A 288358-nucleotide genomic window follows, 5' to 3' on the forward strand; every position below is an offset into this window, starting at 1 on the left:
AGTTATGTAATAGTATCTGCTTGAACAGTCTTATTTTCGAAAGTGTATGGTCTAATGGTGGCTCTAATGGTAGGGTCACACATGACAAATATTTGACGTAAAAGATGTAACCACTAAATAAAACACATTTAAATTGATGTATTTAATTCCAAAACTTATTTTACTTAGGGTGATTCAAAACAAAAAAAATAGTTTTATTTTATTTGATGCGGTTTGATCTTACAAAACACTTGTAAGAGTATACACGTCAAACAAATTTGTGCGAAAAAAAGTGTTCACGGTTTTTGAGCAAATATTTGTCATGTGGCTAAGTCTTAAGTCTAAATCCTTATCAAACTATAGGTTTCTATTGTTGAAACAAAAAGTTGTCTTTTCGACATTTAAAATTTTTTAGATTTTTAAAAAGTCTGGGATTTTTCATCCTACGAGTATTTGAAAGGAAATATATATGGATGCTACATTTAGTGATAAAAAATATTGCAATAAAAATTAAAAATAAAATGACCTTCATCGACTATTCGAATTTTTTTAGTGCGAAAATTTTCCAAAAAAATTCGATTGTTCGAACAATCGACTAATAGAGCCCTAGTTGTAACAAATTCGAATTTTGTGTGAGTTTCGGACAGTCTTTAGATGTTCATACAACATGCGAGTGTGAAATTCATTAATAAAAAATCATACAATTTGATGTCAGTGATATCCATCCATCATATACATACTTTAACTCTGAACTAGTTCCAAAGGCTGCAGGGTATTTTGCCTAAAGACTGTTGCTTGAAATTTTCACAGCAACACGAACAAAGCTCAGTTGTGTAAGCATTTAAATGGTATGAGTGTATGAGAGAGGAAAATGTCGCTGTAAGAGAGTGAAATGCCGAGAGTATAATGTGGATTTTATGTTTCCCATACGAGCGAGTACTTGTTTTTATTGAAGTCTAAAAAATATTGCTCATACGCATTTTGGGATAAATGGAGATTGTGATGATTTTGTTGGTTATTCTTGGTTTTCTTGCTTCTTCTTCTTGGCGTTGTGCTGGCTGGTTGTGACGATTTTCGTACAAGAAAATTTCGAGTTTCAGTTATGTTGTGAATTTCAAACGGTTAAGAACGTATGTTCAACGCGTACGCGAATTAGAAAAAAAAGAAATAAAAACAAAAACAAACAAGAAGAGAATAAATATATGTATATTAAATACAAATATAGTCAAAACAAAAATCTATAATAAAGGGAATTTAAGAAAAGATAAAAAATAATATTTAAAGTTTTTGCATTAAGAAAGGAACATACATTCACACACACATACAAAAATCCTTGATGAAAGTTGAATAGATAACAAAGAAATTTAAAAGTGAAAAGTGCGTAAAGAATCTTATCATAATAGTTTTTATTTTTATTTTGTTGTTGTTGTAGTTATTGCTGCTGATGCCACCTTTGCTATCAAAACAATTAAATGTTTGTAAATAAACAAACAAAACCAAATTGTTATAAAGTAGCTGTGTTTATGTTTATTAAGTAAAATTCGCCCATAAACAAATCGAAACAAAAAATGAAATAAGTTTCATTAAACACACACCTCTTTTTCTCATGCTTATACTCAAACAAAACATACCACCAGAAAAATTTAGAATAAAAAAAAAAACTATAAAGTGTTTAAGTGTAAATAAACCAATTAAATTATTTCATTGGCCACAAAAATTCCCCTACAAAATAATTATGCTTTTTCCGTGTGAATATTTATGAAATACATGAAATTTATTTTTAAATTGTTGCTAAAAATCAATTTATAGTTTATTTATTTTCTTCAATATAAACAACTATAAAAAATACCACACAAAAAGATTTCAGCAACAGAAAATTTTAGGTTTCTTACAAAAAAAATTAAATATAAAAAAAAACATAAATAAGAAGCTGCTAAAAACGACATTTAACACAAACTGTATTTGTATAAATAAATCATTAAAATTGAAAATTAACAACAAAATATTTAATATAATAAAATTGTATGTACATAAAATGTGTGTGTGTGTTTTTGTTAGATTTGAACTTTTAGCAAGAAAGATAAAAGAAAAAATATTAAATTCAAAATAAAATTAATTACAAAATTAAAGAAAAAAAAAATTAAATAAAAATAAATGAAATGAAAAATGTTTGGCTACAAAAAAATTTCCTTTAATTTATTAATTGTGATGTTAATAAATCAAAACACAACAAAAAAAAAAATTAATAAAAATCAATTAAAATTTTAAATAATAATTTGAAACAAAAATTGTGAAAATTTAAAAAAAAGTAATACATTTCTTAACACAAGTTTCGGTTAAAAACGGGTACATTAGCAAGTAGAATAAAAAAAAAACAAATAATTAACATAATAATAATAATAATAGAAATAATCAGAACGCCAATTTAATTTTAAAATCATATAATAATGTAAATAAACTGTAATAAATTTTGAAAATACTTAGAATTTATGAAAAACAACAAAGTGTAATATAAAGTAAGCAAAAAAAACTATTTATTACAAGTCCCCAAATAAATCGAAAACACAGTGCAACAATGAAGCCATAGGGTTTATAATACTTACTTAAAGCAGGTCAATTCTATGGTATTGCCTATATTTGCTAGTTTGCTCTTGTGTCTTAGAAAATCTTTGAAATTCATGTGTTATTTGGCGCCAATTGGTATTGTTCCAGTAATTCTAGTGAAATGCAAAATACAAAGCATTTCTGAGAGATTATTGTAAACTTGAACTTGCCTAAGTCTAATAAATCTCTAATAGAATACTCAGAACTCTTTTATTTGTCTTACGGCTAATTCGTTACGTTGTAGTAGAAATTTTGAAAATAATTTTGAATAACAACAAGTGTTTACTACAATTGTTTTTGCAAAGTCTGTGCTAAATTAATTAAAATCCAAATGAAAGTTCTCTACTATTTGTTCAACACCTGTGTCCCTACACATTGACATTTTCAAACGCTTTACAAATATCATTAATACTATGGAAGCTGGTTGGTTGCCTAAGAAATCTTTTTCATTGTTTTTGGTTATGAAATGAGGAGGATAGGCATATATATACATTAGAGCGACTCACTGCGTAGGGAGTTGAAAAAAAGTGATTTTGCCCTCTCATAATAAACCTTAGTTTATTTTATGATGTTTCCCAAAAATTTTGTGATAACGGTTCGTGAGATGGACCATTTTAACCCAGATATGCAGACTGCTTGAGCTTGATCATTTTAAAAGTACTTTTATTTTGGAAGCAAATGAGATATAAAAAACATTGCAAATATAGTTTTTTAAAAATTTATTGAAACAAGTGGTTTTTTAAGTCGTCCTATATATAGGACATTGGGGTCACAACAACAAAACTAAAACGCAATAATGAAACATTCATGCAATCAAGCTACTATTCATAAATATAAATTCCAAACAAGTAAGAAAGTATGGTCGGTCAAGCCCGACCATATAATACCCTACACCAAGTAAATGAGTAAAAATATTTTTCTTTTCAAATATCAATAATTTATATTTTTGAGTGATTTTCGGAAGTGGGCCTTATATGGGAGCTATGACCAATTATGGACCGATCACCATGAAATTAGGTCGTGCGATTTATGTCTATATGAAAGTTTACTATGTTGAATTGTTTGAGTATACCAACATTTTTAAGCGATTTATGCACGTTAAAGTGATTTTCGGAAGCGGGTCTATATGGGAGCTATGACTAATTATGGACCGATCGTAACAAAATTTGGTGACATGAATTTTGTATATATAAAACTTATTTGGAGCGAAATTTGTGTAGATACATAGATAAATTAAACGTTTATGACCGATAAAGTCCAATTTCGAGGGGACATTTGTATGGGGGCTAGGTGAAATAATGGACCGATTTCAGCCAGTTTCAATAGGCTTGGTCCTTGGGCCGAAAAAGTAATATGTACCAAATTTGATCGAAATATCTTCAAAATTGCGACCTGTACTCTGCGCACAAGGTTTACATGGACAGCCAGCCAGCCAGCCAGCCAGCCAGCCAGCCAACCAGACGTACGGACGGACGGACGGACATCGTTTAATCGACTCAGAAAGTGATTCTAAGTCGATCGGTATACTTTAAGGTGGGTGTTAGACTAATATTTTTGGGCGTTACAAACATCTGCACAAACGCATAATACCCTCCCCACTATGGTGGTGTAGGGTATAAAAAATATAGTATTTATTCACTTGTAAATGTACAAAATTTTATTTTCCGTACAAACGAGATATGTCCATAATGACTGAATATGGGCATTATGAAAATATCACAAATTAAAAATTCAATAACTCAAAAATAGTAGCAACAAATAATGCGATCACAGAATCTCCCATGAGGTATTGGTGAGTACTATGTATGTGAACAAAGAAATGGTATTTTGATAAACGTGAAGTATCCTGTAAACGAGAACTACATGTAGTACAGTCGGCATATCTGGGTTAAAAAAAACTATTTATTCAGTTTTTTGCAAATATTTACATTTTCTCCCAAGACAACTCCTACAATTTGGTTTATCATTTGAAGAAGCCTCTTAAGACACATCTAATGGTATAAATATCATGTTTAACCTGGGCTATACCACATTTTGTATAGTATTTCAAGGATTTTTTTATGTGAATGTTAATTTTTTTTTAAATAATTTCAAATAATTAAAAAATTATCTTGATTTAAGAACTGGATCGTTAATTGTATTTTCAAAATTCGTACTAGTTGGTGTGTTATCGGACATTTGTAATTTTTTACAGTAATATTAGGCATTTTTAAAACCAACGGTTGTTCTACAAAAAATTAAAAAAAAATATATATTGAAACGAACAAGTTTGTTTTTAGTGTTGGGTAAAATGTTTGCGGCTTCCAGCATAAATATGTTTGTATACAGTAGATGTACATCTCAGTAATAAAGTGGAAAATTTTGCAAATTTTAAAATTTTGCATATTTTAAAATTTTTGCAGTTGCTTTATTAAAAAATTAGCTTGAAATACGTTTTAATTGCTATTATATAGCCATCTGAGAAGCATATTCTTAATACACACTTAAAGCTCATCTCACTCTCCAAAAAAATTACGTTGTTTACCCTCGTGTGTTGTTTTCGTGCATATTTTTCACTAGCAACATATTCTTGTTATGAAAGTCAAGATTTACCATCAATGACATATTTATTTGGCCGAAACAGCTCATTTGACGACAAAAAATGCTGTTCGTAGTGCAAAATACATAGTACATAATTATATATGTGTTGAAAACCACACATTTGTTTTAACCACATCACTTTTCAAATATCTCACTGTCATAATATATTTTTTTGTTGGAAAATCCACAAAAAAGATGAATGTTAAGATTATCGCTGCCAAATGTGCCAAAGTTTGTAAAAATGCGTGAATGTCTTTAAGAAATAAGGGTTTCCTGTGGGCATAGTAATAACGTAATTTAAATGAATTTCTTTAATTTACATATAAAATGTGAATTTTCTAAAACTTTAAAGAAAATTCTTAAAATATTTCAATTTTACATATTTACATACATATGTATATTATGAGTAATTTCACATTAAAATTGTGTATAAATTTCTAATATGTAGTTAAAGTTTGCAATAAAAACACAGTATAAATGTTTGCCATAAACTAAAAATTTTCATCAAGTTGCACGCAAAATAGAATGCTCAGCTTATTGAACAAATAACTTTTGAACTTGAAATAAAAACTCAAACGTCTGAAAGTCTAAGAAATGTCTTTAACTATTAAAGATTTGTAATTTTACCCATTTTGTATTTATTTCCCTCAATATTCTTTTCGCCAATACGAAATTTTTGGTGGAGTCGAAAATTTAATACGATAAATATAGTTTATACTTCAGTATGAATTTCATTTTGATACTCATAAAATTTAAGGAGCTAAATGCTTTAGAGTGTATGTATATTATAAAATATACATTAGGGTGGGCCTTTTTGTAAGGACAAACATTTTTCGATATTGTGCCACCGATTTTTCGATAGCTTTTGGCATAAGAAAAAAATCATGTTCGAGGCTCCCAAATTTAAAGTTTTTGACTTTTTCTCAACTTTTATTTAAATATATCATATCCAAGGTAAAACTGTACGCCTAAAATGATGGAAATATATTTTTTTCGAAAAACAAATGTTTTTTTTTCTGGTTTTTAAACGAGTTTTTGTCGAAAAAATTGGTCATAGCTTCTACTTCCCACTTCCGAAAATCAGTCAAAAATATGAATTATTGAAATTTTAATAGAAAAATGTTTTTGCTCTTTTACTTAGAGTACGGTATTATATGGTCGGGCTTGACCGATCATACTTTCTTACTTGTTTTTTTTATTATTTTTATGGCTCCAAACCAATTTTTGTGTATTTTCTCCCATGTCAAATAGCAAATTTCTAAAGATATTTCCACATTAAAGGTGACAGTGATATCAGTTTTCGGGAAAAAAAATATTTTGAACGAGTTTTGGTAGAATTATTTTTTCGGTAAGATATCGCCATCGTTTTAAGCATACAATTTTACCTTCGATGGGATATATTTGAAAAAAATTTAAATTGGTGAATTTTTTTTGAACATACCACTAAATAAAACCTTTAAAATTTAAAGCGTAAAAAATTAATTCTACAAAAACTCAATTTTAGCGTACAATTTAAAAAAAAATAAATCAACCGATTTTTTTTTTGTTACCGACTAAAACAAACCTTAAAAATAAAAGTTGAGTAAAAGTCAAAACATTTAAATTTGGACGCCTCGAAAATAATTTTTTTGATATGTCGTATTGGAACATTTTTTTTTCTCATGACAAAAGCTATCGAAAAATCGATTGCTAAATCGACCCACCTTAATATACATACTAACATATATAACATATATACTATGAAATACGCAACATTTTTTAATTAAAATTTCTCTATGAAAAGAAAGCATTCTGCATCATGATAGTAAATAAAAGTTGCCACAGAACTTAAATTTTGTTCCAAATAAGATGATAAAAGTAACCATTAATCAAGGGACAGATATTCGAGTCTAGGGGGTACAACACAATTTTTAGACAACAAACTTTCCCACATTTTGATTTTAAATAATGTCTGCATACCATCAGCAGTTTTCAATTTATAATGCATTTATTTTTCGTTACATTATATTCCTCAAATTTTAATATATTCGAGAGGAATGAAGTTTTTATTATTATTTTTACTTAGTTATTAGTAATAACGATCTTTCTTTATAACTTTAGTCTCAGAATCACACTGAATCCCTGGTCCAACTGCTATGTCTGCTCATATAAATGTTCACGTAAAAATTGTGTTTACTCAAAATTATTTTAGTAAATTTTTCCTTTGATGATTTTTTACATCTAAAAACTATTTTTTCTTTTTTAAATTTCAGATACAAAAATTAAACTAATATAATTAAATGCAATTAAATTATTAAAAATAATCTTCTGTAAAATAAAATCTACGCCGAATAAAATTGTTTAAAATAACAACAAAGAAACCTAAACTGTTTATAATCAAAAAAAAAAAAAAAATAATTAAAAACACTTAAATAAGAAAATTATGAAAATATTAAAATTAATAATTAAATTATAATTAGAAATAGTGGCAAAAGGAACAAAACAGAAAAATAGTGTAAACAAATTTGTAAAATACTTTGAAGAATAAAATATAAAACACGGAACAGAATCCAAACGCTTTATGGAATAAATGGAAAAATAACAGTAATCTAAAAAAAAAGACACGGGGACCAACATGCAAGAAATGTAAACGCAATAAAATTGTATAAATTAAAAAAAATATAAAAATAATAGAAATAGAAATTAAAACACCAAATAAACAAGAAAACTAAACTAAAGTATTTAAATAAAAGCTGAAACAAAACATGGATTACAATAACCCATTGGACACTAATCTTAATACTGGAAATATCAGCACAGATGACTTCTTGGCAATATTTACCTCCACATCAACCACGGCCACCAATGAGGCGGGCGGTGGTCCAGGTGGAGGGAGAGGAGGTGGTGGTGTGGGTGTAAAAACCTATTTAAATAAAGCCAATAGTACATTAACAACAGCTAATACCACATTAAATCCGCCCTTACTGACCGTAGACGGTCAATATACAGTCACCAGTCTTCTAGAAACTTCCCTTACCGGCTCCACACTACAAAGTCCCCTTGAGGGAGCCGACATTAATGACACACTCTTCCTGTTAACATCCAACATTTACAATGCCACAACCTCCAATGGTGTTACGTCGACAATTAATCTGACCTCCTCGTATGGCAATTACAACAGCATAAATCAAAACTACTCAACATTCAATGGCAGCAATATCACCGAAGTCGTCTGGGATGGCCGCTATCCTAGTGGCTATACGCTTACCCATATTATTATAGCCTCCATTATAGTGACCATACTAATGATTGTCATCATTGTGGGCAATATGCTGGTCATTATTGCCATTGCCACCGAGAAATCCCTAAAGAATATACAAAACTGGTTCATAGCCTCCTTGGCGGTGGCGGACTTCTTTTTGGGTCTTATAATTATGCCATTCTCGTTGGCCAACGAGCTGATGGGCTACTGGATATTTGGCAGCTGGTGGTGTGATGTGCACTCGGCCATGGATGTGCTGCTGTGCACGGCTTCAATTATGAATTTGTGTCTGATATCGCTGGATCGGTATTGGAGCATTACGAAGGCAGTCGATTATCTAAAGTCACGTACACCGGCACGTGCAGCTTTAATGATTGCTGCCGTTTGGATTATGTCTGCACTAATATGTATACCCCCGCTGTTGGGTTGGAAAGTGAAAATGCCGGAGGGGCCATTGCCAAAGTGTGCGGTAAGTACAAATGCATTTTCTCTTTCGTTAGTTGTTTTTTGTCAGATGAAAATTTCGAAAATTCATGTGCAAATATTTATTGAATGTGAGAGCGGGAGCGCATAATGGGGGAAACCAAAATAAATTGTGTAATTTATACATCAATTAGTTGCAAATACACAAAAGCATTGTTTGCAAAGTGGCAGTGAGTAAGGGTGGGCAAAAGGGCTGTTGTAAATGGCAAAACAACTTAAATGTACCATATATTGTAATTAGTATTTAATTTAATTTCCTTTTATTTTTTTACTGGCTCTATTTGTCTACGTATTATGACATTATACATACATATGTCAATAAACAAATACTTAATAAAAAAAAAACACAATAATAATTTGTATTTATTTATTTGTTTTGTTGTTTCTCCTCCTCATTTGACTTTAAACATTTGGGGGATTCTAATGGTCTGCTACTAAGTCATATTATCATAATGTCCTAATATATTATGATAGTTTAAACAAATTGTTGTTGTGCTGTGAACAATAAAGTTCTAAACTAATAAGACTTTTGAACTATGTTTATTGTTTTGTCATAAAATAACACTTTTTTATTTAAAGCAAAACAACAATTTGATTCAACTATCATACTATGTTAGGATAATATGACAATATGCCTTAATAGCAGACCTTTTGAATACATCATTTTTACTTTGCTTTACAATTTTATAATAACTATACATTTTTTATTTTAAATATATTTGTATGTACTTTGCCGTTTAATATTACTTTGGGGATTAGAGATAAACAAATTGCATGTACGAGTATGTAAATTTAAATCAATATTCTATTGAAGCCACTTCAATTACGCATTTCCCATGGCTGTGAATTTAATGCTGGTAGCAATTGTTTAGGCTTTATACGTAGAGCTTTGAAAACCGATCAAGGTTGTTTTAAAAATGTATAGACAAATTTAATTAAAGACAAATATTTTCTTTAGAATATTTGTAAAAATTATTTTAGACGAATAATAGATTGATGTTTAAACAAGGTTTCTTTTTAAAAAATGTCTCCTTAATTAATTATATATTTATTTTACAAAGATAGATAGATTTTTGTAGAAAATTTACCTTTAAAGAAATTTTAGTTAATTAAAAATAGAATTTTTCTATAAAAAATCCATGTTAAGGAAATATAAAGTTTTTCTATGTAAAGTTTTCGTTAAGGAGTTAGGAGTTGCTGTATAGAAAAACTATCATTAATGAAGGAGAGTTTTTGTCTATAAAATTATTCACGTTACTGATATCAACAATTTTCTATATAAAAATGCCTGTTAATGATAGACAGACTTTTTCTATAGAAAAATTCTCGTTTTTATATAGAAAATGTGTATTTAATGAAACAACTACCAGCGACTGTCCCTCATGTTAGAGGCGGCTGGAAGCGAGCGTCGGATCTTGTAACAAGCGGCTCGCTTTATAAACTTGTTGTAAGGATTTAGCTTTTCTATGGAAAAGTAATTTTTAATGAAAGAGAGAGACATTTTTTTATATACACATTTTCTTTAAGGAAAGAGAGAGAAAGTTTTTCTACAGAAAAATCCTCCTTAGTGAAGTGATAGTTTTTCTATAAAAAAAATGTCCTTTAATGAAAGATATGTTTTTATCTAAAGGAAATTTGTCTCTAATGAAATATAATTAAAGAGATTTTTCCTTGGCACAATTTGTTCTTGTGTACTTTCCAAAGCCATTTATTTTATTAATATTTAATTTTCAAATCCTTTTTAATATACAAATTTATAAGGCTTTGCCATATATAATTTAAAATTTTTCCACAATCTAAAAGGGTACAGCAGCATAAATCTAGCTAGAGACAGCTATTTTGTTAAATTCAATTTGTCGTTTGGTACATAAATGTTTTATTACACAGTAGAGATGAGCGATATTTTCATACCTGTGATTTAATCATTGTGATTGAAATATCACTGCTAACAAGTGTTACTGAATATAGTAATTAACAGGTACATTTAAGTCGATATTTCATATTTTTCAACATACTATTAAATGTGGTTCTTTTAAATTTTTCAACATTCACTGGTAATAACTATTAACGAATATGTATAACAAGTAACAGATATTTTTAAAGTCGTTCTATAACAGGTTTGAATATACTGTTAATTCAGAGTTATATGAGTGTCTCTCCCACATAGTGTATAAAATGAAATGTTAAGTAACATATCAGTTCCCTTACTTGCTTCGTCTTTGCTTAATTCTGTTATTATGCTATGTTTATTAACATATTAGTTTCAATATAAACGAAATAATAAGAACAGTGATTTATAAACTACGTTCACTGAGAACGACGTTCTTCAAAAATCATGGGATCGCCCATCTCTACCACGCAGTTAATACATTTTTGTTTAATTTAAGTTACTTTAGCTGTAAAAAAATATACATTTTAAATTAAAAAGAAAAAAGGGTGGCCTATTTTAAGGCTCTAATATAATTTAATGGCTACAGTCTACCTTTAGGCTTTGTGTAAAATGCAAAGGAATAATGAATAGAGTAATGTAATTCCATTTCTCTTTTTGATAAAAAATTTAAATTTCTGCCACAATAAATTGATAAATTTCCCAACAAAATATAAAAAATTAACTTACATCTGCTACCTTTATAGAAAAGTATTTTATGTGTGTGTGTTTTTTTTTTATTTAGCTCCTTTTGTATTTGGTTCTGTAGCAACGTTTACAAAGGAGAAAATATATCGAATGAAATAACAAAAAGGGAAATCCTTTAAGCGTTAAAATTTACACACATTTTAACGGAATGAAATATAATAAATACACGCACCAACAACATCAGCTTTACATTATTCAAGCCAATAAAATAATCATTGATAGAAAACGTGAAACATGAGATGAAAAAAATATATATAAAGAAAGCGTTAAATAAAATGAACACTTCTTATGCTACCCAACAGCTTAACACTTGCAGCGAAATGAATAAATGAAAGTAGAAAAAATGTGTGATAAATCACAAAATCAGCTAAAATAAAACCTTCTACATACTACGATGACAATCGACACACGATATTTTACACACTCTCATGTAAGAGCATATGGGTAATATCATATAATGTAGCACAATCACGTAACCCTTTAATATCTAATTGATAGAATATATTTTTGAAATATTTTTTTTTTTAAATATATCGTAACACATAAATAAACAAGTTAGAAAGTACGGTCAGTCAATCACGTCACTAATTAAATGAGAAAGAACATTTTTCTTTTAAAATATCAATAATTTATATTCGTGAGTATTTTTCGGAAGTGGGCCTTATATGGGAGCTATGAACAATTATGGACCGATTATCATGAAATTAGGTCGTGTGATTTATGTCTATATGAAAGTTATTTATGTTGAATTTTGTGTGTACACCAACATTTTTAAAGTTATTTTCGTAAGCGTTGACTAACTAAGAATTTGGTGACATGAATTTTGTATAAATAACACTTATTTTGAGGGGAATTTGTGGAGATACATATATAAATTAAACGTTTATGACCTATAAAGTCCAATTTCGGAAGGACATTTGTATACGGACTAGGTGAAATAATGGACCGATTTCAGTCAGTTTCAATAGGTTTCGTCCATGGGCCGAAAAAATTATATGTACCAAATTTGATCGAAATATCTTCAAAATTGCGACCTGTACTTTGCGCACAAGGTTTACACTCAGAAAATGATTCTAAGTAGATCGGTATACTTTAACACATTGCACTTTCAGCAAATAAGATGCTGGGGCCACAGCATTTTCTTTGCGTAATTTCTTCGAAAACGTCAATATTGGAATTTAGGCTACTGTCAGTAATATTTACTGCTTAGAAACAAATTTTTTTTATAAATAAGAGGGTCTTACGAAATGGCGAAAAAGAATTTTTTATGGGATACTGAGTTAGAAAAAATACACAGTACAAGTTCAGAAAGTGATGAAGAATGTGAAGATTACAGTTTTGATGAGGAACTTCCAGACAACATCGTAAAAATTCTTAAAATGCAGCACTATTGTCTGACATGGCTAGAGAGAATAACAGTCGTGTCGGACATATGTGTCCGACGCACAGTGGGTTGAATGGTACCCAAAGTGGCGATTAATTCATAGAAGCCGTAGTTTTAAAATATTATACTTTTTTATTGATGAGTTATTTAAGCACATAAAAACACAGCATTTTGGAAAAAAAGTCCTTTTTTCACAATTTATGCTGTAACTTTGGAATGGAAAGCGATAAATTATTGAATAAAATTGGAAATTAAAGCATACTTAATGTGCTATTAAAAAATTCAAAATATAAATTTATTGTATGTATTTATATTAGTATAAATTTAATTTAGAATCCAATTTTAGTTTTACACAAAATTGTATAAATTTACAAATTTTTTCAAAAAAGTCATAAAAGAGAATATTATAATTTTTTAGTACTGAATAATCATAAATCCATAAAAACACAGCACTTTAGAAAAAAAAGTTTAAAAAAAAAATTTTTTAACCCGTTAAATGCATTATTGTTTTTTGGAAAAAAAAACCTTAGCTCACAATTTATGCTATAACTTTGGAATGGAAAGCGATAAATTATTGAATAAAATTGGAAATTAAAGCATACTTCATGAGCTACGTCGCGACGTGGCGTAAACCGCATAGTGCAGTGTCACACATATGTTTCCGACGTGGCAGTCAATGTGTTAATGTGGGTGTTAGACTAATATTTTTTGACGTTACAAATATTTTCATAGAAACAAATTAAAATAAATATTGTCGAATTTGAAAAAATAACGAAAAAAATATAAAATAAAGCGAAACTTTTTATAACATTTTTTGGAATATGCATATTATTTACACATTTTATGAAAGCTTAATTATTTGCCAATGCATAATTGTTTAAAATTTTGAAATTGGTGTAAAAATGTGTGAGTTAGAGGTACTAAAGTACAACGACCTACCCTAAAACAAAATTTTGAGGGTGTTTAAAAATCTCTGAAAACGGTTTAAGTATGTCTTCACTTAGGCCTACAAGCCCCATCGCTTTTCCTGTTCTGACAAAAAGTGTTATTTTGTAGCAGAGTGTTATTAAGGACGACAAAAATAAACAAAATGTTCGATAACTTTTTATTTGGAGAACTTATAATATGATTTTTTACCCTAAATTTACTGATGATATAATATATAGATATTAAAGAAAATCTACAAAATTAACTATTTTTTTTGTTCGTACAATTTTGAGTCATAAATTGTTACATATTTTTAATTCACCCATATGTATCATATTATCAAGCATTCGCATATGGAAACGGAAATCAATGTTTATATAATGTGTATAAATAATACATATGTACCTATATGAATGCGTATGTGTATGTAAGCTTTAACCCATTATCGCCGGATGAATGAAAAAATACCCAAAAATAGAGCAGTTTTAGAAAAATTCTAAGTATGGCCAGGTGAGAGTTAGCGCAAATCCGTTTTCATGGCTAATAAAGGAAGAATAGGAATATTTAAATAAAAATTTGGTTCTTAACTCTCCGTTACTCGCAACTGATCTAATTGATACAGGCAAAATTTTTTATTGTAAATTTTTTTAAACACCTTAAGATTTAAGCTATTTTTTGATAAAAATATATTTATACTGCAATTTTATTTGTCTTATTCTTTTAAATACTTTGAATTTAATATTGTTTTTATGTTTTCGAAATAAAAAGTGAAGAGATTATTTTCAAACGCGCCTTTCTGTCGTTGATATCAATTTTATACACTGCGACTAGTCTCGATTGAAAATGATTGCGACTAACGGAGGGTTAAAAAAATGTTTTTTTTCGAGTTTAATTGAGATAACTTTTGTAGAAAATCATCGCAATTATATTTTTTAACGTTATTGATTAATACGTATCATATATGTAATTGATTTTTGTGCATTCGTGTTAATTTTACCAGAACCACTGTAATTATTTTGAGGTAACGGACAGACTCCCGTAGTGCGATTTACCATTTATTTTTAACGGTAATCGTATTGTTAAAAATGATTTTGTTATTCAGAAAAAGTTTTTAACAATAATCGCTATAGTGAAGTAAGCTATTGTTGTTAGCTAAACGATTATGGATAAAACTAAACGCCAACTGAAATTGTCCGCTGTTCAGCTGAGATGTGTCTTCTTTGGCAATAATATTGTTTGTTTTTAATGAACAATTTATATATGAAGGAAGGGCATTTATATATTTATACTAATGTTCCAATCATTTATACATTTTATTTAATTTTTATTGGTCAATTAATAAAATTTGCCAACAAATGTGTTTGACTAGCATAAATTGAATTGGTTTTTTATACTCACCATCAAAATTGATGAGCAATAACGTTCCGTGATTTCAACTAGCCCCCATACAAATGTCCTCTTTGTGCTTCTTGACAGATATGCGTATTGATATCAATTTTAAATGAAGCTGATTCATTAAAATTTGTTGAATGTTCCCAGCAAAAAATTTGTGAATTTTTGTAATGGCAACTACTTACCACATACATTATTTTGTAATGGGTGGTGGTTACCCAGCACATTATTTTATTTACTAGAATAAGTACTTATTTGTATATAGGTTGGTAATGAACTTAGCACAGCTATCTAGTGTGTTTGACTGGAAAACGGGAGGTTAGTGCACGCAGAAAAAAATATAGTTGGGCATGGTTACTGTAACCATTTCAATATTGTTACAAGTTTTTTAACAATATTATAGTCACAGTAACCATTTACATAATTGTGGTAACCATAATATGGTTAATTTACGATTCACATGATTGTATCAACCATAGATATGGTTACAGTAAACAAATATATGTTTGTGATAACCATTCATATGATGAAGGACTTATCATATTATGTTGCTCTCGGCTTAAAGCTTATCATAATCTGAGAACAACATATTATGATAAAATTATTCATCAAAAATATGGTTGCCACAAACATATATTTGTTTACTGTAACCATATATATGGTTGATACAATCATGTGAATCGTAAATTAACCATATTATGGTTACCACAATCATGTAAATGATTACTGTGGCTATAATATTGTTAAAAATCTTGTAATACTATTTTAATGGTTACAGTAACCATGCCCAATTATATTTTTTCTCTGCGTGTGGTTCGCCACCAGTCAAAGCCATTCATTTTTTTTGTTCATACCATATTCATTTATATGTTGATGTTAAAACTATTGTTAACTTACAATAAAATAACTAGTACATGGAGCAGTGAGTTAGCAGCTTGACTATCAAACACAAGCAAATAATGTAACTGTTCGATTCCCATATTCTTGTTTTGATTGTAACTACTTTTACCGGTGCTGAATGTAAGTACATTTATAAGTAGGAAGTTTTTGCTGGGTTACTACCGGTATCTGTGGGATTAATACTAAATTACTCTTAAATGTGTGTATAAATACACCACATACTCATCAAAACACAATAAATGCTTTTCCTGCTAATTTGTTATGTTGTTACGTTGAAAAATAAAATTAAATATCCATTCAAATATAAATACCTTAAATAATGTTGTTTGTGTGAAATTTCATCAAAACCAGACAACGGAATCTCGGGTCAGGCGTTAATGGGTTAAATTCAAAGAATAACCCAAACAAATTGTATGAGCTATTTTTACATATTTTGTATACAACAATAACAGCAAAAAAAGGAGAAAACGAATTGTAAAGAAAATGAAAGTACAAAAGTATCGCCATGGCATTGTCGAATTTGTACTGAAGAGGGTGCGTAAAGATATAACGACTATTTCATAATGTTAATATTGACAACAATAACAAGTAGAAGGAGAACAAGTGTACATTTGCTCACATATGTTTTATCTATACAGTCACAGCTATTTGTATTGAAAAGTTCTGGCGGGAGAGTAGAGGGGGGGGGTGTATTCTCTTGTGTATGTTGCCTCAATCAATGTGTCCATAGCCAAGAGATTTATTCTTACATTTTTCCCTAAATAATACAAAATACTCACGCAAATTATTAACACACCATAAAAAACAATTTACTTGCATTTCAGCTTAGGGTCTAATGTGGATTTTGATATCTTTCTTTTTTTTAGAGGGTAATAAATAAAATTTTTAATTTTTTTATTTTCAATCAATTGGAATATTAAATATTGAATGTTTTGTATGTAAAAAAAGTTCTTAAAATTTTTATCAATGTGATAATATAGTTTATGAATAAAATTTAGTTAATTTTTTAGAAAAAAAAAATATATTTTTACATACTAAGGCAGGGTAACTTATCAAAATGTTAATCATAGTTAAGTTAATATTTTTAAACATTGATTAGCCTTAACTATGTTTAAAATTTTGATAAGTTACCCGGCCTAATAGATTTATTTCTACATTAAATAAATAGAATTTCTTGATTGAAGCTGTCTTATACTATTTGCAGAGTTAATCATCTCAAACGTGATCAAGCTCTAATCACTTCAAAATCGTGATGATTATCCATACATTTAAATGATTTGTTAATCACTTCAAATTGACATGATTAAAACTTAATCACTTCATTAATCACATAGAATCACCTGAACATAACTCAAACCGACTATGATGTAGCATCGGCCACCTTTCAGTGTAGTACCGATAAATAAATTTTGACAAAATTTTTTTTTTTCCTTAAAAAACCTTAAATAATTCATTAATGTTCACAATTTCATAATTAAAAAGTTTGAAATAATCTGCTGATATCTTTAATAAAGTATTTATTTCCATATTTAATGCCCTAAAGAAATATAAATTTGTTTGTTGGTTTTCATTTGTCAACTTAATCCTTTTAGTGTTAACTTAATCATCTCATATGTAATGTGAACGGCTTTGATTAACTTAATCAAAATTTTGCTTAAACGCGTTTCAAAGCCCAAGTGTGAACCTAGCTTTTAACAATCACGGATAATAGATAGTCGCAGAACTTTTAACTTATATTCGCAAATGCAGCAAATGTAACGAAACTTATTAGGATCTTTAATACAGCATCTCACCTTAATATCCATAATGAAATAATATAATAAGAGAAAATATATTTTTAAAAGAAAAACAGTAAATTAAAGCAAAGTTTTATTTTTGTGGTGTTTGCTGTCAATTACAGAAAAACAGAACCTTACTTAACAGAAATATTGATTATTTAAGATCAAATAGATTTTTCTTCAAATTTAAAAAAAAATATTCGGAGATATTTTATGATCACGCTAGTCTATAAAAATAAATCTTTAGTTTAAGTATAATCATGCAGGTAGTAAACATTCAAGTTACGAACATTTGTATAATTTTTGCAAAATATTGTAAAACTTCGAGTTATTTGCCAAATATTAAGTTTAGTATATTTTCAAGGAATTTTCAATTGTTTTATATAAATTATTTTATCGATATGCTTTTATTGTATATCGTGAAAAAATTGTGAACCATTTTACCAAAGGTCAAACTTATATGGATGAAATTGAAAAGAGTTAATTTTCAACTTCCTTGCGAGTTAATCAGTATATCCTTGAAATAAATTAAAACCGCGATATTAACCCATATAACTATGTTTTATCAATTAGATAAATTTAGTAAATAAGTCTAAGTAATAATAAATAATCTTCAAGATATGTCTTATTTATTTTAGAAAACATCTCACTTTTCTAGATAAATGTTCTCTTTTTTTTATTAAATATGGAATTTGTAGAGAAAAAACTGTCTTTCATTAAAGATACATTTTCGAGAGAACAAATCTCTCTTTTATAAAGAAGTTTTTTTTTCACCGAATAGCATTTTTACATAGAGACATACATACTACTGTTAATTAAAAGTTGAATAACTTTTAGAATTTTCATCCGATTTGAATAATTGAAACCATGTTTTGTTAAGAACAAAATTTTCTATATATGTTGGTATAAATTTTTATAAACTTTCATATTAAAATAAGCAATGAAAAGCGACTAAAATCAAAAAAGTTGATAAATTTTGTTTTTCTTTTAGATATTCTTAACAAAAACAATACTTATAACTTAAAAATGTATCAAAAAGTCGGACAAAAACTGATTAAGCTACAGGTCGGGAAGTCGACGAACATCACTGAAAACGGTTTTTTCAGAATAACTTCTGAATTTGAGGGTGTTTCTGAAATTTTTAGGGACAATTTGTAGTGTACTCAGCAAGACCTATAACCCACTCTTGGCCGTTTTCCAAGTTTTTTTCCATCGTAGCACCATGTAATTAGTGGCTAATAAATTCGTTAACACATTTATTTAAGTGTAATTAATTTTAAGGCTTTATTATTATTTGCGTATGGAAGTTACAAATAACAAAGATATATTTTCTCTTTTCCATAGGATTTATAGAAAAAGGAGGTACATATACATATATTTGAAAATAAATATGTGTGTATTTCTGAGTACAACCATTATTGCTTAAAAGGGCTTAAGTCGTATAAACCAATATAGCAATAGAAGGAGAAATAGTACAACATATAATTTTTTTGGAAAGACTGATAATACTCGGCATTTGATTTAGTTAGATGGATTATATAAATGAACCTATTCTAAATGATAAATGAAGAAAAGCAACATTTTCCTGATTGCTGCAGAATAACCATGAAAAAAATGGAAACATGATAGTAATATTACTTATTACATACAATATAAGTATGTATATACGAATATATTTCAGTTTCCATTGCTGTTGCCTTTTCTTTTTTTTATACCCTACACCAGAATAGTGGGTAGTTGTATAATACGTTTGTGCAGATGTTTGTAATGCCAAAATCACTTTCTGAGTCGATTGTGCGAAAAGTATAGGTCGCAATTTTTAAGATATTTCGATCAAATTTAGTACATACATATGTTTCAGCCCTTTCGTATAAGGCCCGCTTCCGAAAATCACTTTAACAAGCATAAATCTCCTAAAAATGTTTGTAGCCACATACAATTCAACAGAAATAAGTTTCATATAAATCCCACGAACTAATTTCATAGCGATCGCTCCATAATTAGTCATAGATCCCATATTAGTTCAACTTCCGAAAATCATTCTCGAATATAAATGACTTAAATTAAAAAAAAAGGTTTTTGCTTATTTACTCAGTGTAGGGTTTTATATGGACGGGCTTGACCGGTCATACTTTCTTTCTTTCTTTTTTTTTTTTGGTTCGCATTTATTTCCTAAGCTCTGTCTGAATTGAATTTTCCTTTTCATTATTATACTGCGTGTGTTGAGGATTTTAACTGACAATATTAGTTTGTTGGAAACTGAATGTGTAGCAGTGGAGAAATCATCATAGTTACCACTGACAATTCATATAGTAAGCATTAGTTTAGCAGCAGCAAAAAAAAGTATCCTTTCATAACAACAAATCTCACTTTATAAACCAGATAACGAAACAAGGGAAACAAACTCTGTAACCAACAAAACCTGTCCTTTTCTTGTTGCTTTTTTGGCTACAAATGAATTAAAATTTTAAATAGAGGATATTTCTACTTTTTTTTGTTTGTTTAAAGTACCCCAAAGTATTTTGGGGTTTTAATAAACTAAAGCCATTAGAACACAACAACAAAACTAAATAAATAATAATGAAAGTGTGAGAAATGTGAACGTTTGTATCCTCTTAAAACCAATTTAAATTTAGGTTTAAATAATAATGAAAACCAAAATATGCTTAAATTATCCCTTCATAGAGAAACTACTTATAGTGAATGTTTTCAAAATATGTAGTATATATTTTAAGAAAAATATGTTTATCATTTCATCTTTAGCTTTTCATTAGCAATTTTAGTTTACATATTTAGCAAGTTAAGCTTGTGCAGGAATCTCGTTAAAATATTTAATCCTTGTAATACTTACAGGGATCTGTCATTTAGAGTTTCTCTATGTTACTGTCACAGAAATATGTATGTCTTGTGCTAAAAGGACAATATTAATTTTGTCATTTTTTGTTGGCAGTTGCAAACGATAGACAGATAAATATATACACACTCACACACCCACACATACATATTTTGCCATTTACATATTTATGAGTATTTTAATTTTAAATTAATAAAATAGTTTTGTTTTGGTATTATTTGTAAAACTAAGTAAATGAGGAATAGTTAGGACTTGTCAGACGAGATTACTTTCCTGTTCATATTATTAAATATTTTTAATTTACGGGTTGTTTAGTTTTTTGAATTACTGATTATATAGGCATTTTCATCCATCAGGTCATAACTCCTTACATTTTGCATCATTTATATGACATTGTGATACAATTGTTTAGAACTTTAAAATACATTTCATTATGAATTTTTCTAATTTTTCACAAAATTGTTGTATTTTAAATACCTCCTTAGGTCTTGCTTGTATTCCACTTTAAATTATATTAGGGCCTAATTCAGAAATACGAAAGGAAAACAATTTTAAAATTTTTGTATGAAAAACACTTAAAAATTATTTGAAAACTGAGTGATTTTCATACAAAAATTTTAAAATCGTTTTCCTTTCATGTTTCGGAATTAGGCCCTTAAACAAATTATATCCATAAAAAATATGGCAATGAAACATTTTTTATTGGTGCCATCCTATTATGATTTAATTAAAAGAATATTTTACTTTTGGGTCGTCATACATTACGCAAACACTTAAGTATTCATTTATGCAAATTTTGTATTTAATAGATTTTGTTAATGTCTGCCATTCATTCGTTAGAAGATCAAAATATTTAATTGAAATACATATCTTTTAATAGACAGAAATTTACATTATAAAATTTTTTTTAATAAGATGATTTTCAATTGCTAAAATTTTATAATAAACTTGAATTTAATATATTACTTCATTAGCGGAACTATTAAACACATAATATCAATATTTAAGTTATAAATTTTTAAATTCTCATTATTTATTCTCATTACCTACCAACAAATAATAAATTTCGTATTTAATATTTTACCACAAAATTTACAAAATCAAACACAACATTTTTTATTTTTTTTTTACTTATTTATTTTCAACAACCTATTGGCCATAAACGTTTATACATTTCTACTTAAAAAAATAGCTTGCATTAAAAAATTTAAATTTCAAATAAATTAAATAATTATTATAAATAATATTGAACAAAGTTAAAACTTAAGCGCCAACATATTATATTATAAAACATCATTATTAGAAAATGACATTTCGTGATATTTTTATTAAAAAAAAATATATTTTTTTTTAATAAAAATATATTTCGAAACTTTTTATTTCTTTTAAAGACCTATCGATGTCATTATGTATGGAATATTAAAAGTACATTGCACAAATGTCCACCGCGGCTTCGCTGGGGGCGCGCATCCGAAATTTTCCATGACTCTGGTGCATAAATCATGCTGAATTTGCTCGATGGCATGAGTAAAGTTTGAGGGCTGCTGTGACCTGTGGCTTATTCGCATAGACCTGTGGCTTAGTAAAACCTCGGTGGCCAGTTCGTTTCGCTTCCATCTGAGATGACAATGTCCTCAAATTGCTCGTGCAGAATGTCCAATGTGGCATGAGCTGTGAAGCACGTAGTGACGTTCTGTTAAAACTACTACTGTTCGAAAATACTTTTAAACGGTATCTAATTTGGTGAAGTTTTCAGCATTTGGTTTTTAGATGCCGGAGAACAATTTTAGTGCTTAGAAGTAACGAAAATCGAATAAGTTATTTCAGTAAAATTACATTTTAATCCCACACAAATTCCTATACATAAATACCTAAATTGTATTAACACCTTAGGAAATGGAAAAATGCTGCACAATTATAATTATTTCAGTGTTTGCAGCAAACAAACAAATAAGCAAATTCTTATAAAAAAATAAAGAAAAGCAGCAAACATTTTTTTTTAATTAACCTTGAGCCAAACATTTATGGAAAAAAATTGTGAATGAATTACGTCTAACAGCAAAATGAAAACAAAACAAAATCCAAAATATAATAAATTAAAACCCAGTCACAAGTGTCGTTATAAAACTGGAGAAAGAATATAAAAACCAACATCTCACACAGAATTATGGGAAATGTATGAAAAAAAACTACAAATATTTCATATGATAAATGAGATAAAATGATTGCAGTTGTTAAAAAAGCAACGAGTTTAATGCTATTTTTTTTTTGTTTGTTGCCAAATAAATAATAGAAAAGAACATAATCCCTGGCTATTTGTGTACATTAACTATAAATAAACAGTGGAATTGAAAAAATTATTATGAAAACCTATATTAAAGTGTAGCATACACACGCAGAAGAGAATTGCTGGGAGAGAGTAACTTGGAAAATGTTAATTAAAAGTTATAGTTAAATTAGAAAAATATACAATACAAAAGATAGAAGTATGTAACATAAGGTAATCATTGTAAATGGTAAAAATTTATGTAAAATCGTAGAACTATTAAAATCTCATGAGTTTATAATTGCGGCCTATTAGATGTTCCATGGCTTTCCATGTAATATTTAATTTTTATTTAGGCACATTAATTAACATAATAATAAACCTGTCCATAAACAGTAATTTTATTTTTGATCCCCATTTGGGGTTCCTAATTTCCCGGACGTTTTCCATTCCCAGAAAATTAGCAATTATAAAATCTTTCAATTCAGAAAGAGAAATTCCCGTAAATTTGTAATACTAAATTAAACCAAAAATCAATAAAGTTTTTGTCCAATAAGTAGAATTTATACCTTTTTATCTGCGCTTTAAAATAAGTATAAAATAGCTATTTTTGTTTGTCCATTTTTGTAGCTGTAACAGCTAAAACTGTGCAATTTTCAAAACTGGAGGTTGTACATAGAGGTCAAGGAGTATGTGAGGGGTATTATGGGGGCCCTGACCACAATCAGGGCATATACTTGACCAGTAGGCATTAAGCCTGTTGGTAGGATCCAGACCTCATGCGGTATTATGCAATGGCGTCTCTATGAATGTCGTTCAAAGCTACCGTACAAACACACTGTAGCAGCGTAATTAACCACTGACCAAGCAAGCGACTAGAGGTATCCAACAAGTTTTCTTTATCAATCCCCACTTGCTGTCATTGGAAATGATTACCTTGTTTCTATTTCGCAATTTTTGCGAAATTTCAGTGTCATGGGGCGACATCGAGCTTCCTTCGTGCATGTGGTGAAGAGTGTTGCTGAATACATCGCTGGTGACAGGTGCAGGTTACGAGCAGTGAAAAAATTGTATATTTCTATGAGATAACTCGATCACATAGGTCATCAATGTTGTGGTCCGTCGCCATAATGATGCAGTCACCCGCATATGAAATATAGAATAAGAACTCCTTCTTTAATTCATGGAATGGTGATCGTCTCTCTCTCCGAACTCTGCGATCCATCGCTTCATGTTTCAGGTTTAGTGCCACGAGAATCGTGCTGTTTTAAACCCTGTGAGATCTAAGTGGTTAATGGTATGATGGTGACATTTGTGCTAGTTTCGAGCTTGTGGTAGGTGGCAGGTTAGCAGAGGAGAACCTCAAGAGTCTTTCCGACAGATGACAAAATGGAAAGCGACCTATAGGATTGACTCTCAGTAGCGTCCTTCCCATTTTCCAGCACTTGACGGCACATAAATGACACGTAAAGGCTATTATCAGGTACTCAACCAAGTCTATTTTATTATTTAAAAACTGACGAATTCCGACTATGTTAAATATATAAAACAGACATACCTACATACTTAGTTAATTTCGAAAAATTAATCTTTCAAATCAGGATGTTATTGATATTATGTTCACTAATTATAAATATCCTTAAGGTAGACTCATACGTTTGCCACAATGCACCAATTATTGGTCTAATTTATATGCCAATCGCGTGGTTTCCAATTTTTTTGGTTCATATGTCAAACTACAATAATATTGTGCTCATTTAGTCCAATCAAATACAACCCTGGTGCATCAATTATGTGAAAGCTGCATCAATATAAACGTTTTAAATACACCAATATATATTTTGTAAATTTTATAAGATTCTAAAATATGGGAAGCCATTGTATCTATTCAAAAGATTGAAGTTTGGCTTGTCTACCAGAACTAATTATGCCTAAATATTCCTCCCAGACTATGAATAGATCGTTTGACGTCCGAGTTTCGAGACTATGGAATTCAATAGGGCCAAACTTTTTGTACTCGACAAAACTTACAAGAATATTTATATAAACAAAATTTGCCATCTCACAACAGCAGTTTCTCAGAGTTGCTGTATACAAAACCGTTGCCAGTAAATCTTTTAGCGCCAATTTACAATCATAAAATTTATGTAAAATAAGGAAGTCTGTGACTGCAAGGAATTCGATTAGGACAAACTTATAAAGAAAAACTATAAAAGAGTATGAAACCTACTCCCATTAAAAAAAATTATCAACCCTACCTTTTATAATCTACCTTAATTCATTCTACTTATCTCATTTCACATCTTTTATCTCAAATAATATTAAATCCAAAATTCCTTACTATTTATATTTCACTTGCAACACACACAGATTTTTTGACTGTGGTACCCTTAAAAATGTGATGCAGTACAAATATTATTTTTTTTAGTTATTTCACCGCAAATAAATGAATATCATGATTTGTAACAAAATTTAACATTTGCTGCTTCCTTACAAATTCAAGTGCTTACTGTTAAAGAAAACTGTTGAAACAAAATACACTCAGCCTCAAAAGTGAGTAAACACCAGTGAATTTTTTGATTTTTTTAAGATCATGAAAATCATTATAGTCCCATTTAAATCTTTTTTTTTTCAGAACCGAATCTATACAACAAACCGAAACTTTTAAATTTTTAAGCGATGAATGGATTTTAGGATTTTCATTATCTTAAAAAAAAAAAATCAAATAATTTGTGATGTTTACTCACTTTTGAGGCTGTGTGTATGTACAAATATACAAATATTTTCACTCTTCGTTGCTGTGCCACAGAATGGAGAATGCCCTGACACAGAGGAGGATGAAATTGTTTTTCTTTGTTGGAAAAGACAAACACGAGAATAAAAAAAATTAAACTCATTCACATGTCACCCTCTTAAATGCGAGGCACACGTGTAGAAAAGACCAAGAAATAAGTAAAATTTAACAAATACATTCAACATATTTGTGGCACATAAATATTTTTTGTTTAATTTTCTTTTTTTTGGGGGGTGGAGGATGTGTTAAATATTATAAAAGTGGCAGGCCAGATACATAAATACATATATGACGGAATTTTCACTGAGGATTCAGATCTACAGGCAGGTGGAATGAGTCTGCTAAATGGTTTTTGTGGGCGTTATTTTGATGTGAAATGATGTATGAGTTGCTTTTAATTTTGGTATTTTAACAAATGTTGTCTTGATGTTTTCTGCGGCTTTTTTTAATGGATTTTAGTTAGTGTTACGTTCTATTAATTCTATTTAAAGCTCTTGCTTTAAATTTAGATAAATGGCAGAATCAATATGAATTTCCCTGATATTTTGTATACAAAATCATGGCTTAAAATTATCGGAAATCACATTGAAAATCATTGATCTGCAAATCAATGGCATTTATTAAATTCGAACTCTATTTCACTAGTTATATACGTTAGTCTGTGGATAGTATAATATTTAGTAACTCTTCGTTATAAAGCATAAAGTGAAAAAACTTCGAAAAAAAAATGCGATAAGTATTATAAACATGATTTTTTAAATTCAAGGAGCGGAGGCTCTTTCGCTCTTGCTAGTTTTACGTAAAACTCGAAACATCATGCAAAATATGCAACCTCTAAATCTAATCCGATTGTGCCGAAATTTTTCGCATTTGGTTTTTAGATGACGGGAGCATCGGAAATCCAAAAAGTACGGATAAAATCTGACTCTTAGGGTATAATTATAAAAATTATGTTTTATTTCGCAGCATACTTATACTTATCTTCAAAAGCATAATTTTGTTGAAATTTTGTTTACGATTTTGTATGAACAAAAAAATTTTACTTCAGCGAGTAAAATCCGTTGGCGTGAATAACTGTGGTGAAGGGGACCAAAACTTATGGTAGTTTAAAAAATAAGAAAATATGGCTGACTTCATAAACGCATTTTGCAAAGCAACACTGCAATGCATAGTGTTCATAAACGCAATAGATTTTGTTTGGCAATGTCGCAAGTTCATTACTGTATGGCAATGCTTGTCCATGCGCAGCATCTGTCAAATCTGTGAACTGTTTTTATTTATGATTCTTTACAAAACATTTATGCGTTCATGAATGTCACAAAGTATTACTTTGCCTTGTAATTGCTTTGCATTACTGCGTTTATGAAGTCGGTCTATATTTATATTTAATATTTTCAGTTGATTTAAGTCCTAAGCATAAAAAACAGTTTTTAACACTATTACAATAAAGTATTCCCATTTATGTTATTTTTAAGAATTAAAATCAAAATATGTACACAGAAAAAATTATATTTCAATTCAAACATTTATCCCATATTGAACTGGTTTCAATTATTTCATAATTAAATCAAGTATTCATTTGCTCAAAAACAATTACGAAAATTATCTATTCAATTATTTTTTGTATCTGAAATTCAACCAATAACGAAAATTGCATATTCAATTGTCAAAATAATCAAATTCAAAACTCAAAATTCAATAGAAAATATCAAGAAATTTGGTTTTTCGAGCAAATGAATACTTGATTTAATTATGAAATAATTGAAACCAGTTCAATATGTGACAAATATTTGAATTGAAACGGTTTACGAAATAGTTTTTTCTGTGTAGTAACGAATATAACAAAATTATCTGTATCTGGTAAACAATTCGTTTATACAACTCTAAATCCCAAAGTTGAAATTTGTGGTATAAAAATTAAAAAAACGGAGAAAACTCTTGTTGGTTTCAATCATTTTTTTTATTTCAACTTTAGAACTATTACTTATAAATGTTCTATTTTGTCAAAACATGAACAATTTAGGATTCATAGATTTTAAATATTGGGAAAAATTAAAAACCAACAAGATATTGTTGAGATTATTTGTCTGTTTAAAAGTTATGAAATTAATTAGATGCTAAAATTTTAACATGTCTTACAAACATTTTCTAGAAAGCAAAATAGTGTTTGAACTGCCAAAATATTTCTCTCACTCTTTAAATGATGTATATAACCACTTGTTTGTCTTATGGAATATAATCCCGGAAATTCGTATTAGCCAGTAATATATGCCTGAGGATTTTCGTAAATAAAATTATGAATTTCCTTTAAAAACAAAAGCATAGCCTGAAAAATATACATATACCTGCAAAAGATTTCACATGTTTTGTATGTTTAGAAGATACATATTTGATTTATGGAGTTACCATGACACATTTACCAAGATATTTGTAAAACAGCAAAATTATATTTATTTTTATTATTAAGCACCAGTATAAATAACAATAATAATAACAATAATTTTATGTTTTGTGTTCATGTTTTGTATGAGCTTTAGGATGATTGTAATTTGACTTACTTTTACTCTCTTCTTACACTCACATTTATACGTACACTTACACTAACATTTCCCAGCTGACCAGAGTTTTCTGAACTTTATCCAAAGGTTTCTCTTACAAAAATTAGAGAGCTGCTATTGCAAAATATTCGATTAATATTGGAAAAAGCTTCAAAGGTTCGAGAACGATAGCCTGGGGACAAGTGTCTCCAAGTCACCAGTTTTGTCGACTATTTTGGTGGATTTTTGTCAACGAAGGGTCTACATTTTTATATTTGTCTTTAATGAGAAAAAGTAAAACAAGAATTTGAATTCGTACCTTTTGTTTTTAAATTTTGTTTAATACAACGTCAAATCGAGCCCTAACCGCAAAAATAACGTAAGCGACATTTTTTTAAAATTGACTTTTTAATGAAAATCGATAGAAAACTTTCGTGCGCATCAACACACGAAATAATGAAAATTAGGTGTTTATATATACAGAGATATATCAATTTCAATTATTTCGTAAGCGATACTCACCTTTTTGCTTTACCGCAAAAATAACGTAAGCAAAATAAAAGCAAAAATAGGCGGTAAATAAAAGTAAGAGTAGCCGAAGAACTAGAGAGAAAATCAAAAGAAATTGAAATACAAAAATATAGATGTACTAAATGTGATCAAGGGAAAAATTTAGACAGCAGTCACAACCAAACAGAAGAATTTAAGTTTAAGAATTTTTTTGAAGGAACAAAAAAAAGGTGGGAAAATGTTTGGTTTTTATGTGCTAGTTTCAAAAAATTTTAAATATGCCTAATAGTAAAACAAGTAAGAAAGTATTGTTGCTATGACCAATTATGGACCGATCGCCATGAAATTAGGTAGTGAGATTTATTTTTATGTTGAATTTTATGTGTATACCAACATTTTTAAGAGATTTATGCACGTTAAAGTGATTTTAGGGTCTTATATGGGAGCTATAACTAATTATGGGCCGATCACATTAACATTTGGTGACATTAATTCCGTATATATAAAACTTATTTGGAGCGAAATTTGTGGATATATCCATATAAATTATACATTTATGTCAGATAAAGTCCATTTTCGATAGGACATTTGTATGGGGCTAGGTGAAATAATGGACCGATTTCAGCCAGTTTCAATAGGCTTCGTCCTTGGGCCGAAAAAATTATATGCACAAAATTTCGACCTGTACTCTGCGCACAAGCTTTACATGGACAGCCAGACGGACGGACGGACATCGTTTAATCGACTCAGAAAGTGATTCTGAGTCGATCGTTATACTTTAAGGTGGGTGCTAGACTGATATTTTGGGGCGTTACAAACATCTGTACAAACGCATAATACCCTCCCCACTATGGTGGTGTAGGGTATAAATATTACACTGTTTTATTCAAGAAAATACTAGTATTACAATTTAAGTGTTTATGGATTGTGTTTTTTATGGGGTGAAAAAGACGGCATATGATGTTGTAATGAAATTTGTACTGCAATGTACAAATATCTCCTTATTTTAGACGAATGGAAAACTGTGAACGATTTAAGTTTGTATTGCGATAGCTGTGCCTGGCAAAATCATAATAAAACCATGTTAATCGTGATAGCTTATTTCATTATATCATCCAAATTCATTAAATCTATTAAAATTACTTACTTTCTACCACGTCTTACCATGATGCCTGTTGATTCTATTCACAGCACAATAGAATCATTTACTGGAAACCGAACTGTATGTGCTCCTAGTGAGTGGCATACAGTTATTCGAAGTGCAAGAACAAACCCTTACGGTTATGAGTGTATATCGTTAAAGCACTCTGATTTTCTAAACTGGAAAATGTTTTCTGATCTGCTTCTTCCAAAGAAGTACAGCTATTTAGACATTAGCGAGGAAAAGACTATTAACATTGATTTAAATACTTTTACGGTCCGTGGACCTCCTCCGCTATAAAACACAGAATTAAAAAGTTCGTCACATAAATTCAATGATATAAAAACTCTTTGCAATAAAAATAGTATTCCTCAATGTTTTCATAACGAATATATTATCCTAAAACATTCCCAAAATATTAAAGACGCATTAAACGAAACATATGATGAAGATGTGCCTTAATTTCCTAACAACCTACTATATTATGTTAAATTTTTACTATGATTTATAAAAAATGTTTAGTTTACTGTTTAATTTAGAAAATATATTTTTTCGAAACTTAAGAAAATATTTTATCTTTTTAAAGCATTTGTCATATGCGCCAGACGGTAAAAATAACGTAAGCTTCAAAATAAATTTGTTGCTCACAAAATTAACTTAAAAATGCACTTATCGCATGTATGATACCATTAATAGACTACATTTTAATTTTTAAAGAAACCCTTCGCACAATTTAAAAAAAAAAAACGAAAAATACTCTCTCCTATAAAATTTGATATTTGCGCCTACGTAATTTTCGCGGTTATGGCTCGAAATGTTAACAAAATATACAGTTTCATTATCGACATCTACTTTTGAAATGTACCAAAAGTGTAGACTAGAATTACTAAAATGTACTAGTGATCATCTGATTCCAATATGTATTTATGGTCCCAAAAGAAGCATATATATATTTTCCCGTAGTTCCTTTTGGGAGCATAGGGCCTCCACAAAGGTTTTCCATCTGGATTTGTCGTTAGCAATGTGTTTTATTTCGCTCCAGGATACACCAGCCTCTGCTGCTTCTATTTCCACTAGTCTGCGCCAGGTTTTGGATGGACGACCCCTCCTTCGGCTTCCTTGAGGTGACCTTGTCTCGTTACATCATCTTGTGGTTTGCGTAGTGTATGTCCAAGCCAGGACTATTTACGTCGTTTAATTTCTGAACGAATCGACGACTGCCGCGTCCGTTCCCACAACTCATTGTTCGTGATGATGTTAGGTCAGAATATTCGCAGAATTCTACGCAGACAACGATTCTCAAAAGCTTGCATTGTTTGCAGTTCGCGATTGGATGGGTTCCACGTTTCACATGCGTAGAGTAGGACTGGCTTTACATTGCATAGATGGGGTAGTGCACTAAGTTTGAAGTTTGCACTAATACTTAGTGATAGTGCAAAATTAGTGCAATCATTTTGTTCATATTTAGTGCTGAGTTGAAAATTAGCAGCCTCACTAAACACTAGTGATAGTGAGTTAAAAAATGTGGCACTCAAAATAAAATTAGTTGATTTAAAAAAATGCAATCATCAGTTTATTGCAACTTTTTTGTATGCACTAATTTGAGTGCAACTTCAAATTGTGCACTAAATTTTTAAGTTCAAAATGGTTTAAGTTTATTTCTGTACACTAATTTAAAACTTAAGACTAATATTTCATTAAAAATAACAAAAAAATATTTAAAATTTTTATTTTTCGAATTTGGATTCAACAATTTCATGACTACTCATTTTTGAAAATTTAGTAATAGTATGTTTAATGCAGCCTTTTTTTGATTGCAGTTTAAAATTTTGCACTAATTAATTGTAGTGCAGATTTTTGCACTAAATCTTCGTTTAGTGATAGTTAAAAAATTATCACTATCACTATTTTTTTTAGTGATAGTTAAGAAATAAGCATTATCACTAAAGCTGATAAAAAATAGTGCAAATTAAATTTTTTGCAATTTTAGTGAGTGATAGTGCAATGCTGATTTCAATCAACATTTAGTTGATGTTACATTGGCATTAAAGATCTTTATTTTTGTGTCTCTAGATATGGTTGTGGATTGCCAAACATAAGAGAGCACGCCGAAGGCAGCCTTAGCCTTACATAAACGTGACTTTATGTCCTCACTGGAACCGCCAGAACTGGAAATAATACTCCCGAGATATGTGAAGGAGGTTACTGATTCTATTTTAGCGCCGAAGTACCTACACAGAAAAAATTATGAACGAAATATTTCCAAACAAATGCTTGTTTAAAACAATATTACTTCCGTCAGTGACACGCACATGGTAAATGTCTATAGTAAATAGGATTGTCTGTGGTACATTAAGCCACTAGTACTGATGTCAATAGTAAGTCCGTACATCTTCACTATTGACAGATACAAAGATTTGTTATTCTAAAAATTCCCTAGAATTTCTCTGATTTCTATTTCGAAATATTACCAAGTATTGTCTAGTTTTTTGAATTCTTCACTTTTGCGAAACTTTTTGATTGTTTGATCGGGTGGGTTATAGAATGTAGTATGTTATGTATTGTAGAATGTAGTATATGTCTGTGTGTGTTTATTTAGAACACCCTAATAGTATGTTAAATTTCTGTTTTTTGTTTGTCTGTTTTTTTTATTTTTATTTAGCCTCAAAGTATGTTTGTTTAGATTTGAAAATGTGTCAATGATGTCCTTGGCAAATAAGCAAATACACACCAAATAGAAATGCAAGTACATGCTGTCTATCTCTCTGCTCTTCCTTCCATAATAATTTCCAATGTGTATGTTTTTGTGTATCTAACTGTCTTGTGGTTTACTTAGAAAATTTATTTCTGGCTTTTCAATGTTATGAACTGGTGGTGGTGGCTGCTGTTAGTATGGTGTCTTCAGTTTTTCGTTTCATTATTTTTTTCTTTTTTAATTTATTTTTTATGATTAAAATGAAACTGTAAACTTCCTTAAGCTGGGATTAGTGTCGGAAGCTGTTTCTTTTTTGAAGGATTAAGAGAAAATGAAACAAACGAAATATTATATACAAGGTTCAATGTGTATTTCCTTTAGAGATTATTTTATTTGAATTAAAAATAATAAATAAAATGTCATACTCGTTATTGTTTGTGGTCTTATCTTAATGCTTCCTTTGGTTATTATATAAGGGATTTGTGAAAAAGTGCATCACAATAAGATATTCTTTCGATATGTCACATTTGTTTCTTAAATTAATCTTTTCATGGATTTCGACAGAGCTTTTAAAAAGAAAAAAAAATTGCACAGTAAGTAAGTACAATAGCAAAATTCAGGCTAACGAATGTAAAACTAAAGAAATACTGTTGCGATTAATTTAAAAATTGGCATAGCTTTATAAGAGATTTTCATATACATATGAAATTACAAGTTCTATGCGGTAGAACTGTATCCTCAGTATTTCATATCCTGATCGCTTGACCTTTTTAAAAGAACTTAAAATTTCAGATATATAATAATTGTATATATCTTAATAATTATGCGTATCAAAGTAAAGAGGAAGTATTTCGAAAAAAAAAATTTTAAACAATTTAATCCTGCAATATCCATGCGATTTTTCCTTAAACTATTCTTAAAAAATGTTAAAGGCTGTATTTATTTTTTTATTTATAAAATTTATAAAAATCTGCTAACACAATGTTATATAAAAGTGAAGGAATAAAATATTCAGGCATAATCATGTAGAAATTTTGTTTTGATAGAGGTCATACAATACGGAATACTTTTCGTTTTTCTCGATCACTTCCTTTTAGTGAAATAAAGGTAATATTAAAGTTACAAATTCAAAACATCATAAATCAAAATTTGTAGCCTGTCGTGGTAAAAACATATATTTTTATTGGCCAGCTTCGGTCGTATTTTTTTCAAATCCTTATTAAATTGACCCACTGACTGGATGAGTGTTGCCCTTTCAGTTAGGAGGCGGGAAATTAAAAAATGTCAAGGACTTAAGTATAACATAAAAAATTAAGTTTGTTCCAAGAAAATTTTAATTATTTTTTCAGTAACACAATAATATAAATAAAATTTCTAAAATTGGGTATACACGATACTAATTTTCGTACTAATCGTAGTGTGGGTTGAAGTATAGTTCTTTGATAGCCGTCATTTAAAAAAAAAATTACAGAATAACTGGCATACATACAGTCAGAGACTAAAGTTTAAATACACCTCAAAAATATTTAAACGTTTGTCGAGTGAATTTTATAGTATTTTTAAGAATTACCGTTATGTTTCTAAAGTTTATATTTTTTGTTATTGTATTTTGTTATTAATGAAACAAAATAAAACTGTATACTTTAAGTTTTCCTTAAAAGTTTACTTTTCTTTAAACAATTAATATTTGAGATTGTATTTAAACTTTAGTCTCTGACTGTATATGAATAAGCCGACATATAAATAAGTGCAACGGCATGAGACACGATACTAATTATCGTACTTACCAAAAAATTCGAAATTTTTGAAGCTTCAAAAACTAAGTGAGAAAAAATTACAGACAAGTACCATTCAAATTGACATATAAGTAGTGTTTATAAAAAACCGACTTTTTGAAAAACCGGTTTGTCGGTTAACCGAAAATTGGCCTTTTTAGAAAACCGGTTTTTCGGTTAACCGACATCGAAAAAACCGGTTAAACCGGTTAACCGACATATATGGGTAAAAAACATAAAATGTTCAATAAAGTATATACCGTTTTAAAAGTTGTACACCCTTACTGAACTGAAATAAATTTTAAAGTTAATTTTTGTTAAAGTCGACTTTATTTTAAAATAGTACTTTTGAAAAAAGCTTCAAAACTTTTTCAAACGTATACATTCAAATAATTGAAAATATTTTGCAATGAATGCAAATAATAAAAAGAAATTTAAAAAAATTAAAAAAACAAGACATACATAAAAGTTCAAAAAAAAGCTTTTTTTAAATAATCAAACAACATTTTAAATTATATTTGAAATTTGTTTTATGGTACGAAATTTTAAATAATAGTCAACTTTATGGACTTAAAATCGACTTTACGGCTTTCGTAGTTCGGCTGGTAGTTTTTAGTAGTCAGGAATGGTTAATATTAAAAAACTTTAAATATACAAAAGTGCTAAGTCCATTTTATTTAGTAAAACTTTCAAAATTGTTATCCCAGTCAAATGGAATTGAATATAAATTTGTTACTAAATATATAATACTTCATTAAATTTCAACCAAAAAATGTAAATGAATTTTTTAATTAAATATTTGATAATTTTAAAATTTATTATCACCTCGACTTTCTGATATGAAACAGAAAATGTTACAAATCCCAAAAAGGACCTATAAAATGCAAAAGCACTTCTTCTTAGCTGTGATTATTATTTATGATCATAAATCATACCAAATATTTAATAAAACTCCATTATCAGATTTCAAAAATATTTCAAATCATGGATTTTAGAACGTTTTTTGTCCCTCCTGTAATATATCTGAAAAGGACTTTGTACATTAATCTAACGAAATGAATAATAAAATATAATTTTAAGAACAAAACACACTAATGAAGTCAAATTTATTAAAAGAAGGTATGTACATCAAATTCAATTTAACGTTTGGTAAAATTATCACTAAGTTTATAATGAATCGTTATTAAGATAAAGTTTAACTTCTAAAATTGTTCGGAATTTAATTTTTAATAGTTTCATTATGTGAAATTTATTCTGAAAAAGTTTTTCAGTAAACTCATCGTCCTCTACTATTTAGAATCATTGTAATTCTTAAAAATATTAATCTATTGTATTGTAAATCAGCAGTTTAGGTTTCAAATCAGACCAATAATGTGTATACCATGAATATAAAAAATGCAAAAAAAATGAGATTTATTAATTTTAGTTCCAAATTTTAAAAACCGGTTAACCGAGTGATAAAAACCGGATAAACCGGATAACCGAAAATCAACTTTTCAAATTAACCGGTTCGCAAAAAACCGAGATTTCGATGAAAAACCGGTTAACCGGTTTATAAATACTACATATAAGTTATTAAAAACAAAAACCGTTTTCAAGAGATCCGCTATGTACTGTAAATCCCACATATTTAACTCATACAGCCAATAGAAGGAGTAGGCCAAATGAATACTGTATTAAAAAAGCTTTATTCAAAAACATGCCTTTACACAAAATAAAGCTTTTTTCTTCGATAAACTTCTCACATAAACAAATTTGGTTTAAAAACTATTTTTATAATTTGTATCACTAATTTTGACCATACATTCTATTTTATCAAATTGTGAAGTTTAATCAAACATTTAGTTCTAACTTTAATACAAAAGGCTACTAAGACTTAAGTTTCTTTCACAAATCAATAGCATTAATTTATTTACGTCTTCCATAACAAATTTAATAATAAAACTTATTTTCGCCCATTCAATATCAAATTAAATCATACTTGTATTACTCGTACCACGAACAAAAACAATGAAAAATAAAGAAAAACTATTGATTAAACTATAATATAAGAATAATAACAATGAAATTGAGTTATATACTCCTCTATGCGATCTAAACAAAGCAGTCAAACACTCTCCTTCCCTGCAACCCCTGCTAGTTTACTCGTATGTAGTTTTTTCTTTGCTTGTTTTTTTTTTGGGAATAAAACAAAACATAAGAAATTACTTGGTATCACAGTAGTAACAACAACCTCGTCTACATAGTATATGTATGTTGATGGCGTTAATATTAAATTAAATAATTTATTAGAATTATACACTTAATCAAAATGATTTTGATCAAAATAAAATATGTATTTCCTCAACAACAGCTACATTTATACGTACATACAGAGAAAATATAGGCTACGAAAGTAGTAAATATGTTGTTAAAATAGAAATATAAATGTGTGTTGAAAAACTGTTTAATATTAAACATCAGCAACAAACAATACGAGTAGCAACATTAATTTTATAAAAAGCAAAAGAAAACGAAAGGAAGAAACCAATTTCGAAACCACATGAACAAAAAGCAAAACAAAATTTTTTCATGAAATTGTTAGAAAACTTTTATTTACACACTTACCACATACTCTCACCTTTATATACGGGGGCAGACTAAAAGATTGTTCCAAAAAATAGCTTCTTAAAAAAGAATCCGTTTCGAAAGTAATGATTTTTTTGTGAAATAAATTTTTTTTAAATATGCAAATTTGGGTGGGCCGATTTTTTCACGAATAATCTTGTAGCAGAAACGCATTCTACATATCTCCTATCTTGCGCATTTCGTCTTTTATCCAATGATATTTCAGCATTTTTTTTTTTGCTAAAAGACGAAATGCGCAAGATAGGATTTGATTTTAGACCTATGGTTTCTTGAGGAAACTTTCTTAGAATTTCCTGTACATATATTGAATTTTTCGTCAGAAACATTTTTTTTTTTTTTTTTAAATGCATAAATTTTGATTTTTAATCAAAAAGTTTTTAAATTAATAATTGCAATTCAACTATTCGCATTGACCATGTGGACGTATGTGTAATATCGATTAATTGTAACAAGTATACGCAAGAATAAATAAATTTGTGCATTTGTAATGTATTTTCACTTATTTAGAACATTGGTAGGCGTTCGCATTGTTCAGGTTACAAAGATTTTCGTCAATTTACAAGTACACAACCCGAATATAAACAATAGAGCGTAAAAATACAAACTTTTTATTCAGTTGCTTGATGTTGTTGCGGATATTTTATTTTATCCATACATGCATACAAATTAAATACCTCTAGTTGCCTACCAATTATTTAGAATATTGAGTTTGTCATTCCGACCAATATAAGAGTAGCTACCGATTAATTTTATTTTAACTTTTTATTTATTTATTGAATCTGCCTATATCATTAGGCCTTATAACTAAAATTAAAACTAATTGCTCTCTAAAGAGAGCATTGCTTGATGAATGAACCTCATCTTAGCGGGGTGGTAGATCTCCTCTACAAAGCATTGATCTGGTTTGGCTCTGTGAGAGAAGCCGAGCAAGCGAATTTGGGTGGTATTGCAGTTTCAGTATATATTTATCGCGGACTTTCTTAAACTCATCCTTCACTATTTGTACTTCCAAGTCCCTGTGGATGTTTTCATTTCTTATGTACCATGGTGTACCCGTCATGGTCCTAAGAATTTTCGACTGGGCCCTCTGTATAAGCTCAATACTGGAATTACTGGCCGTTCCTCACAATTGGATTCCATAAGTCCAAATTGGTTTTAAAATGATTTTATACAGGGTGACTTTATAGTCCAGGCTTAACTTTGATTGGTCACTTATTAACTAGTGAAGGCTAGATGCTTTTAACTTCATGTGAAGTTTCTATATGACGGCGCCAAGTAAGTCTTCTATCTAAGTGAATACCAAGGTATGTAACATAATCGGACTAAGGTATATAAACATTGTTAAGTGTGACAGGTGGACAGCATCCCCTCCTCAGCGTGAACGTAACATATTTGGTTTTTAACTCATTTACACGTATTTTCCATTTGTTTATCCATGTTTCCACACATCTTAAGTAGCCATCTAGTATACTGGATGCTATATATGGGTTATCATGCGAGCTAATAACTGCGGTGTTATCAGCAAATGTAGAAATAGTCATTTCATTGCTCGTTGCCAAATCAAATAGAGGGTAGGTCCAAGAACACTTGAGGCGAAATTACCAGCTCACCAAAATGATAAAGCCATTGTAGTTCGAAGTACACCGCAAATATTTATCACAGAACGTGGATTTTCGCAATACAACATAATAATATTAAGACGTTATTGCGGTAATACGAAATATTTATTTTGAAAGATATTCCACTCGCATCCCACTAAGTGAGCAAGAAGCTCCTAAAAGTTGAAATGTTGATTAAATAAAATAGGTCAAATTCTGAAGGGTGACATATTCGAAAAATAAGACATGTTTTTTATATCAAAATGTTCTCCGTAAATATAATATAATACATTATGCACTTAAAGAAAGTTTTTTTTTATAAAAAACAGCTAAGTCACCTTTTCACCCAAAAAACAGCAAAAATAAACTATTTTTTGAATTTTTAAATTTAAAATCGTTTATTTTTGGATCCATAATTAACATTTCTCTGAAATCTTTTGCATATTTTTGGTAATTTAGTTGTCTAAATCAGAGACATAACTGTTATAAGAAATATCTAAAAAAAATTAGGCATAACTGTTATATTGTAGAAATACATTTTTGTTTCTTTAAATAATAGTTATTCTCAATGAAAATAATTTTTGCTTTTCAATAAGTGTTATTCATAATAAATATTTTTTTTCGTTGCTCATAACTTTTATTTTTGATTTTTTTGTTTTTACGTTGCCTTATAAGAGTTATTCATAATAAATATTTTTTTTCGTTACTCATAACTTCAACCAATATCCGATTTTCTGATTGACGAATCGACGAATCTAAATATGTCTTCGTTATTCGGAACATCAATTAGGGAACTTGAAGTGGATTTATCTTCAGAAGATGACAAAGGCAATACATCGGGAGAGTTATTAGCAGCTATAGCTGAAGTAGAGAGCTATAAACCTGTGAGACTGGACGTAGAAGCCGATTTGTTGCAATATTGGGAAGAGAAAAAGTATACTTTTGCAATTTTTAAATAAATAGGTTCATATTGTCTATGCACTGCCGGCTAAACGGCTTTCTGTTGAAAGAGCATTTTCTGCTTTGCGTATTTTGTTGACTGAGAAAAGGTGCAACTTGGCGGACAATGCGTTTGCTAAAACATTGATTGTGATACAATATTCTTCATAATTAAAAAACACACAGTAAAAACCATCCACCTCATACCAAGCTTATTTTTTGCGACTTTAAAGGTTAAATACAATGTATGTACTGATAAAATGCAAGCAAGGTGACGAAAGAAAGCATATTCTTCTCAAAAATATAAGAATCTTTGAAATCGGATAAGAAACAAACAAATGCCACGTGTTAAAAAATGTTACCTGTCGAAATTACCCTATTTTAAGCCCCATAGCGCCGTCCCTGGAGAACTTGTTTGGCCCGATTTAATAATTTATAAATTTATAAATGCCAGATTTATTTCCAAAAATTTTGATTCTGGCCCATTGCGTGATCTTCTTGAAAAATTGTGTCTAAACTACTATCCAATAGGACTAACCCTGGTACAAATTTCATCCCGAGCGGAAGACATCGGTTTCAAAAGTAGTGGCAATTGAGATGAAAACCAAAAAACAAAAACTAAAAAAATTAATAAAAAATATATTTTGGATTTCATAAAACAAGGTGATAACAGAAAAAAACTCAGAGACAAATTCATTTCATACTATACATGTAAATAATTACAGTGGCCATAATATTGTTAAATAGCTTGTAAGGATGCTGAGATGATTGTGTTGGGTGACTGAAAATTTAAATGCAGCCTATTGAAAAACTATCAAAAACAAAATGTTTCTATTACAAAAATTAAATATCTCTTAGAATTGCTAAGAACTTTTTAGATTGTTCTCGTACATTTGTATCATATAGATGTATACTTACTAGGGTGGCCCTTAGTAAATAAAAGTTGGATATTAGCCAGTCTCAGCCTCCGGTATGAAAAAAAAAAATATTTTTTTAACGGTAGCTTCTAAACTCCATTTTCAAATTTTTAAAAATTTTGTTAAAAAAATTTCAGAATTTTTTGATCGTCTCATTTGGGATTTACTTAGAATATAATAGGGAATAAAAATATGAAAAAATTATGAAAATATCTCCTATAATTTTTCCGTACCTGCGATTTAAATTTTGCGATTTTCGAGAAAAACAAATGAGTTGGCCATATTTTGGCGAATGAGCTCAATTTTCTTACTTTTATGAATTTTAAGTAGAACCTATATTATAGTCCAGATAATTCTAAATATACTCTGAAGGTTTTACTAAAATTGGAAAATGTTAAACCTTAGATCGTGAAGGTCAAATGTCAAATTTCTAATGGAAAGATAGCGAAATGGTATATATTTTTGGGCCGATTTTTATGAAACTTAAGAGAAATATAACATGAAGTCTATTATTTATAATAAAAGTATAAAAATGGAAATTGACCCTTAATCTGAAATTTGTTTAACAAAATGTTTAAAAATTTCAAAATGGAGTTTTGAAACTGCCGTTAAAAAAATAAAATTTTTTTGTCATACCTCCGAATAGGTTAACGGTATCCTACGAAGCCAAAAACTCATATACAAATAAATACGGATATATTTTAAGTAAAACTGAGCTTTTGTTTTAATATTTCTCAAAATATGTTAATATTGTTGCTACATTTCTAGTTCTAGTGGCCTGAGACACGTTAATGGCCTGGGAAATTTTTAATAAATTTAACATTTTTTAACCAATTTCTGTTTTTTATATCTCATTAGAACGACAATTACGTACACATTTCTATTATTTTAATTTGCATTTTTTAACTGCATTTTTACACTTGTAAATGCATCTCAAAACTTCAGAGGGCTTGCGGCACTTCTTAACCCCAAACGATTTACCAAAAATTTTTTCACGATAATTTTTTTTTACCAATGTTCACCAAACTGGAGACTGAGACTGGAAAAAATCGAACTTTCGTTTAGTAAGTGCCACCCTAATACTTACTGCCATTCCTATAACAATATGTTATAACATGAAATACTTAATACTATAATAACATAAGCGTAAGTGTTTGTTATTTATGTGTGAGTTTGTATATGTATGTAAAAATACTAGTATTAGTAAACCAAAGTGTTTGTGTATGTGGGTGTTTTCTTTTTCGACACAACAAAAATATTCAGTTGTATGTCTAAAGGAAATCCATCATTATATTATGAAAAAATATACTTACAATAACAACAAATGTATAGGTTGATATTTTTTGAAGGGGACTGTAATGAAAAAACGAGGAATATGATTTGTTTTTATTGTATTACAACAATTTACACAATAAGACACTAGAATACATGCTGACTGACTGACTCCCCTGTCAAATTTTATGCACATATGTTTACGTACGTCTGTTGTAAAAGTATAATCATTTGAACAAGAGAAACATATGATATTGTTAGTTTAGTTGCTTATTTATGTACAGTGTACATAAATACATTGTGAAACACTTGAATAAGGAAGGTTAATATTCACACTCGTTACTTGAATTGTGATTGCTTTAGGATCCTTTTTTTTAAAGCCTTTAAAAATTAAAGAATAATAAAAAAGAAATATTGTGAAATAAATGATATTATTTCTTATTAATACAGCCGCTATAAATGATAATCTATGTTTGATCAGCTACGATATTTTTTGCTTTAGACTTTAAAGCCCAATATTGTTTTCGTTTTCCCATTAAGCAGTTGTTGTTGCAAATGATGTTTCCTTATTCAATTATTTTGCTTACGTATGCAAGTCTCATGTGTTTGTTTGACTTTTATGTGTTCGCCTTCTTTTGTTCTCATTTCATTTATTATTTTCCTTATTTTTATGATTTCATCAGAAACAATAAAGATTTGTTTACTTTTAACAATAGTCTTCCTTCAAAAGGAATAAAGTTATTTATGCACAGCACACACACAGCATGTACAAATGGATGAATAAAAGTTGAAAAGCAAATTTAATATGGATCCTTGTATGCAACATTTACACTATCATATTCACACACTCGAAAGTGGCGCAAAAAAAAATAACAACTATAAATCAAGACTTTTTATTAACGTTTTTGTTTTTGTGATTTGAAAAATCCATTTAATGACTTTCGCCGTTTTCAAAAAATAATATAATCTGAAATGCAAGCGTAACCTGATTTAGGGTGCCCTTCTTGACAGAAAAAAGGGCCAATTTCGTGCACAGTTGTATTTGTAATATTTAAACGTATTACAAGTCCGAGATTACCAACTTTAGGGGGCCGGCCACTAGCTCCAATTTCAAATCCATGCAAACACAAACAAGAAACACCTCAGCTCTAACTGTGTATTATTTCATTAAAAAGTCTCCAACCGTTTGTGGGCTATAGACTTATTTTCAAAAACCATTGCGATGTGGTTCACTACTATGTTTAGGAGTTTACCGTACAGGAAAGAGCGATTTTAATTATCGGTGACAGCTGGATATTCCATCGATACTTGAATGAAATATGTATTGCTAAAATTAGGGTACTAATTCCCGATACCTGCAGTTCTTTGCCTAGACTTTCATCAACAAGAGCTCATTAATTCGTCGACGATTTGATAAGCTACTGTCCGTATGTGGAATTTTTGTACCGCTCCGCTCTTCTTCACAACTCTTCGAATTTTTATAGTGTAAAGCCGTAAATATCACAAACATTTTGTTAAAGGTATTTATAGACGAAAATACTGAGTATGTATCACTATTTGTCAAAAACTCTCGTATCATAATAGAATTTCATCATCTAAATAAAAATTGTATTAGATTTTTATAAAATACAATGAACTTTTCCAAATGTTCCATATGTAGCCCAAAATTTAAAATATTTTTTTAACAAAAAATTTTTTTTTTTGTATTTTACTTGTATAGTTTTATTTATATAAATTAACTGAAAAACAAACAACATAATTAATTTTATTCTAAAAAAAGGGAACAAAATTAAAAACATTCACTATTTCACTACTGACAAAACAATGGAAACTTTTAAACTTCTGCAAGAAAAAAGTGTAAAACGAAAATAATATTTAAAAGAACGATGTAAAAAGCAAAACTCAACATTTAGGTGGAAGACCTCGTAAGACTACTCCTAGACAAGATAATTTAATAGCGAGAGAGTTCAAGAAATTCCCAATAACAACTCCTCGAGAGGTTGTTAATAGCCTAAAATTAGAAATAAGTACCCGAACAGTTAGTCGCAGGGCAAATGAGTTTGGTCTTAGTTGCTATCGTCCTGTGAAAATACCACTCATTTCTAAAAAGATCCGTTCTGCTCGTCTACAATTTGCCAGGGATCATTTAAACTGGTCGATACAGAAATGGAATACTGCCCTCTTTTCCGACAAATCCAAATACAATGGGTGTGTTCGTAAATGCAGTAAATTTGTGCATCACTGATGCCACGACCTGCAAACTTTTGCAACATATAACTTAATGATGCATTGGTTGCACAAATTTGCGGCATCACTGCCAACAATTTGCATTAAAAAACGTTTGACGTAAAGCAATAATCGCAAATATGATTTTTCGAACGCTAAACTTTTAATTTGCTGCAGTGATGCAATCATACTGAATTTACGAACACACCCAATTTAAGAGGCAGTGATGGGAGAACATTTGTAAGATGACCAAAGGGAAAATTAGATTAGATCCAAAGTACACAAATAAGACTGTAAAGTTTGGCGGTGGCAATATTATGGTATGGGGATGTTTTCAGGGCAAGGTATGGGCCCAATTCATATTATAAAAGATACCATGACAGGTTAGAGTGACAATCAGTTGTATGGAAAAAAAATTTTGTTAAAATTTTGAAGAGTGCCGGATGGAATATTGTGACACTAGGCCTAAATGTTAAGTGCTGAAAATTTGAGCCAAATCGGGCAACGATTTCTAGACGCGCATCGAGGTCAAAGTTCAGACATATGCAAAATTTTACTGTTAATATGGAATAAATAGGTGAAACTCGTTAACTTTCTGCATTGTTTTCTAGAAATATGTAGATTTATTTATATTAATGAATATTACATTAAAAAAAGTTTTGGAAATTAACCCTGTATCTCTTTTGGTTCCAAATCGCCAAAATTACAGAAAAATGCAAATTTTTCAGTTTTTGAAAAAAATTTGCTACTAAATAAATACTTTTGCAATTGAATGCAAAAGAATCGAAATATGTACGTAATTATCGTTGTAATGAGATATAAATGACAAAATTTGATTAAAAAATGTTAAAGTTATTACAAATTCGCCAGACCATTACCGTGTTTCAGACCACTTGAACAAAAAATTTAGAAACAAAATTTAGATATTTCGAGAAAAATTAAAATAAAAGCTAATTTTTACTTAAAATATGTCCATATTTACTTGTATATGAGTTTTTGTCTTCGTAGGATACCGTTAACCTATTCGCAGGTATGGCCAAAAAAAATAATTTTTTTTAACGGCTGTTTCAAAACTCCATTTTCAAATTTTTAAAAATTTTGTTAAACAAATTTCATTTTTTTTCGATCACCACATTGGGGTTTATTGAGATCAAAATAGGGAATAAAAATATGAAAAAATTATGTCAATACCTCTTACAGTTTTTCCGTACCTGCGATTGAAATTTTGCGTTTTTCAAGAAAAACTAATTTTTTGTCCATATTTAGGCGAATGAGTCCAATTTCCTTACTGTTATAAATTTTAAGTAAAACCTATTCATAATATTATAGTCCTTGTAATTTTAAATATGTTCTGAAAGTTTTACTAAAATCGGAAAACGATTGAATCGTGAAGGTCAAATGCCAAATTTTTCAATATTTGGAATTTCTAATGAAAAGATAGCGAAATGTTACATATTTTTGGGCCGATTTTCATGAAACTTGAGGAAAATATATATTGGGGTCTAGCATTTACAACAACAGTGCAAAAATGAATTTTAACCTTTAAGAGGACTTGGAGTCAAAATGGTTGTGTTTTTCTTGATTTTAAAAGTTGAGAATAATTTGGACCCCAAGTGCTGCTAAGGGTTAATTTCCATTTTTGTGCTGTTATTTTAAATTCTGGACTTTATGTTATATTTTCCTCAAGTTTCATGAAAATCGGCCCAAAAATATGTAACATTTCGCTATCTTTTCATTAGAAATTCCAAATATTGAAAAATTTGACCTTTGACCTTCACGATTCAAAGGTTATCGTTTTCCGATTTTAGTAAAACTTTCAGAACATATTTAAAATTACAAGGACTATAATATTGTGAATAGGTTTTACTTAAAATTTATAACAGTAAGGAAATTGGACTCATTCGCCTAAATATGGACAAAAAATTAGTTTTTCTTGAAAAACGCAAAATTTAAATCGCAGGTACGGAAAAACTGTAAGAGGTATTGACATAATTTTTTCATATTTTTATTCCCTATTTTGATCTCAATAAACCCCAATGTGATGATCGAAAAAATCTGAAATTTGTTTAACAAAATTTTTAAAAATTTGAAAATAGAGTTTTGAAACAGCCGTTAAAAAAAATTATTTTTTTTGGCCATACCTGCGAATAGGTTAACGGTATCCTACGAAGACAAAAACTCATATACAAGTAAATATGAACATATTTTAAGTAAAAATGAGCTTTTATTTTAATTTTTCTCGAAATATCTAAATTTTTTTTCTAAATTTTGTGTTCAAGTGGTCTGAAACACGGTAATGGTCTGGCGAATTTGTAATAACTTTAACATTTTGTAATCAAATTTTGTCATTTATATCTCATTACAACGATAATTACGTACATATTTCGATTCTTTTGCATTCAATTGCAAAAGTATTTATTTAGTAGCAAATTTTTTTCAAAAACTGAAAAATTTGCATTTTTCTCTAATTTTGGCGATAATACAGTTTTTGGGTCATTTTGAACCAAAGGAGATACAGGGTTAATTTCCAAGACTTTTTTTTTAATGTAATATTCATTAATATAAATAAATCTACATATTTCTAGAAAACAATGCAGAAAGCTAACGAGTTTCACCTATTTATTCCATATTAACAGTACAATTTTGCATATATCTGAACTTTGACCTCGATGCGCGTCCAGAAATCGTTGCCCGATTTGGCTCAAATTTTCAGCACTTAACATTTAGGCCTAGTGTCACAATATTCCACCCGGCACTCTTTGAAATCTAAAAAAAAAAAATCGGCTGTCACTCTAATGACAGGTATATGATACATAACCATATTAAACGATATTATATATCCATACGCTGAGGAAATATGAGCCTAGTTTGGAGATTCCAACACAACAACGACCCGAAACACACCTCTAGGGTTGTAATCGAGTGGTTGCAATCCAACGAGGTACGTGTTTTGAAGTGGCCTGCCCAATCGCCAGATCTCAATCTCATAGAAAATCTATGGGACATTGTATATCGTAAAATAAGGACCCAAAATTACACCAGGAAGGAAGATTTATCGGAGGCGGTTATAAGGGAATGGCAAAATATTTCAAAGGAGACCGACTCTTTAATTGGTTCAATGCATAGTCGATGTGTCGCAGTTATAAAAAATAAGGGAAACTCAACAAAATATTGAGTTATTGCAAAGTTTAGACCATATTTGTTAAAATAATACCTAAGTTTCCAGTGTTTTGTCAATGCCGTAATAAAGAAATCTTTTAATTTTGTTTTCTCATTTTTAGAATTTAATTAATTATGGCCTTTGTTTTTTCATAAATTAAGTTAATAAAAATATACAAATAAAATACTACAAAAATGTTAAAAATTTTTAAAAAATTATTTCAGATTTTAGACCACTAATGAAATATTTGGAAAAGTTTCCTTTGTTTTGTCAACCACTGTATGTATTGTTTTTATGTATAGGAATTTGAATACTAATACATTTCCTTAATAAATCTAACCTTTTATTGAACTGGTGTATTTTATTCAAAATCCTGAGGAATTGTTGGTCCGGCCGATTGCCATCCCACAGCCGGTATTCAAAAAATGTTTAAAATAATTAAAAAACTTTTTATTTTCATATGTGTCGGTTATGTATGTATTTATAAATACAAATATGGAAAACAAAAATGTGAAGAAAATATAAAATAAAAATAAAGTTAGTAGAAAAATATCAATCAACAAGCAAATAAAATATTTTTAATACTATCGTATATACAGGAAATGTACATATTTTTCGAAAAGATTTCTTGACATACCGAATGATTTCAATAATATTTTAAATTTGAAAAGTATTGATACCAGTATTGTTGTCAGTAAATACCTTAATTATTAGCTTTCATTATATGTTTATCACTACATGTAGTTGATGTATTTTCAAGAATTTAAATTTAATTTAAATTAATTTTTGTATATTAAATTTCGGCAAAAAGAGAAAAATTTTAAAAATTTTCGCCTTAAAAGTAACTTTTTATCGAAAACAGAAAAACTCCATATATTAATTTGTATCACAGCAACAACAATTTTCCACTTGTTTGGACCAAGAGCAGCAGCAGCAGCATATGTTTGAATGAGTGAGTCGGTGTATTACAAGTAGTAAAATTGTTCTTGTACATACAAAAAACACATCCAAGTACACAACATTTTCAATATTAAATCATAGTCAGACATGTTTTATATTAGTGTAAGTGGATGCCTGTAAGTGTCTGTGTGCTCTCACTCTTAGTATCTCCCACACTGCCATTGACAACAAAAACATTTAACAGATTTTTGTTAGAACAATCGGAGTATACATTAGACCTGCCCTTAAAATAAAATTGTCTTGGGTGGTTTTAATCAATATTTTTTAAAATTACTCTATCACATATACGGGTACGGTGTGAATTCAACACCCTTGTGAGAGAATTAAATACTAAAAATTTTAACTTTAATTTTCCGAATAAATATATACCGAACGATTATTACACTACTACACAATATTTGGCGAATTTTTTAAATACTTTGTAGGACACATTTATTTCCGAAACACGCTAACTTTGCTCAAATGAAAAAAAATATTTTTTATTAATTCTTGACACACAGATTTATTTGTGGTAGAATTTAATTTATAGAAAAGAGCATAGGGTAACATTGAGACGAGACGTAATTGTCAAAAACCTAAGTCTGTTGTCAAAAACCTATATCTTGCAACAACAAAATACATGCTAGTCAATGTATTTTGTTGTTGGATCAGACATATGATTTGTTGTATTTATGTTTGACAATACGGAGTGGCTCGTATCTATGTATAATTTAAACAGAGTTTAAATTTTTGGTATTGAAAATAGAACAAAATTTAAATAAATTAAATTTTAAACATTTTTATAGAACTCCGTGTGTCTGGTGAAAAATAAAAAGGCACCAACACATGTACATTTTTGTTACTAACACATGTTTAGAGTTAGGTACTTTTTCACTAACACATTTTTAGAGTTAGGTACTGCTGTCAAAGAGTCGGACTACATGTTATACTTTGGTTTTAATATTGTTTACCCATATTTGTGGTGTAGAAAATAGGAATATATTTTTTATTGGTAGATAAGGAGTTTTGAGTAGATTTTAAATGTCTATGATATACAATGTATATCATAGACATATTTATTTTATACATATTTAGCTGTTTTCAAATATTGTAAAAATAAAAATTTTCAATTTTCAAAATCGTATTCGATTCCCAATTATTCGATTGCTTCCAATAAGTTGCCTCAATTAGTTTTAAACACTCAAAAACAACAATGTAGTACGACTTTAAATAAAGATTTTAATTTTGAAAATGTCCCCTTTAATGAAGGGCAGGTTTAATAATCATAGTGTGCAAATGGCAGACAGCATCAAGCAGCAGAAAATTGAAATCAATAATTTCATTTTAGATGCCAACACTTCTTCGTATTACACAAATTCGATCTGCCAATAACAATAAGAGCAATGATGGGGAAGGTATTCCTATTTAGATTTACAGAAAACTTTCTTTACATATTTTATATATAATGAAATTATTTACGTATATCTTTCCCCATTACTGTATAACTGAATTGTAAATAATTTCGAGTTTGCCCTTTAAACATTATTCTCCTTACAGCCTGGGTATTATTTGGCCAAATATAAAATAAATTTGCTGTTTTTCGGTTGACCTTATTAAGTCTTTAAGAAACAGTAACTCAAACAATAAACAAAAATAAAGTACATTTTAAATTGACAACAATTCTAGCAAAAATGGCCATACTGCCATTTCCCTTATTGTTGCCATTGAATACTTTTTGTATCTTTCCTTGTCGTTTAAAATTGTGTTCGTGTGTAGTGACGAGCTTTTGGAAAGATTTTGTAAGTAAATCTATTGTAAGTTTAATAGTCTTGCCTTTCTTATTTTTGTATTTTCAATGAAACTCGCAATGTAGTCTCTATAAGAAACTCAAAGTTCTTGAACTTTTTCTTCAACTTCTTTTTGTTTCTTTATCTTTTGATTGATTTTGCAATGTAAGTTTTGCGTTTATTGTAAAGCAACACTAATTCTTAATACGTTTTTTGCCTGGCAGCATATTTTTTTAGTCTCTTTTTTATGTTGTTGGCTGAGTGTTTATTCCTAATCAAGGTTCAAAGTTCTGTGGTCTGTGGCCCGCATTTTAGATCTTGTTTTTATGTTTAAATATAATTTAAAATAATATTAAAGAAGCACTATGGGCTAAAAATAAGGGAAATTTACGAAAACAATTATCCCATTGAAAATAAACTTTGCATTTTTTTTAATATTTCACTTCGTGTCCTAAATTTGTCTCATACTTTCGTATTATACATTACAAAATCCGAAATAATATTTAAATTACGAAAAAATTTTAATGTGATTTTGTCGGATCCACGAACCTTAACCTCCTCAGTCCCAAGGAAAAACCAAGCATCGGAAGTCTTCAAAAATATTTTTGTGTACGCTTCTGGAAGAATCAATAGAATAAAAAATTAGTTCAAGACATAAAGTACGAAAGGATTCCGAGATATTTTGAACATTCGTAACCAAATGAAATAAAAATATTTAATTAGTTAAACATTTTTCTTTTTAAATTCATAAAAATAATTATACTCGTGGATGAAAATTGATTGATTAGGAACGGAACTACCGATCATTTTAATGCATAGAAACATGCTAAAATGAAAGTCATTTTAGCCGTTTCACTTGTGCTTGAGGCAAAACTTCTCGTGGTGGTGATTCTTCTCTTTCCATTAATTCTTCCGCTTTTTCCTCTTAAAAAGCCAAACAATGATTTTCTTCATCATCAGAAATATTTTCAATAACGCTTTCCATGAACAGGCCAACAATCTGTTGCTCTGTAAATTTACTTGGCATTTTTTTGGTAATAGTTTTCAAATGTGTAGCGGGCTGGACATGTGCAAAAATTGCTAAAATAAGGGCCCAGCAATAAATTTAATGAACGTTTATGTACTTTGCCTTTGAATTTTTAGCAATAAAATTATATATTTCTTTTAGTTTTTGTACTTCAGAACTTTATAAAAATGAATTGAAATATTTAAGTGCTCAAAATAACGTGTCCTACGAACAACTGCTCACAAAATTAATTAAAAAATGTTTAGTGTGGCCTGCCTGAGAAAAAAATTCCCGGTTTTTTGAATAAAAAATATTATCAGCTAGCTGTATAAATGATCGTCAGTCGAAAAATTATTTTTTAAGCAGTTCTGCAGACGTTTGACAAATGTCCAGTAGGCTGCAACTCTGATTACAATACTAGTTACTAAGGGAGTAGTCTGTCCAAAGACCGCTACGTAAATTGTAAATTGAACAGTCGTCACTAAGACCAATGCGGTATTAGCCAGTCCCAAGACTACTAACGGAACAGTCAAACCGTAGGCCACAAAGGGAACAGTCGGTTGAAGGACCGCTACGTATAAAATGTATTAAGATAAAATAGTTTCCCACCTACTTATGTAGATATGAATCATAGCTTTGGTGTAACAATGTACCCGAACTATGTTCAAACTTGAATCATATAACTATAAAATAATTTGTATAGAATTGTTGAGATTTACAAAGAAGAAAATAATTAACTTGGTTTGAAACTAAACACTTTATATAGTCATACTGCATTTTTAGGTTTTGATCTCGTGGTTATTTTTTGCTTTATTCTGATATTTTAAATAAACACGTTATCATTTTAGATAAGCCAGTAACCAAACAAATATCTACACACTTTGTTTTCAAAAATTCTTAAAATTAGTTAAAAAAGGTTTATGAAATTAGTAATACATTAACTAATTTATAAACCTTTTTTAACTAATTTTAAGAATTTTTGAAAATTTTTAAAAATATTCGGTGAATGTTTTTCAAGCAAACGAATTTGATATGGTTAAGGATAGATCTTAAGGACTATCAACGGACGACACTAAAAAATCATAAATTTTGTTCATACCCCAAATATATTTAAAAAATCTGAAGTTTGACGACATCTGAGCAAAATACTTTCTACATTGTGTGTATTAAAGAATTGTCCAATTCGGCCTATAAATGCCCGAGTGAATATATGAATTTACGAGGAAATTTCTTACCATATAATACCCAAAATTGAGTAAATGAGCAAAAACTATTTTCTTTTAAATTTTCGAAAGTATGGTTTATGGGAACTATGAGCAATAATGGACCGATCGCTACGAAATTAGATTGTGTTATTTATGTCTATGAAACTTATTTCTGTTGAATTCTATGTGGATATCAATTTTTTTTTAATGAGATTTATGCTCGTTAAAGTGATTTTCGGAAGTGAGCCATATCTGACTAATCATGGATCGATCATCATAAATTTAGGTGATATGACTTCGGTACATATTAGGGTGATCGGCCCGGTTTTTAATAAGTGGTTATAACCTGTTTTTTGGCTAAGTCGATTTTTTTGAAAAGCCCACATTTCGAATATCGAAGAAACCGAGGTCTTCTCCTCGAATAGCCGTTTTTTTTTTAATAGTGTTTTTATGAGTTTTAATGTATTAAAAACTTTAAAAAATATTTAAATTCCCAAAAACTTTTTTAAAACAAATACTCCAACTATTTTATATTTATATAAATGTCACAAGCGATCTGGAAAGTTTCAAAATGTACTCAATGCTTTGTTAACTATACATATGTCCTACAAGTGCGTTTCTAAAAATCTAACGTAGTTGTTGACATTTGCAATTAAATTCATAAAATCAACCAGTCACTTTTAGAAAAAATTATATTTTAATTTCAGCGTGGGTCAAATTTGATCCGAAGACATTGTGAAGGTTAAAAGAAATAATCAAAATTAGAATTAAACACTTTTTAAGCAATTTATAAAGGCTAATTTTATGTTATATGATCTCATATTTGTTGCGTTATGTTTTTCCATGAACTGTTTTTGTTTTAATAACTATTTTTTTAATAAATAAATGTTTTTTTCTTCTTATATCTATGCTTTTCAATATTTTTCCATAAAAACCGGTTAACTGGTTATTATTAAAAAACCGAAACCAAAACCGGTTTATGTTAAATTGCATTTTTTCGAAGAAACCGAAACCGGTTTCTAAAAATGTCGAAGAATCGATTACCCTAGTATATATACAACTTATTAGGAGCGAATTTTATGATATATACCTCTATAATTTAAACTTATATGGCCTATAAGGTCCTATTTCGGGGGGACATTTGGACTAGGTGAAATTTTGACGTCACCACTATGGTGTTGTTGGGTCTAAAAATCCTGGAACCATTGTGCAGACTTCTGTCATAAATCTGCTTTACTTAAACAATTCCAATGCAATAAATTTGTAACTTGTATCTAAATTTGTTTTGTCTTCGCCTCACATTTGAACAATTTAATGGACATTTTGTGTTTTCTAAAAACAATATTGCCAGCAATAAACACAACAGCTGGGTTACAAAGATTCCTGTCAATTCATGTAGCCCCTCAGCAGTCTTAAGCAAGTAAGTCTGGCCGTCGCACAGTGGCGCCATTTAAGTAAATTTTGAACCAAATGAGATAATCAAAAATTTAAAAAGCATATGATAGATAATTGATCGGCCTATGAAATGAGTGTTTGAAAATGGTTCTACGCCTTTCAGGTGCGTACTTATAGGTTAGCAAAGTTGAAATTTGTGGAAAAATCTATTTTATGGGAAGTAAAATAAAATATTTTTTAAAGTTTTTGATTTTTTATGTTTCTTTTTAAAGGATTTTATGATTAATTTTTTATTGTTCTTTTTTTAATAAATAGATCTATCAAGAGAATCAAAAACTATGACGATCCGTTACATAGTTTTTGAGATATTGTATCTGAAAGCGGACCAAATTACCTAAACATGGTCTGTTTTTTTGAAAACTGACCATGTTTAGGTATATCTTCTAAACCAAATCTGATTGTAATAAGAGTAGCATATTTTATCGTTCGACAATTTACTGTAAAATAGGTTTATCAATATTTTTTAGGGGCACATGAAATGTTTGATTTTTGCAACCTAACTTGTTCTACGGGCGCCACTGTGCTATATCCAACTAACTGAATATCGAAATGTCTTTTGGTCTATTTCTGTCCTCTAGTTCATGTGTAATTTGAGTATTATTGTAGCAATTTGCAGTTTGTAATTTGTTTGTGCCTCCATGTCTGCGTATTCCTTGTCTGCGTATTCAAGTACTTGAGTATTACCAGCAAAGTGTGCATGTGTACTAGGGGAATGTAACAGATATACTGATAGAGAGTGTTTAATGTATTTGAAACGCTGCTGATTGTTTCTTAAATTTCAATTTACTTGGGGCCATATGACAATGAAATGATTTACTGTGTACATTTTTTTCGGTTTCTTACATTTACTTACTTATGTTTATTATAGAATTACGTTGCTATCACTGTTGCCAACCTTTTTCCCAAAAATATCGTCCAAATAGAATCAAAATAATGTTTTAAAATTCTGTTAAAAAATGAACAAAAAAATAACAAAATTTGTACAACTTTTAATAATATAGTCAGTTGCTAGTTTTATATGAAAGTGCTCTACTCAATTGACTCAGAATCACTTTCTGAGTCAATTAAACTATGTCCGTCGATCTGACTGGCTGTCCATGCAAACTTTGTGCGCAAAGTATAGGTCGTAATTTTGAATAGATTTTGAAAAAATGTTGGACATATGTCCCCCCGAAATTGGACTTTATCGGTCATAATTATTTAATTTATATAAGTGTCTACACAAATTTCCATAAAATATGTTTAAAAATCGATAGATTTGACGAGATAATAGCAAAATTGGCAACAGTGGTTGCAACCCTTGTCAGAGTAGCAGATTATAGACACTTGTTTCTATTTTTTTGTTTTAGCTCTTACAAGAAAAGCTTCTGCTTTTCCTGGAATGATAACTTATGTATGCGCATTATTTGGCTGTTTTCTTTAGCATTATTTTCCTTTGTTTTTCTGTTTGGTTAAAATCTTTATTATGGAAAATTTTCTTTTGCTTTAAGGCTAATGACACAGAAATTGTTTATTAACAGTTTAACTAAACTTTTCGATTTGAAATTAAAATTATTAACGGATTTGCTTTTAGAATGCTGCTGGTTGTTAAGTACTAGGATAAGAATTTTGCTTTTAAATTGAGTTTATTGTTTGTGGATTTAATGGATTGAAACAAAGTTTGTTAGTTGAATTACTGGAGATTTCTAACATATTTTAATAGGAAGTATGTCGAAGTTGTGTTCAAGGAAATACTATATTGAAAATTATTGTTTATTTTTTATTACTTATTTTAGATATTAAATAATATTTAAGATCAAAATTCAACAAAATGTTAAATGAAATAGTGAAAGAATCTATATTATATATGTTTATTAACAATACCAAAAGACAATATTTAAACAATAAGATTGCAAATCCCTTTTATAGTGTATTTTTTGAGAGACTTCCCCAATAGAATTTATTGAAATATGCAAATTAATCTGATTATACTTTTCTATTAGCCTTTTTAATTCTCTTTAGTAAATGTAAATATAAAAGAAAATACTTAACAAAAATATAATTCTGACACTAAAATAGTGAAAATAAAAAATAGATATTAACTGTCATATTTGAGCTGCAGAACAAAAGTAATTTTTCGCATTTTTTAAAAAATTGGTTTTTAGGTATTTTTATAATATTTGGGTTGAAATCTTCTAGAAACCATCAAGTTAGCAAATTTTTTTTTAATTCTTTTACTAAGTAAATGCGTTGTAAAAAAAATTTGTGCTTAACAAAATGTACACAACACTAGTATAAAACAAAAAAAAATTTATTTAATTTCAATGTGTAATTTGTTTATATATTAGATTAGGATTAAAAACATTCATTTCAAATATTATCATTTAAAAAAACGCCTAAAATACATACTTTTTAATTTTATTTTTAACAAAACGTACATTTTTTTCTTTATTTTTTTACAAAAGGTTCTGTTTTCGATATTAAAATGGTTTTATATCAAACAGCCTTAACATTTAATGTGGTGACATTTCCAGGTTCATGCAGTTTTGTAAGAGGGCGAAATAATAATGGGCGACACATTGACTGCCAAGGCACTTTCAGCAAATAAGATGCTGGGGGCCACAGGATTTTCTTTGGAATTTTTTATGGGATACTGAGTTAGAAAAAATACTCAGTACAAGTTCTGAAAGTGATGAAGAATGTGAAGATTACAGTTTTGATGAGAAACTTCCAGACAACATCGAAAAAATTCTTAAAATCTAGCACTATTGTCTGACATGGCTAGAGAGAATAAAAGTCGTGTCGGACATATGTGTCCGACGTGGCGTAAACCGCATAGTGCAGTGTCACACATATGTGTCCGACGTGGCAGTCAATGTGTTAAAGCAATTTCACACACCAATTGCCATTATTTGCACTAACTCAAACAATTGTCCGTACCCCATACAGAATAAAATATACATAGCAGCGCTACTGAGAGAAAAATAACCTAAGTTTATTGTCAAATACCTAAGTCCTGCAACAACAGAATAAATTCAAATCAATGAACATATTTTGAGTTTTTATATAAGTAATTTTGGTCTGAAAAATTAGTGATCACAGATCGAGCTTATTTTCTTAATTAAACTCTTATTGCCCAAGTTATTAGCGATTTTAGATATTGTGAGTTTTTACATAAAAATCGTTTTTTTGTCAGAAATATAAGTGATCACAGATCGATCTCCTTTTCTTGATTAATCGCTTATTGGCCAAGTTATTAGCGAATTTATATATTTTGAGTTTTTATATAAAAAATCGATTTTGACCAGAAATATGAGTGATCACAGATCCAGCTGCTTTTCTTGATTAAACGCTTATAGGCCAAGTTATTAGCGAATTTAGATATTTTGAGTTTTTATACAAAAAATCGATTTTTGGTCAGAACTATGAGTGGTCACAGATCGAGGTATTTTTCTTGAATAAACGCTTATTGGCGAATTTAGATATTTTGAGTTTTATATACAAAAATCGATTTTTGTTCAGAAATATGAGTGATCACAGATCGAGCAGCTTTTCTCGATTAAACGCTTATTGGCCAAGATATTAGCGAATTTAGATATTTTGAGTTTTTATATAAAAAATCGATTTTTGGTCAGAAACATGAGTGATCACAGATCGAGTTGGTTTCCTTGATTAAACGCTTATTGGCCAATTTATTAGCGAATTTAGATATTTTGAGTTTTTATATAAAAAATCGTTTTTTGTTGTCAGAAATATGAGTGATCACAGATCCCGCTGCTTTTTTTGATTAATCGCATATTGGCCAAGTTATTAGCGAATTTAGATATTTTGAGTTTTTATATAAAAAATCGAATTTTGGTCAGAAATATGAGTGATCACAGATCCTGCTGCTTTTCTTGATTAAACGCTTATTGGCCAATTCATTAGCGAATTTAGATATTTTGAGTTTTTCTATAAAAAAAATCGATTTTTGGTCAGAAATATGAGTGATCACAGATCGAGCTGCTTTTCTTGATTAAACGCTTATTGGCAAAGTTATTAGCGAATTTAGATATTTTGAGTTTTTCTAAAACGGTTATTGGCAAAGTTATTAGCGAATTTAGATAATTTGAGTTCTTATATAAAAAACCGATTTTTGGTCAGAAATATGAGTGATCACAGATCGAGGTCTTTTGCTTGATTAAACGCTTATTGGCCAAGTTATTAGCGAATTTATATATTTTGAGTTTTTATATAAAAAATCGATTTTTGATCAGAAATATGAGCGATCACAGATCGAGCTGCTTTTCTTGATTAAACGCTTATTGGCCAAGTTATTAGCGAATTTAGATATTTTGAGTTTTTATATAAAACAAATCTATTTTTGGTCAGAAATATGAGTGATCACAGATCGAGTTGGTTTCCTTGATTAAACGCTTATTGGCCAAGTTATTAGCGAATTTAGATATTTTGCGTTTTTATATAAAAAAATCGAATTTTGGTCTGTATTTTGCAGATGTATTTAAAAAGTACGCTTATTAGTGGAGGTGGACAATGTTTATTTATGAAAAAACTTTTGCGGACTATGTATTGCGAACATTAAAAGAAAATAGTTAAATCGGTCCAGGCGTCCTGCGATTTTAGATATATCGAAAAAAAATTAGCGTGATAAATTTTTCTTTCAGTAAAAACTGGACTCTATATCATTTAAACAAAAAATTAGTCATATCGATTTAGCCGTTTTCCGATTTTAGATAAATCGAAAAAAGTGGGCGTGGTCGTGGGTACCAACGAACGACATTTGATTCTTATTTATATAGATGATATCATAAGACGTTTCTGAAATTTTAATCAAAAAAGTTCAACGTTTTAATTTTATTAATTTAATTAATTAATGAGTTAATACTAGGTATTTTACGAATCACATATGTAGATGGAATTTTCTTTTCAATACTTTTTTTTAAAAAAAAAAAACTTTATATAAAATCTGCAAATTTCTAATCAGCGTGATGGAGAACAATTTTAGACCTTGAGATCATGGGAAATCCTAACGGCGCAAAATATGGACTACCCTTATATACATACATAAATAAATAATGAATAATATTTATAAACATGTAAAACTTATGAAATTATAATTAAATATTTATATAAAAAATAAAAACAATACTTCAAACATAAACAAATTAGTTTATGTTTATTTATTTATTCGTGGAATATGCAAACTCATTAGGCTTTTTAAATAAATAATGTGACAAAATTATTTTCAAAGGTAGAAAGAAATACACCAACCAAGGGAATTAATATGTAGAAAATACTTATCTATGCAATGATATCTGCAATTATCGATGACCTCTTAAACCTAGAGCTTTGTCAGTTTTAGTTTGCATGTGAAAGAAGCAGCTGTATTGGTGTACACTTTGAGCATAGAAAGCTCAACTCAATACTTACCCTAAATTTTACATTTTAATTCAATGAAAAAATAATGGAAAATTTAAATTTAAGTTGCAATCGATTGGTATATTTCTTAATAAATCTTTTAAATCAATTTACATCGATTTTAATTTAAAGAGAAGAATCAGTTTTAATTAATTTTAACGAGGGGCAGAGCTCATCTCAGATTAGCAAAATGTTTAAACGCTTGCGAATCTTTTGTTGTTTGTTTAAAATCAAAGATTTTGAAATATTCTTAAGGCCCTTTATTAGGTCTATATTAAACAAAGTGGTATTTATCTCTTATTAAATGGTTTCGAAAATTAAAATTTTTAAATTTCATCATACTCTAGATTGGTTTTTTTTATAATATCGGCAACAATGTATGACCGATTCCATTAAAAATTTGTCCCTTACTTAAACAATAAATAAAAAATCATATGAACAAATCTTCAAAACAACATGATTTATGTATGAGACCAAATATAATCGATTTTTAATTTGAAAATTTTGAATTTTTGTATTTTTTTGGTAATACGGGTTTCATTATTCTAAAGTCCCAAAGCTGGGTTACCATTGGATGGGTTGGATGCGATAACACTTTATTAAATATGCAGTTGAAAATCCTTAAATACATTTTATGACGGGCATACTCCAGATATTAAAGTTTTGAATTTGTGTACTGCTCACATGTTAACCACGCTAAGAAACACTAACATAAGAAAATGCTAAAGTTTATCACATGTCAAAGTGTTAATAAACATGATGTTGCTTAGACAACCCCGTTAAAATACTTCAGCCACCAGATTTCAACCCACCATTACGATTTTGGTGATGATAATAAATGATATCCTAACAACAACAATCAAAGCTACAACAAGACACAGCAGCAATCGTATAGAAATGAAATACAAAAAGGAAAATCTTAACAAATTTCATTATTGTTATCAACACATTTATTTTATTAAATGAATGAAATGAATAAGAATGAAACCAATGATACACAAAATATATACAAACTCAATCACACATATACTTACATACCAATACAATTGAGCAGTGCAGACCCAGTAGTTCTAGAGGACTGTACCGAACTATTGATTTTACCTATCATTTAGGATGGCAACTAGTTACATAACTAGCTATATGACACATGACTAGTTATTTTACCACGTACATGTCCTAAGTAGGGCATTAATTGACCCTTTTGGATTACAATGAGTATTCTTATAGGTTGTTCATAGTAGTCAACGAATTGGATTCACATACCGGTTACATAAAGTCAGTTACCTTACTAGCTAACTAACTGGCTACTTGATCAGCTACATAACTATTTATTTTAAATTGGGTGCTAATTGTCAAATAGGCAACTAAAAAGACATCTCATAGACAGTTCAATAACCAATTGCTTCTGGTGGGAAAAATAACTACTTTCTATAATGCAGTACAAAATAAACGTTTAAAGTGCCTGCACTCTAGGTTACATAGAGCCACTAAAATGACTTCACGCTGTTACATAGGATGTCAGTATACTTAAGCAAAAAATAAAATAAATTTTATGAGAATTATATCAATAGAATTTGTATAAAACCAGTTTGTACGAATTACTCACAAAAAAGACTACTAAGATCACATACGTTTCAAATAACCTAAAATATATAAATTGGAGTCAGCCAAGTCATCATTCATTAGTGACAATTACTGTCAATAAAGGATACATGGACTACTTTCTGAACTTCTGGGGAATTAAGTCTTGCCCACAAAGTCAAATCATACAGTGTCGGTCAAAATAAAAAAAATTGGCTTGTTTTTTAAAACAAACAAAAATTAACTAAAAATATATAAAATAATAAATATCTTTGTACTTAAAAACTAAGAAAATTAATAGACTAAACTGGTAATGTATGAAAATGAAAATAAAAATAAAAATGAATGTTACAATTTTTTTTTTTTTATTTATTTAATAATTCAATAGATTACAAACCTTTAAGGCCAATACATACAATACATTTCAATAAAAATTACAATTGAACATCATTCTTAACTTCACATGGAAATAATGGGACGAGAATACTTGGACTGGACTGTGGTATAATGATATAATGTTTTATTTTCCGTTAAATCTAATTCTAATTATGTGGATTCATATGAAATGAGGAGACTTCGACAACCTGTCAATAACAAACTAAAAATTATGGAAAATAGCAAGGTAAATCTGAATTTGCACATCGATATCCAACCAAGTTATATGAAGCTATAAATGAGTCCTGGTTATCTATTCCAATGACAACAATAGAGAAACTTATCAGTTCTATGTTTAAAAAATGTGGGGAAATTTTTGAAGAATTGTATTTATACAAAAAAATATTAGTATATTTTATATAAGCCAATATGTTTTGTCTGAACTGTGTGAAATATGTTTTGACCGATACTGTACATACACAGCCAGCAATCAAAAACAAACAGCAGCAGAGGCAACAACAATGACATTCCTGTTGTCTGAGTTGCGAATTGAATTGAGGATGAGATGTTATTAAACAATTTTCTTAAAGCATAGTTTAAGGGGAAACCAGTAAAGAAATAACTAAAAGATATTAAATAAGATCAAATAATTTGCTGCCGGAGAACTTTGACTGCTTAAAGATCGAAAATAAAAAAGAAAAATAAATATATTTTGCAACAAATTTAATTAGTAAGTTAAATAAATGACAGTAATAAATTTAGATAGAACAAAATAGAAATTTTGTATAGAAATACCCAAGTTTAGAAATATTAGATAAACCCAATTCTAATAAATATAAGTTTAGCATAGAAAAACCCATGCTTACTAAGAGAAAGTTAGTATAGAAATACCCAAATCTAATAGAAAGAACTAACATTTCAAAGAATAATTTAGTATAAAAAGATCCACGATTGCAAAGAAAACTTTGAGTCTTGTAGCCTACAAAATCTTCATATCTGTTCTGCGGCAAATGTTAAGATGAATTGTACATTTAAAAACATAGGATGTAGGACTATTAATTTTGTAGGGTACAATCATACATTTCTTGCCCTTCATAGAACGCAAACATTTTCTAATATATCAGCAAAATTTATTCTTTCATTTTTATGTTCTATCCCAGAAAGAAAAAGTCTGTATATTTCTTTAAAAAATCATCCACTAAAAATGAAAGAGTTATCCTAAGCTTTTAGTGTTTTTCCTTATAATTAATTATGGCAGTTTTTTTTATTAAGTCTTTAATTAAATCAATTAATGTTTTGCCTTTTTTCTAATCAACATCAATATCTAAGCGAACACAAAGAGGGACTATACATTCCCAGGATAAAGTACCAGCAAAACAATAACAATCTTTGGAACAACAACAACAACATATTCAACATTAACAACAATCAGAACAATAAGCCAAAGTATAAATAAGTTTAGGTTAGTGTTTGTGACAGCCACTATGGCATGCATGTCAAAATACAGTGAAACAGGGATGATACAGAGCAAATGAATGGACCCAAAAGTAACTGGGAACGTCTGGGTGTGTACTCTGCAAATAAAGTAAATGAGCAACATCAAGATGGCGTCTGGTTTTTCGACAAATAAGAAAAAAATAAATGATAGCGCCTTAAATTACTCACATACACGCAGCATATTCTATTGTTGAGTTAAGGACTTAAAGGATTTGAGTTAAAAGAATAAATTGTATTTTATTAAATTTTTCACTTAATTCTTGTTGTTAGAAATTCATTGAAAGTTTTCCTTAAGTTTAAATAGTAAATTTATGTTAAACAAACTTATAGGGATTTGAAGGATTATAATAATTTAAAGTTTAAATATTTGTTAAATTTGCTTAAATTTAAAACCGTACACGAATCTTTAAATGAGAAATCTTTTCTTCATCCCAAATGTATGCTATTTTTGAATTAATAATTACTTGCCCTAAGGTATTCGTTATAATTTAAAAAGTTTTTTTTTCATTTGCTTTTTCAGTTTATCCGCTCTGTTTGCTTGATTAATTTTATGTTGCAAATTATAATTCTTTTTGCAAATTTTCGTACATTTATTTATAATTTGAAAGTAAATTGAATAATGTGTGTTCAAGTGTATTTACGAATACGTCTACTTGGTTTTATTGTATTTTATGTTTTTTTTTTACAATCAGTGTTGTCAGATTAAGGGATTTTTTTCCCCAAATTAGGAATATTTTTTCAAAGATGGGGATACAAATTTGGCTTTGGGGATTTGAAGGGGACAATGTCCCCGGGACATAGAATTTTTTAAAAGTACATGTTACTGTGAAACCTAGTATTATAATATGTAATTAAAATATGTTTACTTTATTCTGAAGAGTATGAGTTGAATACCCTCATTTCGATTTTATTTGAAGGAACGTTACAAATAAAGCTTAGAGTAGTTGAATCAATAATTGAGGTGTATATAAACAAACGCCGCTATTTCCGATTGGAGCTTTGCCTTTGCTCTCATTATGAGATGTTCATATATATCAACAATATTACATTTTCCAAAAATGTCATACTTTTTGCTTTTTACTTTAAACTTTTTGAAAAAAAAAATTTGTTTTCCTTTTCGAAAGAGCTGAATTTAGCTGAACAAATTATATGATAAATATTTGTTTTCTTATATTTTGTTAATGTTAGAATTAAATGTCTTTTTAAAACTAACAAAACTCTCTCAAAGATAGCAATGTTAAATCAAACACAGCAACAGTACGAATTTTATATGGTATTTGCCCGCAAACCCCTATATTTGGTTCATTTAATTTATAAAACATATAATATGTTCGAATCTTTAGATGTACCTACATATTAAACAAGTAGACATTGCAGCCTTTGCTTATTTATTTTTTTAATTTTTTACTGGGGATTATTGGTGATAAGACACTAATAATATCTGGGAACCCTGTTCATAATCTATCCGTGGGGGATTTTCATGTTTTCTGGTTTTTCATTTTGTTTGACGTTGTTGTTTTTGCTGCTTTTATCACAAACCACATGTTTTAATGAAAAAAATATATATTTTATTGAACTTGAAAATTAAAAACAAAAAAAAACGTTTTACATTTGACTTGTTTGTATGCTAGTTTTAGCACTTTACTATTCTTAAAATAAATTATTTATTTATTTGCCTCCCTTAATCATAATCAAATGTTATATCTTTTACCATGAGTTGCAAGGGTATATATAAGTTTGTCATTTCGTTTGCAATTTCCAAACTTTTCATTTGCGACCCGTTTTGATCGTTATAGGCAGCGGAGTTGATATAGCCATGTCGGGCTGGTCATCTATCAGTGCGTATATTTGACGATTGTACGATTGTACGATTGACTAATATATCCGCTATAGTCTAACTTTGTTATTTAAAATCCAGAAAATCAAGCCGTAAATGGCTGATATATATGCATAAGACCGCGACGAAATTTGAAGTGAGTAAATAGTTATTCGCAAAACGTAAATAGTTATTCACCCATATCGCGATTCAAGAGTTCACATGAAATATGTTCTCTTTTCCCATTTTTCGTTCATAAACTTTGTTTAACTATAATTGTGAAAGTCGTAATTTTGTAAACAATAAACAGCTGTTACGAACAAAATCAACCATTGTGAATGAAAAGTTTGGGGGAATATCACGATAGCAATTTTCCCTTCGATGGAAATGGAAATTTCATGGGAACATAAATTTCACATGTTTTTCACGATAGGGGCTGATTATGGAATATCTATTTAACTTTAATTGTGAAAGTCGTAAAACATCACGGATTATACTTCAGTATCATTGTGCGCTTCTTAGCTGAAAATAGGCGGAATTGGAAAAATGGGCGGGGCACCACCCATACCTAGTAAAGAGCTATTTTCGAATATCTGGAAAACTAAAATTGTGACACTCTTCAAATTTACACGAATTAATATCTTATCAGTGCATGAAGTTTAATCAAAAATGGCAGAGATCAGATCAGGGTCTGTTGACCCTCCCATACAAAGTAAATAGTTATTTTCGAATATCTGGAGAACTATAGTTGTGGAAATCTTAAAATGTTGCCCGAATATCTCCCTTGTTATTGTAAATAAAAATGGGCAGTATTGTATTAGTAGGCGTGGCATCTCCCATGCAATGTAATTCCTTAATTTCGAATATCTGAAGAACTATAACCGTAAATGTATTTAAACATTGTACGAATTAGTTTATTATCACTACATTGAATTTGGCTGAAAATGGGCGGGATTATATTAGTGGGCGAGCACCTATTATACAATAGTTATTTTCCAATATCTCGAGAACTATAATTGTGAAAGTCTTCAATCTTTATATGAATCAATTTCGTATCACTGCAGAAAATTTAAGCAAAAAATAGGAGGGATTGGAACAGGGGGTGAGTTATTTATAAATATCTTGAGAACTATAATTGTGAGCTTATTCAAAGTTTGAGGTATCTCTCATAATTATGACAAGTTATATATAGGGAAAGCTATAGTAGCTATCAATATGAATATTTAGGAAAAACATTGTCGAACTATCAACAATATTAACTAAATTTTAAAATTTTGTTAGCTAATATAGAATAAAATGTTTTATCGCTAAAGTGGAAAGAAAATAACAAAATTTCAACATACTACATTTCAGATTACAAAGTGACGATAAAAAAACAACTGACTCTCCAATAGACTACTAACAATGGGTAAAATAACTAATTATTAAAGTGAAATACATAATAAACGTTTAAACTGACTACAATCTAAAATACTTAGAGACACTAAAGTGCCTATTGTCTTCACGCTAGATTACCTGTGATGTAGAAAGTAACAAATTGTCTTCTCTCTGCACTACAAAGAACACATACGAGTCATATGACAAAAAATATATAAATTAGAGTCAGCCAAGTGATAGGACATAAGTGGCAATTACTTCTGGGATGTATATTATTCCATAGAATAAATACATACAAGGGAAAGATAGAGAAAATTCAATGAAAAACAAATTACTCTCTTTTCACACTTATATGTACATTAGGGTGGCCCCGTTTGTATGGAGAAAAAATAAGGTATCGATGTTCTCGCCTAAAATGAAAATTTGATTCATTCTAAGACTACGTTTTGAAATTTTTTCGTCCTGGGGTCAATATTTGGCGAGCTGGATCAAAGGATAAAAAGGTCCTTTTTTGAGGTTTTTTACATTTTTTCCATATTTCTTCCAAAGGAAGTATATGTAAATTTGGTATCATATGAAAGGTCTTTGAGAGACGCATTGAATTAGTTAAAAGAAATTTAAAAAAAAAAAATTTTAATTACAAAATTTTAAAAATTTTCGACAAAATTTTAGTTTTTTTTAATTTTTTCATAGAATTTATTCAAATACATAGATGAAATTTCTTGATCATAAACATCATGTAATTTCACCGAAATGGTTTTTCTCATTTGTTAAAATTCAATCCAGTTCAATGTTTATTCAAATTTGTTTAAACCTAATTTCATCCCTATCTGACAATCTCTGTACTCAATTCATGGTATATGTATGGGCATCAAAATAACTCAAATTTTATAAGCTTTCCATCGATGTATAAATTCTTATACTTTTCTTTTGTTACACTACGAATATTTAAATTTAAGCTAAAACATTTACTATACATCGCGCTATAATGATTATTTTAATGTTATTCCTTTGGAATGTTGTTGTTAATTTTAAGTAACATGTGAAAAACTGCTTAACAGATAGGGATGAAATTGGGTTTAAACAAATTTGAATAAACATTGAACTGGATTGAATTTTAAAAAACGAGAAAAAACATTTCGGTGAAATTACATGATGTTTATGATCAAGAAATTTCATCTATGTATTTGAATAAATTCTATGAAAAAATTAAAAAAAACTAAAATTTTGTCGAAAATTTTTAAAATTTTTTAATTAAAATTTTTTTTTTAAATTTCTTTTAACCAATTGAATGCGTCTCTCAAAGACCTTTCATATGATACCAAATTTACATATACTTCCTTTGGAAGAAATATGGAAAAAATGTAAAAAACCTCAAAAAAGGACCTTTTTATCCTTCGATCCAGCTCGCCAAATATTGACCCCAGGACGAAAAAAATTCAAAACGTAGTCTTAGAATGAATCAAATTTTCATTTTAGGTGGGAACATCCGCAACTTTAATTTTGGGGCCACCCTAATGTACATATGTGATACAATAATAAAATATATATATTTTGTATATTTTGTCAACAGACTTAGGTTTTTTGTTCAACCTATCTAGTTGTCATATATGTATGTATTACATTATTAAATATTATATTTAAATATGCTCTGGATTATACTGTTCATTACTTTTCAAATATAATATATTTTTTACTCTTAAATACTTTTAAATACTTAATTAAAACATAAGATAACTAATTGGCCTTTAACAATTTCTAAGTACTTAGATTTAAATGTAATATTATTTTACGACTGATTGAATGAGTGATTGATTTGTTTTATGACTCATTATACAATTATTTATAAGCCACAAATTACTTTGTTAATTATTACTATTACAACTGAAAAGGAAAATATAAAGAGAGAGAGCACAATGAATTGAATTATATAAAACAGGAAATAATTTTTTATTAAATAAAATAACAAAAAACAGTTAAAAACATACAATAGTGTTATATTCGCCTGTGCCGAATCTTATATACCCACCATTAATATATGACAATGAAATATTATTTTGATATAGGGGTTAAATTGGGGTTGGCAGAAAAATTAAATTATATTCATATACAATTTGATTATGTCCAATTTTTTCACGATATTAATCATTACGGTTTTTCTACAACTTGACAAAATTTTTTTTTATTAAATATGTATGCGTATTTCCTAACTTTTATATAATTATATTTTTATTATTAGAAAATATTCAGACTAAATTATGTATTTTAATTTCATTTGTTTCGGACATATCATGCTAATATCTGCGGATGATCGCTGAGGCGGGTCAACATATTTCCAAATATTTATACTCTACACCACCATAGTAAGGAGGGTATCATGCGTTTGTCCAAATGTTTGTAACGCCCAAAAATATCGACACAGAATCACTTTCTGTGTCGATTAAACGATGTCCGTCCGTCTTGCAATTTTAATGATATTTCGATAAAATTTGGTACATAGAACTTTTTTGGTCTAAGAACGGAGCCTCTAAACTAGCAGAAAACGGTCTATTATTTCACCTAGCCCCCATACAAATGTCCTCCTGACATTGGACTTTACCGGTCATAAATATTTAATTTATATAGGTATCCTCAAAAATTTGCTCCAAATATATACGGAATTCATGTCACCAAATTTTATTATGATCGATCCATAATTAGCTTTCGAAAATCACTTTAGCTTAAAACTCTTAAAACTTTTGGTATACACATAAAATTCAACATAAATAACTTTCATATAGACATAAATCACACGACCTAATTTCATGGTGATCGGTCCATAATTGGTCACAGCTCCCATATATGGCCCATTTGCAAAATCACTCACGAACATGAATTTTTTAAATTTTAAAGGCAAAACGTTTTTGCTCATTTATTAGTGTAGGGTATTATATGGTCGGGCTTGACCGACCATACTCTCTTATTTGTTTTGTCTATACATATATGTATGTTGTACCAATTATTCCAAATTTCTGCTTTTAAACATTTTTTAACAATAAATTCAATATTCATTCATAAAACATACAAAACTTTCTAATGTAAACAATGTTTTAAAGTAAAATTCCCATGCAAAATTTGATCTTAAATCGTTGCTTAAATTAAAAATTCACCCCTATCAGCAATAACATGTGGAATTTTGTTCCCATGAAATATCCTTTTCCCTCGAAGGGAAAATTGCTATCGTGATATTCCCATGAACTTTTCATTCACAATAGTTAATTTTGTTCGTAACAGCTGTTTATTGTTTACAAAATTCCATCTAAAAATTTCCAACAAGGGGAATTTTTTCATGTAAACAAAATTGATGAACGAAAAAAGGAAAAGGGAAAATATTTCATGTGGAATATTGATTCGTGATAGGGGTGATTGTTTATGAATAAGGCCTAAAATGTTTTGTATGTTTTAAAAATGTATATATATGTACTATATATGTATACAAACAAACTTATCAAAATTGGCATATCAAGGACATATTTACTACATTTTTTAAGAAATTTGTGGTCAACCGCAATATTTCTAAGAAATTGTATAATTATGTTGGTTTAATGTAGATTCATTATTGTTGGCTAAAAGCTTTTACCATGTTTTCATTTTGAAATGGCAGAAAAAGTAAAATTTTTAAATAATTGGAAAAGGCTGAAGTTAACATAATAAACTGTTGAGTTGTTTCTTAGATTTGTATGATAAACTGTAGGATTTTTTTGAAAATATAACTTTTTATCTTAACATAAGCTCATGGACTGTTAATACTCTTATTCTAGATTATAGTATGGAGATTTCTTGCTAACGGCTCTTTTTTAAAATGATGATATGAATACATTAGAGGAGTTCACAGTTAAGTGCAAATGGTCTTGCATCATTGCAAATGCAGAATTGTGTAGGTTTTAGTGTGTATTTTTTTTTTTGGATTACTGTAAAATTTTGCATTTGCAATGATGCAAAACCATTTGTTATGCGAATAGCGAACTCCGCTATTGTTTTCCACATCGAGTGAGGAAAAAACTCCAAGGCCCTAATTTTGTAAATCACGTCACCAAAGTGATATTTATGTGGAAAGCAAAAACAAAATTTCAAAAATTTGGTTTTGTTTTATATAAAAAATTTTCAAATTATGAAAGGCAAATGGATTTTGGTACAAAAACTTTTTTTTTAATTTCAATAATTTATTTTCGGGAAAGATATTAGGAAGTTGGACTTATGAAATTATGTCTAAATGAAACTTATTTCTGTTGAATTTTATATGGATACGAATATTTTTAGGAGCTTTATCGTAAAAGTGATATTCAAAAGCGGGCCATATATAGGAGATATGTCTAATTATGGACCGATCATCATAAAAACTGGTGACATGAATTTCGTATAAACATATAAAATTTATTTGGAGTAAAATTTGTGTAGAGACCTACGCTGATGGACAAAAGTCACCGCCATTTTCCTTTAGAACGTTTAAAGGACTACCACGTTATAAATATAATTGAAACACAAAATTTTATTTTTTCAACAAAAACAATAATTTATTTATTTAATACTTCAGTTAAAGCAAGTCTTTTTAACTTAACCTAATTTACAAATACGTAGCGTGGCGGTCCTTTACACATCCTAAAGTGGAAATGGCGGTGAATTTTGTCCATCAGTGTATATAAATTAAACAGTCATGACCGCTAAAGTCCTATTTCGGAAGGACATTTGTATGGGTACTAGGTGAAATAATGGACTCGGGCCAAAACAAAATGTATGTATCTAATTTTATCGAAATATTTTCAAAATTGCGACCTGCACTTTGCGCAAAAGTTTACATGCACAGCCAGACGGACGGACATCGTTCAATCGACTCAGAAAGTGATTCTAAGATTTTGGTTTTAGAGACATTTCCTATAAGTTTCCTTAATAGATAAGCTTTAAACTAAATAATAACCGCAGTACCGGTTATTATTTTTGAAAAGCATAGTTGAGGATAGTCCACTAAATGTTGATTGAAATCAGCATTGCACTATCACTCAATAAAATTGCAAAAAATTTGGTTTGCACTATTTTTTATCAGCTTTACCCCCAGTAACACGAAGTCTGGTTATGTTTTAACTAATAGTTATACTGACAGTTTTCATACAAAAATTATTTTAACCGACAATATAAATATTAATTAAGGCATAACCAGACTTCGTGTTAACGGGGGTTAGTGATAATGCTTATTTGTTAATTAGCACTAAAAAAATAGTGATAGTGATAATTTTTCACTATCACTAAACATAGATTTAGTGCAAAAATCTGCGCTACAAATAATTAGTGTAAAATTTTAACCTGCAATCAAAAAAGCTCCATTAAACATACTATCACTAAATTTTCAAAAATGAGTGGTCATGAAATTGTTGATTCCAAATTCGAAAAATAAAAATTTTAAATATTTGTTGTTATTTTTAATGAAGTATGAGTCTTAAGTTTTAAATTAGTGCACAGAAATAAATTTAAACCATTTTGAACTTAAATATTTAGCGCACTATTTGAAGTTGCACTCAAATATTATATTACAAAATAAGGGCCAGCCTAATGAACATATTTAACCTATTTTCAGAATTTAAGCTACTCATTAGGAGAAAAAATATAAGTTTTCAAAAGCAGCACAATAAATTTTATTATCATACATGCTTACTATATTTGCCTTAATTTGTATGACTTTATAAACTTATACATACATAAAATGCAGCAACTAATTTTAATTGAAAGTTTTTGCAACATTAAATTGTTTTTGAAAAACTTCCGATTTTGCTAAGATGACTGTGAACTATTTTAGGTTAGGGAGCGTCATAAATCCAATAGGTGCTAAGTAAGGGAAACCATAATTAATATATGTATATGTACATATAATTTATTTGCAGAATTTAAGCTACTTATATGTACGATCAGAAAATTTACATTTTTTATTTACTAACATATATTTTGTTGTTACAAGACATTGGTTTTGGACAGCAGACTTAGGATTTTGTCTCTCAGTAGTGGTTGTATGTATATTTTATTCTATTCTTACTAAATTTGACTTAATTTATAAGACTTTATAAATTTATGAAATAACGATTATATATTAATTATTAATATGAAATTTCTTTCTCTCTCTCTCTCTTTTCATTCCAGGTAAGTGATTTTTTTTCTTGGAAATGCACAATTCCAAGAAAATTCCAAAGAGGTAAAATATTTAAATATGCATGTGTGTATGTATTTTCTACAGATTTTTTTCGATTAAATTAAGAATTCTAGGAATTTGATTGAAAAGTCTAAGTCAATAACATTTATATAGATTCAGTGCAGCACTTGTCTTTTGCTAGCACTTGTGCATTTTGCAGTTCAATGAAATACAATTTATCTTCCAGTAGATCTATATTTTTCTCAGTATTCTTGAGTATATCACAATGGTAATTTAAAATTTCACAAATCTAAAAGAGAATATTATATTTATGTTAAAAGAGGACTGATAAACAGTTTTGTTAATTGTTTACAACAATATTACAACCTTGAAAATATAAACTTACTTTCGTAAAAGTGTTCTTTAATTTCCCATAATTTCTAAGCTCTAGCATATCCTCCACCATAAGTGGTAGTTGTTCCAGTTTATGGTTAGTTCCTTCCAGCAATTCCATAAAATGTTGACGTTCTGTTTTACAACAACAAAAGCGACACTGATTACAGCCACAAATGTTTCTTAAACAAAATGTTTCCATTTTGCTTGATATTTCTAAATGTTGCACTATATTTGGAGTTTCTTTTAACAAACACTCCAGTGCTTTTAATTCCACATCAAGATTAGAGAATTGTTCTTGCACACTCATTAGTATATTGAAAATTTTTATTATTTCCTGTTCATTTTTATAAATTTTCAAAAATTGTTCATTAACAAATTCCATTTTTGTTTCGAATTCTTGTTTTAGTTCTAGGGTTTCATTTATTAGACCATTTGCAGTTGTTTCCAACTGGGAGAACAATAAGGGTCCTGTGCAGCTTTCATTTTCCGTTTTAGTACAGCACTTAAATTTATACATTTTCTATTTTTGTTTATTTTTTAGTAAATTTTATTAAAAAACTATACAATTTAAAATGTCACACAGTGAGGCCGTTCGTAAATAATGTGAACAAATATGTATCTTTAAAACTACTAGTCAGATAGATAGATAAACAAACAATCAGATATGATATGGAAAACCATAGATTTAAAATAGTTTTGTAAATTCCGTTTGAATTCAATTACGATTGGTTTAACTAGTTTAACAAATCTGAACTAAATTAATTAATTTAGTCAAATAATATGATAAACATTTATTGGAATTTTCAACAGCTCTCAGAACGAAGAGATCAAGGGTGTTGTAGAAGGAATTCATGTATGGGAGTCTGTCATGTATAGGTGGCCGGTGGAAGAATTTTTTCGATCCGGTGTTGGGAACAACTTGAGGTTTGGGCTACTTATGTATTCACGCTAGAAGTTTTTATGTATCTGCAGTGGGTGACCTTTAGGTGCCATCAAGAGACCACCGAATTCAAAAACGTCATTCAAAGGAGTCGTGAATTAGCCACTAACACCTCAGATTGTTCTGCGTACATACGTCAGTATGAAAGTCATTTCTGTCATATTTAGGAGGAAACTTCAACTGGAACGAATACCGCGTAATAGAGAAAATTAACAAACATTCCAAGGTAATTTGCATGTAGTCTGTGTTCGTCCTTAATCATACGGTTTGATTCAACGACACAAAATCAAAGCAATACTTGTTGCTCAAACGTTATTCAGATTAGAATCCTTTTCTATAAATTTTAAAAATTAACCTGCTCACTAATGTTTTGAATTGCGTTTAGCACAAGTGGAACCATAAATATATAATTTCCATCAACTAGTCTAAATATTTTGCAGTTCCAGGAGTGGTCTTAAATCATTTTGGTTGAAAAAATGTTTTCAGCAAGAAAACCGCACATGTTTATAGAAAGCCATCATCATTTGAAGTGCTAAAAATTATATTTTTAAATTATTAGCGGGATTAATGCTGAGCACACTAGAAAATTTCATACATTCCATGCCTAATCGCATCTATAAAACAATAAATAAACATTCAATCAAAAAAATACGTTGTTTAACTTTAAAATTAAAATTTGAAGAAAAAGTAAACAGTTGCATATGTATCTCTGCTATTAAATCACTTTTAATCCTCTTTGTTACCAGTTTTCTGTTAATAGTATTTAAGTAATACAACTGAAATCTCTTAAGTCCAACACTTTACCATGCTTCTATGATTAAAATGACATAATCCTACAAAAGTTTAATATTTGCCCAATACATGATTCATGATTTTGTTTCTCGCCGCCCAAAAACATATAAACGCATTAAAACAAACCAGAGGCCATTATATTAATAATAATAATCACTTTCGCATATTTAAGCTTTAGTTAACCAATAAAGTTTAAACACATTTACACCAACATATTAAAATATTATTCCTGAATTATAGCACCGATAAATGTGAAAATTTACTCTATAAAATTTATTTAAGAAAATCTGAAAAAGAAAAAAACAACAACGTATAAATGCCCTCATAAATAAATACAAAAAGTAATTCACAAAAACGAAAATAGGCAAAAAATAAATATAAAATAATAATAAATATTTATAATAAAACGAAAAATCTCAAGAGCACAGCAGCTTATATTTATTTATCCCTGCCAAATATATGGACGAAAAGTTCCTATAATAAGCTTTAATAATAACTGTAATAACACTAACAATGAAAGAGTTATGCTTTTCAATTTATATATTTTTTTCTCTTCTTTTGCTTTAGCCTTTCTTTTCAAGATTGTATGCAAACTTATACATATACTTGTGCCCTAAGGTGGTCCTTATTTTGCACTGCATGGATTTTTGGTACACCCTAGTCTTAAAATTGATCTCAGTTATCTGAAAAACAAATGCTGAAAATTTTAGCAAAATCGGGTAACTCTTAGATGTTGCATATATTATTTGAAGTATTGGGTCAAATTAAAAATAATTTCAAAAAATTTAATGTTGAAATTTAATAAAAAATTGTTTTTGTATTTTATTTACGCATACATCTCAAATAAAAACTATAAACATTTTCTGCCATCGCTAATACATTATAACTTGACATAAAAAAAAATTATAAAATTCCATGCATATCTCAAATCCCAAATTTTACATTTTAAAAAATTTTGTAAAATAATTTTTTGGAATTAACGTTTAAAATGTGGATTAAAAATGCAAATTTTTACTGTTGTGTGTATAATGGCATATACAGATTTGAAATTAGCGGATTCCGAGGACATTTGCTTTTTGCGCACAAATTTGATAAAAATATTTATTAATTGCTACATTTTTACCTTTTAAAAAACTGTTATAATGACAAGAACACACTGGCAATGCAACTGATGTTACTTCTATCATCAACCGACTGTCTGCCACCGTTTACATACCAGCGCCATTTTCTAGCAGCTTTATAAATTACCTATCTAACGGAAAAAACCGAAATTCCGCAATAAAATTGCCTTTAAGTAAGGCTTAACACGTTTCGATCGTTGAAAATGTTAAATATTGGGGCCACCCTAATTTATACGACTTGTTGTATGTAAGTGTGTATGAGAGAGAAAGTGAGTGTGTATAAAACCTATTGACTCACTGACTTAGTGACTCATATGCATATACAGCTATTATTACAAGAACAAAAACAACAGCGATAATAATAATAGTAATAAATGAACATAACCCCTTTTTGTGTTTTTAATAAATAATGTTTTATTTTCTCTTTTGTTACCTCTTCTTACACCCTGTCGCTCTAGGTCTCTCCCACATCCTTTCACCACGAATATGTAGTGAACTTTGAATATTCAATTCTATTTTGTAGCTGCTGCTGTCATGTCTGTTGTTGTATATTGTTTGGTAAAATATTGAATGAATGGCCACAAATGATATTGTCGCTAAAGGGGTATTTGTTACATTTTCTCACTCATACATTAAATGGAAACATATTTCGCATGTGAACTTTTTAGTGATTGTGTTTGGGAATAAGCAATTTCAAATTGAAATAAATAATGAATTCATTTCAGAATATAGTTAGAGCACAAGGTCAAATTGTTTTGTATATTAACAAAATACATACATGTTTAAAAATGCGACAAAAATGATACTAAATAGAAATCGTTTTCAGTTGGATCTAGACAAATGCAAAAGTCTGCGAATTAAAACAAAATTTGTTAAATAGATTATTTAAAACTAAACTAGAATAATGTGGATTTCTGTTGATAGATGTCACCCAAGCATAATTTTTTTAAAACGTTGATATGTTTTGGCATGCGACATATTTTACCGCCACGTTTCAATTAATTCATCAATTTCATTGAAAGCATCGTACTTATTATTTATTGCTTGGATATACATATATATTGATTATTATGGTTCCAAGATGGAACAAAGGACCACAGCAAAGTTTTTCCTTTGTGATCTATCCTGTGATATCATCTTCACTTCGGCCCAGGAGTTTCCAGTTGAGTTTGTTACAATTTCGATGTGTCTCTTACAAGTGTTAGCGGGCCTGCCTCTTCTTCTACTGCCTTGGGTGTTCCATTTAATTTCCATCTTGGCTACGTTGTCGTTGGTGAGTCTGAGAATATGACTCCATTTACGACATCTGCAAGATCTACGCCTAAGATCTATTGCCTATTTGGAACTTTTCGGAGTTGGTGGTATGTAAAAGCAAGACCTTCGATTTAATTATATTAACATATAAACCAGCATCACTTATCGTGGCCTGTATTTCCTCTAGTTTAGCGGCCATATCGTAGAATGTGTAAGCTATAAGACATATGTTGTCGGCATAATCGAGATCTTCGTGGCATCCAGTTAGGCCCCAATTGATGTCTCTTCTATTGGTTGTTGCCTTAAGCATTATAACATCAAGTAATATATTGAACAGCAATGGAGATAAAACACAGCTTTGTCGAACACCTGCATTAACTCTAGAGGGTCTTCCCAGATTCCGGTCATGTAGCACCATATACATATGTTGAATCCCGGTCAAAAGTACGGATAGCTCTTTCACACTTTTTTCGTACCTTTATTATTACCCAAATATTGATCACGTGAAGTCCAGAAGTTTTCGATAATGCGCCGTATTATCCTAGCACCAAGATGGGGATCGGCAATTCTAGGTTGATGTTGTTTATTCTTGAGTTCCTTTATAGCAATTACCTCTTCTGCCGCATCCGGAGTTACACATTGACATTGCAGGGTTGTAGTCGATTTTGGCGAAGTAGTCGGACCATATTCTCAAATGCCGGTCCACAGATGAAGTTATAAAACTCATCGGTTGCATCAGGATCGGTTGTTACCAGAGATCTCTTTTTCCAATCTGTATAGATCCCTACATCTGTGTGTATTCGCCGAAGATTGATCGTCTGATACCATATATTCCGCCCAAGATTGAGAACTGCATTCAACCAAGCGGTCCATAGATCATAGATTCTGCAAGCGTGTTCTCGATACTCTTTTTCTTGCCTCATCCGTAATCCATATTTTGCGCTTATATTGTCTGTAACCGACTTGCTGTACAATTTCGTGTGTGCATAGCACTGAATACAATAGATTTTGCGTGTACGGATGCACAAGGAATAGGGATGAATCTGTCCGAACTGGGTTTCCACATTATATGGTTGGATATAGTGCTTCAATGACTTTAACTAAGTTTAATGTTAATTAATTTTTTGTATTCTTTACTACTTTTTCCAATGTTTGCTTGCAGGTATAACGCTCTAACTTATCTTTTCCCTTAGCATAATTTTACTTTCTATCGCGCAACTTATTCAGCAACATTTTTTTTATTTATATTTTTAAGCCAAGCTAAAATTACTCATATCATTAAAATACATACCTATATTGATATTCCAAATTAGCGTTAAATTAAGCGCTTCTAATCTAAAGCCAACCTTGAACAAAACCTTAACATTCTACAAACAACCGGTGCGTATGATTATTTTTTATATATTTTGAATTAAATATCAGGTATACGAAATATAGTTCACATAACAATAATTTAGCCTGAGAAATTATTTAAAATATTTTAATAATTTCCTAACAATATTTCAATTTCAAAATGTCCCAAAAAAAATCGCAGAAGCTTTTTGCTTCAAATATTTTAATTAAAACCAAATAAGATCATTTGCCCTAAACCAATAAAACTGGCGTCTAGGCATGTGTTTAACGAAATTTACATACACTTGCTGTTTATGGTTTAAGAAAATTTACGTTATTAATTTAATATATATGTGAATGCCACCAGTCGCCTTCATCTTTAGCTGCCACAGATTTTGTATTTACATTTTTTTTGGTATTTTTTTTCTATGGCATGACTGTCGTCAGCCACAGCAGAAATAAGCAAAAAGATGAATGCCATAAAAGTCAATGTCATGGTGTTTCTTGAAAATGTTTTTACATACAAACACATACATACATATATAAGTTATATGACGATATATTTAAAATACAAACAAATTTGTTCTTGCTTTAAATAAATGGTGGTTGGTTCTTCGTCGTCATCATGTTTTGTAGGCACTTTTTTGCAAATGACGTACAAACTTCCAAAAATTATTGAGCAGGAATGAAAAAAATCTGAAAGATTGTAAGAAACAAAATATAAAAACGTTTTTCATCTTCCTTTTCGTTTTATCGAAATAAAAGTTAATGTTCTTGAAAATGTCAGCAACAGCGGTTAGATATAATTTCTTACATTCTATACTTGTTGTTGTTTTTTGTTGTTATAAATTGGTACTCAACTAGAGCTTAACCCGGTGATCTTCGCTACCCCAATCGTAGTAAAATAACAAGTGTTAAAGAATTTAAAAAAAAAATTAAATGACTACCGGAAATTTTTTGTAGTTTTTAGGATTATATTAGGGTGGATAGAAGTCATAGGAAAGGAAATGACTCTACGAAAAATTCTAAAAAGCAAAATGGACTTTGGCTTTGTAGAATTTCAAAAATGTGTATTATGCAGGGACCCGAAATAACTGTTATTTTTTTTTTAAATAAGCAATTGGTTATAGAAAAAATAACTGCAAACAAATAGGTCCCGTAATAACAATTATAAATAACTCAAAAAAGTTTTAGTCTATGATAACCATTATGAAAAATTTTAATTTGTTTAGGTCTTTGATAACCATTATGAAAGATTTTTATTTTTTTTGGTCTTCAATAATCATAATGAAAGATTTTTATTTATTTCGGTCTCTGATAACCATTATGAACGATTTTTATTTTTTTTGGTCTTCAATAACCATTATGAATGATTTTTATTTTTTTGGTCTTTGATAACCATTATAAAAAATTTTTATTTTTTTGGTCTTCGATAGACTATAGCTATTACAAATATTTATACCCTACACCACCATAGTGATATTTCGTATAGTGCCCCAAGGACAAAGTCTATTGAATTTGGTTAAAATCGGTCTATTATTTCTAATAGCCCCCAAACGATTGTCCTATCTGAAAATAGATAATCCCTCATAAATATCTTAGTTATATAGATATCCAAACCAAATTCAGCACAAATAAGTTTTATATAAGCCGAACTCTCACTACTAAATTTTGTGACGATTGATCCATAATTAGTCATAGCTCCCATACAAGGCCCACTTCCGAAAAGCATTTTAACGAGTATAGATTTCTTAAAAAATTTGGTATTCAAATAAAATTTAGCACAAATAACTTTCATATATACAGAAGACATGTCACTTAATTTTATGCCGATTGGTCCATAATTAGTCATAGCTCCCACATATTGCACATATTAAAAGAAAACTGTTTATAATCATAAATATTCTTGATTCTTATGAAATTCTGAACCAATTTATCTTTCTCTGTCTATTTTAAAATACAAGAAAACCAGGTCCATGCGACCAAAAAACTTTGTTGGTACTCATAATGTTTACGAAAGACCAAAAAAAATAAAAATCTTTAATAATAGTTATCAAAGACCTAAAAAAATAAAAATATTTTATAATGGTTATTGAAGACCAAAAAAAATAAAAATCTTTAATAATAGTTATTAAAGACCTAAAAAAATAAAAATCTATCATAGTGGTTATTGAAGACCAAATAGAATAAAAATCGTTTATAATGGTTACCAAAGACCAAAATAATATTGGTTATTTTTAACTGTTATTCAGGGACCATTTTTCAAAAATTCTTGATAAACAATTATTTCAGGATTTTTTCCAATATTGGTTATAACAGTTATGTCCCTGGTATTATGTAGTGCAAGTGTTGAAGCAATACATACAAATATACTGATAAAATTAAAAAAATACTAAAGTCGCAATGAGTGAAGCTTCGCTAATAACAATAACTGAAAGACCATTTACAATGGTAACAAAATGCTTCATACTATGGTTAGAGGCTTTAACTGTAAATCAGAGCATTTAGTATCAGAGCTGACAAGCCCATTTAAAATTATATTTCAAGAAAATAGTACCAACTCGATAGTTGTCTGTAGACATCAAGCAAACAAACAAACATATACACATTAATTTTTATATATAAAGATAGTCGTATGTACTATCAAGTGAATGGGAAATAAAACTGAAAGTCTTTCGTCGAAAATAAATACTCTTAAAGTAGAACGATGAAAGTATGCAATAAGAAAGAGAGTTTTCTAACGGAATGCCATTATCCTCATAACTGTCATTATTTTCATTTCCACATCAACAACATCATCAACGTCATCGTCATCGTTGTCATCATCATTATCATCATAGTGAACATCAAACATCATTAGAACGGAAGGAAGGATGTTATTAATATTATGCTTTGTAAAATAAAAAGAAAAATTTAAGGATTTCTTACGTTTTTTTTTCCAAATGAAATTAAATATTGTACAAAATGCAATAAGATATTCTTATATGTACTTTGTTTTTTGGATACAAATGATATCAGTGTTTACCCAGTGGAAAGCTTAAGAATGACAACTGTTTATTTAAATATTGCAGCAAAAATGGCAATTAAGGGAACATTTAATTTTATATATAGAATAGTTAATGTTAATGTACTTTTGTAAATTATAATAAAATTGATAGTTATGGCTAAATAATATACAAAGAATAGAGTAGGGCCTTAAGGCCTTAATACTTTTATCCCACATCATCCCCTTAATGACTAACAAGCAGGTGACTTAAACTCCCTTATAATAATACAAAGGTAAGTTTCATCCCTTTAAAGCACAAATTCCAAACTTAAAGGGCATCATCCTAATTATTGCCACAATATTTTCTTTAGCTTTTTTCTACTGTAATTTCAAACAAAATTCTTAAACCAAAAGAAGCACTCAAGTGTAAATACCTAAAAGTTATTTTAAAATACATAAATCGTTATATAAATGTTTGAAAAAAAGAATATATATAAAGAAAACAACACATTTCATAAGACGAAAAACAATAAGAAATTAAATAAATAGAATGCTACAAAATGAAGAGCAAAAAAATAAATAAACATAAAAAATACATAAACTTTTATTTTAAACTTTATTTTCACAATACTGTAAAGAATTTTAAGTAAAATACGAAAAAATGCCAGAAGATTATAAAAAAATTAACAAGTTTTAAAAACAATAGGAAAAAAAATCAATTTAAAAAAAATGCAACACTTATTTAAACAATTTTAAAAGAAAACTGTTTTTTAGTTTATTAAAAAAAAGAAAAACAAAGTTTAAAGATTTAAAGATTAGCACTGAAATGTTACACAAGTTAACAAACTATAGTTTGGAACACAGCAAACAGATTGGTTGAAAATCGGCTGTAATAAAAAAAATAAAAATAAAATTTAATTAAGTAAAACAAGATTTTATTGTAGTCACTAAATAACTATATATTCAATCGATTTTTTGTGTTTGGAACTATAATTTTCAAAAAACTAGGTCTGTTGTCAAAAACTTAACTCATGCAGCAATAAAATACACGTTAGTCCATTTTTCGATGTAAGTTTTGAGTTTATTAAATATAAACATTAGGGTGGCCCTTAATAAACAAAAGTTGGATTTTGACCATTCTCACCCTCCAGTTTGGTAAAAAAAAGGTAAATCGGTTGGGGATAAGACGTTCCGCAAGCCCTTTGAAGTTTTGAGATGCATTTACAAGGGGAAAAAATGCATTTTTAAAAGAATCGAAATGTGTACGTAATTATCGTTCTAATGAGACATAAAAAACAGAAATTGGTCAAAAAATATTAAAGTTATTAAAAATTCGCCAGGCCATTAACGTGTCTCAGGCAACTAGAACCAAAAATGTAGGAACAAAATTAACATATTTTGATAAATATTAAAATAAAAGCTCATTTTTACTTAAAATATGTCCATATTTACTTGTATATGAGTTTTTGTCTTCGTAGGATACCGTTAACCTATTCGCAAATATGACCAAAAAAATAAAAATTGTTTAACGGCTGTTTCAAAAATCCATTTTCAAATTTTTAAAAATTTTGTTAAACAAATTTCAGAATTTTTTGATCATCTTATTGGGATTTATAAAGAATATAATAGGAAATAAAAATGTGAAAAAATTATGAAAATATCTCTTAGAGTTTTTCCGTACCTGCGATTTTAAATTTTGAAATTTTCGAGAAAAACAAATTATTTGGCAATTTTTTGGTGAATGAGCTCTATTTCCTTACTCTTATGAATTTTAAGCAAAACTTATTCAGAATATTATAGTACAGATAATTCTAAATATACTCTGAAACTTTTACTAAAATCGGAAAACGTTAATCCTTAAATCATGAATGTCAAAAGTCAAATTTTTCAATATTTGAAATATTTTCAAAAATTTGAAAATGTATTTTTAAAACTGCCGTTCAAATTTTTTTATTTTTTTGGTCATATCTGCGAATAGGTTAACGGTAGCCTACGAAGACAAAAACTCATATACAAGTAAATATGGATATATTTTAAGTAAAAATGAGCTTTTATTTTAATATTTATCAAAATATGTTAATTTTGTTCCTACCTTTCTTGTTCTAGTTGCCTAAGACACGTTAATGGCCTGGCGAATTTTTAATAACTTTAACATTTTTTTACCAATTTCGGTTTTTTATGTCTCATTAGAACGACAATTGCTTACACATTTCTATTCTTTTAAATTATATTGGAAAAGTAATTTTTTAATGGCAAAATTTTTACAAAAACTGAAAAAAATGCTTTTTTCCCCTTGTAAATGCATCTCAAAATTTCAGAGGGCTTGCGGCACGTCCAACCGATTTTCCTAAAATTTTTTCAGGATGATTTTTTTACTAATGTTCACCAAACTGGGGGATGAGAGTGGCCAAAATCCAACATTCGTTTATTAAGGGCCACCCTAATATACATATGTTCCTTTATACAGGACAAGTTTTCTTGCCGCAAGTCTAAGTTTATAGGAGAGAGAAGCAAGAAGATAGAAGAGGGGTACACACTTGCTTGTACTGGCAAGTCTATTCAATTCTCTTTTGTTTTTTCATTTTCACAATGGCGTCTATTATGCTTTGGCATACAAAATTGAACACATACTTGCTGTGTGTAAACAGACGAACAAGATTAAAAGGGAATCGAAGAGACTTGCTTCAAGTAAATTTGCTGTGTGTAAAAGCAGACTTAGAAACAATTTTTGACAACTACTATGAAAGATAGTTGCGAATAACAATATAATTTCATGGGAAAAATCAAAAATTTCAAAAAAAAAGTAACTTAAATTTCTTTTAAAGTGTAAGAGCTGTGTCAGTGAAATAAGCAGATTTATTTTACTATATTTTTGCTTTATAATGAAAATGCATTTAATATCTAACTGTTTGTGAACTTGTTATGAGTTGTACAAAGCTTTGCAAACTAAATGTAGTAGAATATGACAACGTATAAAGTATTTAAGCAATAAATTTCAGTAATTTTGGTTGTGTAGTTTGGACGTACGTGGGTTTAACACAGACGGACAGGCAGACCGGATTAGTTCAGCCGACTTAGAATTTCACAATGATCAATAATATAGTATACTAGCTGACCCGGTGCGCTTCGCCACACCAATTAGAAGAGTGAAATAGTACTATTAAGTCTCCCTTTGTGAATCTAATTGTAAATGTCTAATTTCATATTTCTGGGTCCATTATTATAGAAAATGCAAAAGAAAGTTACCACTAAAGTCACCTTTTGTGAATTCAAATTCATTCAGAATCATGTGTGCCTAATTTTGAATTTTTAGGTTTATTATTATAAAATATTCAAAAAGTACCATTGCAATGTTTACCAGCAAAGCATACGAAAGTGTTGTTGCTTTCAACATGCGTGTATTCAGTGAAGAACGACAAAAAAAATAATAAGACAAAGTTGTTTGTGTATTTTGTATTGCTAGTGCTGTGTGCTCTAGTGAGTATACAAAACACACAGCCTATAGCTAAGAGCAATTACAAAAACAAAAGAATACCAAGAGTATAGGGCTTGGGCATGACTGCATTAGAATATAGAAAAGGTACCAAAAAACCCACACTTGTGGTTTCCCACTCACTCGGGTCCATATAAGCTTTATTTCATGTTTCTAGGTTCATTGGTGAAGAAATTACAAAAAGTACCATTCCAATACAGAAAAAGTACCAAAAAGTCTCCCCCTAGAATTCTCACTCACCTAGGACCATATATTCTTAATTTCAGGTTTCTAAGTTCATTGTTATAGAAATTTCAAAAAAGTACCATTAGAAGAACAAAAAAGTACCTATAGTTCAGTTCACACATTTTGGTACCTAAATATTATCCCCTATTCCTAACGCTTACTTCACTAAGATGCATATCAGCTAACTTTAATGTCTATAACCCCCATTAACACGAAGTCTGGTTATGTGTTAACTAATAGTTAAACTGACAGTTTTCATACAAAAATATTTTAAACCGACAGTATAACTATTAGTTAAGACATAACCAGGCTTCGTGTTAATGGGGGTAAGTGTAATAATTAATATACTAAAAAAGTACCATTAGGAAAAAAGTTCCAATTTCCCTTTTCCTCCTTGAACACCCCTAAAGCTTGAAATTTAAAAATACTCCATTTTGCCAAAATTGTTTATGCTACAGACATGTCTCAAACGATTGAAATCTGTGTTAATGTGCCCAAGAAAAAATATCTTTTAAAAAAAGTACCAAAATGTTTACCCGGATTTGGCCCAATATACTCCTATTCACTCGAGTTCCAAATAACATCATGTTAGTTAATTTTTGTATGTCGTGTATAATTTTATAATATTTATGAACACCCACCCAGTAAGCACCAAAGCCTCAAAATTTCAAGCACTTGAACAATTTGTTGGAATTTGACTTGAATGCAAATGTAATTATACTTTAAACATGAAAAATATTTGAAAATTTATTTATTTTTCAAACAAAAAACATATGGTTTGAATTTATGTTTCCTTTTTACTGGAGAATGCTATTGAAATAAAGTGTAATACAACTGTAATTCAATTGCTTGACTATAATTCAAGCCTTGAATTACACTTGCTTTCAACTTGAATTCCAGTAAAAATGCTTATTGGGCAATAAGCATTTATACTGGAATTCAAGTTGAATGCAAGCCTTTAATTATAGTCAAGCAAATGAATTATAGTTGTATTACACTTTATTTCAATAGCATTCTCCAGTAAAAAAAGGAAACATAAATTCAAGCCATATGTTTTTGTTTGAAAAATATTTAATTTTTCTAATATTTTTCAAGTTTAAAACATATTTACATTTGCATTAAAGTCAAATTCCAACAAAGTGTTCAAGTGCTTGAATTTTTGGGGCTTTGGTGCTCACTGGGCATGTTCTTATTCTGAATGAAAAAGTTTGGGAAAAAAAGTCATGTTCGATTAATAATATTTATTACAAAATTCATTCCAATTATGCATTTGTTTTTTCTGTGTACGTTTTGAAATCATGAAACATGTTTCAAATAAAGCATAAAAAGTTTTTTTTTTATTCGAAGAAGTCATTTAAACAAGAACCCATGTTTCTACAAAAAAATATTGTTACAACAAACAACAAATGTTCATCATACAACAAGCCTATAAATTAAAAAAAATATATATATGTATTTATTGTAAATTTATACAAAAAAAAAAAACAAATTTAAAAAACATCAAGCAAATTCCGTTATGACTGGTGATTTACATTTTCCGTACATTTCCTGTAAAATGAGAAAACGAGCAAAATACTCACAAAATATTATGAAAGTAAAACAAAACAAAGGGAAATAAAATAAAAAATTAAAACTTTTACTATTAAAATACATACGTTTCACCACGAGAACATCAATATTAAAAACGCACACGCAGCGTATACATAGATCTGTTGGTTTTTGTTATTTTACCACTAAATGAGCAAAGATAAAGGAACACATCAAGAGACACAAACATACTGGAAAAAAATTAATGAAAAAAAAAAAAAAACAAAATACTCATAAAAATCATGGTAAACAAAAAATAATAAATGACAAAAAATATTAACAGCACGAACAATAAGAACAACAATAATAATAGAGATAGCAATAATAACACAAACAACAGCAACACATACATAAATAATTTGTATTGCCAATGTGATTGTGTTTTATAAATTTATATAGAGATTAAAAAAAAATAACGTATTTTTTATACACAAAAACAAATATACACGTCAATACACGTACTCTTACTCTACCTCTTACTCATTAATTTGTTGTCCCCATATGTGTGTGTGTGTGTTTCTACCACACTCATCCTTGTATGTACATTATGGTGGCCCTAAAAATAAGTTATACATTCAAAGGTTGAAAAGGTCCTTTTTCAGGTTTTTATGATTCATATTAATTGCAAAGGAAACATATGAAATATTGGTATCATGTGAAATGTCTTTGAAAAGTGCTTTCATTTTTCAATGAAAGCATTTCACTGGTAGCTTTTTCAGCAGGCTTTAGGAAAGCTGAAGAATTTGTACAAATAAAACAATAGAGCCAATGAGAATTTCAGACCGTCAAGGTTTATTTGTAAAAATATCAAAGCTTAAAAAAAACCAACACTAAAGAGTGATTTATTTTTTCCTGGTTATTAAAACACCAGAAACTTCCAAAGATAATATTACGTTCAATAATTAAAAATACGGTAGCTGGATTACTAATTTATCATTCAATTAAATATGTCTAAAAATCGAAGGCAAAAGTAGAATGGTATTGCTTTAAAGCGGGTATCATTCTTTACGAAAAAGTTTGAACGGAATTCAACAACAGCCTTACTATGGAAGCTGAAACGTGTATAAAAATGGACCTCAAAAACATACCCAAATTTATAGTGGCAGCAATATTAGGTGATGCCGACTGAAAATATAAATATACAATTAATAATTTTGAAAAATGGAAATGGTTTGGAAGCAATTTGAAGAGAACAACTTTTGTCACCTTATATAAATATAACTCCGGAAATAAATGAATAAATGAATGCCTGCAGAAACGTTTGCAGCATCTCACAAGTCATCAGTGATGACTCATCACCATTCTTCAACAAGGTTTCGGCCCAATTTAGCTCCCTGTCGTTATTCGAAAGCTGCAATAGATTGTTATCGAAGAAATCAGGTTGGCCTAGTAAAAAATTATAGTTCTTTTTTTCGCAATTTGAAATAAGTGTGTAGAGCAGATAGGAAGAAATGTTGTGCAAAAACAAGGATTTTATTAAGAAGGTATTAATTTCAGTTTCTTCTTTTAGCTTTTCTTGAACAATAATAAATGAGTATCATTTTGTGGTTCAAACCATAGAGAAAACACATAGAGCGGAAACTCTCCTGTCAAAGACCTAACTCAGTTGTCAAAATCCTAAGCGATGAGAATGTATTAGTACAAAAAACTATGTGAAAACAAAAACAATAGGTCATTGACAGGAGAGTTTCCGCTCTATGTCTATTCTCTATGGTTCAAACGTATTCAATCGTTTTTTTGTTACACAAATACTAAATATTAGGTCTGTTCATTTACTTTCCCAGTAAATACTTGCAACGAGAGAATAAAATCAAAATTTACAAAATTACTCTCTTAAATTCTCAAAAATAGTAAAAAGTAAATAAACGATTTTCCAGTAACAATTGTTTTATACACACAATTTTCTTATTTTATTCCTTTTAAAATGTATATATACTCACATTTTCTTAAATTTTATTGAAAATTCTTTTTTTTACATTCTTTCACCACAAAAATAAAATTGTAAATAAATAAACAAGAACACAAAACATATGAAATATAAGATGCTAACTATTAAGAGTTCAAAATAGAACTCGTAATAGTTTGCAACGAGAGAACATTCTCTAAAATTTGATTTTTTCTCTACTTGAAAGTTTTTTGAGTTAATGAACGCTTTTCCAGTAACAATTGTTACTAACTAGTAACAACTTTTAGTTATTGAACATAGCTATTATGTGAACAATTTTTTATATCGACTTTTTCAAAAATTAACCCTATACCGTACAAAAAGGTTAAATCCTTAAAAAAAAATTTTAGAAATAGTTTTAACAATTAGTGAACAAATATAAAATTTCTTCTAAATTCTTAAATTTTAAATCGCTAACCCATGATAGGTGCAACAATTTTTTGCTCATTTATGGCCTACTCATTGCTGGCATAAATTATGCCTTTATTCTACCTTTTGCACTTCATTGTAATCTTTTAAGAAACAGTCAACAGTATAATATCCGAGCAGTCCTTTTTATAGATTTTGAAATGTCGTTTGACACGCTTAACCATACAGCAATATTATGCAACAAACTACAATATCAAGAAATGGAATTGTGTGAGTCCTTCGAGATAGTCTTAAAGACATTGACAATGCTGACGATATTTGTCTTCTCACACATTCACATGCTGGTACGGAGCACAAGATGCTCCGTCTGAAAATAATGCGGATTTTTTATCGAAAATAATACCACTGTTCACATTGGTGGCACACATGTTGGTAGGAAGAATCGTTTTGGCTACCTTGGCAAACCACTCAACAAATTACAATACAAAGAGAAATATGTAAACGCAAATGGAAGCCACCATTGTCAAACAGGTAATCGAATGGAATCCCCATGTAAGCAGACGTAGAGGACGACCTGTTCATATATGGAATCTGCAGATTGATTTAAAATTAAGGAGAGTTCGTAAAAACTGGAAAAAAAACTTATGCCATTGGTTACGGCCATACGCTCCTTATAACAAAACAGGAATTAATATATACTAGGATCGGCTGGTGGCCGAAATTCTACCACTTTAAAAATGCTTTTTACCACTTTTATGGATAAAATTTTTAACTATTTGTTTTATATTGTTCACATCCACAGATAAAAACCTTTTAAACCATATATGTTTCATCAATATTGGTGGACAATAACATACTTAAAAGTGTACCACAAAAAAACGAGTGGCCTATTTATATATAAGATGATTCATACATAGAGTTTTTAATTTCCCGACGTTTTTTGATTCCCGGGAATAGGGAAATTTTTTTTTACATTCCCGTGTACCCGGCTATTCCCGAAATGTACATAATGATACTGTAATGGTATAATGATACTGTAAATAAGGAATATTATAGACAAATTTCATAAAGAAACTTAGTGTTATAATTATTCAATATCAGAGCTTTGAATTAATTAATAAAATTTGAGCTTAATTCACTAAAATCTCAATCCGTAATTAAAGAATTTCAGCCTTTCTTTCATTCCATAAATCCATTCCTGACATTAATTTTCTTTAGATTCATTTCAAAGCCTTTGTTTAAACTGAATTAATTTTAAAGTTAATTAATAACAGAATTTATTCAAACTTTGAATGATTAAATTTTTGTTAAAATAAATCATTTACTAAATTAATTGAAAAAATTGTCTTAAGCTTTTTTGTACTAGATTTGAGCTCAAGATAAATTTAATCATTTAATAAATTTTTGAAGCTATTTTGTTATGGATTTGAAGAAGAAATTTAAAGAAATTAGAATGATTCAATAAGAAATAAATTCCATAAAAAATGAATTCACTTTTAAATTTTCATACGAAAAACCTCAAATAAATAATAACAATAAGCTGTCTATTATTGCCGAGATATAAGCGAAAAACTGTAAAAAACTTTTCACTGTTTTTTGGTGAAAAAAAAGTTCTAACTTGTTTTCTATGTATTTTCGTCAGTTTATAATTCCCGGGATTCCCGACTAAAAATCCCGGGAATCGGGTAGTGAAAAATTGGCAAAATTCCCGTGAAATTTGTACCGGGAATTCCCGGTATAAAAACCCTATTCATACAGCAATATATCCGCTATAGTCCAACATAGATCGCTGTTTAAAATCGAGAAAATCGGCCCTCATTGGCTGAGATATTAAGAAGAAAAGCGACTACCTCTATTTTTTCACCAAATTTTTTTGCAAACCATTTTTTTTCTCCAACATTTTATTATTGCCAACAATTGTTTTTCACAAAAAATTGTTTTAAATATTTTTCTAAAAGTATACTTTGGTGAAGAATGAAGACACAGCCAAATGCAGCAGTATTACTTGTTTTATTTATTTTCGTCTTTATTTTTTAATCCTCATTTACCCCACCATTCATAAACAATTTTTAAATTCATACTGGTTTAGAAAACAAAATTTCATACCAAATTAGTTTTATTATCCTTTAATAAATTTTAAAAATTAGTTTTGTATAAGAGCTTTAGAATCGAAAAGTATGTTTATTTAAAATACGTTTAAAAATATTTTGAAATCTAAAGTTTGGAATTTGAAAAATTCATGAAAATTGTCTTTTTTTTTTTGTTATAAAATTATATCAAAAGAGTTTTATATTTTATATTTATACATTTGACACAGACCTTGAATCTTCAAATAAAATATACAAGCTCGAAACTTTATTCGATTTTGCTAAATTTTTCAGCATATTGCTTTTAGATAACGGAGAACAATTAGGCATCGGGAACATCGAGGGCACCCGTAATGTATAAGAGTAAATACAGTGATCTCGTGAAAACGTGTAAAATTTTAAAACAAAAGTAGAGCTACACATGCTGGGATTACCCAAATTAAAAATCAATGCAATAAATAAAACGACAAAAACTCAGAAAATTTTGTTGACCTTTTAAAGTAGTAAATGTCTTTCCGAGTCTTTCTTATTTTCGGGTATTCACGTTTTCGCGAGTTCACTGTATTCAAGAATTGTGTTGCTGCTGTTATTGCTCTTGTATTTATGCATTTATGCCAAGTTTTTGTTATATAGTGCTCATAAAACATAGCAAATGAAGATGAATGAAACACTCGTACTAGAAATGTAGTTATGTACTTATATGTTGTTTTAAAAAATACTCTCATCAAATCAGGAATAATAGTATATACTGTTAGTGTATGCAGGAATCTAAAAAAGTGTGCATGTATGCGTGTATAGAATTATCTTTCTAAGGACACACAACAATAATAAAATAACAAAAAAAAGAATCAGGTACAAACTAAAAAAACTCTTATGCTTTGGAAAAAAACACTAACGCATCAGTCATGTGTTTGTTGGAAGTCACATAAATATGTAAGTAGTTTTATGCATACACACTCACACACTCACATAGATACTCTATTATCGTACAATTGAAATCACTCCAGCACCCAGTAGTTCCAGGAGACAGTCCCGAACTAGTGATGTTACCCATCATTTAGCGTGGGAACTAGTTACTTCAAACCTGTAGGAGGATAACTCTCCAATATATTGCTTCTGGTGGGTAAAATAACTACTTCTAAAGTCCAGTACAAAATAAATACTACACTATAATATACTTAAAGACACTAAAGGCCCAACTATAATATGCATAAGCTAGCTTAAGATAATGTCAAAACCGATTGAAATGTCTGTCTAATGCTTAAGGAAATCCGAAGAAACTTTTAGATGACCATTTGCACATTTATGTGCAACATGCAATTTAAAAAATACGTATTTCTTATTATTTTATCAAAATAAATAAATTTTCTTTATCCTTTTCATTTATTTCCCTATTTTCTTTGTATAAAATAAACAAACAGCAGATTTCGATAAAAAATAAAATTTGACGAAACTTGACGAAACTCTCATAAGTACACTATAGTTTGTCACATACATTTTATATGTATTCGCACAGTTGCTTAAGCTGACTTAAGCTAGTGTATGCATATTATAGTTGGGCCTTTAAGTTACTATTGACTTGATGTTATGCAACATGGGATATCAGTATACTTAAGCAAAAATAAAAATACACTGTATGAGAATTATATCAACAATACAATTTGTATAAAACGAGTTTATACGAATTACTCACAAAACTTTTAAAGTGACTACTATAGATTATTTAGTGACACTTAAGTGACAATTGTCTTCTCGCTAGATTACCTGGGATGTATAAAGTAACCAATTGTCTTCTATCTGCACTGCAAAGACCACATACGTGTCAAATGATCCAAAATAAATATATAATTGGATTCAGCCAAGTGATCAGACATTAGTGACAATTACTGTTTGTAAGGGATACATTGATTACTTGACTGTTTTGGGTCATTTGGCAGGTATCTGCTCTTTGTAGTGCAGAGAGAATATAGTTAGTTACTTTATACATCCCAGGTAATCTAGCGAGAAGACAATTGTCACTTAAGTGTCACTAAGTAACTCTAGATTACTTTAAAAGTTTTGTAAGTAATTCGTACAAACTGGTTTTATACAAATTGTATTGAATAATTCTCATACAGTTTATTTACATTTTGCTTAAGTATACTGACAAACAATGTAACTATCGTAAAGTCAGTTGTCACTTAAATGTCTCTAAGTAAAGTAGATTCTAGTCACTTTAAACGTTTATTATGTACTGATCAAGTAACCAGTTAGCTAGCTAGTGAAATAACTGTAGCTATGTAACCGGTATGTGAGTCCGATGCGTTGACTACTTTGGACCAGCTATCAGACAGTCTCATTCAGGGATGGCAAAATTGGTACAATTGTACTTTTTTTGGTACAATTTGATCTTTAAAAGTACAATGGTACAATTTGAAAATTTATTTCAAAGTTAATATATTAAAACCAATTTACGAATTTATGTTCTCTATCAATTATATCAAAATATTAACAATACAATTTTAAAAATTATATTTATGAGCTTTTGAAATAAAGAAAAAAAATTTCACACTCGTAATTTTAAGTGTTTTTTGAACCAAAAAGTATATAAACAAATTTAAGCCATTATCATTGCCATTATTTTATGTTGAATATGAATATGCATAGAATTTTTAATTCCTAATGACAGAATTGTTTTGCTGTGGCTAAAATATGTTAGATGGGTGATATAAATTCGATAATTTAAACTACGATGCTTCATTATCAACTGAATATCTGTTGCTAGAACCAAAAGAATGAATGGATGTAATGGAATCGATCCAAATTTATTCATTACAACTGTTCATTTGTTCATTGTATCTTTAAAAAAATCCCGAAATTTCACTGGAATTTCAAAAAAAATATTCTCGCGAAAAATCTTTCCGTGGAGGAACCCTAGTTTTGTTACAATTACAGTCGAAAAAGTACAATTTCTGATGCTGATTCGTACAATTTTTAAATTACATTTGCCATCCCTGGTCTCATTTTAATCATAAATGGTAAATAAGGAGGGGGTCATGCTTGGGACATTTTTTTCTCCATTACCCCACTTGGTGACATTTGGCTTCCACAAAGCATCTACATCTTATACGAATTGTTGCAGTTTTTTTTTCGAGTATTTCCCATGTAGATTGCACTGTCCTAATTATTGGAGTATCATGCGTCTCCATGTACGCTGTTACCATTAGATCCATTGTTATTGTTTGTATCAGTTTAAACGGTTGTTGTTCCAGCTAAGTAGATGATTGGTCTGATGTAGCGGGTCCTAGGATACATGTATGATGTTGCCATAAGGATGCAATCGATTGTTATTATTGCCTTGTGTCAGTTTCGTTAATCCGTTGTTATTTCTGTTAAGTAGATGATTGGTTTGCTGTAGCTGGTCTAGGGTAATGGTGCTGCCATCTGTCGTTGCCTAGAAACAACGCCCTCTGTGTATTTGGTGTAGTGGTGGGGAACCTTGCTGATCTTTGATTCCTACCTTTTTTTCTCCCAGGGGTGGCGGGTTGCCTGACCTTTTCGATGATGTTATCCTCTTTTCCAGGTGGAGGAGTTGTCAGGGGCTTCTTGGATGGATTGTTTAGAGGGAGGTTAATTTTAAAAAACTCGAAAACCATAATTTTTAATTTTTCGTCCTCTGCCAGGTATCGAACCTGGGGTGCTTGGCTTTGTAGGCAAGCACTTTAACAACTACACCATGCCGCCACTCAAGCTTGGGACATGCACGTGTTAAAATAACTAGTCACGCAAAAGCACTAGTTCGGGACTGTCTCCTAGAACTGCTGGGATATTTGTGGATAAATGTGTGTGTGTATACACAATCATTTAAATGTAAATAATAAACACGTTTTGTGTTTACTCAAGTTTGAAAGGTTGTTGTTGTTGTTATTGTGCAAAACGAAAAACAAAATACATATTTGTTAAAAATTATAATTTTTCTCTTTTTTCTTCAATTATTCTCTTTTTGAATTTCTTGTATCATTTTGTTTGTTTAAAAGGAAATGTACATATGTACACGCAGAGAAAAAATATAATTGGGCATGGTTACTGTAACCATTTAAACAGTGTTACAAGATTTTTAACAATATTATAGTCACAGTAACTATTTACATGATGTTGGTAACCATAATATGGTTAATTTATGATTCACATGATTGTATCAATCATATATGTATATGGTTACAGTAAACAAATATATGTTTGTGGCAACCATATTTATGATGAATAATTTTATCATAATATGTTGTTCTCAGATTATGATAAGCTTTAAGCCGAGAGCGACATAATATGATACCTCCTTCATCATATGAATGGTTGTCGCAAACATATATTTGTTTACAGTATGGTTATATATATATATATATATATATATATATATGGTTGATACAATCATGTGAATCGTAAATTAACCATATTATGGTTACCACAATCATGTAAATAGTTACTGTGACTATAATATTGTTAAAAATCTTGTAACACTATTTAAATGGTTACAGTAACCATGCCCAACTATACTTTTTCTCTGCGTGTAAGTACGTGTGTAAGTTTTGTCAGTATGTGTACTAAAATTACATTTATTTAAGTATTCAAGAGTGTTTTTTTATTTGTTTTTGTATGCTATGGTGCGTGAGCAAAAATGTTTATTTTTGTGCATTTTGTTTATTTTTTTTAGTTTTTTAAAGTTAATGATTTTTATTTGAATTTAATTTTGATTTATAGCAAAATTTACTTTTTTGTTACGTGCATGTCACTTTTGGTTTGTAACCAAGGTTATAATAACAGCTTAGAATAAATAGAGTAAATAAAAAGCATAATTCAAAATAATTCCCCTTAGGGTGCGTTTCATATTTATAACGTCAGTTTATTATTTGTTATATATTTTTAAATATTTACTAACACAGTGATACTAAAATGAACAAAAATAATATGCAGGGGATCTCATGTAGCAATTCTGTTTCATTAGAGTCAATAAAATACCAAAATACTTACAGTTTTTCTCTATCACTTGAATTATATGGGTTTAAACTTTTAAATAGAAAAGGATTTGTAAAAATCGGTTGGAAAATGACTTAGTTGCGGTCAGCAAAATCCAGGATACTGTTACCTATGTGTTGTTAAGAAGAAAATAACACGCACAGCCATTTTCCAACCAATTTTCAAATTTATGTTTAAAAGGTAAGAGATAACATATTCATACATATCGTCACCTGAAATGCAAAAGCGCGTAACAACCAAAAAATTTTAAATTCAAATCTTCACGAATTTTTAGCTTTCTATTTTTAAAAATATCGACTTTATTGAAGAAAGAAAATCATATTTATAACCACAATACTTAAGATTTTATTATGTTTTTTGTCTTTTGCATTTTAGGTGACGAAATGTATGTATGCATTAAAAAAACTATAAGTATGCTTATTGGTGAAGCATAGTCTAACTCTTTAAAATCATTAAGGAGATTTGTTAATGACAGATTTCACTTGCAACATTGTTTTTATTGATGTTGCTGTTTTATCAAGATATAGATATACTGCATTTTATTGTTTCATAATTATAACAATTTATTTAGAGATTTTTTTACCATTTTTTTGATTCTATTATAAGTTTTCCCAGAAATAAGTTTTTATTGGTTTTAATGGGTCAAAAGTCGTCGAATATTACTAAATTCTCAGTGTTTCATCATAAAGAAAATATTCTAGTTGCCGTAATATGTACAAAACTTTATCCAACATTTAAAGTAGGGTCACACATGACAAATATTTGACGAAAAAGGCGTATCCACTAAATAAAATATATTTGAATTCTTTTATTTATTCCAAAAACTTATTTTACTTTGGATAATTCAAAACAAAAAAATTAGTTTTTTTTATTTGATGCTATTTGATCTTACAAAACAATTGTAAGAGTAAACACGTCAAACAAATTTGTGCTAAAAAAAAGTGTTACGCTTTTTTGAGCAAATATTTACCATGCGTGACCTTACCTTTAGTCTTTAAGTTCCGACTGTAATTGAATATGATACATTTATTTTACCATTTGTTGAAATTAGTTTAAGTTCTTATTAAAGTTGTAATGAAACAAATTTAAAAGATGGTTGCGGCATTGAGGGAATTTATCGAAAATCAAAAAATATGAAGATCCAGAATTGAAGCATTACTCCATGAAGACTGTTTTCGAGCTCAACAAGAGCTTGCAGGATTATTTTAAGCTCCTCATGCAGTAATTTCAAATTGTTTGCGAGCAGCAGTATTCGTCCAAAGCAGGGAAATTGGGTACCATACGAATTGAAGTCGCGTAACCTTGAAAGACGTTTTGCGTGTCCGAAATTATGTCTGCACGGTATAAAACAAAATCATTACTTGCAATGAAAAATGGAGCCATTACGATAATCCGAAGCATAAGAGATCGTACGTGAATCCCGGCCAAAGAGCCGAATCGACACCAAAGCCAAATATCCATAGCGCTAAGGTGGGACCAAAAGGGTCCTCCATTATAAGCTGCTGAAGTATGGCCATACCAATACAGGGATCCTGTACCAGCCACAACTGATTCATTTGAAGCGAGCATTTGCCAAAAAACCACCAGAATATACGGCCAGACATGAAAATGTAATATTCCATAATGAGAACGCTCGGTCACATGTTACATTACCTGTTAAAATCTATTTAGAATGAAGTGGTTGGGACCTCCCCCGATATATAGTTCAGACCTTGCCCCGTCCGACTACTATTTGTTTCGATGGAAGCTGAATATGTTTCTTTTTGAAACAGAATATCCGATATTGCCTGGATTCGTTCTTGGCCTCAAAGGATGAGCAGTTCTCATCTCTGATTTCACCTAGCCCCCACACAAATGTACCCCAGGATTACTGTTTGAGCAGTCATACAATTTTGAAAATTGCGTATTCTTAAGTAAGGTTTAAATAATTCGCAATCTTGAATTTATTGTGAAAAAAATGTTTATTTGAAACAATCAGTTTTTTTTTTGGCAAATTATACAAATTTTTGATATCAATTTCCCAAAAAAAATTGCGAAACTTTTTTTTGACAAATTGTACTGAGATATTGAAGTTCTTATTTAAATATTAGGAACTGTTTAATTACTACAACAGATTCCTACTAAAGAAGTGGCACCAAAAAAATTATAATTTTAATTTTTACCGAATTTTGTTTGGTATACTAAAATCAGCTGCTATGTCCGTTTTATGGCAATAGTGGTGTACAAACGATTAATTGATTTTTTTAAATCAACACTTAAATTGTGAACTCTCCTTTTGTTGAAACCATTGACGCGTTTATAGAATAAACAATATTCGTGAAAATACCTCTGCAATACAATTTCGTAAAACCACTTACAAATTTTGTTAGCACAATAAAAACAAAATTGACTAAAATGTCTAACAAAAGTCTTTCAGCTAACAAAACTACCAAAAAGTTTTAATTTATTTTCGTTGACTATTTGTTTAGTTTCATTACAATTTTTCATTTTGTATAAATTTTGTTGCATTGTTATCAACAGCAATACGATTGCAATAAAGGCTAAACTGATACACTTTTTTAAATTGCCTAAAGTTAATCGTTTACGTGAATTTTGGTTATTTGTTTTTTTTTCATTTGATATACATACATACGTATTATGTGTTTAGTTCGAATGCAATACGAATGGCTGTTTTAATTATAGGTTTTGATTTGCGAAAGTGTATATTAAAATGCTTCAAAAGTAGTACTAATTATAATTCCATAAATTGTTGTTTTCTTAAAGCTCATGTCTCCTAATCTATTCTTTATTAGTGAATCGTAACCTTTTTAGAGGAACTATGTATACAGATGCGTCGATAAATGTTAATAATTAAATGTTTTTTTGCTAACATTATTAGGTATGTCACTGACATCAAATTCGTATGAAAGTGAAAACTAAAACTAAAAAAAAAATTCCACTTTCAAATGAAAAAGTGAAAATAAAAAATTAAAAATTAAGTAGAAATTTATAACCGGTTATGGCCAATAGGCTAGGTTGTTGAAAATAAATAATAATAAAATAACACAGTGCTACTACGTGATAAAAGACCAAAAAAAAAACAGACCCGAAGTATGCACTTTTTTGTGGGCCCCAATGATTTGGAGCCTCAGGCTCGTAAACAGTTCGGAATTTTGATTTCCTCTCTGAGTTAAAGTTGTAGCCCTTGTCATAATAAATAAAAGTAGTGAACATACAAATTGAAAAAAATTTCATCTTTAAGATCAAAATCGCAAAAAAAAAATTTTAAAAATTCGATTTTTTGTACCTTTTTTCCCCTGTTCAGGTCCATAGGTATCAAACCGTTCAAAATTCAAGGAAACAGTCAACTAAAAAAATGTACCTAAGATCTCAGTAAACAACTTTCTAGAAAATATTAACTTCCTAGGAATGATTCTTAACAGCGTTTAAGTAGGTCAATATAAGTTACTAAAAAGAAAAAACTAAAGAATTAAGTATTTTGGGTCATAAACTATTAAATTATTATAAACTAAAGCATACTTTTAGGCAGTTTAAAAAAATATATTTCTAAATTTATTTCGAATTTTTTAAAATTTTTGCGATTTTGATCTTGAAGATGAAGTTTTTTTGATTTTATATGTTCACAATTTTTTTTCTTTATGACAGCGGCTACGCTCTTTACTTATTTTGTAAATTACATTTATGGAGTTTGACCATCGTGACGTATACGTGTGATACGAATATTTATAAATCTCTCATACGTAATGTGACCCTTAGAGTTGACAATTTGTTGGTCTTTTTGGATTTTCGATGCTCCCAAGTTCTAAAATTGTTATCCGTCAAAATGCTGAAAATTGAGGAAATCTTTGTTTAAAAAAAATAACAATTTTTAAAAATTATTGTATTTCGTTTACCGAATAATGTTTTAATATATAATTTAAATAACTTGATACTAAAAAAAATGTTAAAATTTTGTATTCAATCACGAAATTTATGAAGTCAAATAAATATTTTAGTCCCGGTCCACACTGTTAAACATTAGCTGTAAAACATTTTTAAATTCTCTTTAGAAATTGTATTCGTGTCCACACAGTGAAGTTTTTGCTTTCCAATTTTGACATTTCTGTACAGAACGAATACGAACGAATAAATGTGGGTGATATAATCAACAAAAACTTCATGTACATGAAACATTTTCCTCTTTCCCCTTTCATCAACAAACTCAAATGTTTTGCTGCAAATGTTTCACAGTATTGATGGGGACTTACTGAAATAGGACATATCACAAAATTTAATCGTAATATTTTTATTGAAAAAAACCTTTTTTTTCTTATTAAAATAGTTACTATTAATAAAATATAATATTTGAAAATCCTCACAAATATCAAAAAAAAAAAATTAATAAAACCATAACTCCCTGGTTATACCTGATAAAATTGTATCATGATACACTTCAAAATGGTTGTCTAGACAAAAATTTATCAGGTATAGTCTCCATTTTTTAGTATTATTGCTTCGTTATGATAAAATTGTTAGTGCTTTTGCTTAAACAACTTTGTCTTGACAATAAATGTCATTTATTGTTATGATAAATATTTGTCAAGTATAGACAGGGGGTAAAAACAAATAATTGATATTCAAACAATATTTATATAGTAACTCTAATTCACACATTTTTTAGAGCGATTTCATAATTCTAAACAATTATGGATAGGTAAAGAACTAAAATAAAATGTATCCATAAAATGTATATTCCAAGAAATTGTGTAAGTTTTTATAAAAAGTTTCGCTTTATATTTTTTTTACGTAATTTTTCAAATTCAACAATAGTTTTTTAATTTTTTTTTATGAAAACCTATTTTGTTTTGCGCAGTATTTTAAAGACAATTTTATGTAGACAAAAATGAGACATTACTTGTTGAAATCGGTTTATATTTGCAAACGTTATTAAAAAATTTCGAAAAAAAGTTTGACAAAATTTTACAAGGTAAATTAAAAATTTTACAAATATTTTTTTTTTGTTTTTTTTTTTATTCATATGCGCTGGGGGAGAAAATACTAAAAATTATGTTAATGAAAAGTTGAATCAATTTTTTTTCATCAGATTTGAACTAAATTTCCTTTATATATTGGTATTAATTTTTATAAGCCTTTATATAAAAATAAGGAATGAAAAGCGATTAAAATCAAAAAAGTTGATAAATTATGTTTTACTTTTAGATATTTTTAATAAAAACAATACTTATGACTTACAAATGTATCAAAAACTGCAGTCATTTTAAAGCATAATCAGATTTATTTCTAATCCCATTAAAAAATTTAAAGTCGGACAAAAACTGACTGAGTTACAGTTCGATAAGTTGACGAACATCACTGAAAACGGGGTTTTTAGAATAACTTCTGAAATTGAGGGTGTTTGTGAAATTTTTGGACACAATTAGTAATGTACTCAGCAAGATCTATAACCCACGCTAGGTCGTTTTCCAATTTTTTCATCGTAGCACCGTGTAATTTTACATTTTTTTGGAAACTTAATTCGATTACAGTTGTGGTTTTACCATTCTAATGATAATAAAATGAACAGCACAAGAGCCTTAACATATGGCCAATTCCATATCATCGTACGTGACATTTGTGCGCCTATAGAATGGAATAGATTTTGCAAAAATAAGAGTATCTGAAAAATAATTTGGTCTTTATGTTCCATTCAGAGGGTACTATATTTTAAAATAATAAAAAGTTTTTTCGAAATATTGTTGTCCAGAATATTGAGCGAAAGTAGGGTATATCGTACGTGACATAAAACGGAACTCATTTTGAGGTACATGTAGAAATATGCGAAAATATTCGAATCGTAAGAGGCGTTATGTTTTCTTTTTTATTTACAATCCATCATATTTAAATAAAAACAATCTTTGGATGATTTTATAATAAATAAAATTTAATACCGTACGTGACAGATTTTTCTTTTATAATAAAACAATATATATTCTGTAAATATATGTAGGTATACAAAAACTAAAAAAAATAATAGAAAATATACACTCGGTTTCAATAAACAATTTCACAATAGCAAAAAAACAATCAGAGTCAAATTGACTTCATACTACAAGCTAATTGGGAGCCTAGCCCAAAACATATTTCATTAAAAAATGAAATATAATCAGATTAAAATGTTGTAATATAATCTAAATACTTTCACATAATAACATTTTATTATATTCTTCTATTCAAATCATCTTGAAAAAAGGTTTCAAGGGTTTTTGTTTTTTCAGTCGTGGTAGCGATTCTCGTAGAATTGTCCATATAACCTTTGTATTCTGTAACGTTCCTGAATAATTTAAAACCTAAATATTTTACCAAAAAAAAAAAAAAAAACTAGATATTTTAACTTATTTAAATAAGTATACAATATTTTTCCAATCTTGACGTATTTTTAGTCCAATTTTGACGAGAAAAAACAAGTCAAAATCAATAAAAAACATATTGAATCAATAAGAAACATTAACGAAAGTCTAGTAATGTTGAAATTTTTTATTTCAATATGGAAAAATGTTAATTTAAGGTATTTATAGACGGCAATACTGAGTATTAATATTTGTCAAAAACTCAAGTATCATAATACAATTTCATCGTCTAAACAAAATTTGTATTAGATTTTCAAAAAATACAAATGATTTTTTTGATTTACGGTCGGTATTGAAAATTTGTTTAAAACAATTCAAAAACTTTTTATTTTCATATGTATTTGGTATGTATTTATAAAAACAAATAAGGCAAACAAAAATGTAAAGAAAATATAAAATAAAAATAAAGTTAGCAGAAAAATATCAATGAACAAAGAAATAAAATATTTGTAATACTATCGTGTAAACAAGAAATATATTTTTCGAAACGATTTCTTGACATACCGAAAGATTTCAGTAATATTTTAAATTTGAAAAGTGTTAATACTCAGTATTGCCGTCTATAAATACCTTTAAAGTTGAAAGTTATTGATTTATCGTACTTTTCTATGGGTTTTCTATTATAATGAGCATTATTGAATTAAGAAATTTGAAAGTAAATTTTAATTAGGCTTAAGTTCATTTTTTATTATAACTTATTTGTAATAATTCAAAGAATATCACTGAATACTAGAATTTTTAGACAGTTGGCAAATTGGAATGCAATTTCTACCCTGCCTAATTAAAATTTACTTTAAAATTTATATACATATATAACAGTTCGAATAATTACCAAAAATCTATAAATTATTGAATTAATATGACGCGTTCTTATTTTTAAGTTGCAGCTTTTCCCTTAGTGTACCAAAATATCTGGCAAAAGAGTCTGACGTTATACATTTAATTTAGTTTAAATTCTCCTTAGCTTAAATACAATATAACATATTTTTGCAATAAATTTATCATAAAAATCACAAAAAAATATTTAAAATTAAATAAAAGAATAGAATTGCATTTATTGTTTCAAAACATAATTCTATTGTAAATTTTTAATTTGAATTTTTAAGTTTAATACTCGTATATCAATCACTGAATTTTATTTTATTTTTTACTATTTTGATGATTATGTTGTTCAGTTTAGAATCTACTCAACTCTTTAACATAAAATCTCTGTAAATATGGAAAAGATTTAAAACGGCATTATAGAGATTTATAAGTGCTTAAGTAACAAAGGACTTACATATATACACACACTCACTAAATCTCGGTTTGGTAAATTCTATCTCTTTTATTCAGTTTTTTTTCTCATTTTCGTTTTAATTAAAACACAGTTTATGTCAATATGATTTTGATGTAGATTTCATGTTTTCAATTTCCTTATCAAACAAAAGTTTTTTTTTTGTTTTGTTTGTAAATACCTTTACAAAAAGTCTCTTAAATATCAATTAATTTTGTAGTATAAAAATGTTTGAAAAAAATACTTGGAAAACTAGCAAAATAAAAATAAAGACTAGTAGTTTTATTTATTGGCATGGGGATTAGAATTTTTTAAATTAATATATATTGGTCAGTTAAGGGGCTTATTTTTTTGTCGTTTGTATAATAAAGTAAATACTTTTTTTGCCCAATTCGTATGAATAAAGAAAAGTTGGATATTTACTATGAAAGATAAATTTTTTTTTTATTTTTTTTTTTAGAAATGTCTTAAAAACAATCAAACAATCAAATAAGCCAAATATCTACATAATAGTAGTACGTTATCTAATAATCAAATGCGAAAAATCTTAGCAAAATCGTATAACATTTAGAACTTGCACATTTTTAGTTGAAGTTTCGAATTTTGAGTCAAATTGCTAAAAAAAAAAATGAAATCCAATTTAAAATAGTTTTTGTATTTCATTTAATCATAGATGTTAAAATATTAAATATAAAAATTGTCGGATATTGATTAACCTACATAGGGTCTTCAAATTTACTGGCGGTGAGCGTGAAAAACTAAAAACATATGAAATACAACTGAAGTGGCCACGCAATGAGCGCCATCTGAGCATCATTTCTGAGCGGATAAGCGTCGCCGCTCAGGAATAAAACATGTTTTAATTTTGGACATTTTAATAAATAAATTGGAGTTTTTGGTTTTGTTTCAATATTCCAAATGCACATTCAATGCATTTTCTTGCCGTTGAAAGATCCTCATTAAAAAATTCGGTTTAAGTGGGTACGCTTTATCACCAGTCAAAAAATTCGATATAACATTATTTGACCCAGGCAGTTGTAGTGGTGAGGGGAAATTGAATTTACTTGCTTCAAGCAATTTGAACTTTGCTTCCCTCTTCCTCACACTTCCTATTAATATATGAATACGATTTTCGCGTATTCAGTTGTTGCATTTTAACAACTAACCCCTCAGTAATAAGCCACTTGCCGCTCAAACGTTCGCCGCTTAGCTGCTCATTGCGTGGCCTCGGCCTCACAATTACCTCTTCTCTCCCCCCTAAGTAAATCCTGTCTTTATAAAAAGTTAAGGGACAAAAACTTTTCTCTTTAGGAATGTGCATTTGTGTAAATTTAGTGCAAGAGTAAATATGTGTGTGTTGTGTATTTTTTTTATTTCCAGTCGTGTTGCTATTACTCTCTATAATACTAATATTTGCTGTTGTTTTGTTGCTTTCAAGAGAAATTAATTAAGAAAAGTTAGATGGAGAGAAAATATTTCAAAACAAAAATAAAAGTAAAAAATAATTGCAAATAATGGAAAACAAAGAATAAGAAATAAATTGATACAAGAAAAAATAATGAAATAACAAAAACTAAAAAGTCAGTATAATGTATTGTATAAAATGTAGTGCAATCTACATGAAATGACACACATAAAGTTCAAAGTGGCGCTTAATTGAAATTTAAGTATTAAGTTTTTTTTCGTAATTACTCGTATTGGCTAAAACTAGATAAAATTAGACATCACTACACGCAGAGAAAAAATATAGTTGTGCATGTTTACAGTAAACATTTCAATATTTTTACAAGTTTTTTAATTATATTATAGTCACAGTAACTATTTATATGATTTTGGCGAGCCCTTAGCGCCAAATTTTCTAAATTTTTTTTAATGCAAAAATTAAAATTTTATGGACCGACTGATGTTTTAGTGTTCTCAGAATATCAAAATTGTTAATAACTTCAAAATTATAGGGGGTAAGATTTTATCGTAAATCAATGTTTACATTTGCAGTAAACGAATTTTATCGTAAGCGACACATAGTGGTATAGAAAAAAAGAGGGAAATAATTCTGTAACTTCTAAATGGTTAAATTGGTTTGAATGAAATTTCACATGCGCAAAGACGAAGTGTTCTCGCAAAGTTTAAGTTCTGAACGTGGACCTCATTTGCCCACTAGGGCCGCGACCAAGGATCCTCAAAGTGGGACACCTCGGGTATATTACATTTTTAAAATGATCCTATTTCTTCATTTGTGTTCCGATTTCAAAATCACGTGAATCGTAAATTAACCATGTTATGGTTACCACATATATACAACGCTCGGTGGCTCATATCTCAATTTCATCGGCCAAAAGTCCAACTTTTTGTTAACTCCGATTTCAATTTTAATGTCATTTAATAGTAAACACATTGAAACTAAGGTAGCGAAAAAATTAGATAAAAATATTGTCAATTGTGTGCGTGGCATGCTGTTAAAGTGAAATATTTTATATCATTTTATAGCAACTGTGATTTTTGTAAATTTGATCAGAAGTAAATTATCATTACTCGAAAACTATTATCGATAACACTGAGTAACAGATATTTTGGTGCCCGTGATTTGAACTACGTTTTGTACAAGTTGATGAACCCTCATTACTATGTTATATTTGTTTTTTTTTCAGCCAGCTCGCGTTTTCGAAATATCGGGCTTTTTATATTCTCATTGAATGAAATTACTCCCAAATTTTTTGTTCTATTTTTATTTTACCTGTTCATCTGACTGGAGTAAAGTGCAAGTCGCAGTTTTGAAGATATTGCGATAAAAAGGTCTTTAAAATATCTATCATTATATATCCATATTGTCTATATTAATGACTTAGTAATCCATATATAGTTCAAAAATAGGTGAAAAATCGAGATTGTCCTGGTATATATCCTTATACACAGAAAAAATTATATTTCAATTCATACATTTATCCCATATTGAACAGGTTTCAATTATTTCATAATTAAATCAAGTATTCATTAGCTCGAAAACAAAATTTCTTGATATTTTCTATTGAATTTTGTGTTTTGAATTTGATTATTTTGACAATTGAATATACAATTTTCGTTAGTGGTTGAATTTCAAATACAAAAATTATTGAATAGATATTTTCGTAATTGAAATACAAAAAATAACAAAAATGTGTTTTCCATTACGAAAATTATATATTCAATAATTTTTGTATTTGAAATTCATCCAATAACGAAAATTGTATATTCAATTGTCAAAATAATCAAATTCAAAATTCAATAGAAAATATCAAGAAATTTTGTTTTTGAGCAAATGAATACTTGATTTAATTATGAAATAATTGAAACCAGTTCAATATGTGACAAATATTTGAATTGAAACGGTTTAAGAAATAGTTTTTTCTGTGCATAGCAGCCATTTGTAGGCCGTTTTGCACTATTTTAAATAGTAACCGAACCGGGTCATATTGATGTATGTATCATGTATGTAAGTTATTTGACGGCTACGGAAAGTTTATTTCAACATACAGTCGGACAGAGGGACATACAAACAGACGGACATGGCTATATCGACTCCGATATCTATAACGATATAGAACATACATATATACTTTGTGGGGTCGCAAATGAAAAATGTAGAAATTACAAACGAAAATTTCAATATGTTGTATATAATTTTAAAGTAAATTTCAATTTGGCTTTAGTTAATCTATATATATAAAAATGAAATGGTCCATGTATATAATGTCATCACGTGAGAACGGTTGGAGCGATTTTGCTGATTTTTTTTTATTCGATTCGAAATTTTCAGGAGATGGTTTGTAAGGAAAAAAATTAAAAAATTCCGGGTAAAACTCCGAAATTCTTTTTTTTGTGAGTCCAGTCAGTAAAAATTTATATATTTTATTTGCAAATAAATAAGAACAGGCTGGTGTGCGTGGGTTGGAGAAACTTGAAGAACTAACATTAGTAAATGCTACCGGGCGAAGCCGGGGCGATCAACTAGTTTATTATAATTGTATGTAATAATTAAAAGAATATCACTGAAAATTAATTTTAAACAATTCGCAAATTGGAATGCATTTTCTACCATTTCCATTGGATGTAAGACTTAAAAATGCGGGATATACAACAATCATTTGAACGCGGTTTTTGTTTGTAATAACTTATATGTCATTTTAAAGAGTATATATCCGTCATCTATTCTCATTTAGTTATTGAACATTGTAGTGTAAACAAAAAAGTGGCGCAGAAGCACACCGATTATTGTAAATGTGTTCCATCGGAATCGAAGTGCGAGAGTTTTTTTGTGCGGTTCAAAAGGGGTGATTTTGACAACACGGAATACAAAGATCGCCCATACCAACCAAACAACGTTGAAGACCATGAATTGGAGGCATTACTCCATGGATATTGTTGTCAAACTCAATAAGAGATTGCAAAATCATTGGGAGCTATTCAATCTGCAATTTCGAAACATTTGCAAACAGCCTGATTCATCCAAAGGCAGGCTTGAAAGATGACTTGGTATGCCTGAAATACTACTAGAACGGTATAAAAAATCGTTTTTACACATGTGATCTAAAATGGATTCGTATTTCGTGGTACCAATAGGGTCCTATCTGAGCTGCTGATGTCTAGCCAGACCATCACATGGAACTTGTACCAAAGGCAATTGTTTTGTTTGAAACGAGCATTTGCCGAAAAACTCCCAGAATATTAAATTAAACGCCACCTTTGATTTAATTTGTATTTTCTGTTTGACAAATTTTAATAGTTAAATGTTAAGTTTTAGTAATATCTGTATCAAAACATGTTGATTTAATGACTATATAGTGGGAGCGAATAAAATTTCGTTGCGAAAAATCTAAATTTTTCTCTAAAATGACTGCTATTCATTAATGTAAAATGAATATCACCATCAATATATTTTTATTTTTTTCGGTTGAAAGTAAATAATAAAGTCAGAAGGATAAAATAAATAATTTTGATTTCTTGTAATAATGTCTTCAATTTAAAAAATAAAAGGATATAACTAAAAGCAGATTTTCCTTTTAATGAACAGAAAAACAAGTAAACATAGACATGTTTTTTCTTAATAATTCCTTATAAGAAAACAAAACACATTTTTATGACATTCCAATATTTACATATTTTTTTGTAAGAAGAAAACAAAATAAAAACAAGTAAGAAAGTATAAGACCATATAATACCCTACACCAAGTAAATGAGTAAAAATATTTTTTTTTTCAATATCAATAATTTATATTCGTGAGTGATTTTCGGAAGTGCGCCTTATATGGGGGCTATGACCAATTATGGACCGATCACCATGAAATTAGGTCTTGTGATTTATGTCTATATGAAAGTTATTTATGTTGAATTTTGTGTATATACCAAAAATTTTAAGAGATTTAAGCACGTTAAATGGATTTTCGGAAGCGAGTCTATATGGGAGCTATGACTAATTATTTACCGCTCGTAACAAAATTTGGTGACATGAATTTTGTATATATAAAACTTATTTGGAGCAAAATTTGTGTAGATACATTTATATTATGGACCGCTCGTAACAAAATTTGGTGCCATGAATTTTGTATATATAAAACTTATTTGGAGCAAAATTTGTGTAGATACATATATAAATTAAACATTTATGACCGATAAAGTCCAATTTCGAGAGGACATTTGTATGGGGGCTAGGTGAAATAATGGACCTGTATTGGCTTGTATTTCTTTTGTGTTTAGAAATGAAAAAAATCATTAACACATATCGGTAGACCATAGAAAAAACCTGTGAGTCCAAAATCATAGGCTACTAATCATACAACTCCCATAACCTCTTAAAGTTATTATAATTTAAAAGTTGAAAATTTAAGAATATACTTTTAAACTTAAAAGTGTTTTTTCATTAATCTGATATCTGTACTCACAGCTTCTAACTTACAGAGTAAATCCAACATAAATTAGATTCACTAGACTTTCGATATAATGTCGAGGATGTGCGTGTTTTCCTAAGTAGAGTGCAGAGCGATAAAGAGTCGAAAATCGTTTATTATTCTGATTCTAATTTTTATCGATATACTATAACTTTTTCGGTATTAGAAATATTCCAAAATGATTCGATTTCGATTAAATATATGAACAATTTCGTATACTTTATACCATCGAGCAATTTCTTCTTGAAATAATGAATATTCAATACCTTTATTATTATCCAATAATGTTGCGTTAGATGTGTTTTCATTTTCAAATGCAATATATTTCTGATGTTTGCTGATTTTGAAGATTCGAATTGTCAAAAACAACATCAATAATTGGCTGCGCTTTTCTTTTAAGACGTCTTCGATCCATTTTTCATGTTAAACTATATTTTTATGAATATGTTATTGATAGTATAATAAATAAAATTTTATTTTCTCACAAATTGACAAAAGAATAATATGTATGTATATGAATTTGTCAATTTGTGAAAAAATAAAATTTGACATTAAAAAAAACTCGAACATTATTCACCATTTCTATAAAATATTAAAATACGATATTCTGAAAAATGTAGATTGGATAGAGCATCATAATAAATTCATATTTTCGATTTTAATTCGAAATAAGTTCGATAAAAAGAACTGGCTCGAAATGTTGCATACTGGGATATGGAATCAAAATTTAATTTTTTTTTTCAATTTCTTAGTTATTTTAATAGATCGTGCTTACGCATTGGTAAAATAAAACGTTGACAATAGCATTTAACATACAATTGTTCAATTCACAAGGTCTCTTATCTTGTCTTATTGTCATAATGTCCTAACATTTCAGGTCTCGGCGGCTCGGCTTGATGATCCGGGAGTGTTTATTTTTTTTTGTTTGAATTGGAATCATTCTAATTTCACTTGAACAAAAGCTGTATTTTTAAGATGTTCATATTTAAGACAACATAACTTTTGCAGCAATAAGACAATTCTGAAAAAGTTTTGATTTTCTTCATGTGTATTTATTTGTAGCTGGTTTGTGGTTTATTTAACGAGTTTACCTTTTACAAAAGTAATAACAGTACGAACAAAAGAAATTTAATGAATATACAAAATAAAAAAAAAAATGTTTTAATTTACATACATAAGTACATATACAATTTTACACGTGCAAATAGCTGTGATCGCATATTGAGCAGCTCCAAATATTATGGTGTTCATTTCAGGATACAATAATATGAAAACCAGATAGAATGGCTATATTCGTGTGTATTAAATCTTAATTATGCTTTAGATGTTATTAACCCGGCAATTCCCAGTGTCACCTACAGGTGACAAAGATTAACGGTAGTTTTAAACATAGAAACAGATATCATTGATAAATAATGATATTATTTATATACAGACAAGATCCTGTTTTATATCTGATTTTATTTTGGCAACGCTAGAATTTTATTAACTAGGGGATTTTTAAAAATCTTTAAGCAGTGTTTTTGATTCTAACATACTGATGTCTGTTTTATGATAAATAAGTTGTTATAAAAATGCCAAACGGTAAAGTATCACAATAATTTTTTTTAATAAATACTGCTAGATATTCAGGCTAACAATATCAGCAAGTATTTTTAGAAAATTATTTTTTCTCTGCCCAGTGTCACCTATTGGTGACCCCCGCTATAAAATCGCAACTAGCTATATTTTTTTTATTTTAAACTTATTTATAGTGTAAACTAGACGTATTTTTACTATTTTTAATTAAAACAAATTGTTTCTCCCTTTGGCGAGGGTATGGGAATTGTCGGGTTAAAATTTCACATTTTTTAGCTGTGACAAATGTAACAAAGCCACGGCGGCGGAAAAATTTCGTACGAGTTTTAGTAGGCTATAATGGGTTAAGTTGCTGTCCTTGGATTTCCAGATGTATGCTATTTTTACAATCACTACTATAATGCAAAAAAAAAAAAAAAACACACACGATTAGAAAAAAATACACAAACGAACAATTTGTTTTAAATATAACTTCAACAAAGATTGCGAAAAAAAAGAATTCAAAATTAATTCTCATATTTGTTGTTCTCCTTTAACAACAAAAACATTTCAATAAGATAATACACAGTCACAACCATACATATTTTATATATTAGGGTGGCCCTTATTATGCACTTTTTGGATTTTCGATGATTTTAGGTGTAAAATTTCAGAAAAACGTTTTGAGCCAAAGTTTCAATATTTTTTTAAAGAAAAATTAAAAATAAATGATGAGAAACAATTCCAATTAAAAGTAGTTTTTATATTTTATTTTCTCATGGATGTTTAAAAATAAAATATGTAATTTTCTTATACATTTATCATAATATTTTGTCTGCCTTTAATGTCTAGGCCTTACAACAAGTTATTAAAACTTATAACTAAAATAAATCAGCTCTAAGCAACCTTGATCTGTCTTGAGTTACTGCAAGTAGCCATGCGAGCGGGTTTGGATGATGATGTAATTTTGACAAATAAGCTTCACGAGTTTTTCTAAATTCATCCTTGACCAAAGGCACATCTAAGTCTCTGTGGGTGTTATCATTTCTTATGTACCATGGATCTCTCGTCATGATTTTGTATGAGATCTGTACTGGTATTGCTTGCTGTTCCCCACAATCGAATTCCATATGTCCAAATTGGTTTTAGCACTGTCTTACACAGAATTACTTTGCAGTCAAGGATTAATTTCGATTGATGGTGGACAACTTCCTCTCCGAAGTTAGAAGGTTATGTGCTTCCTTTTGATTTAATTTACTTGTATTATACAATTTTTTAACCACGTAGCCATGCGTGTGAGATAATTATCTCGATTTCTAGATGCTACATTTGAGTCCACATGAGAACTAAGAATATGGGATAATTATAATTTGGGAGATTTTACAATTATTATCTGTACATCTTCTATACTAACACTGATTATTAGTTCAGAGTCTGTTTCTATGCGAACAGGTAACTCTCCTAATACAAAATTAATTGTTGGGGTGTTTGTTTGGAATACATTACTTAAATGTTCAGCGAAAATAATGGCCCAGGTATCATCAGATTTTGTTATCGGACTGGTGGCTTAATGTTTTTAGCTGCCTTCCAAAGGCAGAAGTTTGTGTGCTTGAACTGGTCAAGCTTTCTCAATATAGTGAGCCTGCGAGCCTCTTCCGAATGAAGGGCTCTTTATTAAAAATTAAAATATAAAGATTTTCTAACATCGATAACCCATTATAATTTGATACCAAAAAATCATTAAATTCATGCATTTCTCAAATTTTATATTTAAATTATTTTTAAACGAAAATTTTAAAAAAATATTTACTCCATATGTGGGCACCTATTTGAAATTGGCATATTTTGTAATTTTAAATTCCTTGGGCAGTGTTAAAACTTGGGATCAGAAAGTCTAATACAAAAGCAACCCTAATAAAAATACACAATAATTCTTATTATTATAAAATTTTACATGTACCGAACTTAATTTTCTGATGGATTTTATTTTGCGAAATGGTGGCAATTGTTTATTTGTATTACTGATTGGTAGTTTCATTTGATACATTGTTTCTTTGTATGAATCGATTTATTTGCTTGTGTATGTTAAACAATTTTTATTGTGGCAACTTTTAGTATAAAATTTTTTTTTTTTGCCAGTACAAATATTTTGTGTTTGAAATACAAAACATTTTCAACAAAACATCACTCGAACGATACACAGTGGGGGAAATGAAAGAAAAAAGTGGAAATAATCTGTAACTTTTAAACGGATAGTTCGATTTTAATAAAATTTCCCATGACAATATAGGAGGAATAGCAGAGTTTAAGTTTTGAATTTGGACTCTAAACAGTAAGCAGCCTCAATTCTCGATTTTGAAAAAATCGGAAGAGATCCACTATTAGCAAAAATACAGACAAAGGTATGTAAAAACAAGTAAGAGAGCTATATTCGGCTGTGCCGAATCTTATATACCCTTCACCAAATTATAATTAAAAATATTTTTATTTAAACAAAATTAAATTTTTTTAAACATTTTTTTTCCTAAATGTTCTTTAATTTTTTAAAATTTTTTTTAATTTTTGAAAAAAAAATTTTTTTCATGTATACACTTTACCAAATTATACTTAAAAATATTTTTATTTGAACAAAATTAATTTTTTTTTCCAAATTGTTTCTTAATTTTTGAAAGAAAAAAAATGTTTAAAAAAGAATTAATAAAAAAAAATTGTTTGATTAAAAAAATTCGGGTTAAAAAATATGTTTACCGATTTTAACCCATTGTAGGTCCAAATTACTATAGCCTTATATACATCGTTGCAATGGACTTTGAAATATCTATAATTAGATATCCATATTGTCTATATTAATGACTTAGTTATCCAGATATAGATCAAAAACAGGCCCGACATATTGATGTATGAATCATGTTTGTAAGTTATTTAGGGCCTACTGAAAGTTGATTTCAACATACAGACGGACACGGATATAACGATCCAGAATATATATACTTGTAGACCCTTTGCCACTCATGGCGAAGGGTATAAAAACTGAAATTTTAATTTTGAAATGCGAATAACTCGTAAACAGAAATGGTTTTTGTAGGTGTCTTCTTGTAGATTCTTTAAAATTGGATCTAGAATAAAAATTTGGCATCATTTTTAATTTTTCATATACCCGATATATCTTATTTTAGCGCATTAAAGCCCGTTTAGTGTTTAAAGTCCATATTCAACAATTAAACTCAGCTACATCTCCTCTGTAGTTGTGGTACTATCCGTTTAGAAGTTACAAATTTATTTCCACTTTTTTTTTCATTTCCCCAATGTGCGACATCTAAACACATACAAAATGAGAGATTTTTATTATTTGAATTTAAACGATATTTAGTTGTTATACATTAGGGAGGTTTTATCTCATAGGGTAAAAAAAATGTCAGAATTTTTTTGCGGGCACCCCCCTAAAATGTTTCTTTCTGTCAGATTTTAGGATTGCCAAAGTTTGAGCACAATTGGAAGATGTTAACCCGTGTTGGCAGTTTGGCGACTTCTGCGATCTATGTATATCTCTGGAATGGCTAAAGCTATTTGCCCGTGTCATACATCAAATTAAAGGCCATACTGTTTATAATATTTTATATTCTAAACAATAGCGAAGAGTCAAGCTCATCACAGATTACAACCAATTACTTACAAAGGACGTGCATCAAAACCATGTCACCAAACTGCCAAAAAATCGAGATTTTCAAAACTTTGAGTGGCATGTGTTAACATCTTTCAATCGTGCTCAAACTTTGGCAATCTTAAAATCTAAAAAAATTAAACATTTTAGGTGGTGCCCCCAAAAAAAACGATATAGATTTTTTAAAACCACCCTAATATACATATATGGGAGATTTCATGCCAAGTGAACCAACTTTTGAAATCGATGTCTTCCGATCGGGATGAAATTTGCGCCAAGGTTAGTTCTATTGGATAATAATTCTACCACAATTTTTCGTGTAGAACTCTCTGAATTAGAAGGGGTCAAAATTTGACATTTTGCCCAAGCAGGTGTTATTTCTCATCCATGTGGCCCAAATAGTTCAGATAACAGTGGGATAGATGTACTAATCGCATCTAACTAAGCAACCAAATGGGTCTTCAAGAATTATGTCTAAGCTTTCTTTTGAAAAGCTTGAAAAATTGTGTCTGAATTACCATCCAATACAATTAGCCTTGGTGCAAATTTCATTCCCATCGGAAAACATCGATTTCTAAAGTTGGTTCACTTGACATGAAATAACTCCAATCATCAGAGCTATGTACGATGATGCAGAACTATCAAGGATGTACTCTATCACCTCTACTATTCACTATTGTGCTGGATGACATCATGAGCGAAGTCTGTCCAGAGAGAAGAGGAATAACATGGAGCCTCTCATGCCAACTCGAGAATTTGGATTATGCGGATGATAACAAGGATGGCGCTAGAGTGGAACCCTCAAGGTTCAAGAAGCCGTGATGGGTCAAAGAATACATGCAGACACAAGATACTCCAAGCTCTAGGACAGTGCAATCTTCCATGGGAAGTCGCGAAAACAACTGCAACAAATCGTGTAAGATGTAGATGCTTTGTGGAAGCCATATGCTCCCAAGAGGGGTAATGGAGAAAAAAATCAAAATAATTGGTGAAGGGTATAAAGGATTCGACACAGCCGAATGTAGCACTCTTACTTGTTTGGTTTTTTTTTTGTAAAAGGTTTATGCAACAAAAAGTCTATACAGAATTAGTTTTATGAATACTGGAGTAAATATCTATCGGTAAATGAAATAAAAAAAACTATTTTTAATTGGAATTTTTTTCAAATATTTACGGTCTAATTCATAATAACTTAAAACAGTCGTTAATAAGAAAAAAAATCAGAAAACAGTATTCATAAACGTTTAATAGTGTTATAAGTCTGTTATAAACCATTCATAAATTTGAAATATTTATTGTAGCTTCGAACCTACTTTAAGGTATTATTTTTCCATTTTATCTGGAAAAACGCTAATTTTAAAGATAATTGTTTACAAAATTGCAATAATAGACGATACTATTGCAACTGATAAACGTAATTTTAACTCCGTTGGGGAATATGTTCCACTATAATAATGTATGATTTTGTTTCATATTTCTCCGGCAGTGAGTTACATGAAGATTTGAAGAACGCTATCTGAGCTATTAGAAACAACAAATAAAAATTTTTCGCATCAGTCATTCAATATCTCCTACGAAGCGAAGAATGTATTGAGGAGCTTCTGTTATGCTTGGTCAGCCGCCAAATTTAACCGCATCCATTAAATATGATTTAAATAAAACGCAACTCACTTACAAATTAACATACTATGTATCGGTTATGCGGTTTAGTATACAATATTAAAAGAACATGGTATACCACATTACCCGCCATTTTTTTCAATGGCTTGTTTATGGGCCTTTTCTCTTTTTCCCAAATTTCTCTAAAACTTGAACTTAAAAGATGTAAACCTAACACTTCATGGATGTAAACATAACACTTGTAGTAGAACACCAGCTGAGTACTGTTCCAATCGAATTAAGATCTTAAAAATATAGTCAAATAAAAAATTGGTATACCACATTACCCGGACTTACTCTATACGTGTATTAAAGGTTTATAAAGCTAAAGTGTTTGTTAACAAATTTGTGTTTTAAATCCACAAAAAATTTTTGTTATGAATTAAACCGTGTATACATAAAATATTTATTTAAAGCTGTGCACGGTGGTAAATTCAGGCCAAAAGTGTTATTTTTATAAAATTTTGATGGTACATTTTTCTTAACACTTCAGAATATACAGTATCATAATAATTTTGGCTATAAAGTAACTATATGGTTATTTATATAGCTGTAAAGCAAATGTTTTTCTTGTCATTTTAATATTAGAAAAATGTGATTCTTTTAGTTTTGAATTGAAGTAGTATGTGCTTTTTTCTTTAAAGTTTTTTTTTGCAAATTAGCACATGCTTTTATAAAACAGTTAGCAGTTAACCATTCTACGGAGTTATCAAGGAGTTTTTGCGTGTTATTATTATATAAAAATGAAATGATTTGGAACTAGTTTAAAATCTATAGAAACTAAATTAAAAAAAAGTTTGAAAGGCCAGAACAAATTAAAAGGGGCTATTAGAGGTTAAGTGTAAATTACATCTAATACTTTAAGGTATCAGGAGTAAGTACTATAAATTTCAGCTGCAATTATCTGCCATTCTAATAACTAGAACGATTTCAGTGCCTACTTATTTTACACATTTTTTTTTTTTATTTCTTTGGTAAATTTCAAAAATTATGTAACTTCGATAGTTATTTACATCTATGCTGAATTAGCCAAACCATGTATTTGTATGTCGAAATTTTTTCAATGGATCATTTATGTTATTTTTAATTATAAACCTAATTGAAGCCATTTACAAAAATGACATATTTTTGTCGATACTTTTATAACGTCAATGTTTATATGGCCAACTCCTATATGCAATTTATAATATTTTTTGCGATGGATCAAGTGTGTTTTTCTTAAATGTACACAAAATATCAAATTTTACATGAATAACCTAACTTTTTCGATAATTTCAAAACGTCCACGTTTGTTTGGCCAAACCCTGTATATGTATTTTTCATTTATGCTATTCTTAATTTTTGGACTAAATTTCAGGCATTTACATGAATAACATAATTTTTTCTATGCTTTTAAAACGATTGTTTGGACAAACCCTGTATGTGCAATCCGAAATTTTAATGACCGATTTTTTTTCGATCACATATTTTGTTCTTTATTTTTGAAATAAATTTCAGCCGCTTACATGCAATTTTTTGATACTTTTAGAATGTCCACGCTTTTTTCACCAAATCCTGTACTTGAACATCGAAATATTTATCGATCGGTTATGTTATTCTTAATACAAATACCAAATTTCAAACATTTTTATGAAGAAATAAAGAAGTTATGGATTTTTGGCCGGAATTGACCACCGTGCTGTGGTGTATTGAAATTTAAAAAAATATTTCCTAATATGCGGAATAACCTCGTTATTCGTTTAAAATCTTTTTATCTGGAAATTCTATCAAATTGAAAACATGTTACGCAGGGAACAAAATCTATTCTATTGAAATATTATTTATTTAAAGCTGTGGGTATGTTGAAATTTAAAAAATATTTGTTTAACAAAATCTGGGGATAAAAAAAAATAAAAAACACTAGTTCATTCAATTTAATAACTAAACTAGCTTAAACATATTTAGTTCTCCCTAAAAATATCCTTTGAACACGTTAAGTTTGTGCAGCCATATAAAATGTGTGTGTCCTTGAAATCAAATTACATAGTTATTTTATTTTTTGCTTTAAGTAATCCTTAGATGTTGTGCAATTCTAACTTTGTTTTAATATAACATAATATCAATATACATTTTGAATGTTTGTACTTACTGGTACGATTAATATTGGTTTTTAATTAAATATTTTGTTTTCATATTTATTTGCATCCCTTATTTGTATGCTATTGATACAACATTTGTAAGTTACTCGAATACACTCCGTATAAATTAGTATTTTAAATATTTACTACAATTAGTGAATTGTAATACACTGCGCTGAAAAAGTGGTTTCATTGCCATTGATTTTATTTGTAGGATATGGAAATACTGACCGCCAACACCACAAAGGGGTAAGACTAAAAGAGAACTAAAACGTTTAAACGAAGGAACCAAATTTCACCGGCTTCATATGATATCAAAATAATATCGTTTTCAGTCAAAGAGTTTGCTTCATTGGAAAATACTTAGAAAATTGCTAGCAAAATCATGTTAATCGTTGAAGCAAATTTTCACCATTAATGCACAAAAGTTGATGCATTTGAGGTACAAAGAACCCACATGTGGTTGTGGAAAAAGTAATGTAACCATAGCCTGAAGGCTTTATTGGACCATTATTCTTCAAAAATTAAGCTGGTCAATGACTATTTCTGACACTCGATATCGCGACATGGTTACAGAGCTCACTACACTTAAATTCAATAATATAGCTGTGAACTGCAAGTGGTTTCAACAGGGCACAGTCACACAAAAGCCTACGCGTCTTTGCTATAAAGAGTATTCATGTCACAGCAATGACGCGTTGGCTTTGCTGTAAAACTCAACCCTATTCCATCAACCCTATAGCAATCTGAAGAAAATAATGTATATTCTTTATAAAAATCTTGTGAAAATTTTGCGACACCCTTTATGTTTAAAACATTTAAAAGACCTTGATATTCATTGTTACTATTGAAAGAGAGAGACATAATATTAGAAATGACCTTCAAATAAACTTAAATATTTATCTCTATTAAAATTGTACACAAGTTCTTCTTTGAATACAAGTTATCTCCATCTAAACGTATGTGTATCTTCGCATACTCTTAACCATATTTATATGTGTATTAGAGTGGCCCCAAAAAAAAGTTGTGGATGTTCCCAACTAAAATCAAAGCTGAATTCATTCTAGCATAATGTTGGCAAAAAAATATTGTAATGGGTTCAGTATATGGTGATCTAAATCAGAGAATAAAAGTGTTCTTTTCAAGAATATATGAAATATTGGTAATTATGTGCAAGGTCTTTGAAAGTCACTTTCAATATCACATCTAAAATTATCACGTATGTGGGGACGTATGTCCCCACCATAGTGGGGAGGGTATTATGCGTTTGATCGATCCATAATTGGTCATAGCCCCCCACTTCCGAAAATCACTCAAAAATATAAATTATTGAAATTTTTCAAGAAAAATGTTTTTGCTCTTTTACTTAGTGTAGGGTATTATATGGTCGGGCTTGATCGACCATACTTTATTACTTGTTTTTATTTGCGAAAATAACTAGCTTAAATTAATACGTAATAAACCTTCTATAATTATATCGAAATTAGATTTTCCATTTTTCGAAAATCAATTTAAATTGAATTTTATTTGAATTTTTTAGAAATTTTAAATAAAACTTAAAATATTAGCCGAAAATTACAAAACATCGAATATTTTGGAATAGGATGAGAATTCAGATACGGTGTAGAAAGCTCCCTTCAAACACCTTTTACATGATGGCAATATTTCTTATGTATCCTATGCGAGATAAGTAGGAACAAAATTATAAAAACTTTAAAAAATTACTTCTTTATCCTTTGATCCAGTTCACAAAATTCTGACGCCAGGACACACATTATGAGATATCTTCTCCACAAACAAACTAAACGGTTATTTTTGTTGGAAACGTCGACAATTTATTTTTCATCCATAAAAAAAGGGACTCCCTAATGTGTATAAATATATGTTTAAGTAAATAGTTCATTTGTGTAAGTATGTTTGTAGTTAATATACTGTATCTATGGCTTTGTACATGTATGTGTTTATTTATTTACGCAAACTATAGAATATTACAACAGTAGACAGTTTGTTTTCACTGGACAATGAAGTAAATTTATTGCTTTAGTGAAAACAAAAAAAAAACAGTACGTGGTATTTCTTAAACACTTGTCTGGTCGTTAAGTTCATATAAGAATTATATCATTGTTTTGAAGGGAAAGTAACCCTTCTATTTTTAAGGAAATTAAACAAATTTTATAAATTGTTCATTTGATTCATTTGAAATATGAAAATAATTTATTAAAATAATATAATATTACAACTGTTTAATATGTACTTTAAAGTCGATTTTTATAATATCTCAATTTTATGGTTTATCAAATTATTGTACTTAAAGTTAGTTTAGTATAAAATTATACGCTACGTACTATTAAATAATTGAAATTAACTAACACTCATACGCAACATCTGACAATTTTCACAAAATCAGATATTTGAGGATGTGGGCAATCGGTCCATTATTTCTTTTAGACCCGATACAACTGCCCTATTAGAAAAGAGTTAAGATCTCATACATATCTTAGTTACATAGATATCTAAACCATATTCAGCACAAAATAGTTTTTTTATAAGCCGAACTCGTACCACCAAATTATGTGACGATCAGGCCCACTTCGGAAAATCATTTTTAAGATTTATTAAAAATATTGATATCCCAAAAAAATTCAACACAAATAAGTTTCATGTGTACAGAAGATATGACACTTAATTTTATGGCGATCGTTTCATTATTAAAAAACTGCTTATAATCATTTTCACGGTGTAAGGTATCATATGGAGGGGCTTACTTTCTTACTTATTACACAGCCATAATCGGGAGGATATATTGGGTTAGTGCAGATGTTTGTCTGCTCCGGATCACTTTCTGAGTTGATTAACCCTCCGGCGGGTGAGAAGGTCCCTGGGGACATTTTTCATTTTCAAACTGAAATTACCCCTTGATGGTCCATGGGAAGTATACCCCCTCACATGTATTCCAAGGAAATTTTATCTAGAATCGTTTAAAAAAAAAATCAAAGCGATCCGACCAATAGTTTTTGATTTTTCTCATCCATGTAACTTATTACCTATTGTTCTTAGCAAAATGTGTCCCAAATAGTTTAGATAGCTAAACTTAATTTTTTAATTTTTAATTTTTTTAAAATAAGTTACATGGATAAGAAAAATCACATGTTTGGCCAAAATGTCAAATTTTGACCCCCTCTAAAAATTGTGTCTGAATTACTATCCAATAGGTCTAACCTTGGTGCAAACTTCATCCCGATCGGAAGACATCGATTTTAAAAGTTGGTTCACTTGACGTGAAATCCCCCATATGTAAACTATCAGATTTAGTACCGATCGGTCCGCAATGTTACATAGCCCCCATATTAGCATAATCAGGGACCGTAACAATTATAACATTTATAATAAAAATCACAAAATAATTGTTATTTCGGATTTTATTTCTTTTTGTCATAAATATTATTTATCACTGCATGCTCAATTTCTCTTCGTCAGGTCATATCGATTTTTCCATGTGTATAAATGGCTGTTGTACGGCCTTATGAATACAAATAGGTATCAACTCTATCTATAATACTTTATTATGTTTTCCTAGTATACTTCCCTCTCGGTTGACACACTGTTTAAAAAATATTCTATTCAATATCTCTAGTGTTTCTTTATATTGCTTCAATGTACTTTATTTATTTATATATTTTTTAGCTTTTGCGTTTTGCTTTTGAACTTTTATTAGAAGTGACGCAATAAAAAATATTTAATTAAGCAAAGGAAAATTATATTAAGATAATAAATCATAGAAAGACAATTTTTATTTCGAATATCACTTCTTAGATTTAAAAAATTTTGCGACAATAACTACAATGAAAATAAATGTATTAATTAAAAGTTTTCCAGGAGACGAGGGTGAGAAGTGTATGTAAATGGTACATGGGTGATTTGAATACAGTTTAAATTAATTTTACAAAAATATTTAAACAAATTAAGTTTGTTTTACTCAGAAGGACACTGGCTTTAGGATTATTGTTATTGAAAAAGAAGATCTGAAGAAAACTCTCGTAATAGTTGAAAAAGTTTAAAAAACAAATAATTTGAATGAGGAATTTTAACTAATTTTATTAATTAATTTTAAATATGTAACAGAATTATTCGATTAATTACATTTTTAAATAAAGCTAAACATTAAATTATTCTCTTCGTCAAGTCGTATTGTTTAAAACCATGTTTAAAAACATCACTTATATAGTTATTTTAAGATAATGTTCTTTAATTTTCAACATCGTATGCTCCATTACTTTAAATATTACTTTCTTTTGAGTTATAATTTTTAAAATAACTAAATCTGCAATATTTGACTCCATTCAAATTTAATTATTTGTCGGATTTTAAAATCAATATAATAACAAAATAAGAATTCTCACTATAATTTCATATTGCAGATTCACTAAACAGAATATTTAGATGTCTAACATTGTGCAATAAAAAAAAATATAAATTAAGGCAAATATAATTATTTGTTATTCGAAAATTGTAATTTTTAAATATTTCGAATTATTATTCGTAAGAAATAGTGCGATTATTCGAATAGATAGCCTAATCCTACTACATGATGATTCGGACATTCACAGATAAGATAAGATGTAGTTGCGGCTCCAATAACAAATGAAATGAAGTACAAGACTTATTAAGGTAATAAATGTGGTCCGATGCAAGAAATGGTTACACACTTTTGGCATTCCTTCAAGTGTTACATGCATGATTTTTTAGCTGCCAATATATCATTATACACACTAGGTGTACAAGTTTTATATATATATAGCTGAAATATGCTGGACATTGTATCATAATGAAGTGGAATTGTCTAAAGCTAAAAAATGTAATTAACACAGAAATACATTTTTGTTATTTTTTGTGTTTTCAATTACGAAAATTATCTATTCAATAATTTTTGTATTTAAAGTTCAACCAATAACGAAAATTGTATATTCAATTGTCAAAATTATCAAATTCAAAACTCAAAATTCAATAGAAAATATCAGAAAGTTTTGTTTTTTAGTACATGAATACTTGATTCAATTATGAAATAATTGAAACCAATTCAATATGTGATAAATGTTTGAATTGAAATATAATTTTTTCTGTGAATGAATACTTCCTATCCGAATGTAAAATAATAGTGATATTAGTGTTTATACACTACACCACCATAGTGGGGAGGGTATCACTTTCTGAGTCGATTAAACGATGTTCGTCCGTCTGTCTGTCTGGCTGTCCATGTAAACTTTGTGGGCATAGTACAGGTAGCAGTTTTGAAGATATTTCGATCAAATTTGGTACATATTATTTTTTCGGCCCAAGGACCAAACCTCTTGAAACTGGCTGAAAGCGGTCCATTATTTCACCTAGCCCCCATACAAATGTCCTTCCGAAATTGGACTTTATCGGTCATAATTGTTTAATTTATTTATGTATCTCCACAAATTCCGCTCCAAATAAGTTTTATATACACAAAATTCATGTCTTTAAATTTTGTTACAATGGGTCCATAATTAGTCATAGCTCCCATATAAACCCGCTTCCGAAAATCAATTTAACGTGAATAAATCGCTTAAAAATGTCGGTATACAAAATTCAAATGTCGGTATACAAAATTCAACATAGTTAACTTTTATATAGACATAAATCACACGACCTAATCTCATGCTGTTCGGTCCATAATTGGTCATAGCTCCCATATAAGGCCCACTTCCGAAAATCGCTCAAAAATATATATTATTGAAATTTTAAAAGAAAAATGTTTTTGCTCTTTTACTTAGTGTAGGGTATTATATGGTCGGGCTTGACCGACCAAACTTTCGTACTTGTTTTTAGTTAAATTGAAGAATGAACTATTTTTTTTCATGCTAAATTTTTGGGGTACTATAAAATAAAATTCTTAATAAATGCGAAATTAATCCTAGCTATCTATTGTTGTGTCTTATTTCTGACTTTTTGGTTGAATTTTCCGTTTTGGTGTATTCAGAAACTTATGTAAAATTTCACGGTTAATATTTTTGCGGAACATTAAATCCCTGTTTTAATGGTATTTTTTCTCTTTTTTAAATAAAGGACAAAATTGCCTTGAGGAAAATTGTTCTCCGTAACTTTTTACACAAATTTGCTGAACACATTTAATACCTAAAATGCATGGATCACATGGTTTCTTATGCCGATTAACAATAAGAATGTGCCAGAGTTGGGAAATCTTTAACCCCCCCTCAAATGAAATTCAGATGTAAGCTTTCAAAAAGATGTAAACTTTCATCTATCAAAATTTATTGGACCTTGTAATTTTGGAAAAAATTTGATTTGGTTGTATAGTGTAATTTATTTTACTTACGGCCATTTTCACAATGTACGATTAAAAGTTAACATGAACTTTAACCGCATGTTAGGCTAATATGAATTTCGCAATGTACGATTAATTCTTAACTGACACTATTTAACAACAAAGTTGCTGTTAAATATAACCGAATAAATTTCGCCGGTTAGCATCTTAAGTGTAAGAAATATAATAAAAGAACATGGAAAAACGTTTATATTTTTGTAATATTTATAATTTTAAAAAGCGTAAAGCGAAGAAAAATAAATTTTGCACGGGGTGATCCATATACCACCCGGATATTGCACTTACAAACCAAACAACAAATGTGCACTTTTCCTTGTTGGTTTTCAGTAATTGTTGTTCAGTTTGTTCTTTAAATTTTACATTTAGGTACCTTAATATTTTTGAGTTTTATACGTTTTTTTATTATACCACTAAGAAAACACAAATTATTATTTTTTATGCCGTCTTTTAGACAATTTTTTATATTTCAATCTTTTATTACACTATTTTTCGTAAACAAATGTATGCATTATTGCCATACTTTCTACTGAATGCTTTGGTTAAGTAATCAAATGATGGTGAAACGTAAATCGGTAACCGTTGGTTAAATGGTCCCCGTTAAACAAACCGACAGTTAGTTAATTTTCCGGTTAAAATGAAATAATCGTACATTGTGAAAATGGCCGTTAGTGTATTTCCTTTTATTTATCTTTAATAAAATTTTATTTAATGGAAAAGTTTTTAATTTGTTTTGGTTAAATAAATATATATGTATACTTATGTATTTCTTATCTCCTTTTAGCTTGCTTATAAACTTTAGTTGGTATAATAGATTTAAAAAAAAAAACTTTATTTTTGTCCGTTTCTCTTCTTATAAACATGATTTATTGAATCAATAGCAGAAGAAGTTGTTTGTTTTTGTTCATTCTTCTCCTTGTTTAAAGAAGTGAGACAACACTTGAAGAAAGTTTTTTTTTTAAAAAAAGTACGGTTTGAAGTATTATTTTTTCAATTCAATATCGAATTCAATTTGTTCCTTTAGAGACACATGAAACTACTAAAAGCTTGAGATATTATTGTGGCAAGTAGATTGATTGTAGTGCTATTAAAAATAAAATTTAATTCGTTCATATGTTAAAGTATACTTACATATGATTTATGTACATCAGATGCATACATAAATATTAATCATACGCCACATACAACATTTATTGGATTATAATTAATAATAATAATTTTACTTTACATTCTTTAATTTACCTTTAGTGTTTTTTCAATATAATTGCTTTTTTAATGCTCTTACAAAATTAAATATATAATATTTATTTTATTTTTCCTTATTATGCTAAAATTTAGAACCTGAAAGGGTCGCTTGAAGTAGAAAAGAAATTTATCATTCAAAGGAAATTACAATGATATCACATATATTATATATATCAACTTAAAGGAAATTGTGTCTTCTTTTTAAATATGTATAAAATATTTAAGAATTAAAATATGTATAGAAGACTTTTCGCAAAAAATATAGAAATACAAAATTTTAGCTGAGTTTTTTTTAGAAAATTTAAATTTTTAAAATGCTATAAAAGTTTTGTTGATGAATCGTTTTGAATGAAATTTTATACATACATATATAGACTTTTTGTTATCAAAATGCAAAAATGGAGGAGAAATTTGAGAAAAAACTTTTCAAAAATCCCAAAAAAGATATTTTTTTAGATTTTTGACTCTGTTGACGGTACGGAGGTCCGGGCTATATATTCCCTTTGAACAGTATTTACGAACATATTGGGTTATACAAGAGAGATTTTAGTTATTTGAAAGCAGCTATGGGATTACAGAAAATTTAGCATAAAATGGAAATTTACATAAAAAGGCTCTCGCAGTTATACAAATTTTGAAATTATTTGTCTTCTGTAGTACTTCCCAAAAAGTTACCTTTGAGAAAAATGTAAACATTTTATTTATTTTGTTTTGATTTTCTGTATAACTAAAGATCAATGTACGATTTGGATCTGCTAGTAGCAAATTATGTAAACAAATTTAAATTTAAATGCGAATATCTCGTTAACTATAAGATATCAAATATAGTTCAGGCAATGTTCTCTTCTTCTAGATTCTAGACATATAAAAATCTTTCAAATCGGATAAAGAATAAAACTGTTTAATTTTTCATATACCCGAGATAACCCAATGTGGGGCCTTGACGATCCGCCTCACCTAAGTTTTTAAAGTCTAAATTCAAAACTTAAACTCGGATAAACCTCCTCTATATCTTTAGAAAATATTTTGAAGGCAAAGCTATAAAACTATAAAATTCTGTTATAAGTGGCACTGGCTGCACATTGTATTTTTGGTATCTCTTAAACTAAAACTGAAGTTGTATAGTTTAAAAGATACGGACAATTAAATACTATGGCTGTCAAAAGTAAGTAAACATCTGTAAAGCTAATGAAAAACATTAGAGCCCTATATCTTTTTTTTCAGAACCGAACCTAATATTCGGCCTAATTTGCAACAAATCGAAACTTTTAAATTTATGGATTTTCAGTAATTTTAAAAATAAAATAATTATCTGGTGTTTATTTCCTTTTTTGGTTCATAATATCAAATATTTGGTTACAAAATAACAAGATAAATATTTAAATTGTTTGCTGTGCTTAAAGCCAATACAAACTTGAATTTATGTAATAATATTTTATGTGGTTTTGTCTTAATATACACAGTATACCATTCATTTTAAAAAGTATTTACTAAAGTGGCTAAAACAAAAACATTAATTAAAATTTTTTCAACAACTCTTGTACACAATTATCTAAAATATTACAATAAAAACCATTATAAAATTTTCTCCCTACAATGTTACAGTTCATAGCACGACATGCCAAAGCAGGCCTCAATTCATAGTCGTTGACAATGAAGTGCTAATTTAAAATATGCCCACCATAATATTAAAGTTCTTGTCTCTCACCACTTACTTTATGATTTTGTTAAATTATTCTGACTGATTTTTGTTGTTTGCCAACAAACAAACCAAACCAAAACTCAACAAAAGAAAAACTCACAAATATTTTTAAGTTCCTCTAGGGAGTATTGTAATAAAACTGTAATAAAATACAACCTAAATAAATCTATAAATTTTCGAAAATAAACTTTCGACATTATCATTAACTTTGAATTCATTTATATTGAAAAATTAGGTTTGAGCAGAAAAAAAATAATAAAAAGCAAAAATGAGCAGAAAATAACATCATCAGTAGATGAAATAAATAAATATAATATTTACATGGTTTCGAAATAATATTATTTTAAACTCATATACATACATACATACATATTTTATGAAGTTATTTATGCTGACATTTATGCATGATGGGGTTAACAAAATAATAACATATAAAATATAAAAATAAACTAGAAGATATTTTAGGAAAAGTTTTTATGTTATGCTAATAGAAAGAGAAAAGCAACAAACTAATGTTTGTTTAGTAACACTTTTTGGCACGCAAACTATATTGTGTAGCTCTTTAAGAATGAAGTTTTCATCTCTTTGGCTTTTGTTGGAAATATGCAGTGCCGGTTTAGGATTTAAGATGAACTTTAAGTGGCCTGTGTTGGTAAACGTTTATTGGCAGGAAGAACAAAAATTAGTTATAGTATATGAATTCTGTTAGGTTTATAAATGAAATTGTTTAGAAAAATGTAAAAAAAGCATTACAAATACGACAAAGTAATTATTCGTACTTTTCCGTATTTGTAATGGGTCTTTAAAATATGTTAAACGAATTTCACTTATAAACATAACTGAATTTGTATACTACAGCTAACTTTGGTTCTTCCAACCTAGAACCTTTTTTCAACACCAACCACTTTTAATTCTTCATTCAACAACATTTCATAGTTTTAGGTTAGTTCATTAAAAATAACACTACAAAACAAAATAATTTTTTTTCCAAAATTACAAGGTCCGACCAATAAATTTTGATAGAGGAGACAAAACAAAAAGACACGTGTATCGGCGTTTTGAAAGTTTACATCCGCATTTCATTTGAGGGGGGTTTAAAGTTTCCCAACTCTGGCACATTTTTATTGTTAATCGGCATAACAAACTATGTAATCCTTTAATTTTAGGAATAAAATGTGTTCCGCAAATTTATATAAAATGTTACGTAAAACAATTTTGTAGAATATGTTAACCCTCTAATTCCTCAAGGAATGGGTGTTTTTAGTTTTTTTTAAAACAGGAACTCAAGGGGTTAAAATGTTCCGCAAAAATATTATTTGTGAAATTTTACTATAAGCCTCTGAATACACCAAAACGGAAAATTCAAGCAGAAAGTCAGAAATAAGACACAACAAAAGAGAGCCTAGGGTTAATTTCGCATTTATTAAGAATTTTATTTTATAGTACCACAAAAATTTAGCATGAAAATTAACTTAAAAATCACTATTATTTTACCTTCAATAGCAAATTTGGATAGGAAGTATTCATTAATTAAATTTTTTTAGCTCTAGGCAATTTCACTTCATTACCATACAATGTCCAGCATATTTCAGCGATAAGCGAATGAATGTTTTTGAATTTATAGCGTTCTTCTTAATTAATTATGTATTATTATAATTAAAAAAATGTCTTAAGAAAAAAACATGTAAGAAAGTATGGTCGGTCCCGCCCGACCATATAATACCCTACACTAAGTAAATGAGCAAAAATATTTTTCTATTAAAATTTCAATAATTTATATTCGTGAGTGATTTTCGGAAGAAGGCCTTATATGGGAGCTATGACTAATTATGGACCGATCGCCATGTAATTAGGTCGTGTGATTTATGTCTATATGTAAGTTATTTGTGTTGAATTTTATGTGTATACCAATATCACGGTGCTACGATGGGAAAAAACTTGGTTATACGTCTTCTGAGTACACTACAAATTGTCTCTAAAAATTTCAGAAACACCCTCAAATTCAGAAGTTATTCCGAAAAAACCGTTTTCAGTGATGTTCGTCGACTTATCGACCTGTAGCTTAGTAAGTTTTTGTCCGACTTTAAATTTTTTAACGGGTTTGGAAAGAAAACTGATTACGCTTTAAAATGAAGTGCATTTTTTGATACATTTTTAAGTTATAAGTATTGTTTTTGTTAAGAATATCTAAAAGAAAAACAAAATTTATCAACTATTTTGATTTTAGTCGCTTTTTATTGCTTATTTTGATATGAAGGTTTATAAAAATTTAGACCAATATATATAGGAAATTTAGTTCTTAACAAAACATGGTTTAATTATTCAAATCGGATTAAAATTGTAAAAGTTATTCAACTTTTAATTAACACCATTTTTAGTATTTTCTTCCCCAGCGCATATAAATAAAAATAAATAAAAAACTGTAGAAAAAAAATATTTGGAAAATTTTTAATTTACAAGGTAAATTTTTTCGAACTTGCAAATATAAACCGATTTTAACAAGTAATATCTCATTTTTTTCCTATATGAAGTGTCTTTAAAACACTGTGCAAGGTTTTCAGAGAAAAAAATTAAATTAACTATTGTTACGAAAAATTAATAAATAAAGCGAAACTTTTTATAAAAACTTACGCAATTTTTTTTTAAATACATTTTGTGCATACATTTTATGAAAGCTTAATTCTTTGTCTATCCATAATTGTTTAAAATTTTGAAATCGGTCTAAAAATGTGTGAGTTAGAGGTACTAAAGTACTACGACCTACCCTAAAACTGTTTTTTCAAAATATCTCAAAGTTTTGAGGGTGTTTCAAAATCTTTGAAAACGGTTTTAGTATGTCCTCATCTAGGCCTACAACCCCCATTAGGTCGCTTTTCAAGTTCTAACAAAAAGTGTCATTTTCTAGCAGAGTGTATTTTTAGGAGATTTATGTACGTTAAAGTCATTATCGGAAGCAGGCCTTATATCAGAGCTATGACCAATTATGGACCGATCGCCATGAAATTAGTTCGTGTGATTTATGTCTATATGAAAGTTATTTTTGTTGAATTGTATGCGTGTCAATATTTTTAGGAGATTTATGCACGTTAAAGTGATTTTCGAAATGCGGGTTTTATATGGGAGCTATGACTAATTATGTATCGTTTATAATAAAATTATGTATCGTTTATAATAAAATTATGTATCGTTTATAATAAGAAGTGACTCGGTTCACTTTATCGTCATAAATGTTTAATTTATATAGGTATGTATCTCATTTATTTAATGTAGTGTATTTTATGCTCGTAACCTAAATTCGAAAATGTCGAAGCGTCTTGTGGGAAATTTTGCTGAAGCACACCATTGCTCACCAAAGTTTGTTGTGAATGTGTTCCATCGGTTTAAACGATCGAGAGATGTTTTGTGCTGTTCATAAGTGGTGATTTTGACAGAGAATACAAGGATCGCCCAGGCCAGCCATGAAGATCGTTGTAAAATTCAACAAGAGCAAATCATTGATAGCTATTTAAGCATTATAATTCATCAAAAGCAGGGATGTGGCTAGACATGAAATCGTAATATTCCAATATTACAACAGTCGGAAACATGTTGTAATACCGTCTGAAAACTATTTAGAATGACGTGGTTGAGAAGATTTGCCTCACCCACTTTATAGTCCAGACCTTGCCCCGTCCGACAATTATTTGTTTCTCTTCATAATGTTTTATATTTTAGGTAGGCGAGATTTTACTGCCCTAATAGCCGCAAATTCAAATCCCATCTGCCGATTCTCACTTAGCTAATTTTTAAAAGAAAAACCAATATTAATGGAAATGCCTGATTAGAATATACTAACAAGTTGACGGTTTCTAGCACAACGTAGTGTGTAATGGTCGATTGCCAACAAAACAATTTCTTCAATATAAATATACCAAAAATTAGCCACACTATTGGCATCATTAGTCAAGCCTTTCATACACTGCGAAAACGTGTGTCTCCTTCCACTTAATCTCAGTTTTATTAATTATCCTTTTTTTGCGAAGAAAAGTCGTAAATCTCAAACAAAAACACATACAATTTAAAAAAAATTTACCCTCTTCTTGCACTCCATCTGACAGTTTTAATTAATTTAGATAATTTCTAAAGAAGTCCTTGGAGACTAATTGCTTTAATTATTTGAATTATGTCCAACTGGATATAAAATAACTCACTCAGATTCTATTTGCAGTTTGAAAAACTTTAAAATTACCAAATACAATATAAAAACAATGCTGTTTATCTGCAATTTTACTGATTATTTGCCAACAAAAGAAAAAGTTATTTATCACTTTTAACTGTAGTAGCTAAGAATGTGTGTACTTAATTCTACCATACAATTTATAATCAAATACACCTCAGGGAGTTTGGTGTAATTTTGATATAAATTTTATAACTAAACGAAACGACAGCAACCATACAATTTCTTAAATAACCCATAATAAATTTTATACAAAATATCTTCCACAATACATTTGCATATAGAGAGAGAACGGGCGAATGGAAGGACGATGATACACACATAACCCAGATACTTGGATTTTATTTGTGTGAAAAATTGTTGAATTTTTTTTTTCACAAAATAAAATTAAAATTATAAGAACAACAATAAAAAAAATAAAGAAAAAAAAAACAAAAAAATGTGTTCTTAAAAATGTCATAAATTATGCATATTAGCCAATTTATTAAGGTTGACATGTTTACGCTTTATGAGCAAAATAAATAACATGTTTTCTTAAGGATAAAATCACTCTGAGCAACTGGCCCAGATTGTATGTATGTATTTTTGTGTGAGAGCGGTCTAGTAGCTACGATAACACAGAGGACATAAACAAATCACAGACGTTTAAATATAGAAATTTACCTACAGGGTGATTCATTTCTAGTTTTTTTTTTAATTTTAAATAAAGCACTTAACATAGAATTAATTTTATGTCGGAATATATGACCCAAAAAATATTGTACCTTTTAAGATAATTTCATTTCAAAGATTCAATTTTTTATCACTACATCTAGTAATGCTGCAATTAAGCGAATTACACGAGTAATATTGGATTGCAAGTCTTGCAAGTTGCTCCCCAAAAAAGATAAAGATTGAAAATTATTGATGAAACATAAAAATCGAAAAAAAATTGTGGATGAAAAAAAATTTCTTGAAAAAAATTTATTTAATAAATACTTTCCCGATTTTGTAGTTGGAATGATCTTTCAAATGCCTTTAATTTGATATCCATATTGTCTGTATTGTATGATATAACCTAATAAGATAAATGTAAAAAATAAGTAAAATATCGTGGGTTTTTGCTTCCATCTCAGCCATTTGTGGAACAAAGCAGGACCATACCCGATATATTGATGTAAATATATATTATTATGTTTTTACGTTAAGCAGTTTAGTATTTTAAAAATTGTAACAACTCTTTATTTATTCAAATATACACAATAACACCTTCCAAAAGACCTGTTTACACATTCTAAAAGATGACGCTATAGAAGGGCTTTGATTCTCCTTCTAAAAACCTTCACACACAGAGAACACAGATTCGTGATAGCAACCGAAATTGTTGCCAATCCAATGATTCTACCTTAGTGACTGAATTTTACTGTAGTACCTACAAAACGTTAAAAGGGGTAACACAAGTTTGGTTGCTTTAACCGAGATTCTTCTTTGGCAACTGACTTTCTGTTGAGAGAACCGAAAAATTCTATATGTGCAATCATTCGATTGGTAAAAAATTCGGTTGCTGTCACGAATCTGTTTTCTCCGTGCACACATTCAAAACTGCATTGCAACATCAAACATGTTTGCTCTATTTATTATAAATCGTTACATGAAACCAGAAGAAGTTCGCGTAAAGTAGTTTTTTATATATATAAAACTACGCACGTAATATTTTAAAGTCCATTCTTTAGGTTTTATGCTGAATTCATTTAAAATATTTTCTTGCTTCAGCAGACTTTCAATTATGCTTTAATTTTCAGGGTTTTTAATAGATGTTAATATGTAGACATTCTGTGAGGCATTAACGGAAGACCTTCTGATATGCCTTCTTAAGTAGTCCTTTTCTCAGCCCTCTATGAAAAACTCACGCACTACTGCAACCGCAGCCACTATTTATATACAGTGTCATCTTCATTTAATTAGCCTCGATTGTTCTTAACGGACAAAACTAGAATACTGGAATTCTAGAGATGTTAATGTTATCATCTCAAACATCTACTGATGGACATGTTTATAAACATGATGAATGTTGCAGACAGCCGTTACAGAAAGTTAAATTCGAATCGCTAATGTAAATTCATAACAATATATATAGGGGCTAGTCACGCGTGATCTATGAACAAAAAAATATATGGAAAAATCTTTTAACTGAATCACCCTATATTTGCTTTGAGTATGTGTAGGTTTCAAAAACACCTTTTAATTTGACACACACAGACACTATAGCAGGCAATAACTAAAGACAAAATTTATGCAAATTTGTTTTTTTTTTTTTTGCTTAAAATACATAGATTGTCATTGACTTCATTTGTAAGATAATAAATTTTGAAATTTTAACCCTATAAAACATAAGTTATTTTTAAGCTTAATATATGGCGTAGATAACAATTTTAGTTCTTAACTATTAAAGTAAATCGGAAAGTAAATTTATTATTGTCGATATTAAAGTTTTAGTTTCTAGTATTAAGCAAACGTTACCTCGTCCTCTAATGGGTTAACTACAGACGCACTTAAGTATACAAAAATCCTATAAAAACAAGCCTACACAATCAGCCACACAACTGTTCAACTACCTGTACTGCTGTAAATTGACTAAAAGTAAAAAAATTCTAAATTTAATTTTGCGGTTTGTTTGGAAACTTTTGAATTCATAATTGTTGACTTTTAAATTATGAACACATTTCTGTTCATGTCCTACTCTATAAATTATAATCCTTAAAGCCCATTCCGAAAAGAGCACAAAACAAATACAGATACGAACGAATACACACAAACATACGCAAGATTGAAAAAAAAAATACTCATACTCTGTTAAACTGGTATTTTAACAGTAAATGGTTGTTAATGGCTTAAAAGCTTTTTTCGGTTCATATCACTCAAAGTAAATTATAATAACTTTCTACCGCAATTATTTACAATAACAGGATGTGTACACAGCACTCTCACATTGGAACCACTGTAGAAAACACCAACATACAAGGAGAAAAATCCCCCAAAAAAATATATTCGTATTAAAAAAAAAAGAAAAATAAACGGAAAATAGACAACGACAGCAAAAGAAAATTTCAGAAAGAACTTACATTAAAGTTTTTAAAAGCATGTGTGTCAACAAAAATGGGATTTAGTTTGAGAAAATAAATGTTTTTTTTACTCTACGAAAAGGCAGAAAAAAATAACTGAAAAACTGTATTGTCAATAATTTTTGTCTGCAAACCATAATTTTGTATTCATAGTATAACGGATACATAATTAAGGTCATTTACAATCTTAAGATATTTTCAATAATGGAATGATTTGGTGTTTTTAATTTTGAACTAAAAGTATTATACTGTATAATAGTAAATCTAGTGGCTCCAAAATACTGACATTGTACTCATAAAGATTACAAAATCCCGCTATATAATTGTGTTTTGTTTGTCGCAATTTACCTCATTTACTCGCAACCATTCGAAGACAGCGTTTGTCATATAAAAAATCATATAAAGCTAAATTACACTAAAGCTGATCAACGCTGACAAATTTCGCAATTGATCTTAAAATTGTTAATAATTTTTCTGATTGTGAAGTAAAAATTGGACATTAGGTTTGATATTGTAATAAAAGGTGTTAAGATATAAGCCATGTTAATATTTTTAAGTCCCTAAAAGCAACCTTCACACCATTTTGAAGTAAAAAAATATCACCAAAGGGTATATTTATAAGAAAATCAAGTAAGAGAGCTATATTCGGCTTTGCCGAATCTTATATACCAAATTATACTTCAAAATACAAATTTCAAATATTTTTAGGTAAACAACATTTATTTTTTTTTCCAAAGTTGTTTTTTTAATTTTTTGGAAAAAATATTTTTGAATTGTTATTTTAAATTTTTTTAAATTTTAATTTTTTTTTTTAAATTTATTTTTTTTGTTTTTTAATTTTTTTGGTGAAAAAAATTCGGGTTAAAAAACATTTTTTTCCGATTTTGACCCATTGTAGGTCCAACATACTATGGTTTAATATACGCCGTTGCAAAGGTCTTTGAAATATCTATCATTAGATATCCATATTATCTATATTAAGACCTAAGGTAGGGTCACACATGGCAAATATTTGCTCAAAGCAGTGTAACCACTTTTTTTAGCACAAATTTTTTTGACATGTTTACTCTTACAAGTGTTTTGTAAGATCAAACAAATAGCATCAAATAAAATAAAACTAAATTTTTTGTTTTGAATCAACCTAAGTAAAATAAGTTTTTCTAATAAATAAAAGAATAAAAATGTATATTATTTAGTGGTTACGTCTTTTTCGTCAAATATTTGTCATGTGTGTCCCTACCTTTAGTAATCCAGATATAGGTCAAAAATCGAGGTTGTCCTGGTTTTTTCCTCATATCTCAGCCATTTGTGGACCGATTTTGCTGATTTTAAATAGAAAACTTCTCGAAAGCATGTCTGATAGAATTATTGAAGATTTGGTTCTGGTGAAGTAGCAATGAATGCACAAAAATTACTTATATGATACATATTCCTCAATACAAATATAATAAAATTGGTATTTCTAAGTTGTCTACAAAAAATAATTAATTTTTATTCGAAAATAATCATATGTTTTAGAACCTCTTAATTCCGAATACCCATGAGTGGACATCTGTAACTATAAGGGCCCTAGATTGCTGGATTTCCATTTTCCCAATTTTCCAGAGCCATTTATAAAAAAAACTATAAATTGTATGGAATCCATCACAACAGAATTGCTATATAAGAACCCCCGCATAGTTATACCCTACACCACCATAGTGGGGATGTTTGTAACGCCCAATAATATTGGTCTAACACCCACCTTAAAGTATTCCGATCGACTTAGAATCACTTTCTGAGTCCGTCTGATGGCTGGCTGGTTGGCTGGCTGTCCATGTAAACCTTGTGCTCAGAGTACAGGTCGCAATTTTGAAGATATTTCGATAAAATTTGGTACATATAATTTTTTCGGCCCAAGGACGAAGCCTATTGCAACTGGCTGAAATCGGTCCATTATTTCACCTAGCCCCGATACAAATGTCCTCTCGAAATTGGACTTTATGGGTCATAAATGTTTAATTTATATATGTATCTACACAAATTTCGCTCCAAATAAGTTGTATACATACAAAATTCATATCACCAACTTTTGTCACGATCGGTCCATAATTAGTCATAGCTACCATATAGACCCGCTTCAGAAAATAACTTTAACGTGCTTAAATCACTTTAAAATGTTTGTATAAACACAAAATTCAACATAAATAACTTTCATATAGACATAAATCACACGACCTAATTTCATGGTGATCGGTCCATAATTGGTCATAGCTCCCATATAAGGCCCACTTCCGAAAATCACTCACGAATATAAATTATTAATATTTTAAAAGAAAAATATTTTTACTCATTTATATGGTCGGGCTTGACCGACCATACTTTCTTACTTGTTTTGGTATAGCGTAGTGTAATATTTTAAAATTAATGGATTTTCTTTGATGCTGGCTTTTTTGAAGTATCCTTGGCAAAATTGAGAATAACTATTGAAATCTTCCTATTTATTATTTGTTGGTATATCGTTTCCTAAATATGATCAGTGATCATTGGATTTCAGTTTATAAGGTTATTTGAACTCAAAGTAAGTACTATTCCAACAAGACCACAGCAACATACGAAAGGAAGAAGATAACTGCTGCATCAACGAAGCTGAGTCATGGAATATTTGGACAAAAGTAACATACTATTTTACATAACCTAAGAAAGGAGTATGAAATGAGAAAAACAACTATGTTTTCTATTTAGTCTTAATTTCCTTGTAATTTTATTACAATAAAAATAATCATGGATGAAGAGAGAAAAGACGTAATAAAATCCAAAACACATGATTTTGTTTTTAAGGAAGATGCATTTTAATTCATATAGCATCCATTATATTATAGGATCTACTGAATTGAAATAGCTATTCGTATGATAAAACTGTTAATTAGTACTATTGTTAATTAGTTCTTAGAATACATAAAGCTTTAAGAATTTCCTATTATTCCGTAAGTTGTGAATAAAATGAATAGCATAATTTAAAATTGTATCAATTACCTCTAAATCTGAAATTTTATGTCATATTAAGTCATTTATGCATTAAACTCTAATTGAATGAATACATTACTTAATTGAAATATTAAATTCTAGAAATCTAATTTAAAACTTAATGAGACAACTTATGTAATAGCATCAACATCAAAATTTATCAAAAATACGCATGTGTTACTTGAACAGTTTATGACTCTTCATACATTTAAGTTTACTACATACTTGCTTGTTGAAATTATATAAATCATTTAAATTAACAATTTCTGTACCAAACAAAAACACACTAAATACTACATTAAGTCGCATCCAGAAACTCTCGTAAGTAATAAACATTCATTTGCAAAATAAAACTTAAAAAAGTACTTTTTCAAAAGGGATCATAAACAAAGTCAAAAACGTACATTGTGGTAATAAAAAATCTGAAGCCAAAAGAGAACCAGTAAAACTTTGACTCTCAAAGAAACAAAGAACTAAGAAGAATACAAATAAATTTAACAAAGTATTGTGCGTAAAAAGAAACAGAAGAAAAAGTTCAACGTTTGTAATGTAAAACAAGTAAAATAAAATATAATACCCTACACTAAGTCATTGAGCAAAAACATTTTTGTTTTAAAATTTAAATAATTTATTTTCGTGAATGATTTTCGGAAGAGGTTCTTATATAGGAGCTATGAAATTAAGTGGTGTGTCTATACGAAAGACATTTCTATTGAATTTTGTGTGTATACTATAATTTTTAAGAGATTTCTGCTCGTTAAAGTGATTTTCGGAAGCGGGCCTTATATGGGAGCTATCACTAAAAATGGACCGATCATCATATAATTAGGTGACATGAATTCCGCATATATAAAACCTATATGAATTAAACATCTACAACCCATAAATTCCAATTTCAGAGGTCATTTGTATGGGGGATAATTTCTGATAGTTTCAGAATTCTGAGTCGATCGGTATATTTTAAGGTATTTTTGTACGTTACAAACATCAGCACTAACCCAATATACCCTCCTTGTGTTTGAGTATGTGCGGTTAAGTGTATAATTTTTACAACTATACAATTATGCACATAGACATAAAATGTAACTAGATTTGTATAAACTAAACCACATTGTGGTACAGAGCATTATAAGTTTGTTTGAAGGATTTGCAGCAAATAGTAAAAGCACTAACCGCAGTTCTTAAGTGATCGTTATTAATCTATATTCAAATGAACACTATTTATCGGATAACATTATGTACACACATATATTCTTTACACACATTCACACAAAAACTACAATTTGTCTATACAGAAATTGTCATAAAAAGTATTCATGTTCGATGTGAGTTTCTCAATTGAAAACTGGGATAATGACAATTCATTTTAACTACATTCTGCATAATTTCTAAAAAATATTCTAACAACTACCTTTTCATGTTCTTATTCATCGAAAATAATATTATTATAGGTTACTTCGCAACTGTTTAAATCCAACCATGTACTCAGGTTTTCCCTTTTTTACCTAATAACGAATGACGTCTCTGATGTAATGTTATACCGAAAAAATGCCACCATTTAAAAACATAAAACTAATTTAGAGAAACAGTAAAAGACAGAAGAACAAATAGTACAACAACGTAGACGAAAACGAAATTATTTGTAAAAACAAAACCCACACGTGTAAGTATATAAATGATTTTGTATGTGTTAAGTACCCTCATACATATCATTATAAACAGACATCAAATATATGTTAATACTTTAGAGTTGCCCATATTTTGCTGAAAATTTTACGAAATTCGGATAGCGTTTAGAGACTGCTCATTTTATTTAAAGTCCAAAGTATGAGTGTAAAACTTACTATTTACCAGCGTTACAGCTGTGCGACTTGTGAAAATTTTCTCCTTTTTCATAGAATTTTTTTTCATCAAAGTAAACTACGTAATAAAACTAAAGGCGATCAGTAAATCTCTGCGCTAGAGTAGGCATACGCCGCATGGTCGTTCAAAACATAATTTCATCGGTCAATCGTTTCCAAAATTGACCGATAATTGTGGGCGTGGAATGCTGTTATTATATACAAAATTAGATTTTGGTAAATTTGATCAGAAGTAAATAATCTGTACTCGCAACCTATTATCGAACATTGGCTATATTTTATTAAGGGTCTATTTTATAAAACCTAACGACAAACATAAAAATTAAATTCAATGGAAAATATTCATGTTTTAAATCTCTTTCCCAGTATTCTACATAAAAATTGCTTACGCTTCCAAACTTTTCGTTTTATAAAATGAGGCCATAAATATTTTATCAGGTACCATATTTTAGTCAAGTTTTAATTTTAGTGAAATATAACTTTTGAGGGGTTAAACAAATTTCACTACCAGAAGAAAGGCGAAAATGTCCTCCTTAATACCATATATACCTATTTACCTGTTAGACCTGTCTGTAGAATACTTTTTTCATTTGAATGAAATTACACCCAACATATTTTCTATCTTTATTTTACCTGTTCATATAATTAGCTGGCTGGCTTGCTATTCATGTAAATTTTTGCGCAAAGTACAAGTTGCTAGGTGAAATAATGGACCGATTTCCCCAAACCAATGTCCTTGGACCAATGAAAGGACATTGGTCCAATTTCAATTGGTTCCAATTTCATTGAAACCAATGAAATTGGACTTTAATTTATATAGGGATTTATAACAAAAAATGTTCATAATAAACCTATAAAAAAATTTAAAGTTCAACTTTAGCTTTAAATTTCTCAACAAATGCTAAACCGATTTTCACGACCTAAAAACTGGATAACAAACTATTCTGAGCCACTGTGCGCCGTGGACTGTACCAAACTACAAAGCAATTAAGTAACTAAATATTTTTTTCATCCATACCCGATATAAAAACGGGCTCGTCAAAATCGTAGACGTAAATTACAAAATATTTGAGATAGAACAACCACACTCCCGTTTCAGCTGGCACCACATGTCTGTGTCTCAATCATGTTGAGCGGGACGATGTAGCGACGGGCTCGTCAAAATCGTAGAAGTAAATTACAAAATATTTCTGGATCTGAAGCGACCATCTACAGTTTCCGATTACTGGAACGCCAGTGTGTAATCATAATATGAATGCAGTTGATCATAAATATGATTATGTTTTATCATAATATGACTTCATTGGGTCATATTGCTATGGATCATAATATGATTACTTCAGAATATATTATGATCATGTATGAAAATGATATTTGGTTATCTTTAAAAACTTATAATTTATTTTTTAGAGCATATTAATTAGCATTGAATTAGCTTTTATTAAATGTATATTTTGCTTAATCGCTGAAGCCCGCTTAATGAATTTTTTTTTTTAAATAACAAACACAAACTGCGAAGCGTTTTGCTTGTCTGCAGATACACCCAGAGTTTCTTACGGGAACCAGCAGCCCTCAGATTAATAGTCCAGCACTATCGGGTCTATCGGGGCACCCAATGACTATACCTATAGGTAATTTATAGGGAATGTGTATCTAAATAAATTTGATTCCACCTGGTTCACTATCTTTACATTTTGCACAAAATTTAACATAAAATTTCCATTTGAATGTAGTGATAACAATATTTTGTTAACTATTTTCTGATAAAACTTTAATTAAAATTTGTTGTTACAAATTTTGGTAGTAAATAAACATTTTTTAATTTAGCACTTGTTTATATAGATGACACACGACTCAACGTGATATCATAAAAAGTGGAACATACTGGAATACTTAAGATGGGCATAAGAGGGGACATACCATAGACGACTCTTTTTTCAAAAAATCTCCTTTTATTGTCACTTTTTAAGTTGTAAACGGCAACACTGCTATTATTAACGCTTAGTGAGAAAAAAATTAGACAAAACAAACCATTACAATCGTAACAAAAACAAACATACTGAGAAAAAACAAAACACAGCAGAAGCTGAAGCATTGTATGATGTTCAAATAACAAATGCAAAACTCACTATACTGTTAGTCGCAACCACAGAACATTAACGTTACGACAGCAACCAATTTAGCAACACATACAGATACATTCCTCCTGCACACAACCACTTTTTAATTTCAACCTTTAAAATTACTAAACACATGTACATTAGGAACGTCACATTTGAATAAAGTAAAAAAAAGTGGTCGATGTTTACAACTGAAACAAGTTAAAGTGCTATAGGCGGCTGTGTCGAATTTAAAATACCCTCCATCTATAGATGGAACCGAAATATTTATATTCATAATTGTATCATATTATCTGCAATATATTTACACAAATAACAAAAAATATGTGAAAATTATCCATATTTTTCTGACTCATTTTTACCTTAACAGTGACAAATATGGGCTCTATGGTCAAATTTGGATCGAACCAACAAAAATATGGTTTTGTGATTTCTTTTTACATTACATTTGAGGAGCCACAAAACAAAAGGTACTTTTTCGCATCTTTTAAAAAATTGGTTTTTTGGTATTTTTATAATATTTGGGTTGAAATCTTCTAGAAACAATCAAGGTTTTTACTAAGTAAATGGGTTCTAAAAAAATTTGTGCTTAACAAAATGTACAACACTAGTATAAAACAAAAAAAAATGTATTTAATTTCAATGTGTAATTTGTTTATATGTATATTAGATTAGGATTAAAAACATTCATTTAAAATATTATCGTAAAAAAAAAACGCATAAAAAACATACTTTTTAATTCTGTTTTTAACAAAACGTACTTTTTTTCTTTATTTTTAACAAAAGGTTCTTTTTCCGATATTAAAATGGTTTTATATCAAACATCCTTAACATTTAATGTGGTGACTTAGGGCAGTTAGATGTATCTATTGATAAATAAGAAACTTGTTACCATTTCCAGGTTCATTCAGTTTTTTAAGGGGGCGAAATAAATAAAACTCATTTTCCCAAAAATTTGAAATGTGCGAAAAAGTACCTTATGTTCTGCGGCTCCTCATTTACTGAATTTTTTAATGGACACGGATATTGTATAAGCAAATATTACGGGAAGAAATTTGTATGGAGTATAGGAGAAATCATGAAAGTTTGTTCGTCTAAATATATATAAAAATTAAATCGTCCATGTATGTAATCGCATCACATGAGAACGGCTGGAGCGATTTTCCTGATTTCTTTTTTATTTGATTCGAAATTTTCAGGAAATGGTTTGTAAAGAAAAAAATTCCTAATAAAACTCGGATTTTATTTATATTTAATATATTGCCTCCTTTTTACTTCTCATTTTTCTTAATAAGAGACATTTGGAGAATTTTGAGCAACTAACAACACTATGTCCTTTTCACTTCTCATTTTTTAAGTATGAGAAAACTCATAGGACTATATTTTACTGCCTGCTCACTTCTCATTTTTTTTTTTGAGGTTATCTTACATTTTGTTCCATAACTTTGATACAACTGCTTAGGGAAATTATAAGCTTTCATCAGTATTTTTGACGTCAGGGTGTTTTACAGATACGGACAGACAGTCAGACGGACATAGCTCAGTCGAATTTCATAAGGATTGTTGGATCTCAGATGAATATTTCTCAACGTTATACACTAAATGACAAACTTCAACACTTTTGATGTTTTTCAAAGAATCAAATTTACAAAAATTTTATTTTTATCCTTTGATTACATCCTATAACAAATAAAGCATTTTTGGGCCATCCTAATATACATATAAGTGAAAATAGTAATCTGCAAGTATTTATGGGTGAGTGTAGTCATGAGTATTTATGGTGTGTACGTTTGTGTAACGAAGAACTAAGGCAAACCAACAAAGAAAACATTTATAGAATTACTTTAAATGAAATTACATTTGCAACGGAACCAAGAAATACGAACCGAACCTTAACGAAAGATAAAAATAAGTAAGGTATAAACGGGCGAACCGAACAATAGAATACCCTACACTATAGCAGTAGTAAACCTATAAATATATTGCTTAAAAGCCAATATCTTAAAGTCATTATAAAATTTGATATGAGATATTTGCTCCGCCTAACATTTCACAATTTAGTACATTATCAGGACAACAGCAAAAAAGGCTTGACTAACCACTATATAGATTTGATGCATCATTTCTGTACTTAGGTAGCAAAAATGGTAAAATTGTTCAATTCTATTGATAGAAAAAAAAAATAAGTAAAATTGAAAATTTTGTAAGACATTGCTAAACTTAATTAATGATATGATATCTCAAAAAGGGTCAGTCCAATGTCATTGAAATAAACATAGAAAAGTGACTTATATAACCTTTAATCCGTTTGTATACTGCGTTTCAATCGCCTCAGTAGTTTCGGAGTTATAATAACAAAAAATCGTTGAATTCTTTTCGAATTTCTTCACAATTAAGCGAAATTCGCTCATTTTCACAAAATTGTATGTGCGTGTACTTTGAGTGTACATTTTTTTATTGTAACAAAAACAAAACACATGTAAAATTTGCACTCAAAGTACACGCTTATAAGTACATAAGCTTTTGTGAAAATGAGCGAATTTACTTAATGGTGAATAAATTTAACCTTGATAAACCTTTGATAAATTTTAAAATTGTTTATGAATAGGGCCTTAAGTAGTTATCACTTAACTCCAATATTAATTGTAGAGTTTTTTCAGAGTTATCTAGCAATCATCCTTGCCTCTACCATTTATAATTACAAAGTTTCAATTGACTGCCTGACAGCTGAACAGACACTGCCGAAGTATTCAGTTAAATTTATATATTCCAAGAGAATTTTGTGATGTTCCAAACAGTATCACAAATACATAATACCCTTTTCACCTATAATGGTATAGGGTACATATATTTGTTTCTATGTCTATGTATGTTTACCTATATGAGGAGGACATTACCATTATTAGCTTAGACAACAAAGAAAACACCGCAAATATAAAATAATCTGCAGACAATACTAAACACAACAATACAGGTAAATAAGAAGAGCCATATAAAACTCATTAAGGAACAGTTTTTCTTAATTTTCTGTTTCTAAGTATTTTTATTTTACTTTCTGCATTTGAATCATTTTATTTTCACATGAGCTTTGTTTGTTTAAGTGGTTGCCAGATTTATTAATGTTGGCTAAACGAAGGGTAATTTCTGTTTTCTTTAAATGTCATCTATAAATTTGCAAAGTTTTAATTAGTTTGTAATGCGAATTTATCTTTAAAGAGATTAAAAATTTTAATTTGTTTTAAATTAGTTGTACATGGTTTGGTTTAAGCATATGTGTTAATACCATAATTTTAACCCTTTGACGCATATGGGACCGGTGTCCCAATTGTTTAACATTGGATATTTTCAAATTAAACTTATTTCTGTAATCAATTGTAATACTAACCGACTATTTATAAACAAACCTTTATTTTCTTTGAAATCTGGTATCACTGATCAGGAAAATTAAAATAAATAATTCAACTTTATTTTTGGTATATTTTTGTTATAATATTAAAAATTGATTTGTAATACATTAGTGCAGTTTGAAAGTAGTTTTTCGATTGATTTTGTTAGAATGGTAAGTTGATTTTAGCTAAAAAGAAGATTTTGAACTATCCGCAACACGAGTTTTCTTGTAAGGGACACAGGTGTCCCAATATGCATGAAAGGTCGAGAGTGTGGAAATTTTCCCTTCAAGGTTTTATGATGTTTATATAAAATTTTTATATATTTAGGCCTATAAAACTACTAGAATATTCCGAAGCAACTGGACCACTGAACAAGGTATGGGAGTGCCATGTATAGCTTCTGCTATACCTATTTTACGGTTTGAGGAACTAAGAAAAAATTTACATTTCTGTAACAATAGTAGCAATTATTAACTTCTATTGAATTTGGTCAAGTTTAAGTACGCCCTACCATCATCATCCATAACAAAAAAGAGTAAAAACTTCATGTAAACGATGTATGCAATGTGCTAAGAGTGCAATGTTCATTTATGCTTCATATCAAACATAAATTGTTTTGTAGCTTTTTAATCCTTAAAATAAGCAATAAAATATGTTTGTCTAATTAAAATCAATGTTTTATTTCAGTTTGACAATGTATTTATTGCTTCCTGATACTAATTTCTCAGTTCAGAGATAGTCGGCCCTTAATGCATATTGGGACACATATGTCCCAAGAGATTTTCAGTAATCTACTTACGTTTTTTATTTTTTCTTTTTATATATGTTTAAAATAGCTCTTCATACTTCACAAAGTGCACTCAGATTCTCAAAAACTGTTGCGTACAAGTTTTGTGCGTGAAAGGGTTAACAACCAAAGTATGCATCAACTTGGGATATTTTAGAATGCACGAAATATACTTCAATTCAAAACAAAAGTTATAAACTGCTACCATTTCGTTGTAACTCACATTAAACATATGCGGACATTTAAATTGTTAAATTGCTGGCTCAAAAAAAGAAGCTAGTAATTATAATGACCTCTATCACTAAAACAAACCAGCTTACAAATACAAATCGAATTATTTAGTGAATATTTTGATGTTATATTATTTCTGCTATTTAATATAATATATAGATAAATAATTTCATTATATAAACTTTTATTAATTTGTATTTTTTTTTATTTTTAGGTAAGTGTAATCTCCTTGTACTTTTTCATAAATTCAAAAAAAGGTAAAAGTATAATTTATATATAACAAATCAAACAAGTTTTTATTCTTAAAGTTAAAACTTCAAAAAATCGTATGTATGTTGTTTTGAAATTGATTTTAAAATTGTTTATTTTATTATTGATGGAGTATCTTTTGATCGCGCGTTTTGTTTTTAATAACTTACATGTAATTTTGAAGGGTACATATTTGGCATTTATTATTGAACATTTAGAGCAAACACCAATGATTTTTCTTGCTTCGAAAAAGTGCCGCTGAAGCACACCGATTGTTCATCAAAGGTTATGACGAATGTTTTCCATCGTTTTCAACGTGCGAGAGATGATTTTCACACGAAAGACAAATATCGGCATTACTTCATGAATATTGTTGTCAAACTCAACTCAAGCGGCAATTTCAAAACATTTGCGAGCAGCAGGATTCTTCCGAAAGCAGGTACCATACGAATTTAAGGCGAGATACCTTAAAAGAAGATTTTGCATGTCCAAAATGCTTCTTGAACTCTATAAAAGAAAATCATTTTTGCACCGAATCGTTACTTGCGATGAAAAATGTATGCTTTACAATAACTCGAATAGATTGAATTCGAACATTTTTAAAATTCAAGAACATTTTGAAGTTTTATTCAAAATTTGAATTTTTTAAAGAACCCTCATGACTTTGAGATAATTTTAAAAGCTTTCAAAAGTTTTCGAACATAATTTCGACCATTATATTCTATTTTCATCAGGTTCGTGCATTATATCGTCCCCTTAATAAAACAATAATATATAATTTGTTTGCCATTTCGAAATAATTGAGTTTACAATTTTTGTGTTAGTAGACATCTAGAAGAAAAGTAATATTTCAATTGATCTTTTGACCCACTTTGTGGAAGTAGAATTTCACAAAATTTTTGCCACATATAGAATCAGTTATGTAGATTATGCAATAAAAAGATAATGGTGTATATTCTTATACACTATTGTTTTATTGAGGGGACGATATAGAGATTAGTTTAACAGCAAACATAACTGCGAATTTTCAAACATAATATTGCATTGTCACCAGCCGATTCGGGCTACGAGAACTGGTTCAAAATCAGTTGAAAACATTGTCCTAAACAAAATACAAAATACTTTATTGCAGCACAAATTATAATGGATTACTAGTGAGACATCACGAACATCTTCGAATATAATAACTCTTTCTACTAGAAAAATAAATAGAATTTTTGCCAAGTTCCCATTATTTTTCAAAATAAGTCAAGGTTTTGCTTTCACCGATAACAACTTTAGTCTTTCTCTGTACGAAGTCAAAAAGCACCAAAGTGGACTTTAAAGCACCTATCCATATATGATGGCTTTATGCTATTAAGCTTAAGATAAAGCTAATGATCATATGCTATTTCGTGTTAATAGTATTAGTTTCGGAGGGAACTCTAGTTACTCTATTGTAGGAATTTTAAACTAAAAGTCTTGTTTAAACTGTTGTATTTTTTGGGAAATACATATAGGCCAAAAAAGGTCGTGTTATAAAAAAACGTTGAGAAGCAGTACATAAATGTCTGTATGTTTTGTATATTTATCGCTTTTAATTACATCTAATAACATCATACAAAATAACACAAAACGGATTTTCCTTTTATATGTATGCTTTAGCTATAATACGTTTTGGTTTATATTTCATATCCACTATTATTTTCATTTATGGTTAAGATAATATAAGGAAAGAAAAATAAAATAGTAGAGAGTACGAAGAAATCTTATTAGATTCCATAAAATGCAGCGCAATAAAAGCAAAACTACCAACCTTCATATGTGTGTCATTTAATGTTTTATTTAGTTTTTCTTTTTTGTACATTCGCGCTGCGACTTCTAAAAACAAATTGCAACTAGTAAAAACTCATTTATTCAAAGGCATTCACAGATATAACAACAATTTACTAAGGCACACATGTACATAAAGTGTAATGTGTAACACATACTTAGATAAATCCTCATACCAACAGATACATATAGTAGGTATGTATGTATGTAACAGAATATATGTATGTATATTAGGGTAACTAGATCTCATATGGGGGGAAAAATGTCGGAATCTTTTTCTTGTGGACCACACAAAACCTTGCCCCTCTCCAGATATTGAGATAGCAGAAATTTGAACTCGATTATATGACGTTATCCCGTGCCGCTCGTCGCCTAAAATTTTGAGGTGCATTTAAAGGGGGGGGAAAATGCAATTTTTTCAGTTTTTGTAAAAATTTTGCCATTATAAAAATACTTTTTCAATTTAATTTAAAAGAATAGAAATGTATAAGTAATTGTCATTCTAATAAGATATAAAAGTCTAAAATTGGTTAAAAAATTTTAAAGTTATTAAAAATTCTATAGACAATTAACGTGTCTCAGGCCACTAGAACTATTAAATGAGAAATATTAAAATAAAGCTTATTTTTACTTAAATTATATCCATATTTACTTGTATAAGAGTTTTTGTCTTCGTCGGATATCGCTGACCTATTCGCAGGTATAACAAAAAGAAATATTTTGTTTTAATGGCAGTTTCAAAACTCCAATTTCAAATTTTTGAAAATTTTGGTAAACAAATTTCATAATTTTTTGTTCATCACATTAGGATTTATTGAGAACATAATAGTTAATAAAAATATGTTTTTTATACCCTATTCGAGAAAAACAAATTTTTTGGGCATATTTTGGCTCAGGAGCCGAATTTTCTTAGAGTTATGAATTTTAAGTAAAACCTATTCAGAATATTATAGTCCAGGTAATTTTAAATATGGTATGAAAGTTTTACTAAAATCGAAAAACGTCAACCCTTAAATTGTAAAGGTCAAAGGTAAAATTTTTCAATATTTGGAATTTGTCAGGGAATGATAGCAAAATGTTATATATTTTTGGGTCGATTTTGATAAAACTTAAGAAAAATATAACACAAAGTCTAGTATTTACAAAAATAGTAGAAAAATTAAACTTAACTCTTAATAGCACTTGGGGTTAATAACTTTAACATTTAACATTAGAACGACAATTACGTACACATTTCTATTCTTTTAAAATAAATTGCAAAAGTATTTTTTTAATGGCAAAATTTTTACAAAAATTTAAAAAATTTGATTTTTTTCCTCTGTAAATGCACCTAAAAATTTTAAGCGGCACGGATTAACGTCGTTTAATGGAATTCAAATTCCGGCTATCTCAATATCTGGAAAGGGGAATCCAGAGAAACAAAATTCCACTATCAATTTTTTGTGGACACCCTAATGTATATGTATGTACAGTATCGGCCCAAACATATATAACAAAATTCGCCCTATAACTTTGTTTTACAATTTCAACGAGGGTAACAATTTTAGAAACAACAAATTTTCTCTTGAATAAAACATGTAAGAAAGTATAGTCAAGCCCGACTAAGTGTATTATAACTAGTGTTTATAAAAAACCGGTTTTTCGGTTAACCGAAAATTGGCCTTTTTTAGAAAAACGGTTTTTCGGTTAACCGACATCGAAAAAACCGGTTAACCGTCATATATGTGCAGAAAACATAAAATGTCCTGACTACTAAAAGTTACAAATGTAAAATTTGTAGCTTTTAGTAGTCAGGAATGGTTAATATTAAATAACTATAAATACACAAAAGTTCTAAGTCCATTTTAATTTGTAAAAATTTCAAAATTATTATCTCAGTCAAATAGAATTGAGCATAAATATGTTACTAACTACATAATACTTGTTTTAATTATTGGCTCATTCATTAAATTTCAACCAAAAAATGTAAATCAATTTTTTAATTAAATATTTGATAATTTCGAAATTTATGATCACCTCGACTTTTTGATATGAAACAAAAAATGCTACAAGTCGCAAAAAGGACCTATATGATGCAAACGCACTTCTTCTTAACTGTGCTTATTTGTCATTATAAATCATACCAAATAATTAATAAAACTTCACATAGAAAACAGATTCGTGCTAGCAACCGAATTTGTTGCCAATCGAATGGTTCTATCTTAGTGACCGAATTTTACAGTTATGGCTACAGTATTTTGGAAGGGATAACTAAAGTTTGGTTGCTTCAACTGAAATTCTTCTTTATCAACTGACTTTCTATTGGTAGAACTGACAAATTCTATGTGTGCAACCGAATCATTCGATTGGCAACAAATTCGGTTGCTATCACGAATCTGTTTTCTCTGTGTTCATTATCAGATTTCATAAATATTTCAAATCATGGATTTCAGAAGGTTTTTGTCTCTCCTGTAATATTTCTGAAAAGGAATTTGTACACTAAGCTAACGAAATGAATAATATTATAAAATTTTAAGAACAAAACACATTAATGAAGTCAAATTTTTTGAAAGAAGGTATGTACATCAAATTCAATTTAACGTTTGGTAAAATCATCACTAAGTTTATAATGAATCATTATTAAGATTTAGCTTAACTTCTAGAATTTAATTTTTTATAGTTTCAGTAAACTCATCGTCCTCTACTATTTAGAATCATTGTAGTTCTTAAAAATATTCATCTAAGGAGGCGTGTATTGTAAATCAGCAGTTTAGTTTTCAAATTAGACCAATAATGTGTATGCAATGAATAAAAAAAATGCACAAAAACATGTGATTTATTAATTTTAGTCCCAAATCTTAAAAACCGGTTAACCGAGTGATAAAAACCGGATAAACCGAGATTTCGAAGAAAAATTGGTTTTTCGGTTAACCGGTTTATAAACACTAATTATAACCCTACACTGAGTAAAATTCCAGTAATTTATTTTCGTGAGTGATTTTCGGAAGTGGGCCTTATTTTAGAGCTATGACCAATTAATTATGTACCGATCGTCATCAAATTAGGTTATGTATTTTATTTCTATATTGCTGTGGAGTTAATAACAAATACTCCATAAATATATTGGTTACTTCAGGCATCCCTTAAGATAGCCATCTTTGTTCTTTATATGTGGATGATTTGTATTTCCAATCCGATCTCAACAATTTATTTTCCTGATGCAGTCACTTTAAAAAAAAAATGTAAACTTATGCGATTTTCAAGATGTAACTATTTTCCTGTCAACTATTCTTTTGGGTAATTACCAGCGTGAGTCTATTGAAAATGTCCCTGATCTCGGAATTTTACTAGACCTTAAATAAAACTTTGTTTCGCACATTACCATGACAATAAATAAGGCTAGAAAAGTACTTGCATTTATAAAACGTTGGGCTAAGGAATTTAGCAACCCCTACATTACCAAATAAAACAAAAGTCTGTGACTATTTGAATGAAACTTTTAGCTCTGTGCACTTTGTCCAACGTTTCTCCAATTAACCCTTCCAAAAAATTAGATTTGTCGAGGTTTTTGCCCAAGTAATTATTGAAAATTGAAACCACTGAGCCATATGAGATGCCTATGGCCTCCACAATCTCTAGCACTTTCAATCTCAGATCGACCAACACTATATCGCTATTCAACCTCAACTAGGCGTCCGCAATATTCGCCATCTTCCGTGCTGGTACGGCCACAACAATATTCAGTTAACCACTTTTTTACTCACTGAGATTAATTAGCTTAACTTTTATTTAAATTAATGCTTAATGAACAGACGAAATTTCTCCTCAAGAAACGAGGTAGTCTGCAAACAATGGCCGGCCAACACAAACTAAATGACGCAGCTTCTTCAAATTTTGATAGATGTCTGTTGATAGGAACAGTATTGCCATTTCAGGTAAGAACCGAGAAATTCAAAAAGTCGCGGATTTATTCAACAACCTCGTATATTTTTTTTGTTTAAAAAAAACAAGCAAATTTGTTTTGCCTATATAAATATATTTTTGTCCAATATGTTTTGACCGACACTGTATATGACAACATTGTTTATAACCTAAAATGCATTTTCAGCATATATATCTTATTTTGATAACTTAAACTAAAAGTTTATTAGTTTCAATTGTAGAAAATTTTCTACATAAAATCCAAGTTTATTCTTAATAAAATGCGGAAATAGAAATTAACTGGAAAATTAATAAAATGAATACATGTATAAAGACTTTATGTGTTCATAAATCTGTTCATGCAAATGGAAAGGGATAGCTGGGAACATCATGTTTCAAGTGAAATATTATTCCAGAGGATTCATTGAAGTATCAAATAGTAAAGACAGCCTTTTTGTCTTGCCTGATATTATTAATACTTATCGAAGGAAATATATTATTCTCAACAAACTTGAAAACAGGTTTCGCTGGAAACCTGTTTACAAGTAAAACATCATAGTAAAATTATAATTGGAAATAATCATATTTAAAAGCTATCAATGACGTTTAGATTTTTATAATAGCTTTCTTTATTTTTCAGAAAAGCTTAGGTTTAATTAGACAGAAAGCAGAATTGAAAAAGAATGATTAACTTTTTAATAAAACTTCGAATCATTCAGGCAATGACTGATTTTGTTTTTAATTTTACCAAAACCATGAATTGAGTTATTACTGACTTTCGTTTTAATTAATTTTTTTATTCACTTTTCAGTTCAGAAAAAAATTATAAAAAAATATACTCCGATATGCTACACGAATTTTTTTACGTATTCATTCAAATTTAAATAATAGATTTAGTCCGCAAATTTGTTGTTCATTAATTGCCTTAATTGCCTTACTATACAAACAATCATACAAACAAACACATATTGACTTTTATATATATATAAGGGTTTCAAATGTATACATACAAATTTTAACATTTACTTAATATTTTTGGTAGTCCGCGAATTTCTGTACTAAATATTAATATTGATAGCTGCTATAGCTGTCCCTGTATATAATTTTTCATCACATATATGGGAGGTGCCACGCCCACTATTGCTATTTTGCCCATTTTTGGCGTAAATAAGTAGTTCATACAAAATTTGAACGCTTTACATACTACAATTATACAGATAGATATGAATTTTAGTATTTAGATTGTTTGGAAGGTGCCACGCCCACTATGTTAGTCCGCCCATTCTTGTCCTAAATATTAAAATTGATGGTAGAATATCCATACAAAATGTATGGATTCTATCTCTTATTGTTTCCCATATATAAATTTTTTTTAATTATCATCATATGGGAGGTGTCACGCCCTCTGTGGCTACTACTCCCATTTTTGCCGCAAATATTTAAACAAACAGTGGAATTGCTCATGCAAAATTTGAGGACTATAGCTATTATAGTTTCTTAAATATTTGATTTTTAAAATTAACTTTGTATGGGAGGTACCACGCCCACTTAAAATTTCAAAACAAAAAGTAGCCTATAGCTCCTTCCAGACATACATAAATATACTGTAAAAATTTCAAGCAAATCGGTTCAGCCGTTTAGCCGTCTATAGATCCCAAACTAATAATAATAAACATACATACATACAGACACACATTCACTTTTATATATCGCACTTGATCAACAAGAGGGTATTAACTCAAAATTTTAAAATTTTCAGTAGAGGATAAAAACTGTTTGTGGTTACATTTTAAGAGAATTTGAAAATCTGAATACATCATAGTATGTAAATTCCATTTAAAAATATAATTACATTGTTTTTCTTTTAAATTTTTCCAATTATTGCAAACAAAATCTGTTTTTTGAGTTAATACCATTTTTCTGAAAAAATGTGAACAATTTTATTATAAAAAGAGTCACATTTCGAATTAAAATCATAAAGTAAAACAAATTTTATCAACAAAACAGTATCAACTCAAAATACAACCAAATATAAATAAAACAATTTGATTATTTTTAACTGGAATAAAGGCTCAACTCAAAATAATACCTTTTTTATGAAAATATACGAAGCATTTCTATTTCAACTTTTGTATTAACTCAAAATAATACCTTTTTGTTGTATAAAAGTTGTTACTGCATTATCACGAAAATGGTCTCAAATGTTGTTTTCGAGATGAAAGAGTAATCGGAATACGTTGAAATTTTTACAGTAGATAGATATTGATGTTGTTAGTTGATTTCTTGAAAAAAGTGAAATTTTCAAAATTTTAAGTTAATACCCTCTTGTTGATCAAGTGCGATATATAGATAAGGGTTTCAAATGTATACATACAAATTTTAACATTTACTTAATATTTTTGGTAGTCCGCGCATTTCTGTACTAAATATTAATATTGATAGCTGCTATAGCTGTCCCTGTATATAATTTTTCATCACATATATGAGAGGTGCCACGCCCACTATTGCTATTTTGCCCATTTTTGGCGTAAATAAGTAGTTCATACAAAATTTGAACGCTTTACATACTACAATTATACAGATAGATATGAATTTTAGTATTTAGATTGTTTGGAAGGTGCCACGCCCTCTGTGGCTACTACTCCCATTTTTGCCGCAAATATTTAAACAAGCAGTGGAATTGCTCATGCAAAATTTGAGGACTATAGCTATTATAGTTTCTTAAATATTTGATTTTTAAAATTAACTTTGTATGGGAGGTACCACGCCCACTTAAAATTTCAAAACAAAAAGGAGCCTATAGCTCCTTCCAGACATACGTAAATATACTGTAAAAATTTCAAGCAAATCGGTTCAGCCGTTTAGCCGTCTATAGATCCCAAACAAATAATAATAAACATACATACATATAGACACACATTCACTTTTATAAGGAGTGAGATCGAAAAATTCTTAACATACATATATGTTTATAAAAAAGAAACCACTAAACTTACAGCTTTAATTTTTTTTTTATTTGATTGAAATTATTATTACAATTTACAAAAAAAATTATTTTTATAGTTTTAATCACTAGTGATGAAATTTTGAACCTTTTTCGGAAACCCTTCCATTAACGTTTTTATAGTGCTTTCTGTCACTTTGCTCGAACATGTAGTCCATCTCCGTTTAAAATCTACCACACTTTTGGACACCTTTTTTGTACTCTTCAATTCTCTTTTAACAAGAACCCAATATCTCTCCACTGGCCTTAGCTCCGGGCAGTTTGGAGGATTTGCCTCTCTTGGTACAAATACCACATTATTGTTCTTGTACCACTCAAGGGCTTGTTTGCCATAGTGACAGGATGCCAAGTCAGGCCAAAAATAAGTGGACACATTATGAAGTCTTATGAATGGAAGCAGCCTTTTTTGTAAACATTCCTTGATGTAAATTTCGGTATTTATAGAGCCCGTTGTAACAAATGAGTGGCTTCTTTTGCCGCAACTGCATATTGCTTGCCATACCAAGAACTTTCTGGGAAATTTTGTCTGCTTTTGGGTCCTAAACTTTTCTTCAACATTCCCTCGAGCATCAGCAACATAAAATTTTTGACCTGGAAGTTGCGAAAAATCTGCCAGAACATACGTTTCGTCATCCATTATGCAGCAAGAATATTTTTTTATAAAACTTGACTTCAATTTCCGTGCTCTGTTTTTGGCCTCTAAATTTTTAGTAGCGTTCCTGTCAGGAACTTTTTGAGCCTTGTATGTTTTTAAACCTGCATTAGCTTTAACTTTTCGTACCAAATAGTCCGAGCACTGAGCTAACCGGGCTGCTTTCCTACCGGATGTGTTGGGAGCTCTTTTGAAAATGCGTTCTATTTTTTTGGCTTTAGAAACATCATGTGGACCATTCCTTCTACCTGAACCAGGTTTTCTATCAACTGACAAGTTCTCCCGGTACTGTTTAATAACATTGGAAACAGTTTGACGGCAGACCTTTGTATGCTTGGCCAACTTTTTGTAAGACCAAGTTGGGTTTTGTTGAAAATATTTAATAATTTCAGTACGCACTTTTTTCTGGTCACTCATTTTAATCAGATTAACAAAAAAATTAATATAATTGACATTACACATAATAACTGACATGTTTTTCAAAGGTAACTTGATCAAAAAAAAATTCAAATAATACTTGGGTTAAAAAATGTAATGAAAAACGTGTGTTAAGAATTTTTCGATCTCACTCCTTATATATAGATTCAGTTTCATTGATGCCAATATAAACTAGATATATGGGAGTTTATAATGGAATATGATTCCGGGCAAATGACCAATGTCAGCTGTTTTCACAAAATTTTTAACCACATTATCTCGTTAAAGGAATTTTTTTAAATTTTTCAGAAACCCAATACAAAAACGTTCCAGCTTCAAAAGCTTTTCATGGTACAAATTTACCAAGTTTTTCCTTGGTATGACAATTCAATTTACAGCCAATTTACTTTATAAATTTGCTTGACATGTTGGCATTTAGGAGAATTCAAAAATGTCAATTCCAACAAATTTCTGAAAACAGAAATGTGAATTTGTTAACCTCCTTTCTGGACAAAAAATGGAGACTTGATCCCACTCTTCAACTAACTAAGTGAAAACTGCCTAACCCAAAAACAAAAAAACATTAAATTACCTCAACGTTAACAGTTTTTTACCACAACACAAAATATAACATGAGGTCAGTAAAGTGTCAATTAATTACATTGCACACGGATATCGGTAAGTCAATTGATCCATTTCTAGTAGAATACTAACACAAAGGGATGCATTGCCACATGAAGAACAAGAATGACAAGACAATCTCAACAGCCATTAATCATACAATTTATATTTATTAAAAAATATAACACCATTACAACGAAGAACATAAATCATCATTAAATTACACAGACATTTTATTTTTAAAGATATAAAAAAGGTATTTTGTCAATATCAGACTATGTTTTGCATACAAACTAGTCACAATGGGATACTTCATATGCAACTCAATTTGGCAGACACATACGAATAAAAATTAAATTCAACATAGATTTTCTCAAAAAAGCCCACAAATCAATCAAAAGTTAAAATCACCATAAACAATGAAATCGAAAAGTAGAAAAACCATAGACAATTTTACTACAAAATACTTTTAAATTGGCAGTAACCATTAAACGTATTCTATGAAAAGAAAATCATAAACTAGAAGTTAAAACAGACTTAAGAAAACCAAAAAAAGGAATTGCTTATCGACAAAGAAACACCATAGTTGACTAACAAAACTGAAAACCATAATAAACTAACTATGACGCCACAAACATAAGATGATAGACAGAATAAAATAAAACAAACGAAAAGAAAATATGTAAACTTGAAAATTGAAGACAACAAACTGTCAACGTTTTAAAGGAAATATAATGATAAAATATCCTTTCAAAAGACGGCATATATGGGCAATTCCATATCATCGTGCGTGACATTTGTACGCCTATAGAGTGGAATAGATTTTGCAAAAATAAGAGCGTCTGAAAGATAATTTGGTCTTTATATTCCATTCAGAGGGTACTATATTTTAAAATAATAAAAAGGTCTTTCGAAATATTGTTGTCCAAAATATTGAGCGAAATAAGGGTATATCGTACGTGACATAAAACGGAACTCATTTTGAGGTACATGTAGAATATTTCTAACACTAAACGAAATATTTTTCCTTTACAACCCGTCACATTTAAATAAAAACTATCTTTGGATGATTTTATAATAAATAAAATTTAATATCTTACGTGACATACCGTACGTAACAGATTTTTCTCTTATAATAAAACAATATATATTCTGTAAATATATGTATACAAAAACTAAAAAAATTAATAGAAAATATACATTCGGTTTCAAAAAACAATTTGACAATAGCAAAAAAACAATCAGAGTCAAATTCATTTCATACTACAAGCTAATTGGGAGCCTAGTTTTCGCAGCAAATTTTGGCCTAAAACATTAAAAAATTAAATATAATCAGTTTAAACTATAATTTTTGTCTTTAAAATGTTGTAATATGATCTAAATACTTTCACATAGAAACATTTTATTATTTTTTTCTATTCAAATCATCTTGAAAAAAAGTTTCAAGGGTTTTTGTGTTTTCAGTCTCGTGGAATTGCCCATATGTATTTTCAAACTATAGTTGGTTGCAGCAGTGCTGGTAAAAGAATTTTCACAATATATCAAAAATATCTAAATATTAATTTAATTAGTTATTCTAGGAACACTGATTATTAGTTTGTTTAATGTTTCATCGTTCGCATAACGTCAGATACCGAAACTGAAGGCTTAACTTACTTTCAGAAGTTTATGAACTACTTATGAAAATTTAAACTTAAAAACTGTCCATGTTAGAGCCAACGGAGACCTAAACTGTCATATACTATACCAATAGATTTATATTGAAGTGCTGTTTCAGAATCTATGGTGATCTTTAAAACACGATCTAAACTTCAAATTTTTATTTTCCAATGGTTCAAAATAAAATTTGGTGAAAATAGGTGAAGAAATCCAGGTAGTCGCGGTATAAAAATCGAATTTCAACATTTTGTGCTGATCGATTCGTATTTGACTACAGCTCCCATATCACTGTGGTTCCAAATCAAAATCTAGGTGGACAAAATTATAAAAATCGGTATCTTCAGAATTTTACAAAAGCTGACAATCTGCTCTCCTCCAATACATATGGGTTTTTCAATTGCACATTTCGTTTTCTAGACAGAAGCGCCAGAAGTTCAAACAAAAATTTGAATCATATTTTCGTTATTTTTTTTAATATTTTACTGCTTTACTAAATTACACATATCTCAATTATTTTACTATATAGAAATTCATACTTCAAAACATAGATAAACATTGATATAGGCTTTTATTAAGTGTATATCTTATATTTATGGGCCTCTCCATTTTCCTGTTATAGTCCTTTAAACTTGGGTCTCAAATATACTGATATTTTTTTTTCTAAGAATATTATATAGCTTGCCAAAAAAAAGACCGTCGAAGTCCGAAGACTATATACATCATTTAAAGAAACTTCTGGGGAATGTCTTTGTAAAAAAAATTGTATCCGCCAGCACCCGCTGCAAAATCCTTTATTTTAATTTTTACGGAATGGAATTTTTAGAAATATTTTTGTTTTAATTTGAAATATAGTAAATACAGATCCTTTTAAAAATTTAGTTTCAGAAGCACATGAAAACGAATTTTTTAATTTTTTTATTAATGATTTTTATATACTATCTAGACCTGTAACTTGAAAAAAAGTTTATATTGATCTTTTAAACTTTTTTTGGAATCGGAGACACCAATTCTATATAAAAAGATCGCCAAATAATTTTGTCCACCTAGATTTTGAGTTGGAACCACAGTACATATTAGGACAACCTTCGATAATGAAATTAGCAATTTTGATATCAAAATAAAATTCAATAGGAGAGTTCTTAATCGGGAAAAATTTCCCTAGAATTCCTGTATTTCCCTATTTATAGTTTTATTTCAGCACAGATTCATCGTGATTTATTGCCATTCGAATGTTTCGATTATATCCATCGATTTTTTTGTTGTGATAAGCGATTTTTTTTGTTAATCAAATGATTTTCTGTTTCTTGTATCAAAAAAATGTATGAATAAATTTGAGTGTGTGTGGACTTACTTTAGTTTGAATTTATTTTTTTGCTACTAAAATATTTCTGAATGGAAAAGACATAAAGAAATTGAACAATAAATATATATTTTGCATGCATGTTGTTATATATTTTTCATTATTTTATAATTCTAAAATAAAAAGGAAATGTGTTATTATTTCTTGAAAGTAGTTTTTGTTTCATTTTGTAAGTCTGTTTTAAGTTTTTAGTTTTTATTCACTTTTTCTTGTGGAATCGTAAATTTTATGACAATTCATTATATATTTTTTTTTGTTTGTTTTTGAAGGAAATATGATACGATTTAAATACTTAGTATAGACTATGGAATGAAAGAAAGGTTGAAATGCTTTATGTTTTCTTGTGCGACCTTGGCCTTTATAGCTCACATAGTTACATATAAATATATGTACGTGAATACCCTTATTTTATTACCTTTTTATATATTGCTTTATTATTAGTTTTCTATTTAACATATTTTATTTAACTTTATCTTTATTTAATAATTATCAAATATTTTCTTTTACTATTTTTATTATTATCTTAGTTCCTAGTTTCATTATCGTTATTTGTTACATTTTCTAAAACCTGTCTTTACCGTTAACTTAAGTGATATTATTTGTAGTATATTGAATTTTGAGAAATTAATCATTATATATTTGACTATCGAAAAGAAATGTTGTAAAATAATTAAAATAAATAAAATATAAAAACCTAGAAAAACTACACACACAATATTGTTTTAATAAGATTACTGGCGCAGTCGTGTTTTTCGAACTAAACTTTACTAATAAATTATTAAAGAAAGTACAAATAAAAGAATTTTAAAACTTCGTTTATAAAAAAGGCATATTTAAAATCTATGTCTTAAAAACAAAACGTTTAAAAAAACATTAATTGACAAATGGGAATTAATTTTGTCTTAACAAAAAAAATTAACTCGTGTTTTAAAAGAATATTAACTTCAAAACGTTAATAATTAAAAAAACATATTACGTTACAAATTTTAAATCATTTGTAAATAGAAAACATTTACAAAAACTTGGAAATCGTTTTTGTTTTAAAATCGAAAGTTAAAACAATAAAAGTGTGTAAAACAAAAACAAACTCAAGAAAAAAAACTGAAATTTAAAATAAGAAATTTAGTTTAATTAAAAATTTTTTTAAATATTGTAAAACAGAAGTTAAAACATAAAAACATTAATACGACAAGTACTCATCAAGGTCAATAATCAAATAAATTTAACAACAACAAAACATAAAATATTTCTCCAAGGTCAAATTATGAAAAGAAAACAAATTTGATTTAATTACAACAAAAGAATACAAATAGTAACAACATACATTAACAAGAAACACTAAAACCGGTTTCAATATTTAAAATTACAACAACTAACAATAATCGAAAATAACAACAAAACTTGCATTGACTACAATTTGCACAAAAAAAGAGTAAGCTGTGAAAAAATTAAAAACAACAAAAATTAAAGTAAAAACAACAACATACATCATAATAATCATCATCATTAGAACTGTCACCAACTGCATAAGAATAAAGCAAAGAGTGAAGGAAGACCAAGAAGGAGGTACATATATTTTTAACAACAACAACAACTACGATAACTACAAAACCACAATGGCATTGAATGCATTTCAACTTCTGGAAGGTGTTCCACATTTTGATGGCAGAGCAGAAGATCTCCAAATGTTTATTATACATGTTGATGAAATCCGTAAACATGTTGAAGCAACTTTGCTGCCTTTGTTTGATTTGAGAGTAAGAAACAAAATTGTTGCGAAAGCTAACATTACATTGATTAACAATAATAATCCTACTAATTGGGATGAGATAAAAATAATTTTAAGAATAAATTTTAATATATCAGATAGCATAGAAAGTATTATTAATAAAATAAAGACATCAGAGTTCAGAACTAGTATTAATGACTTTTATGAATATATATTGAGTTTATTAACAAAATTAAACTTAAAAACTAGCATAGATGTAGATAATCAACAATGGTTTAGCTGTAGAAATAATGAATCCATGGTATTAAAAATTTTTATAAGCAAACTACCCAGTGAACCAAAATTAGTTCTTAATTCAAGAAATCCACATTCTTTATTGAAGGCAAAAGAAATTTTAATTGAAACAGAATATTTTTACAAAAAATATCAATCTCTTCAATATTTTTCATCTAAATTTTCTTATAATAATAATCAGAATCAAAATTTTTCTAATAATACAAATAATAATAATTCTTTCAAAAATTCCCAATCTTTTTATCAGACAAATAGATTAAATTCTGGACAATATAATAATCGAAATTTTAAAAATAATCATAATCATAATTTCAATAAGCAGAATACAGGACCTTTTCAAAATAATCAAGATAGTTTTCCGAATTCAGGTCAATATAGACAAAATACAACTTGGAATTATCCAAATCAACAGACTACTTTTTCGGATCCTCAAAATAAGCAACGAAACTCAGGACATTTTAGCAACATTAGTGATGCTAGCAGATCTCAACAGACTAACATAAATAATCCAATACCAATGGAAGTAAATAATACACAAACATCAAATTTTCAATTATTGGCCGAAGAGCTCTTCCCTGCATAGTTGTAAGGACAAAAACAACACCAATAAAATTGTTAATAGACACAGGATCAGGAACTACATTAGTTAGAAAAGGATTGTTTCATAGTTCTTTTAGAAGCGAACTTGAGAGACCAATAATTTTAAACACAATTTGCTCAAAAACAATTACAGACTCGAAAGTTACTATTCCACTATTTAAGGAATTTAACCGTCCTAATTCTAAAATAGAAATGTTAGAAACTGAGATTTTTAGTGAATTTGACGGTATTTTAGGCTGTAATCTATTGAAACCATTAGGAGCCAAAATCGATTTGAAGGCAAATATGTTAGTGACAAGTGAGGCAAAAATCCCTTTAATATTCGATGAACCTTCAATTGAAAATATAGATTTAAATTTAGATACAATAATTGAGATAAATTTTAATGAACCAAAAATGGACTATTTAAAACGGAAACTAGAAAATCAAAAATCGAATATTGAAGAAATTTCTGAACTTTTGAAAATAATAAAAGAATTTGAACATGTTTTTTATATTGAAGGAGATAATTTATCTTGCGTTTGCAAATATAAACATGAAATACCAACCAAAAATGAGATACCAGTATATTCACGGACATATCGATTCCCAGAAATTCATAAGGAAGAAGTAGAGAAACAGGTTAATGAAATGTTGAAATCAGGAATAATAACGAAATCCAATAGTCCATATAATGCTCCTATCTGGGTTGTTCCTAAAAAAATGGACAATTCAGGGCAACAAAAATGGAGAGTTGTAGTTGATTACAGGAAACTGAATGATGTTACGATTGAGGATAAATTTCCTATACCCAATATGGAGGATCTATTTTCAAAATTAGGAAATTCACAATATTTTAGCACAATAGATTTAGCAAAAGGGTTTCACCAGATCGAGATTTTAGTAGAAGATAGACATAAGACTGCTTTTTCAACGTCAAGAGGACATTATGAATTTACGAGAATGCCATTCGGGTTAAAAAATGCCCCTGCTTCGTTTCAACGTATGATGAACGAAGTGCTCCAAGACTATATAAATAATATATGCGTTGTTTATCTTGATGATATTTTGGTATTTTCCACATCCCTCGCGGAACATATTTTAGCATTAAGAAAAATCTTTAAGAGATTATCGGAATATAATCTTAAAGTCCAAGTTGATAAGTGCAATTTTTTTAGACATGAATCGGAATATTTAGGTCACATAATAACCCCTAATGGAATAGAACCAAACCCTGACAAGATTAATATTATTGGAAAAATTTCAATACCTAAAACTATAAAGCAAATCAGATCATTTTTAGGCTTAACTGGATTTTATAGAAAATTCATAAAAGACTATAGCCAGATAGCCTTGCCTATGATTTCGAATCTTAAGAAAGGTTCAGTGATTAATATTAATGATCAAAGATACATTGATTCCTTTAATAAATTAAAGACAATTTTATGTAATACACCAGTCTTGGCATATCCATTATTTGACAAATTATTTGTTTTGACTACCGATGCCAGTAACGAAGCATTAGGTGCTGTATTGTCCCAAAATGGTCATCCAATTGCATTTTCATCACGTACCTTAAATAACCATGAGAAGAATTATAGCGCCATTGAGAAGGAATTATTGGCAATTGTATGGGCAGTAAAATATTTCAGACCCTATTTATATGGGAGAAAATTCAAAATTCAGACAGATCATAGACCACTTGTATGGCTAAATTCGTTAAAGGAACCAAATGTGAAATTACAGAGATGGAAGATACAGCTGAATGAATATGATTTTGAGGTAGAATATATTAAGGGTAAAACAAATAAAGTAGCTGATTATCTTAGTCGTCTGGATGTAAATACATTAACAGAGGAAGAACAAAATATACAATCCGACTTAGCCACAATTCATAGTGGACAAGAAAATTTAAACGACCATATTTATATTTCAGAATCCCCAGTCAATATATATAGAAACCAAATTATAATGAGTTTAGGAAATAATTATAAATATGAGAAACAAATTTTATACGGAAAGAAAACAAGACATATTATTACTATAAAAGAATATTTTGAGGAAAAGATAATCGAATTTTTGAGGCCAATTCTTCCTATAAAAGGAACCGTAGCAATTTTTTGCGATAGTTTTGACATATTTAAGAATTTACAAGAGACTTTAGTACACTATTTTTCAAATGCCCCAGAAATGAAATTTGTAGGATGTACAAAATTTATTAAGGATATTTTTAATAGTGAAAAACTTTTAGAAATAATAGACAAATATCATACTGATAAAAACCATAGAGGAATTGAGGAAACATATTTGGAATTAAAAAATATAATTTATTTCCCAAATTTAAAAATGGAAATTCATAAATTTATAAATAATTGCGTTTTATGTAATATGTGTAAATATGACAGGCAGCCTATCAGGGCTAAATTATGTGTAACAGAAACCCCAATAACATCAAACGAAATACTTCATATTGACATTTGGTTTTTAGACAAAAGTACTACGTTTTTAACATGCATTGATAAGCTTACTAAACATGTATCAATTCATTATTTAAATGACAAAAATTCACTAACTATCGCAGAAATGTTAAGGGAACGATTTGCTATTTTAGGTAAACCATGTAAAATAATAGCTGATAATGAGTTTAACACTGCATACATAAGAAATTTTTTGAATACAGAGAATATAGATTTTCATTTTACATCCCCTAATACCCATACAGGAAATTCAGATATAGAGCGTTTTCATCTGACGTTGAATGAACATATACGACTTTTTAAGATAGAAAAGGAAAATAAGGATATTAGTGATAAAACGTTGGTATATAAGTCTGTACAAATTTACAATGATACAATACATAGTACCACAGGGTACAAACCAAATGATCTGCTCCATAATAAGGTAGATAAAAATATATGGCAAACATTACATGATAGCGTTCACAATAAAAAGATTGAAAGAATTAATAAAATTAACCAGAATAGAGAAGAATGTCATGATTATAAAGATAGGGAATTGGTGAAGAACCTAGGATTTCAAAATCTTAAACAAAAACCTAAATATATTTTAAAAGAAGTAAAGGAAAAGAATAATACTAACTTTATAGATGAAAAAGGTTGCAAACGTGATAGACAAATAGTAAAAAGAATTTTTAAATATCAAAATGAATTGCCAAATATAAAGTTTGAAAGAAAGGTCACTGGTAGAGATTATACTAAAAAAAAGACATAATTATAAAATATGTAATATAATTTATATCATAAAAATAAAAAAAAAATCATAATAAAATGTTAGTAAATAAGAACGTATTAAATTTGTATTTTGAATAAGTAAATAATTGTAAATAGATGTATTATTTATCCAAATAAAATGCTCACATTCCAGGAGTAATGTGTGATCAAACGGTGGGGGAGTTACATATAAATATATGTACGTGAATACCCTTATTTTATTACCTTTTTATATATTGCTTTATTATTAGTTTTCTATTTAACATATTTTATTTAACTTTATCTTTATTTAATAATTATCAAATATTTTCTTTTACTATTTTTATTATTATCTTAGTTCCTAGTTTCATTATCGTTATTTGTTACATTTTCTAAAACCTGTCTTTACCGTTAACTTAAGTGATATTATTTGTAGTATATTGAATTTTGAGAAATTAATCATTATATATTTGACTATCGAAAAGAAATGTTGTAAAATAATTAAAATAAATAAAATATAAAAACCTAGAAAAACTACACACACAATATTGTTTTAATAAGATTACTACATTGTATGACTTTATATAACTATAAAGAATTTTATTTATGTTTCGTGGTATTTAATGTATCCACATAGATATAAATAGATACGTGAAACAAACAGATAAATCAAAATATGTATGAAATCATTTTACTACATTTTGAAATACATATTTGTTTTAGTATCAAACTAATGACTTTAAGTGGTAGCAGATTCTTGTTCATATGCACATTTATATTTGTGTTACCTGACACATTATTTTTAACTCAGGACTTGGACCTGTAATTGCTGATCTTTCATAATTTAAAATAATTCAGCTACCATGCTATTGAAATAATAAATATTATTTTTGCAATGATATGTCACATATTTTTAAAGAGATATACCACACTTCTTTATATTTAACTAAGCATTTTAACTGCTTCCCCAATATGAAAATAAAACTTATTTTGCTTGACAACAATTTTGAAAACTTGTATATTTTTATCACATCTAAAGTAAAACTCTCAATTGTCATAAAAAATAATGTTTTAACTTTTAACATTTTGTTGTAAGGATTGTCGTTATTGTTGCAAATAAAGTTTTCTTTTTATGAATTATTTGCTGTGGGTGTACAATATTTATATTATGGATTGTCCTTGTGAATTTTACATATGGGTAATTCCACAAGAATGACAACCACGACTAAAAAAAATAACAAATTTTTTCAAGATGATTTCAAAAGGAGAAAACACTAAAATGTTATTATGTGAACGAATATAGAGCTTATTACAACATTTTAAGGGTAAAAATAACAGTTTAAACTGACTGTATTTAATTTTTTTAATTTAATTGGTATGTTTTAGGCTAAGACTACGGCAAAATTAGCATGTAGTATGAAATTAATTTGACTCTGAATGCTTTTTTGCTATTATCAAACTGTTTATTGAAACGATTCGCAAATTGTCGCATATTTCTACATGTACCCCAAAATTACTTCCGTTTTATGTCACATACGATATACCCTTATTTCATTCAACAATATTTTGGACAACAATGTTTCGAAAGAACTTATTATTTTTTTTTTTTTATAAATATAGTACTCTCTGAATGAAAAATAAATACCAAATAATTTTTCAGATACTCTTATTTTTGCAAAATCTATTCCACTCTATAGGCGTACAAATGTAACGTACGATGACATGGAATTGCCCATATGTATGCAATGTATTCCTTATTTTTTCTTTTTTTTTGATAAAATATTGTAATAGATAATGTATGAGAATAGTTTTAAAGTTTAATATACATATAATTACGAAATACGAGTATTTCAACTAATTATAAAAGAACTAGGGCATGTGAAAATGATAAGTTACATGGACCTTTTAATTTATTAAATATTGTATGTTTTCCAACAAATTTTAGTTCGAAAGTGAAAAAGTAATATTTTTCTGTTTTTAGCTTTAATGTATAAAAGTTCATGCGAATTGCATTTGGAAAAAATTTAAAGACTTTTTCCTAATTGGAAACACTTTCTTATTCAAGTTTCAAATTACATTAAAATAAATCACAATAAATATTTCACAAGAATTGTATACATATACATACAACTTTTTCACAAAACTTAAGTTACATTTTTTTACTAAAAAATTAAGAAAAACTTATGGTAAATCATGAACAAAAAAGAAATGCAAAATTAAAAAATGTTTGGCAATATTGTGAATGTGAATTTAGTCCCTATGAATGACACATTCTTTTCAGTATTTATTGTTAACTTATTAGTGAAATCTTATGAAACTTTCTATAAGCAATAAATTAATACACCCAACATGAAAAACAAAGCTCGATTAAAGGTATTTTTTATATAATTTTGTTTATGTTTTAATGTCGCGTTCTTGTACCTAAATCGTCACTTGTAATCCAGTGCTCTAATCAATAGGCTGAACATTTTGATTAATATATAGTGACTTTACTTTGATTTTCAAATTGTGTCGCGTTCTCTATTTTAAAATTCTACGATGGGAAACAATTTGTGGTATATTAAAACAGATTCACTAATTTATTTATTGCAATAAAAAATCATGTCAGAAGATGGCTCAAAATTGAGAAAAACAAATAACAAGCTGCTGAAAAAAACCAGGATAAATATCGTATAAGGCGGAAAAATTTGTGTGATGGAAATAAATATTATGATAAATAAAAAGAGAAGTTTGAGCTTATTTTTGCTTATCAAATATGTCGCGTTATGAATCATATCAAAACGTATGCAATTTTTTTAACATGACAACTATCAACCAAAATCCAAATTATTCTAATTTAGTTTAAAAAAAATTATGTTACATGTCATAGTTCCTTTGTTGCCAGTATCCGCTATTTAAGGGGAAGTTAACGAAAAAAAACACATGTCACAAAAATATAAGGTAGAATCATTAGAAATTACATTCTCAATTATACTTTCCCTGAAATGTCTGTGATATAACAAAAAAGAAAATTAAAGCAAAACAACAAAAATATGTATTTTCTGTTTTACATCACACATACTTGTTGTTAGTTGTTTATTAGACAAAATCAATGAAACTAAAAAAAGCATGTAAAATTTATAAAATTTCCAAAAATTTAAATAACAAAGTACAGATTATGGTTTCCCAACTCAAGACACATTTTCAAGATTTGCATACAGCATTTTATGCATCCAGAATCAAAACGTGCACGTTTTCAAACGTTATGCAGTAATATTTTTATAACTCTACTTCATTGTTTTCCATTCGTATTTTTAAAATTTTGTTTTTGCTATTTCTGTTATTAGACGTAACAAGACATAAAATTGACAACACTCCCTAATGATTCTACCTTGTAATATTATTGTATTATCACATTTATAATAGAATATTTATAGAAATAATATTGTGAGAGTTTTTAAAGTTCATGTAAATTGTTTTGATGTTGACGAACGACAATATAATACCCTACAATCAGTAAATTAGCAAAAACCATTTTTTTTTAATTTCAATAATTTATTTTCGAGAATGATTTTCGGAAGTTGTCCTTATATGAGAGCTATGGCCAATTATGAATCGATCACCATGAAATTTGGTCGTGTAATTTATGTCTATATAAATGGTATTTATGTTGAATTTTATGTGTATACCAACGTATTTAAGAGATTCATGCTCGTTAAAGAAATTGTCGGAAGCAGACCTTAGATGGGAGCTGTGACTAATTACACTCTGCTACAAAATTACACTTTTTGTCAGAACTTGAAAAGCGACCTAATGGGAGTTATACCTCTAGGTGAGGACATACTAAACCCGTTTTCAAAGATTTCGAAACACCCTCAAAATTTTGAGTTATTTGGAAAAAACTGTTTTAGGGTAGGTAGCAGTACTTTAGTACCTCTAAGTCACACATTTTTAGACCGATATGAAAATTTTAAACAATTATGAATAGACAAAGAATTAAGCTTTCTTTGTATATAGGTATAAGATGTATATTCCAAGAAATTGTTTAAGTTTTTATAAAAAGTTTAATTTTTTTATTTTCTTGGTAATTTTTCAAATTCAACAATAGTTATTTTAATTTTTTTCTATGAATACCAAAATTTTTTTGCACATTGTTTTAAAGACAATTTTATGTAACAAAAACGTGACATTACTTATTAAAATCGGTTCATACTTGCAAAAGTTATTAAACTTTTTAGAAAAAAGTTCAAAAAAATTTACCTTGTAAATTAAAAATTTTTTATTTTTTTTTTATTCGTATGCGCTAGGGGAGAAAATAATAAGAAGTTGAATAACTTTTACAGTTTTCATCCGATTTGAAAAATTAAAACAATGTCTTGTTAAGAACTAAATTTTTTTATACATTGATATAAATTTTTACAAGCTTCCATATCAAAATAATCAATGACAAGCGACTAAAATCAAAAAAGTTGATAAATTTTGTTTTGTTTTTAGATATTCTTAACCAAAACAATACTTATAACTTACGAAGGTATCAATAAATACATGTCATTTTAAAGCGTAATCAGTTTCCTTTCCAAACACGTTAAAAATTAAAAGTCGGACAAAAAGTGACTGAGTTACAAATCGATAAGTTGACGAACATCACTGAAAACGGTTTTTTGAGAATAACTTCTGAATTTGAGGGTGTTTCTGAAATTTTTAGACACAATTTGTAATGTACTCAGCAAGACCTCTAACACACGCTAGGTCAAAATTGCAACCTGTACTTTGTGCACAATGTTTACATGGACAACAAGCGAGCCAGACTACCAGACTGATAGACGAATGGACGACGGACATCATTTAATCGACTCTGAAAGTAAATCGAATAACGGGCTTCAATATAGAATAATTTGTACATATGAGGACAATAGAAACCGTAAGTTGAAATGAATTATTAATTATTTATATAAATTCCTTTAAAAGCATTTTAATATAATTCCTGATATATTGAAAATAACGAAACGACGAATTCTACCTTCTGCTAAACACAGAGGTACTATAATGAAATCGAAAACGTAAAACAAGAAACAAAAGCTGTAAAACAGGAAACAAAAGCTATTTTCACTTCAAAAGCGAACGAGTGTCGCATTCTTGACAAGGGATATGTTCATATATTCTAAAGTTTATCGCTTAACACCTATGGATATGGAGGATATTTTTGCTAAGGAAAAATTATGGGCCATTTTTTTCAATGACATAAGTCTGCATTCCTTAGCAGAACTACCAACATATCATAAATTTCATTAATTTGTTTGCAGTATATTTGAATGTTTCCAATAAATTTTCAACACTATCTTCTTCGGACTATATCTCCTGTTTTTCCCAAAAAAATATTTGTGTTTAATACATTGTGTTTAATTTCCTATATCACCCATTAAATAGAAATAGTTATTTTTCCTATAAAAATTGATGATATTGTTTATTTAGGAAAATAAATGTTTTACAAGTAATTGCAATTTATTTTGCTAGAGTTAAGTGCGTGACACGAAAAAATATCATGCGTGTGTAAAATTTTATTGACTTGTGTTAAACGAATGAGAGTGATTTGTGGGACTCAACAAAATTTATTGACCATTAATTTAAGATTTTTGTTGTTTTACTAAGTAAAACTAAATGATTTTAATGGCTGTTTTTCTGTTTAAAATGTTTTTGTGTACTAGCACTCTCAGCAGTAATATAATAAAACTTCAGTATTAAAAGGTAATTTAAAAAGCATTTATTAACATTCATGCTATATTTAATTGATATAAAAAAATGAAAACATAAAAAAATAAGTGTTCTGTAGCAAAAACTTTGTGTAAAATGATAGATGCATAAAAAACAACCATACTAATGTTATAAAATATTTAATTAATAGCTTTTATGTAATTTAAAATATGTACGTTATTTGAGTTGACACGAGAAAAACTATTTGAAGTTTACATAATTCAATGGGTATAAATTGAAATAAATTCATTAAATATCTTTAATAAATTAAATCATTTTATTTATTTACATTAGTTTTAGTTGAGCTGAAATTTTATTAAATTTATTATTATATGCGTGTTGCACTTATGTGAAATAAAGCCAAATTATATGCCGCAAGAGTATGCAAAGTTATAAAGTTAAATGACACCTTTTTTTTGATTAGTAAATGTAACGTTTTGCAACACTCATACAAATACCAACTTACTGGTGTACCTACGTGTTTTGTTGGCAACATTACCCAGCAGTTCTAGGAGAATATCCCGAACTAGTGATTTTACCTATCAGTAGGGGTGACAACTAGTTACATGATCAATTACATAACTAGCTACGTATCTAATTGAACAGCGAGACTCTCTGATAACTTCACCAAAGTTGTCAACGAATTATACTCACATACCGATTAAGTAGGGTCCGTTACCTTAATAGATAACTAACTGGTTACTTGATCAGCTACGTAATTAATTTTTTTTAACATTTATCTGTTTGTGTTGATATATTGTGTTGATATATTTGAAATATATCAACACAATTTGAATAAAATCAGTTTGTACAAATTTCTCACAAAAAAATGTAGTAGAAAATGTACTCCAGACTACTTAGAAACACTTAGGTGACAATTGTCTTCGAGATAGATTACATGGGATATATAAGATGGCCAATTGACTTCTATCTGCACTACAAATAGCACATATGTGTCAAATGATCCAAAATATATCAATTGGAGTCAGTCAACTGGTCAGACATTACTGACTATAAGTGATACTTTCACTACTTGCTTAACTGCTGGGTACTTAAATTGCTTTCATTGTTGTTTTAAAAAATGTAAAATTATACATTTTATTTTAGCTCTCTGGCAGCCAAAATGGAACAAAAACAAAGGCATTGAAATAAAACACCCCAGGTTTCACTGACCATAAAGTGAAATTAATGAAATATTTCTGTGAAACTAGAATTGAAACTATAATAAAATTTTGTCGTGGTTATTTTTTTTATTGTTGTGGCATGTGTTGGAACAATTTTTCTCAAATGTACCCGTTAATGTTGTAAAATGAAACTTTCTATTAAAACTTTAGACATGGTTATGGTTACTTTTTTGTTCTGTTTATGTTTTATGAAATAGTATTTTTTTTTTGTTTCGCTACTAAACACATTTGTTTGAGTTATACAGATTCTTCACAACTATTAATAATGTAACGACATGTAATAAAACGGTTTTAATGTCCTCTCTATGGTACTAAAATATAATATCATGTCTGCCTAAATTAATTAAATGTTTTAAATGTCTAAATTAATAGAAAACAAGTAAGAGTAATATATTCGGCTGTGTTGAATCTTCAAAGACCCACCAGCAATATGTGACAATAAAATATTTATCTGATATAGGAGTTATTCATAATTTACCCTATCCCCATGGTCAATTATGAATCAATCCTCACAAAAGATGGTAGAATGATTTAGGTTCATATAGATCTTCTTTATGTCCAATTTCATCACAATTATGAATGTTCAATTCAATTCTGAGGGCGATCTTGTATGGTTACTAAAGACAAGTATTGCTCGATTTTCGACAAACCTACAGTATAATTTCAGAATTCTTAGAAATAATTTGATCAGGATTTCTGCATAATCAACATATTTATGACTGCTCAAACAGTATTCTGGGAATATATTGCCCATTTTAAAAAATTTCATCATGCTAGCATCTTTCTTTTGGGCTATATCGTGTTTCCAACAGACTAACAGATGGACGGACATAGCTAGATCATCTTCGAATTTCATAAGGTCCCAGAATATATCTTCAACTGAAATGCAAAAGGTTGTAACAACCTAAAAATCAAAATCGTATAAATGGTTGACACAAACATATACTTGCTTACTATAAATATATATATGGTTTATACAATCATGTGAATCATGAATTAACCATATTATGGTTACCACAATCATGTAAATAGTTACTGTGACTATAATATAGTTAAAAAAAAACTTGTAACAATATTGAAATGGTTACAGTAAACATGAAAAAATATATTTTTTCTCTGCGTGTAGTGAGATTACTAGATCAAATTCGTCGCCTTCATATATCCGACAAGGTCACTCCAGATAGATAAATATGCTACCTCAGATGGATTTGTCTAACAATCTCAGCTTTACATGATGGTTACTGGCGATACAGAACGAAAATTACCAAAAAAAAAATTAAAGAAGATATGAGTATCTAAGAAAATGCTGCTTGCCCCGGATGCCGTATGTGTCATTAAACAAAATTTAAATGTCCAAATAAACATAAACAAAATCAAAATTTAAATCCATTTGAAGACATTAGAATGTCTTTTCGAAAGTATCAACGAAGCGGCGAAATTTTTTATAGATTTCTGATTTTTTTTTTGCTATAAAATTGTAATAAGTCTACGACGTCAGAAAATCTTTATTGCGCATTCTAAATGTCCAAAACCAAACAGTAAGTTTTTTTGGGATACATCAGACGCTTTTGGATGGTATCGTCCCAAATTCAAACATTTTGTTTGTTTCTAACCCATTCATCCAGAATTGGGCCATATCGCTGTAGATTATTATTTGATGAGAACCCACCAGACGACTTTAGAAAACCATAGCCGATGACACCGCCAATAGCAACTTTTTGGGACGCATTGGACGCGATGGTAACGTCTCACATGCAAAAATTTAGAAATGGGCCATATCGTAATTATTTTTACTTTCAGCTTACTCTCAGTTGCGCCTCTAGTTCCAGCCTATGTTCTAGACTTTATCCGTTTTTCTTCAAAATTTGCAACATTTAGTTTTTATATGACGTCGAATAATTTTAGAAATAATGCATCCATTATTATTAAATTAATAACACGAATTTGACAAAAAAAATATTATTTTTCTGAAACGACTGCGCAGATTAAACAAAGGTTTCAGTCGTACTTAAAGGTAATTTTATTGCGGAATTTCGGTTTTTAAAGTTTATTCAACAAGGCAAACCATTTTTGAGTTACGCGAATATATGCTGTGCAACCTCCTCAATTTTCGAAATAACGGTATATTTCGAAAACGAAAGCTAGCATAAATGGATTCAGCGTACTCGAATTAGTTTAACCCGCCGGGTGCCCCGCTTGACTTTTTTTCAACTTGCACAGAGTAATTGTAGATCCAAATACACTATTATTAAATATTTCAGCTACTTAGCAAAAAATACAGAGAGGCGTATGATTATTTTGGAATAAAAAAAAATCATACGCCACCTTATAAACAGTTGGCAAATAAATTATCTACAGAAAATTAAAAAAAATAATAAATGTTAATTATAATCGAATTTAAATAATTTGTTAAGCGATAATCGAACAAAAAACTGAAAACATTTATTTTTACTAAAAATATTATGTGCTATTATAAATATAACAGTTTCAGATTAAATAAATAAAACTATTGATTTTTTGTAAAGCTAAAGAAAATATAAGCATTTTTAATCAACAAATTCTATAATTGTGTCACGAACTTACTTTTTCAATTAATAGAAAAATTATTATTGTTTTGCACAAATATTAGCGACATAATAATGTTTTAATAAATACACTACACGCAGAGAAAAAATATAGTTGGGCATGGTTACTGTAACCATTTCAATATTGTTTGTGGCAACCATTCATACGATGAAGGAAATATCATATTATGGTGCTCTCGGCTTAAGGCTTATCTTAATCTGAGAACAACATATTATGATAAAATTATTCATCATAAATATGGTTGCCACAAACATATATTTGTTTACTGTAACCATATATATGGTTGATACAATCATGTGAATCGTAAATTAACCATACCACAATCATGTAAATGGTTACTGTGACTATAATATTGTTAAAAATCTTGTAACACTATTTAAATGGTTACAGTAACCATGCCCAATTATATTTTTTCTCTGCGAGTAGTTTCAGATTGAATAAAGAAAAAAACTATTTCTTTTAAGTTTTAATTATTTAATTATTTTTATCAAAAAATTCAAAAAATTTTTCACAAGCTTCTTTTTACAGTTAACTAAATAATCAACTTTAATAATTGCTTTTCGTTATGCACATACGAAATATAAGAATTTTCTAGTCGATATACCAAAACTTATAATATGTATGTAAATGTAAAATCACCTCCAAGTAGCAACAACAAAAGCCATTTTTAATCATAGCGCCACTGTTTGCTGGGTAGAGCGCACAGTGGTATAGAAAAAAATAAAGGGAAATAAATACATATGTAACTTCTAAACGATAAGTCCGATTTGAATGAAATTTCACATGCACAAAGAGGAAGTGTTGTAAGTTTTGAACTTGGACCTCATGGACCCACCAGAAGCGCGACCAAGGGTCCTCGAAATAGGACATCTCGGGTATGTTACATTTTTAAAACGATCGTACCTCTTCGTAGCTATCAATTGTCTCTTACAGCTTAGGAGATATTCGCATTTGAAAATTAAATTTTCAACATTTTCCGTTTAGAAGTTACATATTTATTTCCCTCTATATCTTTTTCTATATCACTGTGCAACGTATTATAAAAATGAACACATAAACCTCAATTTGTAAGGTGCGACCGTACTACAGGCAGGAAATGCAATCATTCTTTCGTTTTTTTTTCTCTCTTACTGTTGTTTTATTTGTTTTTTTAACGGAAATGAAATGAGTTTTGTGGCTATTTTTATTACTGTTATTGTTGAGTTTTTTGCTATTTTTGTTGTTCGTGTTGTTGTTGGTGGTGGTGGTGTGCTGTTGGTCATGCAAAGGAATGTAGGTGCAATACTAGGCGTACACTATATAATTTGTTGAAATGTTATGTTTATGGCCTGACTGTTGCTGGTGTTACTGCTGGTAGTTTTTCATTTTACTACTCTTTACTCTGTTAGATGACCAGCCATTAAACATGAACGTAAACATAAAATCATGTTTACACTTTAATATAAATGAATTTTTAATGTTTGCTAACAACGGATTTTTCAAATAAATAGTGACCACATACAGCCATGCATATTAAGCCCACTGTTTGCTAAATATAATATGTAAGTAGAACATAATGCATTTAAGACCTTCACAATTTCAAAGGGTTGCTCAATAAAAAGTAAATGCTGGCTGTTGGTGGGCTGTTGTAGGTGAAGAACTGTATACTTTTAATGAATTTACGTTTTTAACATTTCTGTAGTAAATAGTCATTACGAGGGAAATTTTTTTATTTCAATTTATTGCATCATAAAACTATGTAAAACGATATAGCAATAAACCCAACAAGTACCTAAGTCTGTTAGAGTATTGTAATACCTATATTTTTATAGCTACTTAAATTTTACACTAAAGCTGAAATCCCATTAGTAGAATGTAAATATCAACATACTTTTAGGCACTCCAGCCTGTCATAGAGTTTATTGTGTTAATGACACGCATAAACCGCAGAGCTTGTTAAAAATATTCCCAACAACCTAAACAAAACAGGAGCAATAGCAAAATGCGCCTTTATTTAAATGTCGCTTGTTATACTTCAAAAATATGAAGATACTCGTGTGATGTAGAACTTTATGTTGTGGTTTATAAATGCTATTAAAGGTACTTTGTTTTGAGACTTATACTACCAAAAAAGAAGCTGTATGTTAGAAAATTTTATTTATTATAATTTTTAATGTGTAATCATAAATTATGATGGCTGGCAAATGGCATTGTGTTTGTTTATGCACATTAGGGTACATTTGCCATTTTGTGATTTTCGATGCTCCCAAGGTCAACTAAAAATAATATGCTGTACATTTCAACAAAATCAGGTAACGTTTAGAAGTTGAACATTTTATTTGAAATTTCGTGATTTGGCTCAAAGCTGCAATATTTTTCAAAAAATTACCCAAATATGTTTAAATACAATATAAAAAAATGTCGGACATCAATAATCCATTACAATTGGATACAATTGGAAAATTTTATATTTTTAAAATTTTTTTTAAAGGAAATTATAAAAATTTGTTAGAAACTAAAACATTGAACGCGGGTTAAAAATGGAAATCTAAGTGGTTGTACCTATTATTTCGAGGAAAATTTGTTAAAATTATTTCCAAAGAACTGCCAATTTTTCAAGGCCAAGAACGAATCAAGCCAATTTTGGAACTCTGTTCAGAAGTTTTTTTTTAACGCTTTATTGATTTATTGAATCTGTCTGTTATCGACCTTACAATAAGTATTTAAATCTTATAACTAAAATTAAAACTATTTGCTCTTCGACAAGAGAGGCTTCATCTTAGCGGGGTGGTAGATCTGCTCTACGGAGCTTGGATCGGGTTTGTATCTGCACAAGTTGTCTTGCAAGCGTAAAAGTGAAGTGTATCTATCGAAACAAATAGTAGTCGGACGTCGCAAGGTCTGGCCTAACCACGTCATTATAAATAGATTTTAACAGGTATTGCCAAATGTGGGCGAGTGTTGTCATGATGGAATAATACGGTTTCATGTCTTCAAACGTATCAATTTTGTTCGGTACTGGTTCCCTGGGACGGTCTGCCCAGACTGCAGCAGTTCATAATAGACATGAACTTTTCGTCCCACCAAATACAGAGCATAACCTTAGCGCCATGGACATTTAGCTTTGGTGTCGATTCAGCTGGTTGGACGGGCTACACGCACGGTATTTTACTCTTCGGATTATCACAAGTAATGATTTTCTTTTATAGCGTTCAAACATCATTTCAAGGTATCTCGGTATCAATTCTTATGGTACCCAATTTCTCTGTTGAGACGATCTGCCCAGACTGAAGCAGTTCATAATAGACATGACCCTTTTCGTCCCACGATATACAGAGCATTATCTTAGCGCCATGGACATTTAGCTTTGGTGTCGATTCAGCTGGTTGGACGGGCTACACTCACGATATCTTACGCTTCGAATTATAACATGTAATGATTTTCTTTTATGGCGTTCAAACATCATTTCAAGGTCTCTCGGTTTCAATTCATATGGTACCCAATTTCCCTGTTTTTGGATGAATCCTGCTGCTCGCAAACGTCTTGAAATTGCTGCTTAAATAGCTCTCAATGATTTTGCAAGCTCTTGTTGAGTTTGACAACAATCTTCATGGAGTAAAGCATCCAATTTTTGGTTTATGAAACTTTTTGGTCGGGGGGATCTTTGTCTTTCATGTCAAAATCACCACTTCTGAACCGAAAATATCAACTTTCGCACGTCGAAATTGATGACAGACATTCGTCATAAGCTTCAGCGGCACTTTTTTCAAACTATAGAAGTAAAGCAAAACATTCCTCACATAACACTTTGTTGGCACAAAATTCGATATTTTCGAAGCAAAAAAAAACTATAATGTTTAATAACTAAGTGAGAATAAATGAAAGGTATGTACCTTTAAAAATGAGATTTAAGTTATTAAAAAATAAGAAAATAGTCCACGAAATTTATTTTTAAGAAATCCATACTAAATTTGTTCGACATCCCCAAAGTTTCTTCGCTAACCCGTAATAGATACAAGTAAAACAAGTAAGAAAGTATGGTCGGTCAAGCCCGACCATATAATACCCTACACTAAGTAAAAGAGCAAAAAGATTTTTCTTTTAAAATTTCAATAATTTATATTTTTGGATGATTTTCGGAAGTGGGCCTTATATGGGGGCTATGACCAATTATGGACCGATCACCATGAAATTTGGTCGTGTGATTTATGTCTACATGAAAGTTTACTATGTTGAATTTTGTGAGTATACCAACATTTTTAAGCGATTTATGCACGTTAAAGTGATTTTCGTAAGCGGGTCTATATGGGAGCTATGACAAATTATGGACCGATCGTAACAAAATTTGGTGACATGAATTTTGTATATATAAAATTTATTTGGAGCGCAATTTGTGGAGATACATTTATAAATTAAACATTTATGACCGATAAAGTCCAATTTCGGGAGGACATTTGTATGGGGCCTAGGTGAAATAATGGACCGATTTCAGCCAGTTTCAATAGGCTTGGTCCTTGGGCCGAAAAAATAATATGTACCGAATTTTATCGAAATATCTTCAAAATTGCGACCTGTACTCTGCGCACAAGGTTTACATGGACAGCCAGCCAGCCAGCCGACCAGACGGACGGACGGACGGACGGACATCGCTTAATCGACCCAGAAAGTGATTCTAAGTCGATCGGTATACTTTAAGGTGGGTGTTAGACTAATATTTCTGGGCGTTACAAACATCTGCACAAACGCATAATACCCTCCCCACTATGGTGGTGTAGGGTATAATTATATAATTCTTTAAAATTTATTTTCAAAAAATTTTTCAAAATCTAAAATTTGATATTTCCATGAAATAGTATGCTTTTTTTTTGTTATAAAATTTTAAATGGTTAACGATGTCAGAAAGATTATTAAATTTTATATATGAACTTTAACGGATAAATGAAATACAAAACAATTTTTTAATTTTTTTAAAAAATTTCAAATAAAATTTGCAAACGTTATCCGAATTTGTCCTAATTTTCAGCATTTGATTTTTAATGACGGATAATATTTTAAGAGGGAGTGTCGAAAATAGTTCTAAATAAGGCCCACCCTAATGAACATAATCATACAGCCGCAAAAAGTCTTAGACATTCACTAACACAATTGAGCACGAACAGAAAGCCATACATAGACATACGCATACTTAAAGCTAAAAACCATAACATAATTTCTGGCCTATTAAAATCAGCAGTTAATTTACGATAATAGAGTGCTATAGAAAACCTATTAATTCAGGTAAATTACATAAAGATTTTCTTTGTTTAAGGCCTGACCACATTAATTACTGTTCTCTTCCTCACTCTTTGTGTGTATAGGACTGTCTAACAATATAATTAAAGACATTTTTCTTTCATTTTGGTTTTAGGTTTAGTAAAGTCAAAGTTAATTAAAGTATTTAGAAAATGGCTTTGAAAACTCGATAATTATATATGTATGTATATTGATTAATATAAATACAGAAACTGTCGGTTCTGTATAATCAGATTAGACATGTATAATACATTTTCTAGAAGATAATTTAAGTATTTAGCAAATCTGCTACAGAAATTTAGTAAATTAAATGTTACCAGCAAACTACGTATATCTGAGGCAGGACAGTGATTATAAACATGATTTCATAAGTATTAAGTCACAAACAGTACAATAATGAAATTATTTATGTTCAAATCACATCATTATGTTTTTAGGAAGCAAACTAGAGACGAACTATGTATGATACAGTGCATTCAATAGAAATATTTGAATAAAATATTATAGTGTTTCTTATGCAAAATAAAATCATTAAATTTATAATTAATTTGAAATTTAACCAATGTACAGTAGTAAAATATTTCGGCCACTGAATAATTTTCTTTAGAATATCGCTCCACATATTATTGGGTTTTCAAAAGTTAGCTCGAATATAATTTTTATGGCCTCTTGAATTTGGCCAATGTTTGATAATTTTTTACACTATGAGTCAGACGAACAAGGCGAACGCTACCACCAAATTTCATATTCCATTTGAAATAAGGTAATATTATTTATTTATATTGATGACATACATATATTTGTGAAACAAATTACAGATACCGAGGAAAAAAGTCGCCAGACTCCGTTCTAGCGGAAATTTGTTGGTGGAGTAAACACTTATTTATAGAACATGAAGAAATAAATGAAGATGATAATGGAGCTAATTTAGAGAGTGAAGCAGAAATGGATTCGGCCTCGAAAGATGAGAGTGACGATACTCAGAATTTACAGCTTCCATCAACATCAAAAAGACTTCGAATCATATAGTTTAAAATATTTATATTGGTTCCAGTGAACAAAATGGCAACACTAAGACGTTATAGAAATAAAACTTTTTAAACACATTTTTTTTAATAAAACAAAAACATTTAAAAAAAAGTTTTTTTCAAAATATTCAGATCACATTCTGAAAATAAATTGTACACCCAGAGAAAAAACAACTTAAAATCAATAAAAACCATAATGAATCAATAAAAAACATTACCGAAAGTCTATGTTTTATTTTAAAGCTGAAAGTTATTGATTTATAGTATTTCAATATGATCATAATGAACATTATTGAATTAATATGACGCGTTCTTATTTTTAAGTTGCAGCTTTTCCCTTTGTGTAGTATTCAATAGAATCAGATTCATTTGATCTAGAATAGTTTTAAATTTTTCTAAGAAAAGACAATGAATATCATGTAGTGCATTTTAATCCAAAATTGATAATTTACATTTGACCACGCTTATACCGCCCACCATAAAGGAAATAAAGGAAAAAATATATTTTTCCAAATTGGATTCAAGGCAACAATAAGTACGCACAATTACAGTCCATTAAATATCTTTATATATGTATATACGTTTTTTCACTCATAGTGTAAAAAATTATCAAAAATGGCCCAAATTCAAGAAGCCATAAAAATGGCTTTTGTAGTTTTGGCAGTTTTATTAAGCTAATGGTGAACTTTCATTTCCCATTGGTAGTCTTATTTAAGTTTTGATATCATATTGAAAAGTACCGTTTATATAAGTTTATGTAGTACAATAGTTTTTGTATAACAGTATTTGCTATAGAATCTACTAAAAATATTGTGTGTAACTGTATTTTCTATAGAAAATATTGAATATAAGTGTATAACACTATTCTCTACAGAAATATTGTGTATAACTCTATATATAACAGTATTTTCTATAGAAGATATTGTGTATAACAGTATTTTCTATAGGAGATATTGTGTATAACAGTATTTTCTATAGAAGATATTGTGTATAACAGTATTTTCTATAGAAGATATTGTGTATAACAGTATTTTCTATAGAAGATATTGTGTATAACAGTATTTTCTATAGAAAATATTGTGTATAACACTATTTTCTACAGAAGGTATTGTGTATAATAGTATTTTTTATAGAAGATATTGTATATAACAGCATTTTCTGTAGAATTATTGTGTATAAAAGTATTTTCTATAAAAAGTATTGTGTGCAACTCGATTTTCTATAGAAGTACTGTGTTTAACTCTATATGTATACCGCAGTATTTTCTATATAAAATATTGTGTATTCTATAGAAATAGAGTGATAAACAATATTTTCTATATAAAATATTGGGTATAACTAGGGTTGCCAGGTGGGCTGGACTTGGCTGGATTGTCCAGCTTTTTTGATGCCTGTCCAGTTTCAAGCTAAAATTGAATTTGTCCAGCTAAATAGAGTCTTTCGACAATAATATCCATAAATGAATATTTACTTACTACTACTATATAGTACACAATAATAACTTATGCAAAAACGTGTATGTATTTTTTGAAGAAAGGAACAAAATAAATACCGAAAAGTTTTCTGGGAATACGTGTCATATGGAATTTCTGATAATGATGCCAATGAAGAAGAATGTAAACGTGAAGAATTATTAGAAGCATTTTTATATTTTATGCAAAACATAATGCAGGAATTTACTCTTGATAATGACCCTTGTATATTTTTAGAGTTGCACTATATAATGACCACCGTACTTATGAATAGCCTCAAATTTTAATACATAACAAATTTTTTGGCACCAAAGTTAACAGCATTTTGAAAAAAAAAATGTCGCTTAATGAAGATAAAACTTTTTTTATAAGACTTTTAAAAACAGCAGTTAGCTATTTAGAAAATCGTTACAACTTTGGTGATGACTCCTTTTTTTAAAAAAAATTGCATTTTTAAATTTATAAAATGTCCTATTTTCTTGGGAAGATTTACAAAATGCTTGAAATATCTAAAGAAATAGATAACGATAAACCATGTAAATATTACTGCTCCTTCGTGAATCTTATAAAAAATATCTAGAGATTTGTCAAATGATATGGATATATTTTGTTTATCAAAGGTGAAATGAATAAATTGGAGAACTTTAGAAAAGTTGTATTTTCAATACAAATCCGTAAGCTCAAAAACGAAATAAAGTGGCAATGTTTTTAGTATTTAATTTATTACTTTTAATTCTTTCTTTATTTACATACATATGTATATGGGTCGATTTAGCAATCGATTTTTCGATAGTTTTTGTCATTAGGAAAAAATTCCACTACGACATATCAAAAAATAATTTTCAAGGAGCCCAAATTTCAGAAAATGTAAAAAATTTACTTTTTCTCAACTTTTATTTTTTAACCTTAAAAAATGAAAAGCGAACAAGTGGGGGTTTTTAGCATGAGGAAAAAAAATTCCACGACATATCAAAAAAATAATTTTTGAGGCGTCCAATTTTCATCTTTTATTTTGAAAGGTTTTTTTTAAAAAAAATTTGAGTTATTTTGAAACAACTGTTTTACGGTAGGTCGTAGTACTTTATAATTCACACATTTTTAGACCGATTTAAATTTTAAACATTTACGGAAAGGCAAAGAATTAAACTTTCATAAAATATATGCATAAAATTCATTTTAAAGCGTAATCATTTTTTTTCTAAACCCCTTAAAAAATTATACTGGTCGTTATGTTGATGAATATCACAGAAAACCGTTTTTTTGGAATAACTTCAAAATTTGAGGGTGTTTCTGAAATTTTTTCACACAATTTGTATGTTCTCAACAAGACCCACGCTATGTCGTTTTTCATGATCTTTTCACTGTAGCACCGTTTAATATATATGTATATTTTTATTACAATGCATAAAAATATATTAAAAAAAAAATTATTTACACAAAACCAAAATTAACATTGTCCAGTTTTTTTTTATTTGTCCAGCTTTTTAAATCCCAATGTCCAGCTTTTTGCGAATCTGAATCTGGCATGAGTTTTTGTCTTCGTAGGATACCGTTAACCTATTCTTAGGTATGAACAAAAAAATTTAATTTTTTTAACGGCAGTTTCAAAACTCCATTTTCAAATTTTTAAAAATTTTGTTAAACAAATTTCAGAATTTTTTGATCATCTCATTGGGATTTATTAAGAGTATAATAGGGAATAAAAATGTGAAAATATTATGAAAATATCTCTTATAGTTTTTCCGTACCTGCGATTTAAATTTTGAAATTTTCGAGAAAAACCAATTATTTGGCAATTTTTAGGCCAATGAGCTCTATTTCCTTACTCTTATGAATTTTAAGTAAAACCTATTCAGAATATTATAGTCCAGATAATTCAAAATATACTCTAAAACTTCTACTAAAATCGGAAGACGTTAACCCTTAAATCGTGAAGGTCAAAGGTAAAATTTTTCAATATTTGGAATTTCTCTTGGAAAGATTTCGAAATGATCGAAATGTTGTATATTTTTGGGCCGATTTTGATGAAATTTAACAAAAATATAACATAAACTCTAGGGTTTATAATAACAGCACAAGAATGGAAATTAACGCTTAATGGCACTTGGGGTTAAAATGACACCAAACTTTTAAAATCATAATTTTTTATGGTTTTAGAAGTTTGGGGTCATTTTAACACCAAGTGCTATATAGGGTTAATTTTAATTTTTCTACTGCTTTTGTAAATACTAGGCTTTGTGTTATATTTTTGATAAATTTCATCAAAATCGGCCCAAAAATATACAACATTTCGAACATTTCAAAATCTTTCCAAGAGAAATTCCAAATATTGAAAAATTTGACCTTTGACCTTCACGATTTAAGGGTTAACGTTTTTTGATTTTAGTAAAAGTTTCAGAGTATATTTAGAATTATCTGGACTATAATATTCTAATTAAGTTTTGCTTAAAATTCATAAGAGTAAGAAAATAGAGCTCATTGGCCTAAAAATTGCCAAATAATTGGTTTTTCTCGAAAATTTCAAAATTTAAATCGCAGGTACGGAAAAACTATAAGAGATATTTTCATAATTTTTCACGATTTAATTCCCTATTATACTCTTAATAAATCCCAATGAGATGATCAAAAAATTCTGAAATTTGTTTAACAAAATTTTTAAAAATTTGAAAATGGAGTTTTGAAACTGCCGTTAAAAAAATTAATTTTTTTTGTTCATACCTAATAATAGGTTAACGGTATCCTACGAAGACAAAAACTCATATACAAGTAAATATGGACATATTTTAAGTAAAAATGAGCTTTTATTTTAATATTTCTCAAAATATGTTAATTTTGTTCCAACATTTCTTGTTCTAGTGGCCTGAGACACGTTAATGGCCTGGCGAATTTTTAATAACTTTAAAATTTTTTAACCGATTTCTGTTTTTTATGTCTCATTAGAACGACAATTACGTACACATTTCGATTCATTTAAATTGAATTACAAAAGTAATTTTTTAATGGCAAAATTTTTACAAAAACTGAAAAAAATGAATTTTTTCCCCTTGTAAATGCATCTCAAAACTTCAGAGGGCTTGCGGCACGTCTTAACCCCAACCGATTTACCTAAAATTTTTTCAGGATGATTTTTTTACTAATGTTCACCAAACTGGGGGGTGAGAATGGCCAAAATCCAACTTTCGTTTATTAAGGGCCACCCTAATGTACATATAGTACATTCTTAAGTTCAGTCATACAGCGTTTAGCTCACACCCCAAAAAACTATATTACATATAGTTGTGTTTTAATATTATGTACTGACAAACAGCAATAATACATAAGTATAAGTATAAAAAGTATAAATGGAATGAAATAAAATAAAGAGAAAAGAATTCATATTGAGAAATACTTTCAACAATAATTTGCATACAATTTCACGATGTTGTACGTGCATGCATAAATATGTTTGGTAATGCTCTGAAATGGCATTTTAATGGTTTTTCCACTTGGCATTTTTTTTCCTCTGCTTCTCTTAAGGATTTCTTTTATTTTCACTTACGAAAGAAAAAAACAAATAAGTCTTTTTTACTCATTCCCCTCTCATGCCTTCTATAGATTGTTAAAGTAAGTTTTTAGGCGCTTACAAATTGTCGCCATAGTTTATTTTTTTTTTTGTTCTTTCTTTGTGATATTTGCCATTCTTAAGGGCGTTTGTATGCAAAGTATCTTGTGGATACCCAGCAGTTAAGCAAGTAGTCAATGTATCCCTTAAAGACAGTAATTGCCACAAATGTCTTATCACTTGGCTGACTCCATTTTATATATTTTGGACATTTGACACGTGTGTGCACTTTGTAGTGCAGAGAGAAGACAATTGGTTACTTTATGCATCCCAAGTAATCTAGCGTGAAGACAATTGTCACTTAAGTGTCTCTAAGTAATCTAGAGTGTAGTCACTTTAAATGTTTTGTGAGTAATTCGTACAAACTGGTTTTGTTACAAATTGTGTTAATATAATTCTCATACAGTTTATTTTTATTTTTGCTTAAGTATCTGGTATCCCATGTAACATAGCATGAAGTCAATAGTCACTTTACTGCCTCTTAGTAACCTATGGTGAAGTCACTTCAAACTTTTTTTTGTACATCACTTTATTTTACCCACCAGAAACGTTGACTACTTTCGATCAGCTATCAGACAGTCAAGTCACATTGTAATCAAAAGGGTCAATTGACCCCCTGCTTAGGACATGCACATGTTAAAATAACTAGTCAAGTAGCTGATCAAGTAACCAGTTACAAAACTAGCAAGGTAACTGACGCTATTTAACCAGTATGTGAATCCAATGCGTTGCCTACTTTGGTCCAGCTATTAGACAGTCCCATTGTAATCAAAAAGAGACAATTGACCCCCTGCCTAGGACATGCCCGTGTTAAAATGACTAGTCACGTGGCTATTGAAGTAACTAGCTCCCACCCTAAATGATGGGTAAAATCACTAGTTCGGTACTGTCTCCTAGAACTGCTGGGTAAATATATAAATATATATGTGTATGTGTATGGTTGTATAGTAAAGTAATGAAAATGGAGAAAATATTATTAGAAATTACTTACTGCTACCGCTAAAGCATAACTAAAGGAGTGGTATAATTTAAGGGGCTTTCAGGACTAAATTTTTGTAAATATATTACATATTTAGGAACATAAAAGATTTCGTTTGTATGCTGACTTGACCATTAACCAACGGCTAAAATATATTTTAACAACACTCTACCATTGAATTAATAAATACACCAATTCTGTTTTCCTCTTTATTGCTGTCTTTTAAGCTAACGCTTACAAATATACATAAATCATAACTTCAGGCTGTTTATTGAATTTTGTATATAATTTGTTTACAATATTTTGCTGAGGGTATTTACAGTTTAAAAAGTACAAAATCCGGATATTACACTCTTTTTTTTATTTAAACTTAAGTTTACATTGGCTAAGGATGTTCTTAAACAGAAAATACTTCTGTGATTTTGGAAAAAGCATGTATTTTGTTTGAATAAAACATATCCGCTACATTTTTATGCATTTCCTATTACTAATTTTAAGTCTTAAAATGATAAAAGAAAATTACACAATCAATAAATTAATCATTCATTTCACAGAAGCGAACTAATGATTTTGTTTAACCCTTTGTCGACCGACGGTACTTATAAGTACCATAACAATAATAAGCGTACAAACTGAAAACAAAACATATTTTGAACCTTTTTGCCCAAAAGTACTTTGAAGTACACTATCATCTATTGGAAAACTCGCTTTACCACGGTGAATTATTTCATGTTTTCATTGTGGTGTTTATTTATGTTGTAGTGATAAAAAATACTGTTTCGTAAAATACCATAAAATAGACTTGTAATAGAAAATGTTATAAAAGTTACAAAACTAATCATTATATTAATAAAATTTAAACAAAAATCTACGAGTTTTTTATCTTTTGGCTGATGCTGACCCAACGGAGGTCGGAGGTCCTCCACAAAAGTTAAAATTTTGTAAATAAAATAAGGACTTCTATTTTCAATATTTCATAAAAAAAATAAAATTTTTTCAAGGATTTATAGCCTTGGTCCACAAGGGGTTAAAGACAAATTATTGACAATAATTGGAATAACTACATACGTAGGCATCTAAATATTTAATTAGCATATATTGATTAGGGTGGCCCTTAATAAACGAAAGTTGGATTTTGGCCATTCTCACCCCCCAGTTTGGTGAACATTAGTAAAATTATATATTCTATAAAAATAGTAATTGTCATTCTAATGAGACATAAAAAGCAGAAATTGGTCAAAATATGTTAAATTTATTAAAAATTCTCCAGGCCATTAACGTGTCTCAGGCAACTAGAACAAGAAAGGTAGGAACAAAATTAACATATTTTGATAAATATTAAATTAAAAGCTCATTTTTACTTAAAATATGTCCATATTTAATTGTGTATGAGTTTTTGTCTTCGTAGGATACCGCTAACCTATTCTTAGGTATTAACAAAGAAATAACATTTTTTTAACGGTAGTTTCAAAACACCATTTTCAAATTTTTAAACATTTTGTTAAACAAATTTCAGATTTTTTTGATCATCTCATTGGGATTTATTAAGAATATAATAGGGAATAAAAATGTGGAAAAATTATAAAAATATCTCTTATAGTTTTTCCGTACCTGCGATTTAAATTTTGAAATTTTCGAGAAAAACCAATTATTTGGCAATTTTTTGGCGAATGAGCTCTATTTCCTTACTCTTATGAATTTTAAGCAAAACTTATTCAGAATATTATAGTCCAGATAATTCTAAATATACTCTGAAACATTTACTAAAATCGGAAGACGGTAACCCTTAAATCGTGAATTTTAAAGGTCAAATTTTTCAATATTTGGAATTTTTCATGGAGAAATAGCGAAATATTATATACTTTGGGCCGATTTTGATGAAACTTAAGAAAAATATAACATAAACTCTAAGGTTTATAATAACAGCACAACAATGGAAATTAACGCTTAATGGCACTTGGGGTAAAAATGACCCCAAACTTTTAAAATCATAAATTTTTTTATGGTTTTAGAAGTTTGGGGTCATTTTAACCCCAAGTTCTATATAGGGTTAATTTTAATTTTTCTGCTGTTTTTGTAAATACTAGGCTTTGTGTTATATTTTTGTTAAATTTCATCAAAATCGGCCCAAAAATATACAAAAATAATACAAAAATAATACAACGAAAATTTCGAAATCATTCCAAATGTTGAATAATTTGACATTTGACCTTCACGATTTAAGGGTTAACGTTTTCCGATTTTAGTGAAAGTGTCAGAGTATATTTAGAATTATCTGGACTATAATATTCTGAATAAGTTTTGCTTAAAATTCATAAGAGTAAGGAAATAGAGCTCATTGGCCTAAAAATTGCCAAATAATTGGTTTTTCTCGAAAATTTCAAAATTTAAATCGCAGGTAAGGAAAAACTATAAGAGATATTTTCATAATTTTTTCACATTTTTATTCCCTATTATATTCTTAATAAATCCCAATGAAATGATCAAAAAATTCTGAAATTTGTTTAACAAAATTTTTAAAAATTTGAAAATGGAGTTTTGAAACTGCCGTTAAAAAATTTTTATTTTTTTGTTCATACCTAATAATAGGTTAACGGTATCCTACGAAGACAAAAACTCATACACAATTAAATATGGACATATTTTAAGTAAAAATTAGCTTTTATTTTAATATTTATCAAAATATGTTAATTTTGTTCCTACCTTTCTTGTTCTAGTTGCCTGAGACACGTTAATGGCCTGGCGAATTTTTAATAACTTTAACATTTTTGGACCAATTTTTGTCTTTTATATCTCATTACAACGAAAATTACGTACACATTTCGATTCTTTTATATTAAATTGCAAAAGTAATTAGCTAATGGCAAAATTTTTACAAAAACTGAAAAAATAGCATTTTTCCTCTTGTAAATGTTCTCATGAATCGAGTTCAAACTTCTGTCAAAACTGCCCTTCGTTTTTGAAACAAATGAGTTTTCAATTTTTCCATACATTGATGGTCCACCTTAATCTACATAATTGATGTCAGGCTTACGTTATCTATTCAAAACACATTGAACTATCTAAAATTATATTCAATTAGAAAAAGCAATCAACCAACAACATTCATTCTAAACAACAACCCAATTCTTGGAAGCAACATCACACCTGATCACACCCGATGGCAATTAACAACGTAGATATGTGAATACATAAGGAAAGTCCAGTGTTTTACGAAGACTACTTTGAGACGCACTATTTTCCTTGAGACGGATAAATCTTTCAACGAACTTAGATATATGCAACAGACCAAAATGAAAGGAGATTCTACGTAAACAGCTTATGTTCCTGATGGAATACGCTAACAAATAATATAATGAAAAATTCAAAAACTTTTAGAACGCCTTAACTCATGCATTTAGCTTTGATTAGAATCAAAAACCATTTTTATAATTTTTTTAAATTTCGTTTAAAGCTAATCCTGAATATGTAAAATTTGGGTTTTGAGATACGAATTAAATTTTATTTTTTGGTATCAAATTTTAATGGGTTAGCGATGTCAAAAATTTGTTTGTGATTTTTATACCCTACACCACCATAGTGGGGAGGGTATAATGAGTTTGTGCAGATGTTTGTAACGCCCAAAAATATAAGTCTAACACCCACCTTACCGATCGCCTTAGAATCACTTTCTGAGTCGACTAAACGACGTCCGTCTGGTCGGCTGGCTGTCAATGTAAACCTTGTGCGCAGAGTACAGGTCGCAATTTTGAAGATATTTATTGGACTTTATCGTTCATAAATGTTTAATTTATAAATGTATCTCCACAAATTGCGCTCCAAATAAGTTTTATATATACAAAATTCATGTCACCAAATTTTGTTACGATCGGTCCATAATTAGCCATAGCTCCCATATAGACCCGCTTCCGAAAATCACTTTAACGTGCATAAATCGCTTAAAAATGTTGGCATACTAAAGTCTCATATAGACATAAATCTCACGACCTAATTTCATGGTAATCGGTCCATAATTGGTCATAGCCCCCATATAAAGCCACTTCCGAAAATCACTCAAAAATAAAAATTATTGATATTTTAAAAGAAAAATGTTTTTGCTCTTTTATTTAGTGTAGGGTTTTATATGGTCGGGCTTGACCGACCATACTTTCTTACTTGTTTTTTTTATAAAAAAACTGGTAATTAAATCATTTACATATATTTAGTTCTTGTTTTGTTTAAAACGTAATTAGAGAAACAGCATAGTTAAACAACAAATAAATGGAAACCGACCGCCAGTATTTTGAAGCCATGGTTCATTTTTCCACTGCTGCCTTTTAAAAGGACAGGGCAAAATATACTACCTATATAATTTCCAATACTTAAAATTTTATGTGTTATTTATGTAGTAATTCATATCAATCTCATTCATAAATAAACTTTCCAAAACACTTGCAAAAACCCTTTACAATAAAATATTACTATCTTTAAACCTTCTTTTATACAAAAAAAACCTTACAAATAGTCTTACAACTCAAAAGTTAATTTCCTTTATATTTTGTTTTTTTTTTTAATTTAAATTAATTTTTATGTTCTTTTTAAAGCATGACTCACTAGAAATATTCATAACAAGATATTGCTACTTTATGGCTGCAAAGAAATGAAACTTAAAATGAAAATGAATAAGGATTTTAATATATTTGTTTCTATATTCATATTAGGGTGGCCCTTTGTTCGCACTTTTTCGAATGTCCCAAGGTCTTTTAGCAGTTGAACATTTTAACCTTCGCTTTACCAATACCCACCCGGGTGACCACATCGATTTTATTGGTTTAATATTTGTCTTAATTTTGTTTCGATTTAAATCAAATTTTTACTCACTGAACAAATTCAAGAGTTCTAGACAATTTAATAGAACCATTTTAAACTTTTTATAAGGTTTTTTCAATTTTTTAAAATTTCGTTCGTCGAATATATTTATAGAAGTGTAGTGTCACCCGGGTGGGTATTGGTAAACCATGTACATAAAAAACCTTTGGTAAAGCGAAGGTTAAATGAATTTTTGAGTTTTCAAAAAAAAAAATTTAATTTAATGATGACAATAAAAATCCAATGAAAAATAGTTTTTGTATTTCATATACTTACTCACAGGTGTTTGTATAAATACAAAAATTTTCTGACATTGATAAGCCGTTTTAATTTGATAACAAAAAAAAAACATTTTTAAATTTTTTTTAACGAAATTTCAAATAATTAAATGTACAATTTTCGATTCTAATAAATGGGTTCGAGCGGGATTCTAGTTGACGAGGAACAATTTAGATCTTGGAAGCGTTTAAAATCCAAAAAGTTAAAGCTTAGTGCTACCCTAATACATATATTTATATATATTAGCTACAATATATTTAGCTTAGGAAAAATAAATAGTGAAATGTTTGCTTCCTTTTTTCTGCTCCTATAGTCGTAAATATGTAAACTTTTAATTACTTAAATCCGTTTGTTGGCAAAGAAACTGCATTATACGAGTAGCTACCAAAAATAAATACACCTACATCCTTTAGATTAAAAAATAAAAATAGTAAAATACTACAAAAAGTATAAATTAATTGTGCCAAAAGAAAATAAAATACAAAATTTAAAAAAAACAAAATAACATGAAAGAGTTTGCTACACAAAACTCTTCCTCAGAGCATAATATTTTTAAATATATTTGTTTGGTTGTTTGATTTAAAGTAGAAATTGAAAAGTTTTTGTTAAAATTAAAAAGCAACCAACACCTTTTGCCAACGAGTGCCAATTCAAGATGGAACTTATAACTTTATCTACATACAAACATTTTCATCAGCTCAAACTAAAAAATAATATCAACGAAAACAAACACACACAACATTTTCCATTTGAATTAATTTAAGGTTTTTTCGATTCCTTCTCCTGCAAACACTCACTCACGTAAAGTAAAAAAGTCTGTCTTTCTAGTAAAAGTTTAAATGAATGAAGAACTCTGATAAACTAAGATTAAGAAAACTTTAGTCTTTAAATGTTCGTGTATCTTAATGGCTTTGAGTGTCTTGGTTAAAGTTTTAAATAAATGTTCAATATTCTACAGATTATAGCCTTGTATTCCTGAAGGCGTTCGCTATTGCTTTCTGCCTTCCACCCACCAAGTGTACTTACTCAACATATTTAATTCGACACATAAAACTATTGACTGTAAAATAAACTACTTGTTTTTCTAGGTGCATGAGTTGATTTTGAGGGAAATTAAGGAGATGTTTATGTTTCTGAATTAGTTTTATTGTAACTCAACATCAGTTGGACTTAGATTTGTTAAAACGGTTTTCAAATTATTCTAAAAACCGTATTTTTTTTCCAATTTTACGGTTTTTTAAAACGGAGGTTATCGAGATACTAGGCAAACCGGATTTATTCGACATAATCGAATATTTGTATACGCTTCATCATGAGTGTTTGTCTCATTCCGCAGCCCCCAAAATGACTTAAATACATGACTCATACGTCATTATATCAGCTACAGATCAGGTTCGATTGCAAGGAAATCGGCTCTCAACTGGCAGCCATTGTAGTGGTTGTAATGGTCACATTACAACCAATTATGTATCCATATCTGGATTACTAAATCATTAATATAGACAATATGGATATTTAATGAAAGCTATTTTAAAAATCTTTGCTGCAACGCATATAACGCCATAGTAAGTCGGACCTACTATGTCTAAAAATCAGGAAAAATATATTTTTTTAATATTTGCCAACAAAGCGGGAAGTTTTCCGTTACTTCTTTAATTTGAAAAAAGATCGGCTGAAGCACACCAACTGCTCACCGAAGCTTATGGTGGATGTATTCCATCGGTTTCGACGTTCGAGAGATAGTTTGTGCGGTTCAGAAGTGGTGATTTTGACACGGAAGACGAAGATCGCCCAGGCCAGGCAAAAAGGGGTCCTATCTATTGTGAGCTGCTGAAATCTGGCCAAATCATTACAGGAAAGATATACCGAACGCAACTAATTCGTTTGAAGCAAACTTTGGCCGAATATGCGGCCAGGCATGAAACCGTAGTATTTCATCATGACAACACTGGGCCACCTGTTGCAATATCTGTTAAAAACTACTTAGAAAGAAGTGGTTGGTAAGATTTGACTTTTCCACCTTATAGTCCAGAAAGATGCAAAAACTTTATAGCTAACAAAGGCCAATAATTTGAATAAATTTATATTGTACAAATGTTTCAAATAAAAGTTAAAAGTTTTAAAAATCTCAAATTTTTAAATCATTTTTAAAAGACTGGACGATTTTTTAACCTATTTTAATAAAAAAAAATAATTAAAAAAAAAAACTGAAATAGGTTTTTAAAAATAACGCTCTCTTAAAATATCTTTAAGGTGTGACAAATTGTTAAGACTAACATATTGCGTTCCATAGCTGGCAATTCGAGAATTGAACACAAATACCTTTTTTCAAGCTTTTTGCTTGAAAAGTAAGCTTTTGCATATTTCACAACTTTTTAGAAAAAAAAAATGGATTTTTTGCTAAACCTTGCCTTCGACTGTAGATATGTCCATCGATTTGACTATCTATATTTTTTGTCACGATATTTTTCTATGAATTTTTTTTAATTTACAAATAAAGATAATTCGATTTTGAAAAGTAAAAAAGCATTATAACCAAATATTGTATAACTATAAAATAAAACATTTTGTTGCAACTAACCACTGCGTTTAAGCACCAATAAGTAGCCCCACATTTCATTGTACCAACAACCTGTGGTTGACAGCAAACACACCTTAACTCTCACCATTTTCCCTCGCATTTTCCAAAGTAATCACATCCAGGAATATCAAAAGCATTGTTCAGTGTATGAAATAAAAATAACGCGATAATATTTTATAGGTGTGCGTGACTTTTTGGCATAACATGTAATTTTTTATTTTACTCTTTCACTTCCTTTACATTTTTTTGAGATTTTTTTTACATGCTGTTAGCATTGCCTTGTTTTCTTACAGGCACCAACTATTTATATTGAAAAAAAGGGGGTAAAAAATAACATAAAAATAAAAAGGAAAAGACATTTTAAATGTATTTATAAGCCATTTATACAACATTGTTCCAATTTTCATCACGCCATTTATGTACAAGCAAGTAAATAAGTTGAGTGTCAAAATAATAAAGTCACTTTTTGTTCTGTTTATCCAAATGTACAAATATTATTGATATGTATAATTGGAAAAAATACTTGTCTCTCAAAAATACTTATTGTTCAGATAAGAATTCTTTTCTCTTATTTGATTAGTCCTAGTTATATTTATAAACCAAAATGTTGAAAATATGCACTTTGATACATTAATTACTTTTATTTATTGTTTTATAAATGCAATTAAGCATACAATTTATGATATTGTTACGTTTTTACCTTTTAAAAACGGTTGTCTATTTCCTTTAAATATGCCGGATTCTTTTAATAGTAAATAAAAACAGTTTAGTAAGTTAAAATTGTAACAACTCTTTATTTATTAAAATTTACACAACAAATAGTCACTATGTGTTTTTATACAAATACACGTTTATAAGTAAAATAATTAATACACACACAAATAATTGCACTTTATAATGTACAATACAGTTGATGTTAACTCTAACAGCGCCTATGATAAACTGACTGCCGACTGCAACCAGTAGCTTCATAAATGATATTAACGGACAAAACAAGAATATTCGAATTCTAGAGATTTTAGCAGCTTCAATGTTAATTTATCCAACTTAAACATACCTATAAATATTGCTAATAACTGCGTTCTATCAACATTGTTGATAAGTAGAAGCTTTTTGTTTATAAACATGCTAAATGTTGCAAGCAGTCGTTACAAACCGTTAAATTCATATTGATAGTTCAAGTTCCTAAAAATATTTTCTAGTATTCTTAGCCTGATATCCGACAATTTTCAGCTGTTTAACTGCATTAAACTGATGGTTTTCGGCGATTTCATAACAGATAATCCATGTTGCACACATCAGGTCTTAGTTGATCTGGAAACATGGATTGTATGGTTTAAACAAATTAGTTTTCGCAATGTTTTTCCACAATGATTTAGGAGCACTCCTGTAACTCTAACCTATTCATTATAATGAAGGGAAACCGCCGCCTAAAATTTTCTATAAATAATGCATTTAATTCGCCAATGCAATACAAATTTCTTACGGCTAGCTTAGCGCTAAATCTTAATTTAAAATAACACAATAACAATGATAATGCAATTGGTTTAATAAATGCAGAATACTCCTTTTAATTATACCAGGAAAAGTCAATAATATCATAAAAATAAAATAAATTGCTGAACTGAACACAAATTCTAAGCATCGGATCAAACTTTGCACAACTTGAACGGAAATATTGGAGCTTAAGAGGAAAATAATTTCTTGTTGGACAATTTGGAACTACGAGTTGCGAAGTAGTATTTCCGACTTAATTGCATCATTCATTAAATTAATCATGAATGAGATGTTCACATATATAGGGAAACTAATAGTTTAATATGTGCTAACTGACTTTCATATGATGATAGATTAATGTTAGGATTTCATGGGAGCTTGCCGAGATTTTCTCTCTATGAATTTTATACTGTGGATGTTACACAACAGAAATATATTCAGAATTGGCGACGTGAACAATTTCTTTGTGACGAATTCCTTTATTATCAAATAATACGCCAAGATCAAGAAATCCATCAAATTTATCAAGTTCATACTCATTAATCGAATATCTAAAGAGTACTAGACTTCCTCTGTAGAATATCTTTTGTTTATATTTTTATACCCTTCAGCTTCGTGAGAAGGGTATATATAAGTTTGTCATTCCGTTTGTAATTTCTACATTTTTCATTTCCGACCCTATAAAGTATATATATTCTGGATCCTTATAGATAGCGGAGTCGATTAAGCCATGTCCGTCTGTCTGTCTGTCTGTCTGTCCGTCTGTCTGTCTGTCTGTCTGTTGAAATCAATTTTCTGAAGGCCCCAGATATCTCCGGGATACAAATCTTCAACAATTCTGTCAGACATACTTTCGAGAATTTTGCTATTTAAAATCAGCAAAATCCGTCCATAAATAACGGAGATATGAGCAAAAATCCGAGACAACCTCTGAAAATTTCATCAAAAAACACAATGTATTGCATGCTTTGACAAAAAAACAACAAAACGTATGGTTGGATGGGCAAGCTTTGCGTATTTTGTTTTTTTTGTGTTTTGTTTCTTTTGGCGTTGTTGTTGTTTTTTATACAACTAAACTTTTGTTTGGTTGTGTGTTGGTTTTTTTTACAAAAAATCAACAAATCGTATGTTTAAATGTGCATGCTTTGCGTATTTTGTTTCTTTTGGCGTTGTTGTTGTTTTTTATACAATTAAACGTATGTTTGGATGTGTGTTGGTTTCATTGCCTTGCGTATTTTGTTTTTTCTTTTGGTGTTTTGTTTCGTTTGGCGTTGTTGTTGTTTTTTGTGTTCTTGATAAATTTAGGATGCTGTACGCTGAAAGTGGGCAATGTACATACATACCTATATACTAATTATAAAAAATAATAATGCATCCACAACAAAGGTGAAGGGTATATAAGATTCGGCATAGCCGAATATAGCACTATACTTGTTTTAAATTCATATTATACCATTGGCTAAATTTATCCAGATCAGCTTGAAGTATAGAACATTGGTTGGCGTTGTTTAAGCTAAGGAATAGCTGTACGTCATCGGCAGGCATATATTAATATTTTGGAATTCTTAATGAAAGACAGCAAGACAAGATTAAAAAAAAAAAGATTAATAAATGATTTTTTCACAAAATTAGGAAAACAACCATTAGATGGTATTGCATTAAATAAGTATGTTAATGGGGAAACTAACGTATATAAACAATTCAGAAGTACACAACTCTGTACAACATCGGGATCACATTAATTTCTGTATAGCTGTTATAACAGTGGATGTATGTAATGCTGGACAATTTATTTGAGTCGTCTCAGAAATTTGGGTATGGACTTTTAGTTAATTGTTTTAGGCCCTCAATTTCACAAATCTCAGAATCATTTGAAGATTCTATGTCATCAAATATCATCATAGATGGATATCCAGAAACTTGACTTTTCAAATTGACGAATTGATAGAAAGAATTCCAAGAATTAAATTGTTACCTGATGCCAATTAGTTTCCCTTTCTTCCATATTCAAAGCGTTTCATCCTATGATTCGCTTCAATGATCTAAAAACCATAATTTTTACTCATTTAAACTCAATTATATCTCAATTATCATATTATAAGGTCACTATCTTTTCTTTCCGTTTATATAAAAATACAAATAGTATTGATGGATACTATTGACTCAAATATCAAATCAAACCATGTACGGTTTGCAGCCATTATTTAGGCTTTGCGAATTTCACCCATAAAAAGTACTTTGGTCGACCAGAATGTTTATTGTTATCGTAATGTTCGTAATACATATTTTAAATAATTCAGCCCCACATAAAGTTTACACACATTTTTTCGCTGTCACATTAGCGGTATTCGCAATGTAAAGTACTTGACAAAATAAATGTTTACAATAAAAGTATCACAAAAATACCAAAAAAAAATTTTGACGCACTTTAGAACTCCAATTTTTGATACTATCCTCAAATGAGAGGAAAGTGTTCTTTTATTTGAGCAACGTTTGATCAACAAATATTTAATTTAATAGTATCGATCAATACTATTTGTATTTTTATATAAACAGAAAGTAAGTGACCTTATAATTTTTACACTCACCTTAGCACCAGCACAGGTGATGTGGGTAGGGTGTGTGTGTGTACCAGATTACTATAGTGTTGGTAGGATTGTGTTAAAGTTTTGCATCAATTTATTTTTTATGTTTATGGATTAACAAGTGGTCGGATGTGTATTTTTTTATATTGTCTGTGACTATTAAAAAATTCGCGAATTTAAGGATTTATATTTATAAGTAAAATTGGTTTTTATACAAATAGTAGTCGGACGGAACACGATCCGGACTATAATGCGGTTGAGGCAAAACTTCCCAACTACTTCTTTCTAAATTGTTTTTAACAGGTATTGCATAATGTGGCCCAGCGTTGTTAAGATGGAATATTATGGTTTCATGTCTGGCCGCATATTCTGGGTATTTTTTAGGCCAATGCTCTCTTCAAACGAATCAATTGCAGGCTTCATATACGATCTCTTATGCTTCGGAATATAGTATTTAAATTGAATGCCAACTAATTATTATTTTATTCTACTGTGCGGATTCTTATATAATCACAACCAATATATAATAGGTGCACAGTTTTTCGTACATTTTGTATAAAAACATTTTTCTGGTTCATCAGCTCTCCTATTGCTTTGACTTGTGGTTTTCAAGGGTTAATGAAATGCAAGTAAAAATAATAATATAGTCGTGGTTGAGTAGAACACCCAAATTGCTCTTAACACACAAAATTCCATCTAGTTCGTGGTCCCACTCCAAATGCCTTATATTTGAGTAAAATCTTTAGAAATCCTTTATTTAAGGATGGTTTTCGAATATCTGTTTGAATCTTGCTGGCTGAATAATCAACAAACAATTAAACGAAACTACATTTTCTCCAATAAACAATCACTATATCACGTTCTAAGCCCAATCTACTTTTGTTCCTAAAACAACACAAAGCCATTGTGAATGTGAATACATATTTATGTTTACATACATACATATTTTATGTTTAATCATTTATATCCACTTGTATTTTCTAACGTTTTCTTGATTTCTTCCGTTTTTTATTGCCACAATTGTTACTCTATTGTTTCGTCCTTTTTGGTAGTTGCACAAGTACGAGTTCATGTACAAAGTTTTAACTTTATTACCTGCTTGTAAATTCTATTGTTCTTGTTAAACTTTATTACATGAATCTATTTTGTATTTGTTTATTCCTTTTTATATTTGTTTGTTTCTTTGTTGGTACAAATACCTACCTCTGTCCGTCCATCCGTCTGTCTTTCTATCTATCTATCTATCCATATACATCTGGTTATTTGCCTTGGTTGTTGTTGCAATAAATTAAGTTTTTCTTGTTAAATCCACTTGAGATTGTGTCGGTAATTTTCTATTTTTTTCCCAGTTTATTCCTTAGTTGAATGCAACAGTTAACAATGTTGCAAGAAACAGTTTTTTTCAAAACTACACATTACCAGATATCAAATTAAAGAGCAAAGTTTTTTATATTGATTTATTTCAAACGATTAAAATATTTTTCAGTCGAAATGCTTGTTTATAAAATTTATGAAAAGTACTTTAAAAACTCAGACATACGTATAAAAATATATTATAAACAAGAATTTGCTAAAATTACAATCTTCAAATAAGTGCACACCAGACCACTGTGCAAATATCTAAACATATTTTGCTTTAACAATGCATTGTCGAAGGCTTGTGCTAACAAAAGGTAAAATAATTCAATATTCTTATGTCTTGTCTCTTTTATCGTTATATTTGTGTTTTCTTTTTTTCCATTTATTCAACTGAAAGATACTTTATTTTCAGTATATTCGAATGCGAAATATTTTATGAAACATGTCTTTTATATATTAAAATGTTATAGATTATGAAAAGGAATTTAAACAATTTCTATAGATATTGGAAAGCACTTTTACTTTCAGTAGCTTGTCTTTGTGAAATATTTATACTAGTTAAATTTTATAAATCTATGTATATTAGGGTGCTCATTGGAACGCAATTACTATTTTGTATTTTTATATTCTCAATATAAATAAAATCAAATTTGTATAGAACTTTCAATTTCAAATGTTTTTCAAGCATTAAACTTTACCAACAAAATCTCTTTATGATCCCAGTTTGGATGTTTATTTATACAAATTTTGCAATACGTCTTGTAATCTTATTACAAAATTTGTGACTTAAAAATGAGGCATTTACATACAACACATTCGATTGAAGCGAGCATTAATAGAGAATTATCCACTGAAACTAGAAACAATTTTGGTACAAGTTTAAAAAAATAAAATATGAAAAAAATTAATAATGAAAACTTCGGAACAAATTTTAAATTTAACATTTATTTGCATACATTTTTAAATTTTTTACCGAAGGTCACCAATTACAAATATTTTTCGAATAATATGTACACAACCACTTTTATTTATTTCAAAAGCTCATTTGCTGAATTCACAAAATCCCTTGTATCGTTGTATTGTGTGTATTATTGTATTCAAATACAATAGTGTAAGCTTGTTGTTGGTAATTTTCATACAAAAATTAAATACCCTTATACTCTTTTATTTTATATTTTTTTAAACAGTTGTATTGGTTTCCGTGCTATCAATGTAATACGAATACCAGTTATTAGGAAGAAGAAAGAAATTGCAAATATTTCACGATTCGACGGCTCTGCTTAATTGACTCTTAGGCGTTCGGCGCAAGTCGCAGTTGGGTGGTTACGATAACTCAATAAACATAGCATGCAGAGTAGTATTATTTTTGGAAAATTTTTGCTTGAAATGCAATAACAACATTTTCAAAACATGTTTGTGAATTTACCAATTATATAAAACTGGTTTTATAATATTTGGAAAATACGTTCTCAATTATACACGGCATGTAACGAGCAAAAAAAGAAAATATGAAAAAATATAACTGAAATGTCTAAAAAAAAGAATATATTAATTCTAGTTTTGTCGAAAAAAATATTTTCAACCAATTTTTTTTTTAAAAATTTGTTGAAGAAAAATGATATTTTGCCGAATAAATTTTTGTCCATTTCAAAATAAACGTGTTAAAACATTTAAATATCGCAAAAAATAAATAAAAAAGCAAAGAATTAAATTCAAAGTCTGACGTTGTAGGGTTATAAATTTAAATATCTCCCTAATATTTCTACCTTGTGTATTATTGTATTATGAATAAAACAAAATCCTAACTATTCCAAAAACAAAATACATGTTAGTCAATGTATTTTGTTGTTGTATCAGACATATGATTTGTTGTTTTTTGTTTGACAAAACTGAGTGTCTGATCTCTATGTATAATTTTCAATGATACTAGTTTTACTAGAGATGTATTTAAAGAAAGCTATTATTTTGTTTTGATTTTTTTTTTAAATTATGATGACAATACAACAAAATTTTATTGGATCTGGTTCATTTCGTTTTCGTATTTTTAAGAATATTTTCGTATTTTTTTTATAATGATAACAAAAGTATCTTTTATAAAACTCTCCCTCCATTTGGCCAATTTTTTCTGCTACACCATCGAGTCCAGGGAGCCATGTAAGCGTTATTCTAAAATATCTCGCTATCTTGAAGACACCTGCTACTCCGTTAACGACAGCCTTGCTGTCAGTAAATATACATAGGGGGGATTTCACGTCAAGTGAACCAACTTTTAAAATCGATGTCTTCCTATCAGGATGAAATTTGCACCAAGGTTTGACCTATTAGATAGTAATTCAGACACAATTTTTCAACAAGATCGGTCAAGAACAAAAAAACAAATCAAAAAAGTTTTTGATTTCGGAAAAAAAAATATTAAACATTTTTTATTTTTTTTTTAAATATTTTTTTTCGAAATATTGAAGAAATAGCTATGTAAACTATTTGTGACACATTTTGCTAAGAACAATAGGTAATAAGTTACAAGGATGAGAAAAATCACATGTTTGGCCAAAGTGTCAAATTTTTTTCTAACTCCGAGAGTTCTTGACCGATTTTGTTGAAAAATTGTGTCTTAATTACTATCCAATAGGTCTAACCTTGGTGCAATTTTCATCCCGATTGGAAGACATCGATTTTAAAGGATGGTTCACTTGACTATCTCCAGATATTCGATAACACCTCAGCCAGTTGGTTGCACGTTTTATGGCAATAATTTCCACCTGAAGAGCAGTGCGGATGTTAGGTAGGCTGAAGTAGTTATTGATAAAGAAACCTCAGAAAATCTTATCAAAATCGGAAAACTAAAAATATCTTATTGTTCTTATTTGTTTAGTTTACTTTTAAACTTTAAAGTGTACTGAAAGTGTTTTTTAAATAAAATTAGGTATTTTTAATACTCAAAATTGTTCCAGTTGACTAAATTTGTATTTGCCAAACTAATGTATCTGCTTAAACTCGAAATCGAGAAATTTAAAAAAAAATCCTGAAATTACTTAGCCGCTAAGAACTACTACTAGTGAATTTTCAACCCACTCGCAACGTTATTGACTGGTGAATTCTGCATCATCAATTTCAATGTTAAATAAGTTGTTTACTGAATTTCGTTGTAGCCGTAGAAGCACGGAAGATGCCGAATATTCTGGACGGCCAATTAAGGTCTCCACAACTGAAAACAATTTAAAAAAAAACAAGTAAGAGTGCTATATTCGGTTATGCCGAATCTTGTATACCCTTCACCTTTGTTGTGGATGCATTATTATTTTTTATAATAATTAGTATATATGTATATTGCCCACTTTCAGCGTACAAATTGTAGAAGTTACAAACGAATCAAAACACCAAAAAACAAAATACGCAAAGCAATGAAAACAACACACATCCAAACATACGTATTATTGCTTTTTTGTCAAAAGTTACAAACGAAATAAAACACCAAAAAACAAAAACAAAATACGCAAAGCAATAAAACCAACACACATCTAAACATACGTATTGTTCCTTTTTTGTCAAAAAAAAAAACAAAATACGCAAAGCAATGAAACCAACACACATCCAAACACACGTTTTGTTGCTTTTTGTCAAAGCATTCAATAAATTTTCTTTTTTTTATGGAATTTTCAGAGGTTGTCTCGGATTTTTGCTCATATTTCCGTTATTTATGGACGAATTTTGCTGATTTTAAATAACAAACTTCTCGAAAGCATGTCTGACAGAATTATTGAAGATTTGGATCTCGAAAGTATCTGGGGTCTTCAAAAAATTGATTTCAACAGACAGACAGACGGACAGACAGATGGACATGGCTTAATCGACTCCGCTATCTGTAGGGATCCAGATCCTATAAATATAGAAAATGAAAAATGTAGAAATTACAAACGGAATGACAAACTTATATATGTATACCGTTCTCACGAAGGTGAAGGGTATAACAAGATATGATGTTGTTATATGACCGGAGGTCGAAAAAGAGTACACACATCAGCAGTTTCCATGGAAAAATCCATGAATTAGACTACCTCTTCCACCCTATTCTCCGAATTTATCCCGATTAACCATTTCTTGTTTCCAAACCAGAAAAATATTTCAGCGGAAAGAAATTTGACTCACTAAAAATACCTATTTTGATGACCTCTACAAATTTTATTTTTTTAGGGATAAATCAAATTGGAGAAACGTTGAACAAAGTGCATAGAGCTCAAAGGAGACTATGTTGAAAAATAAAATAATTTGTGATGCAAAATCCTGTATTTCAATCAAAAAAGCACGGACTATTTGATCCAACTTCTTAGCTAGTGTAAGGTTTACAACAGCCAGTTTTCAAACTTCTGGGCAGGTAATAATATTATGATGAATTCCTTTACATTGATATACAAAAATTTAAATTTAAATATTTCACAGTCATGTCTTGTAACAACATTCCTAATATCCGTTATTTTCTTCTTTCCCTTTAAAATATCCAAACAACTGCCACCATCATCATCCATAGAAAAAAAACGTTGTGACCTCATTAAAAATTTAAATGATGAAAAATAGCATTAAACAGGTTAAATACATCAAACTTAAACTTAATGCAAAACATACCAAAAATGGTAAAAAAAATCTATAAACTTTTATTATGACGATGACGAAGGTGTACACATCTCAGTTCATTTCTGCGTGTATTTTTTTTTTAATGCTGGTTGAAGAATGAACGAACACCTTTGGCATTCAAAATAACCGTCAAGTCAATGATTTTTCTTCTTCAACTTCAAGTACTATTTACTCTATACCGAGGAAGTCAAACAATATGAAAAATGTAAAAGAATACGAATAAAATAAAAAGTAAAGTAAAGTACATAGGTATATAAAAATGTATGAAATGTGCATTTTTATAAGCAATCAAGAATTTACCAAGAGCAACAAAAAGAAATGTACAAACAAATATTAAAACAGAACAAAACCTTCCTCAAGAAGTTAAAACAATAAAAATGTAGAGTTCACTCCCTAAATGTCAGTCAGACAGATTGCTCTGCAATATGTGGATGTACTTATGTACATTAGGATAAACCATAAAAAAGTTGTGCATGTTCCCAAATAAAATGAAACTTTGATTCACTCAAGATACAGTTTCTTAAAATTCTCTTGGGGTCAGTATTTTATGAGCTGGATTAAGGTTTTTATGATCTGTTCATAATTCTCTCAAAGGAAACATATATATTACAGTTATAATTTGAAAGGACTTTATCTAAAACTATCGTATAAGTACAAAAATATTGGAACTTTTTGCATATTTTGCAAAAATTTTAAATTTTTTAAATTTGAACATATTTAATTAAAATAATTAGTTTCAATTACACTGTACAACAACAAAAAAAAAATTACAGGGTCAGACCAATAAATTTTGATAGAGGAGACAAAAAAAAAGACAACATTTTACATAAATTTACTGAAAATATTTTATACCCAAAATGTAAGGATCACATGAATTCTTATGCCGATTAACAATAAGAATGTGCCAGAGTTGGGAAACTTCAACCCCCCCTCAAATTAAACTCAGATGTAAACTTTCAAAACGCCGATACATGTGTCTTTTTTTTCTCCTCTATTAAAATTACAAAACTTTGAATATTTTTGGACCATCAAGAGAATTTATATACGGAATTGACACAAATTTTGAAGAACTTTCACAATACCAGTAATTCATATGGTTCCTTTGTGAGAAATATAAAAACCTTAAAACATGACATTTTTATCCTTTGATCCAGCTCTCCAAATATTGATGGAAAGACAAACATTTTGAGAAATGGTCTCCTCAAACCAGCTAAACTATCATTTTAGTTGCGAACATCGACTTTACCACCAAAAAAACGGTGAAACCCTAATATACATACATACACAAGTAAGTATTTATTTCTTTTAAACCGAATATTGATTGCGTTAACATAGGAATCTTACAAATCAACTATATTTCAATCATTCGGAAGATACACTTAAATACAAAGGAAAATTGTAGTTAAAACCTAAAAAAAGGATTGTGAGTTAAGTGAGTAAAGAAATTGTCGAATATCGTTTGAGAGAAAATAAAGAAAAAACAGTGAAATGAAATAAATTGAAGGGTAGTGAAGTGTGCTCGTGTTAAAATGAGTAATGGAAAATTTTGTAAATAATAATTTAAAGTGTCATTAAGACATACTTGTGATAGTGGATATTTAATTCTATACACATTCCATTGTGATTCATTAAAAGTTCGCATTGAATTGTTTATTGAAATATGGGACAAAACTCACTTGAAGAAGGAGTGAAATAATTAAATTATAAAAACGCATACGTCAAATAAAAGCTGTTTTTAAATCAAATTCTTTTCAGAAAGAAAATCCACAGCATTTTCATCAGAAATACATGGTTTATGCAAAATAGCACTCTTCATCAAAAACTCATTCTATTTTGACAAAAGAAAAATTAATGTCAGTTTTTTTCCCATATTGAGAGAATTCCGAACTAGTGATTTTACGTATCATTTAGGGTGACAGCTAGTTACATTACTAGCTGCGTGACTAGTTATTTAAACACGCCAATTGAACCTTTTTGATTACAATGAGACTGTCTCATAGCTGGTCCAAAGTAGTTATATAGCGTCAGTTACTTTACTAGCTACCTAACTGGTTACTTGATCAGCTACAAACTAATTATTTTAAATTGTACGGGTGCTAATTTACCTCAAATAGTCAGCTAGAAAGTCATATCATAGACAGTCCAATAAAGGATTGCTTGCAAACCAACCTTCCTTCGACAAATCAATTAAAACAAACAATTTAAAAAAAAAACAAGTAAGAGTGCTATATTCGGTTATGCCGAATCTTGTATACCCTTCACCTTTGTTGTGGATGCAAAGGTGAAGGGTATACAAGACAAATCTCCAATAGATAGCTTCTGGTGACTATAATAACTACTTCTTAAAGTGCAGTACAAAATAAAAGTTTAAAGTTGCATCACTATAGGTTACTAAGAGACACTACACAGAAAGAAAAAACACTTCTAAATTTAAGTTTATTTTACTCAAATTTAGCAAGAATTGTACTTAAAAATTTAAGCACGATTCATACTCATTTGTACTTAGAACAAGTATAAATGGGATTGATTAAAAAAATCAAGCGGAAATTTTTTTTAAAACAAGAACGAAATTCTTGAATTAAGTAAGAAAAGTTTGTTTTAAGTACAATTCTTATATTGATCCATAATAGAAAAAGAGCGGTATAAAATTTACTCTCTGAGCTGTTCTCAAAATAATTTTCAACTCTCGCTGTCGCACTGTGGGAAAAATGACCAATCTAGCTTATAAAAAATATATATTTTTTTTTAAATTTATAAAACTATAGCATAGAATAATTCTGTGATAGTTGCTACTAAAAAATGCTTCAACATTTTTCGATTGATACGTTAATTATGAAAATACAGGGCCGTAAATGTATGCAATGAATAAGTAGTACGTTCATGTGGGATTTTGGTTTCATGTTTCACCCAATGTATTATCAAAAGTTTTATTGCGCTATTGAACCTACACTTTATTTTTGGATAAAACAAGCCCTATAGATTACGAGGACATGATTTGTTGTAGTGAAAATGATTTTAGTAATACCTTTTGCAGTTAAATATATAAAAGTATATTTTTGTAAAAAAATTTTAATGTGAAAAAGGATTAGAAAAAAGTACCCCTAATTGCCGCCAAACTAATTTTTGAATTTGAAACTAGATCTAATAAAGTAAGTATGGACAAAAAATTGGCTGCCACAAAGTATAATTTTAAGCAATTGTTTAACCCTCTGGCTCTGACACCAATATTTTTCTACGCTACCTGGCACTATTTACATTTATAAATACGTTTAATTTCTTGTATAATACATTTAATTTCCTATATAATCATATTGTTAGGGATACTCAACCATTAGGGATACTGGTGTAGCCGTCCTTAATTTCACCACAATATGACCAGGCTTCAAATAACTAGTAGCAAAACCGTGTTTAAAATTGAGTTATTTACATACATAAATAATAGGCAGGGTCGAATTGTATGGACGATAAAAAAGTAAGAAATCGTATAGCAGAAACGCAATCTACGGAAAATTCTAAGAAAGTTTCCTCAAGAAACCATAGGTCTAAAATGAAATCCTATCATGCGCATTTCGACTTTTATTCAATGATATTTCAGTATATATATTTTTTTAATAGTTTTGTTTTTGGATAAAATTCGAAATGCGCAAGATAGGATTTGATTTTAGACCTATGGATTCTTGGGGAAAATTTCTTAGAATTTTCCGTAGAATGCGTTTCTGCTATACGATTTTTTATGAAAAAATCGACCCACCCTAATAAATAGGGTTAAACAAATATATCTTGTGGGCGATATTCAAGTGTTTGTTTTTTGCCTGTTTTTTTAAAGTAAAATAAAAATTTTCGTTTTGAAATTTATATTGAAACGACAATAAAAAACTAAAATTTGTTTTTGTTTTTAATATAAATTCCCAAATGGAAATTTTTATTTTCTACAACAGGCAGTGAAATTCTGATTTATTTTGTTGAACATTAATATCAAGAAAAATTGTAATTTCCACAAAAACCTTTTGGTGCACCCTGTAATTAAACAGGGTGTCTACAAATACAATATATTTAAAGATCACTCTATTAGCTACAATCGCTTCATACATTTCTACATCCTCAGATCAATAGTTTAAAAGCTACGATTTTTTATAAGCTAGATTGGTGATATTTCCCACTGTGAAGTAGTAACTTGTATCAGTCTGTTTTATGCGTTCCGTGTTGTTCTGTATTGTTTTCGATCTTATGTGTTTTTTTGTGTTGTGTGAAAAAGATATGAGTGAGGCAGAAGTGGTTCCGGACAAAGAAGACACCCTCCTGCTTCTCAGGTAACATACAACAGCTTGCAATATATGAAAGGTGAAAACATTAAGGAAGCAATACCTCCTCTTGGTCTTCGAATCGAATTTAGGAAGAAGCTTTTAAGTGGAAAAAATTCAGTTAAGCATTTAATAATAATGATTTTTGCAAATATAATTTAACAAATCTTAATCTTATTCTATAGTTTGGCATCGATGACGACACAATTTCTGTCCAATCCAAAGTTTACAACTGGCTAATTGAAGAAGATGACTTCCGTGGCAAACGAGTTTTAAGTAAGGTAATATAGTTAAATTGTATGTATATTTCTTTTTTTTCATCTCATATTAAATATTAAATTTTTAAAACAAAATAAAATTTATTAAAAATAAAAAATAATGTGTTTTTCTTAAATCAATCTTAGTTTGGCTTACATCAAGTACGAATTCGAGCTTAAATCAATTCTATTTTTGGATTATATCTAGTACGAGTTCGTGCTTAAATCTAGTTCAGAATTCTTGAAACTAGCTCATTTTGGGATTAATTAAATTTTTTTGGATTATATCAAGTATGAATTCGTGCTTAAATCAAATTTAGAATTCTTGAAACAAGCTCATTTTAAGATTAATTCAATCTCGGCCGTACTTAGAGAGAGCTAAAATTAAGATTTTTGGGCTTGATAAATCCGTACTTGAACCTAGTATTTTGTACTCGGTTTAAGAAAATCCGTACTTACACTACTATTGATACCGCTCCGGATTGATTTATGTACGGATTACTCAATTTTTTATAAGTGTAAAGCTTACGCTATGTTACATGGGATATCAGTAAACTTAAGCAAAATTAAATCAATACAATTTGTATAAAAAAAGTGACTAATATCTAGATTACTTAGAGACACTTAAGTGAAAATTGTCTTCACGACAGATTACCTGGCATGTATAAAGTAACCAATTGTCGTCTCTCTGCACTAAATAGAGCACAAGTGATAGGACATTAAATAGTGACAATTACTGTCTATTAGGGATACATTGTCTACTTGCTTAACTGCTGGGTAAGTACTGTAACTACATTTCAACTGCTTGTATTATGTTTTCTTGCTACTTAATCCATTTTATTTAACATATTTTAAATTCAATGAAAAATTGCATACTACTGACATAAATAGTAACTCACACTAACTGCATTATCTTCCCTTTTGGAAAAATCCTTCAACAATGTTACTGTTACGTTTTAGTGATGTTCCTTCATTCAACATCTCTTTCAAAAAAATAAAAATACAAAACGAAAAAGTGAAATACAAAACTACAAAATAGTTTATACCATAAAAACTGTAATCTTTCTGATGGCTTTAGAAAATAATGATGACAACAACAGCACAATATTCTAAAATCCATGCTGTAAGAATAACAGCAACAACACTAATAATAAACTGACATTGAACACATTTGAATCCTTAACGAAATATTGGTAAATAACAACATCAAAACTACCAGAGAACTAGAAAATACATATTCACAGATATGTGCAAACACAGGCAAGTATACCAAGTAAGAGTGCTATAATTATAATATTCGGCTATGCTGAATTTTATATACCCACCACCAATATAATACGGACAACGGTTTGTTTAATAACATTTATCTGATTCACCCGAATTGGCTAGTTTTATATTTCCTATTTGTTACTAGAAAATATCTGTGGTAAATTGCACATTGCTACACAGAGAAAACAGATTCGTGATACTAACCGAATTTGTTGCCAATCGAATGATTCTACCATAGTGATCGAATTTTACAGTTGTGCCTACAAAATGTTAAAAGGGATAACAAAAGTTTCGTTGTTTTAACCGAAATTCGTCTTAGTCAACTAACCTTCTGTTGATAGAACCGAATCATTCAATTGGCAACAAATTCGGTTGCTATAACGAATTTGTTTTCTCTGTGTAAAGGTTAATGTATTTTTCGTCTGCGGCCCTTATATAGAAGCTATGTATAATTATGGAACGAATGTCACAGAACCCAGTAGTAAGATTTACTGTGCACTCGCGATAATATGAACACCTCTAAAATATGAACTTGTGCAAAAGCTTTAAAATATGAACAGCTTATTTTTGTTTTTTTAACGGATTTTATCTATCTACACAACATCGAAATCTAAATCAACAGGGTAGTGGCTAAATTCTAATTCAACTGCATACAAATTTGGGGATTTCCCTAGTGGTCTGCTTTTAAATTGTCTTCAGCTGCAAATCAAAATTTCTAACATACAAATTTTAGTTAGTGCACACATTCAGCTGGAATTCCATATTAATTTTTTAAATATAAATTTAAAGTGAAACTTTTATTTTTATGGGAAAAATGTTTGTAGATAGGAATTAGATGCCATTCACAAATACAAACTATTTTGCAAAAGTGAACTGGCCTGGTTTCAATTACTTCATATTATCGCAAACCAAAAACACTATTCTTTTAAAATCTATGAAACCAAAGTTTTTTGTTTATTTTAGAACCCAAGGTCTATCTATATCTTTATTAGTTATACTTAGCTTCCTAAAGTTGAACAAATAACTGGATTTTTTGCATTTTATTTAACAGAAACGTTAACTTTTGGATTTAGAGTTGTATGAACGAACTGATCAGCAGATATGCAGGAGCATTATTGCTATATGCGATAAAGAGTTATAAGTATCACTGGACTCCTTAACAAAATTAGGTGCCAACTGTTAACAACTAAAATACTTATGCTTTATTTAATACATAAATAATGAGTCAGAAAAAACTTCTACCTTTATTAAGTTAAATAAAACTTAAACCGTTCAATAGAGAAATTCTCAAAAATACGAAAATTTATTCAAATATGGCATATTACTCTATATTTATAAATTTATCCACTTTTACCGGAAATCCTACCATTAAAGATTTTATAGTTGCTTCCATTACGAGGTGGGTGGTCCACTTATACTTAAAATCAGACATGTTCTGGGATAGCTTTCCTGAAGTTCTTGCCTCCCGTGGTACAAAATTAACATTACACAACAGGTGGTTTTTATAAAATGTAACCTCGTTCTTTTGATTCTAAGTTATTTATGGCATTGCGATCTGGAACTTGCTGAACTTTATATGACTTAAATTCAGCATTAACTTTGGCTCTGCTCACAAAAGCATGAGAACATTTAACTTTAAGATCTGCTTTTCTGATAGAAGTGCTCTTCGAATGAGTTGTTCGACTTATTTTGCCTTACCAATATCTGCTAAACTTTTTTCTTCCTGATCCATGTTCTTTCAATATTCAACTCTTCCTTATACTGTTTGATAGCCTTTAAAATAGTGTGACGATGAATCTTGAGATCTCTTGCTACTTTTTGAAAGTCCATACTGGATTTTTTGAAAAGTTTAACTATTTGTTCACGTACTTTTTTTCGCTATCCATTTTGTTGAAAATTAATGATTTGGAAAAGACAATATCTAACATATTTTGAAAGGCTAAAGTAATTAAGGATTGGAGTAAGGATTAGAACGTTTGTATTAGTTTTTTCTGACCCACTCTCTATGCAACTGATGTGCCCCTATTAATAACAGAGTTTGATCGCTTTAAGAACTGAATGATTTAGAGTTTATGGTTAGGGATTGGTTTATGACGTGAATTGAATTTTGTTGTCTATTAAACAGTATGAACAGAGGAGACCATAATTTATTTTAAAACTTATTTGGAATAATAAATCACTGTATTAGCTAGTTATATAGGTAGGTAAATTCCTAGAATATATATATCATTTATTGATTCTACCACCAATATTTCGATATCTTACAAACGGAATGACAAACTAAATATACCACTATCTTTTTGATGGCATGGAAACAAATCAATCTTTATAATCTTTATATTATGCTTGTTAGAAAAGGAAAATGGCAGTGGATATAAGGACGTAGGAGAGGTGTATTTACTCAAGTGTAATATAAACTTAACATGATTTTTAAATTTTTTTTTGCTTTTATTTTTGATATTAATATAAATTGTGTATAAAATCAACTAACAAACATTTACCATTTTCATACATATACACACCTACACATTGAAGTAAAAAGGATAGGAAATAGAAAACCGACAGAGATTTATATAGTCAGTTAGTATTTGTTAGTTAAGCTTACTTCAAAAAAACTTTTTTGGAAAACCAATGCTTGTTAAGATGTGTTGGATTTATCAAAAAAGCATGGAGGAAAAAACGAAAAATGAAAATACTTATACAATATTTATCCTCTTAAGTTTATCATCAAGAGTCCTTGCAGCTACATACGCTCTCACTTGGCAATGCTTTTGTACAATACAACTAAGTATTACTTATAAAATTAAATAAACTGAAGTAAATATAGAAATGAAAATAAATCGTATCATTCTTTACGGTTTTGTGTTGACTGCATCGTTACTGCCTTCCTCTATTGCACTTCGTTTTACTTCACTTCTTACACTTTAATTTTGTTGAAATTATTTTCCTGCAATACAATGCTTCAAATGGATGCATGACGAAAGTATTTCCTTTAATTAAATTTCCTTAGAATTTGTTTTAATAGGATATAATGGGAGAATTGTGTTGAAAATTTTACAATGTCTGGTTATATGTTAAACTAAAGTTATACTGTCTATTAAAATATTTGTTTGCATGAAAACTCTCAATATAACTTTAGATTATGATATAAAAATTAAAAATTTACAAAAAAATAAGCATTTTGGTTTTTAGCCGGTCAAAATTTGTATATTTCGGCCCTAAAGAACAAAAAACCATTTCGTTATATTTGTTTGAAAACCACGAATATAAAGTTATTTCCTTCTCTGCTTTTGTTCCAACAAATGGTGGGCAAATTTGAGGTTATAAAGTAAATGATGAAATTTCAAGAATTGAGCTGATATCCTTTGACATTTATTAAGTACAAACTTCTTAAGCCATCATCTCTACCCATTTGGCCATTTTTCTGCTATACATCGTGTCCAGGGAGCCATATAAGCGTTACCCTAAAATATCTCGCTATCTAATTTAGGAATACCCAGCATTCCTCGGATAACCTAGATGTCTTGAAGTCACCCGCTACTTCGTTAACGACAGCCTTGCTATCAGTAAATATATGAGGGTATTCATTCGACTACTGATCGTTTCATTAATCGAATAATTTCTTACGCATAATTATTCGAACAATTTAAAAATGACCATTTTCGAATAACGAATAATTCGAACAATTTTATGTAGAATAATCGAATAAAACGAATAAATGTTCATATGTATTTAAATTTATTAAAATGCTTAAAATTTTTCATTATTTCAAATTTAAATAAGTAATAATGACTCACAAAAATTGTATTGTTTCTGAAATTCGACAAATAACTAAATACAAGGGGACTTTCGATCACTGTATATGAGTGTTCCGATAGCTCTTTCTATAAATATATAAATATTACTGCAATAAGTTACAATTCTAAAAACAAATCTTTCAAAATGTTTAACTTAGGACTTGAACCAATGAAAATAAAAGGTACGAAATAAAATATCTGTTATTTAGCTGGCAAAATGTTAGAGGAATCGCAATTAATAATCAAAATTTTAACTTAGATTGAAGTGGAGTTGAATGTGATGGAGAATGTGATTTTGAAACGGTCATCGAAAGTGATATTGAGGATGACATTTATAATGATTACATTGAAATAGATGAAGGCCATGATCTTAAAATATATGTATATAAGTGATGTTATTAACCGCGTACGTAAGTGATGCAAAATATTTAATAAATCGAATGATAAACACAAATATTGCAAACTAACGTTTTGTTGCAAGAAAAGCATGGAGTTCGTCTTATACATGATGTTAAACATCTTTGTCTAACATGGTAATAAACTTTTTGCGTATTTGTAAATACGGCAATCATGAACTGCCTGACTTCAAATTAGCCACGTTCATTGACAATGATATCAAACTTTGGACAGATTCCCTTTATAGTGTAATTCCGCAAGAGCAAAGATTCGGCAACGTTGATAGAGCGTGATATATAATACAATTTAAATAATTAAGAAATAGTGAATAATTAATTTACTAAAGAATTAGTTACTCAATTTAAAACCTAAATTAATGAACGAAATAAAAAAATTCTTAATACGTTTATATTGCTTTTGAATTCAGGATAATGTCCAACTAGCTCAAATTTTTTAAAGCATACCTCCAAAACGGAAACTAAAGGGTTTGCTAGTCAATTGTTTTGTAGATTGTTCGGGAGTTAATATGATCAGAATATTTCTGTTAAAAATTTAAACATTATCAATACTTGAATTGTGAACTCTAACGTTATTTTTTGTTTCTCTTTAACAATAAAATATTAAAAAACCGACATCAAAACTTCATTATTTACTTTTTTAAAAAAAATTTAAATTATTCGAATAATTCGATTAATTTTAAACGTGTGATCAAAAGGCGAAGGCCCTGGTAGCCAGTCCTTTTTTCTTTATATTTTTTGAAAATTAAATTTTCATTAAATAAATATTAATAATAATAAACGTGTGATAGAATTATTCGAACAAGTTAAAATCTCTTATTCGAGTTATTCGCTTTATTCGAAAAAGAGAAAAATCGAATAATTCGAATACCCTAGTAAATATACATGTATCTCCAGATATTCGATAACACCTCAGCCAGTTGGATGCACGTTTTATGGCAATAATTTCCACCTGAAGAGCAGTGCGGATGTTAGGTAGGCTGAAGTAGTTATTGATAAAGAAACCTCAGAAAATCTTATCAAAATTGGAAAACTAAAAATATCTTATTGTTCTTATTTGTTTAGTTTACTTTTAAACTTTAAAGTGTACTGAAAGTGTTTTTTAACATAAAATTAGGTATTTTTAATACTCAAAATTGTTCCAGTTTACTAAATTTGTATTTGCCAAACTAATGTATCTGCTTAAACTCGAAATCGAGAAATTTAAAAAAAAATCCTGAAATTACTTAGCCGCTAAGAACTACTACTAGTGAATTTTCAACCCACTCGCAACGTTATTGACTGGTGAATTCTGCATCATCAATTTCAATGTTAAATAAGTGGTTTACTGAATTTCGTTATAGCCGTAGAAGCACGGAAGATGCCGAATATTCTGGACGGCCAATTAAGGTCTCCACACCTGAAAACAATTTAAAAAAAAAACAAGTAAGAGTGCTATATTCGGTTATGCCGAATCTTATATACCCTTCACCTTTGTTGTGGATGCATTATTATTTTTTATAATAATTAGTATATACAGTGAGTGTCACTCAAAATCGTACAACATATTTTTTTTTTAAATATTATGAAATTATACAGGTGATTATATAAAAAATTAAAAGTAATTTTATTAATTGGAACAAAAAATATATATTCAACAAAAAAGTTAACAAAACCTCAATTCGTTAAAAAAATATTGATGAAAATTAAAGAACATCACAAAATTCATATTTCACTTAAATTCGTACAATTATATATAACTGAAGTAAATATAGAAATGAAAATAAATCGTATCATTCTTTACGGTTTTGTGTTGACTGCATCGTTACTGCCTTCCTCTATTGCACTTCGTTTTACTTCACTTCTTACACTTTAATTTTGTTGAAATTATTTTCCTGCAATACAATGCTTCAAATGGATGCATGACGAAAGTATTTCCTTTAATTAAATTTCCTTAGAATTTGTTTTAATAGGATATAATGGGAGAATTGTGTTGAAAATTTTACAATGTCTGGTTATATGTTAAACTAAAGTTATACTGTCTATTAAAATATTTGTTTGCATGAAAACTCTCAATATAACTTTAGATTATGATATAAAAATTAAAAATTTACAAAAAAATAAGCATTTTGGTTTTTAGCCGGTCAAAATTTGTATATTTCGGCCCTAAAGAACAAAAAACCATTTCGTTATATTTGTTTGAAAACCACGAATATAAAGTTATTTCCTTCTCTGCTTTTGTTCCAACAAATGGTGGGCAAATTTGAGGTTATAAAGTAAGTGATGAAATTTCAAGAATTGAGCTGATATCCTTTGACATTTATTAAGTACAAACTTGGAAAATTTTAACTATGCGACTCTTTAGATGGATGGAATTTTGTGAATTTTCTTTTTGAAAACACTGAACGAAAATAATCCCTTTTTTACAAAATAATCTTTTGCGATGATATCAGTTTTAAATTTTGCGGTTATTTTAAATAAACTAACGTTGGTATCAGTGATCTTATGTTTCAGCAAGACGGCACCACAAGCCACAGAGTCTGATATATTTGTGAGTTATAAATATTATTTTTTTTTAAGAATATCTAAAAGAAAAACAAAATTTATCAACTTTTTGGATTTTAGTCGCTTTTCATTGCTTATTCTGATAAGAAAGCTTATACAAATTTATACCAATGTATAAAGAAAAATTAGTTCTTAACAAAATATTGTTCTAATTATTAAATCGGATTAAAATTGTAAAAGTTATTATTAAACTTGTCATAAACACCTTTTGTAGTATTTTTCTCCCCCAGCGCATAGAAATAAAAAAAAACAAAAAACTATTAAAAAAACAAGTAGGATTGCTATATTCGGCTATGCCGAATCTTATATAACCTTCACTAAATTATACTTCAAAATCAAAATGTTTGCAGTTTTTTTTTTTTTTTTTGGAAAAAAAATTTTTCGAATTGTTTTTTAAATTAAAATTTTTTTTTTGTTTTTTCATTTTTTTTAATATTTAGCGAGAAAAACTTTTGGTAAAAAAAATCGTGCTAAAAAATATTTTTCCGATTTTGACCCATTGTAGGTCCAACTTATGGTTTTATATACGTCATTGCAAGGTCTTTGAAATATATCATTAGATATTCATATTGTCTATATTAAAATCCAAATATAAATCCAAATAGATCAAAAATCGAGGTTGTCCTGTTTTTTTCCTTATATCTCAGCCATTTGTGGACCGATTTCGCTGATTTTAAATAGCAAACTTCTCGAAAGCATGTCTGACAGAATTATTGAAGATTTGGATCCCGATGATATCTGTGGTCTTCAGAAAATTGATTTCAACAGACAGACGGACATGGCTTAATCGTATATACTTTATAGGGTCGACAATGAAAAATGTAGAAATTACAAACGGAATCACAAACTTATATATACCCTTCTCACGAAGGTGATCCAGAATAAGGATCCGAATATATATACTTTATAGGAAATGAAAAATGTAGAAATTACAAACGGAATGACAAACTTATATATACCCTTCTCACGAAGGTGAAGGGTATAACAAATATTTGTACAATCTTTAATTTACAAGGTAAATTTAATTTTTGTCTACATAAAATTGTCTTTAAAACACTGTGCAAAACAAAATGGGGTTTCATAGAAAAAAATTAAAATAGCTATTGTTGAAGTTTTTTTGAAAATTACGTTTTTATTACCGTCGTATGTCACCTTTACGCGGTATAAATGTAAAACTTATAAAAATGCGTATGTTTAATATTTTTATATACAGATTTTCTAATATCATTCATACGCCCCCATCGTAGTAAGTACCTCTATGTCTTATAACTACATTAACCCAGAGAAAAAAATACGGTTGCACATGATAATGGTCACTGTTATTATATATATGATTTGGTAACCATAATATGGTAAAACTAAGATTCACATGATTGCCTCAATCATATATATCAATGTTGTAAATAAATACATATATGTTTAGGTCATATTCATTATGAATCATTATATCATAATATGTTGTTCTTAGATTATGATTCCATAAGCCGAGAACAACATAATATGGTACATCCTTTATTATAAAAAGGATTGTCACAAACATATATCTTAACATAGGAACAATGTTTGCAAGATTTCATGATATTATCTGCAATACATTTAAATCAAATTGCAAACGATTTTTGAAAAATATCATCTCTATGGAGGTTGTCTCACATTTTGGCCCATAATTCTGTTTCTAACGATTATGTCCATTTTATATACCAAACTCTTCAGATCAACAAAGAATATTTTAGGAAACTTTTATAGCCTTAAGACCTTAAGACTATAGGCCCTATCATGGCTTCAATAGACAGACGCACGGTGGCTCATATCTCAATATCATCGGCCAAAAGTCCAACTTTTTGTTAACTCCGATTTCAAAAATTTTAATGCCGTTCAATATTAAACTCATTGAAACTAAGGTAGTCAAATTATATAAAAAATATTGTCAATTGTGTACGTGATATGCTGTTAAAGTCAAATATTTTATATCATTTTATAAAAAACGTGATTTTTGTAAATTTGATCAAAAGTAAAATCTCATTACTCTCGAAATATTATCGTTAATTGGATGATTTTCTGTTGTTATGTTGGTAGGATAATAGTCTTTAAGAACTGGTATGATTTGTTACTGTACCGTTTATACCTGATGTGTTATTAATTTTTTTTGTCAGTTGCTATATTTTAGTCAAATTTTAATTTCAGTGAAATAAAAGTGCTTAAGGTCAAAAGGGGTTAAACAAATTGTACTACCAGGAGAAAGGCCAAAGTGTCCTCTTTAAGCCTATATATACTTGTTGACCTGTTTGTTGAACAGTTTTTTCATTTGAATGAAATTACTCCCAAACTTTGTTTCTATTTTTATTTTACCTGTTCATATGACTGGCGCAAAGTACAAGTCGCAATTTTGAAGATATAGCAATAAAATTTGGTACATACATTTTTTCGGCCCGAGGACGAAGCCTATAGAAAATGACTGAAATCGTTCCATTATTTCACCTAGCACCCATACAAATGTTCTCCCGAAATTATACTTTATCGGTCGTAAATTATTAATTTATATACATATGTATCTACACACATTTAGCTCCAAATAAATTTTATTTAAACAGAATTAATGTCACCTAATTTTATGATGATCGGTCCATAATTAGTCATAGCTCCCATATAAGGCCCGCTTCCAAAAATCACTTTAACGAGCATAAATCTCTTAAAAATGTTGGTATAAATACATAATTCAACAGAAATAACTTCCAGACAGACATAAATCACACGACCCAATTTCACGGCGATAGGTCCATAATTAGTCATAGCTGCCATATAATGCGCTCTTCCGAAAATCATTCACGAAAATAAATTATAGTGTAGGGTATTATATAGTCGAGCTTGACCGAACATACTTTCTTACATGTTTTTATCTGCTGATAACTTTTTTACTTAATAAGTATAGCTGATTCAAAAAAACAAAAAATTTGCATATTCATACTAAATTCTATACAAAAATTAAAAGTTTAACTTGCTCAACTGCTCAACCGATTTTAATGAAATTAAAACTGAAAAAAATTTCTAAAATATCTCTATCGGTTCAAAAGTTACAGAGTTTTGCCCGATGAAAAACGATAATGAGCCACTGTGAGACGGATATAGCTAGATCGTCTTAGAATTTTATAAGGACCCATAAAATATATTTAATATTTAGTTTACGACCAATATTTCTATATGTTACAAACGGTATGACAGAGTCAATATACTCCACTCTTTTTGGTAGCGGGTATAAACAGAATTAAAGAGGGGGAGCTTTTATATACTCAATTTGAGCGCATAGTGAATTTTAAATACGTCAAACTATTTATTTCAGTAAACTGTGCACTAAATATATTAAATTTATACAACAGTGTATTGAGTATTTTATGCCAAGTATATACATTAGAGTGCTCCAAGATTGTATGGACGAAAAAAACTTTCTAGGTACAGGCCGTCCCCCCCTCAAGAATTGTTCTATGTATTGTAGAAACACATTGTGTAAAATATTAGGATGATAGGATAACGTTAACTGGTGGCGCAACGACGCTGAAGTTTTGAGGTGCATTTACAATGGGAAAATATGCAATTTTTTCAGTTTTTGTAAAAATTTTGCCATTAAATAATGACTTTTACAATTTAATTTAAAAGAATCGAAATGTGTACGTAATTGTCGTTATAATAAGATATAAAAGACAAAAATTGGTGAAAAAATGTTAAAGTTATTAAAAAACGTGTCTCAGGCCACTAGAACAAGAAATTTATGAACAAAATTAACATATTTTGAGAAATATTAAAATAAAAGCTTATTTTTACTTAAAATATATCCATATTTACTTGTATATGAGTTTTTGTCCTCGTAGGATACCGTTATCCTTTTCGCAGGTATGACCAAAAAAATTAAATTTTTTTAACGGCAGTTTCAAAACTCCAATTTCAAATTTTTAAAAATTTTGTTAAACAAATTTCAGAATTTTTTGATCATCACATGGGGATTTATTAACAACATAATAGGGAATAAAAATGTGAAAAAATTATGTCAATACCTCCTATAGTTTTTCCGTACCTGCGATATAAATTTTGCGATTTTCGAGAAAAACTAATTTTTTGGCCATATTTTGGGGAATGACCAAAATTTCCTTACTGTAATGATTTTTAAGTAAAAGCTATTCAGAATAATATAGTCCAGGTAATTTTAAATATAGTCTGAAAGTTTTACTAAAATCGGAAAACTTTAACCCTTAAATCGTGAAGGTCAAAGGTAAATTTTTTCAATATTTGGAATTTCTCATGGAAAGATAGCGAAATATTATATATTTTTGGGCCGATTTTGATGAAACTTAAGAAAAATATAAAATGAAGTCTAGTATTCACAATAACAGTACAAAAATTGAAATTGCCTAGCGATTTTTTAATAACTTTAACATTTTTTCACCAATTTTTGTCTTTTATATCTTATTATATCGACAATTACGTACACATTTCGATTCTTTTAAATTAAATTGTAAAGGTCATTATTTAATGGCAAAATTTTTACAAAAACTGAAAAAATTGCATATTTTCCCCTTGTAAATGCACCTCAAAATTTCAGCGTCGTTGCGCCACCTTAACGTTATCCTATCATCCTAATATTTTACACAATGTGTTTCTACAATACATAGAACAATTCTAGAGGGGGGGACGGTCAAAATTCGCAATTTTATTTTTTTGGAGCACTCTAATATACCTATGTATACAGAGAAATATACAAAACCATATTTTAAAATTCGAAATAGACATTAATGTTAGTATTTCCCATAATGTTTATTTTGTGATAGATATTTTAAAAATTATAATAAAAATTTAAAAAAAAACATGTATACAGTAGCCATATTCACCAAACACTATAAAAATTTTCTAAGCTTGTGCTTTAATATTTACTATGACAATCATAAATCTATTTAATTTAAAACATTTTCAAATAACATCTAGCAATAATCCTCTAAAAGTATAAACTCAACATCATTATGCATAATGAATACTAAAAAACTTTTATTGTAGACTGTTCACATTTTATTGCCAGCATTTAAAACCAAGAAAATGCAAAATGACCTCTTTTAATAAAATTTCTTAAACATAGAATTACACATGAATAAACACAAACATCTAAAGCGGAAACGGAAGTAATAAAACATTTCTTATTTTTATTACGCCAAACACTTAACCATCAGCCAAGGCAACAAAAAACCCCAACATTATTTAATACACAGTTTTATATTAAAAAAAATTTAAAGATATCCTTAAAATCCCCCAACAATCCAGCAATAGCTAAAATATAAAGTTAAATTTAATTTACTTGAAGCCTGAAACTGTCAAGAAATAAACTTAATAGAAAAAAATCGCCATAGACATAGAGGAAAAAACATTTCAAGTTATTGTATCTTGTAGTAAATGAAAACAAAAATAGCATAAAAGCTCATATAAAATTTATGAAATAAATTTTAATAACATTTCATATATTTTTTCGTTCTTTTTTTCTTCTCTTTTTTCACCGCTTTTTTTATTTTTTGGAATTTTGCAGCTTAGTGAAGATATTGGCTACGTATTGTATTCTGCATTGGGTTCCTTTTACATTCCCAGCTGTATAATGGTTTTCGTTTATATACGAATTTATTTTGCCGCCAAGGCGCGTGCGAGACGCGGCATTAAAAAACATCCGCGCAAAACAAACAACGAACAGGTGAGTACGACTTTATTTATATATATTTTTTTTTTAATTTTTGATGAATATTTAAGTAGCAGAAATTATTCAAGCCACAACTGTATGTACTACTTATAAGTAGATACGAACATACATATAAATATAAAAAAATACATAAGAAGCATTAAATTCAGGCACGTGTAATTAAAGTCTTTTTTAACAAAAAAACTCAACATTTTAAAGAGGGAGTTAGGTTTAGATATTTTTTGTTAAACAAAATTTAAAATGAAAAAAAAAATGTATTAAACTGAAAGATCATTTGATATACCCAACTTGCATTGAGATTTGTAGTTTATGTGATGCACTTTTTTGTTTTAAACCAGCTTTAAAATCGTTAATTATTTTATTTTTTAAAATATTGTTTTATAACTTTAAATATTTATGACGGTTATAGACGTCGTTTGTATTTATTTGCATTCGGACACGACGTCTATAGACGTCATTTACGTTAACGTGTTAAGTCTTCGCAAATCTTAACTTTAGCCATTTCCGTTAACTTTGAAAAAAGCAATTATGCGAAAAACTTAGAAAAAGAAATTGTGAAAAATTACCAGAATTTAAAAATGAAATAACTCTAAACAGGATGCTTTCTACATCGTTCTTTTAAATATTATTTTCGTTTTACACTTCTTTCTTGCAGTAGTTTAAATGTTTCCATTGTTTTGTCAGTAGCGAAATAGTGAATATTTTTAATTTTGTTCCCTTTTTTCAGAATATAATTAATTATGTTGTTTGTATTTCAGTTAATTTATATAAATAAAACTATACAAGTAAAATACTAAAAAAAAAAATTTTTATTTTAAAAAAATATTTTAAATTTTGGGCTACATATGGAATATTTGGAAAAGTTTCCATTGTTTTGTCAACCACTGTATATACCCTTCTCACGAAGGTGAACGGTATAAAAAGTGGTGAAAGTGGTAGTCACGAGTTTTTTCTTATATCTCAGTCATTTGGGGGCCGTTTTTAAATAGAAACCTAAATTGAACTATAGCGAATATATTGATGTATCAACTTATAGATGGTCAGACGGACATTATTATATGAAATCGGCTATAACGATCCAGAATTTTAGGGCGGTGCTTTTGTTTCAAGGTCCCCTGAAAGCATAACCCACTTTTTTATATTCTTATATACAAAACAGAAGAAAAAAACAATTTCTTTTGTTAATCAATACAGGTACATATCATTTATAATTCTTTTAAAAAATTTAAAAGTCAATATTCGTTTTTGACTACACTCGATAGTGTGCTGAACTATTAATCTGAGGGTTGCGGGTTCGATTCCCGATAGAGACTCTGGGTGTAACTGCAGACAAGCAAAACGCTTCGCAGTTTGTGTTTGTTTTTAAAAAAAAATAAAAAAAATACTATTGAATTAAAGCTATTTAAAAAAAAAAAAATGACGGGTATTTAAGAGGGTAAAGGAAAATTGGTACTTTTAAATTAAGTTTTTTAATTTATATACATAATAGTTGGCTCATCTGCTTGCGATATAATCAAGGATAATGGTATTAAGTTACGAAAAAGGGAGAACTAATGGTACTTCAGGAAATTAAACACACATGAATTATAGAACATACTGAACGTAAGATAATACCCTTCTATAAGTTCTATTAGTATGTAAAGAATAAACGTGCCTGTAAGTCCTTTTATTGTAGTCCTTAATTTTCTAATTTTAGTTTTATTATAATAGGAAATTCAAAAAGTACCATTTGAAGATCGATAGAGTGCCACTTCTCTATAGTTGGTACCTGAATAGCATTAAGCCCCAATTTGTTCCGCCTCTTTAATACCCATCAAATTAGAAATTTCAAAGTAATCCAAATTGCAAAATTTTTAGTGACAAAAAAATGTCTCAAAAATTTATTTTATTTAATACTTTTTTAATTGTTTCAACAGTTCCCCGGTTTTCCTCAACAATTACTTTTCTAAATAATTGGTTATCTTCTTATATATTGTTTATATATATTTAGCTAATGTTCCAACAACCATTTCAATAACTACAGAGAAAACTTTTGCCGTTTTTTGTTTGCTTATTCGACCACCTATTCAGGTGGGTTTTAAGTAAAATGCTTAACGTTGTGCCTGTCTTGACCACTAACATTAGACCTTTCCAAGTTGCTACTCGTTGTGGCATTGGAGTTGGCATTACATAGGAAGTAGTTGTTGGAGTGTGGTAGGAATAGCAAAAATAGTTTTGTGTTTTTCATAATAAACGAATGCTCTACAAAAACTTTTAATCAATTTATCGCAATCTCTTTTAATGAAAAAGTTTCGTCTTTCTGCAGCATTTTCCTTTTATTTATTTTTTTAATTTCAATTCAACAAAATACTATGTATAAAAAAATAAAATAAAAATTAAAGAAAAGAAAAAATACTTAAAATAGAGCAAAGTAGTTTAGATAGTTTTTATTTATTGTCGACAACTTAACATTCATTCATTCATTTGTTCATTCATTCTTTCTTTCCTTCATTACTGGAAGACTCGAAACGGAGGAAGCATTTGACAGAAGAAAGGAATCGATTGTTGGTATAAATTTTTTATTTTTATATTTTTGAATTCAACAACAATGACCGTCACCAACATTGTTAAAATGAAATAAAACAAAATAAAAAATAAAAAAACTGTAAAAACAGTTTTACACTTTTAAAGTGTCTACTTGAATAATAAAAAGTGGTTAGTGGTAATAATGAAGAGCATAAGGATGATTTTGAGACTGATACGTTTGTTGATTTCTGGCTGCTGGTATTGTCAGTGGCAGTTTTATGGAGAAACAAATGAAATCTAGAAAAAATGGATTAAAAAAACTTTTTATTTTTATGAATTACACAATAGAAGTTGCTGCCACTGCTGCTTGTTATATTTATTTTTGTTCACGTTTTTAAGTAATTACAAAAACACAATGCAATCGAAAAGTCAATACATTGTATGAAAACAACACAGAAATGAAAAAAAAAGATCGATTGGACTTTGAAAATGTTTCATGGAAATGGTGATGAGCTGGAAGAATTTCAAAAGAATTTAATTTCAAATTGCTTGTTGAATACGAACATTCTTGTAGTAGCTCCAAATGCTGCTGTGGCTGTTGCTATTTTCCATTTCCACTTATCGAAAACGTTACTCATTATACCGACAAATGTTCGTAATGCTTGATTAAATTTCTTATGACTGTTTGCTTGTGTGTGGCCAAACATCTCCATCGGCCTTTACTGAATGTACTCTGCCATTCTGTTTCAAAATATTTATGTTCTGTATGCGGTTGAACTAATCATTCCACCATTATATCCGAACGGGAAAAAATGCTAGGGCTTCACTTTGTAGGCGCGTTTACACATTCTTTACGATCCGATACACAATTCATGGACTTCTCCTTCTAAAAAATTCCATACTCATTCAAAATTGCATTGCAAAATAATGTCTAACAAACTTTTATTTAAAATTCAAACATTATTGGTTTCGCTTTTGTACCTATATGTTGGCTTTCTATAATAAAAAAAAAATTTGGTCTCTTTATGAAAATCAATAAAATTGTATGTTGTGAAGTTCTTATGAATGATTGTAGCTTTTTATATGGGGGATTTCACGTTATGTGAACCAACTTTTAAAATCGATGTCTTCCGATCAGGATCTATTGGATAGTAATTCAGACACAATTTTTCAAGTACTCTCTGAATTAGAGGGCCAAACATGTGTTTTTCTCATCCATGTAACTTATTACCTATTGTTCTTAGCAAAATGTTTAGTTTAAATATGTATCTATTTATTCAATCTTTCGAAAAAAATTTTAATTTAAAATTTTTGAAATTTTTTTTCCGAAATCAAAAACTTTTTTGACTTTTTTCAAACGGGCTCTTTTTTTCTCAAAGAAAGCTTTTTTTTCCTTAAAGATCTATTTGGGATGCGAGTTGGATATCTATTAAAATAAATGATTTGTAACTGAAAACATAAAATTTTTGACATTTATTTTGCAAAATCAAAAACTTTGTTGAAATCTATCAACATAAATATTTTGTAACTCAAGACATACTTTTTTTTCCAAAATCCAACATATTTTTCAAAATGGTCCCTTTTTTTAATTTTGTTTTTTAAGTCCATTCCTTTAAGAGGTTTTTGGTCGCTTAATGGGATGCGAGTGGGATATATATTAACATTTTTGACTTTTTTTTTGCAAAATCTAATATTTTTTTGCTCAATAGAAAGCTTAATTCCATTCCTTTAAGAGCTTTTTGGTATCTCGGTGGGATGCGAGTGGGATATATATCGAACATTTACTTTTATAGATATCCAACTCGCATCCCACTAAGCGACCAAATAGGTCTTCAAGGAAAATATAGAAAAAAGAGCCCATTTTGAAAAAAATTAGCTGATGTTTATAACGTACAAAAATATTATACCAAAACACACCTCAAAGTATATCAACCTGCTCAGGATCACTTTCTGAGCGACTAAGCGATGTCCGTCCGTCTGTCCGTCTATGTAAACTTTGAAATCATACTACTGGTCGCAATTTTAAAAATAATTCGAAAAAATTTGGCTCAAACTTTTATATAGCCCCAAAGATTAAGCTTATTGAATTTGGTTAAAATCGGTATTTTATTTCTCCTAGCCTCCATACAACTGCTATATCTCAATATAGTTAAGCTCTCATAATTATCTTAATTATATACATATCCAAACCAATATCAGGACAAATATGTTTTATATAAGCTGAACTCGTACTATTTGTACTAATTGTCACACTATCGGTCCATAATTAGTCATAGTTCCCATTTAAGGCCAACTTCCGAAAGTCACTTTATTGAGCATAAATATCTTATTAATTTTGGTATTCAAATAATATTCAATACAAATAAGTTTCATATCAAAAGAAAACTGTTTATAATCATATACTCGGTGTAGGGTATCACATGGTCGTGCTTGCCCGACTATATTTTCTTACTTGTTTTAATTAAGGATTCTATCAGCCCTCTAATGTCAAGCCGCGTTTCGTCGTGTATAATTTAAACGATTTTACAATACATCTGGGCGTTCTTGTATCTGCAAAATAAGGCCTTAAGGAAGGGCTCTTTACTTTTTCTTTTTCCCGCTGGGACGCATCAGTACATTTACTCACACACGCATAAGTAGTTTAAATTATCATTACATCGTTGATATCCCTGAATTTGCATTCAATTGCAACATGCATTGAGGATATACAGTGAATGTCACTTAAAATCGTACACCATCGTAGTCAAATTTTATTCATTAGTTTTAGAAAGTTGATGTTTTGGAAATATTTTAAAATGCTATTTTTATATTGTGTGTGCTATTACCTATCAGAAAATTGGGTATAATTTTAATTGCCCTTATCCACAAATAAAAAAATTGGGTAAGACTGTCAGTGCCCGGAATATCAACGCTTCATTTAAAATCGTAAAGGCACTAAAAAATAGCAAATGATACCCTAAAAAGTATTAGGAATTTAAGTCAAATATGAATTTTGTGATGTTCTTTAATTTTCATCAATATTTTTGAGGTTTTGTTAACTTTTTTGTTGAAATACATATTTTTTGTTCCAATTAATAAAATGACTTTTAATTATTTATATAATCACCTATTATTGCCTGTATAATTTCATAATATTAAAAAAAAAATATGTTGTACGATTTTGAGTGACACTCACTGTACTTAGTGTAAATATATTTCGTATAAAATAAAATAAAAAGGCTGCTGAATATTAGATGTGAAAACTAAATGCCTTTCATAATCAATTTTTAAATTTATTACGGGTTTATAAAATAAATTTTGTATGGAAATTCTGTTTTATAAACCTCTTATATAAACATCGAGTAATTCGTAGAATTTTTACCATTTATGGCATAAAATTATTATTGTTTTTTTTTGATATTTTGCTTTCAATGTCATTCTTTGTTAGATAATGATACAGAAATTTAGTTGATTGTTCTAGGAATAAACAATAGCGGTATTCAGAATCATGTGCATTTGTATTGCAAATTTATGCAATGGTGTATTTCTATATACATACATATTTTTTTGTTAGTGTAAAGTAGAAATGCAATGCATATACAATGATGCAAAACCACTTGTACAAGATTTTGAACTCCCCTAATGTGTCTATTCTTTAGTGATGATGTTCTTTGAAGTATCATTTTGAAAGCACTTATAAAATTATAGTTAAAATATCACTTATAAAATCTCTGAAACTGACTTTACTTGTTCATTATTCCTTAACTGTTTATACTTTTGACAAAATAGTGAATAATTTTTTGTCAATGACACTACCAGAACAGGATTGCAAAATTTAAGAAACCAACATTTTTTATTATAGTTTCCTAGAATTGAAAAATAAAAAAAATGTTGAATTTTTGTACCACAAATTTCAACTTTAGGATTTAGAACAGCAGATATGTTATATATGTTGTTATTAGGGTTGTCATTTGAATAAAAATTATTCGAATAATTGAGAAAAAAACTATTTTCAAATGAATAAAATTTTTCAGTAATCGAATAAATTTATTTCAAGTTAAAAAATAGTTAATATCAATAAAAATATTTATGAAAAAAACTGAAATAAACAAAACCAATAATTTATAATTTAAAAAAAAGATTCATAATTGGAAATTTTATTAGAAACTAGTATCTACATTTAGTTTTCAAATGATCAATCTTAACTAAAACACGAAAAACGTGAGGTAATTTTATAGATAACGTAATGGAATTAAATGCCGCACAGGGAAATAAATGTGTAAACCTTAGTAAATTTGAATGAAATTTGGCTTGTGCAAAGAAGAAGTGTTGTTTAGTTTATGTTTTATGCTTGAGCCTACCAGGAACGCGGCCAGGGGTCGCCAAAGTAGGACACCTCGCGTATGTTCATTTTTAAAACGATCCTATTTCTTTGTCTGTGTTCCGATTCAAAAAACTATATATATATAAGTAGAATTTTCTCGTCGAGCATTACAGAAAAACCTTTATCAATTTTTCTCTTATAACTTAGGAGATATTCGCAAATTAAATTTTAAACAATTTTAACCACTCTAGCAGACCAATTATGAAAAATAATTCCCCGGGAGTTTTTTCCCTTTTCGTTTTTTTAACATAGAATTTGAATAGGAAAAATGAGAAAAGGGAAAAAACTCCCGGGGAATTTTTTTTCATAATTGGGCTGTAGTTTTTTGATAATACCAAGTCCAAATATTTCCCGTGACGGACTCCATAGTTATATGCATTTGATTTTAATAATTTTAAAACAGGCCATTTTTCGCTAGTTTTTTGGAATAAATGTACGCCTTTTCTTTTTAGGTGATCTAAAAAATGTCTAAGAAGATTTATTAGGAATGTATACTTTTTGAAAAGCTAACTTTCTATTAAATTTTTTAAAGACAAATAAATTTGAATATTAATGATACCGAGGGAACCAGGTCCATCCTAAAAACTCCTATTTTTTATGTAAAATTCAACTTTAGGGAAAAAATTCTCAAATCGTATAGTCGATGTTCTTAATTATTTTGTAAAGGGTTCCGATAACCCTACCGCTGGTATAGATATTGTTATGAAATTGTACTTGAATTCAAATATAACGATTTTAACGGCTGATTTAAAAGTAGCAGAATGCTTTCAAATAGCAGTGCTGTAATAGCAAACTGTAACATATCTGTGGGCATTATTAACATTGAATAAAAGCTTTCAGTTGACCATTGATTGTAAGTATGGCAACGCTGTTTGCTGCGACCGTATATTCGAATATTCAGTTAAAGAACATTGTAGAAAGTACACCACAGATGGCATATGTATTAGAAAGCAGTTAAAGAGCAATCTAGAATTCAGATGGCAGTGTTATGAATAGTGGCAGAGGTCGCAGTAGTTAATGAGTTTATCAGAGACGCTTTTCGAATAAACATCAACTGAGTGCCTTAAAGTGTGTTGTATTTTTCAAGTGAATTCGTGTACATTATAAAGTGTGTCTGTATTTCTGCGAATTTATAAAGTGTATAAAAAACATTGATTGTCTATTTAATTCTGTTGTTGTACATTTTAAATAAATAAAGAGTTGTTACAATTTTCAAACTACTAAACGGCTTTTATTTGCAATCACAGTATCCGGTTTATTTAAAGGACATAAACCAGCGTTTTAAAAAGGTTAAAACGTAACAATATTATAAAAAAAATTTAGTACCATTCAATAGCAAACATATTCAAACTAAGGTAGTATAAACAATTTGATTTTTGTAAATTTGATAAGAAGTAAATTACCATTACTCGTAAACTAATATCGATAATTGGCTGAATTTTATGGTCGGGCTTGACCGACCATATACTCGGTTCTTAATTTACAGAGTTTTGGTCGATGAAAAACGATTCTGAGCCTTTTTGCACAGATCAGAGTTCCTTACTAGAATCTAAAATCGTAAAATTTTTTAACACACTCAAAATAGTTCATGTTCATACGAATGTATTTTTGCATTTGCTTTTTTTCGACTACAGTTTCTTTACATCGGATTTTAAAAATGTTTATTACAGTTTCATATAACATTTGCAAAGTGTTTAATCGTCAAATGTCGTATTTGTAGTCGTTTATATTGCCTTTTAAGTAAATATTACACTATTTGTTACATTTAACTTGTCAAGTTTCTACTTTCAACAAAATTTCCATATAAAACTTCAGTTATTTATCTTTCGTTTGGTTTTAACTAAAAAAAAATGGTAAATGCTCAGAAAATAAATAAAAAAAATTATTTTTATTTTAATTTCACTTGACTTTCATTTCGTATTTGAAGAGGTAAAGAAATAAAAACAGTTTTCTGTTCGTGTTTGTATTTTGTGGAACATTTTAATATTGAAAAGTCACTGCTGAGTAGTTAGATGATGATAATGATGATGCCGCATGACTGCATTTGGGAAGTTGTTGAGCTTAGAAACCAATTTAAGGATTTAATTGATTTTTTCAATTAAAAAATAAATATGTAATGGAGTAAGTTTAAGGTTTATTTGTACTGTAAACCATGTATATATTTAAGTGCTGCTAAGGATGTTTAGGAAAATTCTGATCGAGTTATAGTTTGATACTGTTCATTTCCTTCACTATCCACTATATAAAACTACTTCCCAAGATCTTTGCAATATTGTAGGTTTTTCAAAAAATATTTATATTAATGCTTCATATATAAAATACGGTATAAACGCTGTTTTCTACAGATGTTTATGTTTCTATGTTGATAACGAACTGTTGTAATTTTTAATTTTCTCTCATTTCTTTGTTTATTCTTCAGTACCAACTATAATATGCATAAGCAAGCTTAAGAAACCGTCAAAAATTAACGAAAAACCTGTCAAATGCATAAATAAATTTAAAAAGACTTTTAGTTGGCCATAATGTCCTTACACTAAAAAAGAAAATAAAAATTAGTTTCAATTACGAAATTGATAATATTAATAAAAAAAATATTTTTGATTTTCATCCAATCATCAATATGATACTATTAATTAATTGGATATTAAAAAGTTTTATTGACAAAATTAGTATTAAAAAACGAATTAAAATAGTATTAAATAAAGAAATTAAATTCCTGCACAAATTTCAATTAAGTTTTTGATTGCATAAATTATGTTTTTAACTTAAATTTTGCATACAATTTATTAAAATATTAATTAACATCAATTAAATGAATCAACCCAAAATAAAGCGAATAATTTGACAAAATTTTTACATTTATTTAAAATTATAAATACATACATTAAAAATTGAAATCATGTTACTGAATCCGTTCTGGTTTTCTTTATTCAACCTTCAAAAATATACAATGTACAAATCTGATAAAACAATGAGATTTTTATCATTTTACCGAAGAATACACATACATATGTATGTATGTCCAATTAAGAAGGGAAACTGAGACTAAAAGTACCATTTAGATATTCACCACAGATAACGAAGATATTCCACAGAAATTTGAATTACAGAGCCTTTGAAAACAAATCTGTGAAAAAGCAATGAAAAAAGAGTTTTGATCCTATTTTTCATTTTGTGCTTTTCTGTCAGAATTTTTTATTTTTCATAATAATACTTTTAATTAAAATATATGAACATTAGGGTGGCCCTTTAGGTAATAAGCCCTCTGAAGTTATGAGATGCATTTGTAAGGGAAAAAATGCAATTTTTTAAAATTTTTAAAAATTCTGTTAAACAAATTTCAGAATTTTTATTTTTACATTACATTGGAATTTATTGGGAATATAATAGGAAATATAAATATGAAAAATGTATGACAATACCTCCTATAGTTTCTACGTACCTGCGATTTAAATTTTGCGATTTTCGGGAAAAAAGTAATATTTTGGCTAATGAGCCAAATTTACTTACTGTTATGAATTTTAAGTAAAACCTATTCAGAATATTATAGCCCAGGTAATTTTAAATATAGTCTGAAAGTTTTACTAAAATCGGAAAACGCTAACCTGAAAATCGTTACTTCGCTGTTGCATTGGGATTATTGAAGCTTCTTTAACCCAGAGTATTTCAAAACAGAAGTGGCCAATTTTAAATCGCGTGAAGGATTGTTATGAAGCTGCGAAATTGTCTTTATTAAGTAAAACAATGATTGGAAAACCATATACATATACCATTTTCTACATATTGTAGTATAAATGCGAATTCTTTTGTATGATGTATTGATGTATTGATAAAAAAAATATTTTCGTTTTTTGGACAAATAAATAAAAAAAACAAGTAAGAGAGCTATATTCGGCTGTGCCGAATCTTATATACCCTTCACCAAATTATACTTTAAAATTAAAATTTTAAATATTTTTAGGTAAACAAAATTTAAATTTTTTTTCCAGTTGTTTTTTCGAAATTGTTTTTTAAATTTTATAATTTTTTTAATTTTAAAAATTTTTTTTTTTAATATTTAGTGAAAAAAAATATTGGTGAAAAAAAAAATTCGGGTTAAAAAATATTTTTCCGATTTTGACCCATTGTAGGTCCAACTTACTATGGTCTTATATACGTCGTTGCACAGGTCTTTGAAATATCTATAATTAGATATCCATATTGTCTATATTAATGATTTAGTAATACAGATATGGGTCAAAAATAGGTCAAAAATCGAGGTTGTCCTGTTTTTTTTCTTATATCTCAGCCATTTGTGGACCGGTTTTCACGATTTTAAATAGCAACCGAGCCGGAAGAATTTCGGAGATATTGATGTATCATTCGTGTATGTAAGTTATTTGGGGGCTTCAGAAAGTTGATTTCAACACACAGACGGACAGACGGACATGGCTATATCGACTCCGCTATCTATAACGATTCAGAATATATATACTTTCGTGTCGCAAATGAAAAATGTAGAAATTACAAACGGAATGACAAACTTATATATACCCTTGCCACTCATGGTGAAGGGTATAACAAGTAAGAGAACTATATTCGCCTGTGCCGAATCTTATACTTCAAAATAAAAATTTTAAATATTTTTAGGTAAACAAAATTTTTTTTTTGTCAAAGTTGTTTTTTAATTTTTTGGAAAATTTTTTTTAATTTAAAATTTTTTTTTTTAAATTTAAAACTTTATTTTTGGTTTTTCAAATTTTTTAATATTTAGCGAAAAAAAACTTTTGATGAAAAAAAAAAAATCGGGTTAAAAAATATTTTTCCGATTCTGACCCATTCTAAGTCAAACTTACTATGGTCTTATATACGTCATTGCAAAGGTCTTTGAAATAGCTATCATTAGATATCCATATTGTCTATATTATTGACTTAGTAATCCAGATATAGGTCAAAAAATAGGTAGTCCTGGTTTTTTCCTTATATCTCAGCCATTTGTAGACCGATTTTCTCGATTTTAAATAGCAACCGAGCCGGATGATTTTCGGTGATATTGATGTATGAATCGTGTATGTAATAGACAGACACCCTTAAGTTCAAACATTACCGCGTTTTGTGGGTGAACTTTTTTGACAACATTTCTTTAAATAATTTTCAATAGTTAATTTTGATATTTGCAAAAAATGTAAAAAAGTTATTGCCCTAATGTACATACAAATTTTGTGTACGTTTTTATACCCACCATAAAAGAGGGGAATATACTGATTTTGTCACTCCGTTTTTAACACATCGAAATATTCATCGCAGACCCCTAAAAGTTCGTCTATCTGTTTGAAATACGATAGGGCACATACGAAAGGAGCTAGTTGGCTAAAATACCCTCTATTGATAATGTTTGTTTGTTATTGAAAATTGGCAATATCGGTCCATGATTTCACCTAGCCCCCTTACAAATGTATCGTGCTGAAATAGGACATAAATATGTTTTATATGAAGATAAATGTTTCTACTAACTTTTGTGAGGATCGATCCATAATTGACCCTATATCAGAAAAAAATTTTATTGTCACATATTGATGGTGGGTATACAAGATTCGGTACAACCGAATATAACACTATTACTTGTTTTCATACGCTTTCTTTCTCATGCAGTCGAACAGATCTTAAGCTATTGACAGATTACAGCGGGATTTTGCAAACACACACATACATAAACGTAAGATATTTTGCATTTGTAAGAGTGTTAACAGTGTCGAATAAATATAAAACTGTTTATTATGAATGCCATACAAGGCAAACTATATTTATGCAACTGCATACTTTTGCTCTTCACTGTTTAAATGAAATTGTACGAGTTATATGTTGTACAGGATATATGTGGAAAATGAGTTAAGTAATATTGGTGAATCGCATGGCATATGGGATGTATTAAATTTATTGTCATGCATTACATGAGTTTTTAATCTACATATTCCTCTTCAATCTTTAATAGAGAAAAAAAACGTCTTATGAAAATAATCATGCGTGTGACTTATTTGGCGCAGTACCTTGTAAGATTACCTTAACAAACAGTTTTTTAATTAATCAAATTTATTTCTAGTACGTTTGTCAGAGAGGTTTACTTTATTTTATATATTTGCGTATATTTATACCCCACACCACCATAGTGGAGAGGGTATTATGCCTTTGTGCAGATGTTTGTAACGCCCAAAAATATTAGTCTAATACCCATCTTAAAGTATACCGATCAACTTTGAATCACTTTCTGAGTCGATTAAACGATGTCCGCCCGTCCGTCCGTCTGACTGGCTGTCCATGTAAACTTTGTGCGCAAAGTACAAGTCGCAATTTTGAAGATATTTAGATTAAATTCCTTACATACTACTATTTCAGTCCGTTATTTGCCATAGCCCCCTTACAAATGTAATCCCGACATTGGACTTTATCCGTGATAAATGTTTAACTCATATAGGTATCTAAACAAATTTCGCATTTCATATGGACATAAATAACACAACTAGTGTTTATAAACCGGTTAACCGAAAACCCGGTTTTGTTGATTTTCGGTTAACCGGTTTTTAAAATTTGGGACCAAAATTAATAAATCTAATGTTTTTGTGCATTTTTATACCCAAACCCAACACCGTTTGTGCAGATGTTTGTAACGCCCAAAAATATTAGTCTAACACCCACCTTAAAGTATACCGATCGACTTAGAATCACTTTCTGAGTTGATTAAACGATGTCCGTGCGTCCGTCTGGCTGACTGTCCATGTAAACCTTGTGCGCAGAGTACAGGTCGCAATTGAAGATATTTCGATCAAATTCGGTACATATTATTTTTTCGGCCCAAGAACCAAGTCTATTGAAACTGGCTAAAATCGGTCCATTATTTCACCTAGCACCCATGACAAAATTCATGTCACCAATTTTGTTACGATTTTTGCTTCCATACCCCCAGACCCACTTCCGAAAATCACTTTAACGAGCATAAATCGCTTAAAAATGTTTGTATACACCAGTGTTGCCAGGAGCTGGCGAAAAAAGAAGCTATATTGGCTTCAAAAAAAGGGCAGAAAAGCTAAACCGCTTTAGAAAAAAAGCCAAAAAAAAGCTAAAATATTATAAATTAAGAATTTTGGTTTATATTTATTTTTAAATAAAAAATTAGAAAATATGTTCATAAAATTCATCTGCTTTACTTAAAGGAAGTACTAAAAAGTTAAATGCTAGATTAACCATGTCAGAAAATGGACATTGTTGGTTCTATATTTGTCCATTTATAGTTTAATATATTCTACCCCTGAGCCTTAAGCTTCGTAATTTTATTAGCACTTTAATTTTTCACTATCAATATGACATAATATATTTTTTTTGGTTTTACTACTTTATTATCAACGGGAAAAAATTGATTTTGCGTAGAGTTTTCATATGGTAATCTTTGTCGCAATTGCTCAATTAGTTTAATTTGTCGTATTATTTTTGTCATAATCTTCACTAATTAAAACGTTCTTTATTTTATCTCTCATTCATCAAACTAGTATGAAAAATGTGTCAAAAACATTAAACAATTTTCAATTGGCGACGATAATGGATCAAATTCCTTGAATTTTAAATCAGAAAACAGCAAATGATTTATTTACTTTTTGTACTTTGTGCAATACTGGTTTTAAAAAAAGATGGTACGCCAAATTATAATCAGTGTATTAATTACTTAAAAGTTTGGCTTTTTAGAATTGCTGGTTTGACGAAATTAAAACAAAATGGGTTTTAACTCGAAGCATAGATCCACAAGACGTTTAACGGCTATTGATCGCCATCGAGTATCACAAGCCTTCAAGAGTTTGTGGGGCTCTTGTCTATTATATAATGATGAATATAATGTGTAATAACAATTTTGTCTTGAAAGAGAATTTGCTAGACATTTAAGCTTTCAGATATAAAATACTCTATTTCATTTTGAACCACTTGATATTGGCAATTGTTATTTGTTCTTTTAATACTGCACAATTATTGAGTATGTTGAAAAGCTAAATGAAAATCAGTAATGAATTAAAATGAAAATGGTTCACAAATATAAATTTAGCCTTTTTATTTACTCTTTAGTCTCGAAATTTTTAGCCTTTTTTAATTTCAAAAAAAGGTTTTTGAAATTAAGAAAAGGCTAGAAAAAAGCCACGAAGCTAAAGCCAAAATTTCGAGGCTAAAGAGTAAATGAAAAGGTTAAATTTAGCCTCAAAAAGGCTAAACTGGCAACACTGGTATACACACAAAATTAAACATATACTACGTTTATACGCAAGGCTTATTCGCAAATAAAAATATTGTAATTAGAAAAATTTGCCGTATAAACATTGAATTATTTTTTATTTGCAAATAGCTAACTCACGAAACATTGCCATATTTTTTAACGTTTTTAGTTTTTCTTTCCTTTTTTAATTGTAAGACAAACAAGAATTTTTAATTCCTTTATATTTGCATTTAAAAAATAAGAATTTTCCGTAACCAAAGTGACATTAATTGCAAATTATTTTTATTTGCGAATAGGCTGCGTATATAATATATAATAGTGATCGGTCCATAATTGGTCATAGCTCCCATAAAAGGCCCACTTCCGAAAATCACTCAAAAATATAAATTAATGAAATTTTAAAAGAAAAATGATTTTGCTCATTTACTTAGTGTAGGGTATTATATGGTCGGGCTTGACCGATCATACTTTCTTACTTGTTTTAATCTTTATCTTGTACTTCTAAAGTAAAAAGCATATGACATTAGTAGGTAAATTTTCATTTATCTTTTATTTCTGATTATATTCTTTACACTTACTTTTTTTGTGAATATTTCGAGCTAGTTGACAGATTTTAGTTTAACCTTTTAATATATGATCACTTTGTAAGCTTTTGAAAAATGCTTTAGCAGACTGCTTTGTGGTAGTTTCGTTCTATGTTCTTAGTACTTGATCTACAATAAAATATCAACTCCGGATTTCATCTCATAGTAAATGAGAATGATTCGACTGAAGATGACTCCATGCCCATGAGCAATTCCAGACTTGAAGTTTTTGTTTTTACAGCTATATATTTTTAAAGATAAAGTTTTTTTACCACACAATGCCTAAATGTTTGTGCCATATGTACCAAGTTTTGATAATATGTATGTACAATTTGATTTTACAACGTTAGCAGAAAAGAAGCAAGATCCATTATGATGTGTCTAGTATATCCTCCCATCTCTTTTATTGTTGATGTTTGTGACCTTATTATTTGTCATATTTGGAAGTGTTTGCTGATTTGGTACTACTTTTATCTAAAATTTCGCAGTCTTCTTCATTTTAACTTGAAAACATAAATAAAAACTTAAGAACTACTTGCTAAATTAATAATTGTACAGGATTTTATAACAATTTGATTGAGTGGATATGATAATATTAAACTGGATAAGGGTTAAGAAATTTATATTTCCTTCATTTTTATAAAAAAAAATCCTAAGACTGTTATATAATAGGCAATGTAGTGATTTTCCATTATAAACATACTACAATATCCACTTCTATGACGTTTGCTTTCGTCGATGCTATTTCAAAACTATTAATAGTCCATTTGTCAATATAACTGGAGTTTTTTTGTCATCATTCACAAAATGTTTCACATTCAATCTCGTCATTAAGATTAACTACTGATGGCTCAATAATTGTCAAATTGTTGGCAGGAAATTGAAAAGAAATTGATTTCGATTGTGCTAAGGAAATATTGTAGTAAAAACGAGAACAATTTTTTTTTCTCAACATTGTTCTACTTCCTGTCCAAGTGGAAGATGAGCCATTGTTACTGTTCATGTTGTGCTGCACAGAGGTATCTTTTTTTGTTTTTTTTTTTCGTACTTACACACAATGACATGTGTGTGAATATGAATCCGCAAATAATTTGCATGTAAATAATGACATACGGCAAATAGATAGTTACATACATATGTACATATGTACAAGGAGAAAGTAATTAAATTGTCAGTTTTTATTAAATCATATAAAATGAACGCTTAATCGACTAGTAAACTACATAAAAGAAAATTACAAAATTTAGTTTTTCTTTTTTTATTCTTACAGGTTACCAGCTTTACCACCGCCAACAAAAAAGGTACCATACCAATGCCATCCTCGAGTGCGGGTGCACTGCAAAAACACCAACAACACCAAATAGCCACAATCGAAACACCACCGAACAGTGCCGGAGCACTACCAATGCAAATACCAACCGTAACCTGCGATTTAGCATCAGACATTTCCACCTCCGAAGCAGCAGAAATGGAGCCACATCCCCTAGTTTATCCCAATAGTAGTTGTAGTAATAATATGGGTATCCTGCCCTCCAATAATATAGACATACCGTGTAATTTAAGTGCATCAGCGAATTGTAAGGAAACCCTTAAAGTGAGTACAATAACAACGGGTCATGGGGCCTTAAATGTACCTGTGCCACCATCAATGGCTGCCAACAACAACAGCACAACGACAACGTCAGCAATTGCTTTAAACAACAACAATGGCAGTGTGACGACGACCACGACATCTCTGGCAGCCACGACGTTGACGGCCTCGAATGCCAACGAACTGAAGGTGTCACCATTGGCGGGACGCTGTCGCGCCTTATCGGTAGGCGTAGATCCTGATATGGTAAGTGAATTTGATCCATCAAGTTCAGATTCTGGAGTTGTAAGTCGTTGTGCGGTCGTAAAACCATTAAAATTTCGTTTATGTCAGCCAATATTTGGTCGCAAGTCCAACAATAACCGAAGGCAAAATGAATCGAAAACGGTGACCGTTAAGGATGTGCCGAAACAAGAGATCGTTAAAGCCGAACTCGAACCTGCCATACCGAAAGTACAAAAGCCCCGAGATCCCGAAAAGGAGAAACGGCGCATAGCCCGCAAAAAAGAGAAACGTGCTACACTGATATTGGGACTCATAATGGGTTCCTTCATTGCCTGCTGGCTGCCTTTCTTTTTTCTCTACATTCTAATGCCAGCGTGCTCAACACATTGTCACATACCCGATTCAGCATTTGCCATTGCCTTTTGGCTCGGCTACATGAATTCGGCGCTCAATCCGGCCATCTATACCATTTTCAACAAGGACTTTCGGCGAGCGTTTCGCCGCATACTCTTCAAGTGATGTTTGGCCTATGTGTGCTGTTATCGGTGCGTTCATGCCAGTATCGAAAAGGCAACGGAACGTGCCATGGGCAGCACACCCATGGGTTATAATATGTATCATTATAGACGTTAGATTTGGTTATCTTTTGCTTAGATTTTGTAAATTATTATTAATAAATAGTGAATTAAAACCTACATAGAATTAAATCAATAATTTAAACTACAAAGAATCATCTACGAAAAAAGGTTTCGCCAGCAATAAAATGCAACTATATATAAATTTATTATATAACGATAAAATCGCTAGTTTCGGTTTTTTAAATACTAAATTTTATTTCAATTTGTATAGATAAATTTTATTCTAACTTGTTTTTTTATTTTTTTAGTTTAAAATCAAGAGTTATTTGCAAAGTTTTTTTTTTTGATCTAGATTATTGTAAACATTTTATAATTTTTTAAACAAAATTTAGCTCATTTTAAAGCATTAAAAGGCTGTGAATTGTATATCTTAATTTCATTCATTTATAGAAACTATTATTATTAGTTTTAGTTGTTTAAACATAATTAAGGAATTGTTTAAAATCGACGTAAATTATAATGTAGCTGCACCTTATTATTTGTGTTAATACGAGTATTACACAGTTTAGCCAAGTGGATTAAGCAAGGATTAAGTGGTCCATTCATGAAGTACTGTAGAAACGTGTTTTTTTATTATTCTATTTCTTTTTTATAACTTAAACAAAATAATTCAAAATTGCGAATCTGCGCCATTCTTTTGTTGTAAAAAAAACTTAGAAAAGACCCTATGGTTCTGATACTCTTCTTTTTATACATATGTTTTAAATACATACATATTTTATTCAATAATATATGTACATATGTATTCTAAAAAAAATGACTTAATAAAAAATTCCATACAACCACCACAAAAAAATGTTGATAACATTTCAAATAAATTTGTAAAACCTTGTAGTAATTTTTTTTACCAAAAAAGCAAAATGGTTTTGCAATAAAAAAGTAGTTGTTATAGATTTATTAAAAATAAATTAAACAAGCCAAAAAATCCATTAAAATTCATGCTCTTAAAAATAAATACATAAATAAATTTCATATTTCAATCAATTTTTTATTTCAAAATAAAAATAGAACTCAAATGAAATAAAGTGAAATAAATAATGTAAATAGTTAAAATGCATAAAAATCGGAAAATGTAGAGCCAAAAAAAATCAAATACTGAATAAACTAAATCAAACCCTAAAATATGTATGAACTATATTCAATGACACTTGTATTATATTTGGACAACAAAAAAGTTAAGCAAATAGAATTGGAAAAACAAACAAAAAAATTAAAAATCATGAAGAATTTGAAATGAAAAACATATTTGGGGGATTCACACGGTATGCTATTAAGTCATATTGTCATAATGTCCTAATTATGATAGTTTAACCAAATTTTTGTTGTGTTTCAAACAACAAATTTGTTTTGTCATAAAATAGCATTTTTTTTAGAAGCACAACAACAATTTGTAAACTATCATAATTTATTAGGACATTACGACAATATGACCTTATAGTAGACCGTGTGAATCCCCCAATTGAATTGCACTCCAAATAAAAGTGTAAAATAAAATTTTTTGTTACGTTACGAAATAAAGTTGGCGATTAAAAGGATTCTATGTACATGTATACCGACTACATGTCGTCATCATACATTTTAGCTAATGTCATGCAACAGCTAAAATACATGTACAAAACCAATAGAAGAAAAGAAATTGAAATTTAAAGTTCTTCCTCCAACGGCAACAAGGTGGTCTGTCAAGCAAACTGCACATTGAAATGAAATTGGAAAGCTTCCAGCCATCAACTTATAACATTTTATAATTGACATATCTCTAGACTCTGCTACATAGACCATATGCCTCCTTGGCATTTTACTCCCTCGATCTTTGTTGCTTGCATAAATTCCCTGTTGTTTTGCATTTCTGAAATCTCCATTTAAAATGTAATGTAAAATGAATTTTTAAAAACTGTTTTTTTGGTTTTTGTTCCTCATACTCTTCACTTGTTTTTACACAATTTTGAATTTTTTATATGCTTTCCATCGAATGCAAGGTGAACGCAAAAAACATCTGCACAAGTGCAGAGAATTGAACTTTGATGTTCAATCCAATAACGATTTGCTGTTCAACAGAATGGTTGTAACAAAAACAATGATGAACGAACACTCACACATACATACTTCGTGCACTACACTTCGATTTGCACGTTTGTTTGAACAAGGACACCAGGGCTAAAATGCGGTTGCCGCTGTGACCAATCAACACAAAAACATTCGCAATTTACATACCAATTTTAGCAGGTTCCTCTTTATATGTATTAAAAAGTGTTCATTGGAGTGGCATGCATTCATTTATTTATGGTACTTGAAATTTCATAATCCTTAAAGAACGCTCACATTATTCAAATATTTGAGGAAATTCGTAAGTTTCTCCATGAAAACATAAACACAAATAAACGTCTAAATGAATGTGTTATAATATGGTTTATAAAGCTACATATACACGGTTGTCACATTCTTACAATATTGTCAGAAAATGTTCAATAAATGGTTAACACCCATATGTATCAACATAAGTTGTCATGGTTGTGTTAACCATTTTCTGAGCATGTTCCTGACAATCTGACAACAGTGTGTACGTAGCCTAACACATATTCTTTTAGACGTCTAACAAAAGTTATGGTAAAACAAATGGAAATTTGTTAAATATAGTGTTTGCGCTTATTTTTCCAAATACTGCAACGATGTGAACGCAGCTTTAACCATTATTAGTAATTGAAAACTACAATGGTAGTTCCAAAAGAAAACAGTGATCTTTTATCACGCAACTAAAGGGGAAATATAAAGATTTTGACTTGGTTCTGAACTCTCAAGGGTAGATTAAAAGAACTAAACTAAAGTATTTTCACTACTTAAAATCTTTGAGGAAACTTAAATAATGGTTAGATATTAAAGGTGTGTTGCAGGTCAAATATTTGGAAGATGGAATAATACACAGAACTAAAACCTTGGTGGGAAAATGAGTAATAACAAGTCAGAGTGTTATATTCATGTTATAATTAGGGTCTGAAGCCCGTATATATATGTATATATATTTTGAAACCAAAACGTCATACTTGTTCAACCTACTTTGTTAATTTTTGTACACTTAGGCGCAATTTACATTAAGACTTTTCAGACTTCTGTTTTTTCGAATTCCCTTTTCAGAATCTTCCATAAAATCATGAACATTTACACGGTGATTTTTTTACATGAAATTATGATTGTCTTGTTTTTGACATTTAATTGTTGATTCTCATTAGTTTTTTATTCGTAATATTTTTTTTAAACGAAAACATCTTATCTGGAAAATAAATTGGACAATTTTTTAAATTTTTTTTTTAAAAGTAAATTCAAAATGTGTGAAGAAATAATTGAAGAAATGTTTGATTTAACTGAATTGGCAATTGAAATGTATAAATTTATTTTTTAATATAAATGATGTTTTCACTTCAACAAACGAAAAATTATAAAACATAATAAAAAAAACACGAATGAGTGTATAAAAGAAACATGAAAAACCGAAATCATGTTTGGTTTCTTACCCATCATTCTTCTCTACCCCGTGCACCCTCAATCATCGACAAACATGAAAACAGACGTCTGGGCAAACATAAAAAAAATCATCGTGTGAATTGCGTTTAGATTCAGCACCAATGCACTATCACTATATGATGTTGATCGATCAGAAATTGAAAGTGCGAGAAATTTTTAGATTTTTTAAATTCTTTGGAGAAGTTTTTTTTTGTAAAATTGTGAATTTTTTTTAGACGTTTCTCCACATAATTTATGATAACGCAAAAAGGGTTAGTCCGATATATTTACACAACCTTTAATCCGTTTATATATTGCGTTTTAATCGGCTCAGAAGTTTCGGAGTTATAATAACAAATTGAAAATTATATGTTTTACGTGAGAATAGCTAATTTTTGTGTTTTAAAAAACGTATGCAAAATCTAAAACCGCAGAAATTGTTCAGGTTTATTGCTTTATCGCAAAGCCAAATATAATAGCAACAAAATTAGATATAGATCATACAAATCGATTGATTATTTTCGAATTTATTCATTAACTGAATTCGATAATTTTCACAAAATTGTATGTGTTTACAAGCATGTACTTTGAGTTTAAATTGTTTTATTGTAACAAATACAAAATGAGCGAATTCACTTAATTCTGAATTGCGCACAAAGTTTTTAATCGAAAGTTGTTCTGAGTTGATAATATTTTTGGGGGTTACAAACATCAGCACAAACGCATTATACCCTCCCCAATATGGTGGTATAGGGTATACAAATTGGACAAAACTATCTCAATGAAGCCAATAAACATATACAGCCCAATTATGAAAAAAAAATTCCGCGGGAGTTTGTTCCCCGGGAGTTTTTTCCATTGAATTTGAATAGGAAAAATGAGAAAAGGGGAAAAACTCCCGGGAATTTTTATTCATAATTGGGCTGATAGTGTAGTTTGTTTACTTTTTCCAAACGACTTTGGATGACTCACAATCAATCACTTTTTAGAATTTCATTTGCCCTTCAATTCTAATTAATGTTTTATGAAATTTGTACTCCAAGTGAATAATTTCAGTAAAAGAAACATTAAAAATTATTTTTTAAAAAACAAAGTTTATATTAACATTCTGTGCCAACACTGTAGCTGGCACGAAATCCTTGCCTTCTTTAAAGCTATTTTATATAATTGATTAATATTTTACTATTGGTCGTAATTCTAGACTGAACCTACTCAAATTAAACATTATTTTTTTTTTATTAGTTAACTATTTTTTTCTCGATCTTGAATCAAATTTGTGTTGTTCGGACGTCGAATTAACATAGTATTATCCAAACATTCGGTGTGTGTATAGATGAAAAAACTTTGAAACATCTGTTATTACACATTACACCCCTGTTTTAACTATCAAAATGGAAGTAATAAGAGAATAGAAAAATCAACTCAAAACTTCGGGAAAAATTAAAGAATGCAAGTATTAAATATTTATAAAAATCGTAAAAGAAAAGTACAGAGGGTGTTTTTTAAAACATTGTAAACATTTCATTTTATTTTTTTTTAAAAAAAACTTTAATTTTTTATATTTAATTAGTATACACATATTTTTGTTGTTTTTTATAATTTTACTATGTATAATAATATCTTTATTAATTTTGTAATTATTTGCTTTTATCATATTATTTTAATTATTAAATAAAATTATCTATTTTTTTTATTATGCAAACCCAAACATGTTATATTTATTTTTTCTGTTAATTAAATTACAAATTACATAATAAGCAATATAAAAAACACAAAATATTAAATTATTTGGCAAACAAAATTAAATATTTGCTATAATTTTATTAATTAGTTTATCAATAATTAGCACGAACACATAATAAATATTGTCACAATACATCATTACTTACTTAATTTACATGCATACATATTAATTATATGTACACATCTTATATATAAATAGGCCACACGTTTTTTTGTGGTACACTTTTAAGTATGTTATTGTCCACCAATATTGATGAAACATATATGGTTTAAAAGATTAATTTCTCTAGATGTGCACAATATAAATTTTGTTTAAAAATTCTTTCCATAAAAGTGTTAAAAAGCGTTTTAAATTTGCTTGAAAAACAACAACAACATGTTTATGCACATCTAAATACACGTGTATTTGTACACAAACGTGAAAAATATTTTTGCGTATACTCAAAGTAACTGTATAATTTCGTTATTAGTGGTCGAATTTTGACCACCAGGCGATCCTAGTTATTAATAAATACATGAATTTTCTGCATTGTGACGTCACACCCAAAATGAAAACAAATTTTTATCACTGGCAATTTAGCCACAAATTGATTTCTATATGACAGGAGCACAGAATCTCAAAGAAAACATGTTGCTAAATTTGTACAAAATTTTTCACAGCATACTTTAAGGCGCTCAAAAGTATTTGAGTCTGCCAGTAGTGACAAAAGCTGTACAGGCTAATTTTGATATTTCTTTTAGTTAATGCCTAAAAGTATGTGCAGGAATTTCTTTTTTAAACAAAATCTTCAACCAAGCCTGCTGCGTATTTAAGGATTCTGTGTGCCTGGTATCAAGAAAACAATTTGTAACTAATTCTTGCTTCACGTTTTTTTTTCATTTTGTGTGTGTGTGCATCATCAACATCAACTAAATAAATAATAAAGCAAATTCCTAGGTTTTAACGTGGGACTATTAATTTTTTAAATTTGCTAAAAAAAAACATCCAACATTTGATCAGGGTTACGTACATTTATATATAAATGTATATCTAAAGCTAATTATGGACCGATCATATTAAAATATGGTGACATGAATTCCGTATATCGTCCCCTTAATAAAACAATAGTGAATAATTTTTCTATAATTTCGAAATAATTGAGTTTAAAATTTGTGTTAATAGACATCTGGAACAAAAGTAATATTTCAATTGATCTTTTGACCCACTTTGTGGAAGTAGGTTTTCAATTTCTAACTTAAACATATATATATATGACCTATAAAGTCCAATTAAGGGAGTACATTTGTATAAGCCTATTGAAACCAGCCGGTTTCAATAGGCTTGGTATTTGGGCTGGAAAAATTATAAGTTTTTATCGAAATAACTTCAAAATTGCGACCTGTACTTTGCGCAAAAGGTTTACGGACGGATGGGCGGACATCGTTTAATGCGTACTTTATTTTTTATAGCTTTTAATGATTTTTTCTTAATTTTATATTTTTATCTCTTACCAAACAATTTTATTTTAAATATGGCCCATAAAATAATTAATTGTAAAGAACGCTAATAATTCAATATTTATTTAACAGTTACATTATTTTATATAAAAACAATTATCAATTTATTTTAATTTGTTATTAACATTTGTAAATACTAAATTAATTTAATAAAACATTAACATCCAAGTAGAATTTTGAATCAACCTTGTCACAAATACGAAGTACTTTGTAATCAGCAGCCATGGTATGATCTGAAAAGACAAACAAATAATTAAAACGAATAGATAAATACACTTGTATATATTGATTATTAAGTATGATTTATACGGAATATCTTTATATTGTTGTTATATATAATCTTCAAAAATACTGATTCGAATGAACAACAATTTAAATAAAAACTCTAATGAATTAGAGTTTTAATTCAAACTGTGTATTTTAATAAACAAGTAAGAAAGTACTGAGTAAATGATCAAACACATTTTTTTTTAATTTCAATAATTTTTGGAAGTTGGCCTTATATGGGAGCAATTATGGACCGATTGCCATGAGATTAGGTCGTGTGATTTATATATGAAATTTATGTCTGTTGAATTCTATGTGCATACCAATACTTTTATGAGATTTATGCTCTTTAAAGTAATTTTCGAAAGTGATGGAGCGATCATCATAAAAATAGGTGACATAACTTCCGATACCTATATAAATTAAACATATATGACCGACAAAATCCTATTTTGGGAGGACATTTATAGGCGAAATAATGGACCGATTAAAGCCAGTTTCAATAGGCTTCGTCGCTGGGCGAAAACAAATACAAAAACAAGTGATTCTGAGTCGATCGGTATACTTTAAGGTGGATGTTAGACTTATATTTTTGGGCGTTACAGCACAATATCAAATTAACCTCCTCACTATGGTGGAGAAATAGAGATAAGTAAATAAAATTTATTTACTTATGTCTATTTCTAACATATTTCATGAGAAGAAACTTCGCTTTCACCCAGATATACGAGCAGAATATTATTATTTGTACTTAAACTGTTCAGCTTTTACCAAGAAAATTCAACTGCTATAAACTGTTGCTGCTCAGAAAAATTTTAGATTACATACCAATTGAAAATTTAGCCGGAAAATAATGTGAAAGAATGCATTAATATTTTCATTTGGATTTCCAAGAAATTTCACTCAAAAGCGCAGGCGAAGAGTGCATGATGAAAATTAAGCTGAAAAATGTTAATAATTTAGTGATATATTTATGAATGTCTAAGTAACCAGAATGAAATGTAGCTATTGTCAATCCATAAACAGCGACTTACTACAGAAATATTTTTAATGTAAATATTTCTAAAATTTCTAGAATTATATTAAGGGGTGGCTGTGTCAACTTTTTTCGACCCTCTCAAATAAGCATTCTTTAAGATTTTCTACAGAAAAATTATTATCAGTGTGAAAGTGAGAGTGTCAATAGTATCCGGTTCAAACAATAACCAAGCACCCCAAGTTTGATCCCTAGCAGAGGACGAAAAATTTTTATCATGATTTTCGAGTGAAGCAGCTTGAAATTTTGCTTGGAAACTATCTGAATTACAGGAAACAAACTCTTTTAATAAATACTTGTCTTTACTGTAAATAGAATGGCCCTAGCTCGTTTTTTTAAGTGTAGAGTTTTTGGCTAAATATGATATCTGACCGGACTATTTATCGAAATAAACAAAAATCTGCTCTTACAAAAAAAACACAAAAAAACACTAGTCAAACTTGGCGTTTTTATATTAATGTAACGATATACATACATATCTTGTTATATAGACAATTTAGCATGACATTAAAATTTTATTTGAGACACATGTTTTTTATGTTGCTTGCATTGCAAAGTCAACAACAACTTGAATTGCATGTATGAAAAACTAAGGAAATTCCAATTCCTGATCTTCATTTATATCTTATACAAATTAAAAAATATGTTTTGAGACAGAATAGTAAAATTTAACAAGAACTTTAAACATACTTTTAAATACCAGGCGCAAAACGTGACAGATTAACATTGGTGAAATTTTATGCAAATTTTAGGTTCCTGATAACTTTTGCATTCAACTTGAATAGATTACACAGATTTTATTAGCACAAACTTAGGAGGTTGGCAATAACACAAAAAATATACTACACTTTGTAAAAATATTTCAGTTCCATTTCCAAACTCTTGATGAATTATGAGAATTCCTCATGGTAGTTATGTAAAAAAAAAATTCTTAGAAACTTCACTTAAATGCATGCGTACGTACACCTGTTGTGGACAGAAGAAAATTTAAAAAAAAATAAAAAATAAATGTTGTATAAATACTTAATTTTTTTCTGTTTCTGTTCAAGGTCAATTTATTATTTTGAAAATAATACAAGAAAAATAAATAGATTTTTAGCTTGTTCTCCATTTTTTTATTACTAAGATGCTTCAGTGTGTGTTTATATTTGTAAAGTTTTATTCGCATCCTGTGAAAGGAGAAAGGAGTGTGTATAGAAAATAAATAAATATATATGAATACTGTGTAGAATGTATGTATAATAGAGTGCTCCAAAAAAAAAATGAAATGACGAATTTTTACCTTCTCGCCAGATATAATTGTTCTATGGGCTGTATAAATACGTTATTGGAAATATTTACATGATAGGCTCAGAAGCTTCGAGATGCATTTACTAGGGGAAAATGCATTGTTTATTGTAAATCTAAATATTAAGATTTTTCTCAATTTTAAGAAAACTCTACTTAAAAATATATAATATTTCGCTATGTTTCAATTGTAAATCCCAAAAATTTTACATTTGACCTGCATGAATTAAGTTTTAATATTCTCCGATTATTCTGAAATAGAGTATATTTACCAAAATATTTGAAAAAATAAAAATAGTTTTTACCGAAAATAGTAGAATTTAAATTGCAGGTACGGCTGATTTATATACATACTAGCAAATACAGATTTATTTAAAGTAAAAATATGCTTATATTAAAATATTTCTCAAAGAAATATATTAATTTGTTCCTACATTTCGTATTGAAATGATCTGGGCACTAGGGTATTCAATCGATTAACCGATTAATTTTGATCGGTTAACTGTTCGAATAAGTTAAAATTTACGACTTTCAAATAACAAATAAACCGATTAATTTGTGTCGATTAACCGATTAACCAAAATTTATTTTTTTTGCAATTTTTATAGAAATATAGTTTTAAACACACAAATTTCATTTCTTAACTCGTGAACATTTCCTTCTAGCAACAGTTTTTTGAACTATAGTACGAAAACTGAAATTAAGGAATTTTGAAATGATTTCATATGCTTAGACAAAGAACTGATAAATTGGATATTCCTTATCATGCCTTACTTTCAATTTCTCCAACATCTACAATCAGTGAGAGAGTTTTTTCAAGTCAAGTTTAATTAAAACTAAAAAAAATCTTTTAAAAGGAAAGCATTTAAATTATATTCCTTGTTTGAAAACTTATTTCAGATAATCTTCCTAAAATCCTAAAAAAAACTCACATGTATATATATTTATTTATTGTTTTTTGAATTGTTATGATTTGTTTATTTGTTAATTTTATTTATTATATTAGTAAAAAATAACTCGTGCTTTTCTTTCCATTTTAAAATTAAAATATACATTATTCGGTTAATCGAATAATTTAAAATTAACCGATTAAATCTAAACCCCGATTAATTATTTACCAGAAACCCGATTAATTGAATACCATACTGGGCACGTTAATGACCAGGAGAATATTTAAAAATTTTACAAATTATTTACCAACTTTTGTCTTTTATAACTCGTTAGAAAGATAATTGTGTTGACATTACGATTCTTTTATATTCAATAATTGTTCCCCTTGTCAATTCATCTGCAAATTTCAGAGCCATTGCGCCATCAGTTAACTTTATTCTATCATCCTAATATTTTTTACAACGTATTTCGCCAGTCCATATAACAATTCTAGGGGGGGGGTTTGTTATACGTCCAGTTGCTTGATATTTTTTTGGGCCCAAGAAAATTGGAGCACTCTATTGTATATTATATACATAAAAGTAGTATTATAGTTTTGTGGTGTATTTGTTTTATAAATTTCCTGCTGATGTAGTACTTTTTCTTTATTATTGAATACTTTAGTGTGAGTTTGGGAACGGCAGACAGAGATGGAGGGAGAGAGTGTTGTGTCTCATACCCCCCGATGAACCATTAAGATAAATCCTACAGTTGGTGTCGAGCTTATATTTATTAAAAATAAATTACTTGTAAAACAATCACACAATACACAAATACATATGTATAGTATGTGATATAAATATAGTACATAGTATAAGTACAATACAAACATTTAACATACAAGTAACATGCCATTAAACATTGTTTTCTACACCCATACTCGTGTGTATCCAATGAAAGTACACACACTGTTCTTTGTAATTTTAGGTACACCTCTATAGAATAACATAACAATTGCCTGAGGCTTTAAAAAAATTATTTAAAAATATTCTCTTTACCTACGGAAATCTAAACAGCGGTTTCTATTTTAACCTTCGCTTTACCAAAGGTTTTTTATGTACGTGGTTTACCAATACCCACCCGGGTGATATTGCACTTCTATACATATATCCGATGAACAAAATTTTAAAAAATCGAAAAAACCTTATAAAAAGTTTAAAATGTTTTTATTAAATTATATAGAACTCTAAACTTTGTTCATTGAGTCTAAATTTTATTTAAATCGAAACAAAATGAAAAAAATTATTAAGCTAACAAAAACCGAGTGGTCACCCGGGTGGGTATTGGTAAAGCGAAGGTTAAAAAAGGTCACCCTTTAAAAATTTTCAGTAGTGTTGCATTTTATACCCACCATCAACAAATATAGGGGTATATTATTTTGTCACTCCGTTGGTAACACATCAAAATATCAAAATAGTAGTATATATATTACGGGCCTAATAAGATTCTAAGACTATCTAGCTATGTCCGTCCGTCTGTCTGTCAGTCTGTTGAAGCACGATAGGAGCTAACAGGCTGAAATTTTCCATAAATACTCTCTGTTGATAAGGTTTGTTTGATATTAAAAATGGGAATACTGTTTGAGCAGTCATAAATATTTTGATTATGCCAAAATCCCCATAAAATTTTGAACAAATTAGTTCTATGTACTGTGAAATTATACTGATAAGTATTGCGAAAATTGGGCAACATTTGTCCCTAGTTCGCATACAAGGTTAATATCGTGATTAAATTGGACATAAACATCCTGACCCTATCCCCTCCCCCTATAAAACCACCATAAGAGAAAAATATTTAATTGTCACATAATGATGGTGGATAAACAAGATTCGCTACTGCCGAATATAACATTCTTACTTATTTTTGTTTGACTTCTTTTTATATAAAGTATTAAATTCCTCTTCATCATATGTCTGTGCTTGACAGAAGCTTAAGGATTCTTTATTTGCACATTTGTTAAATGAAAAAAATAAATAAATATTGTTGTACACTGCCACTATATACTACAATACATTCATACATACTACAACATGTAATAAAACTAATATACTATAGGTAGATAAATGTACATATCTAAACTATACCTGCCCTTTAAAAAAATGGTTTTCATCGGATGAATTTTATTTTGTTTTTTTTAGTGGCTAAAACTAACAACTGCTAAATTTGAGGCCAAACGGGTTGGTAAATTTGGTTAAACAAAGGTAGATACATTTTTTTGATTTCTTACAAAATGTTGCTATTTAAGTAATATTTTTTTAAAGTTTGACAAAATCTTATGTTTTTGAGAAAATTATCTTTTAAACATGAATGTCAAGTGAAAATAACCCATTAATTAACATTCGTTTACGTCATATTTGAACAATAATTAGTATTCTTTACCCACTATTTTACATGCACAAGTAGTGTAAACAACTATTTTCTTAATTTAATGTATAGATAAAACGCGTATAACTTGCTAGAAAGGCAATTTTCCCCACAAGAAAAGAAATTTAGTATCAAACGTTTAAAAATATTTAAATAGCTTAATATTTAAGATATAAGAGATCAATAAAAGTACAGTTGTTTATACAATTTGTTACATGATTCAATAGCGGGTTGTAATTTGGCCTCAAATTCGGCAGTAATTAGTTTTAGCTACTAAAGAACAAAGTAAGTTCCTTCCAAACTAAATCTATAATGTAAATTTCTATAACTATGATTGTATATTGGTGAGGTCCTTATTTTGCACTTTTTTAATTTTCGATGCTCCAAGGTCTAATTTTTATTTTTTTTGGAAAATTTATAGAATTTATATGCCGCAGAACAATTTTAGCATTGAAAATCCCAAAAGAGCAAAATTCGTGCAGTCCTAATATACATACATTTCTATACATACACAGAGAAAACTGATTCGGGATAGCAACTGAATTTGTTGCCAATCGAATGATTCTACCTTAGTGACTACAAAACTTTAGAAGGGCTAACAAAAGTTTGTTTGCTTCAACCGAAATTCTTCTTTATCAACTGACTTTCTGTTTAGAGAATCGACAAATTCGATGTGTGCAAAAATTAGACCTATTTTTTTCCATCGCAATAAGTAATTTTGCTGGATTTCAAGCTAGAAGCAAGTGTAATTCAAGCAATGAGTCCAGTGTCAAACAATTGAATTATAGTTTTATTACACTTTATATCAATAGAATTCTCCAGTAAAAAGGAAACATTAATTCCAGCCGCATGTTTTTTATTTGAAAAATATTTATTTTTTTCAAATGTTTTCAAATTTAAAACATAATTAAACTTGCATTCAAGTCAAATTCCAACAATTTTATGCTTCAATTTTAGCCCAATACGATAACGATAATTTAAGAAATCAGAAATCATATCTTGACTTGTTAGCCGATCAGGTTCTGGTTCACCAATATCTCAATTTTTCCATCAGTTTCTTTTATTTACTAATAAACATCCAAAGCAAATATAGTTTTTAAGGGCAAGTCTAATGTATATTGCACAAACTTACACGAATGTGTATATAATCTTATACGACCTTTCTTTATGATATTTTCTGTTGAAATCACAATTGGTTAGACATTAAACTAATAAATTTTTATTTGTGCCTGTTAAGGCCAACAAGGCCCCATGGTGCAATTTACACATTTGCAATATCAACTGTGGATTGTTAAGAAATCAAAGCATTCTTTTATGTAGTTTTACTATTTGAAATACCAGCAAAATTACTTAAAGACTTTTATGAAAAATATCTAAAGCAAAATGTGTTTAATAAATACATTTTTTCATGTTAGACTTTGTTGTTTGTGATCTACAAAAAATAGAGAAAAGAAGATGAAGTTAACTAATTTAATTTATATTCACTAGATTTCCAAAACACAAAAGCATTAAATTCTGTTTTGATCGTGGGTGTTATGTAAAATAATGGACCGATAGGCTTCGTCATAGGGCAGAAAATTCAAAATTGCGACCTGTACTTGTGCGCAAAGTATAGGTCGGTCCCTCAATGTCAACACCCCCCCCCCCGCTTTCATCATCTGTATAAAAAAATACAAATCTTTTGTATCCTTTAAACAATTGTATAATAAAGGTTAAAATCATTCAAACCATAAAACCATAAAATAATGAAAATTCTAACTTATTTTATACACAATAAGCAATATTTAAAGAAACTAATGAATGAGTTATTATCTACCATATAAAAATAAATATAAATATACATGTTCTTAAAGGAAAAAAATAAAATAAATATAAAGTAATAATGTCTCGAAACGTACGATTTGAATACAAAAGAAATAAAAAATAAATAAATTTCTTTATGAGCCTATTTAATGCATGATTAACTAAAATAAATTGATTGAATACTGTTGTAATATGAGATGTTTGCATTTTGCTTATTTTTTCAGTTTTTTCTTGATACAGGATAATAAGGGCAAAATAACAGCTACACATATAGGGAAAAGTAATGATGCAAACATTAAACATATTTTTTTATTATTTGTCAAATTATCCCATAACTAAAATGCTATAATAAATTCTACACAATTTTAATATACATACATTTGGCAATAATATGTACAAATAAATGAATTGTAATTTTTAATTTACCATAAAAAAAATAAATCTTTGTATATAAAAGAAAGAATAAATACTGGCGGATTCAAGATAACCCAGCCCAAACTCCAAGACGTAGATACATGCAATTTGGAGTATAAAATCCCCTCACTTTATGTGCATCCACTAAGAAGGGAAATTCTAAGGTTTAGAGAGGAAAAACAGATAAATTCTGTAACCTTATATCTTCAACACTAATACGGATGACAACTACGTTTAAAATACATCTTTATCTTTGGTACTTTTTGAATAATTTATAATGCACTTTCACTATTTGAATAAAATTTGTATAATATCAATGGAGCGCGAAAAGTACCAAAAACGGATAAAAACTGGAGTGAAAATGGAAATTGGTATTTTTTCCTAATTTAATATTTTAAATTATTTAACATATCGACAAAAAAAAGTTAGTTGATATTTTTCTGAATGAAGTTAGATTCAAGGATAATGGTATTAAAGTACAAAAAATGCAGAAGTCCTCGTACTTTTTCGTTTTGAATTTTCTGTAATAATGTACCTACAAGCAGGAAATTAGTCATAAATGGTGAACGAAAAAATGATATCATAATTGATTGAAAAAACGATATTATAAGGAATGTTAAAATTTTTTGTCCGCAAATACTATTGTTTGTGATACGCAAATGATATTATATACACCCAGGTCTCGTTTTATACGATTTTTTTAATGCGGATTCAAATTTATGCGATTTTTAAATAAAATTTTTTTTTAGAATTTTAAAATTTAAAGAAAGTTTTAGATTATTTTTAATTTTTTTTTCCATTTTTTAAATTAAACCAATTTTGCATCACTGATATAATGGTTATAGTTTGTTTTTTACAAAATCAATTTCTTAATATGGATTCAGATACGGAAAGAGCATTAAAGATTCATCGCGACTTAAAAATTCAAAATCGCAAAGTTTAATTACAAATTATTTTGCAAGAAATGAAGCAATTGAAGCTCTTAAAAATTCTTTGATTTAGTCCCCTATTCGCTAGATTAATTCTAGTGATGAAAATTATAATTTATCTTATGATGACCAATATGATTATATCATCTAGTGATGAAAGTGACGTTGAACCAATTCCAAAACGATGCAGACAATTATTCAGTGATTCAGATTAATCATACATATTTACAGAATTTCCTTAAAAAATGTAAAATTTTTTGGATCATTTTCACTTTTTCTGTAATTAATGAATTAATTTTATATTTTTGTTTATTTTTTTTAACGTACTTTGTTTTTATTTTTTAAGTAAATTAATTAAGTATATTTTTGTTGATTTTTTTATGTTCTTATTTTTTAATTAAAATTTGAATTCATGCGGTTTTTCAGAATTTTGGAACTAATCATTAGTTTTTATATGAAGCTAGAGTATCGTTTTATGCAAATTCAGTTTAAGCGATTTTTTTTGGAACGCATCTATCGCATAAAACGAGACCTGAAAAAAATATATCATCACCTAAAATGCAAAATGGTCTATCATCACTTTTGAAAATTTTACAGGGGAGATAAAAAACATAACAAAATTAAAAGTGTTGTGGTTGTAAATATGATTTTATTTCTTTAATAAAGTCGTTATTTTTAAAAATAGAAAGCTTAAACTTTGTGAAGACGTGTGAATTGATGCGATGTACTAATATCCAGAGTACGGAAATAAACAAATCGAAACGTTTGCAATCGTTTTGTTTCGTTCTTTTCAATGAGTAAAACAAAAACCAAACATAAACAATGAGAATGATTTTGCCATTTTGTTTTGTATTGTTTTTGCTCGTGAGCGCAAACTGTACATTAATATAAAGTTTAAATAAACGTACGCAGCTAGAAAAGAAAAGAGTAAGAACAGTATTGAAACATTCTGATAAAAAACGTTTAACAAACGTTTGGTAATTGATTTGCTCATTATAATAGAGAACAGAGTACAAAAAAAAACAAAACGAATAAAAAATACGTTTCTCTATCTGTTTTGTACTCAAATGTACGATTTTAACGGTAAATTAAATAATGCAGATGAGTGAAAAGCTCTTTGTCACTTGAAAAGTTTTTGTTTTGTTTTTGCTCATGTACAATACAATTCAAAAATTTTGATTTGTTTTGTACATTTTGCAAACGTTTGCGAAATGTTTTGTTTGTTTTCATACTCTGCTAATATCCATTAAAATCTCAATTTTGAATTTTTTGGTTGTTACTCCCTATTGTGTTTCAGGTGACAATATGTAAATGAAAACTAAAACAATTTCATTCAAGCCTTATAGATTTTAATTTATAACAAACAAGTATACCCACCATCAATAAAATATTTTTCTCATATAGGAGTAATAGGAGTCTATAATTGAGCCTACCCCCCAGGCTCAATTATACACTGATGCTTACTAAAGTTGATAGAAAGATTTAGATTCATATAGAACTTGTTAATGTCCAATTTCATCACGATATTAATTATTATATGATAATTATGCATGTTCAAGTAATTTTCTGAGGGGGACCTTGTATGGGGATTGTGGATAAATCTGGCCCAATTTTCCCAATATTGCCGCATAATCAACATATTTATAACATCTCAAACAGTATTTGATTAAAATTGCTAAAATGGAAGCAAAAAGGAAATTGCATAAATGTCAATGATTTTTGTGATCGTTAAAAATGTAACAAATTACGAGGGTATGAGTCAGAAAAGAATACGTAATTCGTCAAATTCAAATTGGCAAAGTTGTGGTACTTTGTGATGGAGATTTAGGAGCAGTAGAAGTTTTGTGATGTGCTGAGTGTTTGGCTAACATAGTTAACCTGATTACTTTCATAGGACTTGAAACATTCGTTGTGATCCCGCGTGGTTTCACTAGGAAAAGAATTCGTTCTTGGGTTGAATCAGATTTTACCTGTCAATGTGGGTTACTTACCTGGGATCAGGCAAGCCAAACCATCACTTTATCCAGAGGAAGATCTCAAAAGTTGCTATCACTCGGGAAGTGCCAAGATATTTTCTGGACTATTTACCAGATATTGTGGTGTTAGATAGCATCAATTTGCTTTTTATTATGTTGAGACAAAATAAAGCAGATTTAGCGATATACTTGTGTCGATCCAATGTTGGAGTCTTTTATCCAACGTGATAAGTCAATTCATATGAAGCCTAAACCTATTGTGTCATACTTTTAGTTGACACATAGAAATCCATACAACGAATCATGTTATACATAAATACTTAAACTTCACGCAGAGAAAAAATATAATTGGGCATCGTTACTGTAACCATTTAAATAGTGTTACAAGATTTTTAACAATATTATAGTCACAGTAACTATTTACATGATTGTGGTAACCATAATATAGTTGATTTACGATTCACATGATTGTATCAACCATATATATGGTTACAGTAAACAAATATATGTTTGTGGCAACCATATTTATGATGAATAATTTTATCATAATATGTTGTTCTCAGATTATGATAAGCCTTAAGCCGAGAGCAACATATTATGATAAGTTCTTCATCATATGAATGGTTGTCACAAACATATATTTGTTTACTGTAACCATATATGTGGTTGATACAATCATTTGAATCATAAATTAACCATATTATGGTTACCACAATCATGTAAATGGTTACTGTGACTATAATATAGTTAAAAAACTTGTAACAATATTGAAATGGTTACAGTAACCATGCCCAACTATATTTTTTCTCTGCGTGTTGGTTTTAATTCATAACTTTAATTTTTGGCGTTTTTTTATAACTACTAAAAAACCTCAAAACTAAAAGTAAATTTTTGGATTTTTTCTCGAAAATGAGTTTTTTGATATGTTGTAGTTAGAGATGCTAATCGGGACTGATCCCGGGGTTCGGGATTTGGTAAAGAATCCCGAAAATTATAAGAATGAAACGTACATAATTATGTCTTTACAATTGAAAGTAAATTTTTTCTTTAGCTATAAATTTTTATAAGACGCTAAAAAGCATACTATTGCTTCTATGGTTTCATCGGCCATTCTGGAACGAATTTAGTTTCTCACATATACTGCTGCCGAAAAACATCTTTCACATTGGCAAAACCGTTTGCAAATACTTATAACAAATCTGCAAATCCTCTTATTCCTTCAGAGATCAAATGATATATTTATTTTGCAAGTTGCAAATCTACATTATAACTTGGCTTTGTTATTGTTATTTTGGATTTTTTACATTTATTAATAATATCATTTAGCCTTTGAGCACTCGAAATATTTTCATTTTGTTCGAGCTCCTCATCTGAGATAAAATCAATTTCGTTTGAAGAGGACTTAAATTGAGTTTTGTTAGATAACTTACAAAAAAAGGTGAAGAATTGATTTTCTAGAGCCCCACTCAAGAAAAATACCGCTTTCCTTTATTAACTATGTTGTAGCAGGAGTTGAGCTTAACAGCTTTGCTGAACATCACTTTGCAATATTCGGGCATGTAGAATATCAAAATGAATGAAAAAGGCACACAAAAATGACAATTTCCCCTATTTATTTTTGAAAAACGGGATTTGGAAAATCCCGGGATTTAAAATTAAAAAATCCCGGATTTCGTGATTTAAGAAATCCCGAAAACCACGGGATTTTCGGGAACGGGATTCCCCATTTGGCATCTCTAGTTGTAGTGGATATTTTTTCTCCTGCCAAATGCTATCGAAAAATCGCTGTCACAATACCAAAAAATTTTTGCCTTACAAATCGACTCACCTTAATAAACATTTGTTTATTATAAGTTAATTAGTATGTATTAATATTTCAGTTTTCTCAAACAATGTACTTAAGACATTTTTATACTATGTATGGGTCATTCAGGCATAATATTTGTGACTTAATTAAAAATCACAACTTATTCTATAAATTTAATATTTTTGAAACATTTTCAAAAGGTGTAATTAATTTTCGATCGATAAACTATACTTTTATTTGCGAACATAAATAAAAATAATTTTTTCTACAATATTTAAATGCTATTAAAAACAGATGTAAAAAATAAAACCACATTTGAGAATCAAATATAATAAAATACACAGAATATTAGCAAACTGTTGTGCATAATAACAATGGAAATGTTCTATTTAAAACATTATGCATAAATTAAAATGTTGAAAAAATATACAGAATGCTAAAGAATTCTAGACACTAAAAGTTTGAGTTGTGCTATTTTTAAGTGATTCAATTGTCGGTTAAGCCGGGCCTCCGAGTCGTGAAATATTTGGACATTATTACAATATGACATGACCCCTTGTGAATTGACAAAATGTGTCTGTAGTTTTTTTAAGTGTTTAGAAGTGTTAGTACAATATTTTAACTGAATCATTAAAAAATAGCATTTTAGTTTAGAGCAGCATAACTCTACTAATGTTTTTTAAAACTAGAAGATAAAATAAAAAGTTTTAAGAAATGTATGGGCCCCATTTTTTAACTATTTTTTATCTATGAAAAATTATTTTTTATTAATATGTTGTATTTGTGTTTCATACATTTTATGTTTCATTTCAACTAATTTTTTGGCAACTTAAAAAACATATAAAAAGCCTAAACTTGTTTGTACAAAAAGCTTTTAAAAAATTGCATAAGCAATTAAAGTTTATGCAAATCGAAGATAACACAGTGCTACAAAATTGAACAAAAAAAATTATGCCAGGGTTCTGGAGTCCATAGAGTATGAAAATGGTTATAGTTTTAATCGATCACTTCGTTTTTGTGAAAAAAACGGTATTTATAAAGTTACAACTTCAAAACAGCATAAATTTATAATTTGAAACCCGGTTATGCTGTTTGAAAGATATGATACATAGCTTAAAGTCAGGCTGCTCCCCAACTAAAGCAATGTTATCCAATAAAACAGAATTGCTATATCAGAATCCCTGCATATTTTTGCTATAGCATAGTGTAATTAAAGCATTTTTTAAATAACAATGTTGAATTTTATTATTAATGAATTAACATTTCGTTAGCTTAATGTGCAAACGTGCCAAGTCCACCTTTTATGAAAATTATGATTTTAATACAATAAAACTGTACTGTTTGCCTAAACAATGTTTACAATTGTTTTCTTATTTCTCGTTTCAAATTGAGTTGCGTATAATTGAGTTATTAAAACTGTAATAAATAGCGTTAAACTTGTTTTAATGATTGGCTTATTCATTAAATTTAAAACAAAATAAGTAAATCATAATTTGTTTTTAGGTAATATTGGATAATTTTGAAATCAAAAAAGTTACGAGACTTTAAAACAAAATAAAGAAAATGTCTTAAGTTCACTTAAAAAAAAAACAAAATATGTAATAGAAAATGAGTCAAGTCCAAAAATAACTTTTATATAAACTTTTTATTTTGGAAATAATTCGATTGTTCGTAAACGATTGATACTTGATACTTCACATACACGCAGAGAAAAAATATAGTTGTACATGTTTACTTTAATCATTTCCAAATTTTTACAAGTCTTTTTTTTGACAATATTATGGTCATTTTAATTATATTTATGATTGCGGTAACCAAAATATGTTAATGTTACGATTCGCATGATTGTAGCAATCATATATATGGTTGTAGTAAAGATGTAAATAATTGTGGGAACCATTTTTCTGTGATGAAGGAATTACCACATGATGTTGTTCTCTGCTTATGGTAGTCATAATCTGAGAACAACATATTCTGATATACTTCATCATAAAATAAGCTCTAAATAATTAAATTCTGTCCACAACTTTTCATTTTATTCACAAAAAATTATACAAATATTCCCTAATACTGCAGTTTTTTGATAACAGCGGGTCCGAATATTTCCCGATTTGCTCATTTTTTCTTTTATTGGACTAACTACAAATGTAAATGTCAAACAAAAAAACAATTGTTTACAAATCGTGACTGACTCCAAAGTTATATGCATTTGAATTTAAAAATTAAGAGCGTATAAGCATTTTCCAATTTTTAATGCCGTTTTAAAAACAAAAAATTTCGAAATTTTTCTAAAAAAAAAATTTATATTTCTAAAATGACTGCGAAGATTAAAAACATGTTAAGCCTTGCTTAAAGGTAATTTTGTTGCGGAATTTCAGTTTTTTCAGCTTGTTCAATAAAATAAACCGTTTTTGAGTTACGCGAATATATTTTGTGCAACTGGGAAATAACGGTATATCTTGAAAATACGAGCTAACCTAAAAAAACGGTTAGCACCACTTTTTCAACTAGCACAGTGTTATTATTTTCATGTTGTCGTATTTGAAATTGGGGCTAGTGGCCGGTCCCAGATAGCATTTACAAATATCTAAAAAAATAAGCTACCTCTTTTAGTTCAGGAGATATTTGTGTTGAAATTTTTGGGTTAATTTTTTAAAACTATCTGTTGTATTTTAATAAAATCATATTTTATCAAAATATGTAAATCAAACTGCTCTGACAGATTTAAAAACTGGATTTTAGCACGTTTTTTGTCTCTCCTATAAAATTTGTTTAAAAGGGACTTAGCATGTTTGCACTCTAAGCAAACGATATCTATAATATATTTAAAATTTACACAAAATATCTCACACACACAGTGCTAAAAATGCATATGTACATTGTTGTTTACATATGTATGCATATACTATGTATGTATTACCCTACACATCAATAATTTAAATAAATATTATACATGTTTGCATTTAATAATAATGCTGATGGTGTGAACATTTTTCTTCCATACTAATGGAACTGTGTAATTTTTATAAATTTTTAAATATATATTTCGGCGTACCAAAATATTTTAATAAATTCCAATAAACATTTTACATTTGGCGACCAGATAATGTGTTTGCATTAATCTTGCATAAGAGTTTAATTAACTTTAATACAAATTAATATTGTAATATGATGATAATTCGTATTTATATGGAATTTTTATGTACAAGCTGATAAACGGTTGGTTAGATGGACTTCTGTAAATAAATTTATTAAATTGAAATATGTATGTGCAAGAGGTAGTTTAAAGAAAACAATAACAAATATTTTTTAATATTAAAAAAAAATAATTATTACGCAGAGAAAACAGATTCGTGATAGCAACCGAATTTGTTACCAATCGAATGATTCGGTTGCACAAATCGAATTTTTCGATTCTATCAACCGAAACTCAGTTCATAAATGAGAATTTTGGTTGAAGCAACCAAACTTTTGTTACCCCTTCTAAAATATTGTAGCCACAACTGCAAAATTCGGTTACTATGGTAGAATCATTCGATTGGCAACAAATTCGGTTGCTATCACGAATCTGTTTTCTCTGTGTATGATTTTTTATGAATATGTTTTGCATAATTTTATGTACATTAGGGCTATAACAAATTTCAGGCCCAGCACCACGCGATGGCAAGTGTTGTGTTATTTACGATAATATTTTTTTCGGGTCATTTTGGAATAAAAACCTCACCCACAAAAACAATTTTTTAAAGTCAAAATTTACTCAACTTTGTATTAATTTTTTTTTATACTAAAACGCGAATTTTTTCCCGTTACCGCAAATTTTAAATATAGATACGAGCCAGGTTGATATATTTATAAAAAAACTATATGCGTTTTTCGGATAAAGAAATAAAATAAAAAAATGATCTCCAAACTTACCGCGTGTTGTGGGTGAACTTTTTTGACAACCGCGAAAAAATAATACCATTTTTTTAAATAACTTTCAATGGCCTATTCGATTATGCTAGGTCCATTTTGATATTTGCAAAAAATGGACACAGAATTAATTTTGTTTGTTTTGGTAACAAAAATAAAAACCGTATTTAAAGAAAACATTTGTACACAATTTTTAAATTGCTTCATTAATTTCAGTATATATTATCTTTCACTCAGATCTCATCTCCCACATAAATAAAAATCATATCATAACTGTTATATTTGAACAGTCTAGTATAACTCAAGATAAGTGGTAATTTCTAACAAATGAAATGAATTTTTTTGCTGTCTTAGACAAATTTAAACTCAGATTTAAAAGGTTTTACAAAGTTCTAGAAATTTTGAAATTACGAATACGCATTCTTATATTAAATATTAGAAATGGACTCTGCACGATGCCATCATTTGGCTAAAATAATAACAAAAAAACACAACTACTATTTGTTACCTATTTATGGATCTATATATGAGTTACTCAGTCATTAATATAGACAATATGGATTTCTAATGATAGACATTTCAAATATCTTTCCACTGACATATATAACGCCATAGTAATTCGGACTAATAGAAAACCAATAAAAACTAATCTCAAATTATATAGTGGAATATATTTAGGCTACGACGGGATTTTAAAGAAATTTATTTTACAAATTTGTTATAAATATTAAAATTTTCTCGAAATTTTAAATTCGTTCATTTTAAGTCGATCCCCACTCTAAACCAAAATAAGTAGGCAAAATAATATTAGCATTTTAAATCCTCATTCAGTATATATAAGAGTGGAGTAAACAATTTGTTACGATCTGAATATTTTATTAAAAAATGTTTGAAAATACATATACAATTTTGAGATTTTCATGAAATTTTACGATTTTTTGGACTGAAGCTATAATGGGTTAACAAAGTCATAAACATGGAATAAAATTAATTAGATTGCAAACCCTAAGTCTCTTGTCAAAATTCATAAATAGTATGTGTATCATGTTGTGGTACTAACGAAGTGTGAAAATCAAAAATCTTTGATTTTTTGAGGGCGGAGCCTCGATAAGTATGATAATTAGTAACGTGTATCATGATGTCGTACTACGAAATTTATTTCTTCGATAGCTTATTAATGTGTGTCAGTTATTTTGTAATATTTTTTTATTAATTTTTAATAAAATAGTAAGATTTGTAGTAACGTCTATCACAAAACCGTACTTCAACTCATTCTACGATTACATAGTATGAAAATCCATTTTAATTGGATTTTTTTTTGGAAATAAAATGTGGCACTTCTAACAGTTATCTGATTTTGCTCAAATTATCAGCATTTGGTTTTTAGATGACAAGGAATAATTTGAGATCCTGATAGATGCCACCCCATTAATTATATGTGTTCGAAAATGAGTGTATGAAAATATTGCTCATACGCACAGAGACAAAATAAATTCACAATTGGAAAGAATTTTTTAATAAAAATTTATTAATCGAACAACATGACCAAACCTTTTTCATTCATAATAAGAACATGTTTTATTGTTAATTTTTGGATTTTCTACCTAAATTTGTTGATACATATTTTATAATAAATTACATTACAATTGCATAATTGAAGATGAATCAGCAAAATTTGAAAACTTTTAGTGAAACTGCTGTAACTTTTAGTTGCAGTTATCATAAAAAATTGTCCAATGAAAATTTCCAATTTAGAACAACAAAAATTTAAATGTTTTTTCAAAACTCCTTGATTTTATTTGGAAACAAAAGCTATGAAAAAATCATACTATTTAAGAAATTATGTATAAGTGTTATGAATTGAAATCAATGAAAACAAATCATACTAATTATGTTGGAACTTTTATATATGCAAGTACACATTAATTATGCGGTATTTTTTTTATTAGAAAAAAACTTTAATCTTCCAACAAAAGTGTGAAAACTCAAAATTTTCTATTTTATAAAGAAACAAAATTTGATTGCTCATTTAAAGTTGACTGCAGTACAGTACCAATATAACACAAATATATAGTTCATATGCAAATAAACTCCACTTTAAGCCGCTTATTCAAATATCCGCCATTAGATTTTATGATAAAATATAAAAAATACACTTATTAAATAATCTCTCTATTAATCTAATATGGTCATAAAAAAAGTAAAAATAAAAAAATAAACAAAAAATTCTAGAAAAATTTTCTGCTGCTAAAATTTGATGTGGAAATTTAAAAACATTTCACATTAAATTATGCAAATTTGAATATACTTTTGCAAATATTCTCTTAACAAAAATGTTATTTATACTGCTGCCATTGGCCCCACAAAGTAGTAGAAAAGAAGTACAAAAAAGGTGCAAACAAAAACATAGGAAACGAACACATTATCAGCAACATTTTGCAGCTCATCTCTGCACCAGCATGTATTTAAATGAATATATGTAGCTATAGCTACCGCTCTAAGGGGAGAGATGGGTGTTTTCCATGTATAGAATATGCAAACTAAATGTTTATTTAAATAATTATGTATATTTTCTTTAACACAAAAACTTATTTTCTTTATTGTAGTTTCATTCATTCATACTATATGTTTTTATTTTTGTGGTGTAGTGTTTTTAACAATCTTTTTCGTTTCTTTTTGTATATTTTTTTTATTTTGTGTGTGTAAAAAATACCATAAAAAACTTTGCAAAAATAACCCTTGAGTAATAATAAACTAAAACAACAACAATCCTAATAGTATTTGCATAAACAATAAACGTCATAACGACTATAACAACACAAGTACAGTAAAAACTTCCACAAGTTTGAAAAGAGAGAAACAAAACTTATTCAACAATTTTTTTATTTTGATTTTCATTTTATTATATTTTTGGTTTGTTAATGAAAAAAAAAAACAAGTTAAAAAAATAAAAAAACCAACAAAAGAAAAAAAATCAAATCATCAAATGAGTGAAATTGAAAGCAAAATAACGAAATCCAATGTCGAAATACAAAAATCACCAAAAGCTCAAACTAAAAATAATCCATGAACAAACAAAACGAAAATAAAAACAAATTAAGTTTGTTATTTAAGGAAATTAAATAATTTTATGAGTATGAGATTGTAAAGAATGAAAAATCCCAGGAAAACAAACTCACAAGTGCACAAGTGTGTGTATAATTTGGAAATGCTTGATAATTAATTATTTAGTTGAAGAAAATACTCTACAACGTTTGAATAAACATTAAGAAAAATATAACGTTATAACCATTGAATAAAATCTACATAGGAACGTTAATGAGAGATGAAAAACCTAAGTCTGTTGTCAAAAACCTAACTCTTGCAACAACAAAATACATGTAAATCAATGCATTTTGTTGTTGTGTCAGCCATACAATTTGGGAGACAGTAATTATTTTTACTCTCAGCTGTGCCTCTAGTTCTACCATGTTCAATATGTTGTTATTAAACAAATTTACAAATTCCGAATAGGGTTAACGTAAGTTTTTTCTTTCTTTTAAATAGGACAACATACTTTTAGGCAATATTAAGAAAATCATTTAAGTAAAAAAAGAAAGGAATATTATTTATAAATGTCTTAGTTGTGGTTAATTCGGTTAGAAAATTCGTAAGAAACCAATTACTGAACTAATTTGATACGAATTTAAGAATCTGAAGAATTTGTAGTTCACCTTTAGACATATTACATTACAGGTAATTGTTTTCATTTGATACTTATTCAAAAGTTATTATTTAAATAGTGCATGCATCCACAAAAGAAAAATATAGTTGTACATGTTGTATATGATTAAGGCAACCACACTATATTTAAGTTATAATACACATGACTGTAGCAATCATATATATTATTGTAGCAAATAAATATATGTTTATAACAATCAATCATTATATCACAAAATGTTAATTATAAAAATGGTTGCCACAAACATATGCTTAATTGCACATGATTGAATGATAATTTTGACTTAGTTGGATTGTCGCAATCATATAAATAATTGCAGTTCATGTACGACATATTTTTGTACAACTATATATTTTTTCTCTTCGTATATTTAAAATACATAGATCCTATTTAAAACAAATAATTCAACTTATGTCACATCTACTGTGATATAAGTTGAATTATTCATAATAAGATAAAATGTTAAGTTAATATGTTTTTATCTAAAATAAATTTTTTTCCAAAATTACAAGTCCACCAATAAATTGTGATAGAGGAGACAAAAAAAAGACACCTGTATCGGCGTTTTAAAAGTTTACATCTGAATTTCATTTGAGGGCGGGTTAAAGTTTCCCAACTCCGGCACATTCTTATTGTTAATTTTCATAAGAAACCATATGATCCTTACATTTTAGGTATAAAATGTGTTCCGCAAAGTTATGTATAATGTTACGGAGAATATTTTTGTAGAATATGTTAACCCTCTAAATCCTCAAGACATGGGTCTTTTTTGTCCTTCTTTTAAAAAAGTGCAAAAACCACCATTAAAACAGGAATTTTTTAACCCTCTAAATCCCCATGGCATGGGTTTTTTCTGTCCTTCTTTTAAAAAAGAGCAACAAACACCATTAAAACAGGGATTTAAGGGGTAAAAATGTTTCGCAAAAATATTATCCGAGAAATTTTACTATAAGTCATTAAATACACCAAAACGGAAAATTCAACCAGAAAGTCAGAAATAAGACACAACAAAAGAGAGCTTACGGTTAATTTCGTGTTTTTTTTTTTTGAAAGAATACATTTTTGTTAATTTAAATTTAAAGCAAATTGAAAAATTCTTAATATAGTTTATGTCAAACATTACTGTCATGCTCAATTTTGACCCCAGCTATAAAAGCGTTAACAATCATCTGTCCATAAAATATTCTTCCACTTTTGGACTGGCCAATTTTGATGTTCCCTTGGGAACTTCATCGCTTGGATATATGTCTTCATTTTAAATTATGTTCTCTGAGACATGTGCGATCTGTTTGTACTGCCGCAGTTATATTAAGGTCCTTTATTAGTTCGGTTACAGCTTTGAAAGGATCCCTTTTGCTCTAGCGGATCAATCTTTTGGCGTGAAGGGGGGTCAGAACTCATTTTCTTCCACGTCTTTCAGGTTTTTCCTTATAATAAATTGCGTTGTAAATCATTTTGTTAGAAAACCCAACCAATCGACCAACCAATCGACCAACTTCTCTATAAGATTTTCCATCCAATATTAGTTTTTTGATTATTTCGCGTTTCTTCGAACTGGAGTCTTTTGCTTTTCGTTAAACTTTATGATCGAAATATTAAAATTTGACTTTCGCCTTCGATGTAATTTCGAGGACAGTTCAATCTGTCGGTGCACAGGTCTTTGGATGAAAAAAAATCATTTTATTTTTCAACGTAGTCTTACTTATAAATAAATAAGATTTGTCGAAGTCATAAAAATAAAGAATTTTTTGTGAGATGATTTCATTTTTGGAATTAAATCTCTTTCCGCCGATCCATTTCTTCAGGTTTGGAGACAAGAAAGAGTCGCTCGGGGCTAAATCCGGAGATGAGAGATCAATTCCTAGTCTAATTCATGGATTTTTGCTAAACGCGGCACTCATCTTGCGGAAAGCTTTCTCATACCCAAGTGGTCATCAAGATTCCACAATCTCGCGCACTTTCAATGTCCGATTAGCGAACACCATATCATGAATTTTTACAATCGTTTCTGGTGTTGAGACCACAACTGAGCGTCCACAACGTTCGGCATCTTCCGTGCTTGTACGGCCACAAGGAAATTGATGGCTTTTATACCATTGAAATTGATGGTTCAGATTTCCCATAGTATTTATCAAGTGTAGAATTATGCTTAATGAGCACACAAAATTCACTATTTGCCATTTCCTCCTCAAGTCATGCGGTAGTCCACTATCAATGGCTGTCAAACACAAACAAAATGATGTCGTTTGTTAAAATTTGTGCAGGAGTCAACTGACAGACGTATGTTGCCCTTGCAGTTAAGAGGCAGGAAATTCTAAAAGTCAGGGGCTTATTCACCCGTCCTCGTATTGAAAATTATGTATCATGAATTCTTCATATACTACCCGTGCCCCTTTATGTTTAGGAAACACCACAAAAATCGTACGTATTGAGTTTAAGCTTCGATAAATTCCATATATTGTTTGAGATTAAAATTTAACTAGAATGTATTCATGACCAATTTTTTAGGTGAAAATGATTTTGAAATAATTCTATTGACAGCTTATTATATTCCATGACTAATAAAATGATCATAAACAAGGTGGCTGCCAATTCGAAAGGTTGAAAGGAATGCTAATTTAGATTATTTCGTTAACGGTAGTTGATAATATTTCGCTAACGATATTTTAATGATAATGTTATGCATTATTAATAAAATTTCCAAAAAATTAAAACAAATTTGATAAAGGTGATATTTTCTTATATTTAAATTTTTTTAGATTTCGATAAACCAAATTCCATTTTCGAAATCAAAATAAATTGTATCTGTTAACCATTTCTTTACTGAATTCATTATGAATTAATTCATAGGCTTAATTCCTGTGTGCATCGAATGCATTAAATTCATTCATCATTACAATTTTCTTGAATTCAAATCCATTACAAAATAGCTTTCAAAATTTATTAAATGATTTAATTTTTATTTTATCAATTAATTTTGAAAATGATTAAAAAAGCTAAACAAAAATAAAACTGAATCAAGAAAAATATTTTCACTTAATTTGTATTAGATTTGATTTTTGATAACAATAGTTTATGCTTTCAAAGAAGGAATGAAAGTTATGAACTAATTCAACTATGAATGAATTTTATTTATGAATGAAGCCTTGGAATTGATTTATGGAATGAATGGGTGATATTCATTAATTACGAATTAAGATGTTAGTGAATTAATTAATTCGAAGCTGTACTCAATTATTGAAATAAAAAAATTTTATTTTTATAATTTAAATTATATTTAGAATATATGCAGCGGTATTAAGAGGTAACTGGCGTTAACTGTAACTGTACACGCAGAGAAAAAATATAGCTGGGCATGGTTACTGTAACCATTTCAATATTGTTACAAGTTTTTTAACTATATTATAGTCACAGTAACCATTTACATGATTGTGACAACCATTCATATGATGAAGGACTTATCATATTATGTTGCTCTCGGCTTAAGGCTTATCATAATCTGAGAACAACATATTATGATAAAATTATTCATCATAAATATGGTTGCCACAAACATATATTTGTTTACTATAACCATATATATGGTTGATACAATCATATGAATCATAAATTAACCATATTATGATTACCACAATCATGTAAATAGTTACTATAGTAAAAATCTTGTAACACTATTTAACCATGCCCAATTATATTTTTTCTCTGCGTGTAATTATTTCGGTCACGTTAGCTTAGCGGTAACGGTAGCCAACCTTGATTTAAAAATCCCAGTAATATTTCATCACTGGAGAAAAATATTCTTTTATAATACGTATACGCGATAAATAAACCTTGTGTATACAAATATTATTGCTCATACGTCTGAGTTACATAGTTTTAAAGAGATGTAAGTAGTAACAAATTTTAACAACATTTAATTTTAAATTACTTGTAGTGGATACAGGATACAGAAATCTTTGTATCCTGCAATTTCGTAACAATATGAATTTAAAATTTTGTTGTTATCTCTGCAATGGAAGGTATAGGTTTGAAAGTTTGACGTAGAATGTCATTTAGGGTAGGAGATAGAACGATACCGCCCAGAGACATCAAAATTCACATTTAAGATATTTTTAAACCTTATACTAAAATTGTTATGTTTCTCGGCGGGAGTTAGGTTTAAATTAATGATTTAAAATGGTTCAGATGCTGAGTAAAAATTATAACATTAAGCTAGTTTATTACGAATCCTTTGCATTGTTTAATAACTTGTTAGTTTGACTACTACTTTACCGATTTTTAAAAATCTTCCAATTTATAATTAATGTTTTTCTCTGAATTCTTCCACAAATTTCGTAGAGTATTTTCTTCATACTAAGGAAAAAAAATTTTATATAATTCAAATCGGGTTGATGCAAATGACTGATGTAAAACTTATATAGAAAAATTTTAATAAAAACAAAAATAGTTAAATTAAAGTAAAAACACAATAAATGTATACTAAAATTATTGAATAAAATTAAAGAAATAATAAGTAATAATATGTATAAAAAAACCAAACAAATATTTTCTATTTTTTATGTCTAAATGTGTAGAATAATTTTTTGATAAGTAGTAGAAATAATTTAAACAAAAAAAAACTAAAATTATAATTTTAAATAAAAATTTAAAATTAAAACAATACAACAAACAAAAATACTCAAACAACTTGTACTACAATAACAAAATCAAAATTACGAAAAAAAAAAACAAAACCACAACTAAATATTAAAAACTATAAAATAATTTTTCAAAAACTAAATATTTAAACTTAAATAGAAAGTTAAAGAAGAAAAAACATCAAGTATTTTTTAAGCGGGGAAGTCTTCCACTACTGTTACTGTTATATAAATTTATAAATAATAAAAACCAACAAAAAAATACAAAAAAAAACTCAAAAACTTTTACTATTTATTATATAAAATATAATTTATTATAATAAAAAAACAAAAATTACGTTTTTTTTTCAATACAATTTTTATTTATACAAAATATTGTTTCATAATCTCTATATGTGTGTGTGTGTCTAAAAACTATAAATTTTATATCTTGTTATAACAATAAAAAAAATTATGTATAAATTCTAACTCAAATAAAAATGTTTCATGTAATTATAAATTACCATAATCCTTAAAAAAAAAATTAAATTAACAACAAATCCCCAAATAAAAAAATACCATAAAATTTGTATATTAGTAGCTAAAATACATAAATGTATTTACAAGTCATCCAACTAACATATTTTCCATTTTTTTATATAAACTAACAACAAAAAAAACTCTGTATTCTAAATATAAATTAAAAAATACCTACTACTTATGTATAACACATATTAATAAATTAATAATAATAGTGCTCATAAAACTCATAATCTTTAGAATATTAAAATTAATTACAAACATCCTGTAAATTGAATGTGTATTTATATGTTTCTATATATAAAAAAAACAAATTAAACATGGTTTCGTAAACTACTAAATTTAGATGAACTAATAATAAAGAGATTTGTAAGTAAAATTAAAAGAAAACTTAAGGCCAATATTCAATATGTTCAGCAGTATGGACGACAATACTGTGTTTTAATACTTTTCAAAATTAAAATATTCCATTCAGTTTGTCAAGCTATCATTATGAAAAATATATTTTTTGGTTACACGGTAGTATTTATAATATCTTCTTGTTTAGATTGATATTTTTCTGCAAATTTTATTTCTTTATTTTATATTTTCTTTTCATTTGTAGTTTTCACTATTTATATTCAGTAATACACACCCGATACATATGAAAATAAAAAGTTTTTGAATTGTTTTAAACAATTTATGAATACAGCAATAAAATCGTTTGTATTATTTGAAAATCTAGTACAATTTTGAGATGATAAAATTTTTGTTTTACAGATATTAAAACTCGGTAGTGTCGTCTGAAAATACATTTATCATTAAATGATAAAACGATCAATCTTCAATGAATTCTGAAAACAATCATTTGAGAGGATCCATATCAAAACGGACAGAAAATTGCTATTTTCGGATTTGACATATTACGGTTCCAAAGGGTTCCTCAAATCAATGACTTATTCATCGGAAACCCTTTCCATATCAAAAATATCGCGATTAAAAAATTGAAAAATTTGTTAAAATTATCTAAAATTATATACACATAATTGCCCATAATTTTGAAACTAATCAAAGACCAGCATAATTTTCTACTCCATCTTAAAGCCAAAGATATTGTCCTTAAAATGGTGTGAATTAAATTGTTTACTTTCAAAACGTTAAAAGTCAATTTTCAGAGTATACATTTCAATGTAAAAAATATCAAAGATCGCGGTGTTAAAAATTAATAAAGAACACGGTATGAGGACACCTAAACTATATTTGTGCAGAAAAATTACGATGGACACTCGATTAGTTCAGGAGTTCTAAAGAAACGCGTTAATAAAAGTACGTTTTTTCATATAAATTCATATAAAAATTTAAGCACCTGTGTTTTACCATATAAATTGAAATTGATTCAAGTGTGTTCTGTATTCTATTTGCTTAAATTTTTATATGAATTTATATGAAAAAACGAACTTTTATTAACAAGATTTTAGAACACACTTAAATTATTTAACCATTTGATGTTTACTCAATCAAGACACACCATGAACTCAACGGTTGTTGCACGTGCTATTAGTATTAATATAACAGCGACATCTTCCAGTAGTTTCAAGAATTATCTAAAGGAATAACTAGATTGTTCTATTTGCACAATGATCACCTAGAGCTTTTAAAGCTGATTCACAGTTAATGTTGTCAAACTTATAAGCAAGATTAATAACAGAGTGTTATCAACATGGTTTATAAGTTGAAGTTTCTACTGATCAAAAGATTTATAAACATTCTAAATTAATAATGGAATTTCGTAACAATCTTTTTATATATACATATGTATATAATTCTTCTGTACGTGTGTTAGTAACAGATGAAATTTTTGTGTGCATTCGAGTGGGTGTCCGAATGGTTTAGATTCACAATTGACCAATATAGGTACAATGGGCGTGGCACCTCCCATACGAAGTACAAATTTATTAATAGCTACCGATCGAAGCCGGGATTGTCAGCTAGTATGAATATAAAATATTGCTGTTATCTCTGCAAAAGAAGGTAAAGGTTTGGAATGTTAACTTAGAAAGTCATTTAGAAAAACTAGGCATAGAGTAGGAGACAGAACGGAGTCTTACCGCTAAATTAGTATTGAACTAATTTGATGAGCTACCATAAGGTTATGCTATTGCACTATAATTGTAATTGTTCTTTACCTTTCGCTTCTTAGAAATTGCAAACCTTTTATTGCGATTGAACTTTTTACATTGCATTGTACAGAATCTAGAATATATCCTCGTAATTTCAGCAGGAATGCTTTATGTAAGACAATCATTTACCAATATGTAACATTAAAGCCTGCGTATTTGTTTGTAATGTGTTATTGGGTTTATGGCGTGTCTCCTCCAGTTTTCTTTTTGGAGAAGAAATTCCCTTTTTTCTTTACAATAGATGGCGTATATTTTGAAAGCGGTTTTTGTTTTTAATAACTTATACGTCATTATATCTGTCATTTATTCTCACATAGTTCTTCAACATTATAGTGTAAACCCATGGTAGGCGTTCATATTGTTCAGGTTACGATGATTTTCGTCAAACAACCCGAATGTGAACAAAACAGCGTAATAGAGCGTAAAAATACACACATTTCATTCAGTTGCTTGATGTTGTTGTGGATATTTTATTTTTTACCCAAAAAAAGCACACAAATTAAATGCCTCTATTTGCCTACCAATGGTGTAAACAAAAAAGTTTGATTTTGATTTTGACACGCGATACAAAGATCGCCCAGAGATTGCAAAATTATTGGGAGCTACTCAAGCACAAATTTAAAGACTTTTTCAAGCAGCAGGATTCATTCAATAGCAGGGAAATTGGTTACCATACGAATTGAAGTCGAGAGTCCCTGAAAGACGATTTTGCATGGCCGAAATGATGTTTAAACGCTATAAAACAAAATTTTTGCAGCGAATCATTACTTGCAAATACTATAAGTATTTTTGGACTCTATCATTACGCTGATTACTATTATTGCCGTAGTAGAATATATAAAGATTTAAATGGACAATTGCATGCCAAATTATCCTTCAGACCAATATCAAATAAGCTTGATACATAAATATAGTATTAGTATCTCATACAAGTAAGCAGATAGATTTGGTGCCAAAAATTATGTTTAAACATTTTTTTGGCACTAATAAATATGTATTCAGAAACATTTTCACGAAGATTTTATGAACTAAAAAATAATATTTTTATTTTAAAGAAGATCTGGCCTTAAGTATTTTGATAAAAAAAAACAATAGTTTAATAAAAACTCCTATTAACTATAGTAAACTAACTAAGACAATTCAATAAATTATAATTAAATGTCATTAAAAACATTTGTAAATTTTGTAAAAATAAAAAACGTTTTCTTATTAAAATTTAAGTTTGCTTTATTCAAATATAATTCTTTTATAGAAAAAAGAAAATCTATAAGAAAACATTTTCAGAATTTTAATTGACCTTATATTTTGAATTTTTTTATTTTACAATTTCCCAAATAATTTTCGGTTACTAAATTTTTATTTTTTTACAAAAAAAAAATGACCAATATTTTTTAGAAAAAAAAAATATATAAAACAACGAATTATATAACGGTGCTATGAGTTATTATTAAATTAATTTTTCAACTTAAAACTAAAGCTTGTTAACATATTAACAAAAAGAAAATTTCGAAATATTTTATGTTCCAAAACTGAATAACTTCCAATACAAACTAAGATGGTGATCAAACATATAAATAGAAACGATAAAACTGAGCCCCTTTATCGTTTTAAAACATATTGTTAATGAAACCATCTTTATTTGTCAAACAATATTGAGTTCTACTAATTTTGTATCAAATTCTCTTTAGACTTAAATAAACAGAATATAAAATAATCAAAAAACAAAAATAAAACTAAAAAGGAAATCAAATAATTAGCAATTATAATATTCATTATAAACAAAAAAAAAAATACTTTTTTTATTTAAAAACTTTTTAATAGTTGTAGGTTTAATATATTTTAAACAAAACAAATTATTAGTATAATAGGCAAAAAAAACAGAAATATTTCTATGAATATAATTCTAAACATTATTACTTTAATATTTTTTCATAAAGAATTTCGTTTTTTTTTTATTTAATAAAAATTTTTATTGTCTAAATCTAAAAGGAATTGTAAATTAGAAAAACCCCCAAAATTAGCAAAAAGTAAAATGTGTAAAATTTGAATATTAAAAACGCCAACAAGAATTGATTTTTCGTATGTAAGTAAGTCCTCATAAATAAATAAAATTGCATTAAATTGTATGTGTAATTGTAAGCAAAACTATTTTTTTAAGAATATAAATATCTTACAGAACAAAGAAAATAAAAATGTAACGTAGCACAAAGTCTACAATACAATTTGTTCCGAAATCTGATTGGATCCAGTTAGGTATTATATAATGTTTTTATAGCTTTAGAAGTATTAAAATATCTATGACCAAAGTTTCATTAAGTCCTTTTTTAACTTATCGTAGCCGACCAATTATAGGCCGATCGCCATCCAATTTATGGCGATCGGTCCATAATCATAGCTCCCACATACATTTTAAAAGAAAACTGTCGGACTTGGCCGACTATACTTTCTTACTTATTTTAATTGGAATTTTTTATAATTTTTTTCTCGAAATTTCAAATAAAATGTGCAAACTCTAAACGTTACCCGATTTTGGTGCAATTTTCAGCATTTGGTTTTAAAATGAAGGAGAAAAATATTAAGGGTATAGAAGCAAAGGCTGCAATGTCCATTTTTTAGTTTCTGTAATAAATGAGAAAGACAACCAATATTCAATATTCAAATATTTACTATATTATAGACGCAGAGAAAAAAATATAGTTGTGCATGTTTACTGTATTACAAGATTTTTTTAACAATATTATAGTTAGAGTAATTATTTACATGATTTTGGTAACCATAAAACCATTTTGATGATTTAGGACTTAACATATTATGATGCTCTCGGCTTTTAAAAATGGTTGTCACAAACATATACTTGTTTACTGTAACCATATACTTATTTACTGTAACCACATACTTGTTTACTGTAGCCATATATATGATTGATACAATCATATGAATCGTAAGTTAACCATATTGTGGTTACCACAATCATGTGAATAGTTACTCTAACTACAATATTGTTAAAAATCTTGTAAAAATTTTAAAATGGTTACAGTAAATATGCGCAACTATATTTTATCTCTGGGTGTATGTTTTGTTAATCAGTATTTTAGTATTAAATGAAGATATGAAGCAAAATATTAAAATTTTAGAAAATATAGCAATATTGCTGATAGAACTGACTAACCACCTCATAACGAGAGCAAAGTAAAAGCTAATATGACCAATTTTAACCAATGATTTATATTGTTTAACAACGGATTTGGCTTCGGCATATTGACACAAGCATTAATTAAATATAACTAGATGGTATTATTAGATAAGTTCACGAAAAAATGGACATTGCAGCCTTAGCTTCTAAACATCTCATTTATGCATGATTCTTGTATAAATTTAACTATTCGCAGAACATTTTATTAAGTGAATCCAATTATTTTTAAGGAAATTATTTTGCTTATAATTATTGATACATATTTAAACCAATTATTTAGGCTTTAACTAGTAATAACTTCAACTAAATTAATATAATTTATAAAGAATAAAAAAAAAAAAATAACGAATAACTGTAATATAAACTAAACTACAACCATGAGAATTAAAAAACTAAACTAAATTAAATTAAACTAACTTATGAGGAAAGTGTATAAATTATTATTAATTATTTCTAAGACATTTATTTCATAATTTCATAATAATCAAAACTAAAATTAAACGACAAACAAATACAAAATACTTCTCCATAAGTTTAAAGATAATACTTGTACTTCATTGATTTATTTCTCCTAGAAGTAGTTAAAATAATTTCCAAAACAAAATATATATTTTAAGATTCTTTATTTATGTCCACTTCAAATGGACAATAAAATCCCCCCCCTCAAAAAAAAAACAAATATATAAAAATAACTTAATAATAATAGAAAAACTATTACAAAAACGATGATAAATACAAAAAAAAACTTCATCATACTTATGTAATTATAAATAGAGTAATTAATTTAAAAAAAAATAAATAAAACTAACAACAACAAAAAAATAGTAAAATTAACTAAAACTAAAAAAATAATCTCATTGAAAAAAATAAACTTGAAATTAATAACAAAGAAACGTAAAATCATACAAAAACTATAAAAATATAAAATAAAATTATATTTCAAAGAAAAATTTAAATGTTTTCAAAGTGATTTATTTTGTTAAGAGGCGTTTAGATACAAGTAAGTATGGAACAAGTAAGTGTGTTATATTCGGCAGTGCCGAATCGTATATACCCTTCATCAAAATATATTCGTTAGGAAAAATATTGAAAACAAATTTTTGGTTAAAAAGTATCCAAAACCGGTTTTTTCATCGATGTAAACTCGACTGGTTTCATGTTTCTTTAATCTTATGGTTTTAACTCGTTCTTGGCCTCAAAAAATGGGCAGTTCTTTTGGCTCAGAATCCATATGTTACCAAAAAGATGGGGAAGGGTCATATATAACAATCGATAAATATTTTAATAAATTTATATTGTGTGAATGTTTTAAAATAAAATATAAAAATATTAAAAATGCGGTTGCTTAATCGGTTTTCGGATACTCTAGTTGGCTGCCGTTGCCGCTAATCTACCACCTCAAATACACTTTCAGCTCAACTACAGTTAACGTTATAATAGTTAACCGTTAATCGTTATGTTAAGTATCAATTTTTAATTTCAAAAAAGAGTTTCATTAAATCTACAAAATTTTTAATATAATAAAATACCACTTTTGAATTCTTATTAGTAATTTAATTCTGTATGAAATTACCAAATTAGCGTTAGCGTTACCGTTATCTTTTAACCAACCTTTGATTAAAAAAAAATATTTGGTGAAAACAAATTTTTCAAAAAACACCAACTATATCATTATAAACAGATTTTTTTTGAAATTTATATGGGAGTTATGAATAATTATGGAACGATAGCCTTAAAATTAGGTGGCATATCTTCTGTATACATATATGAAACTTATTTGTGTGGAATTTTATTGGATTTCAAACATTTTTAAGAAATCCATACTCGTTAAAATAATTTTCGGAAGTGGGATAGTTATGGACCGATCGTTATAAAATTTCGTGACATGACTTTTATATATCTATTACTTATTTGTATTGAAATTTATTTGAATACAAACAATTTTAAGAGATTCAAATTCGTAAAAGTGATTTTCGGGCCCATTATTATAAATGGGAGCTACGATTAATTATGGACCTACCGGTACTAAATTTAGTAGTAAGAGTTCGTATTATATAAATAGTATTTGAGCTGAATTTGGATATCTATATAATTAAGATATAATATGAGAGGGGCTATGAGATATAATTGAGCGATTCTTACCAAGTTCAACAGGCTTTGTCCTTGGGCCAATAGAATAGTTTGTGCCAAATTTTGTCTAATTACCTTTGAAATTGCGACCTATAGTTTGATTACAAATTTTATGAGAAAGTGATCCTGAGCAGATTGGTATACTTTAAGGTGAGTGTTGGGACAATATTTTTGCACGTTACAAATATCAACACTAACCCTCCCCACTACCGTGGTGTAGGGTATAATAACCCAATATACACTGCCCCCTTCGTGGTGTAGAGTATACAAATTTTTGAAAAATTGGTTAAAAAATCCAAAGGATATATACTCTTTATGTGGTCCCAAATAAAACATGGACATTACTAACAGAATGACAAACTTACCACTGAACGGTGGTCAATTCCGGCCAAAAATCCATAACTTCTTTATTTCTTCATAAAAATATTTGAAATTTGGTACTTGTATTACGATTAACATAACCGATCGATGGATAAATATTTTGATGTTCAAATACAGGGTTTGGCCAAAAAAGCATGGACGTCCTAAAAGTATCAAAAAAATTGCAAGTAAATGGCTGAAATTTAGTCCAAAAATAAAGAAAAAAAAATTGGTCATTCAAATTTCGGATTACATATACAGGGTTTGGCCAAACAATCGCGGACATTTTAAAAGCATCGAACAAATTAGGTTATTCATGTAAATGCCTGAAATTTAGTCCTAAAATCAAGAATAGCATAAGTGATTGAAAAAATGGTCGTACAAATTTCGGAATACATATACAGGGTTTGGCCAAACAATCATGGACGTTTTGAGATTATCGGAAAAGTTAGGCTATTCATGTAAAATTTTAAATTTGGTGTACATTTAAGAAAAACACACTTGATCCATCGCAAAAAATATTCGAAATTGCATACAGGAGTTGGCCAAGTAAACATTGACTTTATAAAAGTATCGAAAAACGTATATAATTTTTGTAAATGGCTTAAATTAGGTTTACAATTAAAAAATAACATAAATAATCCATTGAAAAAATTTCGACATACAAATACAAAGTTTGGCCAATTCAGCATAGACGTAAATAACTCTGAAACTTACATAATTTTTGAAATTGGGCAAAAAAATACAAAAATAAATGTATAAAATATGAAGGCACTGAAATCGTACTGGTTATTGGAATGACAGATAATTGCAGCTAAAATTTATAGTAGTTACTCTAGATACTTTACAGTGTTGGATGTAGTTTACACTTAACCTCTAATAGCCCCATTTAATTTGTTCTGGCCTTTCAAACTTCTTTTTTTCATTTAGTTTCTATAGATTTAAAATTAGTTCCTAATCACTTTTATATAAGAAGAACACGCAAAAACTCCTTAATAACTACGTGGAATGGCTAACTGCTAACTGTTTTATAAAAACATGTGCTAGTGCAAAAAAAAAACATTAAAGAAAAAAGCACAGGCTACTTCGATTCAAAAGTAAAAAAATCACATTTTTCTAATATTAAAATGACAAGAAAAAACCTTTGCTTTACAGTGATAGTACTTTATAGCCAAAATAATTATTATATAGCTGAAGTGTTAAGAAAAATTTATCATCAAAATTTTATAAAAATTAAAAAAAAAATAACAGCTTTAAATAAATATTTTATGTATTCACGGTCTAATTCATAACAAAAATTTTTTGTAGATTTAAAACACAAATTTGTTAACAAACACTTTAGCTTTATAAACCTTTAATACACGTATAGAGTAAGTTCGGGTAATGTGGTATACCTATTTTTTATTTGACTATATTTTTAAGATCTTAATTCGATTGGAACAGTACTCAGCTGGTGTTCTACTACAAGTGTTATGTTACATCCATGAAGTGTTAGGTTTACATATTTTAAGTTCAAGTTTTAGAGAAATTTGGGAAAAAGAGAAAAAGCCCATAAACAGGCCATTGAAAAAATTGGCGGGTAATGTGGTATACCATGTTCTTTTAATATTGTAGAGTAACTTCGGGTAATGTGGACTACCGTTTTGTTTTTTCTAAATTTTGGCCACAATATATATGGATATTAAAAGAGTTGTGAAGCAATAAATTAGCTAATGTATTCTCTAATGGTTTTTGCAGTTGAATATTTTTTCCGTTAAAGGATAAAAAATTTATGTGAAAATATTGTAAGGAACCCAAAAATCAGCATTAAAAAAATTGGAGGGTAATATGGACCACTATATGAGGCTAATGTGGACTAGTATTTAATACATAAAATTCATGAACCAGCTAATCATGAATGATTAAAAAATTTAATTTCAATATACATATTTTTATTAATACAAACTAAAAAGTCGAGTTCGTGGCTTAGATAGATTGCTTACAAAGTACATAGTTATTGTCGGGTAATATGGACCAGTAGTACATAATCAAGTAATTTAAGTGGTCCACATTACACGAACTTGGGTTACAGTGGTAAAAAGTTATTTTTACCTAATAATCTAAATGTGCTTAAATTCTTACCAAATATATGCAAAACTACGTGTCCACTTTAACTATATAAAACAACCAAACATTAAATTCTACCAAGTAACTGTACCAAATTTTGTTTCTTACTTGAGCCGAAAAAAATGTTGAGCTGTCGCATTAATTTCAATACAAGAATAAAAAGTCAACATATCAATAACTCATGAAAGCAAATGTGTAATTGTTGTTTCAAACAAATTGTAAAATGTACGACAAATCAGTTTTATCATACCTTCAATAGTTTCTGAAAAAAGACACTGGTCCACATTAGACGCATAGTCCACAATACCCGAAGTTACTCTATACTAAACCGCATAACCGATACATGGTATTTTAATTTGTAAGTGAGTTGCGTTTTATTTAAATCATATTTAATGGATGCGGTTAAAGATGGCGGCTGACCAAGCTTACCAGAAGCTCCTCAATACATTCTTCGCTTCGTAGGAGACATTGAATGACTGATGCGAAAAAATTTCTATTTGTTGTTTCTAATAGCTCAGATAGCGTTCTTCAAATCTTCATGTAACTCACTGCCGGAGAAATATGAAACAAAATCATACATTATTATAGTGAAACATATTCCCCAGCGGAGTTAAAATTACGTTTATCAATTGCAACATTATCGTCTATTATTGCAATTTTGTAAACAGTTACCTAAAAGTTGGTTCGAAGCTACAATAAATATTTCAAATTTATGAATGGTTTATAACAGACTTATAACACTATTAAACGTTTGTGAATACTGTTTTCTGATTTTTTTCTTATTAACGACTGTTTTAAGTTATTATGAATTAGACCGTAAAAATATTTTAAAAAAATTCCAATTAAAAATAGTTTTTTTATTTCATTTACCGATAGATATTTACTCCAATATTCATAAAACTAATTCTGCATGGACTTTTTGTTGCATAAACCTTTTACAAAAAAAAAACCAAACAAATAAGTGTGCTACATTCGGCTGTGTCGAATCCTTTATACCCTTCACCAATTGTTTAATTTTTTTCTCCATTACCCCTCTTGGGAGCATATGGCTTCCACAAAGCATCTACATCTTACACGATTTGTTGCAGTTGTTTTCGCGACTTCCCATGTAAGATTGCACTTGGAGTATCTTGTGTCTGCATGTATTCTTTGGCCGACCACGGCTTCTTGAACCTTGATGGTTCCACTCTAGCGCCATCCTTGTTATCATCCGCATAATCCAAATTCTCGAGTTGGCATGAGAGGCTCCATGACTTTACAGCACTATAAATAACCATATAGTACTTTATAGCTAAAATAATAATGATACTGTATATTCTGAAGTGTTAGGAAAAATTTACCATAAAAATTTTATAAAAATTAAAATAACAAAAAAAAACATTTTTGGCCGGAATTTACCACCGTGCACTGGTGAAATTTTTTGGTTTACCGGTTTCTGTAAAAGAACGCCAATAACTATTTATTTCTTATAATTACTCTGTAAAAATTCTAAGAACACCAGAAGAATACACACACATTTACAAAAGATCTTAACAATAAAGATTGTTGATGACGAACTTGGCAGGGTAGAAAATGCAATCCAATTTGCCCAATGGTCTACATTACTTTACAAATTGTATTCTTTGAATTATTACAGAGTAATTACAGTTTAATAAATTAACTTGTGCCAAATTAAAATTTACTTTCAAATTAAAAACAAAAGCAATTTATTAATAGAAAACCAAAAAGTACCACCAGACGGGGATATATTATAATTGTTATACTTCACCCAGAATCATAGGTACTACTAACATGTTTCTATGGTCATTAGAAGCAGATACCGAAACTAACTTGTCCCAAATCCAAGTGTTACAAATTATCACTTATTTGTGTTGTACAAATAATTCACCAAATAATCCTTTTGTCTCTTTTGGATAAATGATATCTTGGTTATTTTAATTCTGACTTCATTAGTTTAAAAGATACAATGATTTTAGTGTTTAAATTTGTTATCTTCTAAATAAATATTAGAATTCTTAAATATCCGGTCTTAGTAAATTGCATGTCGGTAGCTTTAGACGTTTTGAATGGGAAATGAATGAGTCAGTCATTCACTCAGTAATGTTACTATTTTTTAGACAATATATTTTTGTCTCGCGAGATTCAAAACACTTAAATCAATATCAATAATATCATTGTATTCGTAAAGTCACTGACATTTGTATAATTTTCGGTATAAAGGTAATTATTTAAGCAAAAATTGAATATAAGAATAAATATTTAATACAAATTTAGTTTGATAAGCTATTTATTGCTACAGGAGTTCAGCAAACAAAAATATTAGCAGTATTCATAATGTAGAGTTTTTGACCTGGTAATCTAGTAAAATGGCACATTAGTACAAACCAAAAACAAAATACTTTTTTACACCTTTATTTATTTAAAGTGTACTCATATAACATTTTCTGTTTGATATTTAATGACATTTTTGTTTCCTTTGGAATTTAATTCAATATTTTTTTTTAAATAAACTGTATTCTAGAAATAACATATAATAGTTCAGCGTAAATAAGCTGAAAAATGGAATAAATTATTTCCAATTCAAATAGGATAATAAGATACGTTTTTAATTTTAAGATGTAATTTAGCAAAATTGTTTTTCTTACTCTTTTACCAGGAAAATAGCTTCACATTGTGAATACCGCTATTGTGTATTATTAAACACGGCACTTTTGTTTTTCTATAAAGTGTACTTATACAAAACGCATTAACATTTATATAATATTGAGTTATTGTTTTCATTATGAAGTGAATATGTTGTATACAGAAAGATTATTCGGTGCTTTTTAAGAAATTAAATTTTTATTGCAAATTGAAACAAAAGTAATATACATATGTACGTAAAAACACATGATCGAATTTTATTTTGTCTGAGGTAAGTTCGAGTGATTGTATGCGGAAATTTTTCGCGTGAACAAAGTTGATGAACGAAAACAGGGAACAGATTTCATATGAAATATTGATTCGCGATAGTGGTAAATACAAGAGTATTAACCTACTTCCTTTTGAATTTTATTGTTATTTTTATCTTTAATAAATCCGGAAGAGAAATTCTTAAAATTTTAGAATTTTGTTTTCCTTATTTGGTAAACTTAGTAGTTATTTCGAACTTTTAATTTGCTTACTAAAATTAAATTTAGTCTGGCTTGAGTTAACTATAATGCGTTTGTGCTGATGTTTGTAACGCCCAAAAATATTAGTCTAACAGACACCTTAAAGTATACCGATCGACTCATAATCAGTTTCTGAGTCGATTGAAAGATGTACGTCCGTCTGGCTAGTTTGCTGGCTGACTGTCCAAGAAGCCTATTGAAACTAGCTGATATCGGTAGAAGTGTTTTTTTGAGTTAAAGGCTGGATTTTTGTTTTTGATTTGGTTTTTTATTTTGACTGATTTTGCACTTATATACTCATAAAAATGTTAATTATGTAACAATCATGATCAAATTTAGAAATTGTCAGTTTTGTGCACTCCGAATCCCTTTCAGAAATTCAATTTAACGTTTAACAATTAACTTAAAAACATTAGTATCGTGATTAAATCCGACATGAACGTGTTTTATATAAATCTGAAACATTTTGTAGATAAAAACCCCTGTTCGCTTTGCCAAAAAAAAAAAATCACTTTCTGAGAATCACTTTCTGAGTCGATGAAAGATGTCCGTCCGTCTGGCTGTCCATGTAAATTTTGTGCGCAGAGTACAGGTCACAATTTTGAAGATATTTCGATAAAATTTGGTACATCGAATTTGTTCGGCCCAGAAACATAGCCTATTAAAACTGGCTGAAATCGGTCCACTATTTCACCTAGCCCCCATACAAATGTCTTCCCGAAATTGGACTTTATCTGTCATAAATGTTTAATTTATTTAGGTATCTTCACAAATTTTGCTCCAAATAAGTTTTATATACAATGAATTCATGACACCAAATTTTATTATGATCGGTCCATAATTAGTCATAGCTCCCATATAAGCCCCACTTCCGAAACGGGCATAAATTTTCTAAACATATTGGTATACACATAAAATTCAACACAAATAACTTTCATATAGACATAAATCACATGACCTAATTTCATGGTGATCGGTCCATAATTGGTCATAGCTCCCATATAAGGCCCATTTCGAAAATCACTCACGAATATAAATTACTGAAATTTTAAAAGAAATATTTTTTTGCTCATTTACTTACTGTAGGGTATTATATGGTAGGGCTTGACCGACCATACTTTCTTACTTGTTTTCTTTTCATATGACCGGAAGCAAATAATTGTCAGGTGGATTAAAATTTTCCAATCGATTTTCTACTTTAATATAATTTCAGATTCACTGTTCTGTATATAATATGATTACTTTATAATTAAATGCGAAGTTAAATAGTTAATAAATTTTGTATTGCAAAAACAAAAAAAAAAAGAAACATTTGACATTGATTCAAACTTTCATTGTTAATTATTAAGTCAAAAGTTATACTAATCCGATACACACATTCTGAAGTTCTAAAGCACTATAGTAAAATAAGAGAAAGC

The 288358-nt window shown here is 28.8% G+C and overlaps 1 protein-coding gene across 2 annotated transcripts; it reads left to right on the top strand.

The window, feature by feature from the left end:
• The first annotated feature begins 7421 nt into the window (after positions 1-7421).
• On the top strand, positions 7422-241489 carry Octalpha2R (alpha2-adrenergic-like octopamine receptor). 2 transcript variants are annotated; one of them, XM_065506776.1, is made up of 4 exons: positions 7422-8873; positions 223200-223358; positions 240317-240883; positions 240971-241489. In XM_065506776.1, the coding sequence occupies exons 1-4, from the start codon at positions 7908-7910 to the stop codon at positions 241379-241381; spliced, it is 2103 nt and encodes a 700-aa protein (XP_065362848.1). In that variant the 5' UTR covers positions 7422-7907; the 3' UTR covers positions 241382-241489. The 2 variants fall into 2 exon arrangements, with proteins under 2 accessions (XP_065362848.1, XP_065362840.1); XM_065506768.1 differs by having other exon boundaries at positions 240317-241489.
• The last annotated feature ends 46869 nt before the right edge of the window (positions 241490-288358 follow it).

This window comes from Calliphora vicina, chromosome 1 (genome assembly GCF_958450345.1).
Source record: "Calliphora vicina chromosome 1, idCalVici1.1, whole genome shotgun sequence".
Taxonomy (NCBI): Eukaryota; Metazoa; Arthropoda; class Insecta; order Diptera; family Calliphoridae; genus Calliphora; species Calliphora vicina.

What these genes read in the sequence shown, in the direction of transcription:
- Octalpha2R (XM_065506768.1), top strand. Translation starts at nt 7,908, where the DNA reads ATGGATTACAATAACCCATTGGACACTAATCTTAATACTGGAAATATC. An exon ending in GGCCATTGCCAAAGTGTGCG is followed by an intron (nt 8,874 to 223,199) that starts GTAAGTACAAAT and finishes GGAATTTTGCAG; the next exon opens with CTTAGTGAAGATATTGGCTA. An exon ending in GCAAAACAAACAACGAACAG is followed by an intron (nt 223,359 to 240,316) that starts GTGAGTACGACT and finishes TTATTCTTACAG; the next exon opens with GTTACCAGCTTTACCACCGC.